The sequence below is a fragment of the Lacerta agilis genome, chromosome 15, assembly GCF_009819535.1.
Source record: "Lacerta agilis isolate rLacAgi1 chromosome 15, rLacAgi1.pri, whole genome shotgun sequence".
NCBI classification, from domain to species: domain Eukaryota; kingdom Metazoa; phylum Chordata; class Lepidosauria; order Squamata; family Lacertidae; genus Lacerta; species Lacerta agilis.
Window position 1 is genome coordinate 22564109 of NC_046326.1, and position 288358 is coordinate 22852466.

General features: G+C 45.3%; 2 protein-coding genes across 14 annotated transcripts; one reads left to right on the forward strand and one right to left on the reverse strand.

Annotated features, from left to right (window-relative positions):
* The first annotated feature begins 25038 nt into the window (after positions 1–25038).
* On the forward strand, positions 25039–237233 carry GRAMD1B (GRAM domain containing 1B). 11 transcript variants are annotated; one of them, XM_033172641.1, is made up of 22 exons: positions 25039–25209; positions 113509–113586; positions 182671–182881; positions 192880–192900; positions 197275–197298; positions 210481–210565; positions 215552–215655; positions 215772–215867; positions 217411–217491; positions 218995–219110; positions 220017–220176; positions 221850–222036; positions 223134–223277; positions 226866–226984; positions 228022–228164; positions 228760–228863; positions 230048–230251; positions 231112–231202; positions 234533–234544; positions 235465–235572; positions 235698–235815; positions 236986–237233. In XM_033172641.1, exons 1-22 carry the CDS (start codon positions 25184–25186, stop codon positions 237073–237075), a joined length of 2322 nt encoding a protein of 773 aa, XP_033028532.1. In that variant the 5' UTR covers positions 25039–25183; the 3' UTR covers positions 237076–237233. The 11 variants fall into 11 exon arrangements, with proteins under 11 accessions (XP_033028532.1, XP_033028531.1, XP_033028525.1 ...); XM_033172640.1 differs by lacking the exon at positions 25039–25209 and adding an exon at positions 57625–57734; XM_033172634.1 differs by lacking the exon at positions 25039–25209 and adding an exon at positions 94197–94607.
* Positions 237234–244490: 7257 nt separating this feature from the next.
* On the reverse strand, positions 244491–253022 carry SCN3B (sodium voltage-gated channel beta subunit 3). Of its 3 annotated transcripts, none has more exons than XM_033172645.1 (5): positions 252132–253014; positions 249634–249797; positions 248382–248607; positions 245632–245770; positions 244491–244594 (listed from the first exon to the last, which is right to left on the reverse strand). In XM_033172645.1, exons 1-5 carry the CDS (start codon positions 252187–252189, stop codon positions 244528–244530), a joined length of 654 nt encoding a protein of 217 aa, XP_033028536.1. In that variant the 5' UTR covers positions 252190–253014; the 3' UTR covers positions 244491–244527. The 3 variants fall into 3 exon arrangements, with proteins under 3 accessions (XP_033028536.1, XP_033028538.1, XP_033028537.1); XM_033172647.1 differs by lacking the exon at positions 244491–244594 and adding an exon at positions 246585–246694 and having other exon boundaries at positions 245637–245770; positions 252132–253021; XM_033172646.1 differs by lacking the exons at positions 244491–244594; positions 245632–245770 and adding an exon at positions 245778–246694 and having other exon boundaries at positions 252132–253022.
* Positions 253023–288358: the final 35336 nt, after the last annotated feature.

Genomic DNA, 288358 nt, shown 5'->3' on the forward strand with positions numbered 1-288358 from the left:
AGGAAATCATGCAGGCATTATTATACTACTGTAAACAACAAACCACCACACAATGGCTGAAAATGTAATGAAAGATTTACTGGAACACTCTTCTAAAATGTTCCTTCAACTAAGCCACATGATAAACAGAGCCATGTATAGAACATATAACTGAATACATAATATAAGATAAAATGTTCACGCAACTGAACCATCCAGCAGTAGGTTGGGTATAGCAACAAAATCTTAATGCCACCAAAAAGTTCACAAATAGTTGATGGTGAAATGACGGTAGAATTCTTCAAAGGTGTACATACGAGTCTTGCAAAATCACCATCCAGACGAAATCAACAAAAGTGGCAAGGGAAGAAATAAGACCTGTCTTCCGGATTACTCACAGGTTTCGCTGTATAGCTTCATCAGTTCTGTACTGACTTGCTTTACCCTAAAGTGCTAGGGTGGGTTGCAACATCAAAGCACATTAAAAACAGTTTAAAACAACTTATGAAGATAATCATACTGGCCTATCTTATTGGGCTGTTGTAAGAATTGCCATGTTAATGCATCTGGGTCATTTTGAATGCTTAAAATGCACTGTATAACTCCATCGCTCTTGTTTACCAAAAGGATGATTCTTCAGTCAAGACACCTGTGATTTCATCTTGGCTGGAGAAGAGGTCTCCCCCCCCCTTACCTGTTTTTCTTTCACACTGGATTATGAGGTACAGGGGTTATGAGCTGAGGTAATGAGAATCAGAGCCTCATTGAGCCTGGCAGTTCAACAGCAGGATAAAACCTAGTACAGCCTCAGAACGGGGAGATGTGTTTGGTAACACCTCAACACAACAAACAATGGATTCCACCCCTGCCCTAAATTAAATAAAAGGGATTTCTCAAGAGAAATAGGAGCCTGTGCACACTTTGAAGCATGTCTTCACATCCATAAGGACTAGGGAACAAATTCTAATATACAGGTGAAACTCGAAAAATTAGAATATCGTGGAAAAGTCCATTTATGTAAGCAATTGTTTTCATTAGCTACTGGAGTTTTATATATGAGATAGACTCATGACATGCAAAGCAAGATATGTCAAGCCTTTGTTTTTTATAATTGTGATGATTATGGCGTACAACTGATGAAAACCCCAAAGTTGAAATTGTTAAATTGGGGTTCTCACCAGCTGTACGCCATAATCATCACAATTATAACAAATAAAGGCTTGACATATCTCGCTTTGCATGTCATGAGTCTATCTCATATATTAGCTTCACCTTTTATGTTGAATTACTGAAAGAAACGAACCCTTCCACGATATTCTAATTTTTCGAGTTTCACCTGTACATTTAAATGAAAGCTGAGTTTCTCAGGGAGTTAAATTCTGCACTTTGTTCCAAGTTTTGAACAATTTCATGGAGTTGCAACATACAAATATACTCCTGGTTGTTTTACTGACCCAGTAGCAGTATAGTTGGTACAGGATAAGTGGTAACTCTTTCCTGGTGAGGAGCCTCCAGACCCACCAAGTTCACCTTCCTCTACTTGCTGTCCAGCCATAACAGTTGTCTGACTCCAATGCTGCTCTGAGAGGAAAAGAATTTTCTCTTTGATTCTCTTCCAGCAATAGCCTTCCTCTCGCAGTCCTGTTGAAACTCATTGCTCTTGACCAGGCTATTATTATGTGGGCTTTATGGGACGCACTGAGTGCTTACGGAGGCAAAACCTGCTCTGCAGAGCTTTTGGGAAACTGTCAATTAACATCACAGCTGCCTGAACCTCATAGCCAGGCACATCCTGTTGGGGATATCTTTAGAAGCCTTCAGAAGACAAGTAGAAAGGGCCGCAGAGAGTCTTTCAAGTTTCTGATGGATAATGAGGCAGATGCTTGCAGCATATTGTGGTTTTCAGAGGCAACCACAAAAGAAAAAGAAAATGCGACGGCATGAATAATTTACACCTCCTGCTCTGCCTCCGACGCCTCCGTGTTGGGTCTCTGTATGTGTCAGAACTTCTTAATTCCTGTACATTTGTGAGTGTGTGTGTATGTATGTGTGTGTGTTCAGTGTGAATATGTGACTCTCACAATGCGAACAGTAGGACTTGAATTTCTCATTAGGTGGCAAAATTGGTCTCTCACCTCATAATGGAAATCCAGACGGAAATTCAAGGAGCAGAGAGGGATGTGTAGCAAAAACTGCCAACATTTTGCAAGCGCTGACCCAGCTCCCTGTTTAAGTTTTGGTGACTTGACTGCAGGGCTGTTGAAGCCTTTTTTGCCTTGTGCTTATTCTCAAACATAGAGGCACATGTGGGCTCCCTTGTGCCCCATGGCAAGGAGCTGTATTGGCACCCCTTATCCCTTGTGCCCTTGGCAGAGGAGCCCCCTGCCCTGCACCTTTGGCAAGGAGCTGTTTCGGCGACCCCCAGCACTTGCACCCTGGGCAGAGGAGTCTGCATGCTTTGCCTGGCCCATCTGAAGCAATGGAGGAGCAGCCTGGGGAGCAGCACAAATGGGCAGACAGGCTCCTGGCCAGTCCAAGACAGAGTGGAGAGAGAGGCATGATTTTTGCATCCCCCTGGGCCTGCATCCTTGGCAGGGGCCAACCTGGCCAACTCCTAGGTACAAGTGTACACCTGCACTACTAACATTCCTGTCTGGGTTTTAAGATCCAGCTCACAGACCTTGCTTATAGGTCTACTGTGATTGTCCATCAGACAGGTGAGAACCAGAGACAGCATTTTTTCAAATGTAGCTCCATATCCCTGGAATTCTCAACAGATGTATGTATGTATGTCCCTCTCATTGTTAGCTTTTAAATGGTCCTTAAACACTTCTTTGTTTCCATATGCATTTTATCAAAAATGTACTGGGCTTTTAAACCATTGTTTGTGTTTATTTAAATTTTATAATTGAATTTGTGTGTGTGTGTGTGTGTGTGTGTGTGTGTACATACATACACACATACAGTGGTACCTTGGATGTCAAATGTCTCAGAAGCTGAAAGTTTCAGTTTTTGAATGCCCAAAACCTGGAAGTAAATGCTTCTGTTTTCAAACGTGCCTCAGAAGTCCAACAGCTTCCGCTGACACAGGTAGGTAGCTGTGTTGGTCTGCCATAGTCAAAACAAAATTAAAAAATTAAAAAATTCATTCCAGTAGCACCTTAGAGACCAACTAAGTTTGTTCTTGGTATGAGCTTTCGTGTGCATGCACACTTCTTCAGATACTTCTTCTGCTGATTCCCCCCCCCCCAATTTTCTCCATTGAATTTGCAGACCGCCCTTTGCACCTTGGTTTTTGAATGTTTCAAAACTCAAACGGTCTTCTGGAACAGATTACGTCGAAAACCGAGCTAGCTCTCTCTCTCTCTCTCTCTCTCTCTCTCTCTCTGTGTGTGTGTGTGTGTGTGCTGTATATGTCTTTGGGGGGAGCCTGTGATCTACTGGTGATCTACCACAGACGTCCAGGTCCACTGATCTACCGGTAGATCACGATCTATCTGTTGGACATGCCTGATCTACTCCAATCTGATGCAATGCAGGAGTCCCAGCTACAGGATGCCTGACAGATGTTTAGAAACCTCCAGTGAAGGAGAGACCACTACTTTCCAAGGTAGGTTGTTCCACTGCCAAATAGCTCTTACCTTCAGAAAGTTCTTCCTAATGTTTTGTTGGAATCTCCTTTCTTGCCCTTTGAATCCATTGCTTTTGGTCCTCCCTTCTTGAACAGCAGAAAACAAGCTTGCTCCATCTTCCATGTGACAGCACTTCGGATATTTGAGGTGCCAGGGATCAAACCTGAGCTCTCCTGCGTGCAAGGCATGTGTGTTACTACTGAGCCACCACAAGCCTTCACAATTTTATTGCTGCAGCTTTAACAAAGGACCCTGTAAACTCCTCCAATATTTTGTATGACGCTTAGGAGAAATTGTAGTAACAGCTTGTTGATGGGTTTTGCAGTTCTTCTGTGGCAACTTTACTGAATGATGTGAACAGCCCCACCCCCTGTTTTCAAGATCAAAACATACTTAAGCAGTTTATCTAGTTCAATAGGTTACAGAGTTATTAGGACATGCATGATGTCAAACTTGATTCTGCAATGAATAAGGATTAAGAAATCTGTTCTTTAAGCATGAGCTAGGGTGCCCTCTGGAGGCTCTTAAGAATAAGCTTTGATTGAGACCTTGGCTTGTTCATATCTATTAACACCCTTCAACTTCTTAAAACAGAGGTTTTCAACCTTTTTGACCAACTACATTCTATCTGCGGCACCCCTGTGGGGCTCTGGAGCCCAGTGATGGCACCCCTTGCCTGCAGAGCTGGTAGCCTCTCACCCTTTTTCAAACGCCCTCCCTTGTGGATTGTTCCCTCAGCCTCCTCTCCCTTCACCTCAGGAGTCCTGTGGGCAGCTGCAGCTGCTGCCTCTGGTCTCTGAGCTGACCTGCTTCACCAAAGAGAGGTGTCTCCTCACACTGCCCCACAGGAGCCTGGGAAGCAGCCAGGGCCGGATTTAGATGAAGAGAGGCCCCAGGCTACTCCACTTGTGAGGCCCCTCCACACACCCCCACCCTCACAACTAGAAGAAAATGGAAGAGTGTTATAGACAAAATTGAGTGAAGCCAAGGATGATGACGGGTATTTAAAATTCTACAGTTCACAATTTCTCCTCTAAAGGACATAAGATATTGTTAAATACCATGGTGATTTTAAAAAATGCATAAAATAAACACTGACAACTTTTGCAATAACTGAACTTTGTAAACCTGGAACTAGTTCCCATGTCTTGGAATCTTAAGCTTACTTCTTAGGGAGTAAGTTCCGTGAAACGTAGTGGGACTTCTGAGCAAACATGGGATTGGTTACATTTTGATATCATAGAATCATAAAATTATAGAGCTGGAAGGGATCCTGAGGATCATCTAGTCCAACCCCCTGCAGTGCTGGAATATCCAGGTGTCCCATACCAGGATCAAACCTGCAGCCTTGGCATTATCAGCACCATGCTCTAAGCAACTGAGATGTGTTGCATTTAGACAAGGGAAGCCTGTATATATTTTTAGACCTTTGTAAAATTATGCCACAAACAAAAAGATTCCTTCATCGCTGAGGGTTGTACTAGATGACCCTCGTGGTTCCTTCCAGTCCTATGATTCTATGATTCCAACACACTCCCTTAGACTTGGTTCTTTTAGCAATATTACCACCTAGTGGTCTTGAATCTCTAAATTAACAGCACAATCGTGTTCCTATTTACTTGGAAATAAATCTAAATGTGTTCACTAGCACTCCATAGTTAACTATCCTTAGACTGTAGCCTGACAGCATGGGAACTGTTCCTGACAGTAGGAACTATTCCATGCCTTAAAGGATAGGATAGGATAGGATAGGATAGGATAGGATAGGATAGGATAGGATAGGATAGGATAGGAACTCTTCCCAGCAGTTCTCCACTGTGTTAGTGCTCTGCCTTGCTCTGGGTCTACGTACTTCATCTTTCTTTTTCTGCAGTTTGGGCATCATTATGCCCAAATCCAGTGACCTTTAAACTATGCCTCAGGCTTCAGTAAGGACTTTGTGCTACATTTGTTGATGTACTGCACAGCTCCTAAGAGGGAGTTTGATAGAAGTCAGTAGAGAAGGCAACAGTAATAATGAGAAGGATCAGCAGGTAGCTTTGGATTTATAAAGATGGAGGATAGTCAAGTATGCTACAGTGGCCAGAAGACTAGAAGGAATTGACTTCATTGTGTTTTGTAGTGGCTAGATCCAGCTTGTCTGTCTGCTGCTGACTGGAGCCAGCTAATCTGCATTGTGTTTTGTTTCTTCTGGGCAGGGAGGAGAGCACATTTATGTATCAAGGAAGTGTTGTCATATCCAAAGACGTTATGAGCCGATATGAAGTCCACTCTGTGCCTGCAACCCTTTGCTACATTGCCTCATATTCATGGTTTTGCATTTGAAATAGACCACATTTGTGAACCTCTAGAGCAGGGGTGGCCAACTCCCAAGAGACTGCGATCTACTCACAGAGTTAAAAACTGGCAGTGATCTACCCCATTTTTGGGGGGTTCGAGTCAAAGTTGTTGAGTTTTTTCAGGGAGGAGGTGAAATGTTGAGCTTTTTTAAAGGGAGCCACAGCTGTTCAGCTTCTTTGGGTGGAACCAATGATCTACCAGTGATCTACCGCAGATGCCCAGTGATCTACCAGTAGATCATGATCTACCTGTTGGACATGCCTGCTCTAGAGCATATTGGGCCACCAAAGAAGACTCTGATATTTTCCTACTCAAGAGAATGAGTACAAACATATGAAACACCTTATACTGCGGCTGCATTCACATTGCAGCTTATTCCATCTGTCTGATGTTTCCCAAACTGTTAATTTATATCTTATATTTGAGCTTGCACATGACATAAAAGCCATTTCAAGGAAACCGGGAGCTCATTTCTAAGGTTTTGTTTTATTTCAGAAGAAATCTGTTTGCAGCCCCCTTTGCCTAGAAAATAATGGTATTGAAGTGACAGTGGTATACTGGCATACAGTTTGGTGTGGCATACTGGCATACAGTTCTTTCCTGGGGGAATCAAGGGGAAACAGAAGCATGCATATTCAGAAAGGGTAGTGACGTAGTGGCATTGCCCAATGACGTTTGTTGTGTCACACCTGAGGGATAGCTCAGTTGGTAGAGCATGAGACTCTTAATCTCAGGGTCTTGGGTTTGAGCCCCATGTTGGGTGAAAGTTTCCTGCATTGCAGGGGGTTGGACTAGATGGCCCTTGTGGTCCCTTCCAACTCTACAGTTCTATAAATCTATGGTTTTACCACCCACACTTGTGTGATGGGCTGGTATATCAATGAAAAAGCCACAGTTCCATAATGCAACAGGCACGGCAAGGTGAAAGGGACATTAGAAAACAGGACAGACGTGCTAGCATTGTTATTTGGAAAACTAATGCAAAATTCCCCATGTCTGAATGCACCCTCAGTCAAACCAATGTTTCCCCTAGCCGAGCCTTGCTTCTAGAGATAGATTCCAAAAACCGAACTTGGATTTGAATGTAAACCACATGCTTTACCACTGAGTGATGTCCCTCCTCTCCCTTTCATAGGAGATACGCTGTCCAAGGTGGGAGATGAATTAATTCCCCCCTTTTGGGATATTGGTCAGAACTCCACAACTGTCCTTTGCTGTTTGGGGCCCTGAGTTTATTCTTCCTTTTACCTTCCTTTTGCCTCATGAAGAAGAAGAAGAAGAAGAAGAAGAAGAAGAAGAAGAAGAAGAAGAAGAAGAAGAAGAAGAAGAAGAGTTTGGATTAGATATCCCGCTTTATCACTACCCGAAGGAGTCTCAAAGCGGCTAACATTCTCCTTTCCCTTCCTCCCCCACAACAAACACTCTGTGAGGTGAGTGGGGCTGAGAGACTTCAGAGAAGTGTGACTAGCCCAAGGTCACCCAGCAGCTGCATGTGGAGGAGTGCAGACACGAACCCGGTTCCCCAGATTACGAGTCTGCCGCTCTTAACCACTACACCAAACTGGCTCTCATGAGGTTGTTACTGTCTTTTCTCTGTTTCCCATTCATTTATGGGCAGAGCTGCCAGCTGCGGTTTAATTGTTTTGAGACTTGGTGGGTTGGAGTGTGTGGCAGGGACAGGGATTCCTGCTTCAGTAACTCTTGTAAACACCCAATTCTCTTGTGGATCTTTATACTATGCAACACAAAGGATGAAGCTGGAGCATTATATTGGGTGTGTAAAAGGGGCGAACTCCTTCCACAGTCAGATGAGAAGTTTCGTGACGAGCCAGCAGATGGTGCAGTCACCAAGATTTATAACATAATTACATATTTTTAAAGCACACCTTTCCCTGTAGACTCCGGTGTGGAGGTATTGCTATTTCAGAGAGGAAGGATCTTGGATGAAGTTACAAAGATTGAAAGTGCAAGGTCAGTAACTTGCCTTTCTATTCTTTCTTAGCCCTCATCTTAAGCAGGTGAAGCAACAGATTGAGTTAATATCAGATTGTCAGGGTTTTGATGAGCAAGTAACCGTAAGAGCTCTGGAAAACCTTTGGCACCTCAGCCAAAGCAGACCTCAGAACAAGCCTGGAGAAAGTCCTTACCTCTTCAGAGTCCAAAAGCACAGATAGGGGCCTTCTATTGGGATTTGATTGGATGCTAGGAGAGGATATATTTATTAGATATGATCTTTCCTCACATTTGTCAGTTCAGCAGAGTGCCATCCTTTAAAAGGGAAACTTAGATAGGCTCGTTTTAGCCTTTTTGTATAAGTAATCCAGAATGCTTTAAGGCAGACTGGATTTTCCTGGTATTATCACCCTTTCTTCCCCTTTAAAATAATAATTGCACACAAGCAGTCTTGTAAGAGGTAAAATAGCATTTACTCACTCAGAATACATCTTGAAGAGTAACAGGTATACTGCAGGCTGGCTTAAGATGCTAACAGAGTTACTAAGACATACTAAAGTCTAGCTTTATATAGCTCAAAGATGCAGATGTTATATTGCAGACATGGTGGAAAAGAGGAAGAGAGCATGTGCCCAGGCAGGAGGAGCATATATATCTCCCTGTCAGGCACAAAGTGAAGTGATCTCACAGAGTTCTCTCTAGCAAGTTTACAGGAAAGCTCTGTGAGCCTCAGCCCCAAACATGAATTGTTGGTTTGACTGTAATAAAATATCCCACACCTTCTGTGCGGTAGGTAGTTGTGAAAACCCAACACTCAAATCCCTGAGGTTTTGTTCTCCTTGCATCTTCTGTTAACCCTTCACCTTTGCTCTGCTTCCCAACTGGCTCTCGCTACTAGGTGTGTGAAACCCAAATGCTCCTGGTTCCTTTTTGTTTCAGGCCCTATTTTCTGGGGAAGGGCTTCCTGGCTCCTCAACTTGGTTTCTCTACCTGCTACCCTGCTGCTTGTGGTGGGTCCCTTTGCCATAAATCCTGCTCTCACCTCCTCACACTGGCTGACCCTTCTCTTTATGCAGCTGCAGGGAGGGCAAGAGAGCACTGGACAGCCAGCTGTTGCCATGCAACCCCCGCTTCTGGCCTGCCCATGTTTACTCCTGGTTGGGTTGATGGCATTGCAGTGTGGAGGCATGATGTCACATCGCACACACGGATGTATCAAGCAAATGCCCTGGTTCATATATGGGACCTGAGTAGGGTTGCCAGACCAGGAGTAGCCCAGACCCCGAGATTTTAGGGCCCAAGTCTGAAACCTAGAGGCAGCCTCCTGGTGAAGTCATGAGGGCAGGCCCCAGGTGATGTTATGAAGCATGCCACATGAAGCATTAATTACAGTCACAGAGAGTATGACACATTCAAATATAAAAGAAATTCTAACAAATGAGCAAATAGGTCCTTCTTACCTACACAAGAAGCTTGGGTAGGGAACATTTACCGGTAATCTAGTTTATACCAATTCAGACCATCAGGTGATTTCTTTGTTTAACTTGCTGCATTTGTATTCCACCTTTTGTTCCAAGGAGCTGAAGTGTGGTGTACATGGTTCTCCCCCCTCTCAATTAATCTCCACAACAACCCTGTGAAGTAGGTTAGGCTAAGAGGCAGTGACTGGCCCAAGGACACACAGAGAGCTTCATGGCTGAGTTGGGATTTGAATCCTGGTCTCCCTGGTCTTAGTCTGACACTCTACGCCATACTGACTCTCTCTTAGGAAGCTCACACAAATAACTGCTTTTCCATAAGGAATATACAGCTCTGCGATTTGTTGCAGTCATTCATTTCCCCCACAAAAGATAGGGAATTTTTTAATTATGAGTCTGTCATGTCATCATTTTGCAGTCCTGCTGATTGAAGTGCCAGCAGTAAAATGTACGCTCGGAAGGGTGCTTTTTTAGCACACGAGAAAAAGCGAAATTGGAATATTCTTACGACCCTGTGTTAACGAGAGGTTTCACCTGCTTCAGCTGACTGTCATGTTTGTCAGGATCTAGCTCTTTCAGTCAAGGAAAATTAATTCATATAAATATTCATATAATTCAGCTTTACTTGGGTTAGCTGAACAGAAAGATATAGCGAGGCCGATCTGTGATATGTTTTCGGAGCATGTATGAAAGTACAAAAGTTGGTGAATATAGAAACATACACTTACAACATTGTTTTAACAGCAGTCAAGGAGAAGAGCAAAGAATAAGGGCTACCACCAGTCAGTAATGGGAATGGATCACACACTTCTTTGATGTTAGAATCAAGCAGTTCTGTGCCTCAGGATGAAAGTGAATGAAGTATTAGCTGGAGCAGCCATCTCTAACTCATTTTTATTCCGTACTATGGTAAATACAAAAACAACTTTAAAAATGAGTGAACAGGCCCTTGATTCTCACCCTCAACCATTTAACATTTTACTTTACCTCATTAATTGAAGTTGGTGATCATTGATTTGTTAGTAGCTAAAACTTGGCTGCTGCCACACAAGAACTGATGGTGCAACCGTAGGAGATACACGTTGTAGCTGCACAATGATGAGGAAGAATTGTAATGGCAGGCAAACACTTTTGCAGTGAAGTTGCTTATTTCCTCACTGAGGAACCCTGATAATCTTCTGAGGGATCTTCGATTTCCTCAGAACATTTGCAACACCCTGTTTCGGGTATCCAGGAGCTGTAGTCATCCTTTTGGTGTGTGAGTTTTGTGTTCCTCCCACAGCTTTCCCATGGAAAACACACTCTTTAGCCTACTGCTGAATTGGACTGTGGAAAATTTGATAGCTGTTTGGTCCAATTCAGTGGTATACCAGTGTTTTCCTGGGGGCAAGTTGTGGGCCAAACGGAGGTGCGCACATGCCCTAAAACGAAATCTATCTGCTGAAAAGAGTGGGGCAATTAATAACAATTTAAAAACCACCAGTTCACAACAAAATAACAGCCCAATCAGAAGTAAAACATGGCGAGAATTGAAACGTAAAAATCAGACCTAAGAGTTGAAAACTCTTAGAAGTCTAAGAAAATAAGATGCAGGAGCTAAAAGTATTTGGTATTTGAAACTGGTAAACCGAATCAAGATGTTTTGCTCAAGACAAGCTGTATCTAAACATGACCTTGCCTCACCGCCAGTCTAGGTACCAAGAGCTTATCAGGAGGCCAGTTTATGGGCTAGACTAGAGCATTTTTAAGCTATCAAGTGACTCTCCTTTTGTGAAGCAGTAATCAGGATTACTCCTTCCTTATCATACCAACATGATAAGAAAGAGCAAGAAACAGCAGAAAAATTGAAACGAAAAACAGCGCGCATAAACTAGCATCACAATTGATCACATTGAAAATGGAAGCTCATGTCGATGTAAACTGATTGTGTAAGTCAACCCTAATTTCCTTAGGACTGTAAACTGCAAATCCAGCAGACTTTATGAACGGGCCATTAGCTTTGAATATTTGTTTCCATGTTGATTTAGAGAAGGTGCAACAAAACGGACTAAATAAAGTTAGTAACTTTTCCTTATGAACAACTTACTGGTGGGGAGCCGTCACTCATTGATCAAAGCAGCTTGCTACATTTGTTCCCGTAGTTGCTCTGTATGCGATGCTTTACATACTCTGTGCTTTAAATACATAAATGCAAAGTCTGCATCAAGGCAATCCAAGTTATGGGCCAAGGAAAAGCAGCTGACCAGAAGGAATTATGCAAAGTGGCATATAATTATTTTGCTTCATTTTACCATCCTTCCTCTGGTCAAGTGGTGGGGTGACAGATTGCAAGAAACATGAAAACTCTACTCCCTGACCTTGGGCAATTCTATTAGTTCTCTTGACACCTGAGATTTCATTTGCCATTGCCCACATTTGCACTCATGAGGACTAGAAACTTGCTTTTTGAAAATGAAACAGAAGCAGAGATGCTGTGTGTGGAATTCTGTGCCCAATGCAAAATTATGAACTATGTAAAAGACACACCAGCTCCCCGTGTTTTGTGTTGCTTTGTCTCTAAGCATCATCTGCTCATTTTGCAGAATATTTTAGGAAATCTCTGTGCTTCTGCTACTACATGCAAATTCATACTGTTGATATTTATGCCCCAGATTGCCATTCTGTGCAAGAGTCTGTTCATTTGGAAGGATAATATGCTTGATTGTCTAGCATCTGCTTCTCACCCTTTAAATCCTGGAATGCAACCAGAATTGTTTTTGTCCACTGCACTTCCAAGTTCAATACTATGCACTGTGGTGTGTGTGTGTGTCCTCTCCGATACACACCCAAAGCTTTTCTGTCCAGGGAAACAGAATTAGGTTTTTGAAGCCTATTCTTTTTGCATTGACTGTGAAATTGGAAGAAACCAAGTCACATAAACTAGCAAGCTTAGGATGAGTTGTAAGTTGCACAAACTAGACCTTGTAGAAAATATTTTGTGGGTTGTTCGAGGACAGTCACAGAGCAGCCCCCCCCCCCACCTACCCTTGGATTAAAAAAATAAAACATCAAGGACACAGAAGAATAAAAACAACCAAACTGTGGACTTTGTCTTCAAGACTTCTTAGAAATGTGGCTGCAATAAGGAAGGGGGTAGGGCAAATGACAACCTCAACACTGAATAACAGAACTAAATAATTTGCATTACTGTTTCAGGCATTGTCTGTGAAGTGTCGGTGGGTTCCCACGAGGCTAGACACAGCGATAACAGCAAGAACCTTTACTGAACTACATAACTGGGAAACAGAGGAAAAGCAACTACTTATATACATTTCTGAAAGTCTGGGCCACTCCCACTCCCAAGGTGATTGGCTGTCTAAACTTCCAAACTGCGAATCACGACTCAGACTTCAAGGGCCAATGGCAGAGACCAAAATCCTGAAGTGTTCTGTGACTGGACAACATGTATCGAATCAGACCACAGGAGCTCAGAATCCTTAGTCCAGACTCAAGCTCAGGCAAACACAGACCACTGAATATATTTTCCAGTAGCACCTTAGAGACCAACTGAGTTTGTTCTTGGTATGAGCTTTCGTGTGCATGCACACGAAAGCTCATACCAAGAACAAACTCAGTTGGTCTCTAAGGTGCTACTGGAAAGAATTTTCTATTTTGTTTCGACACTGAATATATAACAGTCTGCATGTTTTTATACCCGCTGTGGTAACAAAAGAAGTAGCTCTGCGCCAGAGGATGGTGGCCCCCTTCCCTCAACTGCCTGTTGTCTAGAGTGGAGTTGAGATGGTGTGAGAGCTAAAAGTTAGAAGCAGGGGAGGCTACAGGCTGAGCATCTGGGAGACAGAGTCATGCTTGTTTTCTGCTTGAATCCAAGGGTGCAGCTTTGGGAGAAGCAAGACCTTAAGGGGTGTTGATGCTGTGAGCCCCTTCATTGTAGGATCAGATTGTATATATGTGTAAATAAACCATATACCCTAAAGACACCACAGTCTCCACCATCCCTCATTCTAAGGAAGCTGAACCCTGAGTAGGTAAGTGCGTGGAACCCCTAGAGTTTTGCACTGCTCAGAGATTGGAGTGGTGTGTAACAATACTACATATAGCAACATCAGTTATACGTTGCATCAGTTCACAAGAACCCCAGCTGCAACACACACACCCCCACAAGATTCTGAATTGCAACAAGCTTGTGAGAAAAGACAATAAATTACTGTTTAGAGAAAAGCATTTGGAAGAAGTGTTGGAATAAATATGTGGTTTCGGGGCTGGCAGGCAAGGCAAAGTTGAAATGAACAGTCTTTAAATGGGCATGCATTTTCCACATGGTATTCAGATCACAATCTCTCCTTGCCAAGTGGATTCCCATCACGAATATGTGGTCTTGCCTGTCACTTGTCACATGAAATGTCTCACATTCCTCCAGTGATTTGCCATAGCCTGTCAATCATCTCAGGTTCCATGGCAAGAATCCCCTCAACACATCCATCCTGCTGTTATTGCCTCTATTTTTAGCTCTTCAGCTGCCTCAGTGGAAGAAAGTTACAAAAGAGAAATGTGGTTATTTCTCAAGTGGTAACCTCTTCCCCCTTCCTTCTGCCAAGGAAAACAGGAAGGCTGTATCACTGTCTCCCTTCTAGTTTTCGACCCAGGTGCTGTGTTATTTGCATCCAACAGCAAAGGCAGAGGGAAGAAAAGAGGTTAAAGCAGGTAACTGGTAATTCTGCAACTTTCTGGCCAGAATTGAAAGATTTATTCAGCTCTTTGCAGAGCAGTTAATAAATTTACACCATAATGAAAGTATATCTTCCAGGCGCAGTCAAGCCACCCTTGGAATTTGGGCATTCCTGTGCTGCCATCATGTTTCTTAAGGACCCGGTGTACTGAATGTCTGTGCTCTGCCTCCCGGGTTGGAGTCAGTGATACTGAACAACAGTTGCAGGAAACCACAGAGCGGAAAGTGCTCCTGTGCTCAGGTCCTGCTCGAGGGTTTTGCACAGGATCCGTTCATTAGAGCACACTGCTGGCAGAGACAAGGCTGCAAGTTCGATCCCCGTATGGGACAGCTGCATATTCCTGCTTTGTAGGGGGTTGGACTAGATGATCACTGGGGTCCCTTTCAACTCTACAATTCTGTGATTCTATCTAGGTGGCCATTGTTGAGAAGTGGATACTCTCATGTCTTCCTGTTTTCTCATCCCTGTACAGGAAAGGTGAGAGTTTGTTTACTGCTGTTGCCTCTTGAGCAATTGTTTTCCTTTACAGAGTACAGCTTGTTCCTCTGAAACAAAAATCTGCCTGGGTTCTTATCTTGTTATATGGCACAGTCTTTGGAAGCAGCTGGTGTTACTCTAAGTATGCTAAATGGCCATGCTGCTCCATATTTGTTTCCAAAGGGATGGCATATTGATGTCTGATAATAACAACAACATCATCAAGAAGCTGTGCTCCATTTTTTTGTTTCCAAAGGGATGATATGTTGATGTCAGATATAACAGTGTCATCAAGAAGCTGAACTAAGTCAAGCTGTCATCATGCTAAAAAGCTGCCTTGCTGTGTGACTGCATTAACGTAGAGGAGTGTCTATATTGATCTTGTTTTCATTTCCTGGCTATATCTACATACTAAATATGACATATTTCTGTCTCAGGTGATTACAGAATAAAAGCTCATAAAACATACCCCTTAGCAGAAATGTTGGTCCTAGTGGAAAACACCCTTACATGTAACTGCCCCAGAACCCAATGCCATTTCTCACCCTTACATGTAACCCATTTCAAATGGCCTTCTGAGTAGAAAGTCTCGTGCACAAAAACCCTTTCTTTCTACAGCGTCATGAGAGAAAAGGGCTGGCCAAAAGGTTTTCAAGTGGGAGCCATTCTCAGGACAGGCTGAGTCTTGCTAAATCCCTGCCCGCTCATCATAAAAAAATGCCTTTTATCATTTGTGGTGGACATGTAAGATAATAAAAGCTTTCTGGGAGATGATATATAATGAAATGAAAAAAAAAACGTTTAAAAAACGTTAAAAAACCAGAAGCCTTTTTATTAGGAATTATAGGTATCAACATCCCAAAAGATCAGAAAAGACTTTTTATGTATGGGACAACAGCTGCTCGGATGCTATTAGCCTAGAAATGGAAAGAAGACAAAGTCCCCAGCAGAGAGGAATGGCAAGCTAAGCCGATGGACTATGCCAAAATGGCAAAGCTGACTGGAAAGCTCAGGAACCAAGAGGACAAAAACTTTTTTAAAAAGAATGGGGGAAATTTATAATTTATTTAGGAGACCACTGTAAGCAGATAAAACATTAGCAGGATTCTAATAACACTTGTAATGTAACAAATACCATGGATAATATAGATTGATATAAAATATAGATTATGGAATGTTTTAATGTAGATAATAAGACCCACAGAGGAGGTGGAAGGAAGTAATCTCTATATATAGATATGTATTTGGATTGTTATAATTTTACATTTGTAAAACCAATAAAAATAATTTCAATCATCATCATCATCATTGTTGTCTTTGTCATCAAGATCCTATAATTCACAACATCTTCCTGCTACCCAAACCTTGCTAATGCCAATGTCATAGACTGACTGGACACAGAGGAATGGTGGGAGGCACTAGCTGGGGAAACCGCAAAGGAGGCAGGCTCAGAGCCCGGGGACTGGTGGTGGAATGATGAAAAACATGCCCCTCCCACACCACCACACAATTTAAAAGGCCATTTTGTTGTTTAGTCGTGTCCAACTCTTCGTGACCCCATGGACCAGAGCACACCAGGCACTCCTGTCTTCCACTGCCTCCCGCAGTTTGGTCAGACTCATGTCGGTAGCTTAGAGAACACTGTCCAACCATCTCGTCCTCTGTCGTCCCCTTCTCCTTGTGCCATCAATCTTTCCCAACATGAAGGTCTTTTCCAGGGAGTCTTCTCTTCTCATGAGATGGCCAAAGTATTGGAGCCTCAGCTTTAGGATCTGTCCTTCCAGAGAGCACTCAGGGCTGATTTCATTCAGAATAGATAGGCTTGATCTTGCAGTCCATGGGACTCTCAAGAGTCTCCTCCAGCACCATAATTCAAAAGCATCAATTCTTCAGTGATCAGTCTTCTTTATGGTCCAAGGTGAAGTCTCTGCTTTTTAAGATGCTGTCTAGGTTTGTCATTGCTTGTTTAATTAGAAGAGAAATGTTTTTGACTGTGCCTAAAAATATGTAACAAAGGCGTCAGGCAAGCCTTTCTGGGGAGAGCATTCCACAAGCAAGGAGCCACTGTGGAAAAGGCCTGTTCTTGTATTGATGCCCCCTGGACCTCTTGCAGCTGCCTGAACATCAGTGATGGCAATAGATCCAGAAGGACCCCCAAGCTCAGTACCTGCTCCCTTAGAGGGAATGTAACCTCACCAAGAGCAGGCAACCTTCCATCCATCTGGTCTAGTGGTCTAGGGAACCACCCACTAACAGTACCTTGGTCTTATCTGGATTGAGCTTCAGTTTCTTGGCTCTCATCGAGTTTGTTACTGAGACAAGACCGGTCCACCACATCCACTGCCTCACCTGGGGAAGCAGAGCTGTGTGTCAACAGCATATTGCTGACAACTTACTCCAAAGCTCCAGATAACCCCACTCAGTGGTTTTGTGTACATATTAAACGGCATAGGGGATAAAATTGAACCCTGAGGAACCCCACACTGAAGGCTCCATGGGGTCAAAGAGCACTCACCAAGCATCACCTTCTGGAGAAGAACATGCCATGCACTCCTGACTTGGACAGCAGCTCCAGAAGGGTACCATGGACTATAGTGTTGAATGCCACTGAGAGGTTGAGGAGAATTAACAAGGACACATTTTCCCTGTCTCTCTCCTGATGGAGGTCAACATCCAGAGTGACCAAAGCAGTTTCTGCGCAAAAACCCCAATTGAAATGGATCTAGGAAATCAGTTTCCTCCAAGAGCTCTTGAATCTGGTCCAAAAAAACAACAACATACAAGGATTGTCTGGGAAGCTGGAGGCCCCTTATTCTATCCGTCTTAACCTCTCTCAGCAAGCACCCAAACTTCCAATAGAAATGACCTGAGATGACATTGCAGGGGAAATTGAATAGCTAATCACTGCAACGTTTTGCCCAACCTTTTTCTATTCTGCAGTTCTTAAAAACACAGTTTTGCTAAATGTTGCCTGGCATTACTGAGAACCCCACCCCATATAGAATTATGGATTTGTGAATGTGTGCTTTTAGAGGATGGAGACCTAAGTCATGCACCAAGAGTAGTACTATGTTGAACTCCCAAGCAGTGCACATGAGAATTTATTTTGAATTTTATCCAATTCATCCCTGCAGCAAGTACGGTACTTCAGATTACTGTACTATATAACAAACACATTGCAGTTTTATCAACAAAAGCTTATTGTTGGTTCAAATGATGACCCTTAGCATAATAAAAACGACTTCTAAAAAAAGAAGCACTAAATACTTACGGTAAATAGCGATACTGTTTGAGTTGTCCAGAACCCATTTATACTGCTGGAAGGCTTTTGGCAAATGCCACCACTTAAAAGTAATCGACAGATAAACCTTCCTGCTTAGAACAACTTCCAAATTAGGAGAGTAATTTCATATCTACATGGGATAATGAAATAAGAGTCATATTGTCTGCACAAAGTGGCACTGGAATGCTTTGATTACCAACTGGGGAGGGAGGAGAAGAGAGCTCCTGCAACATTTATGTGGTCATTAAGTAATAGCAAGGCCAAAATGCAACCTTGTTTTACAGTATGCAAATTCATTTGGAATCTTAACATCGGTATTAGAGTAGAGCTGTTGTAAAAGCAGCAGCAGTCCTTTAGCCAACCAAGTAACTGCTACTTCTCCCCTGCCCTCCCCTTAGACACTGCTTGTGAACAGAATTACAAGCAGATGAGAGATGGACAAATGCAACGTGCAGCTTTTTGGGGGGCGACAGCCTAGTTTGCCTTGACCCATTGTGGGGAATTCATGGAGATTACTAGCACATCAGTTTGTGGAAACCTGGTCACTATTCTTCACACATATAAATAAAGCCCAATTTCCACCACTGCCGCCGCCTCCTCCTCCTGTTGTACATGCCTTTTTGCCGTAATGTACTTAAATTGATTTCTGATGTAACTATTTCGTTAATGTTTTAAAGACAAGTTTTCTTTGTTTGGTGTGGTTTTACAAACCAAACTCTAGCATTTTGAAACTGTTTACGCAATGCACTTTTAGAGATACAAATTATTTTTGAAAAACAGAAACCTGAGAGAGAGAGAAATGTGTCTGCGGCAAAGCAAAACAACAAACTTCGGAGATTACTCTGGGCCCCTCCAGACTGGTGCTTTATTGTAGGGATACCCTGCAAAATCTTATTGGCACAATAAAAGCAGGCGAGTGGTGGGTTTATTCTGCTTTAGTTTGTTCTGCGATGCTCCCCCAATTACCGGTATGCTACCACATTATTTCTGTGTGCTAGAAGGAGAACAGGGCAAAAAGAAACACTTGTCATATAAAAAGGCAGTATAATCCACCATAATCTTTGCAGGCTGAAACAGTATTGAAAGCAGGATCATGTGCGGCTGTTCTCATAGCACCATGTGCAGAAATAATCAGGAATGCGCCATATAAAGGGCATAAGGAGGGGTCCCATATTACATCTATCCCAAGATAGTTGCCAACAGGACAAAGCAAAATGATGAATGAAAAGATAACTGCTTCACATTTAGCCCTTTACTACTTCTACCAGTGACCCCCAAGTTGTCTGCATTGTTGAACTGACAGTAGTCATAAGAGGCCACCTACAAAAGCTACATATAAGAGGGCTGTACTGTATATTTATTCAGGTCTGGAATCTCTTTATCCTCTATTGTGGAAGATGACAGACCCTGAAGTTATTCTCACAACTGGTGATAAGATTGCCATTTGGATTCAATTAGCACCTCATAGGGATGTCATGCTTTGTTTCCTGCAGCCATAAACTATATCAGTGGCAAGGCACATGTTTTCAAGCACACAGTTAGCACCCAGTCAATCACACCTCCCTGGAACATCTCCACCATACATTCTCAATTGTTTGTTGCTATACTTCTTCCTTTCACTCTTGTATAAGTGGCAGTATAGCCTCTGCAACTGTGAGTGCCACTTAAAAGTCTGAATTGGCCCTTAAAATGGAATCAATGTTTCCTGATGAGACACAGTTAAAACTGGGCAGAAGCCATTTTTCATTCAAATGCACCTTGTGGTCAATATCTCCTTTTTGTTCAAGCTATCCCAATAAAAGATTTCTCCCCTGCATTTAATCTCACTTTATTATGAGGTTCTGTAGAATAATAACAATAATAGGTAAATATTAAACAAAAATTAATTAAACGCTCTCTTCTTGTGTTGAATAGAATTGACCTCTGCTAAAAAGTGATGAAATATGTATATCTGCTGTTGACCCCTTGTTGTTAGAATTGACCCTGGTATAGCATTATTGGATCCAAGTGCTTTTGTCAATCTTTTGTTATCATGTTATGTGACTCTTACTGCTATGTGATTTTCACCCACTGTTAAACGGAAAATCATTCTAAAAGGTGAAACAGGAAGGATATCACAGTCAAGGGAAGAAGGGCAGCCTGACCCCATTCATCAGCAAGAGATGGAGCAGCTCCAGGAGTCTCTTGCTTCTCCCCAGGGCCATCTTTACCCAGGGGTGCAAGGGGTGCGGGGCACCCGGGCGCCGATTTTTTTTTTGCGGGGGGCGCCTAGCGCCCGCCGCTGAAGCTGCTTAAGCTCTTAACTATCTACCTGTTATGAAATAAGGAATAATTTTGATCAAGCTAGAAAAAACAAAATACACATATACCTAAGTATTACCGAAATGTATACCTACTGTTTCACTAAAGGACTTTTGACTTTTGTGTGCTCATTTACCAAAGACACGCCGCGCTAGTGGCGGTGCTTGTTTTTCACAGTGGCGCCGTGCACGCGAAATTAACCCTTACATCAAAATATAATGTTATGTATTGTATTTGTTATAATACGTCCCGGGGGGGCAAGTTGTCAGACTGACCCCCAGGTAGGGACGAAGCTTGTGTGCCCTCCTGGCTACTCGAGTCCAGGGACACATTGGTAATATGTGGTTGTTCCCCAGCTTGAAGAACAACACACACGAGCCATTTGGCTAAAACTACTTTATTGTAGGTAAATTGCAGAGTATGTCTCTGCGTGCCAGCTCATGATTTCAGAGCTGTCCATAATAGCGTCCAGCATCTCTTGAGCCAGAACTGAAAGTAAAGTACAACAGTACAGTAAAAAACATCACGTGTGTGGGAAAGCTGGTATGACCAGTGGCTTTCCCATAGGATAAAAACAGACACAGTCATGCTGGCCTTGCTGCTGCAGCGTTCGCAGCTCGGCTTGTAATAATATCACAACAGTATTGAGCTGCTATGTGGCAGCGGGGTCAGCAGCACCTTTGACACAACTGATGTTTCTCCTGAGTAGGTGCATAAACAATACTTATAATTTTAAGTGTGGTGGTGGTGTATACTTAAGTATAAGTGTATTGCAAATAAATGAGCAAATAAAAAAGTTTGTTTCTTCCCCCCCCTTCTTTCGTAAACAAGAGATAAGGCGTAAGCCTGGTGTCTGACATAATTTGGGGGCTAAACTAAATTTGGGGGCGCTGGGCGGATCTTTATACCCTGGCAGTGCATGTGCTAAAGACAGGGCTGCTTCTCCCTTCCCTGCCAGAAAGAACACCCAGGACACATTCAGAGGTGGGGAACATTGCATTAGTTTTCCTGATTATAATGCTGGCACTTTTGTCCTGTTTTCTAATGTTCCTGTCACACTGCAACAGCTGTTGAGCTATGGAAATGTGACTTTTTGACTGATATATCAGCAAGTTGTGCTAAATTTCATCCACACCAGCGGGTGTGGCATCACACAACAACGAATGTCATTGGACAGCGTCGCTACTCCCCCACCCTTTCGGCACATGTATGCTTCTGCTCCCTTCAGAATTCCCCCGTGAAAATGGCAGGAAAATAACTGTATGCTGGTATTCTGCCCCAATTTTTGTCACTTTGCTCCCACAATTTTACAAGCAAAGGGGGCTGCAAATGGATTTTTGCCCAAAGCAAATAAAATGTGAATGAGCACCAAGCACGTGCCATATTCAATGAGTTTTCAGAAAGGGGCATTTACGTCATGTAAAATCTCAGATATAATGCATAAATGAACAGTTAAAGGAAATATCGAGTAAACAGAGTAAACAGCAATGTCAATGCAGCCTCACCTCCAATAGTCAATTGCTTGGGGACTGCAGGTGTGAGAGGAAACACCCTTTTAACCTCTCGCACCAGCCGGAGGAACAAGGGTTGATAGGAAGTGGCATCCCCTGCCTCTTAGAAAAAAGATCACAAGACCTACCTGGTTCCATCCATGGGCCAAAGAAAGAGCAGGTGTTTAACCAGTCACTGCCATAAGGAGCATTTGTCAACTATGTCTGTTGCCTTAGGACTGAATAAGTGAAATGAAGAACATTCTGGTCTCTGCCACCTACCAGATGGACAAGGACTTCTGGGTCTGTGGCAGCACCTCTGTCCAAGCAAGAACCCCAGCAAGACCAGCCTGGTCTCAACCAGATATACCGGTAACTGCCTGCTTCTAACCCATCTTTTTGAGAACCATGCGATATAGGGGTTAAAGCAGGCATAGGCAAACTCGCCCTCCAGATGTTTTGGGATTACAACTCCCATCATCCCTAGCTGACAGGACCAGGGGTCAGGGATGATGGGAGTTGTAGTCCCAAAACATCTGGAGGGCCGAGTTTGCCTATGTCTGGGCTAAAGTGTCCAACTAGGACCTGGGAAATCAGGGTGCAAAACCTGTCAGCCATGAAGCCCACTGGGTGTGATCTTGGGCCACTCTCTCTCTCTGCCTAACCTATCTCACAAGGTTGTTGTGAGGGTAAAAGGGAGGGGAGAGGTGTGTATGTTACCTTGAACTCCTTGCCAAAAAGGTGGGACATAAATGTAATAATAATAATAAGTAGTAATAATAATAATAATAATAATAATAATAATAATAATAATAATAATAAATCTAGCATTGTCCAATTAACATATTTCTTCTCTGCATTCCCTTTTCTTTTTCGTTTGAGGCTGTCTCTCTGTCTCTTTTTAAATTGGTGTAAGCTACTTTTGAAAACAATATTTGTCTGAAAAGTGGGACAAGAATACAGGAAATATTTTCATGCTTCTCCTTCTGTGAGCCAAACACTACAATGGCTGCATCCTGAATAACAATACAAGAAACCAGGAGAGACTGGGCTCAACTAGAGGGCTCTGTGTTCTTGTTGGTGACACAGCATTCCACTGCACCCATCAGCCCACATTTTGCCACTTCTCACAAACCCTATCTCACAACAAGTTGTGTGTACCTGGTACTACGTAGAGGCAGAACGGTGCAGAATTGTTACAAGATGATCAGATTCTGGCACTGAGGAGCCATCCCAAGATTGTGGCCGGTGACGAAATGTCTCACTTGGATGGTAGATATACGCTGCATCGTACAGCTCTCCAGACTCTTTGGAATAAAGTGCCACAGTTTAAACAATCTCCTTTCCCCCTGTGAAAATCATCTACCACTGGCGCAGAACCAGAGGCAATTACTTTTCTTCTGTGACCACAGTCAATATGTGGTACTCTGTTTCCAAAAGTAAATGTTACTGAACTAATGCGAGGAGCTTTTTTTAGTTCCAAGGTGGCAGCATTAAAGCTCTCAGGTCTGGAACTGCTGAGGAACAAGGCATGGTTTTGTATATATTTGTAAATGCAAAAGAAAGGGCAATCTGTTTTTTAAAGTGCAACTCCTTCTCATGCCAGTAACTATGTGGTCAGGGAGGCAAAATGTGACTTCTCAGTTGTACATCTTCTGGAAGAGAAGAAATACTTTGCTCTCCTTTGGATTGGGCTGTATTTACTTTGAGCAAACTGGGGATCCAGTGCCATTTTAGCTGAAAAGGAATGCTCACATCATTATATTGGAGTCTCCAAAGGGAAGAATCTAAACTACATGTGTGATGATCTCTGGAAATAAAAGGAAGTGCTTCGCACAGCACAGCACATAGTCAAACTATGGGACTCCCTCCCATAGAATGGCTTTTAAGGGGGGTTGGACAAATTATAGGCACAATAGCTATGCTCTGCCTCTATGGTCGAGTCTTCTGTTGGACTATTTTGAAATAACCTGCTTGGAGGAATGCATATGACAAACAGTACATCAGATTAAAAAATGAAAATGGACTTTGTAGGCAAAATCACGTGAGCAGAATACTGGATTTCTGTTCAGTCCTACAAATGCTACATTATTCTTCCCTCCTGGCTCTGATATCATCAACTGCACTAGGAGTAAGGTAACCTATTTTGTGCATTTGCTTTTACAAGCCAGTGTGGTGTAGTGGTTAAGAGTGGTGGACTTGTAATCTGGTGAACCGGGTTCGCGTCTCCGCTCCTCCACATGCAGCTGCTGGGTGACCTTGGGCTAGTCACACTTCTCTGAAGTCTCTCAGCCCCACTCACCTCACAGAGTGTTTGTTGTGGGGGAGGAAGGGAAAGGAGAATGGTAGCCGCTTTGAGACTCCTTCGGGTAGTGAAAAGCGGGATATCAAATCCAAACTCCTCTTCTTCTCTTCTTCTACAATGACATCAAAGCCATTCAGCAAGGGAGTTTGGCCTGGTGCCTATGGAGCTGCTGGACAGGCTTCCTTCTATATACTGACCAGATACCAACCCGCTTAGCTTCAAAAATGGAGCTACACCAGGCACCTTCAGATCTTTCTCAGCCTACTGAGCTCATACCTAACCACTCTGCTGCATGGCCAAACTGCAAACTCATAAGCAGGGCAGCTCAGAAAGGTCAATAGAAACAGAAAGAGCAGGGTGGGGAACCAGCCTTATTTTTTCATGTGTCTAGAGATCTAATCAACATCGCCCCCACCCCAATGCTTCCCACACCTGAGCCATCATGATCCTTAAACAAACTGTTCACAGAAGAGCTTGTTCCAGATGCACTGTTCCCACCCACTCATTCCAGGATTGCATACAGCCAACTCCCCTTTCCTTCTTCCTCTCCTCAAGCCTGATAGATTTAAAAGGGAAAAAAAGAAAAAAAGATGAGGATTTTGCTTGCACCTTTCTAATAATAGCCTTCTAGTCAGACCTTATCAGTCACAGCTTGGTAGGTCTGTTCAGCAGGGCTGCCTCTGTTCTCTGCCAGATCCCTTTTGAATCTCTCTTTATTGTTGTTATTTTTCCTCAAATCACATTACTAAAAGCTGCAGCATCCTGGGAAGAAGATATCAAGGGAGACGAGTTGAGTGTGTGTGTGCTGGAAAATATTGGGGGGGGGGCTCTCTCTCTCACACACACACACACTCACTCACAGGCACGCTGCTTCCTTGTATCCTTCAGCCAGCCAAGAGTTAACAAAATGAAGAGCTCTCATGGAGGCAGAGGGTGTTCTCGGCAGTGAAAGGTGGATGTGTTACTGGATGTTAAGAGAAACGGTTCCCTCATCTGTCCACCAGGAGCCTGTGGTTTGAGCTTTCCACATTTGAAGATCCAGGCTTGCATACTGCAAAACTTCCTTTCGCAAGCCTTATCTGTGCATCCAGCTGGGGAATCTTCTGGTCTCTTCACACATGGCTGGGATTTAACTGAGGAGTGAGGGATGCTGCTGTGAGGAGTTCCCCCCTTTAGATGGATTTTTGACAGGACTCCCTCAGGTTGTCTGGATGAATGAGTGCCTTTCAGAGCAGAAGAAGGTAAGCCTTCCCAGTTAGCATCCCTAGGGACCACATACAACTCTGGCATCGTGCCTTTTTCACACTGGGGAGATTGGAACCGGTTCTCTCTCCACCCCCTGGCTGTGGAACCAGGTATATAACTTAATTGTTTTTAATCTTTTTTTGCTATAAAAACAACAACAATCCAAAAAGCATGCCTCATTTTGACAAGATTTTGTTTTTTAATGGTTTAATCTGAGAGGTGCCCGTATGGTAGTTCAAATGTCTTATCTAACATGTTTGTCTATTCCTGGAGCCTCAAAGTTATTGCCAGACGTTGTGGTAAAGCTATTAACATGGACTTACTGCAAAAAAAAGGGTGTAGGATGACTGACTTTTATGTGTTTGCTGATGATGGTCTTGTAGGAAACAGGTGTAACCAAATGTCTGGTCCTCAGGTAAATTGCCAGGAAACAAGCATACTTGCTCCCACTAATGTTCTGACTTGAGAAACCAAGCTTTCCATAATCTAGTTAATATTTCAGCTGTGCCTCTAAAGAAAAGGGCAAAAGACAGTTTATGGAGTTTCATGTTTTATACTTGAGCCCTTAAAGTGTTGCACTCAAAAATGGATCGGATGTCCCAATCTTTTTTTCCAGGTAATTAAAGCAATCAACATAATAAGCCACATGTTAAGACAAACACTGCTTAGTTTGCATACAACAGTGAAAGGTTTGGATTTAAAAAGTGAACTTTTTTTTGAGAATAGCAGCTTTCATCCTGCAGTGCTCTGAAAACATAGCAAAAAATATCCACAATGAAGTGTTCCTCTTGTGCAACTCAAAGCTGATTCTGGCGGCGAAAGGTGGGTCTGTAAATGGATGTCAGAAAAAACTCTCTCTTCCGTCCACCACCAGCTTGTGGTCTGAGCTTCTGTATTTTGAGGATCTATGTCAGGCTGCATATAGAAAACTATTTGCAAATACATGAGCCTGAGCTATATCCAGCGTCATCTGCAAGATGTATTTTGGTTAAAGGGGTCAAGGGGCTTATTTTTTTTGTGGAGGTTGGGCGACTCAGAAAACATGAAAGCATTATCTGCTGAAGTCTCAGTTCTTAACAAATCAAGATAGGATTTCCAGTAGTTGTTGTCTGGGGGAGGGCTAGGTCATACACCTACATCTTTCCTTCCCTAGTTCCTGTCTCCTCTACTGTAAACTCATTTAACCCTGTTTTTTTTTTTTTTTTTAAAGGCAAACCATGCAATAGAGCAGTGTTCACAAAATTCAACTGAGTAAATCTTTGGTGAAATTTTCAAGGTTTCTTTCCATGTAGTAAAATCTATCAAATATATATTTTACTCTGAGCTACGTGCTCATTTTCAGTACAGTGAGTCTTTTATATATATATATAAAGAGCATGTACAGTTGGAATTTGCAAACCTGAACAGATGGATCTTTTTAGCTGAAACAAACAATTTAATGAATTCAGTAATGTTTTTTGCATGGTTTCCACCCCCCCCTCTCCTTCCTTGTTCCTATTTCATCTAGAGCTGGGTTAAAATGTTTTGCAAATTCAGCAGCACACTTTGTTGGGATTCCTGGAAGAGATGCAGTCTCTATGAATATATAAAACATTTTCCCTTTTTGAGGTCTGAGGCAAACCCATCAGTAATATATTTTTGCATGCAGAACATGCTGCTTGCTCCATACTGTTCATTTATTCTGCAAGCTGGGGATATTTCCCCCCCTTTATTAGCATTGGGTGGTCAGATCACTCTGTTCCAGACTGCTCAGAGTTCAGCTGGGGACAAGCAATGATAATTCATATGCAAGCTCTGAAAGGAAGCACAAAGCAAAGAGTGGGTGCTTCGCAATGGAAATATGGGTTATTTGTAAAACACCTGGGCCCAGCATCCTTTTCCGAATGTATTTGGCAAGCTGCCACAGGTGGGATATGATTCAATCCTAAAACAAGTGGACCTGTCCTGTACAGTCAGGTCAAAGTCTATGTGTCCATGAGAAGACGCATCACAGTGTGATGCATACTCATTCGATCCTTCTGGTCCAAGCTGTTTTGCTAATGGCACTGAGTAAATGAATGACAGAAGTAGGAAAAAAGCTTACATAGGTGGAAGAAAGAAGCTGAGGGGAGACGCCTGTGTAGGGAAAGAGCACACTATGGCCACATTCACACTGTACATTTGAAGTCCTATAATACCACTTTGAACAGCCATGGTTTTTCCTGAAGAGTTAGGGGAGCTTCTAGTTTGTTCAGGGTGCTGAGAGTTGCTTAGAAGGTCCCTATCCTCCCCACCCACCCACCCCGAGCTATGGACCAGTGCTTTCTAGGCACAGGACAAGCAGAGGTGTGGACGAGCCCTTTGTATGTTATCAATGAAATTTTAAAAGAGAGGCCCACTGGTCAGTTATCATGACCTCGCCAACTGATGCTGAGCAAAATGTTGGACCTCCAGCCCACAACTCCGAGAAGAAGTCAAATAAGGTTTCTCCTGGCAGATCGGGACAAAGATATGACTGCTTTAGTAGCTTCCTTTTTAGCCACAATCTTACCCAAAAGTGTTCCCAACGAACTATCCTTACGGGAAATGGACAGGGCGCAGCAGAATAGCCAAATGCACACAACCATAGTGTGACCTTATAATCCTTGATAGCTTCACCCTTGTCTTTTTAATTATTCCAGTTACTTGAAACATTTTATACTGTGATGCCAATAAAGGTATTTGATTGATTGATTGATTGATTGATTGATTGATTGATTGAAAGAATGAAATGGTATCGTGGTGTTTAAAATGTATGGTGTAAATGTGTCCTAAATCAGTACAAGGAGCTGAAAAAATACTGTAAAACTTAACAGAGGGGAATATTTACTAACTTCTAAAATAGACAGACTTACCTGTTTTTTCCATTGAAAAGGGTATGCCAGCCAAGCTATTTGGCTGCCAAGCTGAAGTCTGTGGTTTGGGCTTTGTGTTCAGTGGCTGCTTCCAGACCATTCACCCTTTCACCAGGGCCCTGGTCTGTTTGCTTGGGGAAGCCAGAAGAGACCAGACCTGATGCTAGCAGCATTGCTCTTTTGTGCTGAAAGCCGTAAAACTGGTGGATTAGATCTTCAGTGTGAATTTGAACTGTGCTTTCTGCAGATGGCCTTGCATATAAATTTAATTTCATGAAACCTGCCGGGAGATACAGGATTCTACAGTGAATTTCTTGCTGTCTCAATTTTAAGACCGTAAGATGATTCTGCTGGATCAGGCCAATGGCCCATCTACTCCAGCACCCTGTTCTCATAGTGGCCAGCCAGGCACCCGTGGGAGGCCTGCAAGCAGGACCTGGGTGCAGCAGCACTCTGTGCTCCCATGGTTTCCACCAACTGGTATGCAGAAGGATACTGCCTCCAACTGTAGAGACAGAGCTAGTAGCCATTCATAGCGTTATCTTCAATGAGTTTGTGCAATCCTCTTTTAAAGCCATCCAAGTTGGTGGCCATCACTGCATCCTGTGGGAGGGAGTTCCATAGGTGAACTATGTGCTGTGTGAAGACCCTCTTGGTGGTAGCCCTGGAGAGGGTCTTCTCTGTGGTGCCCTGTAAGCTGTGGAACTCTCCACAGAGAAGCCTCTGGTGCCTTCTTTATAGATGCACCTCCTGACCCTGGCTTTTGACCAGAGGCGTAGCAAGCCCAAGTGGTACCCAGTGTGGATTTTTTTTTGTCACCCCCCACATCCACCCACACCCCTTCAAGTCACAGTGAGCATTTTGCGTTCCCCCACAATGCTGTGCGGCACCTCAGTTGCATTGTGGGGGAACGCAAAACGCTCACTGTGACTTGAAAGGGTGTGGGCGGATGGTACCCCAGGTCCAGGTGGACTGAGTAAAGCAAGCACAGCTAATGCTTTTGCAGTGCTGTGGTGAGTCCTAAGCCCAAAGCCAGTGGATTTGTTCCGGCTTGTGCTTGAGACTCTAGGTGGAGGTGCCAATTGTCACCCCTTGAAGATGGCAGCTTTGTGCCCCCTGAGAGGGCAGTGCCCTGGTGAAATGTGCCAGGCTGCTGGGTGGAGCCCTGGCTGGGCAGAGCTGTGCTTCTGTGGCTCTTCCCAGCAGGAAGGAAAAAGCAAAGTGTGTGCTGTGTAAGCCAGCTGCTGCACTGAGCAACTTATGAGTTGTGGGGTGGGCATGCTGAGAGTCACCCCCCTCCCCTGGAACCTGGGGCGGCCTGCCCCTGCCCCCTAGCGATGCCCCTGCTTTTGACACCTGAGATGTATATTTTTAGGACACACCTTAATTACGTGATTATAAGTTGTTTAAACTGTTTTTAATATTGTTTTAATTGTAACCTACCCTGGGACCTTAGCAGCAAGGGTGGGCTGTTGTTGTTATATTGTTGCTGTTTATGAGGATGATGATGTGTGCCATAATATATATGTGGACTTTGTAAAAAGGTAAAGGACCCCTGAGAGTTACTGGTAAGTCCAGTCACGAACGACTCTGGGGTTGCGGCGCTCAACTTGCTTTACTGGCCGAGAGAGCCAGCGTTTGTCCTCAGACAGTTTTTCTGGGTCATGTGGCCAGCATGACTAAGCTGCTTCTGGTGAAACCAGAGCAGCGCACGGAAACGCCGTCTACCTTCCCACCGGAGCGGTACCTATTTGTCTACTTGCACTTTGACGTGCTTTCGAACTGCTAGGTTGGCAGGAGCTGGGACCGAACAACGGGAGCTCACCCCGTCGCAGGGATTAGAACTTCCAACTGGGAAGCCCGAAGCTCAGTGGTTTATACCACAGCGCCACCCACGTCCCTAGTACCCCACTAATGGGTGTCATTTGCCTGTAGTCTCCAGAGTCTGTAAAAACAGACAGCAGTAAGTGTAGTAGAGATAAGGAGTAATGAAGACTTGACCCACACTATACCCAGGCCAGTGAACGTTCTAATCTCTATACAGGTTTGTTACCCCCCACCCCAGCTTCTGTGGGCTGTGGAATAACCAACTACTTGCTCCCACCTATTTGCTCCCTCCTCTGCTGCCACCACACACTGTGCTGCATCTGCCACTGGCAGAGAAGCAGCACTGCCATTGGTGCTGATTTGGAGCAAAATCACACCAATTTTGGGGTGAAATTTCACCCCAAACAGATGCAATCTTGCCCAAAATCGGTGCTGATGGTAGCGAAACCTCTCCGCAATTGGTGGATGTGGCAGAGCAGGCTGGGCACCTGAAGCAATTGCCTCACCTTGCCTAATGGCTGGGCTGGCTCTGGGCACTATCCTACAGAGCAGTGCTATGGACTTAATTTGTGGCACATTTACCAACAATGCTTGACCCATAGTTGCTGTATGTATTCCAGCCGAGGGGAAATAAGATGTATGTGGGGGGATATATTTTTGTGCATACTTCTGCACGCCTGCCACCTTCACACACACACACACACACCCCACAAATAAATACCTGTTGCTTTAATGCCAACATTTCCGGAATCCTGATGTCTGCCCACAATAAACACCATGCCCTCAATCCTGGGCGGACAGCACTTTGACTCAAAGGCACTTGCTGCCAACACAATGCAGGATGCAATCACTTCGCCCACAAAATGGTTCCAGCAAGGTGCTCCGCTGTGCCACTTCTTCCATACATATTAGCCTGTCACCGGGACAGCCTTGCTTCATGATTGTCCTTGCCACACATACTTTCTGCAACGCTAAACACGATAAATGCATCACAGTTATCCTCTTCCCACGCTGTACCTGTGTTCTTCTGATTTTCACCTTGCTGCTGAGCCATGTGGAATCACGGTGTGTGAATTCATTGTAATTCTATTACCATGTTGGAGATGACTCATAATATATTAAGAGTTAGAAGGGCCCTGCAGGGTATCAAGTGTAACCTGTTGCGCCAGAAGGCTTAAGTCATCCCTGATTCGTTTTTATCCAGCCTCTTCTTTAACATCTCCACAGTGCTACAAGTTCTGTTGCCAAATCAACAGCCCAATCTTCTGAGTGCTTGCCAAGGGGTTCTGCCACCCTAGGACTTACATTGCTTCAAATCAGTTGGCACCCTGTGGAAGAGGGGATTTTAATGTTGCAGAGTGCCTGGGAGGTGTGGAAAGTCTGTCCTTGTAGCTCCTGTTTGTTTTAAGGGGGCTTGCACAAGAGAACATTCCTCTGGATTGCATCCAATGTTAATTAGTGCTCCATGCTAATGAGTGAGAGGGAGCAAGCCATTTGCATTTTTTGCTTCTAGGCGCAAAATGGGTTTTGCAACCTTGCTCGGTGCTGTTGTATTTTCTTTGTCAGTTGGGGGTAAAGGTGGGGGGTTGGAAATGCCACTCTGTGAGATTCATTAAGGTGCACACCTGGGGCGACTGTGACCATCTTCCTCCCTCTGAATGAATGAAAAGCAGAGACTAATGCAAAAGAACAGCCTGTCATCTCTCTTTTCGGTGTGACACTCATGGTTGTGACATGCAGCACGCTGGAAAATCCAGAGGCTTTCTAACCCTGCCTTCTTTCCCCTTTCAGCAAGCAAAATCCCAAAGGAACAATCCACTAGATATGACAGGCTTGATTTCCCAGCAAAACTCATATTTAAAATGTGGGACAGGACAGGATGTATGTTGGGGGAAAAAAGAGAAGGGCATTCTGATCCTAAATAAACACGTTTGCTGAAAATAAGTCAAAACTGATTTCAGCGGAGCTTCCCGTCTTATTTCTTTTATTCTATTTTTTTTACCTGGCCTTCACCATAAAGTCTCAGGTTCACAATATACAATTAGGGACCCGGGGGGGGGGGGGACGACGACGACGATGACGACGACGAACCACCAAGGAAAACAGTTCCAAACAAAATTAGCTTAGATTAAACCAAAGAGCTAGGTCCTACAAAACACCTTAGCTGTCAATAGCTAGGGCAAAGAGGTATGTCTTCAAAGGAAGTTATACTATGAACTGTTCTTCTATTTGACAGCTCTGTGGGGATGGAGTTCCACAATTTAGGGGCTGCTATGTGGAAGGCCAGGGATGCAGGTGGTGCTGTGGGTTAAACCACTGAGCCTAGGGCTTGCTGATCAGAAGGTTGGTGGTTCGAATCCCTGCGACGGGGTGAGCTACCGTTGCTCGGTCCCAACTCCTGCCAACCTAGCAGTTTGAAAGCATGTCAAATTGCAAGTAGATAAATAGGTACCGCTCCAGCGGGAAGGTAAACGGCGTTTCCGTGCACTGCTCTGGTTTGCCAGAAGCGGCTTTGTCATGCTGGCCACATGACCCGGAAGCTGTGATTGAGCGGGTGGTTGCTGAACAACTCCAGGCACGCCTGGAAGAAGCGGACCATTTGGATCCCTTCCAATCGGGATTCAGGCCTCACCATGGGACTGAAACCGCCTTGGTCGCGCTGGTCGATGATCTCCGGCGGGCTAGGGACAAAGGTGAGAGCTGTTTCCTAGTTCTGCTGGATCTCTCAGCGGCCTTTGACACCATCGACCATAACATCCTTCTAGACCGGCTAGAGGGGTTGGGAGCTGGAGGCACTGTTATACAGTGGTTCCGCTCCTTCCTCCTGGGCCGTGTTCAGAAAGTGGTGGTGGGGGATGAGTGTTCAGACCCCTGGGCTCTCACTTGTGGGGTGCCTCAGGGTTCTGTCCTCTCCCCCATGCTTTTTAATATCTATATGAAGCCGCTGGGAGAGATCATCAGGGGGTTTGGGCTGGGTGTTCATCAGTATGCAGATGATACCCAGCTCTACCTCTCTTTCAAATCAGAACCAGTGAAGGCCGTGAAGGTCCTGTGTGAGTGCCTGGAGGCGGTTGGAGGATGGATGGCGGCTAACAGACTGAGGTTGAATCCTGACAAGACAGAAGTACTGTTTTTGGGGGACAGGAGGAGGGCAGGTGTGGAGGATTCCCTGGTCCTGAATGGGGTAACTGTGCCCCTGAAGGACCAGGTGCGCAGCCTGGGAGTCATTTTGGACTCACAGCTGTCCATGGAAGCGCAGGTTAATTCTGTATCCAGGGCAGCTGTTTACCAGCTCCACCTGGTACGCAGGCTGAGACCCTACCTGCCCGCGGACTGTCTCACCAAGGTGGTGCATGCTCTGGTTATCTCCCGCTTGGACTACTGCAATGCGCTCTATGTGGGGCTACCTTTGAAGGTGACCCGGAAACTGCAATTAATCCAAAATGCGGCAGCTAGACTGGTGACTGGGAGTGGCCGCCGGGACCACATAACACCGGTCCTGAGAGATCTGCATTGGCTCCCAGTACGTTTCCGAGCACAATTCAAAGTGTTGGTGCTGACCTTTAAAGCCCTAAACAGCCTCGGTCCTGTATACCTGAAGGAGCGTCTCCACCCCCATCATTCAGCCCGGACACTGAGATCCAGCGCCGAGGGCCTTCTGTCGGTTCCCTCACTGCGAGAAGCAAAACTACAGGGAACCAGGCAGAGGGCCTTCTCGGTAGTGGCGCCCGCCCTGTGGAACGCCCTCCCATCACAGGTCAGGGAAATAAACAACTACCTGACATTCAGAAAAAACCTGAAGGCAGCCCTTTTTAGGGAAGTTTTTAATGTTTGATATTTTTGTATTTGATTTCTGTTGGAAGCCGCCCAGAGTGGCTGGGGAAATCCAGCCAGATGGGTGGGGTACAAATAATAAATATTATTATTATTATTATTACGCCGGCTCCCTTGGCCAGTAACGAGAGATGAGCGCCGCAACCCCAGAGTCGGACACGACTAGACCTACTGGTCAGGGGTCCCTTTACCTTTTATGTGGAAGGCCACCATTTTGGGCCACCATTTCCCACACTTCTGAAGGTAGTGGAATGACTAAGAGAGCCCCCTCTGATGATAATGCTGGGATAACTCAGGTGGTAGAGCACAAGACTCTCAGGGTTGTGGGTTCAAGCCCTACATTGGGGGGGTGGGGTGGATCCTGCATTGTAGGGACTAGATGACCCTTGTGGCCCCTTCAAACTCCACGGTTCAATGATTCCCTCTCTTTTCCCCAACTCAAAATATGCCCATCCCGTCCATGACTTCTCCATGGGCTCATGACAGGCAGTGTGGGTTTGTTTCTTGCTTTACAGAGGATAGGCTTCTATTTGAAGGGCTATCATAGAACAGTTCTCCAAAGGGGATGCTTGTTTGTAAGGCTGTGTGGTGCTGCACTGCTGTGGGGAACAAGCCCCTCTGAGAGGACCTTGCTGTAATACCTGGACTCCTTGCAAACAAAAGGTGTAAATATGTGAATGAATCACATTTCTTACAGCTATGGCAGCCTCTGCTGCATCTTCAATTCTCCAAAGGTGCACAAACCCTGGGTGAGCGCCTATAATCTAGCTGCTGCAAGCAGAGTGGGGGTGGTGCCTAACTTTTCTAACAGTGCATACAAATACTGAAGTACGTCCTCTTTTGTCCTCCTTTTTGATTATGCCTTTCCTCTTTTTGGGTGATGGGTAAGTGGCCATCCAATTTTTCCTTAACCTGTTCCCCTCAGTTCTATATCACTTCCTTGCAGGCAGAATTATTTATACGAAATATACATCAAAGTCTTACAAAATATTACGCAGTGCAAGAATAAAGAGCTTCAAAATCACAAAAAAAGAAAGAGCAACAAAGTGAAATGGGCTCACTAATTCTCAAAAAAACTACAACGAAATGGGATTATATCTGTAGTGGCCACTCAACTACACTCCACTCAATTCCTTTTGGACTCTGAAACTCTCTAAGAGGGTCTCAAAAAACGTATTTTACAGGTGATTTTTCAGGTTTTGTGGCACTGAGACAGCAGCACTGCTTTCCCCTGTCCTTGCTCCCCTGCTAAAATGTTGATTTTGAGCTAGATCATTGCCAATAGCCAGATCCATCTTGCTACGCAGATAAACAAGGCTTAATCAAAAATTCTTTCTAGTAGCACCTTAGAGACCAACTGAGTTTGTTCCTGGTATGAGCTTTCGTGTGCATGCACACTTCTTCAGATACCAAGGCTTAATCAAACACCCCATTCTTCCCAGCTCCTTTCCTCACCAGGTTCCTTTTCTCTGCGGAGTGAAACAATAATAAAATCTCTACAACTCGCATGGAACAACTCGCCCCTGAGATGGTTTTGTTAGCTTTTTAAAAAATTGACTCTCATTGTGCTCATCCAGGAAATGAAGAGAAAAATAATCTCTTCAACTCTTTTTTGGACAGCCCACTTCAAAATTAAAAATTAATCGTCCTTTGTATCTCTAGTTTGTGAGGATATAGAAATGTCCCAAGGCCAGCTATTTGCTCTGCGATTGCCTTCTGTGAGGAATATCCCCTTTCACCTAATTGGGTTTTTTTTTTTTTATCTTCCTTTATTGATTTGCTTGTTCACCCAAGTAAACTGAGTGTGAGGGGGAAATGGAAGTGGGTAGAATTGGAATAAGAAGCGGGCCTTGGGCTCGGAGCGGAGCAAAGAGGAGGGCAGCCAGCAAAGAGGAGGGCAGCCATGTGCTCCGCGCGATGGAGCCCCATCGTCTTCTTGTCTGATCCCATCAAAACAGGACAGGAAGCAGTAGCTGCTCAAAGGCAGCCAGGCTCCGCCCGCCAGCTAACCCTATTGGCCGGCTGAGGGGCTTGGTGGCAACGGATAGGGGGCTGATGCAGGGGGAGGAATACACCCCCCTGTAAGCACGGGAAACGGCTCCCACTTGCTTTGAGGGCTGAGGCTTTTCTCTCCAAGTAGGCGAGGTCTTCCCACCCAGTCCCTGGTCAGCAGGGGAGGAGCTGCTTCCATTAAAAACGGGAAATTTAAGGGGAAAAAAAAATAAGGGAGAGCAGCGGGAAACTGCTTAAAATAAGGGAGAATCCCGGGGAAAACGGGATACTTGACAGCACTGGGGTAGTCAGACATGTGAGACAGTATTGCTATGTAACTGGAAGTATTGCTATGTGTTTTTTTTTGTTCTGTTGGGACCAGAGTAAGACTGATGTTTTATACATACATCTGTGGACAAAGTTGAATTTCAAGAAAAGGTGGGAAAGGGAAGAGAATAAAACAAGACAGAGGCAGATGGAAGCGGGGAGGAATCGTGGAGAAAATAGAAAGAAAGAAAAGCAGGACCCAGAGGAATAGCAGGTTAGAGAGATGATATGACCTTGTCTTTGCCATCTTTCTTTTAACATCCTTTATGTCATAAATGGTCATGGCTAAGATTAAGCTGGTGCCAGAGCAGATAGGATACTTCCGCCTTATCTGCAGGCTGTCGGTCGTTTAAATGACTGAGTATCTCCCCCCTACCCCAGTGTAACTAGATATAGTTCTCAGGATTTAATTTAAACAAACAATCAGGGCCCCTCCATCAAGGCCGCACACACCAAAGCTGAGTCCTCTCAGCAAGATAAACAGATTTTTACAAAATGCACACCGTTGCGAGGGTGTTCTCAGGGCAGAAACCAGCTTGGTTGGCTGCCTAGGCAAGGCAGCTGTAGCAGCTCAACCAGGCTGTTGTCAGTAGTTATATTTTCAGGCCTCCTGATCCTGCCATGTTGAAATGATTTAGTACTCCCTTCGGCGATCCGTAGCACAGATTAGGCCACTTGCCTGGTGGTTTAAGATGTAAAGTTTCTAGGCCGTACTTGCCACCAGTTGGAGACCCCTGGTTCCTTACACTTTGCGCATTGGTTACGATTAGTGCGACAACTCTCATTTTCGATATCTCAAACGCTTATGAGATTTGTGCTGAATTACGGTTGCTACAAGGCACAGTGTTGTCCAGTTGAAAAGCAGTGGGCAGTTAAGCTGGATTCAGTTCTCAGTTTAATAATGCCAAGAACTGGCAATATCTGCACCATACATTTAAAATACCGCCATGCCACTTTGAACAGTCATAGCTTCCCACAAAGAATCTTGGGAATCTTTGTTAAGGGTACCAAGAGTTGTTAGGAGACCACCCCCAATTCCCCTCACAAAGCTACGATTCCCAGAGTGGTTTAACAATCAATTCCTCTTCCCAGAGAACTCGGAATTGTAGCCCTGGGAGGGGAATAGGGGCCTCCTAACAGCTCTAAGCACTCTTGACAAACTACCATACTTTTCCATGTATAAGAGTGTGTTTCTTTTCTTTAAAAATCATGCTAAAAAGTGGGGGTCGTCTTATACATGCGTAGTGCATAGGGTGGAAGTTTGATTGGTTGCTGCCGTGGCTGTCTGCGGCTATTGTGCGTGTTATTGGTTGCTGCGTCAATGGGTGGTGTTGATTGGCTGACACTCCAGCAGCTGGGCAGGCGATAGGCAGCTTGTGTCGGCGATGGGACAGGCGGGAGGCGGATTACAACCCTGGGTAATCCTCCCCCCAAAAAGCTCAACAACTCTGGGCAGCCTCTCCCCATTTTTTAAAATTTGGGTTCCCCAAAATAGGGGATCTCTTATACATGGGGGCGCCTTATAGACAGAAAAGTGCGGTACGTTTTCCATGATTATACGGAGGAAGCCAGGGTGGTTTAAAGTGGCATGGTACCACTTCAAATGTGTAGTGTAGATGGGGCCAAAACCTTGCCACTCTAGTTCCCTGTTTGCAACATTAAAGATATACCGCGTTGATCAGCCATTGTTTTTTAAACTCAACCTTGGGAAACTTTTCCAGTGTTCATGTGTTCCTGCAGTCGCACCCCAAGGAGGTTTGAACTACCAGTTTTAAAATATGTAAGCATCTTTAATAAAAATGTTAAGTCAAAGAAATAGATTTCCCCCCCTTTTTGTAAAGAATGGTTTGCTGTGGATATTAGATATTAATATTAACACAGTTAACTAAATGGAACAGAATCTTATTTAAATTACCACTTTAAATAAAGGATACTTTGAAGTTAATGAAAAGAATGGATATGGTCACCCCAGGATTTAAAGAAGAAGAAGAAGAAGAAGAAGGCGGGGGGGGGGGAACACAAAACAGCCTTCTCCATTGCAATGGTACAGCTTCTCTTTCTGAGTGATTTGGGGGCAGTCTTTACTTCATTGACCTTATCTGTAAAAGGAATAATTAATAGGCTGGACATATAGAAACCTGTTATAGTTTCTCCAGCAGCCAAACTTTTTCTGATTTCCCAGCCATAGAAAGGACACTCCAACAGAAATAATGGGAAGAAAACTAGCACCAATCATATCCAAAGGTATTGCTGTCAGAGAATATGAAGATTGCTCATTTGTTTTGCATGTCAGATATCAATAAGAGGCACATCATTATCGTCACTTTCCCCCTGATCTGGGAAGAAGGGCAGCTAAAATTAGAAGCTCTCTGCCCAGCTATCGGTAAATTGCAGGGGGAAAAGCACTTGCTCAGTCTGGGTGAATTGAAATGGAGAACATGTTTTCTTCATTAATGAGGCTTAAAGGGATTTTTTTTTATTTTTAGTACTAGCACACACATGGACTTAAGAAGATGCGAGCTTCAGTTCCATACCTGGTGCCTCGAGGAGCATTTGGGTATGGCTGGCATTAAGTAGTGGGTGGACATAGCAGACGACACAGAGATTCTCCAAGCAGTTCTTTTTATTCTCAGGCTGGAACAGAACTGAACTGAAGGGCTGAGCCAGCCTGTTTACCTGATATAGTACTCAGTAACATGCAACAGTAGCAACTCTCTCTAGCTACCCAATCCGTGAACGGCACTCTCAATCCTTCATTTGCATGTGGACCTGAGTGAGAACTGCAGCCACGGTGGGCAGAGTGAAACTATATACACAATACCCCTAGTGGCCTAGGGTGAGAACTTCGATACATAACAGCTGGACCTTAAGGCAATTGGAGCAATTTGGCCACATTGGGCCCTGCGTGCCACTCCTAAGAGGGCCCCTGCACCAGGGCAATCTAGATGGATTTTATTTACCAGTATATCTATAAGATTTTGCAGACTTTGGCTGTGAACTGGGGCCCTACCTAATAATAATAATAATAATAATAATAATAATAATAATAAATTCAAGTTGTGTCCCACTGCTTCATATTGGGCCCCACTGGCTAGCCCTGAGTCTCATAGTTGCTGGGCTGAGTTGCCCTGCCCTTGCATGAAGTATTAGGTTTGCTATTTTGGGAGAGGAGAGACTACGGCACTGGGGAGAGGGCAGGCTGGTGAGGCCCCCTAGATTTAGAGGCCCTAGGCTTCAGCCTACTTAGCCTATACATAAATCCGGCACTGGGTCAAGGTGGCCGCCACCCCTCTGCCACCGCTATTGCTGCAGCATCAATGTCCCAAACATGTACAGTAGTATTTATTTATTTATTTATTTATTTGCCACCCCCCCCCCCGGCCAACTAGATTGGTTGACCCAAGGAGTGACGCAGCCAGGGACTCCCTAATGGTGCGGGTGGGGGGCGCTAGCCACGCCCCCCGCGCAGAGGGGAGGGCTTGTGACGAGCCCATGAAAAGGAAATGTCTTTGGTGGGCAGGCGCTCGGGGGCTGCAAGAGATTACTTTTTCAAAATTGCCTGGGGGGCCATTTGAAACCAGCCTGGGGGCCGCAAGTGGCCCCCGGGCTGGACTTTGGACATGCCTGGTCAAAATGGTTTCTGGCTTGTTCTCCTGTACTATTTCAGACATGTGGTTTATATACTTATGAATGTGTTTGCTTTGTACATTTATGAACACTGAATTTATATATTTGAGACCTTAAATTCTTATAACAGAGCAAAACACCATTGGCCAACCCTGTTTGGTCTGCATAGCCAGAATTGTTTTCTTGGCCAAACACTCCACTTTATTACCACTATTCAATGATTTCCACCTACCCCTTCAAGTTTTTTTTTTTTTTTTTTTTAATGAGCCATAGCTCACTGTAGAACTATGCATGGAAGAGGCTCCACATTTAATTTTTGGCATCTTCAAGTAGAAAAACTGGAAAATACTTTTTAAAAAAAATCTAGGAGAGCCACTACCCACCCCTCCCTCCCTCCCACGTATTAATTGATTGATTTCCTTCCACATCTTTGTACTGAGTTGATGTACACAATATAGTACAAAGAGCTAAAAAAAAAAAAAAACCAAAACAAAATACCACCAGTTGAAAACAGCAGAGAAATGAACAGCAAATTGATGGAAAAACAAAAAAGGGGCACCCATAGCACAGTCCTATTAGTTCAGCTGGAAAATAGGTATTTTGCCTCAATGGCTGCTCTGTGTAAAGAGGTTGGGTGGCAAAGGATGAAATTTGCTAAACTGAAACAAAATGTTGGAGTCAAAGTGAATGCCAGGAGTAGGAAAGGAGCTAATGATCTCAGAGGTAGCGCTGCGGAGAAGTAGTTCACTGCTAATTAGTGGCTAAGACATGCTGCACAGACTGAACAGCCTACAGTTTTAATTAGCAGGTAGCAGTGGATCAGTTAAGCAGAAACTTTTAATTTCATTTCTTGTTTATAACCGAAGGTGGTTGGGGTGTGTGGGTGTGCAATTTCAAAGTACTGCCTAGAATGTCCACAAGATGTCATTGTCACATTTAGGCTCTAATTTAGTTGCTGGCAATTTAATGGGTTTTGGTGGTGGTTTTGGCAACACTGCAGGACTGTTTGCTTCTCCATTGAGAAGGAGAATTGGCTCTGCTGTAAGGTTTACCACTAGATAATGCCTGTAAAGGAAGCTTGGACACTTGAAAGTGTCCCACAAAAGCTAAGTATTCTTACATGTACCTCAAAGTTCTGGGTAGTTACTTCCTCTAAAAAGAAATGTGTTTGGTATCCACATAAGGTTTAGGTGTTTGGAGGCAGAAACTTTTATTGTGAGGTTTGATCTTATGCATTTGAACATGGTCCTGACCACAGGTGTGACACAAGCAAAGTTTTCAAGGAGTTGGGGCCATGGACGTAGCCAGGATTTTTGTTAAGGGGGCAGGCCTTTTGTTGGGGGGGGGGCAGAACCTCAGTTAGCTATGTATTTTTATTGATTTAGGGGGCAGCTGACCCTCCCTTTCCCCCCTTGGTCTTAGGGGGGCCCATGGTCTTAGCTGAGCAAAATATTGGGGAACAATAAATAGGGGATGCCTTCTGATTCTCAGTATGAGAATTGAACACGAACTTTCATCGTCTTTTTCCCAGCCAGCATGCTCACATCACAGAGAGAAAATCACTCGCTGTAGCTTGTTTAGTCTTATTTGATCAACTAACTCTCGTTGCTTGATAAAATGGCACTCATAATTACACTTTATGATCTTGAACTTTTTGTGGTTGTTTCTTCATGGACTGCCAAATGAACAGATGACCTCAACTTCAGTCAGAGGTAGACACAGCATAAGCTCTGAGTCGGATCAAATTAGCTGCTTATACTTTCTTTTTCATGAGAGTCACCCAAGGGAATCGGTGGCAGAGCACGGAAGGAAGCTTAGTTGTCCTCTTAATTGCAAGTCACCCAGCAGCTGCTTGTGGAGGAGCGGAGACGCAAACCTGGTTCACCAGATTACGAGTCTACCGCTCTTAACCACTACACCACACTGACTGTTCAACAGTGCTCTTCAGAAGAAAAAGAACTGGGACCAAATTGTAGGGGGTTGGACTAGATGGCCCTAAAAGTGCCTTACAACTCAGCAATTCTATGATTCTGTGAAATGTCTGCTTGGGTTTCATGATCTGCTTGACACACACACACAGCATTCATGAGACCTGCTTCTCTAAGCCTCACTTCTTCTTTGGCGGTCACTCGTAGCTGAGTAAGATTGTCTTCCATAAACGCGGTTTTAACAGTAAGTCCGTAAGTGACTCTGGAGGCCAGTTCTGGATCCACAAGTCCTTCCACAGTGGGGACTTTGGTTTCCGGGCGGGAGTTTATCACGGTGTGGATTTGCCTAGCGTGCCTTCCTCTTAGCACATTTCTCCCTTGCGTCCTGAGTTTGAGTGTCTTCAAATCCCATGACACTTTTGGCAAAGGATGTTCTCCAACTGGAGCACTCGCAGGCAAGTGTTTCCCCATTGTTGGTTTTTATACTACATTTTTAAAAATTTGCCAGTCTTTAAACCTCTTTTGTTGACCACCAGCATTACGCTTTCCATTTTAAAGTTCGGAATAGAGTAGTTGCTTTTGAAGACGATAATCAGGCATCCACACAACATATAACAGGCATGTCCAACAGGTCAAAGCTCAACAACTTTGACCTGATCGCAGTCTCTTGGGTGTTGGCCACCCCTGACATATAACATGCAACATGGATGTCTTCTCCATGCAATGGCTGACTGAGGGTTCGTGTTTTGTTCACATACTGCAGCTGCGTGGAACAGCACTACCAAGAAACAGCTCCCTACACAGGTTGATGTGTGCTTCTGTGTGTGAGAGAAGGTGGCTTTTATCTGGTCCTCTCCCGCATGGGAGATTTATTAACACATTTATCCCCCACCTTTCCTCCCAGTAGGTCTAGGTGCTGTATGTATACTGTTCTCCCCCTCCTCATTTTATCTCATGACAACCCTGTCAGGTAGGCTAGGCCAAGAGACTGCATCTAGCCCCAAGCCCCCCTGTGAACTTTATGGCTGAGCGGGGATTCAAACTCTGGTTTCCCAAGTCCTAGTCTGACGCTCTAACCCCTACCCCACACTGACCGGTAGTTACACAGCGCTGTCCAAAGCTGCCTATAACAACAAACTCCATGCCTCTTATTTGCAGGCACAATGGGGGGAAGTAAAAATTGTGCATTTTGCAACACGCCGTCCAACAGGCTTTTTAAAGGTGCAAACCAGCTGGGAATGGCAATGGGTTAAGATTGCCTCTGACAGCTTGTCATTCTTCCCAGCAGCATGTTTTCTTGCTCTTTTCTGATTGTTATTATTGTAGAAGCCTAAATGAAATTATCCTGGGTTATAATTTAAATGTCAAATGTAATTACCATAGCAATGATCTACTTGGCAGTGCCCTTCCAATACACAGAGACATCGCCTCATTCTCCGGGGAGCAGGAGAATTGGAGACAAGCTCTGAGGACAGGACCTGTGAACCCTGCGGATGACAAAGCAGTGTGTCTTGGGAATAAATATTGTCTAAAGTAGAATCAGTTTAGAATCAAAGGCAGAGGAACACTGGGTCTTCTTGCAGCCCCATTGATAAATGAATGGATTGCATCCAGATGAGCTGCATCAGTATCCCAGGTCTCGTTTTGTTTTATTTTTTTAAAAATAAATTTATTATTAAACAATAAAACAGACAGTACAAATGGGAAAAAGGACAGACATTAACAACCAAAAAGGTATTATGAATTAAATGCAAGGAGCTTGGGAAAATACAATCAAGTAGTAAACAAAATCAGGAGCAAATAGAATACAGTACATTGGGTTTTCTTAAACTGAACAATAAAGACAAGACGAGAAAAATGTATTGTCTGTTTACAGACGCCGCCAAACAAAATCATATTTCAAAGGGATTTGCCACCCATGTGGTTGTATTGTCATATAGTTAATAAATAACTTCCAAACAGAGGTCAAGTTAGAAATATCAGCATCATCCCTAGCTGCACAAATCGTTTAGATCAATTTCTCTGAGACAGTAATGAACATATGTAACATTTATGAACCCGTTATCTAGGGTATAACATAAGGCATCTCTCCAACCCTGAGCGATTACTAATTGAGCAGCTGCCAGGAGCTATATAATTAATTGTTTACATATAAGAGCTGCATTACCTTTATCAATAATAGACAAAATACGTCATTTAGGATCCAAGATAATTTTTTTAAACCTATTAAGTCCACTGATTTCTGTAGTCACTTGTTTCCAAAATTTATAAATTTAGCATGACTCCACCACATATGCCAGTATGATCACTGCTCCTCACAGGCCCAGGAGCACCAGGAGTAGCCTGATCTTGTAATATGAGTCAGACACAGTGGGGTAAAATACCACCAATGAATGACTTTTAAAGAATTGTTCTGTGTGCTGGCAGAAACCGATCCAATTGTTCTGTATGCTGGTGGGTGGATCAGAGCTTTGTCCATTGAGATACTTGAAAATTTCCCTTATGATATAATTGCCATACCAATCTAGGTGAACCCTGGGGTGAAAATTACAATTGCAGAAGTAGGGAGCATATAATTGACACCACCCCCTTCTGGGGAAAGATAGAGGGTGCCAACACTTATGAGTTCCTGCATTTAACGGAAAACCCATGTATTCCAGCAGGTCTTTATTGGACGGCAGGGGGTGGCGTTGAATGTTTGACTGGATTTTGATTATTATTGCTATTACTGCTTTTGTTGTAGTTTTAACTGCACCTTTTCTTTTCTTTTCTTTTAATATATGGCAGCCTGTCAATAGATTTTATCTGTTGGTTTTAATTCATGCGATTGCATCCTGTCCTGTTATTGCATTGTAATGGAGGGCGAGTTATGTAGGTGGACCTGGGACAATGGAATATGAAGTGTATACATGACTGCGGGAAAGAGTATGTGGATGTGTTGGAATGGGAGTGGGGGCTATGGGTGGACAGATGCATGTCAATGAGGTGACCTTACTCACTTTTTGGGGTTGTCCCAAACCACTGCTGGTACATGCCCTCACTATTTATCCCTAAGGGAATGAAGTTGTTGACTTTATTTACTTAATTTTATTCATTATTACATTTATATCCCACCTTTCCTCCAAGCTGCTCAGGGTGGCATGCACACTTCTTTGCTACACTCCATTTCATCACTGCAACAACCCTGTGAGGTAGGCTAGGCTGAGAGACAGTGACTGGCCCAAGGTCACACAGTGGCTTCATGGCTCAGTTCAGGGATCTGAACCCTGGTCTCCTAGTCCAGCTCAAGGGTTAGCAATCATGCTTTGTATTCATAAGGCCTCAATCTCCAGAATCTCCAGTTAAAGGATCATTGGATAGCAGGACTGGAGAAAACTCCTGGGGAGTTGCTTTCAAACAGAATTGACAGCGATGGGCTGTATAGACCAGTGGGCTGACTCAGTACTGGGCACCTTCAGTACTTGATCCTATGGCCAAGGTGTGAAGCACTGCTCTCTGGAACCAGTGGCTGCGATGGTTTTTGAATAGTAGTTTGGGGATATTTCTTTAAAATGTGACCTTGAATCCTAAAAGGAGCATGACTTTAATAAAGCGCCTAATTACCACTTGCTAGAAATAGAACACCAGCGCTGCAACCATGTGACCAGAGAGCTGCCATTATTCTTGGCAGGCTTATTTTCCAGCCTGAGAAATGAGACCTCTTCTCCTTAGTATTTCGAGAGCTCCCCCTTCTTCTTTGAAGCGATGGGAGGGTCTTAGAGTTGGAAAGTTAGCCTGTTGCTCAGAGACTCTGCAAGAAAAGGTTTTGTTATGCATAAGAGTCAGCCTGGCTATTATATTTATCCCTAGTGATACTAATTGTCAGTGATATAAGCCCTTTTCCTTTTATATAACTTTTTTAAAAACAAGTATCTCACATTGCAGCCTTCCTTGAAAGTGCAGCTCAGTTGGGCTTTGCATGTTTGTGTGACAGAGGAACAGACTCAAGATTTGGGATTGTGAAAGATGACCTTCAGTTCATCACACAATGGGCAAACCCAGTTCCCATAATTTGGTTTAGGAAGGATCCAGGATTGTTTTCAGCTTCAGGCCAAACTGACTTGTACTGTACATTGGCATCAAAAGCACAGGGCTGGCCAACCATTAGCCAGAGCGAGACAGTAGCCTCAGGCAGCAGGTGCTGTAGGGTGCTGAGTTCATAGGCCTGTGTGTGCCACATGATTTGCCCTGCACCCCCTAAGCCAACTCAGATGCAGTGGAAGATGATGCCCCATTGTCGGTGTTGAAGTTAAGGGTCAGGTACCCTCTGTCAGGTTTGCTTCTGCACATGGAATGAGGAGGGTGTCATCTTTCCCATTGCTTGGCAACAATCCATTTTGGTCCAACCCTACTAAACCATCTCTGAGGGATTCTCCAAATACTTCACTCTACTACTGGGTGAAGAACCGTGACCAAGGATCGACCTAAGTAGGGTTTAACCCCAAGTATACATACTGTATTTAAGATTCCACTTTGAGCATAGAAACACTGTATAAAGAAGTGTAGGGAGAACATTGGGAAAGCTTGGTTTTCTTGGGTCCTTTGCAGTTGTGGGAAGATTCATATGATGAAAGAAGTCCTCACTTCTATCTTTGATGAGCGTGCTGGCCAGAAACTGAGAGGTTTCAGTCCCTATCTCTCTTTTGGGTATTATTTCCTCCCTGGATATCAAACACATGAAGATATTTGTTCAGAGCAACCCAGAAAATCCATGTTAATAGTTTTACTATGAGCGTATTCATAGTTCATGCTGCTGTATTTTTTTTTACTGAAAAGTGGTTCAAGGTTCTGTTATTGTTACCATAACTTTTTTTCTGGATCAACTGCTCAGTCTACTAAGAATTCAATACTGCTGCTTCCAAAATGTCATTCGACATACTTACATATTCTCTCTTGTGTTTCTGTGCTTTCTGGTCTTCTGTGATTTGCTGGTTGTGTTTGTCTTGCCTGTCTCTAATTTTTTAATAAAGAATAGGCTATATTTACATTTTACAAAATGGAAGGGAAGCCTCTCATACTGAAATTTATGGATCTGCTTAAAGCCCTTAATACTTAAGGAAAGAACTTTTGGTTTTTTAAAAGGAAGTAGTTCAACCTAGATTACGGATATTCCATAGAAACTGTAATAACTGCAACCATCAGTTAACAGCCTGCCTGTGGATGGAATTTAATATACATAAAATAGATAATAATAAAAAATGGAAGCAGGATGATTTAAGAGATTGGGCAAGGCTTCAACTTAAATGTCAATGCATTTTAGGTGAGCTTTTACATTTGTGAAACCTCTTGTTATTCAATCAGTTTGCCCCAATCAGTGTTCAGAGCCCTAATGCATGAATTTCTAAATTACTTCTTCACAAAGTCTAATGGCCTCTAATCTTACAATCAACGTAACAACATGATAGCAAGTTTGCAAAGTGGACTCCCCTCCAACTGAGCATGACATCCTCTGTAAATTTTTTAACTTTTAGCAATGTTGTTTTGTTGTTTGAAGGTTATTGTTATTTATATTGATAGTTTGAATAATTGGGAGGGGTTTGTTTTTTACCTTTAAAATGTTGTTATAAGGGGGGGAACTGCACCAATGTTTATAAATATTTTAACATAAATAAATATAGGGAAAGGCAGGGTATTGTAATAAGAGCTCCATTGTGGAGACTTTGGCATAGTGTTGTATCACCTAGCCAAAGAGCTGACCAAAGTTGTTGACCTTTTTTAGGGTTGAAGTTTTTGAGCTTTCCCCCCCCCCCAGGATTTTACCCCTGAAACGAACTTTGGACATTCCTGACCTAGGCTGATGCTCTGTTGATGGGAAACAAAGAAGAGGAGCTGTTTGTGAGGATTCAGGGCTTATCCACACAAGGGTTTACTGTGTGTTTACATTTGCATGGTGGGGGCCCAAGCCCCACCCCATTTCTTAGATAATGAAACACACGGACACCAATATTTTGGGTTAATGGGATAACTAAGGCCGCAACTTTATTGGTTACAGATGTGAGCGGTATTGGCTTAGGCACTGGAACTGAATCAACTACCGGTATATCTGACTCCTGCCTGTCATGCGGGTAGTCTAGTAAGGGTCAACCACCAGTATGGGGAGCCCTGTTGATGTACATCAACTACGAGCTCCCTCAGGGTCACTAATGGGGTCGTGGCATCGCCCTAGCACCAGGGGTAGGCAACCTAAGGCCCGGGGGCCGGATGCGGCCCAATTCCCTTCTCAGTCCAGCCCACAGAAATCAGCGTGTTTTTACATGAGTAGAATGTGTCCTTTTATTTAAAATGCATCTCTGGGTTATTTGTGGGGCATAGGAATTTGTTCACCCCCCCAAAAAAAATATAGTTTGGCCCACCACATGGTCTGAGGGACGGTGGACCGGCCCATGGCTGAAAAAGGTCGCTGAGCCCTGCTAGCACGTACCCGGGCTTCGGACAGGATCCACACCCCCAGATCCCTTTAATGGAATACCCTTAAAGAGGAGGGGCAGGTGAAGGCCACAACCTTTCCTCCCATAAACCAGGTTTACCAATGCCTAACCGCCAAACCTTACAAAGTTGTGATGATTGCTACAAGGCAGGCAAAAACCATATGGCTGGTGCCAATTTCCCAAGTGGGAAAATTCCTACCTGGCCCCCTCAGCAGGTGACCAACCATGGTCCAAACCAAGGCCAAGATGGCGAATGCATGGAAATAAGGCCGGAGGGCGGGAGATCCGACGCAGGAGGAGAAAAGGAGACTGAGCCCCCGGCCACTTGGATGTTTAAATCAGGTAAGCCACGCCCAGTCAACCAGATTGGTTGGCTGTGGGGCGTGGAGTGGCCAGGATTCCCAGTGATGTGGGCGGCATCGCCATGCCCCCCGCTGTACACAGGGAGTGCTTGTGGCCAGCCTGCAACTCCGCCCCCCTGGGAAGATGAGCGTTTTTCCATTTAATTTTCATAGTCCACATGATGTTGCAAACCTCAGCCCTTTCCTTTTGTAAATGTGGGTTTATCTGATAGAGGAATAGTCTGATAAACTGGGGGAAATAGGACTACAAACCACTCTATTTGAGGTTATATACCGCCCTATACCCGGGGGTCTCAGGGCGCTTCACAGAAGAAGTAGGAACAAATTTGGGCTGTGCTAATGATTATTACTGGCACAGTAGCTTTATAGATACAGTATAATCTCTCACATTTTATCTGTCGGATTTGCACAAAACAAAACTTTAAAAGCGTACACTGAGAATTGACAATTGCCTGACTGTGTGCTTTTGCACCCTTCCTGAAAAGGAATTTTATTTTTTAAAGGATGCATACAGCTATCTGTACTCATACTCTGTTGGTACTTAATTGGTAGAAGGGAATCAACAAATGAAAAGGTAGGGAAAAACACAAATGGAACATGTTATGTTTTGGGTGGACACAGCAGACGACACAGTGATTTCCAAACAGCTCTTGTTTATTCTCAGGCTGGAACAGAAGTGAGCTGAAGGGCTCGGCAACCTGCTTATATAGAACTCAGCTACAAAGCAACAGTAACAACTTTCTGTAGTTACCCAATCCCTGAACGTCACTTTCAATCCCTCATTTGCATGTGCGGACCTGAGTGAAAACTGCAGCAGAATGAACTATATACACACACCCCTAGTGGCCTAGGGTGAGAACTTCAATACATAACAGAACACCTACTGGCATGAAGAGGAAAAAGCCAAATTACTCCTCAAAAACTGATTCAGCTACATGTGGGTGTGGACTACTCGGACAAATTTAAGTTTGCAACTTCTTGGGTTAAAATTAAACAATTTGTGACCTGGTGGGAGGCTAGAATTTCTTTCCTCTAGCATTTCAAAGCATTCTACATTTCCCCCTCTTAAGCTGCTGTATTTTAATGAGTCCCTGTACTTGTGATGTACATCAAAAAACTGAGTAGAGGGGGAAGCTGATTCTCATTGGTAGAACATTTGCCTTGGCTGTGTGGGTTCCTAAGTTTAACCTGGCATCTTTAGTTAAAAGATTAACACGAGGGTTTAAACATTCTCTACAAAGCATTCTCTAGTCAACATTGCAGCAGTAATTTCATAGCATGTTCAGTAGAAATAGCTAACCATTAATTACGGGAGACAGCGTGTAGTTAAGGGATGCAAACTGGTAGATTCAGCAGCCAACTGGTTCTGTTGCTATCTGTACTTTTGCCAGTATAGAGATGCTGTTAGGCACGTTGTGATTTCCAGCTCGTTTTTGGAACATAAGTACATATGCATGTTTGTGTGTAAATAAAAGGCCTTGGGGAACAAGTGAAATTCAACTCGTCACTTGTGACAGGAAGTATTGCCCGGTGGAAATTTGAAACCACAATATGTGGGGGAACACACGGCCTTAAAGAACTGCCTACACCTGTTCTGGGAAATCAGACTGTGAGAACACTGTGGATGTCTGGCCACCACAGGAAGTGACAGTTCAGAGCAATTCGTCACAAAGGCTAACCCAAAAACAAGCCTGCACGGATCTACAGTTTCTTTTCAATAATGAATGCAGCCATTTCCTTTACCACATGCATAGCCCAGCTGCTAGGGCAGCTCAGGAATAAAATGTTTTGTTCCTGAGTCCATCTGCAGTTCATTCATGGTTCCTGCACAAAAACGGTAACAATGTGAACTTGCCCCTTTGAGGTTAGTCAGGAGCATGAATTATGCACTGTGGTGAGTGTCACTGGGACATTTTGCACCTCAATTAGGGATTGCTGAGTCTAGTCACATTGACACAGCTTCCTTGGCACTTCTATTTCCAGTTGTAGTGCTGTGTTGAATCAGTTTGCCTTGCATTGTCAGAATACATTTATTCCTCGGTTCAACAAAGACCAAATCACAAAACTGCATTCAGCGAGCACGATGGTTTCAGTATGTCTTTGCAGCACAACTAGCTTTGTCTTCATCCAACCTACTTTTGGAAGAGTTGTGTTGATATTGATTTGGGGATGAATTGAAACCATCCTAAGATGGATTTACTCCACTGGAAACTTGGAACTAAAGACCACCGGTGGCTTTTGTGGGCTGGTTGTGAATGCAGGCGCAGGAGGGACGAATTTGTTCCTATGGGAGGGAACTGATATAAAAAATTCTGTAACTGGGTCCGTCTCCAGAAGGGAGTCCGTAACCCTGGGAAAGCAAAAGACCTAGAACAATGGAGCGCAAGCTCCTATATAGATTTTTGAAATTGCCCCCCTCCAGCTCAAGACCACCCCTCTACATCATACATACATCAGAATTACATCACAAATTGGGATGGTCAGAGGAGGTAACCTGAGAATTCTCACACCTGTGCCATCCCTCCTTGAACCCCTCCCAGACACACACTTCAGCAAAACAAAAGTGTTCATGGTTTCCTGTCCTGGGCAGGCAGGGCTAATGACCGTCCTTGGTTCTAGCCCGGGCCAAATCCATGGGAAATGGCCCATCAGAATGCCAGAGATTATCACTCAGGCAGAGGGCTGCTCACCTCCTTCCTCCTTGCAGAGAAGCAGTTTGTCAGTTTGGGAGTGAAAAATGGTGTGAGGCCTGTTCTTCCTGTGTTTGCTTGGTGAATTATATATATATATATGTATGTATGTATATGTGTGTGTGTTTGTGTGTGTGTGTGTGTGTGTGTGTGTGTGTGCGCGTGTGACCTTAAATTCTTACAACAGAACTATGGCCACAAAGGTGGATGGTCTTAAAAGATAATTAGATCAATTCATGGAGGTAAAGACTATTAATAGCTATTAGCCAAGATGGCTATGCTCTTCCTCCATGGTCAGAGGCAGCAATGCTTCTGAATAGCAGCTGCTGGAAACCACAGGTTCTGCTTGTGGGTTTCCCATTGGGGCATGCAGCTGGCCTCTATGAGAACAGGATGCTGGACTAGATGGGTCATTGGCCAGATCTAGCAGGCTCTTCTTTTGTTCTTATCAACATGTCCATAGAAACTAGTGTATGTATAAAGAGTGAGGGGAAAGATTCCTAGCACCCATTAGGTCGCAGAAGTAACACAAAAACACACACAACAAACAGCTGATTTATTTGTGAAGAAGGTACGTGCCTTGCTTCATATCAGGGCAGACTTGAGTTCTATTGAACGAATCTGATGAAAGTTGGAGGCTGTGGAGGCCAAGGGAAAGGAGGCCATTTGAATATGTATGCCGAGGACTGAACACGGGGGTCTTCTTTACTCTGCCAGCAGCCCCTGCTTTTGTGTGGCTTTGCCCATGATTCATTGAACCGCCACCAAATTGCATTGAACAAGCTCCCACGAATCGTTAAAAATTGAATCAATGCCTTGCAGATACATGTGCAGGCAGGTCGCTCAACGTCACCCCTTCCTCTGCAGGAGTTTTGAATCATCAGCAATCATTTAACTGTCCCCTTCAGAGCACATCTAGTACTACTAGGTCTTTTGAAGCTTTTTGTGTAGCACTGGCTGTGTTTCATGAGTGACAACCAACCCCAGTACTGTGTGCCACTAATTTCACTGATCAAGATAATTAGCACCTCAATTTCTGCCTACACAAACTTTCTTTCCTCCACCGCCTCTTGACAGTAAGGACTGGTTTCCATGGAGCTGCTCCATCCATACCTTAGGAAATCTCTGCCTTGCCCCAGTCCCAAACACATGCACCCAACTTCTCCCTATAGGCAGAATTTATGAGGTTTCCATGGAAACATTGAGAAGAGATGGACTGAGATATCTTAAGCACATGCGGGTGGCTTCACAGAAGCCTTGTGGCTTTGGTAGTTGGTCTTGTATGACTTCCTCTGTTGGTTATTTCTGGGATGTGTCCAATATAGTTGACCAAGAAAACCAGTTTATGCCTGAGTTAGGGAAACACTGAGGAAATGCAATAAATTGTTGTGTGAATGAATCCTAAGGCAGGTTATGAAGCTGGGTTCACTCTACAAGTTTTGACTTTACCCTACAAAACCTCACATCATTGCTGTTGCTAACCCAATCTTTGCCTATCCCAGAGTGGGCTACAAGGAAAACACAATATTAAAAACAGTTTAAACACCTTGCAACACCTGTACTTTATCTCTTTGTTCTGAGTGTGCCAGACTGAAAGAGCATCCCATCAATTCCAAAAAATCTCAATAAATTTGATTCTAGAGTTGCTCCAGCAAATGATGTATGTACGTGTCATATTGGGTGGAATCATGACAAATACAGCCCCAAGTAGCTTGTGGAGGCAGGACTTCTGTATGAGCAAACATTTTTATTGGGGGTGGGGGTGGGATCGATGGGTGCAGCTCCTGGTATTTTTTTTTTTAAGGTACCACACATCTTCATTGCTTGAGCTCACGAGAAAAAGATTCTATAAGTGGGCACTCTCAATATGCATCTTCCTGTGACATGTTGACAAATAGGGTCTGCTTCTTAAGAGTGCAGAAGTAGGAAGGTAAGTGAGTCATAATTGGAGGTTAGGAGGTGGATTAGTTTTTGGGTCCAGCTGATACATCATAGGGGAGAGTGGCAAGAAGATATGTCATTGGAAAAAACTGAAATGTAGAAACACACTGTTGAAATTATCTGCATTATAAAGACTTAAAAAAAATTCTCATCTTCCATCTTGGTGAGTGCTTGGCTTGAAGAAGGCTAAAATTGCTTAGGATAATCTCAGGGGTGGGGGAATCAATTTTATTTCATGTTGGTATTCTGTATTTCTTTCTTTCTATGAAACAGATACTGTCCATGCTGACCCCACCCCACAACCTATAAAACTAGGTGTTACAGATTTTGGGGGGGACCCCCCCCAAACCTTATAAATAGTAGTAGGATTACTTAGAGTATTGAAGGGAAGATTGCAGGCCAGTGGGGGGGGGGGGAAATACAGGCTAAGCTTCTTCTCCAAGACAGGGCCTCACCTGGAATACAGGCATTAACAGACAAAAGGTGTTGATGGCCCATCTGAGAGGAATTATTCGGCCTGGGAAGACAGAGTTTACCATGGTGATGGGTGTGTGTGTGTGTGTGTGTGTGTGTGTGTGTGTGTGTGTTTTTGAGGTGATAGGAAAAGAGATTCTTCAGAGCAAGGTGAACTGGGAAGAAGGGGAGAACAAAAGGGAGAGATGCATCTTGAGCAGGGGTCCACAAAATTATTTAGTCGCAGGCCCGGTCCACTGTCCCTCAGACCTTGTGGCGGGCTGGAGAAGCGGCAGGGCGGGGAGCTGGAAGAAGAGGTGAGGGGGACAAGTAGTCCTCCTCCCCATCCCTACCCCCATCCACTGTGCTTACCTTCCCAGGGGCTGCTTCCGCTGCTGCCACCACCACCACTGCTTCTTCTTGTGGGTAGGCAGAGGGAGCTCGTCCGCTCCGCTCTCTGGCCCACAGGAGCACCAGGGAGCGCCACAAGAGGGTTGGCTCCGGAGAGGGGCTGCTTAAAATGGTGCTCAGCCAGCTCAGCCCAGCCCCCTTCCTCCTCTATGCAGGGCAGGGAGAAGCCAGGAGGGAGGGAGGAGGCACCACCATGGTGTGTGTGAGGGAGACAGGGGGAAAATGGAATGGCGCTGGGGGGGGGGGGGAATGACGCAGCCCAAACAAACAGAATCCCCTCGCTGATCCATGGATAGTCCGCAGGCCGGATCCTGAAGGCAATTGGACCTGATCCGGCCCGCGGACCTTAGTTTGCCGACCCCTGATCTTGAACAGGCTGGCTGGGAGAAATGCCCTTCACTCCAGTGCTGCACTGTTGTGGGGAACACGTCTTTCTTGAGACGGCCATGCCGTAAGACCTGGACACTCTCCATGCAGACTGAAGGTATAAATATGTGTAAATCATATTTCTCTGCTGCGCCTTCAATTCTCCAAAGGAGCGCAAACCATGGGTGAGCACCTGGAACCCCCTGGAATCTTTCTACCATTTGGCAAAGAGTCGGGGGTGGCACCCAACTTCTGTAACACTAGGTTTCACCAAACCAAATCATGGAACAATGAAATGATCAACATTACTAAGGGGAAAGAGCTAAATCTGAAATTGCAGTTTTCAGTTCTGTGAAGCCATATATTTTTAATGTTGTGAAACGTGGCTCTAAGTGGTGAAACTTGAATATAAATGCCTCCTAATGAACCTTATTTGGCAACACTGCCTCCCCTATCTCCCCCCCCCCCATTTGCTCAAGAATGGGAACCAGCAGTGTAACAACTTGACTACAGCTCTTTTTGACAAATATAGGACTTGCTTAAATAGGGGGGTCTCTTTATTCCAGAGACTTGTTTCTTCTAGCTCTCTCTTGACACCAATGAGGGCTGTGATTGATCAGTCAGCCTGGAAATCAAACTCAAGCTTGGCACGTGCAGCTTATAAATGACAGTGATAGAGCACTGAAATAAGCATTCCTCCAGGATCTAGCCTCAGAATAGATTTGTGTGTGTTTTTTTTTCCTGTCAAAGAAATGGGTTGATGGATTATATTTGCACAGGACCTTCATTTGAAAAGGTGCTGCGAGAAGTTGGTGGCTGGCTGTTTAGTTTTCCCATAAACCTATGAATTTCTAGGTAGGCATGTATGTATTCCTCTGAGTTCTGTTTGCTCGTACGGATGCATGGGTTGCTTGGGCTCTCGAAAAAGCTTTACAGAGGCCCTAAGAGCTAGCAAGAATCTCTGGCACACCTGGGGCAGCACATGAGCATGTGAGCTAGGTGATCCAATAGGTGACATGCCCCCCTGGGCTCCTGTTATAAAGGAGAGGGGCAAGCACAGCTTTAGCATGGCAAGTGGGATGCAAATGAGAACTCTGCCTGTTTGTGCTGGTGCTGGCATCTCTGTGTCTTGGAGGAAGTGACAGTGATGGCTTGAAAGCAGATAGGGCACTGAATGCCTCCTGAACAGGCAGAGGCTGGCAAGGGCAGGGGCTCTGGCACAGTGCCGGATTTATGCTAAACCAGTGTTTTTCAACCACTGTTCCGCGGCACACTGGTGTGCCACGAGATGTTGCCTGGTGTGCCATGGGAAAAATTGAAAAATTACTTTATATATGGTCAATATAGGCACAGAGTTAAATTTTTTAACATTTTCTAATGGTGGTGTGCCTCGTGATTTTTTTCATGAAACAAGTGTGCCTTTGCCCAAAAAAGGTTGAAAAACACTGTGCTAAACAAGCTATAGCTTAGGGCCCCACTCTCTTGGGGGTCCCAAAAAATTTAAAGGAAAAAAAACCCTGGATGTACATTTCCAAAATATAAGATAAAAAACAAATGAAATAAAACCTACATACAGCGGCAGTGTTTTGTGTTGTGTAGGCGCCTATTTGTCATGTGCAAATGGCTTTAGATACCTATTAGGTCCATAAATTAGCATACAGCATATATTCAACACAAAAAAACAGTGACAATTTCTTGTTGACAAAGGGCAGATGGACATATAAAGGGCCCCATTACCTTCAGTACTAGCTTAGGGCCTCATCAAACCTAAACCCAGACCTGCTCTGGTGGTGGGAAAGGCAGGACTGAAAAGGTGACAGCCCATTGGGTCCCTCCCTGGAATCAGATTCTGTAATTGTTGACTCAACCACTCACAGCTTGGATGATTCCTGGGTTCCAGGTGTGGTGTGCCCCAGCTTGCTGAGTCCCTCCCTAGGGCTGTCACCTCATTGAACTCCCTTCATCCCTTTTGCTGATTGGACTAGCCACCCGAGGGTTCTGTCTTGGGACTTGGAAAATTCAGAATTGCTGGGTCTCTTCATGATGCAGCCACACACCCTCTCACCCGTGCCACCTTCTAAGATTATACAACCTGCTAAGATTATACATTAATAATCTTTAGGGATGCATTGCAACAATCATAGCAGATACCCATATGTTGCCATTCAGCCAGATCTATTCTCTGTGCACATGCATGGACAAATATCTTCTTTTAAGTGCCTCAGGTCGCATTTTCCTTGAAGTTCTATTGCACGTAACAGAACATTCTCTTGAAACTGAAGCTCCTTGTGTTTTCAGTGTCTTCAAATGCTTAGCTTTGCAGCATACAGAACAACTCCACGATATTCTTCTTACACACCTTCTCCAGACTGACCCTAGGAGCCAATCCTTACTGGCAGACTCACCTCCTTTCATGCTGCTTGGACAGCTCCAAGACCCTGGGGACAGGGACCCTACTGCAGAAATAATAATAGCCCCGGACCACTAGACCTCTGTGCTGCCCATGTGCATGAAACTGAACCCGGTGACAGCAGGGTACAGTGGCATGAAGCATGGGGTGGGGCTCAGTGGGAAGAGAAGAGACACATCTTTATCACCATCTTACCATGAAGCTCACATGACTTGTGTTTGCAATATGGGGAATGAGCCTTACAGCTTTGGAAAGAATAAGTGACAAAGAAAACTTCCTCCTAAATCAGTGTATGTTCACATTAGAACAAATGTTAAGGGAGCTGCGTTCTCTGAAATAAGGCGCTTTCTTTTGTGGTCTGTGCTCTTTAAAAGAAAGGCCATCTGTTTGAACTGTTTAGTGGCCCTGTTGCATGTCTATATTTCCTTGCAGGCCTGAGGTCTTCCGAATTTTCTTCCGGTTCCCCCTTTTTTTGGTGCTGCTGCTGCTGCTGCCGCTAGAACTACTGCAGTAGTTGCTGCTGTTCGGAGTCTCCTCTTGTGCCTCTTGAAACGCCGCAGTGAGCTGTGAACTGCTGCAGTTTCCAGACAGATTAGGGACAGTTATATTAATGTGAACGGCCTTTTAGCTGCAGAGTTTATATAGCCTGGTTGGTCTCTCTCTTCCTGTTGCTTTGACATCAAGAGCTTGGGTCGAGGGGTAGAAAAGGGTGGGTGTGAGAACGCCACCAGAAGATTTTACCTGTACCTTGTACTTTTTTTCTTTTCTCTTTTTAAGAAGAGCCTCCAACAATCTGGTGATTTCCTTATGTCACCCACCCGGTTCTCTCTCCCCGCACTCCAACTCCCCTCGCCTGCAGATAGTATTTGTTATCTGTGCGTCTCCCCCTTTGGTTATTCACTGTAGCTTCTCCTCAAAGGGGATGGGATGAATCCAATGCTGTGCTTTAGAGGCTTCCCAGATGAAGACAGCCACAGAAGACTGCCTATGCTTTCGGCTGTTAATTTAACCCCGTAAGTGCTGAGCTATTTGCTTTTGGGGAGGTGGGGGGGAGCCTTTCATGAAATGCAGGTGCTGAGCATTAGCAGTATAGGTGGGGTGTTGTGGGACTGCGTTTGGTTATCACAAAAGATGCAAGACTGTGCAGAAGTTGAACTTTGATGCGAATTGGGTCCTGTCTTTGGGCATGTGCCATTTGGGATATCCTCAAGTTTGTTGAGTGAGTGTGTGTGTGTGTGTGGCAGTCAGGGGCCTATTAGGAATACGCATTTATGTGTATTCTGTGTATTCTGTTCATTTCTGGTGAATCAGGACTAGGGAGTCTAACATGTGTGGGTCATGGTTGTACTACAAGTTGTTCTTTCAAAAGTGATGTTCCAAATATGTTGGCACTATTGATAGTGTCTGTGCCATGAAGCAGTATTGACATTAAGTAATAAACCAGGTAGATGTTTGAATAGCAACCCAGCTGGGAAATCTGTGGCATAGGAATGACGGGATTAGGGTTTCACTAGAAATTTTGAAAAGAAAGTCTTTTTTTGAACGTTTTGTTGCGTGGGAGGTGGTGAAACGAAATTCTCTTGAAAAATCATGGTGTCAAAAAAGATTCTGAAACTTTTGAAATGCCATTGGTGCTTACCTTACTTAACCTTAGAAAAGGGACTGACTTTGGTAATATGGTGCCCCTCCCAAATATTTCTCGTTTTCACACAAAAAAAATCCTTTTGATACGGATGCTTTTTGGTGGATCTTTTCTGCGGGTACCCATAGGGTTACTACTACTACTACTACTACTACTACTACTACTATTGCTATCATCATCATCATTATTTTGCACCCCCTCGGCTCGGCGCTCTGTGCAAGGAAACCACTCACACAGCCCTACATCTGGCACTACTTAGAAGGTAGTCAGCGGCTTTCTACATGTTTCTTTTTCTTTGAAGGAAGCAGCCTCACATCACTCCCAAGACATTCTGGAAAGTGTGGTTGGTGGGAAGCAGGACGAGGCTGTCTCCATCACTTCCCACCCGCCACACTTCCTGGCAAGACACAGAATGGGAAATGAAAAACCACTCCCAAAATATTTGGGCAGTTCCCCCCCCCCCACTGTCAAGAAAGCCGCAGGAAATTGACCTCCTCTCCATTTTTTTTTTGCAGAGAGATAACAAGGGGATGCATTTTGGCGCAGCCTTTGATGAGATAGCACGGCTCTGTTGGTTGTAGACCTTCAGGTTGACGGGGGTTTGATTTGTTTACCCCGTGCTGGGCACCATTTCCAGGAATAGGCCTGGAAGCTAGGCCTGAAGCTGCTAGTGAAGTTTGGGTCTTGTGAGAAATCTTGTATGTTTGACGATGTTTGTTACGATTTAAGGAAACCATCATCCAGTTGTTTAAATCAGTGCTACCTTTCTGTATAAACTGTTGCCAAACATTAGTTTCCCCTGCAATAGTATTGTGGAAATATGATCAGGTTTACGCTAATAGAAGGAGGTGGTGGTACAGAATCGAAATTCTCAACCAGAGAAACCTGTGTTCTTTCGATTAGGTCAGGGGTGCCCCAACTTTTTTTCAAAGAGGGCCAGATTTGATGAAGTGAACATGTATGAGTGCCGACCAAAGTTGTTGAGCTTTTTTAAGGGTTGAAGTTGCTGAGCTTTTTTTTTTTGGATTTTACCCCAGGACATATACTGTCACAGGGGCCAGATTAAATCGACTGGATTAGGCCCCCAAAACGGACTTTGGACATGCCTGGTTTAGGTGTAGCGAATTTACCTGTTCAGTTAAGAGGCTTTCTGGATTATCTGTTCATAGTGCAACAAATGCACAGTTATTGCTCTCTGTGTGCCCAGGACCCGGATGTCTTCTTCCATTAATGTATCAGTTTAAAAGAGTTTGCATTTCACAGGCCTCCACAACTTAGACCTGCCATGCCAGATAAAAGTCTACCAACCATGCATTAGCTACAGCTTGCCAGGTGCTTGGTGATTCCCCCCCTCTCAGATTTTTCAGTTCTGGGCCATCAGCCAAAACAGGAAGTGTGCAGATACCTTGGCAGGCCACTATACAGTATATACAATTTTTAACAGTTACTTGCCTGTTTTATGCCAGCTGGGCCAATCTTCAGACTTCAGCTGGGCTGCCCTTCTCCCTCAGGATGAAATTCAAAAGGAAATTCTCTGGACCAGAGGTTCCTAAACCGTGGTCCGCATGAACCACCAGTGGTCTGCAGGCTTCATCATGCTCCGTGGCATGTCTGTGTTAAATAGTCATATTGATTTTAATTGTATTTCATTGCTTCTTTTATTTCTGATATTGCATTTAATTGTATTGCAATCAAATACATAGGAAATAAAAGAAGCAATAAAGTAAAAATCCAATTAGGAACCACACGACACATTACAGTAGGTATGGAAGGCAGGAAAAAATAATTAAGTGATTCACCAAAACCTTCATCAATTTTCATGTTTGTTTGGGAGCAACAGCTCTCAATTTCACCTTAAGACTTGTCAGTTTCAGATTTAGCGCAAGTCTCCACTTTGCAGGTCGGCTGTTTCTCTCATGTTTAGAAGCTTGAATGACATCACCCAACCTTAAGTTTGTTTTTTTTTCTCTCTCTCTCTCTCTCTCTCTCTCTCTCTCAATCTCTCTCACACACACACACACACACACAGAAAACAGTTATTTTCTTCACCCCTCTACACATGGGGTGAATAAAATACTTGTTGCATTTGAAGCAGAACTTGCTAGACTATCCCACAAAGGTGAAACTCTTGGTCGCAACATGCTTTGCATTGAGGATCTATGTAAAGTTCTGGTTTCTTCATCTTTAGATTCATTCAAGTGTTTCCAAGTACCGTATATACTTGAGTATAAGCCTAGTTTTTCAGCACATTTTTTGTGCTGAAAAAGCTGCCCTCGGCTTATACTCGAGTGAGGCGGGCGGTGGGGGAGGCGAGAAAGAAGCCCTTTCTCTCCGCTCGTGCTGCCACCCGCTCTCCCCTGTCAACCATTCCTTAAGAAGCGCACAAGAACGGTGTACGCTTGTTCCATTCCTGAACTGCTCGCATAAATGCAAACTTGGCAAAGGAGGAAGAGGAAGGAGCAGCCCAAAGGGCTGCTTTCGGGCTGCTCGTTCCTCCTCCTCCTCCACAGCAGCAAAGGTGAACCAGCTTATACTTGAGTCAATAAGCTTTCCCAGGTTTTTTGTTGGAAAATTAGGTGCCTCGGTTTATATTCGGGTCGGCTTATACTCGGGTATATACGGTATCCTTCAAACGATATCACCACCTTGCACCAAGATTTTTGTTGGGGGGGGCAGGACCTTTGTTAGGGGCACAGAACCGATGTGATTTGGCAGTTAGTTAAGTATTTCTATTGTTTTGCTTGATTGGGGGGGTGGGTGGGGGGCAGTTGCCCCTCCCCCCAGCTACGCCGCTCATGCCATCTTGAATTCAAACTGGTTATAGTAAAAATAAGATGATATGCAAACGTGTCTCTTTGATATTATCTTGGTGAAATGTTTAGCACAGTGTCAGGTCGAAATCTGAACTTGTTTTATGGCTGAATTGTTCTGTTGTGGTTTGGCATTTTGGAAAATCGGTAACCAGGCGGAAAGTAGAAACCCAATGTGGAAGCACCAGTGAATATTTGAATGGAATAATGAAACAATGGGTGGAGGGAATGTTGACACGGCAGGTTTTTTTTGTTTAAATTGTTGTTGCATTTTGGCATTTGAAATGTTGATGATGTAGGTTGTGCAACTGTGGCTGCTGTGGTAACATTTTGGCAGATGACTGGGTCTGCTGCAAAAGGGGTGCATTCTCCAGAGATCAGTATCTTTGCGGATGCAGCTGAAGCATGTAAATTAAGATGAAGGTGATAAAAGGGAGCCTTATTTGCTGCTGTGGCAAAAATGCTGTCCCTCACAAATCACTGCCCTAGGTTGCCATCTAGCTGTGCCTAGTAGCTAGAGCCACACTGGATGAGTGCCACTGCTTCAATGTACCAAGCTGAGCTTTTCTTTGGCTTCCTTTAACTTTAACCTGAGTTTGGCATGAGTTTGGCCAAACTGCGGGAGGCAGTGAAAGATAGGCATGCCTGGCGTGCTCTGGTCCATGGGGTCACGAAGAGTCGGACACGACTGAATGACTGAACAACAACAACAAACTTTAACCTATGTCCTCCTGTTTGTGCTTGATTTGTTTTCAGACTTGATGATATTATAGGCAGAGAAGAGGAGTTGCAGGAATTTGGCATTTTCCTCCATAACCGATCATAGTAATTGTGGGAATAGAAAGAGATATCAATGTGAGCTAGAGTTAAGAATGTCCATACAGAAAACTTTGCTGTGTGGATTTCAGTGGAAAATTTCAGCTGCTATTATTATTATTATCAATTATTATTATTATTATTATTATTATTAATTAAAATTCTATACCACCTTTCATCCAAGGATCACAGGGCAGTTTACAATATAAAAACACAAAAATACACAACATAGTAATAAACTAAACAATAACTCTCATATTGCAGTGTACTATCTAGTGTTGTGTGGATGTTCTCTTAGAATGCAGGCGATTCAAACATAGCAATCTTAAATAATTCAACGGTTCTGTAGTATATATAAAGAACATCAGATACATAATTCATCCCAAAGCCTTTGCATTTTCTTGAGACTTGCATATGAAAGATTGCTCTGTGCATTACCGCTCTTGGAATGTAAACCAAATGCTCGTTGTCTGACTTTTATGGGGCTGCAATGGTAAATTGAAGGGAGAGCATTGCTGCAGATCTGCTGGTTCTTGTTTTCAAGCCATTCTGCTTTGTCAAATTATTCTGTAAAAGTGGAGTCTGGTGAAAAAAATAAAGAGCAACATGTGTGCAGGCTATATTACCGGTACCTGAACAGCTTGGTCAACAATTTGCTAATAGGCTTCTCTGGAAGATGTAAAATCCAACGTGCTTTGAATTTCTGAAATCCCTTGTACTGATGATCAGAGCCAGAAAGTGGTTAGGAAGGAAGATGGACAAGGAAGTCCAAGGTGGGCTAAAGGAGGAAAAGGAGATCACAGAGAAGCTGAACAGATTCTTTGCATCTGTCTACACAGCAGAAGATGTACAGAAGATCCCTGTGACAAGTTTCTCAGGGCAGGAGTCAGGAACTGAGACAAGTAGTGGTTACAAGAGTTGAAGTTCGAGGCTGTATTGACAAACTGACAACAGACAAATTGCTGGATTTGGATGTGATCCACCTGAAAGTTATTGAATAACTCAAATGTGACATTGCTGATCTTTTAACAAAAATAGGTAAGTGGTCCCTAAGATCTGTACCTGAGAACTGGAAAGTGCCCAGTGTAACACTTATTTTTCAAAAGGGATATTACAGAACTTAATGTATGTTCTGGGAAAACTGACGGAAAGCATTGTTAGAGATAGAATTACCAAGCATATAGGACAGGGAAGTCCAAGGGCTTGTGGGCAACCTTTGGGACTTGCATACCAGGCAGGACCAGGTGCAAACATGAGCAGAGCAATTGATGCCACTCTTGCCTTGGCCATGGCCATGCAAAACAGTTTGTATACACAAACCACACATCTCTCCATCCTCTATCCAGGCAAGCAGGAGGCATTATCGCAGTTCAAGGACACATTCCAGCCAGGCAAAAAGAATGTCTGGCCTGTTTTCTGTTCCTTTTCCAGTCAGCAGTGTCCTTTAGAAGAAGAAAAAACACAACCATGAGAACTGTACAAAGTCTTCCAAATGCAGCCAAGCTATAGATTCACATGAAGGCATTATGAGGAGGGCAGATTTATTTTCAGTCTGTTCCTAATAATTTACAACATGCAATTTGATGTTTTCTCTGCTGCTGCCCATTGAACTGCCCACCATGGCCCTCTCTTTCCTGGGTTAGGGATTTGGCTCAAAGTGCTTCTCTGTGTACTCGTTTACAGTGAATTGTTTTGCCATCGATCCTTTTATATGATCCCCGCCTCCCAGTCTGTTTTGGATTTTAGCATCCTGAATAATTGGGTGGCATTTGCTGCTTAACTGTTTGCTCCAATTCCAGGTGGCTTGTGAATCTTAAATAGCACTTTTTCATCCCAGTACAGCTTATTCCCCACCAGTATCACCAGTACGTTGATGAGCTACTGCTCTGTCTCTCTGTTCCATCAGTACCAGGAGAAAGAATTCAAGTACAGAAGCAGCTGGATGTGTAATAGGCTGGATGTGGACCAACAATCTGAAGCTGAGTTCCGACAATATAGAATTGCTATGGGTGGGTGGTTCCCATGTCAGAAAACTGGCATAATGACCTGTTCTTAGTGAGGCTGCATTTCCCTTGAAAGAACAGGTGTGTCGTTTGGGGGCGCTTCCGGAACCCAGATGACCTCAGTGGCTAGGAGTGCCTTTCCCCCTGCTTTGACCTGTGTGCCAACTATGGCTATTTCTAGATAGGGTGATCTGGCCATGGTTACCCACGCTCTGGTAACCTCCAAGGTTATTTATTCAAAAAAGGACAAAGTATAAAAAGTACATAATCACAGCCTCAGAAGAACAGAGGTGACAGGTTAAGAGCTAAGAATTATAGCAAGTCTAAGAGACATTCAGATATTTTGTGACCTGTTTGGTAATGGATTTATTAGGGAAACCACCCCACCCCCGAAGTTACTCAAATAGGTCTCTAAGAATTGACCAGAAAACTATTTAACCCAGCCGTGTTGGTGGAGGAAATAATGTGTTCTCTGATGCCTTGATAAAGGGGTTGGCAAACATTTTCAGCAGGGGACTGGTCCACTGTCCCTCAGGCCTTGTGGGGGGCCAGACTATATTTTTTGGGGGGGAAATGAATGAATTCCTATGCATGCTGAGCAGAACAGGCAGGCCCCACAAATAACCCACAGATGCATTTTAAAAGGACACATTCCATGCAAGAGCACCACGCAGGCCAGACAGTATTGTAGATGATAAAAATAAAAAATAAAAAAATTCTTACCAGCACTGATGATAGTCATTGTTTGGACTATCATCGCCTGGGTTTGGTGCTGCATTGCAGCCTGCTGGGCCTCCTGCTGCTGGCACCTCTTCCATGCTTCGGGGGTGGGATGGGGGCCCTCCCGCTGGCAGCGGAGGCCGAATTGCTGACACACCGGTAGCGGAGCAAGCTCCGGACTGTGGGAAGGTCTCCAGAGGCCTTCCGGAAGTTCAGAGCCTTCCCGCCGGCAATGGAGGGTAGATCACTGCGGCACAGCCAGCGGAGAGAGCTCCGGACTGCCCACAGGAGCACCAGGGCAGCAGCGTGAAAGGGCTGGCTGGCTCCAGAGGCGATGCTCAAAATGGCGCTTAGCCAGCTCAGCCCAGCCCCCTTCCTCCACTATGCAGGGCGGGGAGAAGGGCAGGGAGAGGCCAGGAGGAGGGAGGGAGGAGGTGCCATGGTGTGTGTGTGTGTGGGGGGGGAATGGCGGCGCCAGGAAAAAAATTAACGGGGAAAAACAAACAGAATCACTGATCCATGGACCGTCTGCGGGCCAGATCCTGAGGGCAATTGGACCGGATCCAGCCCGCGGACCGTGGTTTGATGACCCCTGCCTTGATAGAATTTACAGTAGAAAAACATATCGTCTAGTCCAGCCCCCTGCATTGCAGGGATCACAGCTAAAGAGTCCAACTTCTGCTAAAAACAAATCCAACCTCTGCTTGAAAACTTCCAATGAAAGATGAAAACTTGCACCATCACTTCCACTGTTGATGGGTCACTTCCACCGCCGAAGAACTTTTACCACCAGAAAGTTCTTCCTAATGCTTAATCAGAATCTACTTTTTTGTAATTTGAATACATTGGTTTGGGTACAACTCTCTGGAGTAGCACAAAATAAGTTTGTTCCACCTAAAACAAGAAGCTTGCTCCATTTTGAATTTTTATAAATGGTTCCTAGCCTTAATCTAGATCTCTAGATGACTATACCATCACAAAGTTATATATGAAGTAGTAGGAAAACAAGGCACAAGAGAATTCCAGTCATGGCAGAACAGAGGTACAAATTAATATAAAAAGAGACACAAGCTATTTATGGTATCAGTTAAAGACAAGCATGAAAAAAACCCTCTTCAGAGTCCATCGCCTAAATGCCAGAATTGAAGGGCCAGGGCATAAGTCAGTTGGAATGTAATTCCATAGATTTGGGGCTAGAACCATGAAGGCCCTATTTCTTGTATATTAACTAATGTAGACACTTGAGAAGACCCCATGAGCTTAGAGGCAGGGGTATTTGGGTGAAAGCAGTCCTTTGTGGGAATACGTTTTAGTTTCTCCCGCGCGCGATAGCCGCTGCACTGATCCTTCCGCGCCGCTGCGCAGAAGAAGAAGATCCGGCCAGAGTTAGAGCCGGGATCCCTCCACGCTCCCAAAAGCGTGCCAGGAAGCCTCCTGCTAACGGCTGCAAGGCTGGTTTCCCGCCTGGGAAAGCTCATTATTGCTAAGTTGTGATTGGTTGATGCTGAGTTGGTGACGCTGTATAATTTCTCAATTAATAGCCCCTGCCTCAGTTTGAGGCGACGGAGAGCTCGCTCGCATTCAGTGAGTGCACTTCACGTGGAGACTGCAGTCTGATTTATTTTGGTCTCCTTCTGCTTCTTCGGCCACTCCTTTTACTTTCCTTGCTGCCTATTCAGCCCTTCAACTATTCCTAAAACTCCTCACGACCTTCAAGAACCCTCATAACCAGTGGGAGCAGGCTTCTCCAGCAACTGGTTACCCTGACAGTCCTTTAAGTAAACTGGAAACAAACCATTTACAGCCTTAAATGTTAATCTCAGAACTTTGAATCAGACCTGGAAACCTATTGGTAACCAGTGCACAAGTGGTGCAAAATTGGAGTAATGTGTTTGGATTTTCTGGGTCCCCCATCAGTACCCGTGTTTTGAACCAGCTGTAGCTCCTAGACCATCTTCATAAGCAGCCCCATGCAAAGTGCATTCCAGTAGTCTTGTTGTTGTTTAGTCGTTTAGTTGTGTCTGACTCTTTGTGACCCCATGAACCAGAGCACGCCAGGCACTCCTGTCTTCCACTGCCTCCCGCAGTTTGGTCAGACTCATGTTGGTAGCTTCAAGAACACTGTCCAACCATCTCGTCCTCTGTCGTCCCCTTCTCCTTGTGCCCTCCATCTTTCCCAACATCAGGGTCTTTTCCAGGGAGTCTTCTCTTCTCATGAGGTGGCCAATTATTGGAGCCTCAGCTTCAGGATCTGACCTTCCAGTGAGCACTCAGGGCTGATTTCCTTAAGAATGGATAGGTTTGATCTTCTTGCAGTCCATGGGTCTCTCAAGAGTCTCCTCCAGCACCATAATTCAAAAGCATCAATTCTTCGGTGATCAGCCTTCTTTATGTTCCAGCTCTCACTTCCATACATTACTACTGGGAAAACCATAGCTTTAACTATACGGACCTTTGTCGGCAAGGTGATGTCTCTGCTTTTTAAGATGCCAGTAGTCTAGCTGATACTATTTCACAAGTTTCTTGCTCTTTTTCTTCTTTGCTTTCTCTACCAGCTCAATTCCTATTCCCCTGCCCCTCCACAAGAAAAGTGCTGCAATAAGAATTATGTAAATTTGGCACACATACCCGGTATGCACATATTTTCAATCTGCATAACGTCTTGATACAGAATTAGATTCCTTGATGCAGACGTCTCTTTGTTGAGAAACGGAGCATGCAATAGCCCTTTGATGACTCATGTGTATGTTTTCATCTGTGTTCCCAAACTCCTTTCTCATCTTCCTCTCCTTGGTACTCTCTAAGATAATCAAGTCTTTTCAAGTGAGTCACACGTTTCTGCCTCTGTCTGACAGTGAGCGATGCTTGGGTTCCCATTCAGAAAGTTGCAGCTGTCCAAGGAGCGGAGTGTTTCTGCAAAGCAGAAATGATTATTTTCTCCTGCTTTGCTGCTGCTTTAATTACCGCAATTACCCCAAAGCACGCTTTGTGCAGAAGATGGCAGCCAGAGCTGACACCACGGTCGGATTTCCCCCACCTCATGGGAAATGCCGGTGGCCACAGCTGTGATACTTTGTTACCTCAGGGCATGCGTGACATTCAAGATTTGAATACAGCACTAATTTCGCTACTTCCATTGTTTTTCATTTCTGCGTTTTGATTAGGTTCTTCAGTGCTTCTGGAGTTGGTTTACGGTATGTCTGTTTTTATTTGCATGATGAAGCCTTGTGGAACTCTGAAGCAGACGCTCCCTGAGGCCACATCCACACAATATATTTAAGGCACTGTGATGCCATTTTAAAAAGTCATGGCTTTCTCGCCTTCCTCCCCCCTCCTTGGTGGGCGGCACCGGCAGTGCCCTTCCCCTCCCTCTCTCTCAGCTCGCTCAATGAAGAGGAGGAGGCACCACTGCCTCCCCAGCCCTAAAGGCCTGGCATGAGCATGGCTTACCTTTCCGCAGCTCTGGCCTTGATGAGGGAGCATGTCGTGAGGCTCGTCAGAAATTTGCTCCCGGGAAGAAAGCACCCCACCGAAAGAGAAATGGATAATGAAGATGATGGACTATTTGGAAATGGCAAGGCTGACTGGGAAGATCAGGCACCGGAGATGATAACAAATTCAACAAAAAATGGCATAACTTTATAGAATATATTTAACACCACTGTAAAAAAATTAAAAACGTTAGCAGGGTTGGTATAGAGCACTTGCAACTTAAAATGACAAAGGATAAAATTGAAGTATAATAATTTAGATAAATGTAATTAGTAAAGGACCCCTGAACGTTAGGTCCAGTCGTGTCTGACTCTGGGGTTGCGGCGCTCATCTCGCGTTACTGGCTGAGGGAGCCGGCCTACAGCTTCCGGGTCATGTGGCTAGCATGACAAAGCCGCTTCTGGCGAACCAGAGCAGCACATGGAAATGCTGTTTACCTTCCCGCTGGAGCGGTCCCTATTTATCTACTTGCACTTTGACATGCTTTCGAACTGCTAGGGGGGCAGGAGCTGGGAACGAGCAACGGGAGCTCACCCCATCGTGGGGATTCGAACCGCCGACCTTCTGATCAGCAAGCCCTAGGCTCTGTGGTTTAACCCACAGCGCCACCCGTGTCCCTAAATGTAATTAGATGCAGTTAAAAAAGGAAGATAAATTTTGGAAGCCAAGGGAGTGGTAGGGGGAAGTCCAGAGGTTCAGGGAACCCCATAAAGGTACTGATATGGACTATGGTTTAATGTGTGTGTGTGTGTAAAAAAATGTTTTTTGAAACTTTGAAAATATTTTTTTTAAAAGAAATTTGCGCCCGGGGCCATGGCCCAGGGGTGAAACTAGGCTTCATTTCACCAAGGTCAAAGACACAGTTTGGCACCCCCATGTGCAATTACACACACACACATTCTGAAAGCCTCACTGGCTCCTCTCTGGTAGCTTCACCCAGGATAAAACCCTTGGCAAGCTCCCCCCCCCACCAGCTACGGCTCTGCCATGGCCCCCCTATGCTGTGCCACTGGCTGTGAGGGGGTGTGGCTGTGAATTTGCCAATACAATGGTACCTCGGTTTACGAACTTAATCCGTTCCTGAAGTCCATTCTTAAACCGAATCTGTTCTTAAACCGAGGCGCGCTTTCCCTAATGAGGCCTCCCGCCGCCGGTGCCCTTCCACCGTTCAGTTTCCGTTTGTAGACCGAGGTAAAGTTCGCAAACCAGAACACTACTTCCGGTTTTGAGGAGTTCGTAAACTGAATTGTTCGTAAACAGGACTGTTCTTAAACCGAGGTACCACTGTACACTACTGGCAATAGCTTTAACAGAGAGGGCTGGCCCCTGTAGCTGTTATCCTTGAGCTTGTACTGTACTGATGTTACTTCCTTGCATGCCTGGAAGACAAACACCATGCTATGAAGTTTTATCTGCATAAAATGACCTTCAGTAAGATTTTTTCCCCCTGATCTGACTAAAGTAAGAGACATCCTCTACCAAACTGTAATTAAAACCATGTCCCCCTCCTCAGTCCTCTGTGCACATGGCTGATTGTATCTCAAGCTCCTTTGCATGTGTTATCTGCTAACACCTACTCATAAACCTTATTCTCCTTCAGATGCATCTGATATAGTCTCAGAACGCCCAGTACTGCCGCAAGAAAGAATATGACTGGTCTCTTTCTACCATGATTAAACCACATAGTTGAAGGAACGTCATCAAGATACGGATGAATAGCTGCTATGTGGTTGATTAGAAATCCAAGATAAGTTGCTGAGAAATATATGAAAGGGATTCACACTCCCCAGCTAGAAGGGGAGGAATAATGGAAAATCTGTATCAAGTGGAGGAGCCTTTCTTGACCTTCCTCTCTAGAATGTGCGTCAAGCATGGGGAGGTTACAGCACATTGCAAGAGAGCAGTAATGATTCTCTACATCTGTACCCTGGAGGCTTGAAGCTGAGAGTCTTCCAGAGGCAAGATAAGAGCCTCTTTCTAGACTTCATATTAGCACATGGTTGGAAACAAATGTGTGTGTTTAGCAGAGCGGGATTTAGGATTGATGAGGCCCTAAGCTACTGAAGGTAATGGGGCCCTTTATATGTCCAGCTGCCCTTTGTCAACAACAAATTGTCGCTGTTTTTTTGTGTTGAATATATGCTATATGGTAATTTATGGACCTAATTTATGGAGCTAAAAGCAACAAAACACTGTTGCTGCATGTAGGTTTTATTTTATTTGTTTTTTATCTTATATTTTGGAAATGTACATCCAGTTTTTTTTTCTTTAAATTTTTTTGGGGGCCCCCAAGAGAGTGTGGCCCTAAGCTATAGCTTGTTTAGCTTATACGTAAATCAGGCATTGTTTAGAAATGTGGATCAAAACATTCAGCCCTGTGCTGGTCGTTTTGATAGATTAAAATAGTGAGATGGTTGTAACACTCCTATTCTCATTATGAAGGTTGTTTTGAAAGTACCCCAGCAACTACTATTATGTATGGTTAAAGGTTGGACTTCAGGAATGGGGAAGCCTGTGCTCCCCCACCCCGATATGCTGTTAGACTCCAACTTCCCTTAGCCCCAGTCAGCATAACCAGTAGGCAAGGCTGATCGGGGAGAAAGTCCAGCAGTGCTGGAGGACAACACATGCTGTATTCATTTACTCAGCAATCTTCCTATCTTCTACTGATTAAAAAGCTAACAGGGCAATTGCTTTTTGGGTTAAAGGTATACTAGAGAAGCATGACGGTTCTACATACAATGTGTTATGAACTTCTCAAAATGTACTGTTGCTAGCACCTACTCATTTAAAGTCCTGATTTTAACCTCTGAAGCCTCGAACAGTTTGGGTCAAAGTTAGTCGAAGGCACATCTAACTGCCCACACATTAATATCAACAACAGAGACCCTCTTCATTTGCCTGCCACCAAGATCAATGAAATTGCCTTGCATGAGCAAAAGGGCCTTTTCAGTGGTGTCCCCTATGCCTTTGGAATTCATCACCAGCTGACTTCTGAAAGGCTAGCACACACACCAGTCCTTCAGAAGGGCTTTGAAGACCTATTTGTTTTGTGAGGCCTACACAACAAATGGCATTTTTGGTTTTACATTCTGGGATGTGTGTCTTTTTAGTGTTGCTGGTTTATTACTGTTGTCCGTGCATTGCATAATTTATTTATTTTGTCACATTTTTATTCTCTTATCGTTAAAACTATAATTGCAGTGATGTAAACCACCCTGGAGGGATGCGGGCGGCGCTGTGGGTTAAACCACAGAGCCTAGGGCTTGCCGATCAGAAGGTTTGAATCCCTGTGACGGGGTGAGCTCCCATTGTTCGGTCCCTGCTCCTGCCAACCTAGCAGTTTGAAAGCACATCAAGTGCAAGTAGATAAATAGGTACCGCTCCAGCGGGACGGTAAATGGCATTTCTGTGCACTGCTCTGGTTCGCCAGAAGCAGCTTAGTCATGCTGGCCTCATGACCCGGAAGCTGTACGCTGGCTCCCTTGGCCAGTAAAGCAAGATGAGCGCCACAACTCCAGAGTCGTCCGCGACTGGACCTAATGGTTAGGGGTCCCTTTACCTTTACTTTTTAAACCACCCTGAGAGAATTTTACAAAATGCATGCATTCCAGTCAGCAATTTGGAATCTGAAACTTTAAACATCTGTAATCTAGCAAGGGATCTGCTAGCAGCGGATAACTTAGCCCAATGCGAATGTTAGTGGTATATTCATTTTTTAAAAAAGTATTAGTAATTTTATTATAATTCCCCATGCCTTTTAGTATAGATCAACCTAAATAGGAACATAGGAACACAGGAAGCTGCCTTATATTGAGTCAGACCATTGATTCATCTTGCTGGCAATGGTTCTCCAGGGTTTCAGACATCTCTCACCTGAAGATGCCAGGGATTGAACTCGGGGCCTGCTGCATACAAGGCAGGTATCCTTACCCCTAAGCTGCGACCCTTTCCTGGATAAATGCAGGAATGATAAGGGGATCTGTTGCAATCTAGATAGTGTAAGTCTGACTTAAAGGCTACAGGACATTTCTGAGAACAGGAAGAAGATGTGCAATCATTTAAGAATACACCAAGGGCCTTTGTCTTCACTTTACTTATTTGTCTAAAGCAGGGGTGGTCAACTCCTAAGAGACTGTGATCTACTTACAGAGTTAAAAACTGGCAGTGATTTACCCCTTTTTGGGAGGTTCAGGTCAAAATTGTTGAACCTTTTCGGGGAGGAGGAAAGCCCCATTTTTTAGGCATTCAGGTCAAAGTTGTTGTTGAGCTTTTTTTAGGGAGAAGGAAATCCCTGTTTTTGGGTGGTGCAAGGCAAAAAAATTGAGCTTTTCTTAGGGGAGCCCAAGTTGTTGAGCTTCTTCGGGGGAGCCAGTGATCTACCAGAGATCTACCACAGACGTCCAGTGATCTACCAGTAGATCACGATCTACCTGTTGGACGTACCTGGTCTAAAGCAATATTGATGCTTTACACCCCCCTTTTCTTTCATTTTTAATCTTTGTCTTGGACTAGAGCTTATCCTGTCACAGTTTTAAATTACCGTATATACCCGAATATAAGCCGACCCGAATATAAACCAAGGCACCTAATTCTCCCACAAAAACCTGGGAAAGCTTATTGACTCGAGTATAAGCCGGTTCACCTTTGCCGCTGTGGAGGAGGAGGAGGAGGAACGAGCAGCCCAAAAGCAGCCCTTTGGGCTGCTCCTTCCTCTTCCTCCTTTGCCAAGTTTGCATTTATGCGAACAGTTCAGGAATGGAACAAGCTGCCTGGGGAGCTGTTCTTGTACGCTTCTTAAGGAATGGTTGACTGGGGAGAGCGGGTGGCGGCACGAGCGGAGAGAAAGGGCTTCTTTCTCACCGCCCCCACCGCCCGCCTCACTCAAGTATAAGCCGAGGGCAGCTTTTTCAGCACAAAAAATGTGCTGAAAAACTAGGCTTATACTCAAGTATATACGGTATGCCGAAAACATAAGGATCACCAGCTCTCTGCGGAGCAGGGTAGAATAGCCATGTGCAAAGAGCAGGGCTGCTCTCTTCAAATGCAATCGCTATACTGTCTGCAATAACTGAGCCACCAGAGAGCAGCAGTAGGAAGGTCTGGGCTTACCGTGGGCGAGGGCAAAAATAGCAAAACCAGGAGAAGTTAAATGAGGCGACTTGTGTACATCATAGAAATTAAGTAACTTTATGTAGGCTGTCTTCTTTTGCATACTGTTCTCATCCACTTGTTACCTGCCGTTTTTAATGCTTGATAAAATAAATATTTGCCTTCCGTTGGGAAACGCAAATAGGTCTATGGGCACACACTGAAGCCCCATCTCCTAGCTACGGGAAATCCTGTGTCAGGCATTGCCTAGTTAAAGGATGGAACTTGCTCCCGCAGGAGGCGGTGATGCCATACAGCTTAGATGGCTTTAAAAGAGGATTAGACAAAATCATGGATGAGAAGTCTAATGATGGCTACTAGCCATGCTGGCTAGGCTGTGACCCAATGGTCAGTGGTAGTAATGTTCCTGAATGCCAGTTGCTGGAAACCTCAGGAGCACAGAGTGCTCTTCTGCTTGGATCCTGCTTGTGGGTTTCCCACAGGCATCTGGGTGTCCATTGTGAGATCAGGATACTGGGCTACGAAGGGCCACTGTCTTTTCTTACACTCTCTTGTGCTTAATCACACCAGTGACATAATAAATCTTTTTGCCAGAGTTTTCCAGGACCATATACAGTGTCAGCAACAGAACTGCGACACCACTACAATGAATTCAGCTTGACTTTTGTGTTTTTAAATTTAAGATGAAATTTGGGGGGGTTTGACTACATAGAAAAGGCCACTGCATAATCCAGAATGTGGCAGCCAAACTGGGGACTGGGAGCGGCCGCTGAGACCACATAACACCGGTCCTGAAAGACCTACATGGCTCTCAGTACGTTTCTGAGCACAATTCAAAGTGTTGGTGCTGACCTTTAAAGCCCTAAATGGCCTCAGGCCAATATACCTGAAGGAGCATCTCCACACCCATCATTCAGCCCAAGATCTAGCATCGAGGGCCTTCTGGCAGTTCCCTCACTGGCAGAGGGCCTTCTCAGTAGTGGCGCCTGCCCTGTGGAACGCCCTCCCATCTGATGTCAAGGAAATAAACAACTATCCAACTTTTAGAAGACACCTGAAGGCAGCCCTGTTTAGGGAAGTTTTTAATGTCTGATGTTTTATCTTGTTTTTAATATTCTGTTGGGAGCCATCCAAAGTGGCTGGGGAAACTCAGCCAGATGGGTGGGGTATAAATAAATAAATAAATAAATAAATAAATAAATAAATATTATACCATCCAACTTTTTCAGACCCAGGACACACAGCTTCTGGGATGTGCTTCCAGGCAAGTCACATGATCTGTGCCTTGCTCTCACCCCCAAAATGTGCTTCTTTCGGGGTGAGAACACAGCACGAAAGTGCAGAACGCAAAGTGGCTGCCGCGATCTTGCACAAAAAAATTGGATGTCCTGTTTTTTCCTGGGCACTTGACAGGTATGCCTCTGTTAATTATACTATTCATCTTCAGCGCATTAAATGTTTATGATAGAAGATTTGCCTTTCTGCTCTATCCTCAGTCGCAGCCACACAAATAGACCACATTTCCATCATACAGGCACCCACACGGTCCCTCTCCCCTATCCCTGTGGGAATGTCTGAGGAATAACTTATTGGTCTTTGTGAAATTAACTTTTGAGATGAATATTTACCTCTTTGCTTTCATTTTTAAATTGTATTAATACTCATGGCAACCAAGAGAACCCAAGGCACAGCTTAAATAAAATATCAGAAAACGAAAGTGTGAAAAACGATGCTTGGCAGCACTTAATATCCTCTAAGTGTCACCCATTTTATTTGCCAGCCCTGCCTGGGATCCTGCTTCTTCTATATCAACAGGCAGAAATGGAAGGGGGAAATGAAGCAAGTATTGCATATGAGGGTTAGGACTGATTCTAAGACATGAATCCGGATGCCAGATAGGTTAGGTGCAGCACAGAGGCCCGGTTATGTAAGCTACGACAGGCACAACATCATGTTTGCTCTTGATGTACAGCCTTAGAAAATCTATGACCTTGTTTTGCCAAGGCTGACAGCCAACATATTAATCAGTGGTCATTAATTGCTATAGTATTCGCCTATGAATGTGAACTGGGAATGAGGCAGAAAATGCCACAATGTTCCTGAGAAAATCACATGTCTGCACAGTTAGTACTTCAAAAAGTTCTGGCCAGCCTCCCCAAAAGCATCTACTGTGGTCTGTGGATAGGGGAATGCTGGATATTAGGGTGTTTCATATTTATGCTATGGCCCAGTACCAAGCCAGTGTGGTGTAGTGGTTAAGAGCGGTAGACTCGTAATCTGGGGAACCGGGTTCGCGTCTCCGCTCCTCCACATGCAGCTGCTGGGTGACGTTGGGCTAGTAGTCACACTTATTTGAAGTCTCTCAGCCCCACTCACCTCACAGAGTGTTTGTTGTGGGGGAGGAAGGGAAAGGAGAATGTTAGCCGCTTTGAGACTCCTTTGGGTAGTGAAAAGCGGGATATCAAATCCAAACTCTTCAAGAGGGTTAAAAGAACATCACCTCTATCCCAGATACCGTTATTTCAGCTCCTGTGACATACACACCCACAATTTCTCTAGAGGTGGCCTCATAGCGTGAAGACTGAATGTGGACTGGTGAGAAACAGTGTTTCTTTCTACCCAAAATTTGTGAAACTGAGAGAACAATCCTATGTACAAGAAACTGGTGTTAGTTAAACCAGTGTAAAGTTACGCCAGATCCAAACCCTGTTCAGCAGTGAGGCTGCTGCTTTACTGACTAATGCTGCCAGGTGGAAAACAAGCCTAATCTGTGCTGGGTTGCCAGGCCACCTGACCAAGCTAAATGCATTTAGGATCACGTCCAAATTCTGCTCCCGCCACCCTGCCAATACATCCCTTTTGTGGACTTACACCAGCCTTGGCTCAGCCACCTTAAGCTTGGCTCAACCAGGGTGAGCAAGTTACTCCGGGGGATTTAGGGATGGGGACTTAGCACAGAACTACCCCTAATTCAAATAGAAACATATTTGTGAATTTATCAGGTCTAATTTCTGTTTCATTTAGAGTATTCCTTGCTGATTTCACTGATTCTACTCAGGAAAAATGAAGGGGAAAAAGCACTAAAGAGTAATTGCTTAGTAAAAGTACTACTAAAGGGTAATGAGGCACTGGCTGATAAGGAATGGAAAGATGCTAGCTTGCTTAGCTAGCAGCTTGCTTTATCTGGTTGCCTCGGCAACACAGGAGGAGGTTGCTCTTTACTATCTGTGGTTCTGCAACTGCTTCCATCTAAATACTGCAGCCAGGCAAAGGGTCAGCAATGGGCTTGTTCACATCTGAGCATTATTTAGCTGTTAATGCACTCACCCCTCCCCATTCGAATTAGACTGGAGTAGTCCACACTCATGCATACAGTATTGAGATTTGTACATGAGATGCAACTGGGGTCTTTCTCATTCCCATCAGTGGGTCTTCCTTCTTGCGTTTGTCCCTTTCTTCTGATTTGTTGATTATGCTGTGCTGATGGGGCATGCACATAGATAACTGTGCATGTACCATGATTATTATTATTATTATTGAAAATCTACCCAGGAAGTGCACAAAAGCAACAGTCAGCCATCTGTCTGTCTGTCTATCTATCTCTATCTATCTATCTATCTATCTAATCTCTCTATCTACATTCAGGAGCATGCCAGGAATACTTACCAGCACATCGGTATAACAAATAAAAGCAATTGTAAATTCTCAGCGCACACTTTTCAGATAAACTTGCTGCTCATAACCTGGTGTTGACTTTTAAATGTGGTTTGTGCAATTTCCTGGTTTTGTGCAAATCTGAGGGATCTGGGGGCGGGGGCGGGGAGAATGGCTTGGAAGATAAATGTAAGCTTAAGAAAGTAGTGGGTATGGCAAGGGGAGTAGCAGAAAGTGATGTTTGATCCACCCATCAAAAAACACAGAAACAAATTTTCTGTGGTCCCAAGTGGATTGGTTTGGAGCTTGTTTTCCTCCCAATTTATCCCTGCATTCATAACCCATCCATGTCAAGTGAGTTTCTTAAGGACACGAGATCTGCCTTGCTAAATCAGACCAGCAAGTCTGCTTGTTCACAGCAAAGTTCACAAGAGTAATAGAACTGCATCTGTATTCAATGATCATTTGAAATTAATGGACCTAAATTATTCATGTCTGTTAATTTCAGCAGGTCTACTCTTGAGGATGACTAACATTGGGTGCAATTCATGGCAGCTAGCAGTTGCAAGATGGTCCTCTGGAAAATGGCCAATGCTCCACCAGTAGACCACAGTCTAAGATCACCACATCCATTGGGTCTTTGGGCCCCTGAAATCACCTTTAATGTTTATAATAGCTGGATTAAACGTGGGCGCACAGTACATGCAATTAATCTTGTTAGGTTTTTAGAAGTTGTTTGCTCACCCTGAACCCGGATTATCTGTGTCATAACAACAAAATACACAAATTTCCCAGATACTTCCCATTTTGAAACTATTTCCCATTCTTTCAAGAGTCTGCATGGTGTAGTGGTTACAGTATCACACTAGGACAAAAGTTTCTGTTCTCTCTCAGCCATGAAGCTCACTGGGTGAAGCTTGGACTAGTAACTATCTCTCACCCTAATTTACCTCTTGGGGTTGCTGTGAGGATAACACATAGTAGGGTTTCACCTATTAAATGATCAGAGCAGCCTGATAAACTTGTGCTGTTAAGTAGGATAAATTATATTGATATAGGGATACCTAACCTGTGCCAGGTAACTAAAGACAGAGAAGGGGATTGTGGATTCAGAGAACAGTGATGGTGAAATATTGGAGGACCAGGTGATGGGAACTCTGCCACATTCCTATACTAGGGAGGTGCCCTTGGCCCTATTGTACTACATTGGCTATGTGTCAGGGAACTGTCCCCGGCTCAGCGCAGGGTGGTGGAAGGGCTTTTGGGATGCTATAAAGAGCCTCAGCCCCACCTGACCAGTAGCACCTCCTCATCCAGCAGAGGGAGCAGCGAGGTCTCCAGTGGGGAGGGGCATGCAGCTCAGGAACTGGAGGGCCGAGGCTCTGGGGATGTTGGAGAGACCCTGCACTCCTCTCACTCAGCGGACGAGGAGGGAGACACACTATTTCTGTTGCCCCAAGTACGCAAAGGGGTGAAACGAAAAGAGGGGAGGCGGAGATTTCATATACCGAAACTCTTATGTTGGGTTCAGAACCGGAAGGGGCCACTCCTGGATTCTGCAGACGGTTGATACAGACACGAACTCTTAAGCTCTTAAGCTCTGCACAATAAAACTGCTAAAGAAATGGCTGGAGTTTTGCCTGGTTTCTCATGAGTAACCATCCAAGGACCTTACACTACACTTCTGCAATATAGCTTGTATGTGACTTCCCTGGCTGTTCTGTGGGGTGGGTTTCCCCCCCCCCCCCACATTTAAAAAAGTGAGTGCAAGAGAATTTTTATTTTTCACTTGTCTGTAAAATATTTCCCAAGCAGCTCCCTTCTGAAGGAAGAGCTGGAAGAGAAAATGCCTTCTCTGCCACCCAGGCACTTAACTCATTTCGGAAATTTCCTCTAATGGTCCCTGTGCTGAGATTGTGGGTAACAGGGAGATGATGGATAGAAGTGGAATTTAGGAAGCAATTTCTAAATGCTTATTACAAAACGAGTTTACCCGTTGGGAGGTAGGAGCTGTCTGCCTCCTTCCCTGGCTCTGTGGCTCCTGGGAGTTCAGAACAAGTTTTAAATGTTTCTGCTTATTAGCTCTGTGCAGAGGGGAAATGAGAGCAATGGCTCCCTCATGGACATGGTGTTTGGTGCCTCACATGTTACTTGGCACATTTCCCATCTTTGCAAAGGAAAAGCCCCGGCAGTTGGGAGTTCAGCTAAAGGGAGATGCTTAGGATTGATTCACAACCATCCTTTTCGTCAACATCTGCTTGGCAAAACGCTCATCACTTGAAAACTGCGGCTGCACTTGATTTGTTAAAGGAAACTCGCAGTTATGGAAGGGAGAACACCCCAGATTTCACTGCCAGGGAAGCAGGCAGGCAAGATTGCCAGAAAACTCCCCAGGCCCAGATTAAGTAAGGCCCTCCTTTTTGCACAAGCATTTTGGGTGGAATTTGAGTCAGAGCAGCCAAATTTCCCGTCCCTTAGTGCCTTGTTCTGTTTAGTTGTTTGCTTGTTTGTTGTTAAATGTTGTGTTCAAATTATATTCACACTTTTGAACACCATGCCATAACCTTCTGAAGAAGAGGAGTTAAGAAATATTTTTTAAATAAAGTAAAAATCTGAGCAGAATGGTCATATACGATGGCTCCAAATGGCCTTGCATTTAGCCATAGGTGACAAGGAACTGCATGCACATGTTTAAGTGGGGTGATGGAGAAACAGGGGTGGTCCGTCCCATTTCACCACCTGAGGTGAAATGGGTATGTACTCTCTGCTGCCCACGACCCTGCTGGAATGCCTTGCCTGGCCCACTGTTTCTGCCACTGCCAGAACCCCATTCTCACTGAGTTTCAGTAAGGGTTTTGCAAGGCCTTCCCACTCAACTTCTCCACCCTTGGGGCATAGAAAATGATCAGCAGTATGGCATGCAGGAATGCCTCCCTCTTACTGAAACCTGGTGAGGGGGGCTGTTCCAGCAGCAGTGGAGTGGGTGGGGTTCTGCCTCTGTGCTTCCGCCACATGAGGCAGCTGCTTTCTCCCACCTAATGGGTGGGCCGGCTCTGTGGAGGAGGGAGAAAGCATATTGTCCATCCTTCCACCCAGTATAAAAATGTAGTGATTTTATGCAGCAGGGACAAATTCTCTCTGTTCCTCTATCTATCAGAACAACACACACAAATTATATTATGGGAAGCGTCTTGCAGAAGTGTGTATATTTTATAAAATGGCATGGGAAAATGTGTATATTAGGAGAAATTGGCACTGAAATGCAGAAGATTAAAAAAAAAACAAAAAAACAAAGCCACAAATTGCTGCAGAAATATGGAGAACTAAATTTAAGGCCAGAAAAAGCAGAAACAGGTCCATCCATTCCTAGGTACAAGTTATAAGATTTGTGTGTTCTTTCCGTGGGCAACTGGCTTCTCTACAGAAGGCTCCACTGACCAAGGCTACCAGAGCATGCATTTTCACAGAATAGGAGCAAAATATGTGCTGCTCAAAGACCTTTTGTACTTGCAAGCTGGTTCCCCTGTGATTAATGGTGTGTGCTATGAGCTGTGACCCAAGATGAAAGTACTATGCAGGTATGAGAGATCCACTGAGTGCTCAAAGGAAGGGCAACCTCTCCTCTCTTCGGAAAGCACCAGAGTGATACAAAAACCCAGGAAGCAAATGGCACCTCTTAATAACTGGGATCGTAATACACCCAACAATAAAAGATGCTGTTCCGAGTTGTACAGAGAGACTCTGATTTATTGCAGGCTACGAAGCAAAATGCACACATCGTGTGAGCAGGACACAGGGCTTGCGCAGATTCCTTTTGTTCTTCCTCTCGGTTTGTGCTCAGAAGAGTGTTTCCACAAGCAAGGCACAGCTTTGCTTTGCAAGAACGTTCCATCACTTTTTAATGTAGAAGAGAATGCAAAAACTGGGCATTGGTCATGTGACTGAGAACTCTGGCCAACAAGTTTTACATAGTGTTCACAGGACAGCCAATTTTCTGTGGTTTTTTAAATAATAATTTTTATTAAAGATAAAAACTAAAGAATCTTAGTTTACAAAAATAGGTGCATTCTCTCTTTTTTCAAGTTGTTTTTTTCCCTACGGATCTGTTCTGAGACATTAGTGTTGCATGCTGTATAAGGTTGGGAAGAAAAAAGGGGGAGGGGAGATGGTGCGTGGGGTGGGGTGGTAAAGCTTCTATTATTCTACATAGTGTATGTATGGAGTTTTGTGTTAGCATCACTTGTGTGGGTTCTCTTTCTATTTGCTTGTTATATTTCCTTGGTGGTGAGAGAGGTTGGGGTGGCCTAGGGTGTGGTTGGTTGTCTTTGGTTGGCTGTAGTGAGATTCGTTTATATGTGTGAGGGCATGGATTTTTGGATCAGGTTAGCCATATTGATTTGTATGCTCTCGGTGGATTCTTGTAATTGTCTTGTTGGGCTATGTATGTGATAAAGGAGGAGTTTGGATTTGATATTCCACTTTATCACTGCCCTGAGGAGTCTCAAAATGGCTGACAATCTCCTTTCCCTTCCTCCCCCACAACCAACACTCTGTGAGGTGAGTGGGGCTGAGAGACTTCAGAGAAGTGTGACTAGCCCAAGGCATAGTTGTCAACTTTTCCCTTTTCAGGCGAGGAATCCTATTCGGAATAAGGGAATTTCCCTTAAAAAAGGGAAAAGGTGACAGCTATGGCCCATGGTCACCCAGCAGCTGTATGTGGAGGAGCGGAGACGCGAACCCGGTTCACCAGATTACGAGCCTACCGCTCTTAACCACTTCACCACACTGGGTCTCCAGGGGAACCGTACTGGAGTGAAGGCGTTGTCTTCTATTTGTCCCCATGTCATTTTCAGTTTGTTGGTTAGCTTTTCTAGTAAGGCTGTTTCCCATACAACTTGATACCATTGGTCCATGTTTACCCCTAGCAGGTCTCTCCAGTGTCTGGCTATGACGCTTCTGGCTGCTGAGAGTAGGTGGGTTTTGAGCGCTTTATAATGTGAGTGGGCGTTATTATCTTGGAAGATGTTCAGTAGGGCCAGTTCTGGGGTGACTTCTAATACCTGCTTAGTTATTTTGCATATTTCTTGTATGACTGATGTCCAGAAGAGTTGGATTTGGGGACATTCCCACCACATGTGGAGGTATGTGCCTGTGGAGGTGCAGCCTCTCCAGCATTTTGGTGATGCTCCTGGGCATATCAGCACTAGTTTCCGTGGTGTTAGGTACCACCTGTAAGTGATCAATATATAGCTAAAGGCCTTTTACAATGGACAACAGGGAATAAAAGGAAACTTTCATCTAAAATCATACAACGTAAACTGTAGCAGTTTACAGCATAAAAAGAAATTTACGACATTAAAATTTAAGATTGGAATGCATTCAGGTAGCTGAAACAAAGCTTATTGGCTGCCAGGTAGCCAAATTTCATGCTTTAAGCATGGTCTGTGTGAACCTGTTTAGCGCTGTGAGGATTTTCCTCAGTTTGGGAGGAATGGGTATGCTGTGGTGGGGGTATTTTCAATTATGTCTCTAATTTTCTGTTTTAAAAACAACATTCAAAATAGCTGGGTGGGTGAAGAAAGTGCCTCTTTAAAGGACATTTTTTTACATACAAGACTGAAAGCAGCTCTTGACCCAGTTAGTTTTTAAAAACATATATACTGTAGTTTATGGAAGACTTCACTTTTTTCTTTTTCTTTTTACATTGAAACAGTTCGGAGTTACTGTTCTTCTCCCCTGCCCCTCTTTTTAGTCTCCCTCCTCAAATCATTAACCCCTTTTGGCATTGACTTGTTCTCTCAATAACAGCTGTAGTAAATTGCAGGTGGGTCCCCACCCATACATTTAAAGCACATCCAATTCCTATTGAAAGCACAAGGCTTCCCTCAAAGAATTCTGGGAACCATAGTTTGTTAACTCTAGTGGGAATCATCGGATTGTGATGGGAAAACTTCAGTTAGCTGGATTCTTTTGGGGGGTTATAATGTGCTTTAAATGCGCACTGAATGCATTTTAAATGTATGGAGTGGATCTGCCTATATGCGGAGGGGCAGGGGAGCTCCTCACAGAGACAGTGCTCACTATAATGAGAGTTCAGTACTACTGTCAGTGTTTGGTGCCACAGTGGCTTTGCTGCTGATTTGCACATGCAAATATATGTCAGGAAGCCCCCACTGTTTTTGCTGCTGTCTTTCTTTCCTTCTCCTTAAGTAATGGGAAGTTCAGAGCTGCCTTTCATGGCGCACTCTCCGTAAGAGACATGAGCACGCTGGAAAAAAACTTACTTGGCATTCATAATTAGTGAAAGCAGAATCAGTGTAGCCTCCAGAGTCCACGAAGACACGTCTCTGTTTCAGTTACCCAAAACTACCAGCTCTAAGGTAATTGCATTTTAGATCCAGTCTGTGCTTTGATTTCTCAGAAACCATGTGCATTCCATATGGCTGCCCAGGCAAATAGGTGTAGAAGGTTTCTTGCCCAGATTAGCTAGCTATTTAATCACATAGTGGTTGTTTTCATAAATTAGGGATGTAGGGTGGGTCTTGTCTAAAACAATCTAGATCTCTAAAGGGAAGTGTTGGTCCCATCCCATTGCTGGCAGGTTAAAACTAGCCATTTGAAGAGCACGAGAAACTGTTTTCTTGTGAGATAACTACTGCTTAAAATGCTGAAAGCAAGCTTTTGAGACATGCAGGGCTCATAATAATAATAATAATAATAATAATAATAATAATAATAATAATAATGTGGTAATATTTATACCCCGCCCATCTGGTTTCCCCAGCCACTCTGGATGGCTTACAGCTGAAAGCAAGCTTTTGAGACATGCAGGACTCAATAATAATAATAATATTTATACCCTGCCCAATCTGGTTTCCCCAGCCACTCTGGGTGGCTTACAGCATATCTAAAAACAGAATAAAAACATTTGTCAGGTACAGTAAATGCTCAGAAAAGAAGATATGGCTGTCCCAGGCAGCAGTCTTAACCGCCCATGTTTCTGGACTCTTTTGTCTCAATATAGAACGAACTTGCTCTGTCTTGGTGCTGGAAAATCTGCAACTATCGTTAAAGAGCACAATCCAGTACTGTAACGTTTCCCCCCCTCTCCTGCCTATTTCAGCTGACAAAGACTCCAGTATGATTCACAAGCTGGTTGCATTCAGTGTTTTAAATGCTAGTTGCTTCAAATCAAAGTGCTGTGTGCCCTGCTCTGTGGGACCAGTGCTTACAAGCAAGACTTTGATTTAGCTTTATACTTTAAAGAATAAATAAATTACTAATCTTTGCGGTAGCACCAGTCTTTCCCCCCTTAAAGAACAAGAACTCTCCCCGCTCCTTCAGTGCTTGTCATTGGTATTTTTCACGCCTTATCATGAGGAAGGCTGTACTGTCTCTCTTGTTACACAGCTCCTGGATTTCAAAGAGCATCAGACAGGTGTCCAGTGTCCTCTATCCAAAATTAAAAAGTGACACCGAATGTTATGGCATAAGTAAGTGTTGCCTAGTAATGACAAAATCTGCTTAGAAAACTTCTAGTAGCAAGAACACCTTGTACTGTTTTGGGAATAAGAATCAAAGCAAGAAATGGAAGAATCCACTTGGGGGGCAGGGGAGGCATGCTGCTGCCCTATTAATTTATTCTTTCATTTAATTTTTCATTGATACCCTGTATTTCCGCTTGCTAGAAGTCCTCAAACCATCTTTTCATTAAAATGATAAAATAAAAAGATTACATATTCACCATAAAAACACGATACTTTTGTTATGTACCCACCCGTCCAATGATTGCAGCAAATTTTGGGTTGCTGTGATTCACTGCTTATTTCTAAGGCTGTATCCTCAATAGGGATCTAGATATGTTTCAGAGCCATTTAACTCTCCCAACTCCCAACCAAGGAACCTGGGAAGTGGGTGTTCCATGAAAAGATTGACCGATTTTTCACAAGAACTCCTAGCATTCTCTCAAAACCACAATTTATTTCTTGTACTTTTGACACTTAAGAACATAAGCAGAGCCTGCTGGATCAGGCCATTGGCCCATCTAGTCCAGCGTTCTGTTCTCGCTGTGGCCAACCAGATGCTTGGCGGAAACCCAGAAGCAGGACTTGCAAGCATTACTGCCTCCTGCCATGGGGGCAGAGCAAAGCCATCGTGGCTAGGAGTCACTTGCAAGTGGTGAATGTCATACCAGTGCTGTCAAGTATCCCGTTTTCCCCGGGAATCTCCCTTATTTCAAGCAGTTTCCCGCTGCTATCCCTTATTTTTTATATCCCTTTAATTTCCCGTTTTTTCAAAGGAAGCAGCTCCTCTCCCTCCCCCTGCTGGCCAGGGACTGGGAAGACCTCGCCTCCTTGCAGCCTCAAAGCAAGCGGGAGCCATTTCCCACACTTACAGGCGTCGTAGCCCATGGGCAGCATTTCCAAAATACAGTAAGCCTACTGCGTGCGTTCACACCAGTACCGCCCACTTTTGCTTCTGGCTCCACCCACCACTGCCATGTGACTGTCCCCTGGATAGGTGAGGCTGCTGATCCCTTATTTTCAAATCCGAAACTTGACAGCTATGATGTCATACAAAACCCAGTGTGCAAATGAGAAGCTGGGGACTTGCAACATCAGTGTGAGGGGCACAGACCCAAACTGTGCTCGCAGTATAAAAATACCCACAACTTAGTAATTTCCACACAAAACTTTCTTTCCCCTCCATGTCTTTTAGGACTGCATTCAAAGACCCATGGTGGAAGCTACAGTGGAACCTCGTGTTACGTACCACCCTCCTTACGAATGCTTTTGGGTTACGAGCTCTGCTAACCCAGAACTAAATGCCCCTTGTTGCGAACTTTGCCTCAGGATGCGAATGGAAGTCGCACGCTGGCGGCGCAGCAGCAGCGGAAGCTGCCATTAGCAAAAGCGCGCCTCATGTTCAGAACGGTTTCAGGTTACAAATGGACCTCCAGAACGAATTAAGTTCGTAACCGGAGGTACCACTGTACTGTTTTGACGTGCTCTTGGAGGACCAAATCCACCTCCAACCTCTGCAGATCTGTTTGTTCTGTTAGAGTTTTCAAATTGCCTATGTGCAGAAATTCAGCTGTCTATCTTCAAGCAATTACCAGTTGGCAGAAAGCCCAGATCTGCTCTCTCTCTAGACCCTTAGCAACGACCTGTGATTGGTCAATGAGTTCCTAAAGAGTGAGCTCTGTGTGAGAGCTTGTGTGGTTATTGTGGTGGTTAGTGTGTGTTAGGTGTAAGTGGTCAGTGTAGAGAGAGAGACAGTGAGGAAAGATTTTATGTTTTCTTTCTTTTATTTTGTAAAGTCTGTAAATAGTAACTTATGGATACTAGTTGTTTCAATAAATACTGTATATAGTTATCCAGTGAGTTGCTGAGTTCCTGCGTTGTGCTGTCCAGTTAATTACACAACAGCCAGAAGCTTCCAGAAAAGTCTGCGGTTAACTCTGCTGTGTCCAGGAATACGTTATACTCCTGACACTAAATGTGCTGGCCCCAAGGGTTTGTCCATGAAGCGAGGTCCAAGTCCAGTCCTGGGTCTAGGGGTCCAAAGGAGGTCAATCCGGCGGGGAGCAAGGCAGGGAGCAGGTCAAGGTCCAAGGCAGGTTCAGGCACAAGGTTGCAGGTTGAGCACACGCTTGCAACTAAGTTGCTCACGCAACTTGGGCTGGGTCTGGCTGGCTTTTATCTGGCCCTATGCTTAGGGCGGTCCCGATCCTCCGGAGACTCGCCTCTCCTCCGGGCCTGGAGGCGAGCACTCCTCCTGCAGACACTTAACTCCCTTCGCCTCTCTGCCCTGAGCCTCTGTAGCTCAGGAGAGGCTGGTGGGTTACTGGACCCAGGGGATGCCTCAGCTTCCTCTGAAGAGGCTGGGAGTGGAGCACCTGCAGGCAATGGGTCCTCCCTCCCATCAGGAGCCAGAGCAGACTCTGCTGATGCCTGCACCTGGGGATCCAGCACAGGTGGGGATCCTTCAGGCTCAAGCCCTGGCCCCGGCTCAGCTGGTTCTGGAGGCGGGGAATCCTGTGCAGGCTGGGATCCCTCAGGTTCAGCATCAGAGTCTGACTCCCAGGCCATCACACCATCCCCCCTCCCAGGCCTCCCCCTCAACCGAGGGGCCGGACCAGGCTTGCTGGGGTAAGCTGCATGGAAATCACGGAGGCAGGCAGGTGCGTGGACGTTTCCCGCTGGTTCCCATGAACGATCCTCAGGCCCATACCCCTTCCAGTCGATGAGGTATTGGAGCTTCCCCCTGCGGTATCGTGAGTCGAGAATGCGCTCCACCTCATACTCAGGCTCCCCCTCAACCAAAACTGGCTGCGGTCGTGGATTGTCCGGGTGGAACTCGTCGGGCGGGGCGACTGGACTAAGTAGGGACCGGTGGAATACTGGGTGAACCTTGAGCGATGGAGGTAACTGGAGGCGAAACGCCACCGGCGACACCTGCGCAGTGATGGTGAATGGGCCGGCAAACCGTGCATCCAGCTTTCGTGAGGGCCGAGAAGGATGCAGGTGACGGGTAGAGAGCCACACCCGATCGCCAACATGGAGTTCTGGCCCCTCCTGACGATGTCGGTCAGCCTGGGCCTTGTATGCGTCCTTGGCCTGGCGCAGTTGCTCCATCAATAATTGTTGCTGGGACTGAAGCTCCTGAAGCCAGTCTGTCACTGCGGGGACCGCGGAAGCTGGCAGCACGTCCGGGAACAAACGTGGATGGTAGCCGTAGGAGGCCTGGAACGGGGTCTGCTGGGTGGAGGCGTTCATTGCATTGTTGTAGGCGAACTCCGCCAATGGCAAGTGATCGACCCAGTCATCCTGCTGAAAGCTGCAGTAACACCGGAGGTACTGCTCCAGCACCGCATTTGCCCTTTCCGTCTGGCCATCGGTCTGCGGGTGGTGGGCCGAAGATAGACAGACCTCCGTCCCAAGGGTCTGGTGCAGGGCTCGCCAGAAGTGGGATGTGAACTGGACGCCGCGGTCAGAAACCACACGCTCGGGCAGGCCATGCAGGCGGAAGATGTGCTGCAAGTACAGCTGAGCCGTTTCCTTAGCTGTGGGTATGGACGGGCAGGGGACACAGTGCACCATCTTAGTGAAATGGTCCGTGAAAACCAGGAGGCAGGTACAGTGACGAGATGGGGGCAAGTCCACCACAAAGTCCAGCGAGACCGTGTGCCAGGGACGCGGTGGGACTGGTAATGGCTGGAGCAGACCGGGGGGTCGCCCGGTAGGACCCTTGGCCCGCCGGCAGACGTCGCAACCAGCAACATAGCGTGCCACATCAGCCTTCAGGCGGGGCCACCAGAACTCCCGGCTTACCAGATGGGTGGTCCGGTATCGCCCAAAGTGCCCTGCTGCTGGGGCATCGTGGGACATCTGGAGAACCTCAGCCCGCAATGGTCCTGGTGGGATGTATAGACGACCCTGGTGCAGCAGTAGGCCCTGGTGCAGGGCCAGCCCCGGATATCGAGAGCATGACCCGTCAGACAGTTCCCGGAGCCGTTCCTGTGCCCAAGCATCGACCCGTTGCTGTTCTCGCACCCGAGCCTGCAGCGGCTTGGCCTCCTGAGTGGCCAGGAATGCGGCTGGTGGTAAGATAGTCGTCGGTACTGCCTGCTGTACAGTGTCTGCGACGTCCTCAGGTTTCCGGGACAGGGCATCCGCTTTCCGGTTTTGGGAGCTTGGGATGTAGCGGATCCGGAACTGGAACCGGGAGAAAAACAGCGCCCACCGGATCTGCCTTTGGTTCAACTTGCGGGTGGTCTGGAGGTACTCCAGATTCCGGTGGTCCGTTCTCACTTCCACCGGGTGTCGTGCCCCCTCCAGATGATGGCGCCAGACCTCAAAGGCCACCTTGATGGCCAGTAGTTCCCGCTCCCACACGGTATAGTTACGCTCCGCCGGAAGGAGCTGCCGGGAGTAGTAAGCGCAGGGTAACAGTGGCGCATCGGGTCCGTGTTGCTGAGACAGGATGGCACCGAGAGCCGTACTGGAGGCATCAGTCTCCACCACGAAGGGACGAGAGGGATCAGGGTGCTGTAAAATCGGCGCCCTCTGGAAACAGGCTTTCAACCCCTGAAATGCCACTTCAGCCTCCTCATCCCAGGAGAAGGGCGTCTTGGGGCGCAGCAGTCGGGTTAATGGGGTGGTGCGATGAGCATAATCTGCAATGAAGGTCCGGTAATAGTTGGCGAACCCTAGGAACCGCTGTAAGTCCTTGCGGTTCCGGGGCGCTGCCCACTCTCGAACCGCAGCCACCTTCCCAGGGTCCATCTGCACCCCGTCAGGGGAGAGTCGGTGTCCAAGGAAGTCCACTGACCGCTGGTGGAACTCGCACTTGCTGAGCTTGGCGTACAGGCGGTGCTCCCGCAAGCGCTGCAACACGGACCGAACATGACTCTCGTGATGGGCTGGGTCACGGGAATAAATCAGAATATCATCTAGGTACACCACCACGTATTTGTCTAGCAAGTCCTGGAACACGTGGTTGATGTACCGTTGAAACACGGCGGGCGCGTTGCATAATCCGAACGGCATAACCAGGTATTCAAACTGCCCATACCGGGTCCCGAATGCAGTCTTCCACTCGTCCCCAGCACGGATCCGAATCAAGTTGTAGGCCCCTCGGAGGTCCAGTTTGGTGAACATCTGCGCCCCCTGCACCCGCTCCAGCAATTCTGCAATAAGGGGCAAGGGGTACCGGTCTGGGATGGTGATCTTATTCAGGGCCCGGTAGTCATGGCAGAGGCGAAGCTCCCCACACTTCTTCTTAACGAAGAGTACAGGAGCGGCAGTGGGTGAGGTAGAGGGTCTAATGAACCCACGTTCCAGGTTCTTGCGAAGGAAGTCCTGCAAGGCTTCACGCTCTGGCTCCGAAAGAGAATATAGGCGGCTCACAGGCAGGGGCGCCCCAGGCTGTAGGTCTATGCCGCAGTCGAAGGACCGATGAGGCGGCAGCTTGTCTGCTCCCTGTTCCTCGAACACGTCTAAATAGTCCTGGTACACGGCAGGGAGCGTTGACACAGCCTGCCCCATGGGGGCAGCTGCTACTAACTCGGACTGAGCACGGGAACCCGGGTCTGGGAAGCGTACAGTCCGATTGACCCAGTCGATCTGAACATTGTGTGACTCCAGCCAGTCCATCCCAAGCACCAGGGGAAACCGGGGCATGGTGGCAATGTCCAGGGTTCGCACCTCCCGGTGCTGCTGGTAGCACAGGACCAAGGGCTGGGTCTCCCGAGTAACAGCGCCCGAGCGTAGGAGCCGTCCGTCAATTGCCTCCACCTGTACTGGTTCCGGCTTGTTCTGAAGCGGCACCTGATGCTGAGTGGCGAAGGCAGAGTCCATATAGGAGCGGGTTGCCCCCGAATCCACCAGAGCGTGGGTGAGAATCCAGGGCCCACCGGGGGGGTATAGACGCACCGGTATCATGAGGTGTTGCAATTCCACTGGTGAGGGCCCATCATGCAATGCTTGGGTCCCCAGGTAGCCTGGGCCATCGGCTACTGGGGTTGGCAGTTTTCCCTGCGGCTGGCGTTTCTCAGGGCAGGTTCGGGCGTAGTGTCCACTCCCACCGCAGTAGAGACACAGGTTCCCCTCCCGACGCCGAGTCTTTTCCGAGGGGGAGAGGCGAGGCCGCGCTGCCCCGAGCTGCATCGGCTCCTCCAATGACTCAGCTCTGGCCACGGAACTGCAGGGAAGCACCGGCGCCGGGAGCCCGGAGTGCCGGCGGCCCCGGGTCTGGCGACGGTCCTCCAACCGATCGTCTATCTGCAGACTCCGTTGGATGAGGGCATCCAGTGTGGCAGGGCGATCCAACGTGGCCAGCTGATCCAGTATCTCGTCTGAAAGTCCCTCGAGATACTGGTCCCGCAGGGCAGAGTCGTTCCAGGTCAAGTCCTGCGCCAGCAGCCGAAATTCCGTGGCGTAGGTGGCCACTGTGGACTTGCCCTGTTTCAACCGCCGAATTGCCCGATTGGCTTGACTCCCCTTCTGAGGGTTGGCGAACGTGGTTTCCAGATGATTGCAAAACCCCGTATAGTCTGTCAGCAAGGGGGAGTCTTGCCGGAGCAGCGGCAACGCCCACTTGGCCGCCTGGTCCTTCAGCAAGCTGATCAGGAAGTGCACCTTGGTGCGGTCGTCAGGGAAATCCCGAGCTCGCCCCTGAATATACAGCTTGGCCTGGGCGAGAAACATGGGAAAGCTGGCTGGGGACCCATCAAATTTCTCTGGCAGGGCCACTGGGTACTTGCCAGGAGCTGGGGCGGCGGCCCCAGGAGCCGGTAGGGCATCCAAATGCTGCTGAAGCGCCGTAACCGCATTGCTTAGCTGCTGCACGGTGTGGGTCAAGGCCTGGTTCTCCTGGGCCAATGCCACTAGCGCAGCCGCCTGGTCAGCCATGGCTACTAGTTCCTCCCGAACGCACCCCAGCGAAGGGGGAGTGCGGGTGTGGCGTGAGCAAACTGTGCTGGCCCCAAGGGTTTGTCCATGAAGCGAGGTCCAAGTCCAGTCCTGGGTCTAGGGGTCCAAAGGAGGTCAATCCGGCGGGGAGCAAGGCAGGGAGCAGGTCAAGGTCCAAGGCAGGTTCAGGCACAAGGTTGCAGGTTGAGCACACGCTTGCAACTAAGTTGCTCACGCAACTTGGGCTGGGTCTGGCTGGCTTTTATCTGGCCCTATGCTTAGGGCGGTCCCGATCCTCCGGAGACTCGCCTCTCCTCCGGGCCTGGAGGCGAGCACTCCTCCTGCAGACACTTAACTCCCTTCGCCTCTCTGCCCTGAGCCTCTGTAGCTCAGGAGAGGCTGGTGGGTTACTGGACCCAGGGGATGCCTCAGCTTCCTCTGAAGAGGCTGGGAGTGGAGCACCTGCAGGCAATGGGTCCTCCCTCCCATCAGGAGCCAGAGCAGACTCTGCTGATGCCTGCACCTGGGGATCCAGCACAGGTGGGGATCCTTCAGGCTCAAGCCCTGGCCCCGGCTCAGCTGGTTCTGGAGGCGGGGAATCCTGTGCAGGCTGGGATCCCTCAGGTTCAGCATCAGAGTCTGACTCCCAGGCCATCACACTAAATCTTAAGATGTTCAGCGTACACTGCAAGGCTGGATTCCTTAGGAGTTCCTACCTGCTCGTGAAATGCATCTAGTTCTATTGTTTTCGACATTTGGCTCTCCAGGAGCCCTCCTTACAAACTCCAGACTTCATATTCAGATGCCCGGTTCTGTTCATCGTAATGAGCGTTCCGCGAATAAACATTGGTCAGGAGCAAGTGACACAGGTGGCCGCTGACCACAGAGAGGCAATTAGGAAAGCAAAAAGAGCATCTGCAAGGAGCAAGAGTGCACCAGCTGCTAAACAGCGTGTGTTGGGGCCCCACAAGGGTTAGGTTTGATGACATAAAATTATGTACTCGCAGCTCCTTACAAGGAGGAAATTGCTCAACTGAATTTTTGTGAAGCACTAAGATAATGCATACTACTCTCTTTCCCCTTACTTGAGTCAACCCAGTCACAAAGGGAGTCTGAGTATGCAAATATTATCTCCTTACGTACTTGCCTTCCATTGAGTGACAGAATAATGTATTTGTCTGCGAAAGAGTTTCATCTGTGCTAGCAGATCTGTGATGGACTACAACTAACCTAGGCTGCAGCTATCAAGGGAGAACCGTGGCTGTGGATCTCTTGAGTTTTTCAGCATCTTTGTATTTGTTTCTTTCACTACCATCTGAAGTTATGCTTGGAAGAGATCCATTTCTCTTTTGCACTGCTTTATAATATCTAGGGCTTTTGTCGTGACGTTTCCCACTGTCCTGTCTTATGTGCTTAGATGTCTTTGCATGTCACCTGCCCGTCTTTCTGAACCTGAAATGCTGTCATCAAAGCATGTCATTTTGGAAGCAGCCCTTCACCCTGAAATCTCTCTTTCTGTCTTTCACACTCACATTATTTGGACACTTCTGCAGGAATATGTGCTGTGTACGTACGCAATAAAGGCCCCTCAGGCTCACTGAAACTCTTTTGCCTCCCCTGCAGCCCCTCGGACATTTTGCCCCTCAAGGACCTCCAAATTTGTCTTTAATTTTGTGTTAGACAAAACTCGGTCAATTTCACCGTGTGCAAATCTCATCCAGGAATTTCCCAGCTCATCTTCTGGCTTTCCTCTAGATTCCCAGGAGTTGGAGACTTTGATTTTGCTTTTCCCCTTTAGGTTGCTTCAAATTTCAAAAAGGAAAGCCATTTAGTGCTGCAGCCTGTTAGCTTCTCCTTGGCTTCTGCCTGCCCCCCTTCTCCTACTTCCCTTGACTTCAGACAAGGCACAAAAAAAACTATTTAGCGACAGCTGAAGGCCTATGCTGGAGGTCACCTACTTTCCCCTCCTTCTGCAGGGTGGGACATCTGGCCTGAAAGGGGGAGATGGAGGGATAGCGCAGCCAACCGCCTGGTAGGAAAGGTTTGTTTTCATTCCTCCTCTGTCATGTGCCGCAGTGTGGCTGATCGGAGCAGCACATTTGGTAACAGAGCCCTTGTCCCTTGAGGTTAAGAGTACGGTTACACTTGCAGCAGCAGCAGCAGCTGCCTGAGCGTATCAGCAACAGGGGGGAAAACAAATCCCCCCTCCCACCTCTTCTCCTCCTTTGCCAGTTTTATCATATATCACTGCTTCCTTCCTTCCTTCCTTCCTTCCTTCCTTCCTTCCTTCCTTCCTTCCTTCCTTCCTTCCTTCCTTCCTTCCTCCCCTGCTCTCTCTTTCTCTTTCTCTTTTCTCTGACCTCCTCGCAGCTTCCCACTTGGTCACTCCAGAGTGCACACAGCGGAGAGTTTTGTCAGCCCAGCTCCAGAGGAGAATCCTTCAGCCACTCAGCAAAAGAGAGCCAAGCAAGGACCGCTGGAAGCCAGAGCAGAGTAGAGCGGAGGGAAGCTGGTTGGTGCCAGCTCAGCTTCCATGTGTGCCTGCCCACCGATGCTAAACCGGCTGCTGCAGCTCTGAAGGAGGCTGACTGAGCATGCGGGACAAAGTTGCTCTCGGGAGTTGAAGGACTTGGGCTAGGAAGTCAAGAGCAACTTGCAGCGAGCTGGCTCCCTCCGGGCTCCTGTTAAATGAAACCACCTGAGGAACATGAGATTTCCTACTGGAGAGGGAGGGAGGATGCCAAGCCCGGTAAGGAGGAAGAAAGGCGCATTTTAAGCCTTCAGTGTTGTTTGCATTGAGTGGGGTTGGGGGGGGGGAGAGAGAAGGAGAGAGTGTCAAGAGTAAATGAGGGAGGGAGGAGAACTGATACGGGCACCTAATGCCAGCTGCAAAGATGACCGAGACCCTTCAGCTCCCGGCACTGCAAGTCCCAGAGCAGCAGGTGGCAGAGTGCGGCCACGCCTGGTCCAGCTCGTCCACACCGACCCTGCGCCGAAGGCGGTTCAGGATGAGGCGTGCAAGAAATGTCCAGGATCCGAATCTAGAGACTGTGCCCTCCAGCAAGGAGTTCCTACAGCTCCCCTCCATTGAAATCACCCCTTCCAGCGATGAGGACACCCCTTGGTCTAACTGTTCCACGCCCAGCGCCTCTCCACGGCGCAAGCGCTTCCTTCTCCGCAAGTGGTTGAATGTGAGGGAGAAGAAGGAATGCAGTGAGAGCAGGTATGTTGCCTCCTTTCCCCTCTTCCCTTTCCATCTTTCCATCTATGAAGAAGAATCCTTCAAGAACTTGGGACATGGGCCTTTCCATTATTTGACGTGGCCCATGTTCCACGATGTCTCCCTCTACTGGCTTGAAGTGGCATGTAGATTTGATACCTGTTTGGCATGGTTTTCTTAGTCTTTTATCTCAGACAGCAAACGTTGGTGCAACGGAATGCTAAACAAAACACGTGGAGCAGTTTACAAATTGGGGGTTCTTTGTAGTGCTTAGATGGGCTAATGATGGGCTTGTTTTCACCATGATGCTGATACCCTCATATTTAAACCATAGCCATGTGTTAAGTGTGTGTGTGATTCAGATATCCAAAGGGGAAAATTGACCAAAATGACACATCAGTAAACTCTACCAGATTAGGGTCCCCTGCCCACAGATCACATCTTCAGGTAACTGGTGGCTGCATCATCACTGTTCCTTAGACTGCACTGGAAATTTCTAATGCAATCATGTAATCATTAGAGGACCCTGAGAGTTCTGCATAGCATAAGTCTCTGAGACATTTCTGGATTAAATATATGGTAAAAGGTAAAGGTAAAGGTCAGGGGTACCTAATGGTCAGGGGTGCCTTTACCTTTACCTTAAAGGTAAAGGACCCCTGACAGTTAAGTCTAGTCATGGACGACTCTGGGGTTGCGGTGCTCATCATGCTTTACTGGCCGAGGGAGCCAACATTTGTCCGCAGACAGTTTTGAGCCAACATTTGTCCGCAGACAGTTTTTTCGGGTCATGTGGCAAGCATGACTAAGCCACTTCTGGCAAAACCAGAGCAGCGCATGGAAACGCCGTTTACCTTCCCACTGGAGCAGTACCTATTTATCTACTTGCACTTTGGTGTGCTTTCGAACTGCTAGGTTGACAGGAGCTGGGACCGAGCAACGGGAGCTCACCCTGTCGCAGGGATTCAAACCGCCGACCTTCTAATTGGCAAGCCCTAGGCTCAGTGGTTTAGACCACAGCGCCACCCATGTCCCATATTAAATATATGAGTTTACCTCAATTCCTCTTATTTTTCACAATTTGGCAAGTAATTATTAAAAGTAGCTAATGAAAGCTGATGATCAAACAGTGTGAAACTCATCATTATTATTTGGAAGTAAATCGTATCTATTGAAATAAGATTTAATTCCAAAGAATTATGTGTAGGATCACAGCCTTCAAGAAATGCCTTGTCTGAAAAGCAAATTCCGCTTTCTGCTGTAACAAAGCTGTCAACTGATCCTTTGTTGATTAATCATCTTCCTTTATCACTTAATTAACATTAGCATATTACAGTATCCATAACTAGGCAATATCTGAGGTGAGGATGCTTAATGAAGACAACACAGCCTCCCTTGACAGCTGCTATTAAATTCCAAATCAAATCTCACAATTTGTAATTAAATAGTTGACCAATAGTTAATCCCATGTTACTCAATTTACTTTAATTCCCCCCGCTGCCCTTGTATAATTGTTTTGCATCAGCCACTTTTCTCTAACCATCAGAAATAGCAGCTTTTAAAAATAAACAAAGTGGAGATTCCTATGCCCTTGCATCAGCTGTAACAATAAACATTCTATCAGATACAAAAGACAACGTAGTGCTCCAAATACTTTGAGTGGCTGATAAAGGGTGGAAATGGTTGTAAAGTGAAACACAGCAATGCATGAAGTGTGAAAGTATATTTATGGCAGGAGAGGATGCAATATATTTGATGAAGAGTTGTTTATAACATCTTAATAAATATTAGAAAATAAAAAATGCACACAAGCATTGTCTTACCGGATCAAACCAAAGGGCCATCAAGTCAAGTGTTTTCTCCAAGAGCGCCTAGCCAGATGTTTTCAGTTACCCTCAAAGCAGGGAATGAAGGCAACAGCTGCTTTCACATGGCAGTTGATTTCATTTCTCCAACATTTCCCTAGCTGTTAATACGGTACCTGCATTACGTTTGAGCTTTTAGGTGACAAAAAAGGCATTTTCTGGAACTATACCAGAATATAGTGCAAGTTTAGTGCTCATTTCCATGTTATTTGCTTCAACCAAAAAATATGTTTACAAGTAATACGAAAACGAGTGCTAAACTTGTGCTATATTCCAGTAAATCATTTCCTTGCAGTTCTGTAAGTGGCTTTTGCATTGTGTGGAAGCTTAAAAATCATGTTAGGGGAAAGTCAGGAAAACGGAATGAACGGCTGTGCGTATGCAGCCTTGCGATGTAGTCTGCTATATTCCTAGAAGTGGCTTTTACATTATGTGAAATCTCAGCTACAATGCAGAAATGAACAGTTAGGGAAATGGGGAAGATGACTGTAGTCAAGGTCTTTTGCCTGCCAACCGCATCACACCTTCAGTGGTCTCCTGCCTCTACACAACCACAACTATCTGAGAGTGTGGAGCTGTGCAAATGGCTGTGCGCTGATTAACAACTGCTCAAGTCGTTGTTCACCACAGTGCCCAACTACATTTTTGAAATGGTGTTTGGAAAAAGGCTAGTTACGCTAGTACATGGATTAGGAGTATTAACATACCAAGACCAGCACGACAACTTGGCTCTTCCTATATTGCAGATTCCAAATCCATCCTGTTGTTGCCATGGAAAATGCATTCGGCTTTTCACATGAAATTCCTTCTCTTTCCAACAACGATCTCTTCTGCAGAGGTTGCAACCTTCAGAAATGGGAAGAGGATAACAGGAGTTCTCAGGGATGGAGAAGGAAGAAACCCCAGAGACTGTTAGTCTGGCCGCGGAGTGTTATCTCTGTAGTCATCAGGAGAACATCAGAGATAGCTTGTGGACATGCACGATTTCATGAGTTAAAGAAGTCTTAAGTTAGCAATTGGTTAAATTTTCATAATTTTGCACAGGAAGAAAACAGTTCTCAAGAAAGCGATGCACTTTGTTTTTTATATCACTCATGCATACCTCATAGCAGATACCATCTTAAGAAGAGGCATTCCCTCTTTGTGTGGGAAAATTAACTAACCCTCTCTAACACAGGGTTAGTTAATTATGGTAAACTTAACAGCCCCGGTCTCCTGGGCTGGTGCACAAACCACTTGCATCTCCAGGTGTCTTCTTCATTGTAGTTTCCTCAGCTCTTGCCACGGGGGGCATCAGACACACCATTTGGGGGAGTGTATGGGAGGAAAGCAATGACAAACCTAGACAGCATCTTAAAAAGCAGAGACATCACCTTGCCAACAAAGGTCCGTATAGTTAAAGCTATGGTTTTCCCAGTAGTAATGTACGGAAGTGAGAGCTGGACCATCAAGAAGGCTGATTGCCGAAGAATTGATGCTTTTGAATTATGGTGCTGGAGGAGAATCTTGAGAGTCCAATGGACTGCAAAAAGATCAAACTTATCCATCCTTAAAGAAATCAGCCCTGAGTGCTCACTGGAAGGACAGATCCTGAAGTTGAGGCTCCAGTACATTGGCCACCTCATGAGAAGAGAAGACTCCCTGGAAAAGACCCTGATGTTGGGAAAGATGGAGGGCACAAGGAGAAGGGGACGACAGAGGACGAGATGGTTGGACAGTGTTCTCGAAGCGACTGGCATGAGTTTGGCCAAACTGCGGGAGGCAGTGGAGGATAGGGGTGCCTGGCGTGCTCTGGTCCATGGGGTCACGAAGAGTCGGACATGACTGAACCACTGAACAACAACAACAACAACAAAATGTCATGAAGGGTGCATAAAAAACTAACAGAAGTTTGAGTGTGACGGCTTTTCAGGGTTAAGTACTGACACCATGCAAAGCGGAATACAGCAGGTACAATGATGCCCCTTAGTCTCCCATCACTGGCTGGCAGCTGGAATCCCTTGAACACTTAGCTGCACTGGTAATGGGATTTCAGAATTTATGCAACAATGGTTTGTCCGTCATTCCATCATTTATTTAATTGTGTAGTTCTGATGTTAAAATATTTCTTTTTATTATTAATTTATTTCTTTTATTCATTACATTTGTATACTGCCCTTCATCCGAAGACCTCATGGTGGTTCACAAACATGCTTTTTACAGCACTTCCTGGGCATGGAGTTCTGTAGGAACAGGAAATGGGTCAATGTGGGAAATGAATAGAGCCAAGTCATTTTCTTACCCATCTTCACCAAATTTGCCTTTATAAATAATACACTGACCAGCTTCTGTCAAGTGAGTGGTGATGGTAGTCAAGGCAACTGGAAAGCTGAAGTGAGGTAAAGGTGACATCCCACACGGGGGGGGGGGGAATAAAGCAGCTGTTTAAGAAAAACAGCATACAAGAGGTACTATTTTCGATACCATGTTTTCTTTCTTCTTCTTCTTCTTTTTTGAGACTTTAAAAAAAAGTTAATTTATCTCTCTCTTGTGAGCCTGTGATCTGAAAACTTTTATGGAGCCAAGGAAGACGACATGACACATTCTGACCAATCATTGCTGAGGCTCTGTTGCTGATCTGTCTCCTTTCTTTCCTTTTGGCTAGAGTTGGGTGGTGACAAACAGGAAGAATCTTTCCCCAGCATTCACCAGCTCCCCAGTACAGGATGACTGGATAGTGCTCTCCAGTTTTCTCTTTGAGGAGGGCAGCCGTTTGGAGCTATTGTTGGGGGGTGAGACTCTGCATTTCCTGACAAAGCTGTTGGTACACTTGAACCTGCAAGTACATTATTTACTGCTGGGAAATTTAAATGGCTGCTATATTGTCAGAAGGGACGCGGGTGGTGCTGTGGTCTAAACCACTGAGCCTAGGGCTTGCCGATCGGAAAGTTGGCGGTTCGAATCCATGCGATGGTGTGAGCTCCCATTGCTCGGTCCCAGCTCCTGCCAACCTAGCAGTTCAAAAGCACGTCAAAGTGCAAGTAGGTAAATAGGTGCTGCTCCAGCGAGAAGGTAAACGGTGTTTCCGTGCGCTGCTCTGGTTTCACCAGAAGCGGCTTAGTCATGCTGGCCACATGACCCGGAAAAACTGTCTGCAGACAAATGTTGGCTCCCTCGGCCAGTAAAGCAAGATAAGCGTCACAACCCCAGAATCGTTTGTGACTGGACTTAACTGTCAGGGGTCCTTTACCTTTTTTATATTGTCAGAAGGCAGAAGTGAAAACCATGAGATTTAGAACAGCCGATCAGATTTTGAATGCTTATGGCCAATGGACATCACAATATAATGCACAAAACAAGACAAAAAAATTAAGCAGGAAGTTAACATAAATTTTCAGAAATGTAAATTAGTGAATAATCAATGAGAAACCTTCTGGAGCAAACATTGGCAGTCTGAACATCTTAAAGGACATGTCTTTGTATTTTTATATCCTAGCATTAAATGCATTAAGAAACCTCGACACGCAGTTGCCTCCCACTTCAAGAAGCCCAAATGTGCCAAATGAAAACCAATTGATTCTTTTTTTGGCATCACAACATGTCGAGGGATGCTAATGAAGCAGATGAATTGGCAGCTCTGGATAATGACATTTTAAAGTCAATAGCCACAGGACAGAGGCAATGGAAGAACAAGAGTTTCATTTCTTGTTCACACAATGACCTCTGTCTCTGGCTTGGGAAGATCAGGAAAGAAGATATGGTCCTTGGATGCTTTCAGTTCTGCAGAAAATGAAGACCAAGCTATATGTGAGTGGCTTGCAGTTCCTCCTTTGAGGCTTTTTACAAAATGCAGCTGCAGAAGCCACAGTCTAAAGACCTATGGAGAGTGTGGGGCAGAAGGGGGCTTCTTAACACTGTCACATTTTCTGCTCAAAATTCCCAGCCCCCTGATTGAAATCTTGGGGAAAGGAGATAGCGGTTACTCATTAGTGTCAGATGCAGAAGAAGGTTGCATAGGATGTAAGAAATCTGTGAGGACCTGGATTGATGTTGCAGACGTTTTGATCATGATTAATAATTGTATGTGGACTTCTTGTACTTTTTCCTCAGGCAGACTGAGCTAAAAGAGCAAACAAGGTAATGAGCAAATCTGGCTTTTAGTAAAAGGAAATATTTAAGTGACTTAAAAAGCAACTATGGGCTAATTGGGCTATGCTGAGGATGTTCTTTGAGGTTGATCTGAAGTATGGGGTATTTGACAAGAGCTGAGATTTCTGTCTCAGTCTGAGCAGCTCTAGCCATGAGGAGATCACAAGGTAAACTAACTGCACTGATGAATTCAAGGTCAGCTAATGAGTTACAGTACTTCACGTTATGAGCCTCCATAAAACTCCTGTCACCAGTTGTCACATGAGTTGGATGCATGGGCCCATTACTGAGCAGTCACTAACTAAAGGGTGTGAGGACTGAGATCACAGACGACATTTTCCATCTCTCAACTTCTAATTTTCATCTCTCAGCTTCATAAACTGTTCTAATGGATCAGTTGCCACGGATCTCTGTTATATATCAACTCATCTGCAGTGAGAGGTGAAATTGGGAGGTCGAGAAGCTGTTGTAAATCTGACCTGTGCTACAACTGTGGTTTAAAACGACTATGTTAACCAACATTTAACAGTGAGATTGTGCTCCCTTCCCTGTTACTGGGAGCTGTTCCTCTGGAAAAAGGTTTATGCAGTTTAGGAACCACCAAGTTAAACAGCCCTCCATGAACAGCAACTTAGCAAGAGCATGGCAAGACTCCTGTTTTTGCTGTCTGGGGATGGAAAAAATGGACTGGGTGTGTCTTTCAAGCACCTGGCAAGCCATCACTCATGATTGGTGGGCTGTGCAATGTTCTGTGCATCACAAATTGCAGGATCCTTTGCTAGACTCTGAGGGAAAGCTGCAGCTATCTCATCTTTCACTGCTGAGGACTTGTTAAAGAGCCATGTTTACCCTCCAAGTTGCAACTTGGCAACCTTACTTAGATATGTCATCTTGTTTTCCTGCTAGTATGTCTGAGTGCCAAGTAGAAATTCAGAAAGTGATTTTTTTTTTTTAAGCGTTCAGTTGTAGAGGAAGTTTCACTAGCTGGATCGACTATTAGAGTTGGCAGTGCTTGTGTCTCAGTCACATCTATGCAGAACTAATGACTTCTTACTGCCTAAGGTGTAGGGTCTTCTCCCCAATAAATTCTGTCACTTACAATGGATGAGTATGAGCCGCGTATCGTTAATTTCGTATTTCTGTGTTGCCTTTGCAGACTCCTGTATTCTTGGCACATTGTTGATGACGTATTTGTGTGTTTAATAAAAACTGTAGTTAGCCATGCTGGCCCATTAGAAGAAAAACAAAAGCCACAGTATGTTAGTAACTTTATCACTCCCAACCAAAATGCCACAGGATCATGAGCAAGCTTTTAAATTTATGGTGTGTTGAATGTTTCAGTTAGTGAAATACTTGAAGATACTCTGAAGTACCTGGTTTTATCCCTGAGTGGAATTGTTAAGAGTCTGAGTGTGGCCTAAGTAAATTGAAGCCCACACAAGCTGTAAATTGGTACCAGACTCTGGGTTGTCTGACATTTGAATCAGATCCTTAACCTCTCTGCTTGCTCCTTAGCAGCTTTAACTGGCACTGTACTCAATCCAAAAAGAGGCAACATTTGGTCTTTGAAATTCAGGTGACAACATTAATTCAATCTATGCTACTTTCCTTCCTATCAGGTGCTCCAGTGCCATCTTCAGGTTGCCTCCTATGTTGCTTTAGAGCAGTGAAAAAATATGAGTCACTGAACATGACAGTATCTTTTTCATTGTTCAACAAATCTGATACTGATTTGGTGCCATCCATTTAGAAGATGTATGCTTCTGCACAGTGGTGAAGCTATGTGCTCCAGCACCAGGAGCAGCGTACATCTGGGGGCATGGCTGGCGCGCGTCCCTGGGGATGTGGTGCGCTGCCCGCAGGGGGTGTGGCACACGTTGTGTGCGTGCGGCAAGTGACGCGCGTCCCGGGGCATGCACAGTGAGCGGCGAGCGGCCTGGGGGTGTGCGGCAAGCGCCAGGCATCCCGGGGGGTGGGGGTGGCCGCGATGGCACCTTGGGCAGACCACCCCCTGCCCCCACCTTCATCCACCAGTGCTTCTGCAACTGCTTTAGACTTTGGAGGTAGGGGGCAAGAAATGGCAGGCACGAAAGGAAGTTCTGTGCTAAGGAGGGTGCTTTTCTTTGCACACCTGTGGACTTCGTGAAGGTACCTTGGAGATGCCACGGCTAACCTGCTTCAAGACTGTTTCCAACCCAGCCTTGCATTTCATTATCCTTTAGAGTTTGAGTGACTGGCTTTCCCCTCACTTCCCATTTGATCTCTGATCATTCTTGCAGCCCAAGCCTAAACATATTTTCTGGGAAATCCAAATGAATTCAACTGTACTTCCTTTTTTAGGACCGCAGCTGTTTGTTGCAAGTACTTTTATCTGTCCTGCTTCTTCCAACATTCAGCTGCGTTGGATGTCCACGAGTTCCAATGTTACGAGAGAGGGAGAAAAGCTTTTCTCTATCCACTTTCTCCAGGCAGTGCATAATTTTTGTGAACTTCTGTCATACTGTCCCTTGCTCACCCTTGCTCTAAACTAAAAATTTCCAAATGCTGTGACTTTTCCTCATTTTGGCTGCCCTTCTCTGAACCTTTTCCAGCTCTATAACATCATTTTGGAGGTGAGGCAGCCAGAACTGTACACAGTACTCTGGATGTGGTTGCACCATATATTTTGATGTTTGCAGTTTTACTTTCAGTTCTTTTTCTAATGATCCTTAGCACAGAGTTTGTCTTTTTCACAACTGCTGCACACTGAGTCAGTTGAGGTGAGACTGAGATATTTAAAAAGCAATCAATATACACAATGCAGTATTGAACCTGTAACTCCCAAAACTTACTTATGGATTACCTGTCTTCATGAAGATAGTGCTTGTAAAAAAAGAAAGAAAGATAGCATGGTGCCATAGTGAGCATAGAATTGTAGAGTTGGAAGGGACCATGAGGGCAATCTAGTCCAACCCCCTGCAATGTGGGAATCTTTTGCCCAGCGTGGCGCTTGGACCCACAACCCTGAAGTTAAGAGTCTCCTGTCTACTGACCGAGCTATCCCAGCTTCATAAAAAAGAGCGAAGAGCTCAAATAATTTGAAAGATGGAGAGACTGAAAGCATCTAGAAATTCAGGCTTGACTTTGAATGATGACAGGGTGCTAATGAAAGGAACATTTTATGCAAGAGTTTGATTTATTTATGAAGGCAAATGGATTAAACTCCAAGGAAGATCCCCCAAAGGTGGCAATAGTTCTAAGCGCTGCAGACAATGAAGCTGCTTCATTATTTAACAGCTTTAAACCGTCAGGCTGAGATCACAGCAAATGTAATTTAATAATTCAAATTGTTTTTTGTTTTCGGGACTTTCTTAAAAGTAACCCCAGCCTTGCAGATAAGCCCAAGGTTGTTTTTGTTGTCTTCCATGCAACATGTTTTTATTTAGCACAGGGGTAGGGAACCTTAGGCTGAATGTGGCCCTCCGGATTTCCCTATCTGGCCCTCGGGACTCTGTCCAGTCCACGCCCCTCTGGATCACAAGCCTTGCTGGTCCTGCTTTGTGCCTAGAGTATTCTGGGAAGAGGGAATGGTTGTTGAACCACTCTGGGAATTGCAGCACTGGGAAGGGAGTAGGGGGTCTCTTAACCACCCCTAGCACCCTTAGCAAACTGCAGCCCCCAAGATCCATGACTGTTTAAAGTGGTACCCTAGTGCTTTAAATGTATGCTGTGAATGTGGCTGTAGTGAGAGATGCTTGCATTGGTGATCCGCAGCCACTGACACGTATCACACATAATTCTACTCTCTCTCTCTCCCCCCCCCCCTCTCTCTCTTTCCTGTCAAAGTCATTTGGTCCCAGGCCTGTAGAAAAAGTAATTTTATAGCAAATGTCACACAATTGTATTATCCACAGATTTCCAGCCTCAAAAACTCCCCTGGAATATGGGCGAAATTTTTCATCTCATGTGAATTAACATTTTGTGTATCTGTAACTGAATTGCAGTATACAAACTGCAGGCACCCTCTCATCGTTTCTCATTTCCCGGCCAGGAGATGGAATTTGTGTGCAAAAGAAGCAAGTGATGTATGAGCCTATTGGTCTATATACTGTATTCCGGTGCCGGGAAGCCATTATTCTCTAGGATTACTGGGTGATATCCAGTAAGTCATACTCATACTGAATGAATTACTCAGTTCCATTCATTTCATTGGGTCTATACTGGATACCAACCATTTACCACTGAAGTAGGGATGTAAAAAAAACCAACAACAACCTAGCTTGGTTGAAGAAATCTGGATGCATTAAAAGCCTTATACTGCTAATAAAAACATACTTTTATCAAACACTTGAAAGAACACATACTTTTTTATAATCTTCATTTTTCCCAAGGCTCTGTGAAGCAGGATTCATAGACCATGTAACTCCCTCCCTAGAGAAGCCAAACTGGCTCCCTCTTTGTTGTCCTTCCGCCTGCAGGTGATTGCACCATGAGTCTTCTTTCTGGCCTATTTTTGAAACGACCCTCAAGGAAATAGCTGTCAATCAAGTGTACATCATGCAGGAGTCTCCTGTGCAGATCATACTTATATGCAAGATTTATTCAGCAGCCTTTCACCCAGTCTGCTGAGAGACCTTTGTCATGTGCATGTCCCTTGACTGTCACCAACTCAAGACTGAGAAAGAAGTTGATGTTTGGAAGGTTTAATCGTTAAATTGAGTTGGTTAATTTTTATTTACACTCTTTGCAGCTTGTGAGTCTCTTAAAATATGCAGAAGGTGAATTGCATTTGGCTTGTGCCCACATGGAGAGATGTTGGATCAACTTGTTACTAAACTGAGCTTGAATTAGGGAGCAAATCATGAGCCCATTGGGCAAAGTCTAAGCCTCTGCTGGATTTCTGGTCCCCAAGATATTAGGTGGTTGCATGACATTCATGGCACTGAGCTCTGGAGTAATAAGGTAAGACTCCTATTGATTGGTAGCTCTTTACAGCCTGCACCTTGCAATCATATCAGTTCTGTTTCGGGTCATTTTGGCCCTTCAGAGAATGACATAAAGCAGGAATTCTACACATCATTATTTGCCTGTGTGCAGTTATGGGCTATGTGAAAGCTAATAAACTTGAGTCTGAATCCCAACAAGATGGAGACCTTGCCGGCAAGTGGTTCCCAGGTCCAGGAATTGAAACATTTATCTGTTCCAGATGGGGTTGCAACCCTTTGAAGGAGCAGGTGCTGGCTGGATACATCTTTGTTGCTTGGGGTGCCTATTACCAGCGTCAGTTGATAGTGCATCTGTGTCCTTTGCTGGTTAGGCATAGCTTGATTACTGCTGTCCATGCATTGATAACCTTGCGGTTAGACTGCTGTAATGCACTGTGTGTGAGGGTACCCTTGTGTTTGGTCAGGAAGCTACAGCTAGTGAGTGGAGTGTCTAAGTTATACATACCTGGGCTAAAACAACAATACTGCATGTTAGTTTCAGAACCATGTTGATTGTTTCGTTACTGAATTATGATGTTCGAAAGCACGTCAAAGTGCAAGTAGATAAATAGGTACCACTCCAGCGGGAAGGTAAATGGTGTTTCCGTGCGCTGCTCTGAATCACCAGAAGCGGCTTAATCATACTGGCCACATGACCTGGAAACTGTACACCACCTCCCTTGACCAGTAAAGTGAGATGAGTGCCTGAACCCCAAAGTCGTCCGCGACTGGACCTAACAGTCAGGGGTCCCTTTACCTTTACCTTTTTAAACAACCTGAAACTCAGAGGTTTCCTACGATCTTCAGAAAAGGCCTTGATGGCTACACTGTGGTTGATGGGTTGTCATCTTGGGTTATCATGAAAATGAGCCTTCTGTGTAGTGGGACCGATTATCGTGAACATCCTTCCTCATGCAATTTGGTGGGCACCCACTGTGGCGGGCTTCAAAGAATTACTGAAAACTTGCTTGTTCCACCAGACTTTCCCTTACTTTTAATTATCTAATACACTGCTTGCATTTTTCTGTTTCCATGTTTTGCTGGACACTTTTTATTCAACAAACCTAATTTTATTGGATTTTTTATTGCATTTTGATATTGCATATTTCCTTTTTGCTTGTGATTTTATGATTGCAATCGACACAAATCTCTGAGAGATTTTGTCATATTAAGCGGTATATAAACTACATTAACAGATTATTTATAATCTGTGCAGTACAATCTTCTGCAAGCCTACCCAGAAGTGAGTCCCACTGTGTTCAATGGGGCTTTTTCTCAAGTAGGGATGCAAGAAGGCATTGTTTTCCATTCTGCCCAATATTGGTCGCATGCGGAGCACTGTTTCTGTTCCACTGCCCTTCATCTCCTGCCAAAAGCTATGTTATTTGTCTCACTGTCTGCTGAAGCAAAATTACATAATTTGCACAATTAATTATGTAAATCACCTTGCCATTACATCACTCCAGCTCATTCATTTCACTGCAAAGGAGACACAATGCAGACATAGTCGGGGCTAGGGGAAACTGTAACCAATTACATATTGTTTGCCAGCTCAAAGCAATAACGACGACAGTGAATACCAATCATATTGACTGGATTGATTTCCTCTATGGACATAGCTGGTGTTCACGTATTCTTCCTATTTTCTGCTCCTGTTTCCGTCAGAATTTTCTGACCCCTCCTCTCATGTAAATGTGTATAGGATCGTAGCCTTAGCGTTTTAGCAGTTTAGGAAATCCTGTGTTCTATCTTCCTTTTAAGATACAAAAGATGGTGTAGGATGGGAGAAATATAAATATAACTCTGTGGCATGGAGTCTGTGCATTGCGTGAAGCTGGGATGCCTTCCTCTGTCTGCCTGTGATTGTCTGCATATTGTTATAATGCAGGCATTAGCAGCCGAATTCTTCAGAAAAGCCTTTGACAACCTGCTGGCAGGGGGTTGATAGAGGACACTCAATTGGTGAAGTCTGCTCTTCAATATGTGTTGTTGTTGTTGTTGTTGTTGCAGCATTTATATCTAATCTTTTTCTCCAAGGAGCATACATGGTACTCCTTATCCTCATTAATCCCCATAATAACCCTGTGAGGTAGGTTACGCTGAGAGAGGTAGTGACTGATCCAAAGTGAGTTTCATGGCCAAGTGGGGATTTGAACCCTGGTCTCCCAGGTCCTAACACTCTAACGAGGAAACCACAATGTTGCTGTGTTGCTGTTCCTCTTAAAGATCCTCCATGACTCACTGCAAACTCATTTGTCTATTCACTAGAAAGGTGAAGGAGGACACAGTCAGGAAACAAGGAATCTCATTATCAGTAGAGTAGGTGGCAAGAAGCAGAACTTTGACCTTATCAGGAGGGTGGAAAGACAGCTTCCCCACCCATTCTGCCTAGGACTGGGAGGTAGTCTCAGGACTTCGGTTTTCAGACCCGTTTTCATGTGTACTTTCTGTTGCTGCCCGGAATTGAGATTTTAAATGGTAGGATATTGCCTGTGTCCAACTCTTCTACATTTTTATCTGGAGTATTGCTGCATCAGAACATATCCGAGACCCTTATATTTGGCTTTCAGCTGACCACTGAGATTGGGAGTGAAGGGTGTTCCATATTTAAAATATAGTTAACACAAAATGGAAGGAGAAAGCCCAGGGGCCAACAAACTTTTTCAGCAGGGGGCCGGTCCACTGTCCCTCAGACCTTGTGGGGGGCCGGACTATACTTTGAAAAAAAAAATATGAACAAATTCCTATGCCCCACAAATAACCCAGAGATGCATTTTAAATAAAAGCACACATTCTAATGTAAAAACACGCTGATTCCTGGACTGTCCGCAGGTCAGATTTAGAAGGTGATTGGGCCGCATCCGGCCCCCGGGCCTTAGTTTGGGGACCCCTGTCTTAACCACTACTTTGCAGGGCTTCTATTCACTTACCTGAAATCCCATTAACAGAGTACATTGTTTTGTTGATACAAAGGAATATAGCTTATCTGTTTCTGAGACCCTCTTTTTGCATAGAAACAAAGGGAATTAGATGAAAGCACAGTTAGTTTCAAGATGCAGAATGTGTGAACTTGAGCGCTGCTTGATGTTTGAAACCCCCTGACACAAGATCTGTATATTTATCTCTGGAGAAGATACAGGGACCTTTGGTTGTTGATTTGGTGTCAAGATTTAAACCCTTGGAAGTGGGAAGTTAAGAAATAAAGAAAAGCATGCACACAAAAGACCTTGTTACAGGGCAGTGCCCATCCATGAGGCAAAGTGAGGCGACTGCCTCAGGCAGCAGGATCTGCAGGGGAAGCAGCTGAGGCTCCCAAGGAATGCATTGCCCCCACTGCAGCAGTTGCAGCAACAGCTGTGGCATACTCCCTGGAGGACAGATCTGCCTCCTTCTCAGTAGCCCCCACCATGCTGCCTCTACAACTGCCTCTTGGCAAATAGGAGGCACTGCTGATCTCCCACCCTTGTTCCCTGTGTATACAGTATCTTTATCTCCCCCCCCCCCCCGTTCCTGATGTAGATCTTCACTCACTCCTTCTTCCCTGACTGGGGCGGGGAGTGCCATTTTGTGGTTTGCTTCAGGTGCCAAATTGTCTTGGGCCAGCCCTGCCTTGTTGACTTTTCGGTAGCTCTTTTGCTGAGTCCTCAAAATTGGGGGGGGGGGCATGTGACACTCTTGTTTTTTTCACTGCCACAGATGTGCTTATTGTTGTGTATTGATTCAATGGTTTTTATATCTGTATTACTATTGTCTGTATTCGCATTAGGATAAAGTAACTGCCTCTCTGTTCCAGAAGGAACAGCTACTATTGGTTTATTTAAGCTGCTGTATTTGGATCCTCAGTCTTAGTGGTTCCCACCTAAAAGCAGCTTTGTGATTGCTTGAGATTGTTCCCTCCAAAATATATCATTTCTAGCCAGTCTTCTGTCCCTATAAATGTAGCGTCCCTGTCCTCAGTCTCCAGTCTTGTTTGCCTGAATAAAGAGTGTTACATGAAGAAGCTGTCTCCTGCCTGCTATGTCAGAAAGCTGAAATCACTTACTGAAATCACTAACCCCACGTTACAACACTTATCACCCCTTCTGCCTCACCCATGCTTTTCCTGGGTGTAGACTTCTTGGAAAATTGAAGGCCCTACTGTAGTTTTGAGGTCGCAAATTGAGCAATTCATTCCTGATGTCGGTTTGCACGCCGACGATGCAAACTGGGCAAAGTTTAAGTACTTTTGCAAAGAACTTGCATACTACAGGTGCAGTGCAACTAAATGTTGTGACGCATCATTCTTTACACCCAGTGAGGTGTGTTCCTGTTCAAGATATCAGTCAGCCAGCCCCCCCCCCCCCAGGAGGTGATTTGCAAAGAAAGGAGGCAAGATGGGATGTACATGTTGGAGGGAGTGGTCATAGAATTGTAGCGCTGGAACAGACCCCAGGTGCCATCTGGCCCAAACCCCAGCCTAAGACTAGTGGTTAGAAAGATACTAGAAATTCAAAGATAGCTGGGAGTTTTTATGTACCTCGGACATTCCAGCCGGAAGCTAAATATAGTGCTTATAGGGATGGATGGATGGATAGATAGATAGATAGATAGATAGATAGTAGGAAATGAGCAGTGTTGGCCAGGTGGTCCTGAGAGCAATACTGTGTGAAACAGGAACAGCAGGGAACTTCAAACCACTTCCTTTTGCCTCCAGTGAAGGTTCCGCACAAGATTTCAGCAGCTGGAAAGCAAAGTATGACATCTTGTGGTCAGAGTCTATAATTCTCCAACAAAAATATAACCCACTTAAACTTGATCCTTAGCTCACTTACTTTTTGTTATTTATGCTGTATATTTCTTGTGCGGTTCTGTTGTTTTAAATTATTGTTCGTTGCTTTCATACATTTTGAAAAAAAAAAAAAAAAACCCAAAAACCCCCCACAACCCTGTATAGAGCAATTTTAAGAAAAGAGAAGAGAAGAGAAAAGGGTTTTGTTATTGGGTTGCTAGACTTAAGGTCAGGGAGACCTGGGTTCAAATCCACGCCTAGCCATGAAGCTTGCTTGTGGCAATTCACAATCTCTCACCTTAGCCTACCTCACAGGATTGATGTGATGATAAAATGTCGTGAGCGGGGAGATCTATGTATGCTGCCTTGAGTTCCTTGGAGTCAAGGTGGGATATAAATGCAGTTAATGAGACTAATAGCAAGAATAATGACCAAGCAGTAAGTTTTCCATCTCCTTGGATGGTGTCCAGTCATACGGTGCCTGTGCCATGCGGACAGTGATGGATTCGGGACAAAGTGATATGTAGAAAACAGTGATTGTTCAACACAGGGTTGATGCCTTTTTTTGGTCTGTCACTCCAGAAATGTTTGTTCTGGAACTGAGTAAGGTGTCAGCAAGAGAAATGCCATGCCATTGCCAAATTGTACTTCAAAACATTATTTATTATTCAACCAGGAAATTGCTTCTGAGTGCATACAGGGGCCGCTACCAGTCTATGTTCACTTTCGCCTTGTGATCACAGTGAAATATTGCTGAAGGATAAGTGCATGCAGTGGTGGATGTGAATGTGCTGAACAGATCATAGAGATCTTGGTACATCTGGTTTGGGGTTTCAGCTACTGGCTTCATTTTCACCTAACACGGAGCTCAAACCATGCGTGACCAAGAGACAAACAACCATGCATGTACCTGTGAGGGATCCTATTCCCTCCCCTTTCGATACTTCCCCAACCGTGACTCTCCCTAAGTTTCACTGACAACTAGGATGAATCCTTCAGTGTTTATATGGGAGTTGTCTCTGGGGTACCTCAGTGCTTTACGTTTGAAAACCTCTTGCCACTTAAGGTATCTCCCTCCCAGGGTTCCCACCTACTGCAGTTTGCCTTCACTTTAGGCAACTACGTGGCACACTTGGCTTCACTGTCCAGCCCTCTCTATGACAGGAGAATAAGCAAACGGTTTCCTCTTCCACAGGAAAACTTTGTTCTCTCCTCTTAGTCACACCTCTTAAGGTACTGATACACTGCCACAGTCAGCGAACGTTTAAGCACATTTAACTTTATTAGGTAACTTGAAAACATGGATGTCTTGAGTTATTACTGGTACAAATCTTCTTATATAATTCAGCTCAGTTATAATCTTTCCTGCATCCCGTTAGCAATGGTAATGACCTTTCCTCCCATTCCCCAAAGCCTAACCTCGCAGTTTCTCTTTCTAAACCTCCACACCCAACTGCCAAACCCCCAACTGCCTTTCAAGGTTGTTCCCCCTCCTTTTAGAATGCCAACTAGCTCCGCCTCCCAGGGAACACCTACCTAAAATGGGAGTGATAGGTTAACCCCTGATGAACCAGGCATTATTCCGCCACAGTACCCAGATAGAATTTTTATATTATTTATTGCATTTGATTCTCACCATCTTCTCCAATGAGCTCATAGTGGGGTGCACAGTTCCTCCCCATATCATTTAATAGCCATAACAACCCTGAGAGGTAGGTTAGACTGAGAGGCAGTGACTACCCCAGGGCACCCCCAGTGAGCTTCACATGGCTGAGTGGGGATTTGAACCCTGGTCTCCCAGGTCCTAGTCTGACACTCTAAACCACTACACCACACAGGCTTTCAATATATCAGCTGTTTCACCTCTCCCTTGGTCCTGCTGCCACCCCCAAAACCTGGAACTAAACCATGGTTTGTCTTAGTATTACATGTAAACCCAGGCTTGTGGTTTACCTCCCCGAGAAAACCGTGTGCCGTAAACCAAGAACAAAAAAACCTTGATGACAGCTCTTGCTTTGCTGGCAACAAGGGAAACCACAAGCCCAGATTCACACGTAACTGTGTAGTGTGGTAGCAGTATGACCTAGGGAGGTGTGGACCAGCCGGTATTTTCAGTCTCTTTACCTGCATGCTTGTTCATTCTCACTGAAATATACCGTACTTTAGTTTGCTGTTGCATATGAACCAGACAAATACTGTACCTCAGAGCTGAGGAGCTAGTGAATGATGCTCTGTCATTCATGCCACCACATGAACAGAGTACAGAGTTGTTATCCTTGGAATGAAACTAATTTGGATGGACCAGTGGAGTAAATCTTGGTAAGGGTCATTTTACAGCATTGGCTTTGTGATGGTATTGGCCATTATTTCAGTTTTTCTTCTGGAGCCAAGCACTGATTTCAAGCTTATTTTGAGAGCTGGATAACAAAACTGAAATTAACAGTTCGGAACTGAAACCCAACCCAGTCCAATAAAATTCATCTGGCACTATTTAAAATCCTAGAGTTGAAGGTGAGAGTTGAAGGACATTTTGGGAGCAGAATGTTTGAGCTTTCTCTTCTACCAGTTTCATAATTTCTCATTGGCCTTGTGATTACTTACAAACATACTGCCCTAAAATGAAATGTCGGGCATATTTCCGCAAGCTTGAGGGCTGGGATTTCTTTGTAAAAAATACATCACAGGCATATGAAGATTCTAATAAAAGATTTGGGAAAGCACACTGAATATGTAATGGGATGGGATGCTGGAAATTGCCCACCCCTTTTGCAGTTGATGGTCCTTATTCCTTCTAAAGCTCTTATCAACTAGGTTAGACATTTAAAAAATAAAATAAAAACAAGAGTTATGCAGATTTATTTCTTATTGGTTATTAGAATGGAAATTGGATTGACTTAATGAAAAAAAGTTTTTTACGTGTGTTTTTTTTTATAAACTTAATCCCTCTAGAATAATTTTACTTTTGACTGAGATAAGCAGTCCCATTGTAAAACCCACTTGCTTACTGAGATGTGTGTCTCCAGGCCACACCCTGTTCCTGTGAGCGTAATACACTTCAGCTGTTTTGAAATTTTGTATTTTTAATTGTTGTAACCCACCCTGGGGCCTGCTGCTGAAGGGTGGGTAATAAATTTAATAAAAATCAACAACACTTGTGCCTCATATCGTGCTTGTTTCTCCAGCAGCCAACAGAGCAGCCAGCAGAGCAGTCATGATGATGACCCATCCCGATTCCTGAGCCCCCGAATGCGTGACGACGGGTAAGTTACTGGAGGAAATGACAATGGCTGTTCAGTGCAGGGAAGGCCCATGGCTCAAGGGTGGATGCTGTGTATTCAGGAAGTGCCAGTTCTTTGCGTGTTGACTCCAAAGCAAGTCCCAGCGAGTTCAGTGGGGGCTTATTTCCAGGGAAATGGTGCAAAGGCATGTGTGTAATGATGACAAGTGTCAGCCCCACAACCAAAAGAGTCTTGTCGCTTGTGCCTGCCTATCGATGGGGAGTCCTAAGCAGGACGTCCAATGTTGGACAAAGTGCATTGGGTGGGAGGAGAAGGAGGTCTTTAAGACACCCAGGTCCAAAGATCTTTAGGATTTTAAATGTAAGAACCAGCACCTTAAATTGAGACTGAAAATGATCAGGTATCCAATGCAAATCAAACAGGGCTCTAGTTATAACCATCTGGAATATTTTGGAGCAGTTGGAGTTTCTTGACACCTTTCCTTTCGATACAAATTTCTTTTACTGCTGGTGTTCTGGCTAGGATGCAAGTAGCTACTTTAGGTATGTCCAAGGGTTTGGACATGTTTATTCCCCCCCCCCCCGCTTTTTAATGTGCTGTAGAACAAACAGCTTTTAAATTTCCACTCCCAGAGCAATTCTCTGTATGTCTGCTGGAGTGAGACCCATAAAACTCAGTGGTGCCTACTGCCAGGTTTGAGGGACTGCAGAAATTGGCCGTGTGAGATCAGGAGTGTGGCAGTGGCAGCTCCTGTTCAGGAAACCCAAAGCCACCTTGAGCATGTGGAACTAGATGTGGAATGATTTGAATTTGGAGCACACTTTCCAAGTCTAGATAATTACTGTGTGTATATTGGGTTTATTTCCATCTTTTACTTCATTCTAATTTCCCAATGGCAAAAGCTGAGATATGCTTAGGTATGCTCTCAGCTTCATCTCTAGCAAAAGCTATATTTGCAATTACTGCTTGAACAAATGTAAGGCGTTTGCAATGCAATCCTACGCATGTCTGCTCAGAAGTAAGTCCCAGTTAAGTTCAGCGAGGCTGAGTCCCAAGGAATATGAGAATATGCAACTTTACACTTTTAAATTTCATAGAAGATAAAAAGAGTAAAATTTCAATCTGCCAAATCAGGGCAGGTTAATTGTAGTTTGTGAGGTTCATTTTGGTGGTCTGCAGTGTGTCTGTAAAGATAGGATTAAAAATCACACAGTGTCTAGCACAGGCAACTACTATTGCTACAGCAGGCAGAAAAATCTTGAAGTAGCCCATTCAGAGCCTCAGCAGTTTTAAAATGGTCCAGGGGGGGGGGGTGAAATTTGGGAATCACTTTGCTAAGTTATGTACAATGCATTTCATGTTCTCAAAGTGGTAAAGGAGTTTAGCTTTGATAAGAAAGTAAATATTGCATGTATTTCAAAGTTTCTTGAAATTTTCATTCCCCCCTCCATTAAAAATACTGGTTCCCCACCCCACTCCATGACTTCAGATTTTCCAGAAATTCCGCATCTCTCCTGTGTGTGCTGCCCATTCATCTTTCAGTAATGGAATGTCCTTGGGTTCATTGTACAAAGTCAGTTACCCAAGCAAAGACAATTATCGTTGCAGGGGGCGTTTCAGTATATATTTTATTTAGCATAAATCTGAAAATGTCAACCCTAGCTAAAGGAGGTGGGGGAGCAGCTGCAGACTGAAACCATTGTGTAGATGTCAGGTGCCTGTGAAATATTGTTAACTGTGCAAAAATAGCAACGTCAAGCCTGGTTATATTCTCAGACACATAACTGTGGAAGGTAGCCAGGATAAGTCTGAAACATGGTGCAAACTCATTTTGTCCTGTGAAAAGAACGGACAATTTCAGGGAGTTGTCTGTGGCAAGCGACTAATAGTGCTGCCTGATAATGGAAACACACAAACGTGTGTGTATGTGTATACTGTATGTACATTAGGGATGTGGACTGCAGTCAGGTATGGTATAAAAAGGATGTGTGGTCATGTTTGGACTGCAGCTTGGCTGACCTCACTGTATGTTGAAAGAGTGACCTGGGAAGGAGGTGAAACGATCTGGCGGCTTCAGCCTTCGTCACATGCAGTCACTGGGTCAGTGTCAGCCCATAACATATCTGACTCTGCAAAAGGATCACCCATTCCCACCACCCTTCTGAGTAATACCCCTCCCCACTCCCTCACTATATTTAAGGGTCTGGTGACTTCCGTTTCAGTGTATCCGAAGAAGTGTGCATGCACATGAAAGCTCATACCAAGAACAAACTTAGTTGGTCTCTAAGGTGCTACTGGAAGGAATTTTTTTAATTTATTTTGATTAGCAAAAGGAAAGACGTCTTCAAAATAATTAAAAAACGAAGCAAAATAGGATGGAGGATTTGTCTGTCATAATAGTTTTGTTGATGTGTAGGAGCACAGGCCACAAAAGGAAAACTTTTGTTTAATTGCCTTTATGTCTTGCTTGTGGGCTTTTCAGAGGCATCTGATTGGCCATTGTAGATGGACCGTTGGCCTGACCTAGCAGAATGAAGAACCTAAGTCAGGGGTAGGAAACCTAAGGCACCTGGGCTGGATGTGGCCCCATTGCCTTCTCAATCCGGCCCACGGACAGTCTGGGAATCAGTGTGATTTTTACATGAGTAGAATGTGTGCTTTTATTTAAAATGCATCTCTGGGTTATTTGTGGGGCATAGGAATTCGTTCAACCCCCCCCCCCAAAAAAAATGCAGTCTGGCCCACCACATGGTCTGTGGGATGGTGGACCGGCTCACGGCTGAAAAAGGTTGCTGACTCCTTACCCAAGTTCCTCATTTCTGCTAATGCATCTGCTGCAGTTAGGAGAGATCTGTAGCACCAGCTTGTAGAAGCAGAAATGCCGCTGAGTGAACTCCGCTTCTGCATGTATGTCGTGCAAGTTGAAATTCCATATTCTACACTACTATTCTCCTGATTGATCCAGCTGCTTTGGTCCTCACAAATTCTGTGCTCCTCACCTACAGTCAGTTGGTTCATAGGGAGCATCGGGCATCAGTACTTAACTTACTTTTCCTTTCTTGTACAATTCCACCTGCTAGGTACACCATCATGGTTCAGGCAGCCTGGTGATGAAAATATATTTCCCAATGGATTTCTGCATGCCATGCAGCTGCCGAAGGCACGGTGCATCTATGCACCTTCTCCTTGGACCAGAGCCTACAAATCCTAAGGCTCTTTTTCTGTTGCATGATGTCTTCTGTTCACTCTGCTCCCTGAACCTATTGCTTGTGTGTTTGTTCAGCTTCGGTCAGAATCCTCCAAGCTTTTCAGTCTTGCTAGTAATGGAGCACCTGGCACATAGATTCCTGGCAAAGGTGTTGCTTTTTCGTGGGGGGGGGGTGAGGGCGGGGAACACACTCCCTGCTTTTCATATACTTTGCAAGGGAAAGTTATGGAGGAGTTTCCCTTTATTTTTAGCCTTTGGGGCTTTTAGTTAGCCTAGACATCACTTCAACTGCCTCCTCATCTCTGCTGTCGGATGTTAATCAGTTGTTCATCTTGCCTTGGTTCCAAATCAAACTTTTAGGTGGCCTTCGTTCCCGGCTGAAGAAGGAGCAGGGAGGATAAGAAAGAAAATGCAATATGAGGACAAATTTGGATTCATATGTTTCTGGCTCTTTGTGGTTGATTTATTACAACTCCAAACTGCAGCCTTGGCACAAAAGACGGTGGGGGGGAGGGGGGGAGGGGGGGAGGACAAAACTGTGAAAGTGGCGCATGTGACTCCTTCTTTGTGTGTGTTTTTGGCGAGACCAGCAAAATGTATTGTATTTCCACTTCCCTCTCCTTTCTGTTGGTAGGTGTTCTTAATTGGTTGCACAGGAACGGCCGACACTCTGTAATCACAGCCTTCAGAATCAGAGTTTAAAACCCTACCTGGGTTGTAGGTTCAGGGTCAAAGCCAACTAGAGTTTGCTGTGACACTAATCCTAGAAAATAGTGAAACAGGACAGAAGTTGGGACTTAAAGGGGCAGTAGGAAAGTGATTCACTTTTAGGTCAAAGGAAATGTATGATGGTGGAATAGGAAATGAAACTCATTATCTTTTCTTCCTCTAAGTCTCCACCCCCTTTTTTGAACTCTACTCTCTCTGGGGAGCTGTCATCAGATGCTGGAGAGTGGAAATCTTCATCCTGATGTCGATCTCTGGTTGGGAGCCTTGGAATATTCCTTGTTTAAGGTCTTCTTAGGCTTTGCTCTCTTGGGCATGTGTTGAACCTCCAGTTCCTTTCTCTATCATATCCTCTGCTTGCTTTCCACCTTTCCTCACCCTCTCCAGTTTTTTACACTCAGCTTTGAGCACGCACACTCAGAATATTGCAAGGTGGCCACTTGCCCTGCCCCATTTATTTTACTTCCATGGAGGCAAGTGTGGGGAACTTTTGGTCCTCCGGATGTTGCTGAACAACAACTCCCCATCAGCACTAGCAAGCATGGCCAATGGCCAGGGATGGTGGGAGCTGTCGTTAAGCAACATCTGGAGTGCCACAGGTTCCCCATACCTGCTGTCTAAAGACTTGAAACACACATCTTCTATGATAACCTTTTATCTATGGGAGTCATCACAGTATGTGCTTCTTTGGTGATCCTGGAAGATCACATTACCAGAAATATTACCAGTTTCTGCAAGGGGATCTTGACATGGAAGATGCCTTGCTGTAGGTTCTCCTCCTGTCCCATGGCCCAGCTCCATTTGATGATAGTACTGTGTAGTTGGTGGAGGACATTTTGCTGCAACTCTTCATCTCCTAAAGGTTACAGAGGAAAGTGCCTTTGATTGAACTAATGGGTTATTTCCCAACACAGTGAAGTCATGTGGAAAACCATTGTATAGCACACACTAATATGTAATTCTATCCACCACTAGGTTATATCCAGCCCTGTCTGAAGGTTGCATTCTCAATTGTGTCACTTGAATGAGAAACCTGGCTAACAACTTCAGAACGTGTGGGTAGATAATATTCATCCCACAGTCACCTGCTGACAAAAATCAGTGGTGGTGATACCTCATTTTCTTTTTTAATCAATGGAAGAGGGTGTGTTCCCACCTTGTTTTCTTAATATGGGGTCTTCGTTCCCTTGTCTCCTTCAGATACAGAACATTTCTATTAATGCCTCACTTGTATATGCAGCTAAGATGATGGAAGCAAAAGCTGGATAGGCTTTGTCATGTTCTAAACATAATAATTTATCCCCCTGGGGGGCCAATTAATAACCCAGATGAGAATTACCTTTTGGTAGCTTAGTACAGCTTAACATTTTCCTCCGTATGTTTCTCTGTAGTCATTCATGCCCCCATAGTAATGTTGATCCTGGAGGTAATAAAAAAGAACATGGCAGAGGAGAAGTTGCCTTCTGCTCTTGAAATTCCAGAGCTAACTCCACACAAGGGCCTCCGTGCCTCAACTTAGCCTCCTGCAGAAAGCTGCCCAATCCATTTTGATGGAAGTAAGAGGAACTGCAAGCCAACTTGCTGCTTCCCACTGTCTCAAACAAGCAGTGGTATGTCCCAACAGGATCAGGAGAAAGGCCCGAGAAAGGGACAATTGCCAGTTGAGAGGAAAAGCAATGTGATCCCAAATACTATGGAACTCGTTCCCGCAGGAGAAAGCAATGGCCACTAACTTGGATGGCTTTAAAAGAGTATTGGACAAATTAAGGCTATCAATGACTACTAGCCCCAACGGCTAGGATCTGCCTTCATGTTTGGAGGCACTGATGTTTCTGAATACTGGAGAGGAGAGTGCTCTTGTGCTCAGGTCCCACTTGGGGGTTTCTCATAGGCATCTGGGTGGCTACTGTCAGTATAGGATGCTGGACTAGATGGGCCACTAGCCTGATTGAGCAGGCTTTTCTTAAATTACTATGTTCTTATGCAAAAACAGACAATTGCCATTCACTTCTAGATATGGTAGCAATTCCTTTCTACCATACCCAATTTGTCAGAGGCAGGGCCGTCTCGTCCATTTGGGCTGGTGGCGCGCCGGGCCCCCAGGGGCACCCCTGCGAGCCCGTCGGCATACTGGGCGCCCCCTCTCCAACCCGACCCCACGGGCGGGCGCTCACGCTGGCGGCACAGCCCCGTTTTCGAGCGCAGCAAGCGGGGGGGAGTAGCGCGGCCCCGCCAGTGGCCTCCCCCCGCCCCCATGGGCGGCTGGGTGCTTTCGCCGCCAGCGCTCTCCCCCGGACGCCCCGGATGCATGGGGGCGCCGGAAGGATCAAGCCCACCAGCATACCGGCCGCCCCCCTCCCCAACCTGCCCCTGCCCCCAAGGGTGGGCTGGCGGCCGGGCGCTTGCACGCTGGCGGCGCAGCTGCTGCCGCCCATGCCAGTCCCCGGCGGGCTGCAAGCTGGCCGTCCTCGCCTCCCGTCCTGGGAGCACTGGAAGGGCGCGCAGAGCCCCGCGCCGCTCCAGCGCCACGCCCCTCATCCCCTGCTCGCCCACCCCCCCTCACGAGGGGTGGCGAGCGCGAGAGGGAGGCAGCGGAGAGGCGGTACGCCGGGGGTGCCGGAGGAATCACTGTGCCACGGCCGCCGATCTCCTTAAGACGGCCCTGGTCAGAGGGAAATCTTGCTTGCTTCCAGCCTTATTGCATAGAAAGAGAGTGGGAGAGAGCAAGCCAGGTTGCCCAGAGAGATGAGTCATGGCTAAGAACGATAGGAACAGAATGAGGGAGCTGAAGCCATGGCAAGTCCCTTTTGGGGTGGCATCTATTATGTGTGCTTTTTTTTTTAAAGATCTAGCTCACTTTCACAATTCTAAAATCATTAGCTCCATTTATAGCCTGACCTTCCTCAAGGAGTTTGGAGTAACGCTTGTGAGATTCCCATGTGGCAATACCTTTCAGGTATTGATCGGAACCAGCCCCCCTTAGCATCAGAGATAGAGTAATAATATCAGTTGCCTTCAGTCTGTTCTTGGACACTAGGGTTGGAAAACTTAATAAACTAATCAGATTTCAAGGAAACATGAGAGCTGAAAGTGTTTGGAGGGGAGTGAGTGGCAACCAGCTATTTCCTAACAAAGTGAATTGGATTAAAAAACAAACAAACCACAGATTGCAAAATTTTATACTCAACAGTTTGGTCACCATCTTGGAAAATGGCCACCATTTCCCAGATGTTATGGAAAGTGCTGATGTTTGAGGTGGGAGGAGAACCAGTGGTGTTCCTGAATAAAACCAAGTGCACTTTTTTTTTTTTAATTAAGAAGTACGACATTGTCACTATTTTCCCCTGACCCCAATATGTAAAAATGTCAGAATGGTGGTGGCCTGCCATGGAAATCCTAAGGAAAAGGGGTTTCAGAGAATGGAGGAGGAAAACTTCAGGGCACCAAGGCTGACATTGTGGCATGGTTGTTGTCTTCCTCTATATCGTCTTCTTGGGAAGCCACGTTGATGCTTTTGGAAAGGAAAGGAACTTGGTGAGTGCTAAGCGTTTTTCAGAATCAAGGGCAACTTACAAAAAAAATAATCTCTGATGAGGCTACTGTCTTGGATGTTGTGTGTTTGATACAATTCCTGGTTCTAAGCAAGAGCATGTCACAAAGTCTTAGATGCACTGCTGTGATAGTTTGTACCTTGTGTGTATTTGAGGTTCTTTACTGTTTTCTGGGACGTGGGTGGCGCTGTGGTCTAAACCACAGAGCCTAGGGCTTGCCGATCAGAAGGTCGGTGGTTCGAATCCCCGTGATGGGGTGAGATCCCATTGCTCGGTCCCAGCTCCTGCCAACCTAGCAGTTTGAAAGCACGTCAAGTGCAAGTAGATGAATAGGTACCGCTCTGGCGGGAAGGTAAACGGCGTTTCCGTGTGCTGCTCTGGTTTCTCCAGAAGCGGCTTAGTCATGCTGGCCACATGACCCGGAAGCTGTCTGCAGACAAACGCTGGCTCCCTCAGCCAGTAAAGTGAGATGAGCGCCGCAACCCCAGAGCCGTCCGCGACTGGACTTAACAGTCAGGGGTCCCTTTACCTTTAGCTTTTACTGTTTTCTGTAAATTTCTTAAAAGCAATGGTGTAGTGGTCTGGGGCTGAAGACCTGTTACTATTTCCCAGCAGGGTTGCTGCAGGGTCCCTGTCTCTGGCATCATAGATCTCACCAATCAACACAAAAAGGAGTTGTTGTTTTTAAAGCCACTGTAGGCTCTGTAGGTTAGGAACTGTAGGTTCCTAAAAGCTAAGCATTTAGGAACACTGGAAATACAAAGCGCTGCCATTTCAAGAGAATTCTGTGTGGGTTCTGTTGGTTATGTACAATGAAACTCCACGGAAAACAAAACTTAAGTTCCTCTGAAATAAGTATTTGTTTGTTTGTTTGTTTATTGAATTTCTATACCGCCTTTCATCCAAAGATCACAGGGTGGTTTGCAATATAAAAACACAAAAATATATACCATAATAACAAACAAAAACAGTAATGTACCCCTCCAAGTTTAAAAGGCACTCCAAATCATTTGCGCAGGTATATGCCTAAAAATTAGTAGATCTAGATGAAAGGCAACCCATGAGAATCTGCACTGATTTTTGCAATGCATCCCTAATTATTTTATCGTATATTTGTATAATTACCAGATTATTGTACAATCTTAGAAGGTTGTATAATCTGAGAAGAAGCATGGCTGTGAGGGGGCATGGCTGTGCTGCTATCACAAAGAGACCTAGATCGTAGGACCCAAACTAGTGGATTCAAATTACGAGAAAGGAGATTCTGATTAATAGTAGGAAGAACTTTCTGATGGAAAGAGCTGGTCAATGGTGGAATGGTCTGTCTAGGAAGGTGGTGGGCTCTCTTTCATTGGAGGTATTTAAACAGGAGTTGGGGGGCCATCTGACAGGGATTCTGCAGTTGTGATACCTGCATGGAGGGGGTTGGACTAGATGACCTTTGTGGGCTGGGACCTTCCAACTCTAAAACATTTCCATGATTCTGTCACCCTGGACTTCTGAATTTTGCACTATGCCACCGCTTAAAAGATTAAGAGTCTAGGTGTGCTTAAAATGCAATCTGCTCGGTTCTAGCAATCAATGTGGTACCAAAGATTCGACAGTCATCCCTGGGATGCTCCTGGACTTTTCTTACCTGGGCTGTTCTCATGCATGTTTGCACATGCATCCACATTCTTGGTAGGGCCTTGGTGCTTTCAAAGACACCTGCGTGTGCTGCTCAGGTGCTTGCACTGCTACTTTTGTTTGCTGATGGTAGCAAGAGGGAAAAGTTTGTGCCCCTCGGGGGAATTAATTTTCTCAGGTGCTGTGCTGGGATTTGAGAAGGGAAAGCTTTGCCCCTCCCTGCAGCACATCTGACATCAATTACAGGTGGAGCTGTGCAGGCAAGGCTGTTTTCGTTTCTTGAGAATTGGGACAGAGAGGACCTGCCCACATCTAGATAGCCACACGGAGCCAGGAAGCTGGTGAGGACCGAATCAAAGGCACTCCAGCAGGGCTCAGAGGAGGAACGGAAGCAATGAGAGACTAAATGTGAATATTCAAGCAAGGCTTTCAGCCACTGGCAGCTGAGATGGTGTTTCAGGGATGACAGCAAAGTGGAGGTTATTTTGGGAAGTGGTTGAGCTTGCAAAGTCCGGTGACATCTTCCTTCGCCTGCTCGTCCTCGATGCAAGGAGCCCAAAATGATGTTGTGGTCCGAGTTAACTTGTTAGAAATGCGGCACAGCAGAGAGAACAGACAAACACACGCTCTCGCCAAGCTTTGAATCCATGCACTGCTTTTTTGGACCAGCCTCTTTGGGCTGGACTCTGGATCCACTCCTCCATTGGGACTAGAAGCTTTGCTGGGCTGTTGGCTCCAGTTTTTCTATGGGCTGCAGGCACCTGAGTTGGCTGTTGCACCGCAAAGCACAGCCATGGTCCAGAACCTGCATCCCAAGGAGGTCGCCTCCAGTATAGCTGTGAGGCAGGCCTGCCATTTCCGTATCACTTTCCTGAGGAAGAAGCTCTCCTTCCTCAGAGTCATGTAAGTATCCTGGGGGTGGGGGTGAGAGATGGGGTTGTGTTTAAATGTGTGCATACCCTTGTTCACCTGCATGGGCAGTGTGTGGCTGTGAGTGTGAGAACTTGAAAAGAGCCCTGCTGGATCAGACTGAGAGTCCTTCTCTACCAGTTGCCTCTAGGAAGCCCATTTAATCATAGGATCATATGGAAGGGATCCTGAGGGTCATCTCGTCCAACCCCCTGCAGTGTAGGCCACAAAACAAGAGCCTTTCCTGTTGCATCTCCCCAACATCTGGTATTTGGAGGTGCCCTGCTTTTTAGCATGGGGGCTTCATGTAGCAAACAGCTGTTGATCAGCCTCTTCACCACAAATTTAGCACTTTTGAAAAAGCCATCTAAGCTAGTAGTCTCAGCACCATCCTGTGGCAGTCAATTCCGTAAATTGTGCATCTGGGTTCAATGTCCCAGGGGGTCAAAACGAAGGAGCAACCAGTGGAACCCGGCTGCAACAAAACATTGTAATGTGGAATATACAAGCTTTATCTTTCCTTGTTGGGCCATTTTTTTGGGGGGGAGGGGTTGCTTCCTTCATTTCCCACACCCATTAAGATTTGCTTTTTTTTCACTTCTGCAAAATTTGGGGCCTCAAAACCCTGTTGATACTCCCTCTTCTGCATGTGACTGGGGCCATTTGTCTTCATAACTATCAGCCTTCAGAGAACGAATGAGTTTTCTATTAGTATAAGATGATAATTCCCCATAAATGAAAAATGCTAGGCTGGAACTCAGCAGTCTAGATTGTTGTCCCAGTTCAAGCATATTTGTGTGATCTTTCTCAGGGCCCGTACTATATGAAAAATAGAAATAAGTACCTTCTCTTACATGATAGCAAAGGTGCCAATAAAGACAATAAAGCAGGTTTTCCAGGTAGACCAGAAGCAGGAAGGAGATGAAAAACCAATATGTTGTTGTGGAGCATAAGTGTTTGCAGCCCCACTCACAGTCAGGGGCGGAGCAAGGGGGTGGGCCGCCCCGGGTACCGCCCTGGGGGGTGACACTCGGGGCGGTGCACGGCAAGTTTTAAGGCCGCAGCGCGCAAACAGCAGGAGGGGTGCCGGCCGCTCGTGCCCGCCATCCTGGGTGGGCTGCGCATGTCCGCACATGTGCAGTCCACCTGGCGTGCTGCGTGCACTAGGGAGCGGTGCCCCGCCCCCAGGGGGGTGCCCCCGCATTTGCCGCCCCGGGCAGCAAAGCAGCTCCCTACGCCCCTGCTCACAGTGACCGCGCCCCAGGGAGCAAGGCTTATTCTATGAAGGTGTGCAAACTGGACGAGACAACGTCCTGGGATTTAAAATTGGCCACAGCTTTATTGATTCCAGATTTGCAAATAGATGGTTTGATTATCATGTAGACGCCGCTGAAAACGTTGTGCTTGGTTTCACATGCATGCTGCTTCTCCCCCAAGTAACTTTGCTCCACCAAGCCAGAAATTGAGATTTGTGGGTAGTTATTAGGGAGAAATATATGCATGGAAAAGTGGATAAAGAGAGAGAATGGAGGATGAGGAAAACTGGATTTGTGGGATAGGGAAAGTGTAAGCTGCGAGGAATGAATGAAAGGTGATGGGGAGTTGATCAGTGTATGTCACAAAAAGGGAGAAAATGCTGATCTTGAAGGTGGGTGGCTTAAAAGGAATTTTTACTCTCTCTTTTTTTAATATAAAAAAAATTGTAGTATCAGCTTAATAGTCGCCCGTGATTTACATGAACCACTCAATGGCACAACTCATTTGCTTTTCATCCAGTCTATTTTAAGTCGGTGGACACTTTACAAATAGTGCAGGATCTGACTCCCCAGTTCCTGTTTACTTGCAGGGAGATAAGCACTTGTGCTTCATCTTGTAGATATTATTGAATAATGTTTTCCTACACAGGTATCTCCGCCGTATATATCTTGTTTGTTTTTATTCATATGCTGCCTTTCAGGGCCCCACCACCACCAAAAAACTCTCAAGGTGGCTCAAGAAGAGTAAACAAATCAATGCAAATATAAAATAATACAAATGCAAGCGATACAAATGATTAGAATTCAAAGCGAAATCATAATATTTCAAAAGTATTAAAAACCAAATGCATTCCTGTTCCTGCCGAGAAAGCAAAGAGCATTCCCTGCAAAAATGTTTAGAGAGGGCAAAAGTAAATAACTGAGCTGCCGCTCAGCGGAAGAGCTTTTTTAATGTGGAAAAAAGTAACATATGGAATGACCCTGTCTTTCATTGCTTGAAAGAGCTCCCTGCTCTTCTGTATTCAGACATGCATTCAGTGTCTTAACTCAGAAGTTTTCAACCAGTGTGCTGTGGCACCCTGGGGTCAGAGGCGTAGGAAGGTCAGGTGGTACCTGGTGCGGAAAATTTCTTGTCACCCCCCCCCCACACACATTGATTTATTTATTTTTTGCCTGCAAAAATGGTTTTACGTTATTTCAAATTTTCCTACAAAGGAATGTGGACTCTGAGACTCTGATAACAAGTAGGCGACTATGGACAGATACTTAAATCTACAGGGTGGATTGTGTTTTGTCTTGTGTCATTTTATTTATATTTATTGTTTATTTATTTAATAAAATTTATTTTAAAAAACTGCAAAGTGGTTTACCAAAACAAAAAAAACAAAAAACACCACAGCAGTAAAATCAATAAAAATTAACAATCCTACTTTAAAACATAGAAAAGTTAAAAACATTAAGATTAAAATTACTTCAACTTCCTAAGCATCTAGGTATTCTTGCCTAAAGAAGAATGCTTTTAGCAGGTGCCCGAAAAAAGTCTAGCAAAGGCACGTGCTTTGTTGAAATTTCAGCCTTCACGACATAGGAAAACGGCCAAGTAAACAGCTGTTTTTGTGAAGGAGCGTCAAGATATTATGCATGAAATTTCATATGTAGCTATATAATCCCTAGTGCAGTAAGATAAGACCTTTGGAGCAGGCATTTTTTAAAGAAGTTTTTTTTTATGAACTGCCCTAGTAGGGCAGTAATTGTTCCTTGATAATTTGTCACCCTGCTCCATGATGGTACCTGGGGCAACCCGTCCCCCGCCTCCCTTTCCTGTGCCCCTGCCTGGGGTGTCTTGAATGATAGGGGTGCCATGGGCAACATTGGCCTCTGTCCCTCTTTCCTTCCCTCCCTCCTCTGATGCCCTCTTGCATCTCTGCCTCCCAAAGGCTTGCACAGCTGATTGTTGCAACAGCCCTGAATACAAGCTCCCCAAACGAATGGTGCCTCTGGGGCTGGCCAGGGGGTGCTGCCCCGGCCCCTGTGGGGCAGTGTGAGGAGGCACCTCTATTTGGGCCAGGGTGGGGGCAGCTCAGAGACTGGCCAGAAGACTCCCAAGGAGAAGGGAGAGGAGAGGAGGCTGAGGGAGCACACCACAAGGGAGGGTGTTTAAAAAAAGGGTGAGAGGCTTCCAGCTCTGCAGGCAAGGGGTGACATCACTGGGTTCCTGAGCCCCACAAGGGTGCCACAGAAAGAATGCAGTTGGACAAGGAAGCCATGGACTCAGAAAGGTTGAAAACCTCTGCCTTAACTCCTTGGATTGCTAATGCAATTCTTTCTGCAAATGGGGACATTATCTAGCACTCACGTATCTAAAAGACAAGTACAGCGGATGTTGAGTCACTCAGAAGTGGAATGTGGGCTGCAGATTATTTTTCTTCTCATATCTGAAAATGTTAGAATTCACGTCCAAACCTTAGAAGCTCCATATCTTGTTCTATGGTGATCCTTACGTCTTCCCTCCTTTGTGGCTCAGTGATGTGGCAGCATTCTTCCTGCTCACGAAGGCCACATTCACGCCATCCATTAAAAGTGCCATGGTGCCATAGCTTTTCCCAAAGGATTCTGGGAGTTGTAGTTTGTTAAGGGTGCTGAGAGTTTTTAGGAGGTCTTTCTATTTCCCTCCCGTAGCTACAACTGTCAGAGTGGGTTTAATGGTCAATCCCTCTTCCCAAGGAACTCTAGGAATTATAGCTCTGTGAAGGAAACAGGGGTCTCCAAACAACTCTCAGCACGCTGAACAAGCAACAGCTCCCAGCATTCTTTGGAGAAAGCCCTGATGGTTTAAAGTGGTATCATAGAGCTTTAAAGGTGCAGAGTGAATGTGAGCACTTTCTAATACTTGAGTGAAGGAGTCACAGGGCCACTGTCACTTACTTGGACTCTTTCAGGTCAATAAATCGGGTTTTGTTTGTGTGGACTATGGACAGTATCCAACTTGAGGCCAAGAAAGATTTCAATGCTAGTGTTAGGACTGTGAATGGGGGTGATAGGTTTGAGTTCTTTAAGTTATTGAGTGTAGGGATCTGAATTGTGTGAGCAAAGCCTGAAGCCCTTGTTGTGTCCACCTCCCGAGGAGCAGGATTTCCCAAAGTCCTTGTTTTGCTGCCCTCAGCACACCTGGTAAAGTTGTGAGATCATCTGCTCCTTGTTCTTCTGACGCCAGCATTGTTCCTCCTCCAAGGCAGCAGAGATAGGATGTTAATTATAGCAGGAAGCCTCAGAAGCCTGTTGCAGGCATCAGGGAGGAATGCAGGGTTTCTGACAAGAGGTCAAAAAAAGATGAATGCCCCCCTTTCTCTTCCTAGCTCAGAGCGTTCTACACCTGGCATCCCATCCTCAATAACCACCTGATAGCCCTTGAAAATCTCTCCAACCCAAGAGAAAAGGACTATTGTCCTAGCATCGTGAAGAAGAGAGGCTGTGCCTATCTCTGGAACTTTGGCCTCTCGCTGTGGTTTAAACCACTGAGCCTCTTGGGCTTGCTGATCAGAAAGTCGGCGGTTCGAATCCCCGCGATGGTGTGAGCTCCCATTGCTCAGTCCCAGCTCCTGCCAACCTAGCAGTTCGAAAGCACACCCAAAAGTGCAAGTAGATAAATAGCCACCGCTGTGGCGGGAAGGTAAACGGCGTTTCCATGCGTTGCTCTGGTTTCAGTGTTCTGTTGCGCCAAATGCAGCTTAGTAATGCTGGCCACATGACCCGGAAAAACTGTCTGCGGATAAACGCCGGGTCCCTCGGCCTGTAAAGTGAGATGAGCACCATAACCACAGAGTCGTCTGCGACTAGACTTAACTGTAAGGGGTCCTTTACCTTTACCTTTTACCTCTGTATTATCTCATCTCAAATTATCCCATATCCCTGCTTGCCTTTCTTCTTCTTCTTCTTCTTCTTCTTCTTCTTCTTCTTCTTCTTCTTCTTCTTCTTCTTCTTCTTCTTCTTCTTCTTCTTCTTCTTCTTCTTCTCCTCCTCCTCCTCCTCCTCCTCCTTCCCTACCCTTACACAAGACCTGGTGACTGTCCATAGAGGATAGAAGCATAAGGGCAGTATGAGAAGAGTGGTCTGTCTAGGCCAAACATTCTGCTCTCAAATGGCCAACCAGATGTCATTGAAGAAACCACAAGCAGAACCCAAACATTAGAGCCCTCTCCTGTTATTCCAGCAACTGGTATTGCTGTCTCCAACCACGGAGGCAGAGCACAGCCATCGTGGTTAGTAACCATTGATAGCCTTGAATGAATTTGTCTAATTTGCATTTAAAGACACCCAAGTTGGTGGCCACCACTGCTTCCTGTGGTTTAACTATGCACTGCATGAATAAGTCCTTTCTTTTTTCTGTCCTGAATCTCCCTACAATCGGCTTCACTGAATGTCCATGAGTTCTAGTGTTATGAGAGAGGGAGAAAAATGTTTCCTTGTCCGCTTTCTCTATGCGATGCATAATCTCCACACTTCTGTCATGTCTCCTCTTAGCTTTTCTACGTGCTGCATGAAAATGTAGCTTTCTGTGTTTTATTCCCTCAATTTAGAAGTCTCTCTGTTCAGATCTCCAGACTAAAAGATCTGTTTTCCTCTCCTTTCAGAGTTCAGAAGTGCTCCAAACTATCTTTCTCTGCTCCAAATGCTTATAAAGGACCTATTTCCCCTTACTGTCACTTCCTACCTTCTCAACAGTTTCTCTTTCTCTGTTGTTAAATTTGTTCCATATTTTTTTAAAAAAAATCTTTTCTTGTATTATTTTATTGTGAAGTGCCCTAAGCATCATTTTCTTTTCATGGGTGGTGGTGGTGGTGCAGGCTATATAAATGAAATTAATACTATTCACATCTCCGGGTCTGATAAGTGGGAATGTGATTAAGTGGAATGTGATTAAACATCCCGTCAAAGAACAGGCACCGACTGGTCCTTTGCTGCTGTTACCTGCAGATCTGTCTTTCTAAGTAGAGTTCCTGAATTAGTTAAATATTTGCACAACACTGTTGGCACAGAATATCATTGTTATTCATCACTATCAGCAGCAGCACCATAGTGAAACTGTGGGATGTGATACCTCATTTACAGATGTGGTGCTGGGTTGCCATGGTTTAGAGATGTATGCTAGAGAGTCCCAGGTGCAAATTATCTTCTGCCACAAATTCACTAGGTGTCTTTAGTTAGGTGAGCCATTTTCCCTCAGCTTTCCCTTCACTTGCAATGTTGTTGTTTAGTCGTTTAGTCGTGTCCGACTCTTCGTGACCCCATGGACCAGAGCACGCCAGGCACTCCTGTCTTCCACTGCCTCCCACAGTTTGGTCAAACTCATGTTAGTAGCTTCGAGAACACTGTCCAACCATCTCGTCCTCTGTCGTCCCCTTCTCCTTGTGCCATCAATCTTTCCCAACATCAGGGTCTTTCCCAGGGAGTCTTCTCTTCTCATGAGGTGGCCAAAGCTTCAGGATCTGTCCTTCCAGTGAGCACTCAGGGCTGATTTCCTTCAGAATGGATAGGTTTGATCTTCTTGCAGTCCATGGGACTCTCAAGAGTCTCCTCCAGCACCATAATTCAAAAGCATCAATTCTTCGGTGATCAGCCTTCTTTAAGGTCCAGCTCTCACTTCCATACATCGCTACTTGGAAAACCATAGCTTTAACTATACAGACCTTTGTTGGCAAAGTGACGTCTCTAGTTTTGAAGATGCTGTCTAGGTTTGTCATCGCTTTTCTCCCAAGAAGCAGGCGTCTTTTAATTTCATGACTGCTGTCACCATCTACAGTGATCATGGAGCCCAAGAAAGTAAAATCTCTCATTGCCTCCATTTCATCTCCTTCTATGTGTCCAGGAGGTGATGGGACCAATGGCCATGATCTTAGGGTTTTTTTATGTTGAGCTTCAGACCATATTTTGTGCTCTCCTCTTTCAACCTCATTAAGAGGTTCTTTAATTCCTCTTCACTTTCTGCCATCAGAGTTGCAATTGAGGGGGGGGGGGTAATTGTACTACCTTACTGTAGGGGTGGCTAACTTGTGGCCTTCCAGATGTTGCTAGATGACTATTCTCATTGGCTCATCAACAATTTGCCATGCTGACTGGGGCTGATAGGAGTTGGACTGAATCAACATCTGGGGAACCATGGCTTCGGCACCCCTGCTTTGTTAATTATCTTATTCAGGCTCCTCCTCCCTTGCAAGGGACTTCTGGCTGTAGGAGAGCTGATGTAGTTCAGTCAATAAGGAAAACTGGACCTAAAAGTTAAACTAAAAGCGTAAGAAGAGTCTGCTGGATCAGGTCAATGGCCCATCTAGTGCAGCAACCCAGTTTCACAGTGGCCACCCAGATGCCTGTCGGACCTGTGTGGGACCTGAGCACAAAAGCATTATCACCTCCTGTGGTTTCCAGCAACTAATGTTCAGAAGCATTGCTGCCTCGAACAGTGGGGGCAGAGTAGTCATCAATAGCCCTCTCCTCCATTAATTAGTCTAATCCTCTTTTAAAGCCATTTAGCTTGGTGGCCATCACTGATTCCTGCTGGAGCATGTTCCATAGTTTAACTATGTGCTGCTAATGTCAAATATCACATCCATTCTAAACTCATTACATGGCCTTGAGCAACCCACTGCCGTCCCCTGTTCTTCCTCAAATGATAAGTGACTAACAGCATCTGTTAGGGCAAGCACAATAGAGGGTGTAAAGCAGGTTGTGAAAGGAGAAGGCTTTTTTGGGAAAATGTTAAAGGCAAACAGAGGGAGAATTGCTCTTCGGGGGGGGGGGACAGCATAGCTGTCACATTTTTAAGGTGTACCAGTGAAACTTAGTCTCCATTGAATGCCAGAATGTAGTGAGCATGGAGGGTAAGTGTATGTCTTCATTCGTGAGTGCACATGCCAGAAGGCATGGAGAACTAAAAATAAAATAGAATTATAGGGCGAGTTCACATATCTTGTTGACCACACAGTAATTCTCCTCAGCTGCAGCTGCAATAGGCAAGAAACCCACACACAAAGTGGGCATGAAGACACTGAAATTGGGGGAGGTAAACGTGTAAACAAGTTTTGGGAAGAGGTGAGGATGGATTTTTTAATAATAATAATAATAATAATAATAATAATAATAATAGGTGTACTGGTGACTTTACACCCCAAATTTTGTATTTTATCAGTTTTCGATGGACTTAATATCTAAGCCACTTGCAATTATACTATTTCCAGCTGCTTGTTTGACCACATCATACTCATAGCTGTCAACTTTCCCCTTTTCTTGTGAGGAATCCTATTCGGAATAAGGGAATTTCCCTTAAAAAAAGGGAAAAGTTGACAGCTATGAGAAGGACCAGACTAGAAGGAGTTATTTCTTCTTCTTCTTTTAATATTAGGTTTAATGAAGTGATATCTGATCTGAAAAACTGTAATAACTGTTCTGTTCGACACCAGCCTTTGACACAAGCTTTTGTAAATCAATTTATTTTGTAAATAAAAGGAGGGAATGGGTGGGGGTTGACAATGAATGAAGTTGTTTAAGCCATCACAGTTGTATTCCCAGGTAGCTATTTTCTATCACGTTGGATTGGCCGGTTTATAAAAAGGTTTCAAAACTTTTTTTGCATTTTCCTTAAGGAGCAAATTCCTCTGCCCAGCTTTCCCCCCCTATGAAACGTATTAAACCTCCTTTCGAGATATCATGCTGAGTAACGTCTGGGAGGGACACCTCTTGAACACACAGGCGCTACCCCTTAGTCCTGTCCTGGGCAGTGGGGTGGGGAAATAGCCACCTTTGTGCTGATTGGCTGGTTGGAGTGGAAGAAAAGCCTGTCTCCTGAATGAGTCAGCAAGCAGGAGGTGGTGAGTGAGCAGCAAAAGGAGCACCTGGCTGCTCTGTGACATGTCTCATCATCCCCCCACTTATTTGCTGGAGGGGGAAAGAAAAATCCCAGGAATGGCACAGGAATTGATGACCGAATCAGGGGGCTCGGAATAACGCCCCCCACCCCACCTCATGGACCAGTAGCCTTCCAGCTCTTCTTTCCACCCTCTCTAAAACTTTGATCAGAGCTTTCATCTCATCTCCCCAGCATCCTCATTCCTGCCTTAAAGGAAACCCTTCTGGATTAGCCTTCCTGATGGTCAAGATGGTCCTTAGCTTTGGTCCCTGGATGCCTGGAAGGAGGTGATGAGAGGGGCGGGGAAAGCACTTTAGATGAGAGCGGCATGCATCGTTATGGGATTGGGGAGGGGGGAGTCGGCTGGAAGAAACTCTTAATGTCGTTTAATCCCGGTCATGAGAATTTGATTCTGATTATTATTAACTCCCAAATCCTTTTGGGCCTGGTCCAGAATTCTTCCTTAATCTCGCCAGCTTTCTGTTTTTCCATTTGCATCTTATCCTTTGGTAGCGTGCGCAACAGCAGCAGCAGCAGCAGCAGCAAGTTCACTGGAGAAACCGGGCGGCAGCTGTGCCTTTAAAATTGGTCCTCCCATGAGAAAGGAAATGAATGAGGAGGGGAAGAAGGCCGGCTCCTTTCCGTACAGCCCCGCAGCACAGCCGTCTCCTCCTGGAGCTTTTTCTCTTGTCTCCTGGTGTGGGACTGAAGTCCAGTGCCTTATTTCAAACGCAAAGTGCCTTTGTTTGCTTTTTGAGGAAAGAAAACCAACCCGCAATTTATGATTCAGCACAGCAATGACTTTGCATCGGTAATAGGAGCTGAGGTGCCCTCTCTGTACTCTGGGCATCTCAGAAGTGTGGTGTAGGGAGAGAGGGAAGGAGAGGTGGAGAGAGAGAGAGAGAGAGAGAGAGAGAGAGAGAGAGAGAGAGAGAGAGAAGCTGATCCTCAATTTTCTCTTTATGGTGGATTTGACAGCCTTTTCTCCCTGCTCTGTTTCACCCTACCTCCCCCCCCCCCTTCTTCAGAAAAGGGAGGTTCCTTCGCATTGCTATGTACGTCTAAAGGCGAGTCAGGTTTCTGCAGGGGTTGTTTTGTTTTGTTGTTTTCGTTTAGGCAGCCTGGACAATATTCTTACAGACTTCTGCAGCTGACACTGCCTGCCTGAGTTTCATCATAAGCTGTGTGCGCTACTTCCGCTGCCTTCTTTTTCGCTACACTCGCTTCCTGGTCCCTTTGGAAGTCTGTTTCTGTGAGTTCTGGGGATAATAAGATGGCAGCATGTGTAACCCCAACACACCATGCACCATAACAAGGTCAGCCTTTCCAAACACTACTAATCAGCTCCCCGCTCCTCTGCCACCTCCCATTTCTCTCCAGCTGCTGGCTGTACCCACCCTGCTCGCTGCTGACTTTGCCCTGTAAGCCTCTATGGACTTCTTGCTGTTGTTGCACCCTTCCCCTTCCCCTCCTCTGGACTAAAGCCTTCTGCTGTAACCCTTTGCTGCTGCATCACTCCTCCCTCCCCCCAACCCCATATACTATATCTTCTGCTTTTTATTACTCCCTTGGATGAATTGAGGGTCATCAGAGATCTCTGTGTTTTTAAAAAGTGCATGCTCCATCTTATTTGAAAGCAATGCCCAGGCTGAGATGCCCTAAGAAAAGGGGTGACCCAAATATGTGGAATCTAGGTCTGTTTGTGTGTCCTGGATGCTGGTATAGGTTCTCTAGCTCTCCCAGGAGTTGCCTTTTAGCCCTGGCTATTTTTACACATGCAGGGAGGTGAGAGAAAGCATGCTTTGCATTTACCTTATGTCTTTGCTGACCCAGTACAGTGATCAATCCAGTGAGGGGTGAGTCAGGGGTGTCACTTAGGAGGGTGAAGGGGGGATAATTTGTATTGGTTGCTCAGATCAGCACTTATGGGAAATTAGTGTACAAACAGCCTAAAAGATTTTGGTCAATTGGCTGATCAAGTATTGTCATGTAACTGCAGAGTGTTTAAAACGCATCTGCCTTTTATAATTATTATTAGAAAACAAAGATGCTTTAATCTTCAACAGGTGTGATACCTAAATATAACAACAGATTTGTTAATAGTGTGAAAAATGAAATTAATTTTAGGGGAGGGGGAAACTTGTAATGAATTGTTGAGTTGTTGTCAAGTAACGTTTACTCAGAGTAGACCCACTTAAATTAATGTGCCACGGCTAACAGGCCCATTAATTTCAATGAGCCTACTCTGAATAAAGGTAAGTTGATTACACCCCATGAGAACTTCAACAGAATTTGGTGCGGTTTCTATAAATGAGAACAATTCACTGAGTGTGTCTTCCCTGTGGCTTTTATTAGGACATCAAAGTCAACCTTCAGTTGCAATTGAGAAAACTAAAAATAAATTTAAAACAAAACAAGTAGTTAGCGGCAACAGTTAACAAACAAACAAAGTCAGTTTTGAATGGCAGCTGTGCTTAGGAGTCAAGAAATTGTTCAAGCAACATCAGCTTTGCAGAGCGAACTTTGAGGTCACAGAGAGGAGGGTATTCCTTGCTTCCTGTAGCAAGCAAGGTGGATTCATAGACAGTGTCAGGTTGTGAGCTTCATCACTGATAACTGCTTGGAATCCTGTTCTTCTTTGAAGATGTCTACATTTCCAGCAGCTGGTCCATGGGAGAATCTTTGCTATGTTGGTATGTTTGCTCCTGTGGTGTGTTTGCTCCTGACTGCAGGTCAGGCAAGCTTTTTTAGCTCCTGCCAAATGGCACCATGATGTAGTTTTAAAAAAGGATTAAACTGGCAACAATACCAGTTGACATTTTTGGCTTTGTAGATTATTTGGCCACAATCAAGGAGTAGGTGGTCAGCTGACAGTATTTGACTGGTTACCTGACTGGTGTGCCATACATTTGAGACCTTTAAAGCAGGCATAGGCAAACTCCAGCCCTCCAGATGTTTGATACTACAATTCCCACCATCCCTGACCACTGGTCCTGTTAGCTAGGGATGATGGGAATTGTAGTCCCAAACATCTGGAGGGCCGGAGTTTGCCTATGCCTGCTTTAAAGGAGTTGGAAATTGAAGTCTTTTTGCCTACAGGAGTAAGTAGGTTTGTCAAAACTTAGATGAGGGCAAGGCAGACATGGCCCATATCCAAAACACAAAAATGTAATCCAGTATAATATGGGGGGACGGGACACAAAATGTGAATGTATTCAGATCTGTCAAATGTTCAGTAATATAATATTCAGGATTATTTGCAATGAAGTCAAGTAAGAAGGCAAAGCTGTTATCCATCTGGAGTACATACCGTCCTTGATTTGCTATTCTGATGCCTGGAACTACAGCTCCCATAATGCACTGCTGATGAAAGCATCATGTAATTTCTCAGCTGCTGCAGCACCGCACAGAATCTTCCTTTCCAAATGAAGGAGAGGAAGCTCCCAGCTCAAAGATGCTGTGGTTGCAAGTGTGTTCTTATAACCACAGAAAGTCTAAGACTGCAATACACTGATTTCAGAGAAAATTCAGCACTTTTATCCTCTAGGCATTCCTCTAGATCCAGCAATTTATGAAACATGCCTTCCTGTCTTATACCCATATTGGTCCCTTTTAAGGCTCTTTTTTCTTTGCCTTATCAATGCTGTTTTCTTCTTCTCATTATCTCCCTCCCATTTGAAGCCTCTCAGTTATTTTCTTTCTTTCTTTCTTTCTTTCTTTCTTTCTTTCTTTCTTTCTTTCGCTATCAAATTGTTTTGTGTCGCAAAGCATCTTAGCCTGTTCTTGTATTCCACAGATTATTAGGCTTCATTCACACAGCAGTTCATTCTGTTTCTCTGATGTTTCACTGACAGTTGTTTTCTGCATTATACTTGAGCTTTCACACAATGCAAAAACAGCTCCTAGAAATCTAGTGGAAGTTTAGCACTCATTTTTGTGTTAATTGGTTCCAGAAATAATGTGATTGCAACACCATCAACCTGGAAAATCACAAGAGTACGCTGGCATATGGTTCTTTCCTGCAATTTCCATGAGGGGATGTTTGGGATTTGGGGGCAGAAGCAGGCAATGTGTAAAAAATGTGGGGGAGTAGCAACCTCCATTGATGTGGGTTGTTGTGCTACACCACGCCCACTGAAATTTAGCATGACGTGCTGATGTCAGAAAGCCACGGTGCCATAATGCATCAGGTCTTGCAGCATGAGAGGAACATTAGAAAATTGTATCTGAAGAAGTGTGCATGCACACGAAAGCTCATACCAGGAACAAACTCAGTTGGTCTCTAAGGTGCTACTAGAAAGAATTTTCGATTTTGTTTTGACTATGGCAGACCAACACGGCTACCCACCTGTAATTAGAAAATTGGACAGAAGCACCAACATCATTGTCAGGAAAACTAACACAGTATTCCCCAAGTCTAAATGCACTTACTGGTAAGTCTTTTGCAGACTTCTGCTGTGACTGAATAGGCAGGACTCTTACCGTATGGTGTAGGGCAGTGGTTCCCAAACTTTTCTGAGCCAGTGTGGTGTAGTGGTTAAGAGCGGTAGACTTGTAATCTGGGGAACCGGGTTCATGTCTCCGCTCCTCCACATGCAGCTGCTGGGTGACCTTGGGCTAGTCACACTTCTTTGAAGTCTCTCAGCCCCACTCAACTCACAGAGTGTTTGTTGTGGGGGAGGAAGGGAAAGGAGATTGTTAGCCGCTTTGAGACTCCTTTGGGTAGTGATAAAGCGGGATATCGAATCCAAACTCTTCTTCTTCTTCTTTCTGGGCCACCTCCCTCTTGGTTCCATATGGTGCGGCACGTGTGCGCAGTGCATTGTATGCACTGCGCACACATGCTGTGTCTGGCGCACGGCGCGTGCGTCAGACGCAGCAATGCGCCGCACGTGTGCCGCCACTGGGTCCCATGTTTGCCGCCCCTGGTGATGGAGTGGCTTGGTAAGCCCCTGGACTCGTACCAAAGTATGCTAGAGATCTAAATACCAAGTTTTTGAATGAATTATTAGTTGGCATTTTAAGTGAAAGTTTGTAGCAACTCTGACTCTAGTTTTAATTCTTTCTTCCCACTTACACCCTTAGCACACACTAATAGCTGGTAGTAACTTAGGCAAGTTAGTTGTTGGCATCTATTTGTCTTGGGAGAAATGAAGGTGTGCACCTTTGGGGGTAAAGTCAAACTGCTGGAAGGTTGCAGTGCCTGCTGTGACTGTAGAGACTGATATGGGAGAGACATGTTTTGTTGCAGTTGGGGCAGATGAAGGCGTCTCGTTGTGCTGCTGTAGGTGCATCATGGCGTTTCTTCTCTCCGCGCTCCTCCCAGCCGTCATTCCTCCTCTGGTCACTTCTGTGTATGCACAACCTGACTGCAGTCTGCAAGGGGTTCCCACATGACGGGGTTAATGTTGCCAGCTTTCATGTCACATTTGAAGCTAGCACCTCAGACAGCATGTCCTTGGAGATCTTGCCATCTTCCATTCTGTGGACGTGACCAAGCCAGCTTAGGCTAGTTGATCTAGATTTCAATAAATGTGGTTTTCTTATTGTGCCTATGCAAATCTCGGCCATTTATCTAAAACTTTTCATCATTGATTTCTTTATGCTCCATTGCCACAGTGCTCTGTCATCTCTCTGTGTGTTACAGAGACTGCATCTACCTCTGGCCAACTTGCACAGAACCTCCAATGGTATTATCTCTAGCCACTGCTTAGAGTAATGCTTAGCATATATGCAGCATTCATTGACTGTACCCTAAACTTATAAATTAGGCCAGTGCCTCCAAACTACAGATTTGGGAATGGGAAACTGAGGGATGGTGACCTAATGCCATCTAGTGACTCCATGATCCATAGCTCAGCCTTCTTCAACCTTCTTCAGATGTTTTGAACTATAGCTTCCACCAGCCCAAGCCAGCAAGGCAAGTGGTCAGGGATGTTGGGAGTCATAGCCCAAAGCACCTGGAGGGCACCAGGTGGGGAAGTCTCATCGCTCATACTCTTCTGTATGGAGTCTTTCATAAAGACTGTTATATGTATATGTGTGGATTGGGTATTGTGCATTTGGGTGTAATTCTTATTCCCAACATGGCTATTTGAATGCATGCTGTGTCTTTGCAACCGCATATAGAAAGAGACAGCAAGGTGTAGTAGTTAGAGCATTGGGACTAGGGCCTGGGAGACCAAGGTTCAAATCCCTACTTAACAAGGAAGCTCATTGGGTGACCTTGGGCTGGGGTCACTGCCTCAGCCTACCCTAACCCACAAGGTTGTTGCTGTTGTGGAGATTCACTGAGGAGCAGGAGAGAACCATGTTTGCCATCTTGAGTGCCTTGCAGACAAAGATGGGAAATAAATGCAGTAATAAAGCAGATTGGAGGAGGTACTTCATCTAGTTAAAGGCATCTTTTGTGAGTGTAGGATTTGGGGTATCTGCCTGCTGATGATTACACCACCCATGTACTGGTACTATAGCGAAAAGGCAGGTTGCTGCCCGAAAGCACTTACAATCTAGGCAATGTGAGACACTAAGAGGGAGGTGAAGAGAGAAACCAATTTGCTTACACGTGTGCAGATTTTGTTGTCATTGGTGAGGGGGACTAATGAGGTTTCCTGGAAGAGTTGTGTTGTGAAGAGGGATTTAAGGGAGGGAGAGACAGAGATGCTAGTGTGTGTGTGTGTGTGTGTGTGAGAGAGAGAGAGAGAGAGAGAGAGAGAGCGTGCATCAGCATCTTCCAGCAGTGGCTCCTTCAGTGATCAGACCCCCCTCTGCCATCTCCCCCTCTAGGCGCTGTCCATTCTTTGGGTCTGCGCTTAGCCTTCCGGTCAGTCAAACTCATCCATTCCCGCAGCTGGTGGGTATCAGAGAAACCCACATTGATTTGCTGTAGTAAACTAGGGCAGGAAGGAGAATCACATTCCCCATGAACGGGAGAGGAGCTCTGTCCCTGCTGGGCAGGAATCCTCGAATGATGAATGAGGCTGTGTGAAGTCATCTTTGCTCGTCCAATCATCAGGCCTGATGGACTGCGAAAGGCAGGGCCTCCGCTGCAGATGCAGAAGCCTCTCAATACTCTGAATTGGCACACTTTCCCCTTAGAATGATGACTTGATGTTTTCATTCAAGGCTAGGGCAAACTGGGTGAGGCGAGACTCCCAGGGAAGGACCAGTCTTTTTCCAAGTGGGCTTTTTTTTTTTTTTTTTAAAGGGAGGTGGGTGGTGGTGAGGTGAGTGTATTTTATTTTATTTCCTCCCCCTGAGAGTGTGGTATGATCAAAACCTCACCTCCTTCCTCCGTGCACTGGATCCTTTTGTTAAGAGCATCTCTGAACATGCACCCACAACTGAGTCCTTTGCACCTTTCTGGCTTTCCTGGCACTCCTCCCTTTTGTCCCCCACCCCACTCCCTTGCTACTTGCCTCTTCCCAGAACATCCCTTTCACATGCCTCCTGGTTACTTTCCTATCCCGCTATCTTCTCCACATTCCCCCCCCCCGCCCCGTTTTCTGAAGTTCGTAGCTGAGGAATGCTTGGCTTTTATCTTCCTCCCCTTTGCAGTGAAAGGGGAAAGCGGGTCATATGCCCACTCCTTGGAGGGGACAGGGCATGTGGAGGGAAAAGGAGGGTGCCTCTGTTCTTCCGACAACAGGCCAAACCTTTTTTCTAACAACGGAAGCACTGAGAAATTGCTCAAACAGCTTCTCGGACTCCAGATGGCCATCTCCGTCGACAGCTTATCACAGGAGTTTATGTGTCCCCTGTGTGATTCCTCCATTGCAGGCGGTTGGATTAGATGACCCTTTGGGGTCCCCCCCCCAACTACAATTCTATGATTTATTATGGCATTGGTGTATCCTCCATTCCCCTCATTGGGAGTTGCCTCAGAGATCAGGGGAGAGCCGCTTTCTTGCCTCACCACCCCTTCTCCATTGCCCCCCCCCATAGAACTGTGTGTCGTCTCCTCTACCACGTCCTCATGTTTTATTTTCCCTTCTTTCTTCCCCTGCCCCCCACCTCCTTCTCAATGATCTTGTTGACTGATAGGCCAAGCAGAAAATATGGAGGCGTCTGATATGGCGACAGCAAAGGTAGGATGGAAATGCTGCCGGCCTCCCTGTGCGTAAGTTGCTTCGCTTGGCAAATTCTTATTTTTTTCCTTACGTTAACCTTCACTTAAATTACGTCCTTCTCTTCCACCCCCCAGGGAGGGGAAAAAAAATCTATGTTTGGTTGTGGCATTATACAGTCAAGATCTGAGAGAGTCGCTCTTCTCTCCATTTCAGAGGAGTGCACTTTCCCCACCACTGCCCCCATTTCCCCTTCTTGCACCCAGTTTATGCATAATGCGCTAAGGGTCTTGGATGCTTCTCTCTTGTCTCCATGTGCAGCATATCACACTGATGAGGAGGTGACCTGGGAGAAGGAAGGTCCCTTTGCTGCCTCGCCCAACCTCCCCTAATGCTCCTGCAATTGCTTCCCTGCATCAAGAGAAGCAGGGCTTTCACTCGGACTTCCTGGATCCTTGGCAAGCTTGGCTGTCGTCTAGCAGCAGAACACTAGAGGGTGTGCTTGAAGTAGAATTCCGAGGGAATTAATGTGCAAATTTGAAATTGCTCGGGGAATAATCCCTAAGCATGCCTTGCCTTCCCTGAAGTTAGATGGTGTACTGGAAGAGGGAGAACTGCCCCACCGGCATGTTACCTGCAGGCCATGGAAGGGCACTTGTGGGAACTAGTATGGGCAAAGTTGATACGAAAGGAAAACAGCTACCTGGATGGTAGTAGCGATTACGGAGTGGGGACTTAGGGGCATCTGACCCAATACTGCCCTCTCGTTTTGATGAGGCCTGTGTCCTCCATGACAGCAATATCCTCGCAGAATCTTTTCAGTCTAGATGAGGCTGGATTGTTCTGATCTGCACAGTGCAGATGCATGTCTCTGCAGCACGTCATAGAATCATTAAGTCAAGAGTAGTTGGTGTTTATATGCAGCAGCTGCCAGCTTGCTTTACTGCCACTGATCCTGTGCCTTTAAGTGCCCTGTGGCACATAGAAAGTTAATTGATGAAGGTTTTCCCGTCAGCCATCCAAATACCACAGACAGGAACATTGTTTCATTTCTATATGGTTTAAGATGCAGGACCAGTTCAGTAGCTGAGAACCTTATTTAAATGCAATTCTGTTTAGCAAGAATCCTAGGGAGGGAGAGAAAAAAGAGGTGCCCGTAATTCTTAGTTGCCCACGAGCTGTTGGCATGTGTATGAAAGTATCTAAACCAAGCCTTTTTTCCAAGAAGCTTCAAAGCTTTCAAATTCAGTTATCCAATATACTTCCTCATTCTCTTTGCTCTCTTCTTCCAAAAGTCATGCTCTTCATTTTTGAAGCACAGTAAAACCAGATGTTTCTAAAGGTGTCATTCCCATACTCCTAAGTATAGTTATCCCTTCCCTAATTTATTTTCCCTTGACAATATTCTTAACTTCTGTACTTTCTTTGGAATGTGGCATTTGGACACTTCTGTACTTGAGATGCACTGGCCCTTTCTGTTCACTCCTTGTGGCTTGTTAGATTTTGAGACAATTGTGGATATTATGGACATGCATCCTGGGGGTTGTTTCAGGCACAGAGGGTCCTTTTTAAGTAGCAATCCATGAAGTCATTCTGAGAACCTCCATTTCCAAATGGGCGTATTGGACTGTTGTCAGGAAATTACAGGACGGCTTTTGGGGGAGGGGGGCAAACTGGTAGAAAACATTATTGCAGATACAGTTACCAAGCAGATAGCAGAAGAAGTCTTGGTGAAGGCCAAATCTTGCCTCACTAACCTTTTAGAACTTACATTTTCAAGAAGCTTTTGAAGTGTTCCTCACCCAAAACTCCTGAGTAAGCTTCATAGCCGTGGAATAAGGGGAGAGGTTATACTGTGGATAAGTAACTGGTCAGCACTTGTGGGAAATTAGTGTTCAACTAGCCTAAAATAGTTGGTCAATTGACTGATCAAATATTGTCATGTAACTGCAGAGTGTTTTAAAAGCACCTGCCTTTTATAATTATTATTAGAAAACAAATATACTTTAATCATCAACAGGTGTGATAGCTAAATATAACAACAGATTTGTTAATAGTGTGAATAATGAAATTAAGTAGTCAAGTAACCTTTACTCAGAGTAGACCCACTTAAATTAATAGCCACGGCTAACAGGCCCATTAATTTCAATGAGCCTACTCTGAATAAAGGTAAGTTGACTACACCCCATGAGAACTTCAACAGAATTTGAGTGGCAGACGAAGATGGTGGAACATGCTGAACTTGCAAAACTGACCGGCAGGGTCAGAAACCAGGATGACTCAAGGTTTCAAAGGGATTGGAGTAAATTTGTGGACTATCTAAGATTGAACCGAGGAAGTTTGAAAACACTAGTAGGATTAGAATAAACCTTTGACATAGTTCAATAGACTAAGTGGAAAAAACTGTGCGATGAGATTGGACTAGAAAACCTGCTGACGAGACGGAGGGGAGTCGTAGCTCGGCAGACCATAGATTTATGTATGTGTGTGTGTAGATGTTTAATTGGATGTAATTTGATTTAATTGGAAAATAATAAAAATTATTATAAAAAGAGAGAACTTCAACAGAATTGGGTGCGGTTTCCATAAATGAGAACAATTCACTGAATGTGTCTTCCCCGTGGCTTTTATTTTAGGGATAAGATTATATTGTGGATAAGTAACTGGTTAAGAAACAGGAAACAGAGAGCAGGAATAAACAGACAGTTCTCCTAATGGAAGGATGTAGAAAGCGGAGTCCCCACGGATTGGTACTGGGACCTGTGCTTTTTAACTTCTACATAAATTATGTAACATTAGTAGTGAACAGTGTGGTAGCTGATGATACCGAACTGTCCATGGTGGTTAAAACAAAAAGAATTGTAAGGAGCTTTGAAAGTAACAAATGTAAGCAAATGTAACATGCATTGGAAAAACAAAACAAAAAATCATAATTCCCATACACACTCATTGGGGTGGTGGTGGTCTGAACTGGTGGTGAATGACCCAGAATGAGACAATAGGGTCATAGTATAATAGAATTGTAGAGCTGGGAGGGATCTTGAGGGTCATCTAGTTCAACTCCTTGCAGGAATCTCCACTAAAGCATCCATGACAGATGGCCATCCAACCTTGGCTTAAAATCCTCTAATGTGAAGGAGAGTCCACCACATTCCAAGGTAGTCTGAAGTGGATAGCTTGATGGGCCTGTCAATATAATAATGTTGCTATACAAATCTATGTTAAGACCACACTTGGAATGCTGGAAGAGATTCAGAAAAGGGCAAGGGAAAAATGGTTAAGGATCCTGGTGCAGCAATTTCCCTATAAGGAATGGTTACAACATTTGGGGCTTTCAATTTAGAAAAGAAAGAGTAAGGGTAAATATGATAATGGTGCGTAAGATTATGCCTGGAGAGGGTGGAGAGGTGAAGTTTTTCTACCAGTCTCATAGTACTAGAACCCAGAGGGACTATTTCAGGACAAAGGTGGTGTTCTTCATGCAGCACAGTTAATTCATGGAACTTTCTCCCACAAGAAGTAGTGATGGCCACTGACTTGGAAGTCTTTAAAAGAGGATTAGGCAAATTCATGGAGGAGAAGACCATCAGTGGCTAATAGCCAGGATGGCTATGTTTTACCAGTTGCTGGGAATTGCAAGTGGGAAGAATACTGTGGCATTCAGTTCTTGCTTGCGTTCTTCCCATAGGTGCGTGGCCACTCTGACAACAGGATGCTGGGCTAGGTGGTCCTTTGGTCTGAAGAAGACTTGAGAAGACCATGTTCTGAGGACCAGCTCTAGCCTGAAACACAATTTAAATTCTGTGCATAATGTTGTTGTTCAGCATTTCTATAGCAGGTTTTATAAGTGTTCAAAACATGCAACCTTATAAGGTAGGGCAATATTCTGGCCATGCTGCAGATGGGTAGAGGAAGACGAGAGAACAGTTTGCCTAAAGCCGCCGAGCAACTTCATGGCTAAGCTCACAACTCGAGTGCCTTGGCCACTGTTTCTATACTAGGTGTCTGGTGTGTTCCACAAACACACCAGACACCTAGTATTGAGAATCTCCATAAATTCTGGCCGAGTATGTGAGACTGCCCCTGCGGATGTGCCATAAATAAACAGGAGAAAATATATTCCCATGACTGGGCTTTCAGTGCTGCTCTCAGTGCTGCTCTCCTTCCCTTCCCTGCTTCCTTTATAAATATTTTGTAGCATCTCACCCAGCATGCCTTGGGAGCAGAGGTTGCCACTTGGATAAACTGCCTCCTTCCTTCACCTAGTTTTTCCTTACTCCATCTCTCCTGGCAATCTCCTTGACCTCCAAAATGTTCTTGGCTGCATGCTCAGTGCCTGACATCTCCCTTTCCTTTTTAAAAATATAAAACCTTATACTGTACATTGCTGAATGTGATTCTGCAGTACTGCTTTGTCCCAGATTTCACCAGGTTTGCAGGTCTCCTGACCCATTTTACAGCCAAAAGGGCCCAGCATCCCAGGAAGGTGTGCAGGTTAGAAAGCAGCTCAGAGCAAGAAGTGTGGGTTTAAAGTTAAAAGAACTTCCGCGGTTGGACACTGCCACACAACTGATTTGCAGCTTGATGCACTGTGCTCTGAGAAAACACTGCCTGTCCCTTACCAATCAGGATTTGGTTCAGAATCAATTCCACTTTAGTGAAGTACAGTAATTGATTGCAGATAATTTCTCAATCAAAGAACAACCTCAGTGATTATTAATATTGATGGTGATTATAATATAGTGTAGCATCAATGTGCATGGTGCTTTCAAGAGCCAAATAAGTGCTTGCCCCAATGAGGTTACATTCAAAATATTTGATCCTGCGTTAGCCAATAACATGTGCGCCATCAAGTGTGTGTGTGTGTGTGTAAACCTATGCATAAGCTCCAGTTTGATCTGTTGTTATTTTCATTAAGGAGCTGTAATTCATGAAATCTTGCCGCTTTCAAGTTTTAAATGGTGAACGTCCATACAAGCACACCAATACATGTGCCTTTAAGGTGGCACAATGCTCTTTTGCATCAGAAGCCTGCTCCACAGCTAATCAGAGCAGGGCCTTCAGTGGGACAGCCCGTTTTGTGGAACGGCACCTCTGTTTTCTGGCTGGATGAAGATTCAGTATTATTTGTATTGCTTTTAAATCTATCTTTAGTTTTTGTATTGTTTTTAAATCTATTTTTAGTTGTTTGACTTGCATGATTGTCATTCATAATGAAGCTGATATAAAAGGTGATTCAAATGGTGATATTCTAAAGATAACAAGAAACGGTCAATTGGCAGTATTGCATGCCCAGGACCAACTGGCCAAGCTGCTCCATTATTGTCAGTGAACTCTGGCTCAGGGCAGATTTTGGGTTTAGCTAGAAAGTAGATAATGGGTTTGATCTTGTGATATCAGTTAGCGGTCTCGCATAAAATGCAGTGAAATTGTTGGTGCGTGTTTTGAATTTGTTAAATATTGAGCTGAGTTTGTTAAAGAGCTCTAGCTCTTCAGTTGTGGCAATGGGTGAGGTGGGTCTTGGCTATTTCCATGCTGGTTTTTGTTTTTGAGAGTCCAGAGCAGGTGTTCTTTTAAGCCAGTTTATTTCCTGCATGTTTTCATTACGATACGATGCGATACAATACGATACGATAATCTTTATTGTCATTGTCCCATACAGAACAACGAAATTGAAAAATCTACATCAGACATGCAAAAACCGACAAGCCTAGTATCCTGAAAATGCCTATCGACTCATTCCCCATCCCACCTATGCATAATTAAGGTACTGGAGCTCTTCAGCTCCCGACTGGAAGGAATGGCGTCCAAACCGGAAGTACCTCCTGAACTTTAATACCCTACCTGGTTAGCCCCCGAAAAACTCTGATGCCCCACAACTAAATACAGATACTCCCTTAGAGACTGCCTTACCAATCCTAGGGGAGGGCTGAGAAGGGGGGGGGGGGATCTACTAGAACCACCAAGATCCACCAACTATCACCAGGTACAAGAGGCACATTTAGAGCTAACAAATTATGATCCCAGGGATTTGTTCTGAGTATCAAAACTGAACTGAGTTTGCAGTCCTGCTTCTACACAAAAGTAGACTCATGTTGCCACTCACCACCAACACTTCTCTTCATTTCAACAGTATAATTTGAGGAGGAGTCATATAGTTGTTGCCATTGTTAAGCAATGGTGAGCCAGAAAGCCTTGCCAAACTTCTTCAAATCCCACCCAGAGATTCCCCCCCCCTGCATTTATAGCCCACCTTTTTCCTCAAAGGAGCTTAAGGTCTCTCATTTAATCCCCACGACAATCCTGTGAGGTAGGTTAGGCTGAGAGGCTTGTCCATTGTCGCCTAGTGAATTTCATGGGGGGGATTCGAACTCTGGTCTCCCAGGCCCTAATCTGACACAGTAACCACTACACCACACTGGCTCTCCCAACAGTAGATTTCACTCTACCTTCTCCCTGTCTCTGGGGACAGCAGGAACGACCTTGTCCCTTGCTGCTAATCTTCCTGGCTTTTCAGGTGGTCTACAGAAGCCTAATTCCCCCCTCCTCTTGGATTGATTGTGTGTGTTGGGAGGGGGTGGGAAGAGCCATGAACCAAACCTTTCAGATAACAGTGTTTTGGGTCAGAACCTACTAGAGCCAAGTTAGAGTATCTGTGCACTGAATTGCCTGCTGGGGTCTCCACTGCACTACTCCAGATTTAGGTGATGATATTTATGGAGGGTGGGAAAATAAACCCCCCACCATATTTCTTTTGTTTTTAGCTAGGATTTCACAAACTTGGGTCTCCAGCTGTTTTTGGACTACAATTCCCATCATCCCACTAGTCCTGCTAGCTAGGGATGATGGGAGTTGTAGTCCAACGACAGATGGAGACCCAAGTTTGGGAAACTCTGGTTTAAAACCTGCCATTCCTCAGCTTTGTGAACCCCTAAACTCAATCCAGAATCCTGTTTTCATTGTCGCCGTTTGGCCTGGAAAAGGGCAAGGGCGTTCTCTCCCCGGTGCAGAGTGCCTTTCTTCCCCTTTTTGGAAATCACAGCCTTATTTCCTACATAGCCAGGACTAGGGTGTCCCATGTATGAGAGAGAGGGGATTTCGGGCAAGTGCCCTCGGCACCTAGGAGGCTGATCCTGACCCGATTTATTCGGGAGCTTAATAAGCACGGCTAGAATTGACGCCTCGGAGACTTAGAAGCTCGATTTCTTGACAGCGGAACTGAACTGGACTTGCTCCCAAGTAAAGATGCACAGAACTCGCACCCGGCTCCTAGTGCATGCCTGCTTATGGACGCCAGTCCTGCCCGAGACCGCGGGATTCCTCGGGAAGGAAACAGGTGCAGCCTAAGCGAGGCGCTCTGGGGAGTCCCCGGACGGAGGCTGGCCCCGCGCGCCCTCCCCTCCCCTCGGCTGCTTCCATCCGCGGGACCGCGCGGCGGGCATCCTCCTCCCTCCGTAGGCTGGCCCAGCTTGGCCGGCTTTCCCTTTCGCAGGCGGCGGGCGCCTTTAAAGGGCGGGAGCAGCCGCTCGGGCCGGGCAAGTGGGCAGGCGAGGCGCGCTGCGCCGGGGTCGCATCGATTCGAGGACCCGGCAGGAGGAGGAGGAGGAGGAAGATTAGCTGGAGGAGGACGACCAGCAGCAGCAGCAGCAGCAAGGGCTGGATCCGGACCCCCGGCGGGGCTTGGCGCTGCGCCGCCCCTGGGTGCCGCCCCAGCATCTGGGAGCTTGCCGCGGGCGCCTGGGCCGTTGGCGGCGGCGCGGGGAGGCCATGGCATGATCTCCGCCTCGCTGGCGTGCCCGGGCTGCCCGCGCTCCGCAGAGCCGGCCCCCGGCAGCAGCAGCAGCGAGAGCGGCGGCGGAGTAGCGAGAGCGGCGGCAGCAGCAGCCTGGGGCGGCGGGGCGGCGCTGCCCTCCTCCTGCCGCCCGCCCGTCTTCCATGCCGGGACGGTGCGCTTCCCCGGCAGCCTGCGCCTGCCCGGCCTCTTCCACTATGTCTTGGGAGCCGCTCCGGCGTCGTCAGTGGGCAGCCAAGGACACGACGGGCACCGGCTGATCGTGACTGTACTAATGAAAGGCTTCAAGCTTGCCTGGTAAAGAAAAAAAAGAAAGAAAGAAAGAAAAGGAAGCGGGTGGGCCGGGCGGTGGGCGGCGCCGGGTCTGGGGATCGGGCTCCTCGGCTGGCCTTCCAGGCCACCACCCCCGGTGTGCTTTTTTCTATAGGGCTGCATCACCGGAGAGGTGCTGGGATGTCCGCTGGGAGGAGCGCACGGGAGCTGAGCTTCACTGCAGGGTGTTAATGAATCCCGGGGAAGGAGGAAGAGGATCATGCAAAAGGGCTTCTCTTTGAGCAGCAGCAGCGCCTCTGCATCAACGATGCTGGTGCAGTGGCGCCTCTTGGCTCTCTCTCTCTCTCTCTCTCTCTCTCTCTCTCTCTTCTGCCTCTCCCCTTTCCTTGCCACACCTCTCTCCCCTGCCTGCCGACTAGGTGTGCAGTTGCAGGCAGGCCCTGCCGCTGGTTTCTCTGCTGAGTGGGCAGCAGTGCGGTATATTTGGAAGAAGATCCCTCTCCTCCCCCTTAAAAATAATCATAAAAATAAATGGGACGCTTCCAAACTTTTCTTCTTTCTATTATATGTTGTCGATTAGTAGTTTGGTGCATAGACAGCTCCTTCCCAGCCTGATCCCGGAGATGCAGGCAAGGACCAACTCCTGTGGGCGTAGCAACTTGCAGGCTTTTGAGTTACATAAAACTCTTTGTCAAGGAGAATGGAAAGAGATTGCACCGTCCCTAAGTGTACAGTAGGCGAGAGAGGAAGGATAGATTTATATTTCTGTTTGTTTTAAGTAGGTAGGTATATGTATTTCTTTTGTTAATGTGATTGTTGTTGTTTGAGTTGTTATTATGTTTTGTTATGTGTATTGTGTTGGTTTGTTTCTACCTTATATTGAAAATAATAAAAAAAATCTTATTTTTAAGTGTACAGTAGGCGAGAGAGGTGGTGCTTAAAATTGCAGCATTTGTAGCTCACCTTGATCTCCCCCCCAATGCCTGAGATGTAGCCACTCTCTTTATTTCCTGGAGAGGAAAGATTATGTGTTGCTTGAAGCCTTGAATGCTTCTGTCCTGCACACAGGGTATGTGGGATCGCTTTCCCTGTCCCATGTCCTTTTTTTTGAATATATTTTCAAAAATACAGGAGCCGGCACAATAATTTCCATGATTGTTTCAACTTGGGGACTAAGGACATAGTCTCATTGCCATGCTTTCCCAGGAATTTCTTGAAATGTTGCCGAAGGTGATGGGGTCCTGTGCTTGTGTTACAGACACCCCCTAAGAACTTGTGACCATAAGCCATTGTTTGGGTTTGTTCTTATTAATTGTTGTTATTGCATTTACATCCCGCCTTTCCTCCATGGAGCTCAAGGTGGCATTCACAATTTAACCCCCTCCCCCCAATTTTATCTTCACAACAACACTGAGAGGTAGGTTAGGCTGAAAGATGGTGAATGGCCCAAGGTCATAAGTTTGATAGAAGAGGTTCCATTGTAAAGATGCATTGAGATAATACTTAAAATTGTCTTGTGAACTACTCTGAAATCTACGGATGAAGGGTGGTATACAAATTTTAATAATAATAATAGAAACTTATTATTTGGAAGTTGAGCGAAAGTCAACATAGTTTTTTTGTGTTTATACACTCCAAGTCCTCTTTATAAAAAGTAAAGTGAGTTTATTATGGTTTATTATGGTGCTTTCTTCAATATAGGTAATTGGTACTTGAGTAGGAGAGATGTTCACATACTCCACTGAAATATGAATTGTTCTTTCTTCCAATAAGCAGTCATTTAGTAAGGTGGTGGCTGAAATATTGATTAAATCCATTTTATTGTGCCTAGTAGTACTGCCTACTTGCATAAATGGTTAGAAAGCTGTTGTAGAGTGAGATACTTCCATTAGTAGGAGGTATTGGGGGGGGGGAAACTTAAATATGTTAAAATAACTTGGAGTGGTCATTTTTTTTACAATAAACTTTAGGTTTGCATTCGTTGATTGGTCAGGTTTATGTTATAGAAAGCATCTTGAATTGAGCCTTGGTTTTTTTGGGGGGGGGGCTGGCTTACTAGGCCTTTAAGATGTTTCAATTTTTAATTATGTGTGTGTGTGTGCACCAATACAGATTGAGAAAGTTTAGTATACAGCTGGAGCTGCACTTGCAATAACGTAATGCAGGCAACGGGTAGATGATATTCCGATTACCTCTCAAACTTCCACACAATTTCAGCACCATGCTGTTATGTTCTTGAATGAATGAAGTGTTGGATTGGGCTGGAGTATTTATTGCATAATAGTTTAGCAATGCTTCCTGGCAAGCAAGACCCGTGTTACAGTCTGCGAATAGTAAAACTGTAGTGTTTGCAACAGGCTGGTCTGCCCACTCATGAAAAATAATTTCTTCTTAATTATGTAACAGTGTGATTTGCTCACATTGAAACATATATTTAAAGTAATTGATGCTGCAGAATGGCTGGGGCTACAATCTCTCTCTCTCTCTCTCTCTCTCTCTCTCTCTCTCTCTCTCCTCCATCCCCCGCTAGATCAGAGGCTAAGAAGGATTGGGCAGGAACAGTACGTGCATGGCAGACTTTATAGATTCACACTCCGCATTCAGAAAAAAAGAGAGAGATGCTGATTGTATGTTTTGGGCAACTCTTACATCTAGTGATAAATATGCTCAGAAGATGCTAGAGGGCGCTGCCTCACTGCCGATGCCTACTCTCTAACAAGCATGATAATTTTTGTCCTACTTGATGTTTATGTTAGGAAGGAAAGCTTGCTCTTTCTTCTCTTTCTTTCTTTCTGTATACATTTTTAGTGTTTTCTAGGCCTCCTTGCTTTCTGTAGAAGAAGCCATTATGATCCTATTCACTAAGGAGGTTCAGTAGTCACTCTGATTTTAGAGGATGGGAAATAGGTGATGATGGGATGCAATGCACTGGGGATTTTTCTGCACAACCTTAATGGAAAAATATATACTTTCCATGGTTGTGTTGTTTTCCAGCAACTTTGGGAGGGCCTTCCTTTTTGCTGAATGCTTCAAGTTATCTGAAAGTGTTATAGTGCAGCATTGATTTTTCAAGGGAGTGTGCATTTTAAACTAGACTGAAAAGTTAAAAAAAATAAACAGATTGAGCTTGGTGGGTATATATTATGAAAACAGAAGTGAATTTCTGCTCAGCTATGAAACTGGATGATCTTGGGACAAAGTAGTGACATAACCTACCTTGGAGGGTTGCTGTGAAGATAAACAAAGCCCTTTTTATGATGCTTTCAGCACTGAGGGAGCATGGAAATTACAGGTAGTAATTAAGTAGAGTCTTTCCATTTTTTGTTTTAAAATAGCTTTTACTCATTCTGTAATTCTTCTCTTGATTGAAAAGTATAAATAAGGATTGTAAAACAGTGCTCCTTGCTCTTTATTTAAGTTTTTTTTAAAAAAATATCTGCCAAGTATTTTATCCTGTTTGTATTTGCAACTCTTACTGTCCATAGTGATAGCAAACATCGCAGCAAGCAAAAAGGGTTTTGAAAGTGCCTTCTGTGACTTTTCAATGTAGAAACACTCTGACGCCTCCTTTAAGTGCAGTAAAGTAGTCCACGTTTTGTAGAAGAGGACGGTCCACTTTCCATCTTCAGAATCGTAGAGTTGGAAGGGGACCACAAGGGTCATCTAGTCCAACCCCCTGCAATGCAGGAATCTTGGTCTTGTTATCCTTGGTGGCCATTTAATTCTTATTTCTTGTTCTTTGTACATGTGGGAATGTTGAAGCTGAACGTTGGAAGGTTCAAGACAGAACAATAATGCTTCTGAATACCAGATACTGGGAGCCACAGAAGGGGAGATTGCTCTGGTGCCCGAATCCTGCTTGTAGGTGTCCAACTGGCTGGCCATTGTGAGAACAGGATGTTGGACTAGATGGGCCATTGGCCTGATCCAGCAGGCTATTCTTACGTTCTTATGTGTGGGTTGGGTTACTACATGGGACTGTTAAAACAATTTACTAATCTTTACAGCATTTTCTCTCTCTCATGGTATTAGAAATCTGCTATTGGTTGTATTCCTTGTAATGTTGGTTGTTCATTTGACTGCATAGGATTTTTTGAATGGTAAATGTTGTGAACCACCCTGATATCTATGGGTATAGGGTGGTATGCAGATTTCATCATCATCATCATCATCATCAAGTTCCTGCTTGAAAATAATAGCAGTAGATTTGGAATTTGATGGATTGCGCTGTTGAGGTATCCACAGATAGTAATCATCGTTTTATCCACAAGGAACTTGGATTCCGGCAACCAGCTAATTTTATTTATTTAAAATGCTTGTTCCATGACTGTTTTATATTAAAGTATACTCCAAGTTTTGTTTGATCATTTGAAAACCGTTGGTACAGATATTTTAGAGACGGGAATCTCATGGGAAGAATCCCTTTGGTTTTGCATACAGTAGTTGGGAAAGGGTTAAATTAAATATTAGATTTCAGGTCTCTTCTGCTAGTCACGATGCTAACTCCTGGCTTTCTTTAGCACAACTGATGTGTGTGAATCATGATTCAGTATCCATAATGTAATTAGATCTTTTATATTTATACATGGTTTTAATTCTATTAATGTTTAATTGTTTCTTAATGGTCCCTCCCTACGTTTTCAGCTGTTCCTGTTTTATCTGTAAGTCTCCTTGAAACCCCGTCAATAATAATAATCATAGAATTTTGGGAGAAAAGGTTGGGGAGCTCATATTGAAATTAGATTAGACCTTAACTCTGTAATTAGATCACTGCTGGCAGGTGTTTGTGTTTGAGTGTTTTGGGTAAGCATTATTAGCAGCAAGGGTAAATTGTACTGTACATCTGCACTTGGGTAACAATGACCTTCTTGGGGGAGGCAGTGAATTCCTCCTTGAGAAAACTGACAGCTCAGCACTTCAGCTTTTTGGTTATTTGACTAATGTGATTGACCTTTCCTGTGCAAGGAATCTTGTGGAAAGTGTGTGTAGCCCAAGTGGCTGCTGGGGGTTCCTTTCTGTTTGTGGAGAGTGAGGCTCCTTTCAGTTGGATTGTGGCAGTTGGAGCTCAGGTAAGGCTCTCCTTTCAGTCATGAGGTTTCACTTTCCATCACCTTTTAAACAAAACAGTGGCCAATGTCGTTGATTGTCCCCAAAACACTTCCTGATGCCACGTCCATGAAGCTGATGTAAAGAGGCCGAAAGTTTAGAGCCAGTGTGGTGTAGTGGTTAAGAGCGGTAGACTCGTTATCTGGGGAACCGGGTTCATGTCTCCACTCCTCCACATGCAGCTGCTGGGTGACCTTGGGCTAGTCACACTTCTCTGACGTCTCTCAGCCCCACTCACCTCACAGAGTGTTTGTTGTGGGGGAGGAAGGGAAAGGAGAATGTTAGCCGCTTTGAGACTCCTTCGGGTAGTGAAAAGCGGGATATCAAATCCAAACTCTTCTTCTTCTTCTTCTTCTTCATCCAATTGCCAAACTTGCTTGATGTACTGAGCTAATATTATCCAAGATCATCATTTCAGGCTCTTCTGTGGAGCCCTTACCTAACACAGGTGGATAGTACCTGGGGGAAAGATCCTTTCTGTTGTGGCACCCTGTATGTGGAATGCCTTGGGCCATAATTTTAAGCGATCAGGTGCCAGGTAAGGCATTTGAAATCCGGACATTGATTCTTCTTCTTACATAGTTCCTTACCTTTATTGTTGTGACGGACCTCAAAAGCAGAAAGCTGGAAAGCAGCATGTCAAGTTTAAACTGAATGAACATTGTGTTCATTCAGTAGTTCTCAACTTTTTTTCAGGCCACACTGCCTGCTTGGTTCCATACACTCATCCCCTGTGCCCCCCTACTATATAAAAAGCATTATTTGGAATAGTTGTTTGAACGATCCACTAAGGAAGATAATAGCACAATAAAATTCAGAACTGTAACAATTAATTGCACATTTATTCAAATTCAATTAAAACTACTTACATTAATCAATTCCACAAAACCGATGAACTTTATCCAGTGATGCCAGCTTTTCAAAGTCCAATAATCATTTATACATCCAGCAGTCACCTGCCACCCATTTGCCTCTTAGCTCCCCCTAGGTATCCCATTATCCCCCCACCCACCCCAGGCAGTGTTTGAAATTAGCCAAGTGCCAGGCACATTTGCACCTATTGGCCAGGCTGGTGCTTGACATCTCCACTATCTGGAGGTGCATGCCTGGGAATCATTGGAACTTGACTGTTTTCACACCACATCCTGTAGAATTCTATCAGTTATATTTTATCTGCACAAACAGAATGAATTTCAGGAACCAAAATGCTTTTTCTGTGCAGGAGCAGTGAACGACGTTATAGCTAATAGTTGAAGCTTGTCTTCACTTACCCCATCCTATTGCCCTGCTCACATTTGTGAAGAATATTCTTACATTATGAATGATCTGTATCATTATTAAGAAAAAGAGGTAGGAATAGGTTAATATATATGTGGACTGTCCCTGGATAAAGAGACTTTTCTTCTTTACGTTTTCAAAGTTCTTAACCTAGCTCAAGGTTGTCATTTGAACTAGGCAGATGTGTAACTGATAATCACAGTTAGTGCATTGTTTGAAAAATAGGACTTTAGAGCTGTTTTGCCCCAAAATGGCAACTAGACATTCCGTTTTGGCAATTGTAACCTTGGTTAAAGGAGACAGTTGGCCCCCAGCTTATACAGTTGTACCTTGGAAGTCGAACGGAACCTGTTCCGGAAGTCCGTTCGACTTGCAAAGCATTCGAAAACCAAAGCACGGCTTCTGATTGGCTGCAGGAAGCTCCTGCAGCCAATCGGAAGCCTCGTCGAACATCCGGCTTCCAAAAGAACGTTCGGAAACTGTAACAGTCACTTCTGGGTTTCGATCATTCGGGAGCCAAAACGTTCGAGAACTAGGCTGTTCGAAAACCAAGGTACGACTGTATATCTGAGTTTCTAACTGCCCCTAGGGAGTGGTAACACCTCCTTTGAGAACCACCTTGTGTTAATTTGAGAGCCTGGGAAAACACTTAGGAACATGAGTGGACATCAGGTGACTCTTCAGATGTTGAACTACAACACCCATCATTGACACTGGTCAAGCTGGTGAGGGATGATGGGAGCTAGGGCCACAGGTTCCTCATCCCTGATTTCCAGTGGGGTTGAAGAACGGTTTAGAAGGCAATAAAGCACCATGGAAAGCTCCAAGCAAGGAACTTACTTCAGTACTACCGTGTTTCTCCTAAAATAAGACACCGTCTTATATTTTTTTTGCTCAACAAAACACAGTATGGCTTATTTTCAGGGGATGTCTTATTTTAACCGCGTCACATCGGTACGCTGCATAGCCACGCCTCTCCAGGCTGTTTTAATGGGAGGTACCACGTCACTATGGCTTATTTTCGGGGTATGGCTTATTTTTGGGGAACGGCTTATATTTCGCAAATGCATAGAAATCCTGCTATGGCTTATTTTATGGCTATGTCTTATTTTGGGAGAAACAGGGTAGCTGGAGGTGGACTGAGGCCTTATGGGTCCTTCCAACCACTTAAAGCTCCGCCTCCCATATGAACAGGGGCAAACCGGACATGGGGGAAGGTGCTTTAACTCAGCTCTCAAAGGCTCCAGGACTGCTAGGTTTAGGATCAGTAACAGGAACCAGGCCTAGTTTTTCAGCACAGTAATCCCAGTCTCAACCAGCCCATGCTTTTCTGAACTTGGAGCTTGAGGCTTGGGCCCTGACATGCTAACTCTTCTAGGAATATATATTTCTTATGAAGTTGCATTTTCTGGAAGGGAGGTTTAAGAAAATTGCCAGAGATCAGACTATTTGGCATATGCAGTAGCCCCTGGGTAGAAGACGCCGTACATTATATGCAAACTGTATAAAACAGGTATTTAGACAAATCTTCAGCAGTGGTTGCTGATCTCAATTATTCACATAATGTTAAATATCTGTTGTTTGGTTTGGACAGGTCTGTAATGCTTATTACACTGAAATTTGCAGCGAAGTCTGCTCAACTTAGACAAGGAATGAGTTCTGCTGTTCTCTTCCCTAGGGAGCCTTTTGCCACCGCATATAGACTGCTTGCTTGTACTTCAGGAAATGGTGCCCAAGAGCTATTATGGTATCCCCACTTGGGGTATTTATGGGACAAATATGCTCCCTTTTTGCCAAGGCAGCTTACAGTTTTACAGTTCTCTCGTCCACTCACTAGCAGATAAAAATAAAAGACAAACGACCCACTCTCCCAGCCCCCCCCCATCTTCCTTCTGATAGGGCAGGTGGTGTCCGTGGGCCCTGTGGGGGAAGGACAGGACAGTCTGACAGGCCCAGGCTCTGATGGTGTCTCTTCCTGCCCCCTTGCTCTCTTCCTTCACTGGGCGTGAACCTCTGCTGTGTATGGGGTGGGTGGGGAAGCAAGATATGTACCCCTACTCATCAACCGTTTGTGGAATGAGTCTTAATCTAGCATTGCTAGTCTTTGCTTATGTTTCAGTCAATGAGCAATGAAAAGGCCTTGCTACCCCAGCAAATAAATAACGTAGGAGGATAATTATTAGTGTTGCGTTCCAGCGATGATGGTGTGCTGCAAGCGTCGTAATATTCTGGTGTTTGGGGCTGATAGGGCAACCCCTAAACGTGAACATTAGCGCTGGTGTGTCTGCTTGCAGTCTTGGGGTGACTTTGCAGCAGTGCTTGAGTTTTGGCGTCGTTTCCAGGTGTCGAGTTGGTTCAGCGAAAGTGTAGGGGATCTTGGCAGAGAGTTTCCCTCCAGCTAAGGCCCCCTTGCTTTCCCTTCTGCCCACTTTTCATATGTGTGAGCATTATTTCAGCTGGTGAGTGAATTCTCACCGCTTGTAGCTGTTTAAAACAGCACCACAAGCTTTGATCAAATGGCGCTCCCAGAGCTGTTCAGTCATGCAGAGGAATTCTTGCAGCTCTCATGCAAGTGGCCCTTAAATAAAGATGTCACGGGACTTATAGTTAGGAAGATTGTGTTGTCGCCTACTTCCTGATGCAGTGAATGGTCAATATGCTTAGCCATTCAGTCCACACACAAACTTGATGGAGCAAGTTCCGATGGTCCAAGATAAGTGTATAAAAGAGGCACAAATCCTCTCCTAGAGGGAATTGGTGGTGGAACAAATAAGAACATAAGAAGGGCCTGCTGGATAAGGCCAGTGGCCCATCTAGTCCAGCATCCTGTTCTCACAGTGGCCAACCAGATGTCTTTGGGAAGCCCAAAGGCAGCAGCACAAGAGCCCTCTCCCCTTCTGTGGTTTCCAGCAAGTGGTATTCAGAAGCATTAATGCCTCTGACCATGGAGGCAGAGCAAAGCCACTGTGGCTCGTTGCCATTAATAGCCTTCTCCATAAATTTGTGCAATCCTCTTTTAAACCCACCCATGTTGGTGGCCATCATTGCCTCCTGTGGGTGTGAGTTCCATAGTTCAGCTATGTGCTGTGTGCATAAGGACTTTCATTTACTGTATCATTCGCGAACCTACCAACATTCAGCTTCACTGGATGCCCAGGAGTTCTGGTATTACTAGAGAGGGAGAGACGGTTTTGTCTGTCCTCTTTCTCCATACCCTACATAATTTCTGTCATGTCACCCCTCAAGTCGCCTTTCATCTAAAAATCCCACAGGCTGCAACCTTTCCTTATAGGAAAAATAGGAGGGGAAATGTTTATATCCATGGCGAAAATGTTTGAGGACCGGCAACAATGCAGGGCGGATCTTTGCTGCTGGAGCCCAGATTCTTGGTGCTCGTGATAGGAGAGGCCAACGTTGTTGTTTTTACTAGGCCCACTGAATTTGTGCAGCCACATGCAGCTTTGTCCCCAGAGGAGAAAACAAATAAACATGGCCTTGCAGTGTAAAGGCTGCTGAACCAGAAAATGCTGAGCAAATAACTCCCAGAGCACCCCTAGAATGGTCCAAGTGGAAATCGGAAGCTCAAAACAAGCAGAGAGAACACTCGGCTTTCATTAAAACAGTTCAGGGCTCGCTTAAATGTTGCATCAGCAATCTGCCACCACTTTGGCCCCATCTATGCACAGATTTTTCCCATGCAGTGACCACAAAGTGATTTGTTAGGTTCACATGGCAGTGCTGTTTTCCTGATTATGCCCCCTTGTGGTGAGATGAATGGCAGGCAGGGACATTTCTACATCCCGTGAGTTGTGTCTGAGCATGGAATAAACAAATGTGAATTGAAATTGAAAGGACAGAGCTTTAGTAGGAGGAGATTCCCCACTAGTCCTACCAGTGAATTCAAGCCTCCCTCCCACTGAAGGTCCTTTCCACTTTCCACTGCTTTTTTTTTTCATCATGAGGGCATGAGTCCCTTTGCCATCACATGCACCTTCTCAGTAAATGCATTACCACCACCCCTCCCCACATGTATTGTCCAGAGAACCACAGAGCGGACATGCTAAAACAAAGTGCAAGAATTCCCATTGAAAACAATGAGACCTTATCTGAAATAATGGGAGCTGTGAAGGTCAGTTCAGATGACAAGGCTCTATTGAAACAAATGCAATGCTTGAATGTTAAATGTGACGAAAAGTTGGTGAGATATTAACTGCCCACTTGAATAACTTTCCATCTTGGAATAGAAAGTGGAGAGAAAAGAGTCTGAAAAATATTCTCATGGCCAGGCTTTTGCATTGTTCGTGGTGCTAGAGGGGATTATTATTATTACAGTATTATTATTTTGGTAGTGGGGTAGGTGGGAGAATGATGGCAATGAATAAGGGAGTGCTTTGAAGATAAAGGTGATGAGAAGGAGTGTGTATGACCATGTTCACGCCATACATTTAAAGTACTGTGATACTACTTTGAGCAGCCATGGTTTCCCCCAAAGAATCCTGGGAACTGTAGTTTGTTAAGGGTGCTGAGAGTTGTTAGGAGGCTCTTATTCCTCTCCCAGAGCTATAGAGCAGTTTGACAATCAATCCCTCTTTATAAGGAACTCTGGGAATTGCAGCTGTGTGAGGGGAATAAGGGGACTCCGCTAGATTGGTATAGAAAAAGTGATTTATATGCAAATTAAAAAAAATTCCTTCCAGTAGCACCTTAGAGACCAACTAAGTTTGTTCTTGGTATGAGCTTTCGTGTGCATGCACACTTCTTCAGATACCAAGCGTACACACGAAAGCTCATACCAAGAACAAACTTAGTTGGTCTCTAAGGTGCTACTGGAAGGAATTATTATTATTATTATTTTGTTTTGACTATGGCAGACCAACACGGCTACCTATCTGTAACTGATTTATATGCATTGTATATGCAATATAACATTGTGCCACCAGATGGCGATGTGGAACCATGTTTTCCCCTACCGGATTTCCCTGTTTAAATTTACAACGGCTTAACTGAAACGCTCCTTCGAGGTGTCTAGATCCAGCCTGGGTCTCCTAACAGCCCACAGCACCCGTAACAAACTGCACCTCCCATAATTCTTTGGGGGAAGCCATGGCCGTTTAAAGTGGTATCATAGTGCTTTAAATGTATGGTCTGAATGTGCCCTAAGCTGACTTTTTCTGTTTTGGGGATCTGCAGGTTGGGGTGCATTCCTTAAATCCTTTGCCAGCCCCTTTGTTTCCTAGCCTACCAATTACGAAGTGGTCCAGAATGTCTGTAACTTCCTGCCCACCTGCAAACAGCTCTTTTTGCAGTGTGGTGAAGTGTCAGCAGCAATGAGATTTGCCTTCAGTGCGACGCTCAGTCAGAGTGCAAGAAGCCTGCACCTCTGTGCACTCTTCTTGTATAGAAGAGGCAGGGAGACCTAGGCTTCAGTCTGAGGCCACATCCTCCCCATGCATGTAAAGTGCTGTGGTGCCACTTCAAACAGTCCTGGTTTCCCCCAAAGAATTCTGGGAGCTGTCACTTGCTAAGGGTGCTGAGAGTTCTTGGGGGAACCTTATTCCTCTTCCAGAATTGCAGCTTCCAGAGTGGTTTGGCAATCTGTGCCTCTTTACAGAGAATTCTTGCAAGCTTTCGCCCATCTTCAGTGTGGGTAGCAGCAAGGGTAACACACAGCCATCAAATCCTACACAGGACTTGGCTTTTATAACAAAGCTGATGAGCTGCAAATGTGGTGTAGTCATTCAAGGCTTCATGATTCTTCTTCTTCTCCTCCTCCTCCTCCTTCCTTGGGAGTATAGATTAGGCAAACGGAATGCCATGGGGAGAGTGCTCTGAGCCACTGAAGAGCGGAAATTTGCTCGCTAACATTCATGAGTGGATAGAAGCATGGTTGGCTTTGCATGCAATGACTGAGCTTACTGTTTTTAGCAGGATGCAAATATAGCCATCAAGAATTTGGCTGAATACTTGTGCTCAACTTTGGGGGTGAGTGGGGAGGCCCTTGCACTGGTTGTGTACATTACAGCAGCATCCATTTAAGTGGCTTAATTGCTTTCCTCGACTGATGTGCTCTTTCTGCTTGTGGAGTAGAAACACACTTGCCTTCAGAATGCTCTGCTTGCTCAGCACAGATCTACCTTAGATCTACCTCTGTTGCTGGTAATCTACAGAGATTCCTGCCTTTGACTCTGTGGTGGGGGCTGGTGCCCATTGGAGCTGTTAGGGTGAAGGCCAGGGCAGTGAATGGGGAGTTAGGGAGTCAGGAGTGGTAGGGCTAACCTGTGACGGGACCTTTTTAATTGTGCTTCCCTGGTTGTGGAATGCCCTCCCCGGTGAGGTGTGCCTGTCTCCATCTTTATTAGCCTCCAGGAGGAATTTGAAAACACCCCTGTAGCTGAAGGATACTGTTCCTGGCAATCCCGTGCTCACTAGACGGAAGAATAGTTCCAATTGCAATTGCGTTTTGATGTTTTTAATGTTTTTTTTTTTAGAGTGTCTATTTTAGAATGCTTTTGTTTTTAAATTGTGTATCCATTTGCCACCCTAGGCACCTTGGAGAGGAAGGAAGCCCTATAAATAAAATAACAATAGGCAGGGCAATAAATTGACCTAAACTAGACGGTTTCATTAACCATGTCAGCACTTACCGGCTTGCATCTCTCAGTTCTGAGAGCCCTCTTCCACCTTCTTCCTTTTCCTATGCCCTTTATTCTCTTTCAGCTCGGCTACAGTGCCCAGAGTTCCCTGCGAAGAGAGGAATTGGTTGTTATACCATTCTGGGAATTGTAGCTCTGGGAAGGCAATTCTCAGCACACTTCTCAGCAACTCTTGGCACACTTAACAAACTACAGGTCCCAGGATTCTTTTTTTTTTGGGGGGGGGGGAGTAATGACTGTTTAAAGTGTTAACATAGAGCTTGAGGTGTGTGATATGAATGTGGCCTAAGTCCTCACTCAGCAGCCGGAAAAGGGTAATGGGAAGTTATGAGTTGTAGCCAACTCAATTCCACTTGGAGTAGATCCATCAAAATTAGTATGAGCCATGCCTATGGGCCTAAGCACTGGTTGCAACCATAGCTGTCAACCCTCCCTGCTGTTCCCCACTGCTATATACATAGCTGTCAATCCCCCCTGCTGTATCCCAATGTTATAATAAGGGAATTTCCCGCAAAAAAGGAAAAGGTTGACAGCAATGGTTGCATCACTGAAAGGTGGATTCTGTTCAGCACCCAAAACACTTCAAGAGGCCAAGTCTGAGCTGACTGAAGGAACGAAAGGATGTTCTACCTTTTTTGTGATTATTGCTGGACAAATAGCAAGGGTTAACGAAAAGCCCAGATTGTGTGGAATCAAGTGTATTTTAAAGGGACAGTTAGTGCATTTTCTCCCCTTCACTGGGCAGCCGGTTTGGATGCTAGAAAAGGCAGCATGATCTGAAGAGACAATTGCCATATAGCCCTGCAGAGCCATTATCAGACTGAGAAATCTTCCCATCTCCTTAATTTTCAGAATGCAAATGCGGCAACAAAGCAATATATTTTAGGCTGGATTGATAATCTGTATGTGTTTGTTTCTCCTTTATGGGGTCAGAAGGATCAGGCAGAGGGAAATAGTACTACTTCATAGAGCCTGACAGAGAAAGCACCATGCATGCACGTCGATAGCAGGCATACATGTTGGCATTTGCAGCAGTTTTTCAGCAGTGCCAGAAAGCACTTGCTATGCTTGCCGTGATCACAGATGCTAAACCAAAAACAAAAAATGGGTATTTGTGTTAATCCAGTGAATATTCTCCATCAGAACAGAAAACAGAAATGTGTGAAGCAGCTTTGGGTGTTCTCTTTTGGCGAGAAAGCCACTTCCGCCCATGGGCAGGAGGTGGCGTTGCGGGCGTCATGATCCGATCACGCGCGCAGGGGCTGATACACAGCCCCTGTGCGATTGGCCGGATTCCCGCAGCTTCTCCCCGAAGGCCGACCAATCCAGTCTGCTGAGGGGAGGGGCCACCAGCCCTTTAACTGGGAGATGGCGGGAATCCTTCCCCCTCTCCTTCCTTGCCCCCAGCTGCATCGGTTTTCCCGCCCACCCACCCTTTAGGTTAGCTATTGACCTTGCTATGGACTTCGGTTGGTCGCCCCAGTTGGCTGGGGGGCCTGGCAGGACTTTTTCCCATTTGGGCTAGCCAAATCGGGTTTTTTCGCCTAGCCTACCTCGTAGCAATTCGTCACAACTTTTGGTTTGGCGGTTAGGCATTGGCTAACATCAATTGAGGTAAAAAAGGGGAGGTAGCGCCATCACCTGCCCCTCATTCAAAGGGTATTCCGTTAAATGTTTCCGGGAGCGTGGCCCCGTCCGAAGCCTAGGGAGGTTAGGGCCTAAGGCACGCCCCAACGGTGATCACAGGGGCAGTTCCCCTTGATAAGCATCAGTGGGGCTGCCCTTGGTGGTTAACCCTTCACGGACCTCCAACACCCGGGTTGGGGTCAGATATAGTGCTTAGGATCCAATGCCTAAGCCAATACGGCTCAACATCCGTAACCAATAAGGTTGTGGCCTTTATGCCCATTAATTCGATACAATGTCTCATGTGCCATTATTCAGTTGGGAGGGAGGGACATTGCCACGCAAACATATTGGTGAGGAAACAAATGTGGGAAGACATTAGCATTTGCTCCAAGTGTCCCTGTTCTCTGGTACCTCAAAGCCCCCTTTTCTTATTTTGGACAGATTTGGAGGCAGGATAGACTTTTAACATCTTCTGAATGGGTACAGCTATCCTGTCAGTTTCAGATTCCATCCCCATAACTCTTAAAACCAAATCTCTCTGTGCCATGGTTGGAAAAGCATGACTGTAAATGCACACACATGGGCCCACTGTTCCAACACTCTGCTTTCATTACGTTCTCTCGGCCTTCCCATTTAGCAACGTTTGCTCTGAGCAGAGGAATGTATGCTATCCCCAAGTGCTTTTCATATATTTTATAAGATCAGCAACCAACACACCCTCTTTCAGAAGCCTTTGCTGGTCTTACTTTTGACAGGATGAAAGGCACTATCGTTCTGCAGCATGGGCATAGGCAGGAGTTTTGTTGAGGGGGCAGGCTTTTGTGTGTGTGGGGGGGAGAACTTCAGATTTGTATTGATTTTGATTGATTTTGATCAGTGCCGGATTTACGTATAAGCTAAACAAGCTATAGCTTAGGGCCCCACTCTGCTAGCCTGCTCCCTAAAGTATTCAACACAAAAACAGTGATAATTTGTTGTTGGCAAAGGACAGCTGGACATATAAAGGGCCCTATTACCATCAGTAGCTTAGGGCCACATCAAACCTAAATCCGGCCCTGGTTTTGATTGATTTAGGGGAGCACTCGCCTTCCCCCTGCTCCCCCTTGACTACTCCCATGTTCTGCAGTTGAAGAAGAACTTATAGTGATGATTGGTGGGAGAATAGAGGAACAAGGGTGGAGGCAGGCAAAATATTTTCAGAGACGTTGCAGCGGGTTCTCCATCTCTCCTATAAGGCTGGCTTCCTCCTAGCTATCCAGTTTGCATTTATTCCTTTATTTCATAAATTTATATACCACTTGATTATTTTAAAAAACCCTCAAAGTGGTTTGCAAAAAGAAGAAAGCAATAAAATTATTATCCCCCAAATCTATTGAAAACATTTTTAAAAACCACAATTATAAGCAAAAAAGCAGATTAAAATGTCTGTCGCTAGACAAAGGTCACACTCAATGGTCTTCATGGCCAAGCGGGGATTTGAACCCTTGTCTCCCAGGTCCTAGTTGGACAGTCTAACTACCGCACCACACTGGCATAGAACAGTGCATGAATCAGCATGAATCAGTCCATGGAACAGAACATGAATCAGAAGCGTTTCTGACAAGATAACGGGAAGATAGTTGGCAGGGTGGTGGGGGTGTAAATCAGTGAGGTGAGGCTAAGGAGATTCTGAGGTGGTGTTAAACTGAGAACAAAGCTCTCCATCGAACCTATAATTTGAAAGTGCTCTTTCTTCCCCATCCCACATATTTAATTGCTGTTGCTGTTTCTCTTTGTTTGCTTCTTGCCTTGCTGTCTTCCTTGTAATGTCAATGTAGGGCCGGCATTCTGCATTTTTAGAGGCACTTCGGTAGTCTTGCAGCCCTCTCCCTTCATCTTCAAGTTAAGTCATCTGGGGTCCCCTGTAAAACAGCATCACAAAAAATGCTTATTGAGCACAACACATGGTAATGTCTCTGCCCTGGTACTTCAGGGAAGTGTTTGAAACCTGTTCCTCCAACACTGAAATATATTTCCTTTAAACAAAAGGTGCTATCGCAACCTAATCAAAAGGGCCTGTCAGGATAGATGCTGCGCCTGCCTGCCTCTGCTGGGCTTGAAATGGTTTGCTGCTGGTGGTTTCAGAATGACTTTCTGGGATGTCCCTCTGTGCCATGTTGACTTGTGATATTGTGCAGGGAACCTTATCCATTCTCCTTCTCCTTCTATTCATTTATACCCTGCCTTTCCCCCAAGAACTGGGACTTAAGGTGGCATGCAGTAATTAAACCAAAACAAACACAGATAAAACACAGACAGCTAAAAACATATAGAAACAATAGTTTAAAAAGTAATTAAACCACAATGGAATCAAAATGATGTGTTGTTTCAATTTCTGTGATTTTTAAATCCAGATTACTGAGACTTCTGAAGACTGCAAGTGTCGTTTTTCGCCTTGGAAGCTAATTGTTTGGTAATAAGAGTTTGCAGTCTGTAAGTGTCTGGAATGTGCAAGATGAGAAAATAAGCAATGCATAATGTGTGATTTAAACATGACCCTCTTTTCTGTATCTTCCCATAATTTGGGAAACGGTGATCTAGATCGTTAAAGCTTCTTATCTGGGACTTCAGGTAGACATCTGTGTTTTAGAAATGGGGGTGTTGCTTGATATGCTTGTGTGTGCACATTGCTCTGTTAAGGAGAGCTAATTAGTTCCTTTTAGCGCAGTCTCCTTGCAGAGGTAGCTGACCTCTTGTTAATCCTAGATTAAGTTCTTAACTGAGAACTGGCTCTTTGTATGTCCCACTTAAAGTTGTTGACACTCTGCTCTTGAAAGATCTTTTTGCTGCCTCTCCTTACTTCCCTTCCAGAACCTGTGAGTGCAGTTGTACAGTATCTACTCTGTTCCTGCTACTGTGCCGTGTGAAGCCGAGTTTGCCAGCCACAGCCTCTCCTGCTACAAAACAATCACAAACATTGGCTTTATTGTACTTGTGAAAGAGCAAACTGAGGGAAGTGACTGGGGGGGATGTTAATCGTATGAAGCTGCCTTGCATTGAGTCACTTCATTGCTCCATCTAACTCAGCATCTTCTTCTCTGGTAGCAACCCTCCATGTCTCAGACAAGCCCGGTGCCCGAGTGAGATTCCAGGGGTTCCAGACATTTTACCCAGGGCTCATGTTCCCTTTTGGAAATGAGGCACAGCAGAGACTCTGGTGTCTTTATGATCTGTGGTTTATTTACACACATATACAACCTGAGCCTACGCTGGAGGGGTTCACAGCACTGAGGGGGTCTTGCTTCTCCCATAGCGGCAGCTGTGGATTCAAACAGAAATCAACCGTCACGCTTTTACCCTCTCTCCAGCTTTGCTGACTTTACCATCCAGCCACCTTTTCCCTCCCAGGCCACATCACCGCCAACTCTTAAAATTCTACTTCAAACTCTGCCTTTGTCTTCAAATGAACCCTGAGCTGAAGGTTTCTTTTGGGTACAGTTCTAGGTAACATTTCTCAGTTATCTTCTTCCCCACTCACTTTTCTTGTGAAACCTCAGAAATCATTTCACTTAGAGACAAGGGGTTGGGTGAGAGGTTGACGAGATTTTCTCTTTCGGCAGAGATGTTGTTTCCGTGGAGGATCTGGTTGGGGTCGGGGAGGAGATTTCACTCAGGGCTCACCTGCTAGCAAATCCTGCAGTTTTTGTTTGCATTTTCTTCCAGCAGTTCAGAAGCATCATGGTTCCTTTACCAGTGGATGCAAATTCATGCATAGTAATGGAGCTGAAATTTTCATACATTTCATATGCAGCCCACCTTACACCAGGAGGTCAAGGTGGGTGTCATGTTCTGCAAGTGGCTTCCTGTTCCAAAGGCTTGCTTGCCACTTGAAAGTGAGACACCAAGCAACATTTCAGACCTCAGCAGAAGAAAATGCGTGCATTTTTAAATTTTGGGGGAAAGATGAATCTTTGAGTACAACACCCTATGCCTCATCTGCCACCTGGGGGCCAGCCATTCCATCAGACTGCTTCAATGAGAGAGATAGGAAGCAGGGCTCATTTCACCAGCTTTGCTGGAGGCTCAGCAATATTGGGCACTCCCAGTGTTAGAAATTAGCCAGGCGCCAGGCACGTTTTGCGACTGGCATGGGTCCCACTGCAACCTCGTGAAAATCTCTGGATGCCAGGATGCCGACTGGGGATAGCAAAATGTCACTTAGAGAAGGATATGAAATATTATCTTTGAAGCCTGAAATTGTTTTATTTTGGATTGTTTTATTTGATGTTTTAATGTGTTGTAAATCATTTTCAGATTTGTTCTTTAAAATATAAAGTGGTATAGAAATGAATGAATAATCACAATATTCATTGGGGGGGAATGGTGCCCAGGTATTCCATTGTGGCGACCTTAACCTAGGTTTAAGGCGCGATTTGGTAACTAGCTTATATATCTGACTTTGTAACACTGGGCACTCCTGCCCCTGAACTGTGCCAGCTACATTATGGGAACAATTTATAGAAATTATTGCCTGAGTTTTTATTTTTATTTTCCTCTTCTGTCCCTCTGAGCCTGTGGGTAGGGACTGTCTTGTTTTGAAGCTCTGGGAGCAGTGGCAGACCTTGGGACCTCAATTTTCAGCAGCAACCTGTGAGACGGCAAAATTCTGTGGTCCCAGTCACCCCCCCCACCACCTCTTGCTTTCTATTCTACATCATAGCTGCAGTGACCCTGAGGCTCTGCGCCCAGTGCGACTGAACAGGTTGCGCTCCCCTAAATCCGCCTCCTGGGAGCCCTTTTTGATGAAGTGCAGTGTACAAATGCTCCAAATATGTGTGTGTGTATATATATATATATATATATATATATATATATATATATATAGTAAGGAACGTGGGTGGCACTGTGGTCTAAACCACTGAGCCTAGGGCTTGCCGATTGGAAGGTCGGCGGTTCGAATCCCCGCGACGGGGTGAGCTCCCGTTCCTCGGTCCCAGCTCCTGCCAACCTAGCAATTCGAAAGCACACCAGTACAAGTAGATAAATAGGTACCACTCCAGCGGGAAGGTAAATGGTGTTTCCTTTCACTGCTCTGGTTTTGCCAGAAGCGGCTTAGTCATGCTGGCCACATGACCCGGAAAAACTGCGGACAAACGTCAGCTCCCTCGGACAGTAAAGCGAGATGAGCGCCACAACCCCAGAGTCGTCCGCAACTGGACCTAACAGTCAGGGGTCCCTTTACCTTTTATCCTGTAGAAATGTGATCAACTTAGAAAAAGGGAAAATAAGGCTAAAGTACAAAGCTATGGCCTGTTTAAAATTGGAGAAATTCAGAAGATTTCATCTCTAATGGAGTTTTATAGGGTGAACTTCTTTTACGCTCTAAAGTCCATGGTTTGGTTTACGAGGTCATCAGAAAACACTCTCAGTTGATGCATTAAATTTTCCTCTACTGAGGCAGGATCTTTACAATCCTGACTGCTGAGTGACTGGACTGCCCCTCACGCTTTCCTCATCAGCCTCAGGCTTTAATTACCTGGACAAGCGAGTCATTTCCCATCACATGAAAGATGTAATATTAATGGAGGAGATGGGGTTACGGCTGAGGCAGCTAAACAGAAGCCTTGGCAAAACTGTGAAAAAAAGGGGACTGTGCTAAAGTATCTGTGGCCTCAGTTTCTGCTACCAGGCAAAAAGTGCCAGCTGGATGCCTTCCCCTCATCCACATGTTTTGAAAGTTCTTCTGTGTGTGGCAACAATTTTATTTCCATGTGAATTGCCCAAGAAGATGAGTTGCTTGAGAATTGTAAAACAACAACAACAACTGACAGACAGAGCATGGAAACCTCTTGTTAAACAATCTGATTCCAACACGTTTTGATGATGATGTTGATGAATAGTCAAAGAACGCAGAAAACAGAGAAGCTTTTCAACAAAGATAATGGCTGGACATGACCATGGTTCCTTATTACAATACTGAATGAATCAGATGCATTTTCTTCCCCAAACTTGTCTGCTCTATAGGAAATGCCTGTATTGTGGGGGTGGGGGTAGTACTTAAGCTTAGAGCTGAGGACTTAACATGCCTGAGAACACTTTGTGAGTTTATGGCAGAGGTGAGATTTGAACCAGGATCTTGCAGGTTCCTAAATCAGTTCCTATACGGATACATTTGTACATAATTACCAAAAATAAAAAACCCTACGCATCAGACAAGTTTTCTGCAATTTGGTTTATTTTTTAAATATTGCTCCCCCCCCTCCATAATTTTTATTATTTTGCAAGTAAATACAAGAACAACCTATAACTACAGCAGGGGTCTGCAACCTTTAAGACCAAAAGAGCCACTTGGACCCGTTTCCGAAGGGGGGAAAAAAAACTGGGAGCCGCAAAACCATTGCAACATTTAAAACAAATATAACACTGCATTTTATTTTTAAAAATCCAATTTAAATTTAAAAAAAATCCAATTTTAATTTAAAAAAAATACGATTTAAATTAAAAAATACGATTTAAATTTTAAAAAATCCTTTTAAAAAAATCATTCATTTTTATCCACCCTGGGGACCACTACCAGGTCACAGCCTGATCCAAGGTGGGTTGCAACAGCATACAAATATTTGATTTGTTGTTGTTGTTTTTTTAAAAAATGAGTCCTCAACTGCACACTTGTGTTAAATGTTTGTCCCATGTCTTATTGAAGACTGCTGGCTTTTACAATAATCTTAGTGTCTTTTACCCTTAATATTCCAGACCAGAGGCTATGTTCACCTCTTCCAACCTCCTCTCTTGCTAAATAAAGCACAGAATTGCACCAGAGAAGCCTGTGATGTTTGTGCTGACTTGCATACAGGTGGCTGTAGTAGTTCGTAGTGTTCAAACCTTTTTAGGGGAGTTCCCTGCCCCCTTAATGACAATGGCGATAGATTTTGCACATGAACAAAGATCCAAGTTAGGACTCCTCTCTTCCATGCCAACAGGTGCTTTGTCAAGGCTCCCCTAACACACAATCAGGACAGAGGAAAAACTGCAAAACGTCCCGGCCTTGCTCCGGGGCGGAGAGAGACGCGCGCCCGCGAGAGCGCGGTCTGAGGCTGCGAGCGGAACCAGGAGCAAAGGAGGCAGCGGCAGGGAAACAGGCGCCGCTTCCTCGACCATTTTTAAAAAGAGGGCTTCCCCCCTCGCCCTCGCCCGCCACCCGCCGCCCCTGGCCCAGCCCGCAGCTGCCTACCTCGTCATCACCTCGACGCAGCAGCCAGCAGCCTTCCGAGAGGAACCGAGGCCAGCCCTCCCCCGCGGTTCCACGACCCAGCCGAGGAGTCCTGGCCTCCAGTGCCCGTGCAGGGACGTGTCTGAAGGCCCCCTTCCTGCCCCCATCCCGTCCCGCCTCCCAGCTGCCTCTGGATGCCGCGGGGTCCCACATACCCGCCGACCCCGGAGCTCCCCTGTCCGCCCCAAGGCCGCCTCCCACGCTAGGAAGACTCCCGGAGCTGGGCAGGGTTGGTCCCGCCAGGCAGGCTCGGGGGCGGCCTCTCCCATGGGCGCCTGCTTCGGAGGCAGAGACGGGGTCTTCAAAGTTCCCCCTCCCGCTCGCCCAGCTCCATCTCTTCCCAAAGGAGCGTGCGCGCCTCAGGCGCGCTCCCCGCCAGAGCCCTCGGCTGAGCTGCGCCACCGCCTCCGAGCCCCGCTGCCCCGCTGTTCAAGGCCAGGTGATCCTGGGTACGCCCCTGAGCAGCGCCCTCAGCCTCCGGAGGGCGGGCCGCCGGCCAGCTGGAGGGCGATCGCTGCCAGCTGGAGAAGTGGGCAGGCGTATCTGCCCCGGAGACCCGGAGCCGCGGCAGCCATGTAAAAGAGCCGCATGCGGCTCCGGAGCCGCAGGTTGCTGACCCCCGAACTACAGTAACTTGCCCAGTGGTACATTCTTATTAAGTTTCATATGCAGTACATAGCTTCCATCTTCCCTTAAGTCACAGGGATATATTGAAAGATACTTTGGGGTGAACAATCTGAATCTCCTTTAAAGCGATATCCTTGTATACATCTTGGATGCTCCTCCATGCTGTTTTGTATTCTAATGAAACCAATAAGAATAGTTGGATAATCGCCAAACAGTTAACACACACCAGAGAACTTGTAACTGTGCTGCTTATGTTTTAACACCCTCCTCCAAAAACCACCCTCTTTTATTCCTGCTTTTTATGTTTGTCTCAAAACATGCAGCACTCTGCAATCGAAAGTGCCAAAGAGAGCGGAGAGTAATAAACAATTCTTAAAAGTGAGCAAAAGTCTTCATATACAGAGCTTGCAGTTCATGTGTGCCGGTTTAAGTATTTATGGTTATGCAAAGAACCAAAGGTTTCTGAAAGTATGTATTATTCTGCCATGGCAGCATTTTGCTGTTCGCTGCAGTTCTTAAGTGCTGCCTCTTCTATTATTAACGTTCCTTCCATCGTTGTCTCCAGCATTTACAGGATGCATTCTTTGCTAGGACTGGCACTCAAAAGTGGGATGTAAGATACTGTAACTGGCTGCCTGGGTTTGTCTTGCCATTGGTAGAGCGAAGCAAGAGGCTGGCGCATTTTCTTTTGTTTCTCAGCGCAGTGGGCTGGACTGCTTTTACAGCTAAGCACCGGTCCAGATGCATGCTAGAAGGGTTTGAGAGCATGTCATGCAATTGTGTTTCCCTGTCCTGCTGGTCTAGGAAATTTTTTGGGTCACAATAAGCTGTGTGGAACTCAGAAGCTTTGTCTTTCTGATAACAGTAATCTGCTCAGGGCTCTGCTGATGACTTCTAATCTTTAAACGTACTTCAAACTTCTTCACAGATTTGGGGGTTATAAATGATCCCTAAAACTATATATCGGGTTGGCAAACTTTTTCAGCAGGGGGCCGGTCCCTCAGACTTTGTGGGGGGCCGGACTATATTTTGAAAAAAAAAATGAACAAATTCCTATGTCCCACAAATAACCCAGAGATGCATTTTAAATAAAAGCACACATTCTACTCATGTAAAAACATGCTGATTCCCGGACCGTCCGCCAGCCGGATTTAGAAGGCAATTGGGCTGCATCCGGCCCCTGGGCCTTAGTTTGGGGAACCCTGCTATATATCAATCAATAACTTTATTTCAGCTTTAAGCTCTTATAACCCCTGCTATATATATTAAAGAACCGCTGCTTGAATGTTTTAAGTTTTAAATCCCACAGTAGATGGAACCCCCCCCCAATCCTACTTAACATGCATGTGCCATCAGAACGCTAAGGCAGAGGGATCTTAATTTAAGAGTCCACCATTAAAGAGAAGTTGTCATAAAGCTTCTAGCTTAGCCTGAGATCTGTGTTTGCCATGAATTCTGCGTGGTGGGCTGGTTAAGAACATTGGTCCAGGACCTCATTCAGTCAGACATTGGGTGTCCTTCGGCCAGCCACTGCCTCTCCACCTTACCTACCTCAAAGGGTTGTTGTGAGGAAGAATGTACACCACCTTGAGCTCCTTGGAGGAAAGGTGAGATGGAAAATGGAACCAGAATCTTCAGGGCTGTTATTGCTTGTCCTCCTGCAGGGTTTGCTAGTTCTTCCCTCTAGTCCAGAATCACGCCTAACTTGTAACTGTGAATTTAGCACATGGTGCTGCTATAATTTCAGTTAATGTCTCCTGCTACTGCTAGTTTCTTCCTGCTAACCAGACAACAAACGTGTGTCAGGACATCTCTTTGCAGGGTAGATAGCAAGAACTGAGCACTGCCCATGTCTGGAAAGAGATAGATGGTAGCCCTATCTTTAAAATGTTGCATCTGGAGGTGGTGAAGGTTAGGATTTATTTGTTGCTCACAACGTAATGCCTTTTGAACTCAAGACATTTCCATCAGTATTCTTCAGATTCTGGTTCCTGGTGTGAGTGTGTGACATGTTTTTTCTTCTGTAGGTGAACATGTTAAGAGTCCCTCTATGCCTTCCACAGCAGTTTTGCTTGTTGTGGTTACAATGTTAGCAGTAAGTAAGCAGGCAAAGTGCAAATGGGTGATGGCCATCCTTATATTGGCCACATTCACAACATACTTTTAAAGCACAATAAAGCCACTTGAAAAAGTCATGGCTTCCCCAAAGAATCCTGGGAAGAGTAGCTTGTTAAGGATCCTGAGATTCCCCCCCCCCCATTCCCCTCACAGTGCTGCATTTCCCAGAGTTCCCCGAGGGACTGATTTCTAAATCACTCTGAGAATTGTAGCCCTACAAGGGAAACAGGTGTCTTCTAACAATTCTTAGCACTCTTAACAAACTACAACTCCCAGAATTCTTTAGGGGAATCAATAGCTGATGGAAGTGTATCACAGTGCTTTAAATGTATGACGTGGAAGTGGCCATCCTCAGGTATTTAAGGACATGTTGTGTTTTGCTGTTTGCGGTTTACATGGCAGTCATTGTTTATATGCTGGTGTTACACTTGTGTTGTTCACACAAAGCATGGCACCCGTTCATCAATTTAAGGTCGGAGAGCACAGAAGGTGCTTGAGAAGCCCGTAGCGTTTGAAGTAGAGCATTTCCCCCCCCCCCTTCTTACTGATTTTTTTAAAAAGAGAGTTCTGCTGGCCAGGGTAAGAGCTTATTTATCCCCTGGTGAAATATACCACTGCCGGGATGCAGAATTCCGGGGGGAAAAATCATCCTGTACCACTTTTGAATTCCTACCCTGCTGCAAGTGAACGGCAAGATGTTGCAACGGTTGTGCTGAAATGCGCATGGTGCTGAAGTCGTCCTCTCGTTTGCCGCCGCCCCCGCCCGGTTTAACCCCTCCGGACCCGAGAGGGAACTGCTAAAACCGGAACCCCTGGCCAGCCCCGTGCAGAGCAGGCGTGCATAATTGAGGACGGCGCGACTGCACCATAGGGTTGCATTATGTAAACAGGCAGCGAGCAAGCGCTCCCTGTGTGCGCCAGTGTGTGCGCGCCTGTGCTGCTGCCTGTGTGTGTATGTGTGTGTGTGTGTGCGCGCGCGTGCGTGCGTGTGTGCGAGAGAGAAGGGAACAGGCAGGAGGGAGACGGCGGCACAAGCTGGCAAAAGTCTTGAGGGGGGTGCAAAGGGGCGGCCGTAGGCGAGGACCGGCTATGGCTGGGCACACACAGCTCTGGCGCGCTGCAGAGAGAGGGGGCTCCCTTCTGGAGTAAGCCCCCCCTTCCTTGAGGGGGGGTGAGGAAGAAGGACTTTCAAGATGGTCCGGGAGGGGCACGGCAATTTCACCTCCTCACTGGCCCACCCCCCCTCTCTGCCCCCACCCCCCACCGCCCAACTGCATGAATGAATGAACTCCCAGCTGCTCCACTGTATGCTACTAGTCCCTAATGGCTACCAGGTTAGTGGCGCGCTCTGCTCTTTCCTCCAGTCGCTCTCTGCCTGCCTCTCTCTCTGTCCGTCCGTCCTTCCGTCTCTCTTTCTTGCTCTCTGAGCGATCCAGTTGCCCATGTGCGCCTCCGCGGGTCCTTTTTGTACATGTTTATGTCGGGGACTTTCTGTGCGGAGGGAGAGAGAAAGAGAGAGAGAAAGATTGGTGCCAGAGGCATACGGTTCCCTGCTTGAATAAATCCGGAGTCCATGTTGGTGGCGCCGGCTGCTGCTTCTGCTCTCTGCTGGGGATGGGGGGAGTGTGCGGCGGAAGGCTGAGCATGAAAGCAGCCAGTGTGACATCATGTTGCAGAGATGCCTCTTCTCTCTCTCTCCCCCCCCCCAATCTCCTCTATGGTTGGGGTGGTAGGGTTCAGTCCCCCCCCCATCCATCCTCTGCAGCAGCCACCATCACATTCCCTTTGCAATTGAAGAGTGAAGCAGTGATTTCTGTGGTCTTTCTGCCTCCCTTCTTTGCTTCTGGGAAGAAGAGACAGGCAATATGCTCCTGGTGTTTTGCAGCCTTTTGAACAGAGAAAAGGGGGTTGAAGGTGGAGACGTGGTTGATTTCTCAGTGCGTCATGCAGCAGCAGTTGGGTCTGTCTGTGTGCGCTTGTGTGCCCATGTGCTCCCTGGCTGTGAGCTCCCCCCCCACCCCAGATCCTGCTTACCAAAACCCCCACTCCCCCGCTTTTTGCCTAGGGTATATTTCTTCCAAAGATGACAGGAGGAGAAAAAGGGGGCTGGCTATGAGAGTCTGACACAGCATCTCCTTTCACTGTTTGCAGTGCTGGAGGCGGGTGTTAGTGATGATGAAGAAGGGGACTGCCTGAGATGGTTAAGGACAGGGAGGAAGATGGGCGGTGAAGGTGTGTGTCTGTGTCATTCCGCCCCCTCCACTCTCGCTTTATCCGCTTCGCTTGCCTTTTTTTTGTCGTTGTCATCTTCTTCCTAGAAATGAGCACATGCGGGAAAGACTTTGCCGCACACACCCCTTTCTGCAATTGTAGCTGCACCAGGAGTAAATAATAAATCTCTGCTCAAGGGAGATGGGAGTGTCTTCTGGGGATGTGGTTTCAGCCCTGTGGGAGGAAATTAAGAGTCCCAGTATTTCATGTTAAATCTCAGGATAACTTTTTGTTTTGTTGTTTTCTATTAATAAAGAGATCCTTATGCAGTCTAGGGAAGCCTCCTTTCGTACTTTATGTACTTATTAATTGCATTTCTAATCCACCTGCAATGCGAGGGTTTGGACTTGCTGGCAGTTGGAGTCCCTCCCAACTTTACGATCTTTCCCTCCAAGGAGCTTGATGGCTTTCCACCTCGTTTAATCCCCACAACAACCCTGTGAGGTAGGCTAGGCTGAGAGGCAGTGACTGGCTCAAGGACACCCAGGAAGCTTCATGGCTGAGTGGGGGTGTGAGCCCTGGCAGGTCCTAGTTCGACACTCCAACCAGTATACCCAACTGGGAACCACCACCACGACCGATCAGGCCCTTGCAAATTGAATGCATGACGGTGAGCGTGTTCCATGGTGCGGGTGGGACATGCTTTGCGCCTGCATCGCTCCTTGCCAACCTTCAATGGCCTGAAACATAGTTTGTATATACATTCGTATTAGTTTAAATGTTATGTATGTTTGGCCTGGTGAATGCAGAGACTGGAGGGACAGGCAGGGGAGTGAGGTGGAAGAGAAGCAGGATAGTAAATGAAAGGAGTGTCGGATAACCCCTGCAAAGTAAATGGAGTTGATCCTGCTCGCTCAACACTGAAGATCACCGTGTCTTCTTTTAGCCTATGAAAGTTGATCCCGGTTGAACTGCAGGTAGATGTTGTTCAGGTGCTTGCTGCATCTCTCTGCTCCGGGAAAGACAATCTCCCTCCTGCCACCCACACCCTATCCCTAGCAGGATGTAACACCCTCCAACATACATGAGAGTGTCCTCAGGAAACTCATAAACATTACATGCTGCAAAAAAAGAAAAAAAAAGGATTTGGCTGTCTGTTCCATTGCTGTCTGTACAAGCTGTTACCACTGCGTAGCTGTCATGGCAAGCTGGCTTAAAGACAGGTCAGTTCCCCAAGAAATGGAGAGCTGTTGGAGGCAATGAAACTAGGCTGTTGTTTTGTGCAGATATTTTGAAATACAGTTTTGAGTTCTAATGAGTTATGAGCCAAATTATCTCAAGGTGCAGTGGGATTCCACCTCTGGCCAAGATTTTTAAGCTCTCCCTGCCCCCACGCTCCTGCTTGGTAATGTCTTCAAATATCCCAGTTGATCCTGTTAGGTATATGCTGTTGCTATGAATCCAAGTCCCCATAGTAATGTATTGAAAATTGCAAAAGAGGAAATTATCTCCAAAGTGCAAGATAGTTTTACCAGGAGTTGCAGAACATGAAATGCAGAGCTTTCTCGATATGTAGAAATAGGGATGCTTTCGGGTTGCACCACTCATTAAGAACTGAGCCAGTGTTTGAAACTCCCATTGTTCTAGGCACATTTTGTGACAGGGAATTTCATTAGCACGAGCAGTTTCTGAGCTCTGGGCGCAGTACTGCACCTAAGGCTTCAGATTAAAACCGGAAGGAAGGAGTGGAAGCGAAGGGAGACCTTTTTCTGCCTCCCCACTTCCAGCTACTTTCTGAAGACTGGAGAAGAGGCCCTCTTAAGAATATAAGCAGGGTGGGCAGGGGAAGGACTAGAGTACGTGGAAAATAAACATAATATTTTAGCTGCAGTTCATTCATTTTCAGCTTTGTATTGTTGTTATTAAAAAAGCGTGCCTAGACATTCCGTTGTTGCACCCATAATCTAGGTTTAAGGTGCCATTTAGATCCTAGCTTTCATATCTCAGTTTCTAACACTGACTGATGCTTAGGAAGTGATATCAGTTTGCATGCTTATTCTATACCCAAAAATCTCTTTATGCCAACAGTCATTATAGTCTAACAAGGCTTATTTCCTTACTACTTTTGAGTTACCTTCTGGGAGCACTATAGTGCACCTGGAAACAGAGAGCTATTGCTATATTGATCATAGATGCACAAACTGTTGCAGCAGGAAAGGAGGATGTTCTGAGAGAGTTTACATACATGTGTGGTTTTCAACTTGGAATAATTTTACTTCCTGTCCTTTTGAAGAGGCAAGAAGTATTCTGAACAGCTTGTAAATAGCCCTCTTTCAATACTGTAGCTAAAAACTGCTGTCATATTTTCAGAGACCTTTTCACCAGATGCCACATTCTTATTGGGAAGCTTCTACCAGTGTATCTAAAGCAGGGTTTCCCAAACTTGGGTCTCCACTCATTTTTTTTTTTGGGGGGGGGACTACAATTCCCATCATCCTCAACCACTGGTCCTGCTAGCCAGAGATGATGGGAGTTGTAGTCCAGCAACAGCTGGAGACCCAGGTTTTGGAAACACTGATTTAAAGCCAAAGAAATCCTTCTATTGTTTTTAACCTCTTTGCAAGCCTGAGCTCATTCTGAGCTTTAGCCTCCTCCTTGACATTCACCCTGCAACTGTTGCCTACTCTTGTATACTCCTTTGTGATTTTCCATTTCTTGCATTTCTTATAGATGCCCTTATTAAATCTCAGCTCATCTGCTAGCTCCTTTTTGCAGCCATACTGGTTTCTTTAGATGCCTCCCATTTTTCTTTCTTGTCTGCATTTGGGCCTTCAGTATTTCACCCTAAAGAAAATCCTATCTTGGACTCCTTTCTCTTTTAGTATTTGTGACACTGGGATCTCACCCAGTTGTTCCTTAAGCTGTTTGAACTTGGCCTTAAAGTCCAGAGTGCATGTCTGACTATACTCAGCTTTCTCTTGCCTCTGTATCCTGAAACCCAGGAAGACATGATCACTTGCTCCCAAGTTTCCCAGTACTTCCACTTCATCAATAAATTCCTCCCTGTTTTGACGACCAGGTCCAAGATAGATGATCCCCTAGTTGCTTCTTCCACCTTCTGGAAAATGAAATTGTCAGTGAGGCAATTGAAGAATTTGTTGGAGGATTTGGATATGAAATGAAATTTGGCTGTGTCACCTGCCATAATTTAGAGAAAAAGCAAGTGAGGTGACATGATAGAAGTTTATAAAGTTCAAGTATGACATGGACCAAGTGGCTAGAGAAAACCTTTTTTTCCTGATGAAGCTGAATGTTGGAATATTCAGGAGAGACAACAGAAAGCACTTCTTTGTACAACCATGAAACTCATTCCCTCAGGAGGCTGTGGTGGCTACCAGTATCCCCGAAGGAGCATCTCTACCCACATCATTCAGCCTGGACACTGAAGTCCCGCTCCGAGGGCCTTCTGGAGGTTCCCTCACAGCGAGAAGTGAGGTTACAGGGAACCAGGCAGAGGGCCTTCTCGGTAGTGGTGCCCGCCCTGTGGACCGCCCTCCCATCAGATGTCAAGGAAACAAACAATTATCTGACTTTTGGAAGACATCTGAAGGCAGCCCTGTTTAGGGAAGTTTTTTTAATGTTTGATGTTTCATTGTGTTTTAATTATTCTGTTGGGAGCTGCCCAGAGTGGCTGGGGAAACCTAGCCAGATGGGCAGGGTATAAATAATAAATAAATTATTATTATTATTATTATTGTTGTTGTTTGTTGTTGTTACTATACCAAGTTGGATGACTTTAAAAGAGAATTGGGCCAATTCATGAAGGGCAAGGCTACCAGTGGCTACAATGGCTGTGTTATGTGTCAACTGTCAGAGGCATAATGTCTCTGAATACTAGTTTCTGGAAGCCACAGGACATAGGAGTGCTGCTGCGCATGTGTCCAGTTTGCAGGCTTCCCCCGGGCATCTGGTTGGGCACTGTGAGAACAGGATGCTGGACTAGATGAGCCATCACCCTGATCCAGCAGGGCTCTTCTTACATTCTTCAGGACTGCTGGATTGGAGATGCCTTGCAGGTATAACAGGGAGACAGTGAGAGAAGCTATGCTATGCTTCTAGGATTGTGTCTCACTGCTGCAGGGCTCAGGAGCAAGCTGCCCTCTTTCCCTGGCTAATGAGTGGCACCCTAATGAAATGGTAAATAGTAGGCTGTCCTCCATACAACACTCTTGGAAATATTTAACAATATCTGATGGTCAAATAGTAAGCAGTTGATTGACTATCAGTCTGCTAGTATTAGAGAAGAGAGTCCAGGTTATTTAACCTCACCAGTGGGGATACAATATCTACATTGGGATTTAAATCTATTGAATCGTCCCAGGGACCCTACTGTTTTCTGACTTTGTTTGAGTGGCTGCTATTTACCTACTACTGTACTAGTGTATATCCACCAAATGAATATTCTTGTCTGGTGGAACAATATATTGTGATATCCAGTATTAACAGCCTTGCTAAGAAACCTTTTGAAATCCTGAAGACAAATGTTTCAAACATTGTACTGTTAATAGCCTCATTCCCTTATCCCCTAGCAGAGCTGCAGCATTTGAATGAAAACTATATTCATGTAGCAGTAGGAGAAAAAAGATTGTAAAACTCCTGCAGTTTTCAAGCTTTCTCCTGCAATCACAATGTCTAGGATCACACACACACACACACACACACAAGTTGCAATCATTCGTTTTTGCCACCAATCCTGCAGCCTAAAGTTGTTCTCATAAACTTGTATGTTGTGTATCCGTTGCAGTGTTGTGTTTCCAACAAACTTATCCAGATTGCTGAGTGGGGTCATCTGGGGTTTTCAACAGCCTTTGGCCAGTTAGTTTAATAAAGTTTTATTATATATATTTTTTTCTAAAGTGGGTCAAGCTGTTTTGTCATTTCAAGCGTGGATTCCTGGTTCCTTTGCAAACCCTGGTTACTATGGGAACAACAGAAGGCATTTGTCATGGCTGTTCTTGGGTCAGATTCAAAACCCTCGGATTGAACAGGAACAGCAAAGGTTTTTGAAAGATTTGGGATGTGGATTGAGAAAGGAGGCAAATCAGAATTGTCACACATGCCAGAGAGTGTTCTTGTTCTCTTCTGTTGTCCAGCAGAAAACTTGATATACATGTGTCATAAACTGCTGTGAAACTTTTCCACTGATGGGTAAGAATATTAGATCATTTGTCAGAAAATCATGCATTTTGTGTTGCTTCCAGCAACTTTACCACTGATACATAGTGGAAAAACGCTGCCTCTAAAAATGTGGAGGTTCCATAGAATCATAGAGTTGGAAGGGGCAACAAGGGACATCTAGTCCAGCCCCTGCAATGCAGGAATCTTTTGCACCTGGTTGGCCACTATGAGAACAGGATGTTGGACTAGATGAGCCATTGGCCTAATCCAGCAGGTGGTTCTTATGTTCCTAAATCTCTCTTCCTTCCTGCCTTCAGCAAAAGAGGGAACACTACTTGTCAGTGCACACCAGCTTCTTAGAGCAGCAGTTACGTTTTCCAGTTGTCTGGTCTCTACTCTGTAATGCCAGTGGACTGTGCCATGCATAACCTTTGGAGAATTTGTACTGAAGGGCAAGTCTCTGTTAAGTCATTGATGGAAACACCAAATACTGTAGCAGATGGTGTTCAATAAGATCCCTGAAAACCAGTATATATAGCATTGCAGGAGATGCGGGTTTTAATACATACTTGGACATGGAGGAAACCGCATGGCATTGTTAAAGTCGATCTTTCAGCCTCTACCTTACAGGACTAGCATGAGGATGAAAGAAGACAAGGAAGGGAGTATATTAGGGGAGGGAAAGAAAGCCAAGGAACCTTTAAGGAACTGCCTAGGCAATGGAAGCACCACATGCCATGTAGAAATGTCTCGCGCTGAAGTCCTGTCTTTGGTATAACATGAGCAGTCACCCATTCATTCCATAACCTTCAGTTAATGAGCAGCAATGTAAACCAGCTCAGTTTCGTGGGACGGCTACTGTTTTCAATGAGGCTTCCTACTGTAAAGTAGCCGGAAGATTCATGCAGAAAGCAATGTGCAAAGGATTTCTGTCATTTCCCAGACGTGCATTTGGTTGGTCAGATTTCAAACACGTGCCTGGAGAATGAAATGATGAGTTGCAGCAAGAATGCCAAGAAGAGCAACCCCCCCCAAACACTGAACTAAAATGAAGTAAATAATTGCAGATATTCCAACCGAAAAGATGTCCATAAAATACATTAAAAACAAAATGTCGGCATGTTATCATTTATAACTGCCACTTTGTCGTATTTGCATTTACAAAGAGCAGTTTCGTAAACTTAACAATACATCTTGCCAGTTGCAAAAAAAGTAATAGAAGTCACACACACACACACCCCATCACTGAAGTGAGTTTGCACATCACTAATTTCGCACAGAAGCGATTAAGTACATAGTTGCTGAATGTGGTTTGACCACCCTTAAGTGATGATGTTGATAACTGCAACTTGTCCTCAGCACCTCCCCTTTTTTTACTTCTTGGACTCATATGGTTAGACACCCTACTTTAGGAAACCATGAGGGTTTTTTGGGGGGGGAGCAGTTGTAGACTAGAGGTGGGGAACCTGTGGCCCTCTACAGTATATGTTGCTGAACTCCAGTTCCCATTAGCCTCTGCGAACATGGCCAATGGTGAAGGAAGATGGAGTTGTTGTACTACAATTTATGGAGGGCCACAGGTCCTCTGCCTCCGTGGAAGAGGATGGAGGCTCTCCTTCCAGAAGCCACATCTGATAGCTCCTGTCTCTGTCTTCCTTTTAGAGCCCCCAGGTGGCACGTCGTAGACACCATGCCTATACCTGTGCTTTGTCATGTTATTGACTTGGCTCTCTTCTCCTCCCCCTTCAGCACTGCCAGTAACTCAAATCGCAGCAGTCCTGCTTGCTCCCCTATCCTGCGCAAACGCTCCCGGTCTCCAACGCCACAGGACCCCCAAGGAGACACCATGGTGGAGAAAGGCTCGGACCACTCTTCAGACAAATCCCCTTCCACGCCAGAACAAGGCGTGCAACGTAGCTGTTCCTCTCAGTCGGGTCGTAGCGGGGCCAAGAATTCCAAGGTGAGTCTGCTCACAAATAGTTTGTGCACTCTCTCTCTCTCTTTTTCTCTGTTGTGTACTCATATTGTATAGTATGGGGAGAATGACCACTTGCATCCTTCCCTGCTTTGTCTTTACACTTGCTTCCCAATTATTTTTGTTGACTCACTTCAACTAGATCCTAACTTTGCCCTCTGATAGAAACCAAACCAAACTGGTCGGCGCTTGAGTAGGGCTCATTTGACAGCTTTCTTAGTTGTCTTCCTACTACCGAATATCCATGCACGCGTGCACACACAGAAATTTGTGGCCCTGACAAACCTTTAATAGTAGTCATAGGCTAATGTTTTAAAACTACTAAGGTCCCCAGTATCGATGTGAGTTCAAGGACTCTGAATACAGGAATCATTAGGTTTGTTAGCCAGATTGCACAGCTTTTCTGAACCATAAATTAAAAAGGGTCAAAGGACATTATAGTAAATGATACTCACCTAGAAGTCTGTGTGAACTTGGTTGTGAGTCCTAGAAACATCAGCAACATGTAGAGCAGGCACCCCCAACCTGCGGCCGTCCAGATGTTTTGGCCTACAACTCCCATGATCCCTAGCTAACAGGACCAGTGGTCAGCGATGATGGGAATTGTAGTCCAAAACATCTGGAGGGCCAAAGGTTGGGGATGCCTGATGTAGAGGTTCTCTTTGCAAAAAAGTACATTTTGAAAGGGTTCTTTGAACATTAAGTGTAAAAGAAGTGCCCTGTTGGATCTATGTTGGATCTATCCAGTTCAATGTCCTATATCTCATAGTGGTCAGCCCCATGCCTATGTGTAACCCCAAATCAGAAATGAAAGAAATAACCCTCTCCCACTGATGTTCCTCAGTAACTAGCATTCAGAGGCAGAGTGCCTCTGTTCTTGGATGTAACATACAGTCATCATAACTAGAAGCCTTACCCTCAATGAATTTGTCTTAATGCCTTTTAAAACACATTTAAATTGGTGGCTACCGCTACACCTTGTGGTAGTGAGTTCCATAAGTTAGCTACGCACTGTAGAAAGTTTGGAAGTCTGTGGAGGTATCATTTCTGAAAATCAAGTCTCCACCGAGAAGTCACAGCATAGCTCAAGAACTAAGACCACACTGCTATTCCCTGGCCTCTTCAGCAGTCAGATTCACATCATGGTCATTCCAAATTCATATCAGGCTTACTACAGCTTCTGTAGACTGCAAACACCACACTGGTTCTGAATTGCCTGGCCCACTCTCTGCATGAAAAGTTCATTTTCTGTCACCTGAAGACAGATATTCAATCAAGAATGTGGCAGGATTTATAAGACAGCTACTGCTCCTGAGAGGGATTCTTTTTATTGTAAGCAACTTGTGTGAAAAGAACGGATACCTGTCTTAAGGTTCCAGCTGCTGAGCCCCCCTCCTTCCCCATACACACACCTTAATTTTAATTATTTCTGGCTCTTTATTGCTTCAGTCAGTGGGGACTTATAAAAACCCAGATCTGCATGCCTTGAATGAACAGAGCAGGATATTGCAGCAGGTGTAGACAGTTCCTGCTGGAGGAAAATATGCCTGTGGGGATTTAATTTGCAAAGATGAAGTGCCAGACAGCTGTCTGTTTTTCTAGTGCCAGGCTGTGTGAAACGAGCTGGTAGGTTGTTCATAGCGGAGTCACCAGTTTCTAAAGAAGCCCACCTTACTCCATTATCCTTGATGGCTGCTGTTGGGGGCTCAGCAGAGAGCCATGGGTTCATTGGTTTGCCCAGAACCCAAATTCCTTTCCCCTCCAAATGGAGACCCTTTCAAGGCAGAGAGAAAACTTGGTTGTCTGCGGAAGCTGGCTTTCCTGCGGCTGCCCTGTGGTGCCTGATCATAGTAAAGGGACCCACAGAAAACACGACACAACAAAAAGAGCTCTGCTGGATCAGGCCAATGGCCCAGATGCCGCAAAGGGGGAACCCGAAAGCAGGACCCAAGCACAAGAACAGCCTCCCTTCCTGCGGTTTCCAGCAACAGGTATCCAAAAGCATCTCTTCCTCCAACTGCAGAGGCAGATCTTAGCTGTTGTTGGTTGGTAGCCATAAATAGCCCTTTCCTCCATGAATTTCTCTGATATTCCAAGTTGGTGGCTATCCCTGCCTCCTGCGGGAGCGAGTTCCATAGTTTAAATATGTCAAGGGAAGGGGGTGCATTTCCTGTTTGTTTTGAGTTTGCTTCTCCTGAATTGTGTGTATAACTTCATTTATTTCCTTTCCTGCATGCTTTTTTCTGCATCTTTCTTCTCTTCTCTTTCCTTTTAAGTCACACAAGCGCCTCTCCAAAGTAAGCCTTCTTTCTAATCTCTGCTACCCTGCTATAGAATTGATCTTTGGTTCTCAGGAACCACCTGCGTGCTGTTGTGAAATCCTTCCCTCCCCCCTTAAGACACCCTCCAAGTACCTCTGTGGGAATGTCGGTAGCTGCTTCCTTCCCCCACCTACACCCCTTTGCATTTGAGCCTTTCAGCTGGGTTTTCCTTGAAGTTCCTGGCAGTTGATGGAGACTCCTACGTAAACCTTGAGTAATAATTTTTCAGAGCTTGGCCTGTGATGTTGTGGCGGCCACTGGTTATGAAGGCTCATTTACCCAGGCACTGCTACCTTGATACCCGTGAGCTGATTTTAAAAATCCAGTGGAACCCTGAGATTCCCATAGGTCCCAGCAGGACACTTAAACTGACCTATCAGCTCTTGTATGTTTGTCCCTATTGCATAGCTCACCATATTTGGAACCAGGGGTGGAACTTGCCCCTCTACTTACCCCCCCTCCTCCTTCCAATTGTTGGACTCAACATTGAGTGTTATTTTTTATTCAGAGACCTTAACATGTGGGACATAGCTTGCCCACCTAGAAAAATACTTTGCTTCTTCTGTGCCACCCTGGATTTGCCCCCCGATGCTGCCACTGCTTGGAATAAAGATTCATGACCCAGTGACTTCAAAGAAATCCAGCTTTTTCCCACACAACCACCTCCCCACCCAAGTGATATGCTGATTGTATGCCCCTATGCAATCCTGGGAATTCACGGGTTGCATTCACATGGCAGTTTCTTCTGTTTTCACAACTTTTCTCTGTGTTAATTTCCACAGTATATTTGAGCTTTTAGATACTTCACAGATCATAAGTTGGAAAGGACCCTGGAAGGATCGTCTAGTCCAACCCCTGCAATGCAGGAATATGCAGCTGTCCCATACAGGGATCAAACTTGCAACAATCCACTTCCAGAACTATGGTGGAACCATGGTGGAATTTAGCGCACGTGTAGCACTCAATTCCATATTGTTTGCAAATGGATTCCCCGCCCCCCCCTCCCCGAAGCAAATAACATGGAAACGAGCCCTAAACTTGCATAATATAGTTCTTGAAATGGCCTTTAGTTCACGTGAAAGCTCAAATGCAATGTGGAACTTAACAGTTAGGGGAAAGTTGAGACAAGGGAATAAACTGCCATTTGAATGCAGCCTACAAATGATAATCTTCAAGTTTATGTTTTCTCTTGGAGTTGTTATTCCACAGAGGGGTGCCAGAGAAGTTTCTGGGTGTTGTTGTTTTTTTTTTTGGGGGGGGGGGGGGGCAGCAGCTAGAACCATATCTTGTCAAGCCTGCTATAATGTTCCAATCTTTGTCAATCTCAACCTCGTTCAGCTGTTGACCCTTTTTCGTGTGCAGCGGAGCAACAGCGGTGCTTGTCTGTTCCATCCCGCACACAGGAAAATAAGCTAGTGGTTTCAGGACCTCAGGTGTGCTGCTATAGGTTTGCTTCACCCAGTCCTCGGCTATTTTTTTGAGGATGTAAAGCACGAAATGGGCCTATGTGCACATAGCTGTATGCGTCAGATCTGCACATTACTTCACGTATGACGGAGGCGTGGGGGTTCCCACATCAATAAGCGGTCGAGGGGCATGCATGAGCCAGAACTTTGACTTCAGTGACAAGCAGGCTGCGTACCAATTGGTGGGTTTAGCAAAAGTGGGTGTGGCCAGACAGACCACTCCCTATTCAGGCAAGAAAGGGGTATCATCAGAACACACTCCAGCCCCTTAAAAGCTCTAGAGGAGGTCACAGACAGTGTTCGAAATTAGCCAAGTGCCACTGCCAGCTATATTTTGCACCTGGCTTTCAATCACTTGAGACCAAGTGAAGATGCTTGGGTGCCAGGATGGCACTTGAAATTTCCACCACCTGGAGGTGCATGCCTGGGGATCATTGGATCTGGACTGTTTTCACACACTTAATACCACATCCTGCAGAATTCTGTCAGTTAGATTTTATCTGCTCAATCAGAATGAATTTCAGGAACCAAAATGCTTTTTCTGTGCAGCCTGATCAGAAGCATGCACCGTTAAGAAAAAGAGGCTGGAGGACACCAGTATATTTGTGAACTGTCCCTGGATAAAGTGACTTTTCTTCTTTAAGTTCTCAAAGTTCTTAACCTGGCTCAAGGTTGTCATCTGAACTAGCCATATCTTTAACTGATAATCAGTCACAGCCAGCCAGTCCACACTGTCACAGTACTCCCTAGACATGTTTCTTAATCCCTCTTTGGGTCAGGAATCTGAAATAAATTTGAGTAGCTGAGAAGGGTCCGAGGTTCACAATAAGAACATAACCCCCCCTCCAAATCTTGCTGTGCCTGTCTCCTGACTCTTTCCTTTCACATCTTAGACATGCACTGCTTTCTCAAAGATACGGGTTTAGGTTCAGTGAGATGAGACAATTTTGAACTTGTAACTTCTGACTTTTGTGGCTCTTGCCTTTCTGCAACCTTTGCCCTTTTATTTCACGTGCTGCTATGACACAGTTTTGCCATTAGAGGGAGCTGCCCCCCAGCTGTCATTCATCAGCACATGTCCTCAAGGCAAAATGTATACAGTTCTGTACTCACTTGGAAATCTCAAGACTGCTGGCACACCATCCATTTATAACATTTAAAGCACATTAGTTCTCCCAAAGAATATTGTAGTTTGTTACGGGTGCTGGGAATTGAAACTATGTGAGGGACAAACTACACTTCCCAAGATTCCTTGCAGAGTCCATGTGCTTTTAAATGGATAGTGTGTATGCAGCAACGCAAGGCAGTGTGCTCCTTATTTCCTGTATGTTTGAAGAAAAAGTGTTTTTTGAGGCAACTCCAAGGAATATATCTTTTGAGAGGGTTAGGTCAGATGCCTAAACGTGCATCTAAGACGCAACTGCAAATCACATCTCTCAATCTGGCTGCAGGTTTTTAAGGCACACGTGTTTGTTCCCTTGGAGCAGAGAATTCTTGCTTTCCTAGCACAGGAAAAGGATTGGCTTTCCCCGAAAACTATAGAGAACCTTCTTACTACAAACAAACACAATCATAACAATGCAGAGTGGTGGTTATTTCAAGGGCAATTTTTTTTTCACTGTTCAAATTAATTTAGGTTGTGGGGGGAGAGGTAATGGTCCCTTATGGTGCCGGAACAGAATATTGCATCCTCGTGCGGCAACTATGAGCTGTGTTTCTCATTTTGAATTGTTGGGCACCAAAGGTGTCACCCTGGAAAGTGCCACCTGATCCTTTTGTGTCCAGATCTCCCAATGCCGTTGCCTCAGCCTGTGTGCTTTACTCATTATACTGCTCATATCACTACTAAACCTTGTTTGTTGTGGCCTGTCAAAGCACTATGCAGTTGGTTATTATTGATCAGGAAAGCTGCTGATTTTTTATTATTTTAGAGCTGGAACCGAGAAATAGGTGCTTGGCCAAGTTGCTGGGATTTGAGCATAGATCTTCTGGGTCCAAGTAATCTGTTGGGTGCAGGACTGACCCTAACCATAGGGGCTTCCTAGGAGCTTTCCCCACCTTTCCCTTTGCCCCCTTTCTTTCCACTATCATGTCTGGCTGACCCACCCAACCCATTTTGCCAGCCCAGAATGATAGGCTGGGGTTGCTACAAGCCTTAGAAGATAGTTATGAAACTGCCTCTGGGTTAATCATCTGCCTCTTCCACCCTCTTTCTGTGACAGCACAATGGTTCTGGTAGGATAAAGGGTAACTGGAACCAGCAGCAGTGCGTAGTAGAGGGGAGAGTAAGAAACCTGCATTGGCTATTTCTTACATGCCCCTTCTGTTGCCAGGAATAATGGCTGGTCCTGAGGACTGTCCTAGTAACCGAAAGGAGTGCTCTCTGGCTCTTTGGGCAAAAGTATCCAACTGGCAGGGTGGGTCTAATGCAACCTCATCAGAAGTGGACTTCTGTTTGGGCTATAATTGAGAAATGAGGGCGAGATCATGGCTAACACATGAAAGCACCTATGCTAAGCAAATGAACTAGTGCACAGAATTAGGCATGGCTTAACTTGGGGGCTTGTTTGCACGATCAGAAACGCCTAAAGATGTCTCAGCGGTTTTAGCCAGGTTAGTTATTGTGAATCAGTACCACCTGCCATCGGGGGAAAGCAGTACTGGCATAATACTACACCCGTTCTTCTGGAGCAAAGCACTTGATCTGGCAGCGCCAACAGCAATGTCCACATGAAGTCATTTGCTGCTGAAGTTGCTGTGAGGGTACACTGCTGCTGTGTGAGAACACAGGTGCCAGCCCATCTCTGTATTTTTGAGATCACGGAGCATTGTGCTTTCCTATGTCTATTAGAGATGGCAACTTTCCGACTTGTTATTGCACGATGAAAGGGGAAGCAACACACAGGAACCCTGGATCTTGCCAGCCTTGCTGACTCCCTTCTCACCAATCTCCGATTTGCTACTCAAAGTGGTACACAAATGAGGCATGTTAATGGAGGAGATATGTCTGGATCACACAGCAAAACTGTAGAGAACACCCAAGGCAGAGCTCGCCTGTCCTTTACAGTATGCTCAGTTATAGGCAGCTGGGTTGAGGTTCTGCAGCTTGTGGCCATGATAGCTGCTTCTGCCTTCCCTTTAGGAGGCCTAGTTGTAGACCTGTGTGGAGTGGCATAGCTTTACATTGTTACTGTAATATCCCAGCATAGCCTTGTAGGTGGTGACTTGTTTGCATCCCTTCCTTTTGCCCTGTGTGCAGGTATTATCCCTGTAAAACCCCATATATATTTCTGTTTCCTTTTCTTTCCGTTCTAATGTTGCATGATTTTCTTTTTCCAGTATGACAGATTAAACCTGATCAAAGTAAGAACTTGACTCTCTCTGTGTCTTGTGTTCTTCCTTACCTACCTGCTGGTTCTCTGCTATTTCTTCCTTTAGCCTGTCACTTAGTCACCCTTTGTGACGGTGATGATGTAAAACAAGGGGTCTGGAATCGAGTTAGGAAGCCACATAACTGAGTGGAAGGGGAGTAGTGTGGTAGGTTCTCTGAGTGAGATTCAACAATGTTGTGTGTGCAGAATGAGGTCCTCTCACGCTATGGGTCCTTTCTCCTTCTCCTCCCCTTGCATGCCCCCCAGCACCTTCTAAATTTGCTCTGGGTATTTGGAGGATAAACCAGAACAGGATTAGGGGATGCACAGGAGAAGGAGAGGAGAAGAAAAGTCCCCTTTCATAAGTGGACCTCATTCTGCACATGCATACACTACTTTGCCCTATGTTGAGTTCCATCTTCTGTGTCCAAAAGTAATTCTGGCAGGTGTCTCCAAGAACTTCCCTGGGACTCAGGGACTGCTAAACTCTTTTGGACTTTACTCTTCTCCCCTTCACATGTTTTTGCTTCCACTCTCAGGACAGAGAGATAGCTGTGTGGTTTTCCTTGTAGTGAACCCATTTCAACCTCCATTATCATTTTAGTTTCCCTTTTCTCTACCTTCCCCAACTTTACAGGTTTTTTTTTTTTTTTGGTCAGCACTATATGTGGTATTCTAACAGTAGGCATACCATAAAATCTTATTACTTAAAAAATAATAATTATTGAGAACATTTATATCCCACCCTTTAGGCAGCTAAAAACAAAGTCCTTCAAACTAAAATTTAGTGTGTGTGTGTGTGATAGAGGGGGGGGAGCAGCTGCAAAAACATCCAGTTAAAATCTGCCAGCTGAAAAGGAAAGGTTCCTGTTGCCGTACACACACACACACACACACACACACACACACACACACCCTTGGGGTCATGTCATTAAAGAGAAAGCAGGGAAAAGCTCCCAAAGGAAGGAATTCAGAGTTAAGATGCAGCCACTAGAAAAGCCCTAGGTGCCAGTGAGATAGCCTCACCTGCACATCTTAAATACCTAAGCAGATGGTCTTTCAAGTGTCCCAGTCCTATATCATTTAGGGCTTTAAAAGTCAAACCACCACTTTGAATTCACCATAGAAAGTGACTGGAAGCCGGTACAATCGTTGGAATGAGAGAGTCGCATGCTCCCTCTGACCTGCTCCCGTTGAGCTTCGGCATTTTGGACCAGTTTGGGAACACTTTTTAACGGCGGCTCCGTGTAGAGCACCTTGCAACATTTCACGTGATAAGAAGCCGAAGCATCTTTCATTGTGACCACCTCTTGTGTCCCAAGGAAAGAATGCAGTTGGTGCACCCGCAGGAGCTGTGCGAGCCCAATCCTGGCAACCGCTGTTGCTTTTGCATTTGGGCTCAGATCCAAGTTCACGAGTGCTTCCAAACGGTAGCCAGATATAATGTATTTTCATTCCTAGCACTGAATGTGCCTTTTCCACTGTTGCATCACCTTGTGAGCTTTTCACTATGTTTCCTCCCGTTTGCTTAAGGCAGGAGAAAAAGTTAATTGTGGCTCCAGTCCGGTGTATATATATATTAACTCAAGAGAGACTCATTCCAATGTTCACATAAAACTAATGTACTGTCATATTTCAGTTAGAGTAGGCTAATCTTCATGTGGATGCAAATTACCTGAACCACATAGGGTATGGCTTTATGCAAGCAAACTACCATGAAAATTGTGACCTTCATGGTCTATTCTTCTGCAGCAGCTGAAAGTAAACTATGAATCGGGCCAGTGGGCCTTTCTGTTGCAGCTGAGGAACCTATAAAACAGGGGTCAGCAACCTTTTTCAGCCATGGGCTGGTCCCCCGTCCCTCAGACCATGTGGGGGGCTGGACTATATTTTTTGGGGGGAAATGAACAAATTCCTATGCCCCACAAATAACCCAGAGATGCATTTTAAATAAAAGCACACATTCTACTCATGCAAAAACACGCTGATTCCTGGACCATCTGTGGGCCAGATTGAGAAGGCAATTGGGCCGCATCTGGCCCACGGGCCTTAGGTTGCCTACCCCTGCTATAAAAGGACACAATCAAGTCATGAATGAATGAATGAAGTGTGAATGTGCTGTCCAGCTTCTTGAATACCGCAGCCCCACCTTCCACAGCTCGAACCTGCTTATACAGATGTAGTTAATGTAAGGGATTACAGGATCAGGCCTGTTAAAAGAAGTGTGCATCGTAAGTTTGGCATCCAGCTAATTTCTGCTCAGAGCAGACCCATTGAAATCAACAGATCTCTTAATGTCTATTAATTCCAGTGGGCTTACTCCTGAGTATGACTAGCGTTGGGTGCAACCCTAAGTGTCCTCTTAAGGAAGAACCCACCATTGCTTTATTTTGCTGATGAGAAAAATAAAACGGAGAGCAATGTCCAAACTTTACCTAGATGAGCATTTATATTACAGCAGCAATTCCAGCTTTGCAGGCTTGATTTCCCCTTACACCTCCATGTCTTCCATTGTACAGTTTTAAATTTGATGTGAAAGCCCCAGGAGGATTGCTAATCAATCATTCCTTGGCATTTCCAGGTTAGAAGTGACATACAAAGTATGAATGGGGGTGCTCATTTCCTGCTTGTTACAATTTGACCATTTTGGGATAAGTGCCAAAAATTGTGTTCTGGGACCCTTCACATTTCATGATTTCTCTAACATTTCCCTCGTCTGGTTTTAGTGGTCATTACCAAAATTTCTCTTAATTCCCCCTTTCTTCACCTAGTGCCAGAACCTCCATACTAACTGATTCTTTTTTATTTTTATTTTGTCCTTACAGAAAAGCCAGAGTTGGTACAATGTAAGTATCTCAGCTTCCTTTATCCCTTGATGCATGCATGGAAGGAGGGTGGGAAGGAGATAGAGATGGGCTGGCTGAAAAGAGGTCTTATAGTTACATCGGACATTTGAATTCTGAAATGGGGAAGTGGGGCGGGTTGATATTGGAGCCAGCAGTGGCGTAGTGAGGGCGGGGCGTAGGGGGCAGGGCGCCCCAGGTTCCAGGGGAGGGGGGGGTGACACTTGGGTCGGCACCCCCTCACCCCGCTCGCAAACCTGCTTGGCGGCCTGCGAACAAGCCGTGGAGCGAGGCCGCTCTGCCCAGCGGCTTGCCTGGGGCCCGCCCGCCAGCGCTGCTATGGGGCTGCCGCGCGTGATCGGTGGCTCGTGGGCCGCCGCCGCTACTCCCGCGGCAACCTTGCGAGCTGCTGAGCAGTCGGCGGCTCGTGGGGCTGCTGAGCGTGAATGGCGGGCGTAAGGCCGTGCTGCTTTTCATGCACAGCAGCCCCACGAGTCGCCGATCGCTCAGCAGCTCGCAAGGTCGCTGCGGGAGCGGTGGCCCGGCAGCAAAGCGCGCATGTGCCGGATTTCGCGCATGCGCACTCCGTCCTGATGTTGCGTTGTGACATCACGACACAACATCATGACGCCCTGCCCCCAGGAGGTGCCTCTGTTCGCCGCCCCGGGTAGCGAGGAGGCTTCCTCCGTGCCTGGGAGCCAGCAAGAGCCTTGGCTTGATAAAGAAGGATTTTTTTGTGGATGGGCAGGTGCGTGTGCTGGCTTGCACATCATGGATTTGCTGTCGGCCTTCATTGTGACTTCTGCTGGACCCTAGAAAAGGGTGTGTTTTTGTTACCAGAGCAGCCAGATGGCAGAGATGAAAATGGTTTGAGGAATTTGAGGCTGGGGAGAAAAGATGTCTTCCTTTAGAATTTGCGATACCCTGTTTCACTTCCTGCTGTCTCCCTCATGCTTTGCGCAGCAGGTCTGATGCCATGCCCCTCTTCCTTGTTTGTACCTGTCATAAGAAGAATCTTCTGATTCTTCCTCTCTCCTCAGATTGAGCTCTGTGTGGACATGCCCAAAAGTTATTAGATAGGCATCACTAAGGACATCAGTTCCTTTGTACCATGAGCTCTTGATTTGTTTTTTCTGGAGAACTCTGGCTGTAAATTAGCCAAGACGTATTTCTGTGCTTCTTTTTCTTTTTGTGAGTTTCCAGGCCATATTCCTGGATTGTGGTCTGATCCCTTGCCGGACAGATTCTCTGATGGGAATACTCCCATGTATGCTTCCATTTGGAACTTGTATATGCTTTTAAGACAGTGTCGGCTAACGGCAGCCTGTGACCTTCTAGATATTGCTTGACTGCATTTCCCATCATCTCTGACCATTGGCCAAACTGACTAGAGCTGATGAGAGTGGAAGTCCAGCGATACGTGCAGGGCTTCAGATTTGGCACCCCTGTTTTAAGGGCACAGAGGCAGGCTTCCTCCACACATATGCCAAGCTAATAACATTTGACATGCTCTTTTCCCATCCTCTTGAGAATCTAGATGCGCCATTTTGGTTTTCTGATATCTGATTCCACCTTTAACGTCCTTGGAGTGGGGAATGTGTGACCCATCCAGACACTTCTGAGCTATAGCTCCTATCATCCTTAACCATTAGCTTTGCTGACTGGGGCTGTGGGAGTTGGTCACAGGTTCCCCCTGCCTCACTTAATTCCTTCCCATCCATTATCACCGTAAAATCTCTGATGCAGGGAAAGAAAGTGGGTATCATGCAGACATTCAGTATTGGTTCCTCCCACCATAAAAACCAGATGCTCTCTCTTTCCAGTGCTCTTTCCAGCGCCCTTGACTAAAGACCATGCAATGCTGACACAGAGTGATGTGAATGATGCAAAGATGCCTTAAGTCTGCAGCTGGGGCAGCACTGAAAATATGTCAGTATAGCCTCAGCTCTCTGAAACGGATAATCCCTGATGCCGAACCAGAGGAAGCTACTGAACGCAGACACTCAAATGTTCTGCGTGGACGCAAGTGCCACATTGGGAAGAAATCTATGCCCCAAGGACTTGGCTACAAACGTTATCTGCCTAAGATCATGTTTTGAGTCCCAGAAAATGTCTGCTGAAGTGCAGATGGGTTGGTCTATTGATTACAGGCAAATATGTATAAGACAGGCTATTTTTAACAACTTGCCAGATAGCCATAGGCAACCAGGAACCCCAAGCAAGTTGAGAGGGCTGGAGGAGGAGGGACGATTCACTCCAGTTTGCTTGGTAGAAGGCTATATTTGTTTACTAACCTGTCAAGAGACTAGAAGTCTGTGTTTCCATACCAGCACTGGAGGACGGGCTTCTCCTTTGCAGCTGCCATTGTGGAAACACAGGCTACTAGCCCGACTGGCTGAGAAACATTTTTTTGCAGGCTAGTAGTTTTTATGGTTGATATGTGAAAGTGTGCACAGTTTCTGCAAAATGTTTCGAAAGTTGAGATAGTGGTTCCAGTGGAACCGGCGGTACAGTACCACACAACAAACTCCTAAAGCTTGTTACCTGTCTCCTGCGGGAGAAAGTGTACAGGAGGTAGTCTCAGCAGAAGCAAATCCAAGGAATCTTTGAGCCTTAGAATTTAGTTTAATACTGAGATCTGTTGGTGTCTACAGAACCTAAACTTAGTCTAAAATTAGAGCTCCACCTTTGTGATAGAGGGCTTCTGGATAGGATGGAGGAGTGACCCCCCAATTATATGGGCTTTTTAAAAAAACAAACCAACCCTTAACCCTTTAAGATCTGATGGATTTTACATACTGAAAGCATATTCCATGAGTTTTCTAGTAGCATGTTGCCAGTACATAGTTAAAAAAATTAAGTGGAATAAGGAAGGCATGAAAAACTGTTAACATACTGATTGTAGTATTCCAGAAGAACTCTGTGCACATATAGTATGCACACACTTCTTGGTTATAGTCACCTGAAAACAGTAAATTACCACACAGTTTAACTGGTATGGTATACATGCATTACATTGTCAAGTAATGTCACGAAGTAATGTATTGCTAGAAATGGAACAATATTTCATGGGGGGGGGAATCACTGCAGAACATCTTCCATTACAGAAAGTATCACTGGTCTGGTCCCAAATGATGTGACCACTTGTGGTCTCCCTAGTTTATTTTGCCTTCTGCTGCAGGATGACAGCTTGGATCTCAAATGTGAGCACAACCAAGAACTGTGTTGACATGGGCTCCTCCAAGCTCCTCCTGTCTCTAGCAGTCAACTTCAAGTACCGTGGCTGGTCCTGATTAATGCTTCTTGCTCCATCTCCTTCCCCGACCAAGCAACCAGGAATAAGCTGCTGCAGGCAACCGTGTCCCTTTAATGGGCAAACAAATGAGAAGCTATAGGCTTCCTTTCTCTGCGTGTGCTGCTCAGGGAGGGGGTGTATATCAGCCCCACCAGGAGCATTCATTGGCCATGGTCTGTCCATGAAAGCATACAGTGCTAAGGGGAAGGAATCCTTGTTGCAATGCTTGCATGTGCCCTTATTCCCAAGTCAACTGGTGCAAACTCGCCACCCTGCTTTCCACAATCATAAATTAAATGGTACATTTGTCAAGCTTCAGGATTTTATTCCTATAACAGGCTTTTAGCTTTCAGGTAGATATAATTGATGTTTTTAGCCACAAAAGCTAGACCCCACGCTATACATTTTAAATTATATGCAGAGGGAGGGGAGTCCTAGATGGAAACAACTGTGCTGTCTCCAGACTTTCTGAAACCGGGATTGTCTCTAGTTTGCACCGACACAGGAGACGTTAGCAGGAAATGGGAAGCCATTTTGAAGAAACATGGCAGCATGGCTGGTTCTCAAGAGGTCCCGTTTTCATGGAAAATGGGAGGAGCAATGAAAGCCAATTGGAGTTAGATGGGAAATGCCCTCAAGTCTTAAGATATATATTTTTTTATTTGTGGAGGAATGCAATTGACACAAATATTTCAGCTGCATGAAGTTGTTGAGGAATAGAATCCAATCTCCCGTTTGCGAATCTTTGCTGAAACACCCATGTGGAGAACGGATTAGGTGTCAAATTGTTCCAGGTTCCAGAATCACTATTTTGGAAAGAAATGTTACGTTTGGAAACTGGCTATGTGAATAGCGAGTAATGTTGGTAGACACATACAGAGAGATCCGAGTTCTTAAGAGGGCGGGCATGTGCCTTGCTTAATAGTAAGAGCTTGATGGTGAAAGGCAGGAGGTAGACATTTCCCCCTTGCCGCATAGCTCTCTGTGTTTCTGTGGTTTGTGTGTGCATGCATGTGTGTTACTGTTGGCACGTCCTCTTTATTTTATTTCTGTTCTCTTGTTTCTTCTCCATGTATTTTCAGCATGAACGACAGCACATCCGCAGAGTAAGCATTGGCTGTGTACTTCTGGGTTATTTTGTCCTAGTTCTTCTTTACCCTTTCACCAGGTAAAAACAAGCAGTGCTGAAATAGGGCCAGTCCCTCAACTGAAGTTTGCAAATTCGGCTGTTTTACCGTGCCAGTGTCACCTAATATTTGTTACACTTTGGGTTACCTGGTACTGAATACTTAGGAAGCTCTGCATAAAATTAGACCGAAGTTAGCCCTCCTTAGCATTCCTTTATCCATGCAGTTAACAGTCTGCAGCAGTGATTCTGTTGTTCTTCTTGTATAGGCTTCCCATGCATTTGAGGACCTTGGCTCCCCAATACGTGCTGGGAACCTACAGAAGTTAAAATTATCAATAAAACACAACTGAAATCCCCAAAATGTGTACATGAAAAGAAGTGTACATAAAATAATATTATTGATTAAACACCGGGGGGGGGGGCAGTAAGAGGTGTTAAAACACAGCACATGTAACTGAATTTGTGTGTCTGGTTAGGGTTGCGGAAATGAAAAAGAATCCATACTTTGGTTTTTAATCATGCGAATGATGGAATGTCTAGCAAGGGCTGTTCTTCACCAACCATCCTCTGAATTGTGCCTTAGAAATAAGTGCAAATCGTCTCTTAAGACCGCCAGCTTCTTGTTAGTACTATCGGAAGCACTAGCCCTATTCCTGCTGTTTGTTTTTTACTGGCGTTCTTATCTCTGTCCAGCCTCCTGTGCTGATATTATCCTTCTTTGCCCTGCATTATCCTTTCTGGTCCACAGAGGCCACTCCTTCCCATGTTCCTGTTCCATTCTTTTCCGTGGCAATAGCGAGTCCCACCTGTGTGTCTCTGTATAATCCCAAGTCTGTGTTTGCTTAGCCTCCCAAATGATTTTCAACATACGTTTGATTTGCATGCAGAATGCATGGAGGCCGTTAAGTTCCAGGTTCTGATCCTGATTATTAAGGGGGCGCATATTTTTCCTTGCATGGCGAAGGAGCTGCCCACCTCCCCAACCCCCTGGATCCCTTGAGCGCTAGCGATGAGGTTTATAAGATGCCGTGGTGTCACCAGGCACCTTGGTGGAATTGGCAGAACCGCAAGCGTAGTTTCGAGAGGTCTACATGGTATGCCCAACAGAGCAGAACTGGGACAAAGGCAGAGCAGGTGAAAGTTGGTGCCAGCTGGGAAAAGTGCCTTTGTGAGTCACAGACCACCTCTGTATTATGCACAGCACTGCAGGACCTGGCTGAAATCGGCCATACTTTGGTTTCACAATACCTTCAGTAGGATTTATAGGCTGGTGCAAAAGCAGGTATTGTGAGTCTTGTCTGTTTGGTTTTTTTTTTAAAAAAAAAGGAAAATAAAAAGGTAAGGCTGGAGGAGACTTAGGAAAGCTTATACTCCCCACTCATTTCCTCCTCTTGCTGGTTCCATCTTTTCTTTGTTTCCCCCCCCCTCTCTCTTTCTTCTTTGTTTTTATAAATTTGCAAAAACAAAGCAGAACTTAAAAAAAACCTTTTGTATTTAAGCAGGGACACACACTTCAGTAACATGCAAGAATGCAGAAATAAACAGCGCAATTAAATTAAAGTTAAGCAATACAATGAAACAATTTAAATGAATTAATATGAAAACGACACACAATTAAAATTCAACAGTAGAATTAAATTACAATTACCGTAACCAGTCAAAATCAATACAATTAAAATTACAGTGAGAGAGAGTATAAATTTGGGTCGTTTCATTCACATCCCCTAGAAAAAATGTTGGTGGGAGAGGGTTAAACATTTGGGGGGGGTTGTTTCTAAATAGCAGGTTATTGTCCTTGAAGTCTTAGGATATTCTCACTTAACAAAAGTTAGTACATCATTTTTTATTTTATTTTAAATGAAGTTCTCACATAAGGTAAAGGTTAACTTATTTGCTCCCCACTCCCCAGGGCTGTAGCCTTCATTGTTTTGCAAAGTGCCTTTCACTGGGATTAAGCATTGAGAGGAAACCTACCTCTGCACAAACGCTCTGAGCACACAGGAACATTCTCAGTCATGCCTGCAAAGCACATGCAAGGCTGAGGCTGCTTTTCTCTGCTGAGCAATAAAGGGATTTCAGCACTCAGCTTCTGGTACTCTCTCTCTCTCTCTCTCTCTCTCTCTCTCTCTCTCTCTCAGAAAAGCAGGCCACAACTTTCCTCCAGTTAGACATATTTTAAAAGGTCAGCTGCAACATACAGCCATAAACACTCGCTCTGGGGCAATAAATACCTGCTCTGGCAGGCAGCCTTTGAAACATAGCAATCACTAGCAGTTGTTTGGCTTGTGAATGCTCAAAGCAGCCCGTGCGAGTCATTACGATAACCTTCCCAACAAACCTGTAACGTAGGTCAGTATTGCGACCTCCCCAACACCATAATTACTGGCCCCTTATTGCGAGCCTAGAAGAACGTTGCATCTGCAGTGAGATTTGAAGCGTAGGGAGCTGTTCTGCACTGAGTCATATGATTTGGGCCACCTAGCTCAGCACTGCCCACTCCCATGGCAGACAGACAGCTGTTCTTCAGGCACCTTCTGCATGCCCTCTCCACCACTGAGCTACAGCCCTGCTCTCATGCTCTCTGCCTATGTGCTACACCAGGTCCACCTGTGTTTGCACCTAAAAGAGTTTCAGCCTAGGGTTGCATATGAAACACCTGTCTAAAAGAGGCAGTGACAAATTGTTGTTTGAACCTGTGTGAAATCCAATGGCTCGTGTGTGCATGCATGCTTGCGTCTGTTCGATCTACTATTGTGGGCAAAGAACACCTTTTGCAGGTGACCCGAAGTACCTTTTGACTTTATAGGTCAACACTGGAAAAGTTTCAAAAGTGTGCTGTGTGGAATTTAACCCATGTGAATCAACTGTCCTCTAAACCTCTGTTTGCTGTCCTCTGCTCAAAAAGGACCAGAACTGGCTGGCCAGCATGTCCCTGGTGGGACAGACGCAGGGGGCACTGTGGTCTAAACCACTGAGCCTCTTGGGCTTGCTGATCGCAAGGTTGGCAGTTCGAGTCTGCGTGATGGTGCGAGCTCCCGTTGCTCTGTCCCAGCTCCCACCAACCTAGCAGTTCGAAAGTATACCAGTGCAAGTAGATAAATAGGTACCGCTGCGGCGGGAAGGTAAAAGGAGTTTCCCTGCGCTCTGGCTTTCGTCACAGTGTCCCGTTGCACCAAAAGCGGTTTAGCCATGCTGGCCACATGACCCAGAAAGCTATCTGTGGACAAACACTGTCTCCCTCGGCCTGAAAACGGAGATGAGCACCACACCCAGGGCCATCTCAGCCATAGGGGCTTGTGGCGCGGCGCACCAGGGTGCCAGGCCCCCCAGGGGCGCCCCCGTGAGCCCGCCGGCATACCGGGCTCCCCCTCCGCAACCCGCCCCCGGGCGGGCGGGCACTCGCGCGCCGGCGGGCGGGCTACAAGCCGGCCGCCCTCGCCTCCCGGAGCCCCAGCTGGAGCGCTGGAGCAGCGCGGGGCTTTGTGCGCCCTTCCAGCACTCCAGCTGGGGCTCCAGGAGGCGAGGGCGACCGGCTTGCAGCCCGCCTGCCCGCCGGTGCGCGAGCGCCAGCCCGCCCGCTCCAACGCCACATCCCTCACCCCCCGCTCGCCCACCCCCCCTCCCGAGGGGCGGCCAGCGCGGGAGGGAGGCGGGCAGAGAGGCGGCAGGGGCGCGGGGGGGGGGTCGCCAGAGGGATCTTTGAACCAGGGCGCCGGATAGGCTTAAGATGGCCCTGACCACACCCTATAATTGAATTTGACTGAACTTAAATATCCAGGAGTCCTTTACCTTTTTCTTTTTTAACATTTTACCATAATAGCAGGAATTTGCTGAGTCAGATCTCCCCTCAATTGCAAACTCTTAGGAATGTGCCTCTCCCAGGCTCAGAGCCCCTTCTCTCTCTTCTGGAAAACTGAAATTGATTAGAGGTGTCACCTTAAATGTGTATTTTGGGTTTGTTTGCTTTTGGAAAGCTTACTGAAATAAGTGTGTGAGATAAGTGCAAGCTCAACCTCCCTTTAACTAATTTCTGATTCTCTGACTTCTCAGTGTGAAGCCCTCAGGAAGGGTGCTCCACATTAGCAGGACCCACTGCTTGGGGGGGATTCCCAGAGATAGTGGGGTCTACAGCAGTGTTTTTCAACCTTTTTTGGGCAAAGGCACACTTGTTTCATGAAAAAAATCACGAGGCACACCACCATTAGAAAATGTTAAAAAATTTAACTCTGTGCCTATATTGACTATATATAAAGTAATTCTCTTGAATTTTTCAATTTTTCCCACGGCACACCAGGCAACATCTCGCGACACACTAGTGTGCCGCGGAACAGTGGTTGAAAAACACTGGTCTACAGCAGGCAGCCCATGGAACCAGTGTGATGCATATGTATCAGCTCCCCCTGCTGGTTGCAATACACAATACAGCCTGTGCGAAAAATGTTGAAGCTGCGCTCCTGTGCCTTATTACCACGGGGAGTAATTGGACTTTCTTCTGAGTTGGATCAGGCTGCTGGCATAATTTTATTCTCTCAAATATATAAGACCCTAGCCTGCTTCATAAGTCCTGTCCTTTGAGATTGGCATGGCAGACACCCCCTACTGGCTCCCACTGTGAACCTTTTAGATTGTATCTTACCACAACTCTTGAATTAGAACGGAGTGCGCATCTGTGGCCATGTTCACAACATATATTTCAGAGAGCCAGTGTGGTGTAGTGGTCAGAATGTTGGGGTAGGACTTGGGAGGCCTGGGTTCAAATCCCAGTTCTGATCCATGCCGTGGGTGCAGGCGTTTAGGATCAGGTCGACTGATCCAATATTGTGGTTTCATGGTTATAATTCTGTGCTGAGACTTGGGAGACCAGGAGGAGAACTATGAAGAGGGGGAGAACCATGTACAGCACCTTAAGCTCCTTAGGTGGGGGGGAAGTTGGATATAAATGCAACAAACAGACAGACAGACAGACAGACAGACAGACAGACAGACAATAAAGTGTAGTCTCTTAAGGGTGCTGAGAGTTGTTAGGAGATCCCTCACAGACCTGCAATTGCCAGAGTGATTTAACAATCAGCCCCTCTCCACAGGAAACTCTGGAAATTGTACCTCTTTTGAGGGGAAAAGGAGGCTAGCCACTCTCAGTACCCTTAACAGACTACAGCTCCCATAATTCTTTGGGGGGGGGAGCGGTTGCTGTTTAAAATGGCACCATTGCACTTTTAAATGCATGCTGTGTATGTCCTTCCTTGTTTCTCCTTTTCCTGCCCACCCCCTGCTGACGTTTCAAGGCCTCCCAGTTTCTTCTCTGCAGTCAGCTTGGATTTCCTGTCCGGAGATTTTTCAGGGTGTTTTTCTCTCTCTCTCAAAAACAAACAGCTGGAGCCTATGAAACAGTTATTCCCCTGTGAAATCTGCCTCGCCCACCCACCCACTCTCTTCCCTGTGCCATCCTGTCCCAGCTCCCTGTGTTTGCAGTAGAGTTAATGTTTACCACTCCGCCTCCACATCTTTGAGAGCTGCTCCTTTTTCTTCAGGGGTGCAGCTGGGCTTGCGGAGATAGGAGACAACATCTTCCTTATTGGTATCTAACAGGTTTTCTCATCATCCCGGAACCAAAGATAAGGGGATACTCTTTAAAATCAGCACAGGGGAGACACAGGCATTGACTCTAAAACAGCCAGCCTGCAGCTGGGGACCAAAATATAAACCAGGTGCTGCCATGTAGGTGTTGCATGCAGCCAGCATCATAGCTTAAAAGGCAGGTGCTCCATCTCTCCCTCTCCAGCCACTGTACGTACATACAGCATTTTGCACACCAGTGATTTGCGTCCTTGGTGGGCATAGCTGCTGCCTCTGTGTGTGGACAAGTACATGTTAAGCGTCTTTATACATGGGCCACTTAGTACCATCAGTCCTTGTGGAATCCAACAGTGTGGGGAGGGAGCAGAGAAACCACAAGTTGGGAAAAGGCTTTATTCCTCACTTCCAAATTCTCTGCCCTAAATTGCCCCCTCCTTAAGCTTCCTTCCTTCCTTCCTTCCTTCCTTCCTTCCTTCCTTCCTTCCCTCCATATCCCACCTTTCTAAGAAGGAGCTCAAAGTGGCATACCCAGTTCTCTGCCTCCTTATTTTATCCTCAGAACAACCCTGTGAAGTAGGCTAGGCTAAGGCACAGAGGCCACCCTTGACTGAGTGAGGAATAGAACCCCAGAGTAGAACCCTAGAACCCCAGCTTCCCAGATTTTAGTCCTGGCTTCCTCAACCTCAGCCCTCCAGATATATATTTTTTGGCCTACAACTCCCATGATCCCTAGCTAGCAGGACCAGTGGTCAGGGATGATGGGAATTGTAGTCTCAAAATATCTGGAGGGCCAAGGTTGAGGAAGCCTGTCTTAGTCTAACACAGACCATTATGCTTGGATTAAGCTCTTGCCTTCTCAAATTGGTGCAATGCTGAATGTGCACAAGTGACATGTGAGGTTGGAAGTGTACTCCATGTTCCCCAGCCCAAAGGCCCATTGATTTCATCAAAAGTAGAAGGTCTTCATTTGTGCTCTTTCGTTTATGGCTGAAATTGTGCAAGGCTCTGCATGTTTGTTGTGTGTTTTTTTTTGGGGGGGGAGGTGGGCTTCCCCTCTTTTATTTTCAGGAAGGGGAAATAAATAATAATAATAATAATAATAATAATAATAATAATAATAATAATAATAATATACCCCGACCATCTAGCTGGGTTTCCCCAGCCACTCTGGGCGGCTTCCAGCAGAATATTAAAATACAATGTTTCATCAAATATGAAAAGCTTCCCTAAACAGGTCTGCCTTCAGATGTCTTCTAAAAGTGGAACCCCGGGTTACGCACACCCTGGGTTGTGGACGTTCGAGTTAAGAACGCCTGCAACCCAGAAGCGTGTCCAGAGCGCGCACTTTGCACATGTGCAGAAGCACTCAAATCATGCTACTTCCAGGTTTTCGGGTTTTTTTTTTGTGCATTCAGGATACTCACTCCCGCGTTACACATGGCGACCCGGAACGGATCACGTGCATAACCTGGGGTTCCACTGTAATTGTTTATTTCCTTGACCTCTGATGGAAAGGCGTTCCATGGGGCAGGCGCCACTACTGAGAAGGTCCTCTGCCTGGTTCCCTGTAACCTCACGTCTCACAATGAGGGAACCACCAGAAGGCCCTCGGTGCTGGACCTCAGTGTCCGGGCAGAACAATGAGGGTGGAGACGCTCCTTCAGGTATAGTGGGCTGAGGCCATTTAGGGCTTTAAAGGTCAGCACCAAACACTTTGAATTGTGCTCGGAAACGTACTGGGAGTCAATGTAGGTCTTTCAGGACTGGTGTTATGTGGTCTCGGCGGCCACTCCCAGTCCCCAGTCTAGCTGCCGCATTCTGGATTAGTTGTAGCTTCTGGGTCACCTTCAAAGGGAGCCCCACATAGAGCACATTGCAGTAATCCAAGCTGGAGATAACCAGAGCATGCACCACCCTGACTTAAGCCATGTTTGGTAGATAAAACATTTGCAAATCAAACCTGAAATAAACATTCCCTTTAACAAACTTATTTCATTGTAACACTAATATTCATTGGTATGAATCCTGGCTTTATTTAGCTGTTAGCCTGGTAAACAACGTTGAAACAAGCTTCTCATGCTAAGCAAGATTCAGCTGAATGTTGGCAGAAGAAAACTGGAATATGAGCTTCAAAATACATTTTTTAAAGCAAAGTATAATTTATCAACGGGAGCATAATGTTCTTCCTGCTTTCTGAAGGAGAGTGGACAATGCCACTATTGAGTTAGTTCAACCAATGGTGACACTGGATGATGAGGAATCTACATCTCCAGGATTAACAGCAACACCCATAAATGCAAAAACCAACTAACAACACATTATTGCTGTTTAATGGTAGTGTTGCGTTTTTTATTACTTAAACTTGCCGGTCACCTCCCTGGAATCTATTGAATGTAGGGTGGTGTTAGAAATGTTCTAAATTAAATAAGTAAATAAATTCGAGTTTGCATTTAACATTTTGTTTCGTCCTGTTTTTGAAAAATGTTCCCATTTCTTAAGTTCTGTTTATCATTCGCAGCTCATGCCAAGAGACATATTCACCCAAACTGCCTTGAACAGTTCAATTTTTGAGATTATTATGGTCACACCTGCACCATACATTTAAAGCTCGTGGCAACCCTGCAAAGGATTCTGAGAACTGTACTTGGTTAAGGGTGCTGGGGATCATAGCTTTATGGGGGCAGATTTGTGACAGACAAATGTTGTCCATTCATTCAGTCATCTGTGAACATATTGTGGAATGTCTAGATTCCTCTTTATTTGGAGCATGTAACAGAACTTGGCTAAGGAAGGCTGTGCAATGGCCATCTTGCAGCCTGCTCTTGTGTCGTCTTGTAACCCCCAAACTGATCTTGCCACCCACTTTCTTTTCTGGCCATGCACCTAACTGCACTGTCCAGTCTCTTTCCATATATCCACTTTTCTCGTTCCAAACTTTGCAAAGTGAAACACCTCATCCCTTATTTTTGTGTTCCACATAATGTGTGTGTATGTACCCATATTAAGAGCGTAATACCCACAGTTGTTGGTAAGTATCTCTTCAATGCATTATTTTCTCTTGTTAGGAAAGGGGGTCTTCTACAGTCTAGGGCAGGGATTCCCAAACTTGAGTCTCCAGCTGTTGGTTTACAACACCCATCATCATCCCTAGATAGCAAGACCAGTGGTCAGGGATGATAAGAATTGTAGTCCGAAAACAGCTGGAGACCCAAGTTTAGGAAACACTAGTCTTAAGAACCAGTAATTTCTGAACCTATGCCCAGGTCCATTTACCTACCTAAACAGCATCTACATATATTTGCATATCTTCCTGTGCAGCACTAATGTTACAGTAATTCTCATGCCACAGTGTAACACCCCAGCTTTCAGAACATACCTTATATATCCTTATATATCCTATTTTGGATTCTTTCATTACATTTTGCCAAAATTCAGACCATCAATTGAAAGCAGTGGCATGGCACTTTAAACAGTCATAGCTCCCCCCTCCCCGAATTTGGGGAGGTGCAGCTTGCTAAGGATGCTAAAAGTTGTTAGGCAACCCCTATTTTCCTTGCTGAGCTACTGTTCCCAGGGTTGCCTGTGAACAATAATTTATTGCAAACCACTCTGGGAATTGCAGCTCTGGGAAGGAAATAGGGGCCTCCTAACAACTCTCAGCACCATTAACGAACTACAGCTCCCATAATTCTTTGGGGGAAGTCATGACCGTTTAGATTGGTATCATAGTGCTGCTAACGTGTAGGCTGAATGTGGTCGAAGTCTAGTTTGCTATTAGTGAAAACTGAGACTATGTAATGTGGAAAGCGAAGAGGACTGGAAACCACACAGTCTCCAGAAATTATTGATTCAAATAAAACCTGGGGTGGGGGGTTTGGCAGAACTTCAACTTTCTTGCACACAGTAAAAGTTGCAGATTAAAAACAAAACCTTTGCTGTTGAATATTTCTAAGCAGAGAGGCGAATGAGGCAAGAGGGTCACCGAGTGACAAAACAGAGCAGTCTAGCTTTCTTGGGGCTGATTTCATCATCTCTGCTTTCTGCAGATTGGCCTCCCTGCCTTCTTTCCCCCCCCCCACCCCACCCAACGCAACCCCAGCCCCAACACAAACGCTGTCCAGCCACTTTTGCAGTGCAGGAAACATCTGCTGGGAGGGAAGGCTGAGGCTGGGTTACTTCAGGGCATTGGCCAGCAGAACAACCCTGAAACTTAAAGCGTGTGCAAGTCATTTCGATATCTTTTCCCCACCCGCTGCTCCCAGAAGAAAAGTTAACGAGAGAGCAGAGCTGCCTTTTTGGAGAGAAGAGCCTGAACAAGGAGTGTCCAGGGCAGGCCCTGGCTGGGGTTCAGAAACTGCTGTTTCATGCACGCCTTCTGGGAGGGAAAAGGCTGAAACCAGATTGAGCTCTCACTGCTCCAGAGATGCCAGCAGACTCTTGAGAATCAGTAGAAGATTGGATACTAGAACTGGATGTCTTAGGTGATGTGGAGATCATTGCTGCCATGCCAGAGCCCAAGACGATTTGGACAGTGCCTACGTGCTGAGATGCAAATCCTGCCAAGAGTCCTGCGGACTGGGTGCCTGCGTGTGTGACATTGCTGTGGTCTGCTGCGAGCAACATTGTTGGGATTTCTCCAGCTGAAGGCACCACTGCAAAGCCACTGGGCAACAGGAAGGCAAGGCAATACGTCAGCGAATAAACTTTTTCTGAATGAACTTGTTTCTCCCAAAGTATCCTGCTGGAAGATTGATTATTCTTTTCTCTTTCCCTCCCCCTTCCCCTCCCACATGGGAGGTGGGAGTGGATAATGTTATGCCCTTTTAAAGCAAGCATCTACTATTGTTAATAATTTTGCTGAGTCCCGAAGGGAAAGTTTCATTTTGTTCCTGAAATCCATGTACCCCTAAAGACTGATATATATCAGTGAATGCTGATGTGACATCATGGATTCTCTGTCAGAATGTGGAGCAGTTTGGAGTCTTCTTCTGGATCTGGAGGACAAGAAGCTACTATGGTACCTGGAGCACCTGCATGAATTATCTGAAGATTATGGCAGCTCTGGATGGGAAGAGATTCCAGCTGTGAGTGCCTTCTTGCCAAAGCCATGCCTTCCTCTCACATGGATGTTCTTGTGCTAACTTCCCTACGCTCACTTAGGTTTTGCTGGCATGCAGAATCTGCCTTTGCCAAATTTATTTCCCCTTTTCAATTCCACGTGTTTTAATGTGTATTGTGCATTGCCTTGTGTGTCGCCTAGAGCCATCGTTGCATGCAGTGATTGATGAATGTAATGAATAAATTTTAGAACTGCTTATCCTAATCCATCACAAACATAGGGAAGGCTTGGAATCTGGTAGTAACAGCCTTTATCACCCCCTTATGCGCCTCTTACCCCTGTCAAGTCACACTGAAAATGAAATCCCAGTTCCTTTAGCTCTCTCTGGGTTTATGCAAAACTTTGGGTCTAGATTCCTCCATCTAGTTTACTTAGCCGTCATCTAAAGTTAGCGTCAACTGAAAACCCATTCTTGTCCTTTTGATAATCTTTTACCAAGTGACAACTTCAGGACATTTGTAGTTGTCTAGCTATATTACATATATTACATTTGTTGTTGTTGTTGTTGTTCAGTCGTTCAGTCGTGTCCGACTCTTCATGACCCCATGGACCAGAGCACGCCAGGCACGCCTATCCTTCACTGCCTCTCGCAGTTTGGCCAAACTCATGTTAGTAGCTTCATGTAATATATATATTACAATGGAAGCATAATGCGTGCGCACATGAACACACACATACATACACACAAACACACACATTTGTCATGCCTGTTGTCTTTCCAAAACAAGAGATGCTGCAATTAAATCCTAAAGGGCTTGACAGTTTTTTTTTTGGGGGGGGGGGGGTCCTTCTGTGTGATTATGTGGCTGTTTTTATCTGACCTGAGACTTCAGAAGCTTTTGTAATGCGTGAGAAGTTGTGTAGCCAGCTGGAATTTCTGTTCCTACGGGATTCCTACTTAACTTTATCAAAAATAAGAGAAATGCAGCAGGAATAATTTGAGTTCTAGCTGGGTTCAGGATACGTTGCTGCTTAGGGCTACAGCATCACGACAAAGTTACAGTATCCTCACTACCTTGAAACTTGTAAATTGGGTTCAGTACTGACACACGGGAGCCGTGTGCTTTGTACATTCTTCTCAACAAAAGAAGAGCCAGGATACAAAAACTGGTCTGGGCTACCCCTAGCCATAAAAGATGGTTTCTTCATTGGATTGGTAATGAGGATACATCTGGTCCCACCAAGACTCAAGCTGTTAGATTTCAGCTCTAGTTACACCAGCCTGAGTTGCCACCAATGTTGTGAAAGTCCCTTCAAGTTTTCAGTCTTTGAGCATGTGTTTGTATATACTATATACAGCTGTACCTTGTTTGTTGAACGGAATCCGTTCTGGAAGTCCATTTGACTTCCAAAAGCGTTTGACAACCAAGGCATGGCTTCCGATTGGCTGCTTCCTGCATGCAATTGGAAGCCACGTTGGACGTTTGGCTTCCAAAGAACGTCAGCAAACTGGAACACTCACTTCCGGGTTTGCAGCGTTCGGGAGCCAAAACGGACAAGTACCAAGGCGTTCAGGATCCAAGGTACGACTATACGTGGGTTGCCAAATAGCTTCCATTTCCCCAGAAAATTCCAGATTATGATACCCGTGATTCTAGTGCAACTACTTATTTATTTGATGGGAAATCCTATCCTATAATGTCTCCTTGCTCCATAACTTAAGACCCCGTCAATTCAAAAATTGCCTCCCGCGGATGCTATAAATGGGAACGTCCTGCTACATTTTCCATTATTCCATCCCTTATTTTATTATCCCTCCTTAACATGAAGTTTTATAGAACACCTATTGTGACTCTTGGTTCAAAATAAAACCTGTAGTCACAACTATATCCGCTTATTATATGAATATTGTCCAGTGTTCCACCTACAGATCTGATTAAATAAATCACCTTGATAATATAAAGTAAGCCTAGGGCAAGACTATTATCTCTCCCACACCTTCTGCTGGCCTGTCCTCCTTTCTTGCCTTCTTGGACCATGCCAAAACAAACAAATTTTGAACCCTCGATAAAATAACATAAGGTTGTCCTGATGAAATGTCAAAAAACAGTACTTTCATTTTTAATTGTTGCTCGAAAAATGTGGATTCCTTTGACAAAATGTTTGGGAGGCTTTTGAAGCAGTCTATGTCCTACCCTCTCCTGTGGCGTTGGGACTCTGCTGTGATCTAGACGGAATGGAAAATCCCCCTTTTCTTCTCCTACTCCTACAAGTTGTCACTCTCTCCCATATCTCCTATTGTTTCCCAGCATTACAAGCCCTCTCCCAACTAGCTTTCTTCTTCCCTTCTTCCTTTCTGCAGCGTTTTGTAGTGGGATAATACCTGCCTTCACCACGCACTGCCTTCCCCAACGCTTAGTTAGAGATGTTAACGTATCCTTATATAGTGTACCCTTCTTGCCGCTTTCCCTCTGATCTTCTTTACCTTCCCTTTCTTTCTAATGAACTCTCCGCCGTTTGCAGGTGCTGAGCCCAACCTATAAGCAGCGGAACGAAGACTTCAGGAAACTCTTCAAGCAGCTCCCCGACACAGAGCGCCTCATAGTTGGTGAGTCCCCCCTCAAGTATTTCCCCCAGTTGGCGAGAGCAGAGGCTTCGGTCGTGTTGTAAATGTCAGCCTTTCTAAGTCAGGATGCAGAAGGTTTCATCCTTGGCAAAGGTTAAGTATCTCCTAAAGAAAGAGAGGCCAGACCCTGGGTACCTGCTTCCCTTGTAGTAGAAGTTAAGACTTTTGGGGACACCATTGAACTTGGTACAGTACTCGTTTTCCTACCTGTCTGACTAATTGTAGTCCTTGGAATATATCTGGCATCAGTTTCATGGTGGTTCGGGGGCAGATGGTTTGGAAGCCAACAGGTATTGAAGAAAGTAGCTATTCAAATTTTAAAATTCGTCCTTTGCGCTCTTATCACTATACTTTGGGTAGTTTGCTGTTGAACAAGTTATCTGCACCTACGGAGATGTTAGGAAGGGCAATTATTAGCAAGTGTAAGAAACAGTCTATCTTAAATCGCTTGAAAACCTTGTGGTATCATTTTTCTTATCTAGATTTCAGTTGGTTTGGTTATCGAACATTTGATGGTTACTACTGCAACAGAGATGAAAACAAAACCTAGTATAATTTTTCCTGCATTTTCTATATGGCAAACTGTTTTTCAATAATTGAAGATGGGAACTATCTTAATGGAGAAGTGTATTTGCATCAGAAAGATTCTATGTGCAGATCCTCTTAGTCGACATGTAAGAAATAATATAATATCTCAGATATTTTATCACGAAAGCTCATACCAAGAACTAACTTAGTTGGTCTCTAAGGTGCTACTGGAAGGAATTTTTTATTTTATTTTGTTTTGACTATGGCAGACCAACATGGCTACCTACCTGTAATTTTAATTCTGAGGCAGAGATAATAATTGCAGAATTGCTGTGCATCCCAACAGGGCAATAAATTAATAAGGAACCCAGAGGCATTCAGAGTAGAAGGTGTCTGATAATGAATAAGTGCTCCTTATATTTAATTATTTTGATTGACATTTCACCAAAAAAATCCAGGCTTGAAAGTGATAATGGACAGGGAGAAAAACCTGTTTTCAGAAGTACTGGAGATCAAAAGAAACTGGGTTGAAAAGTGATCAGAACTGGAAACTGAATTAAAGGAATTTAATGTGAGAGTAAAAGAACAGAAATCAGCTAAGATGAAAGTGGCCTAAATAATCTTGGTTATGTAAGGAGAATTCTGCTTCCAAAATGTTTTAATTTGTGGATTTGAATGTGACTCGCATATGACTGATTCTTGCTGTCATCACCCGATTGTTCACAAAGACAGATGCAATAGTAAATATCTTGTAACATTTTAAGGACTTGAATCAGTGGTCTCCTCACTCGAAGAAGAAGCTTACGTCCTAGGTAATGGGAAAGAAATGATAGAAATTAATTAAATAACTCCACTAGGTAGTTGATAACTATTAGACAGATTGTATGTGGGGACGCATGCCTTAATAGAGGGTTATCTTTTGTTCCTACTCTGAAACATGATCCAGAACAAACAAGAGTAGATCTTTATCAATTTATTAGTATTCTTAGGACCCAAACCTGATGGAAAAGCCCTCTTTCCTTGTACTTCTCTGATAAGCCTCCCATATCTCCCTTCGTTTCCTACCACCATAAGTGCTCTCCAAACTAGCTTTCCCCTTCCATTCTTTCCTGTTTACACATTTAGCAACGGTGTGAATAAATTTTGAAAAGGAAATAGCAGTCATGGAAGCGTAATTTGAATCAAGAGCCTGGTGTGAGGATGGGGGGGGGGGCTTTAATCCATTGTCCCACTGTGGCTAATCCAAGTGATGATTATTACATACCTTTTCTCCATGGAACTCAAGGTAGCACAGGTGGTTCTCTCCCCTCCCCATTTTCTCCTCACAACAATCCTGTGAGGTAGGCTAGACCGAGTGACTGGCCCAAGGTCACCCAGTGAGCTTCATGACCAAATGGGGATTTGAACCCTGCTCTCCCAGCATCTCTAACCACTGCACTTTGCTGGCTCTCATGCTGGATTGAGGCACCTGCTGGTTGCTTCGGAAGAAAAGTTTCCAGTCACACTAATAGTGCCTTGTCCAGTTTGGCCTGTAGTTCGAACACACTATGTTTTAAAAGCGTAGAAGAAGACTTTGATCCTTGAGCCACACCTTTGAGGATGAGGTCATCTTTTGTTCCACTAGGACCTGTTTATCCTGCCATCCAACTATTTCAGGAATTAGTTTTCAACGTTCTTGAGGAAATGGAACAGAACCCTCCCCAGGGTAGGGAACAACAAGATGGTTTTGAAAGGGGTATCTTACATTAGGATCTATCTGGGAGGCTGGTTAGGGTTGGATTAGCATAAATCTGGATAGTAGTAATTGCAAGGTAGAACAACCAAGTGCACTTTTTGGTGCTTCCGTTGGACACCAAACAAGATGAATTGAACAGAAATTGGAGCTTTTCTTTAAGAAAGGAGAACAGTGGGATAGGTAGTACTGAATGCCAGGTTTTGAATAACATCTCTTCCCAGGAACTTTTATTTTCTGAATTGCCTCGTATAAGAATGTTCTATCCTCACCAGGAAGAGCCTTTGTTTCAGTCAATAACTTCACATTAGAGCCATTCATCTTGATGTGTGGGCCTTTTGATTTAAGTCATTACATCTCAAGCAAAGAGTATTTATAGGCTTCTGGAGACTTCATTGAGAAGTTACAGTTGGTTAATTAAATGGAAGGAAATGCTGTGTTAAAGTCTGTTGGCATTGGAGTCTTCTACACAAGTATTCTACAAAGGGATACACCGTGTGTGTGTGTGTGTGAGTGAGAGAGAGAGAGAGAGAGAGAGAGAGAGAGAGAGAGAATTGCACTTCTTTATAACCCTTGCTGAAATACTTTTGACCAAGTATTACTTTAATCAGCTAACACACAAATACACACATTCTCTATCTATTTTCTTTCGGTAGGTGAGCAATGTCAACATGGGATTTTCCACGGCCCTTAGATGACAGAATTTAAGCATACATTTGCATCATTCACATTTTATTAGGATCAGCCACCACAAGCTCTCGTGGAGATTTAACAATGCCAAGGGAGCAGAGTGCATACTCTCTTAACCAGTGAATGAAAACTATAAATTCACATCCCATAATTCCCACAATCATTACATACTAATAAATTAAAATTTCATTTCTGCATGATCTTGTTATGTAGTGACAATGTATTTCGGGACATGTTTGCAATATTGGGTGATAGTGGAGTGTGTGTGTGTGTGTGTGTGTGTGTGTGACAATTCTATTTATTTCCAGACAATTCTAAACAAGTTGATCTCACATTTGAAAGTATATTTCTAATGAAGGAAGGTTAATTTCCTGTTTTAATGAAGAAAAAGAGATGCAGACTAACACCCATCTTTGCATAAAAGCCCAATGGAATCATGGAGTCATAGAAAAGTTGGAAGGGACCCCAGTGGCAATCTAGTCCAACCCCCTGCAATGCAGGAATTAGAACTAAAGAATCCCAGGCAGCTCAGACCAGGCAGCTAGACAATCAGAAAAGACACAAGCTCCCTTTTTCTCTCTCGCTTCCACCAATCCCATGCAAACATCCCTGTTCACTTGCCCTGTTCACACTCCTGATCATGATAAGAATACACTGCTTCTGTTATGACAGTTTCCCATCCCATTCTCCAATGCACTCCTTTTGGCACTTACTTAAAACATTTTTGTTTTGACAAGCCTACCCAGAATGTTTGCCATAGCTGTCAACCTTCCCCCCCCCCTTTTTGCAGGAAATTCCCTTATTATAGCATTGGGAAACAGCAGGGAGGGTTGACAGCTATGATGTTTGCATGTGTTTTGATTATAGTTTTTATTTGAATGTCTTAAATAACTGCGCTTAACTGTCTTTACTGATAGTTTTATTCTTTTTATAAACTTGCTTTGAGGTTGTTTCTACAATATATAAATTTAATGGGGAAAATATTTTTTAAAAATGTATAAAAATAATTTACCATACCGGCAGTTCTTATGTATCAGAATAATGCTAACGGCTCATATTTTAATTCTAAGGCAGAGATGCAAAGTCATCGACTTGTTCATTGCGATCTATTTGGAAAGTACTGTGTAGTAAGAACAGAACAAGAGAAAGTTTTTTTGTTTTTAAACTTCTCTAATTCATTTTGAGCATTTTTTCTTGGGGTGTGCTGTTTCCTTTTATCTGTTTCTGGCTTCATTACTCAGGAGGCCTGCACCTCATCCCTGATACCTTTCAGGGTCATCCATAAAGTACATCCCACATCAAGAGGAATAAGGTAGAGGAGCAAAATAATGAAAGAGGAGGTACAGGGGTACCTTGGTTCCCGAACGGCTTAGTTGTCGAACAAATTGGCTCCCAAACGCCGCAAACCCGGAAGTACGTGTTCTGGTTTGTGAACGTTTTTTTTGTAGGCCAAATGTCCGACGCGGCTTCCGCTGCTTCCGATGTAGTGCAGGAAGCTCCTGCAGCCAATCGGAAGCCGCGCCTTGGTTTTCTAACGGTTCCAGGAGTCGAAAGGACTCCCAGAACAGATTAAGTTCGACAACCAGGGTACCACTGTATAGACCATGGAGAGGGGGGGTGCAAAGTGTGGCTGGGTAACGTTTTTGAAAGGCAATGTGATTCATCTCTCTCCCCCCCCCCCCGCCGTTAAGCAGCATCCCCAGACATACTCATTTTTCACTTTATTCTGACAAATCTCCCAGGCGCCTTTCCTTTCAGTGGCTTCCCTTCACTATTTATCACATTTATTAGTCACCCCATAAGCAGGAGGATCTTCTGGGCAGCAAACAGTTAAAAACACAAGTCCAATAAAACAAAAAAAGCAGATGAGTTTTCATGTTGCCGTTATTTAGACTGTAGCCTTGCTGGCTGTGCTGTGCTTATTTTAAACCATGTGTGACTCCCGGCTGTTTTTAGACTCCTAATAAATCTGCATTGTTTCTGTTGGTGATGGCAAACTCTCTCTTACCTCTCTGCAGATTACTCCTGTGCACTTCAAAGAGACATTCTCCTGCAGGGCCGACTCTACCTCTCCGAAAACTGGATATGCTTCTATAGCAACATTTTCCGCTGGGAAACACTGGTGGGTGCCTTCCTTAGCCCCTCTACCAACGGGCTCATTTCAGGACCGTTCTGAAAATGCTGCACTCATTTGGTTTGCTAACACTTTCCTTCGTCTTCCTTTCTTTTTTTGCACAGTTGACTGTCCGTTTGAAGGACATCTGCTCTATGACCAAGGAAAAAACTGCACGGCTCATTCCTAACGCTATCCAAGTTTGCACTGACACTGAAAAGGTGCGTGTCAGAATCCTCGGTTCTTGACGCATCCGAAGAACCGAGTGCAGAGGGCTCTGCTGGAAGACAGGGAACCTGCTCTGAACTCTTGAGTTGAGACAGACAGAGTTCGCCCCAGGAATTGACTGATGCGGCGCAGAATTCCTTGGGGTGCATTTGACAGCTACAAAAAGAAAATTTACTAGTAAAATGAGCATAACGGTAGCCTGGTGGATCAGGTCAATGGCCCATCTAGTCCAGCATCCTGTTCTCACACACTGGCCAGCTAGATGCCAGTGGGAACCCCTCAAGCAGACACAAGCACAAGAGCACCCTCCCCTCCTGCGGTTTCCAGCAACTGGTAGTCAGAAGCATAACCGCCTCCGACCATGGAGACAGAGCCCAGCTGCCGTGGGTAGTAGCCATCGATATCTATCCTCTGCCTCCATGAATCCAAGTGTGTTAAAGATGGGTCAGTTCTCAGTTTGGAGTGAGACACTAAATTTTAAGGATGCTTCCATGTGAGGCCTTATGTCACAAACGGGTCATTCAGACCCAGTTGTCCTGTATATACATTTGGCACATTCACTTTCTCTCCTTCCTGGTTTCTCAGTTCAGGCTGGCATTTCTGAGACGATGACAAAGTGTGGGTGCTACGAAAAGCATGTGTTCTTAAGTGGCACCAATTCCGCAGTAAGCTCCCATTTGGAAGAGAGTTGAAAGTCATTTGAGAGGCATTTTGCTTCCCTTGGTATGCTTTGTGCCAGGGTATTTATATTTGTCTTGTTGTTCCTTGAACCAAGCAAGTTTTTGCAGAGTTTTGAGACAATGCAAACCACTGCAGGATGTATTCACTGTAGGTAAATTTGGGATGTAATATATACACACAATGAGCAGTTCTACAAAAACCATATATACATATAGGCTCATTTGCCCCCATGAAGCCTTTAGCAAGTTCCCCTTGGACCCAATTCTTGGTCCTTGAAATGACGACTGAGAGTGCAGTCCCATAACTATATACCTGGGAGTAAGTCCCATTGAATTCAGTGGGTTATATGTCTGAGTAGACATGTATAAGAATGCACCCATGCCTTTGCTCATTCTCTATCACTTGTTCCTCTCTTACTGTTGACATTTCAGTTGTAGATTCCTCGGGTAGAGGCTTGTTTCTCTTGCTGGTAAAAACTCTCTAAAGTTCCACTTATGGCGCTGAATACCTTAATCATAATTTAATGATGTGTGCTGAGGGTGGTGTATCACAGGCTGTTGGTTTGGCAGAAACAGTTAAATGCAGAGGTCAACAGGTGAAAAGAACACTTGGACCAGCTCTGTGACATGCATACTGTTCCCTGGACCACCCTAGCTGTGGAAAAATAAATTCAAGGCTATGAAACGGATAGTGTAACAAAGGGGTATTATGTAAGTAGCTTACTGAGTCTAAGTTGCATAAGTAATGCATTTGCTCGTTTTGCCTTACTACCACCAAGCTTCTCAGTTCTCATATAATTTTCTCGGAAAATAGCAAGCTCTCTGCTTCACTTTGCCAAATCTCTGTTCTCCACAGCACTTTTTCACTTCCTTTGGTGCCCGAGACAGGACATACATGATGATGTTCAGGCTCTGGCAGAATGCCCTCCTTGAAAAGGTAAATCGAGATGCGGGGACGCTCCTCACATAGATATGAATCTGTTCATTTGCATGAAAGTTACAAACTCTTCCCTTTTGCAATACTTTATCAAGGAAGCGAACAATCAGTAAAAACCACACACTATAATGGAAAAGCAATTAGAACAGTACAGGTAAAAAGGACACTAATCACATGTCAGTATTCTGAACATGAGGTACCACAGCAGAAAAGGCCCCTATACAGTGGTACCTCGGGTTAAGTACTTAATTTGTTCCAGAGGTCCATTCTTAAACTGAAGCGTACTTAACCTGAAGCACCACTTTAGCTAAAGGGACCTCCTGCTGCCGCTGCACCGCCAGAGCACGATTTCTGTTCTTAAGCGGAGTTCTTAACCTGAAGCGTACTTAACCCGAGGTACCACTGTACTTTGAGTTTACCATTTTTGAGTGCTCCAAATACTGTGTCTTAGCGATGCTTACAGCACTCTTATAAACTTCACCCGTATTGCCAGGTGTGATGTATGAGAGGCAATAAGTTGATTAAGATAACCCAGTGATGATAATTGAACTGGGTACATCCTTGCTCATGGCTCTTTGGTTTTTTTTAAAAAAATAAAAAGGCTACACTGCACCACCTCTTTATTAAACTTTTCCCATCTGAGCTTTGCTTTGTCTTGGACTATGAGCTTTGTCAAGCCTCACCAGAAGTTCATCTTGTTCAGGAAGAATGCACCGGGTTTTTATTTTTTAACAAATGGTTTCTTGTTATCGCCCTCTTTACACAATCTCGCCTTTCCTAGCCTCATGGTTTAAAAACCGCGAGCTTCTTTCTGAATTCCAACACTGGTTAGAAATTTTTAAGGCCCTGTTTTGATGATGTGATTATGACATGCCTGCCTGCGCACATCCCAACAGCTGTTTGACTTAGCTTTCAAGGACGTCTTTCTCTTTTCCATCTCCCTTTTTTAGGGCTACCAGTGCATTTGACCCTTTCACATACTAACTTTTGAGAATCCAGCTCTTTGTGTACAAGGCTTCCATTGTTTCAATCTAAAAGCCTCGAGGGAATATATATATATATATATATATATATATATATATATATATATACATACATACACACACACACACACACACACACACACACATGCATAGATAGCTTCAGATCACTTTTTCTTTAAAATATCATTGGTGACGTGCAGTTTGTTTGTTATTTAAAATAAACTCAAATCATTATGCTATTGGCAATGGCTTCCTATTCTATGTTTATCAACATGGGAATTCTCTGCACTGTGGCTTCCAAACCAATGCATCTGTTGCAAGAGCCTTGCATGATTTCCACATGTGACGACACATACAGTTTTTGTTGGTAGTACATTTAGTACAGATCTTGTGGCAAAAAAATAAATAAATAGGTAGATGTCATAATTAGGTCTGGAGCCGTAAGCAAGTGTAGTCTGTCTGCTTGGGTTTTGTCACCTTCCTATGGAGAGGTCCCAAACCACAGTGTTTCTCTCCACAGCCCCTGTGTCCAAAGGAGCTCTGGCACTTTGTGCATCAGTGTTACGGTAGTGAACTAGGGCTGACGAGCGATGATGAAGACTATGTGCCTCCCGATGATGATTTCAACACGATGGGGTACGTTGAGCTAAAGCATGCGGAGGCGTGTCAAACTTTAGCGCACAAGGGTCAGAGGCTGGATCTGCCTCAGGCACTCCCGTGGGCCAGGAATGCTGGATCAGGCCAGGGTGGGAAATATGCGTAATTTCTTTCTGACCTCACTATGTGGAATTTACCACCCCCACCATGTATATATATGCCTGCAACTTCATGCATCCGAGGAAGTGGACTGCAGTCCCCAAAAACATGTGCCCTTAAGATCATAGAATCATTGGATCGTAGGGTTGGAGTCATCTTCCCCATCCCCCTGCAATGCAGGGATCACAGCTAAGTAAACCTTGGCAGATGGCCATCCAGCCTCTGTTTAAAAACCTCCAGTGAAGGAGAGTCCCCACCTTCCAAGGTAGTCCGGTCCACTGTCAAACACATCTTACAGTCAGAAAGTTGTTATCTCCTTTCTTGTAATGTAATCCTTTGCTTCGGATCCTACCCTCTTGAGCAGCGGGGTGGGGGGGGGGTGGGGGGGTGGGGAGGGAAGCTTGCTCCATCTTCCACGTGACAGCCCTTCAGATATTTGAAGATGGCTATCATATCACCTCTCAGTCTTCTCTTCCCCAACTTCCTAAGCCGTTCCTCATAAGGCTCGGTTTCCAAACCCTTGACCATCCTGCTTGCCCTCCTCGACGAACATTTCAGCTTGGCAATGTCCTCCTTAAACTGTGGTGCCCAGAACTGGACACAGTATTCCAGGTGGGGACAATGATGTCACAAGGTCTCTTTGTTGTCCTGGCTGCAACAGACTGACTGAGCTCCCCTACTGGATTTTTTTTTTTTACTCCTTTGGTTTCACTCTCCAGCGCTTTTAGCGGCTGACTGATGTGAGGGCTGGCGAAATTCAGCATTCGTTTCTGCTTCTTCTTCTAGCTACTGTGAAGAGATCCCCGTGGAAGAAATTGAGGTGAACGACAGCTCCTCTAAAAGCAGCATGGAGGCCAAACCGGAGGCGAGCCCTCAGCTTCCTAAGAAGTCTGTCACAAATAGTAGCACATTGACACCGACAGGAAGCAGTGAAGCTCCAGTCCCAGTAGGCATATTTTTTTTCTCTTGCAGAGTTGCATCTTTGATCTGACCCAATCCATTGGTAGGCAGCGGACTGCTATTTAACGCAGCTTCCCCAAATTAATTTTTGTCTTTCAATATGGTTTTTAGCCTCTAAATGCAGGGAAAGCAGTAACCGCCATGGTTCTCTTCCCTAAACAGAGAAGGAATCTGGATTGTAAGTAATCTAAATGTTCAAGTTCCCAATGGATTTGGGTTGGAACACTGATGGTGGCTCTCTTGTAATCAACCTGGTGTGTGTATTTTGTTTTTAAAGCCGTAGATGGTTTTCTTTGTAGATAGTCCTTAATTGGTTTATAGCGGTGGATTTGTTTTTGCTTTTAAGTGTATTTACTTTTTAAGCATTGCTCTTACTATCTTCCACATACAAGTTCTGCAGCTGTGCAGATCGCCGTTCTCCTTCTAAAGCCGAGTGCTGAAACATTTTCTCACAAAGGCCTGCCCACATCCTCAGAGCGCATTCCTCCAACGGCATGGCCAGTTCCTTCTCACTCAGTTGCCTTCTCAGCGCCATAGTCTCAGTGTCGTTCAGAACAATGTCCTCTCCCTAGACGGTCTTTTCCTTTCCTATTGTAAATTCAGGGCAGATAAAAGAAAGTCCTTCTTCCCGCAGTGTATAGTTAAACTATGGAACTCACTCCCACAGGATGCAGTAAAGGCCACCAACTTTGATGGCTTTAAAAGAAGGTTGGACAAATTCATGGAGGGCAAGGCTATCAACATCTACCAGCCACATGGCTATGCTCTGCCTCCACTGTCTTCTGCCAGGACCCTGCTTGCCAGTTTCCCATGGGCATCTTGGTGGCTACTGTGGACTGGATGAGCCACTGCAGGGCTCTTTGTAGGTTATCATGCTCTTACTGCTTACTTTTCTAATTTTATTTTTTAAAAAATATTGCTCTCTTCTCTCATTCCCCACTTCTTTTTTTCAGTTTTGCATGGAAAACTTGTGCTCCCTCAATGCTCCCATGTACATTGGCCAGTATGGTTGGAGCTAAAGGGACTTGGAGCCCCAGACATCTAGGGGGCTCCACATTTCCCCCATCCCTACAATAAGTATACAAAAGGGAGATGCCCCAATATAAATGGATATAATAAGAACATCTTGCATATAGTGTGATTGTTGCATATGTTTGTAACCCAGTGTACATAAGAGCATCGCGAGGAGCCGGGCAATCCCTGACAACATGCCTCTAGGAATCCCATCAGCAGGCCGTGGAAGTCAACAATCCCCTCTCCTGTTTTTGCTTTCCAGCAGCTGGTATTCAGTGTCATACGACCTCTGAGCATGGAAGCTCCAATTATCCCTTTTCGTTAATAACCATTGATGGACCTTCCTTGAAGGGTTTATCTAATCCGCTTCTAAGGATACAGGTCAATATCAGTAAGAATTGCATTTGGTCCCAGACTCTTTGAAACTCGTTCTGTAGTCTCGCAGGTTGCCAAACCATCTTAGTCAGTCCACATGGAAAGGGAATCATGCCAGTTTTTATGGAGCAAGCCTAGGTCTTTCCGTTTTCACAGGGAACAATGGGAAATCGCTCACACTGACCCCATAGAGTTTCAGCCATGGTTGACAAGCCTCAGCATCACCCTTAAGGCAGCAGTAACACCCTGATCTTTCTTGCACCCTTGCAGTATGAAGGAGTAGTTCCCGAGGAAGAGGAGCTCATTGACATCCCCTCAGAGAAGGAGCTGACAATCGCAAACCTTATCGGAGACAAGATTGAGATCATTGCCCCCATTAATTCCCCCTCCCTGGACTTCAATGACAACGAGGACATTCCAACTGAACTCAGCGATTCCTCGGAAACTCACGACGAAGGTGTGTGACTGGCGGCTGCGGGTATTGTGGGTTTAACACAGGCATCCCCAGACTCGGCCCTCCAGATGTTTTGGGACTACAATTCCCATCATCCCTGACTACTGGTCCTGTTAGCTAGGGATGATGGGAGTTGTAGTCCCAAAACATCTGGAGGGCCGAGTTTGGGGGTGCCCGGTTTAACAGCTCCTGTAAGTGTGTGTGTCCCCCCCCCATCTTGAATACTATGACAACAAATTTGGAAGGCTCAGGACTTCCAAGCTCAAAGTCCATCTGCTGGATTTCCAATGATGTCTAATATTCCTTTGTTCTCCTCTAGGTCGCAATTACTTTTAGAGTTTGCATCATCATTAGGTTAATGGTTAGACAGTCTCAGCACTGTCCACCAAAAGCAACTCCCAGACAAGTCTGCATTGATTTCAGTAAGGCTTGTGCAGGAGATGTTCCTAGATTAGTGGGGGGGGGATTCACATGAGACTTTAAAAATTGATTTTAGCAATATTTCATAATGTAACCAGATAAGTAATAACATAAAGTCGATTTAGCATATAAAAGCAAGGCAAGGCATGCAAAATTCTAAACATGTGGAATAATTACACCCAGAAGTAACTCAATACAGCCATATTTCTCTAGATGATGCAGGGAGATGTTGTTGCATATCCAAATCTGAAACGTAAGAAATAAAATACCACCAAACAGAATAGAAATGTTCATGGCCAGCCTTCTCTTTGGAGACAGGTAGTTCGCATGGAACTTTTGATTACTCAGGAACCAGATCCAATGGCAGAGATGTTAGAGCTAGTTCAGATGTGTTGAGTCCTCCTGAAGATCTCACGTTTTGCATTCATGGATCTCTTTCTGAAGGGATCCCAAATCTTTCCCTGCATGGAAATGTGACACCAGGATTACTTAACTGTTTCAGGGATGAATCTGTGAGCAGGATCAAAGTTCCCTTTTGGGTCCTGCTTGCGGACTCATCTCTGGAACTGACAATCTCAATGTCAGTGTCATGTTTGCAGTGATCCCCTGAGCCCAGACAATTGCCTCCAGGTGTGTTAGGTGACAGACTGCAATGTTAAGCTCTCCGCTTCTTTATACAGGGGAAGTTCAGGCCTTTTACGATGATCTGAATGGACGGCAGTACATGAACGAAGTCTTCAATTTTAGCGTGGATAAGCTGTATGACCTGCTCTTCACAGACTCTCCGTTCTTGAGGGACTTCATGGAGCAGCGGCGGTTTTCTGGTAAGCTTGGGACCTCCTTGCCTATTGACATCAGCCGCCACCTTCACAGTACCGTACTCTTTTTGGCACCAGCTAAAATCATTTTTCTTTAGTGAAGCCTATCCAGATACGTGGAATGTTGACACTTGTCTCAATCTATTTTTAGCTTGCTGTTGATTTGATTTTTTTGTTTTGTTTCAATCATTGTTTTTAACTGTTTTTACTGATGATTTCATCATTTTATACTTTCTGTAAACTGCTTTGTGGTTGTTGAGTTGTTGTTGTTGTTTTTTTTTACAATCAAGGGCTATATAAATTTTAATAAATAAAATAAAATGTTGCGGCCAGCTTTATCTCGCTTAGTAGTTTAGGTCAGGGCACATCCGTACTACAAATCTGAATCAGTTTCTTTTTTTTTTTAAACAGAATTTATTAGCATTTTCATAATATAACACAAACCCAACCCCACACCTACAAATACAAAAACAAATACAAATACACATAATGTCAGGATTCTTCTTCTTATTTATATACCTTGCAAAAAAAAAAAATTCTAGTTCTGAATCTTGACGTTTGACTTCCCCCGCCTATTCACCTTCGGTTTTAAGTCAATATACTATTTCCTTAACAACTTATCTCTATAAAAAATTTAACTTTACTTAAAAAAAAAGAAAAAACACAATTATCTTAATCTTTGCATTATAACCTAAATCATAACCAAATATTCTTATAACTAAACTTATTTCTTCTATCCTTTATCATGCTGCTTTTGACTTAAGATTCAATATCTCCTTACTTATTTAAAATAAACTTGTAATTAACAGACTTCACACTCCGATTTCGGATACCATGGCAGACCATTTGGATTATACATTTAATACTTCAACCCACTCCCCCTCTGTCCATTGTCTTTTTCTGCCTTTCACCAGAACCAAATCTCCAATTGTCTTCCTCTGAGTGTCCACAGATCCAGGCAACATCCACAACAAACCCCGCATCGAGCCTCAGGGTATTCATCACCTCCATTCTGGGTTCCTCCGTTTCTTTTTCTTCTTCTTCTTGTAGAAATCTTAATTCTATGTCCCTTGCCCCCGAGCTGCCACCTCGGAGTCTGGATATTGTAAATTTTCCCGTTCCAGGGCTGCCACCCCCAGAAATCGGTTCCTTTTCCTTTCGGAGTTGCCCAGCCATTTCAAACCATCCTTCAAGCGCCCCTCCCAGCTCTTTGCCGAGGTTTGATTCCATTGTGTAAAACTTTTGAAAAGCCTCCTCTGTGGAAAGCAAGTCCCTTCCATTTATAATTCCACTCAAAACTTGTAGTTTTCGATTAAGCAGTTCCAGCCTCAAGACAGTGAGCATTTCCTCATCCTCCAAACCAGAGTTCAATACCAGTGCGAGCACAAAGTCCAGCATTTTAGGAGGGAGGGTGAGTATCAAGTTTCAGTTCCTGTCTCTTCCTTCCTTTGTTTCAGTTTTTTCCCACGACAGTCCAAGTCGTCGCCATTTCTCCGAAGCCGGAGTATAAAGACCAAAACTTCAAATGGAGATATTTTTTCCCCAGTTAACCCCCGAAGGGAAATCTCAGCAGTCTCAGTTTTCAAATTCCAGATACTTTCTATCGATTATTGTAGCAGCAGTCACTTAAAGAGTTAATTTCTTTCATCTCCCGAAGGGAGGGAGGCGGGCTGCCTTTCTTCTTTCCCCCAGATCGTTCCAGGAATACAAAGAGTCAATCAGTTACTCACAGCCTCTGGGTTCTTATCAGCTCGTTAAAGACAGGTAGAACTTAGACGCTCATCACAGGCTTTGTCGCCGCATTTACATCCCGGTTGGGGCATGTCCCCTATAGCCCGGCTCCGTCGTCCCTTCACCCCCACTCCCCCTTTACAGGGGGAGCGGGGGAAGGGTTCGGAGCCACAACGGGCACAGCCGGGGAGCCCAGGGTGCGGGACGCTCTTCCCGCACCCCAACCGGAGCCCCGCTATGCGGCTGCAGGGCTCCTAACCCCCGGGATGGACTGGGTGCCTCGCAGCCGAAGCAGCCCACGACCACCCGTAATGGCGTCAGCCGCCGGAAGTCCTGAATCAGTTTCAAGTGTCAGAATGGCATGTTGCACTACCAAAGGTCTTTGGGGATTTGTTGTTCTGCAGCAGTTGCTCAAGATCACCAGCAAACCATTCTCTATGCCTCTCACAACATCGTAGTTCCCAAGATTTGGGTCAGAAAATGTGGCAGGGAGGGTGATCTTCCTGAATTCATTTTGTAATCTTAACCCTCAGCCAAAGTAACAATGAGGGGTTTTTGTCCCATTGCCTGAGTTCTGTATCATGGTTTTTATTTTTTATGACCATGGAAAACCAAGAAGAAGAAAATGTTCTTGCTGGTGGGAAAAGGACAACCCCCCCCCCCAATTCTTCCACCCCACCCTGCCCAGCACCTAATTTGTATTTTATTTGGATCATTGATATCACACTTTTTCCTCCAAGCAGCTCAGATTGGGCTATTGGGTCGGATGGGACATTGCCACACCTTCAGCAGAGATGCTCGTGATTAGTGGGGTCCTCTGGAGTTGTTCAGCTCCTCAGGGCAACTCCACCAGACTTTATCAAAACTTCTCCTAAGTTCTGCCAAACCCCTGTGAGAACAGTTGCAAGTGTAATCGAAAACCTCCCTGAAAACAGTTCCTATAGAGCTTCAGCAAAACCTCCGCAAATTCCCTTTGAAATTTCACTTAGATAAACTGCAGGTACCTAAAACCCACATGAGGACCATCCGGCCAGTCTCATCAGATTGCAGCACCTCACAAATTAGAAGGGCCTCAGTGTGAATCCAGCCGTGGTTTGGCTCAAGTAATGTGAACTTGGGGCATGAAAGCCCAGAGATGAAATTCCATCTCTCTCTCTCTCTCTCTCTCTCTCTCTCTCTCTCTCTCTGGCCTTGGACAAATTACTATTTTTCGCCCTCAGTTTCCTGTTTTGAAAATTGGAACTTTTAGTGGGCCCACTTGATCAATGGAAGGGAGAACAGGATTTAGGATAAAAGGCACCACATAGGATGCATACCAAACAATAAGCCTTCTGTGTCCACCCTGCTGAGTCTGCCAGCTGGGGTGGAGGTGGGGCTGTGGTCATGGGAGTCATTTTTATTTTCCCCTGGGAACTGCGTTTTGCTTTGCATTCTCACCCATTGGCCTTTGTTTTTAACATAAGAAGAGTCTGCTGGATCAGTCCATTGGCCCATCTAGTTGCACGTCCTGCTCTCACAGTGGCCAACCAGATGTTGTGATGGGAAACCCCCAAGCAAGACTTGAGCACAGTAGCCCTCTCCCCTCCTGTGGTTTTCAGTAGCTGGTATTCAGAAGCACTGCTGCCTCCAGCTGTGGAGGAAGAGTATGTCCATCCTGGCTGGTAGTTATCAGTTGCCTCCTCCTCCTCCTCCTCCTCCTCCTCCTCCTCCTCCTCCTCCTCCTCCATGAATTTATCTAATCCTCTTTCAAAGCCATCCAAGTTGGTGGCCTTGAGCGCCTCTTGTGGCAGAGAGTTCCAGTGTTTAACTGTGCGCTGTGTGAAGAAGCACTTTTCTTTCATCTGTTCCTCTCTCTTTCCCCAGACATTGTCTTTCATCCCTGGAAGAAGGAAGAAACTGGCAATCAGAGCAGAGTTATCCTTTATACCATCACCCTCACCAACCCTCTAGCCCCCAAAACTGCCACTGTCACTGAGACTCAGGTGAGAAGCCCAAGGCCTGCACTGGGCTGTTCAGCTTGAAGTAAAGATGGTTCAGTTAAGGCCGCAGAGGCACCATTCACATTATAAATTTAAAGCACTACGGCACCACTATAAACAGTCATGGCTTCCCCCAAAGAATTCTGGGAGCTGTAGTTTGTTAAAGGTTGTTAGGAGAATTGCTAGGGAACCCCAATTCCCCTCCCAGAGCTGCAATTCCCAGAGTGGTTTTATCAGTCAATCACTCTAAACTGCTGGGAACTCGTAAGCTACAGGGAACTCTGTATGTAAGGGAACTCCAAGCTACAGCTCCCAGAATTATTTGGAGGAAACCATGACTGTTTAAAGTGGTGTCATAGTGCTTTAAATGTTTGTTGTAAATGTGGACATAGACTCTGAGTGCATTCAGACATGGTGTATATTGTATTAATTTTCCTGATAACGTTAGCACTCCTGTCTCATTTTCTAACATTCCTTTCGTGCTGCAGTACCTGTTGCATTATGGGACTATGGCTTTTTTTTTTTTTTACCAATATACCGGCACATCACGCTAAATTTCAATCAGACGTAGTGTTGCACAGCAAGTAATGTCATTGGACAGCATTGCTACTCTCCCACCCTGTCCACACGTGCCTGCTTCTGTTCCCCGATGATTCCCCCATGAAAATGTCAGGAAAGAACTGTGTGCTAGTATAGCACAATTTTATGAAATAAATATCTTGCCCCAAATTCTGACACTTTACTCCCATGATTTTCCAGGTTAAAAGGGTTGCAAACCTATTTTTTTTCCTAGAATCAAGTAACGCCGAAATGAGCACTAAACCCATGCTATACCCCGTTAGTTTTCCAAAAGCGACCCTTACATCATGTGAAAGCTCAGATCATAGAGTTAGAAGGGTCATCTAATCCAAACGCTCTGCAATGCAGGAATATTTTACCCGAAGTGGGCATCAAACCCACAGCCCTAAGAGTAAGAGTCTTATGCTGAGCTATTCCATGTGATCACAGCCTCTTGTCTGTTCTCTCTCTGCTTTCTCCAGACAATGTACAAAGCAAGCCAAGAGAGCGAGTGCTACGTGATAGATGCAGAGGTGCTAACTCACGATGTCCCCTACCATGATTATTTCTACACAATTAATCGTTACACATTGACGCGCGTTGCCAGAAACAAATGCCGACTCAGGTGTGTACGGCAGGGCTATAGCTTTGCGATATTAGCAAGGACTGTGATAAACGGAGTTGAATGACACCTGCCCAGATAGGTTGCAGCTGCTCGTATTTCTGAGTTTGGAAATACAATTCTCAGAGGCTTTTAACACTCAGTTTACTCTAAGCCAGGAGGGTGTGAGACGTTTTTTCAGCCAGAGGACTGTGTGGTCTCAAGGACGTTCCAAGAGCTGCATGCCAGTGGGTCAAACCAGAGGCAAAAGCAGATGGAGCAACACATTTATGATTATATCGTCACCATCATGGATTTATTAATTGTCTTCTAAACCATCGTCTCAAGGCAATTTACACCTAAGAAAATTAAGAGCAGCTGAAAACAAAAGACTGCAATTTAATACATTGCTGAAAATGGTGCAAGACCTTTTAAGAAAGACAGACAGAAAGAAAATCCCTTGAATCTGGAGCAAGGAGAGTTTTAACTGTAGTTTCAGAGGAATACCATGTTTGGGAAAAGTTTCACGTTGCAAATCCAAAAGCAGGTCATTGGTTGTAACAAATGCTCAAGAGGCCAAAGTTACGGCTCTTGGAAGTGACCTTTCTTTCCTTTTCAGGGTTTCTACAGAGCTACGATACAGGAAACAGCCATGGGGGCTGGTGAAATCTTTCATTGAGAAGAACTTCTGGAGTGGCCTAGATGATTATTTCCGCCATTTAGGTGAGATCTCGCTAGAAGCAAGGGTTGGGGAATCTTTGGCCTTCCAGATGTTGTTGCAGTCCAACCCCCCATCAGCTTCAGCCAGCCTGGTCCAATGATCAGAAATGATGGGAGTCATAAAACAACAGCGTTTGGACTGCGGACCACAGATTCCCTGACCCTGAGCTAAAGCATCTAGTTACGATTCCACTTGTTTGCTGTGATGGGATGTGGCATATGACTGAACTCCAGAAAACTCAGCCAATGGAGTAGATAAAACCGAGCCTTTGAAACATTTGGGATTGTCAAAAGGTTTCCTTTTAGTATTTTAGCCCTGCTTGCTAATACTAAAGGTCTCCGTTATTAACAGTATTATTAAAAATTGGTATACCGCAGATCTCAGGGAATTTCCAACATAAAATTACAATATAAAAACCACAAAATACATAATAAAAATAAGAACAAAAGCAAACCAATAATCCCCCCCCCTCTCCCACAACATATTTAAAAGGGCACCAGATGTCAAACAGCCGAAGGCCTGGTTGAAGCGGTATGTTTTCACCTGCCACCTAAAGGTGAACCTCCCTGGGGAGAGCTTTCCACAAATGGTGAACCACTGCAGAAAAGGCCTGTTCTCATGTCGCCTCCCTCTGGACCTCTCGTGTGTTAATAATAGTACTGGTATTATTAAATGTATTACCCACCCTTCAGCAGCAGATCCCAGTGCATGTTATGATGATTTAAAATTCAGAACTAAAAACAGTTTAACAGATTACAATCAAAGAAATAAGAGTGGGTGCCTGAAAACACACGTCTCAGGTGTCAACGAGGTGTGTTTTCAGCATCCCCCAAATTCTGAGGGAGTGAGAGGGTTTCTACGGAAGGAGGTGTTATCTCAGGTATTTGGGGAAACAAGTCATTTAGGGTTTTAAACACTAACCTGAGGCACCTCAGATCAGGCCCTGAAATGAACTGGCAGCGTATATGTACATAAAAACAGCAACTGGCAGTTCTTTGGGTTCATTATGTGTAAATGTATTTCTGTCCCTTGAAGCTACTGGCTCCATGGGGTGGGGTAGTGGAAGCTGAGAACAGGCGCTGTTGTGATGATGCCTGTGCCCTGACCATAACCCCCGTTGTGGCTGAAGTGAAAGCAGTGCCCTCTCTCCATGACCCATACCTGCCCCCCCGGCTTTCCCTGGCAGAGAGTGAACTGACCAAAACAGAGAGCACATATCTAGCCGAGCTCCATCGAGAATCCCCCAAAGTGAAGGCAAGCAAGCAATCCACAGTGCGCCGGAGGAAGCGGCCCCATACTCACCTGAGGGGACCACACTTGGAGGAAGTGCTGAGCCCCGTAACCACCCCCACAGATGAGGAAGCTGTAGGTCGAATCAAGCGTGTGGCAGGTAAGGAGCACCATGTGCAAATGGGGGTGGGGTGGGGGGACATGTTTAGGCTTATGGGATGGGCAGAGGCCCCGGTCCCTCTGAGGTAGTTTCACTGAGGGGGTGGAATAGGGGTCCCTAAGGGGAAATGGCTTTCCTAGAGTAGCGCTTCCCAAATTGTGGCACAGGGTACACGAAAGGGTTTCAAAGGGTAAATGGCAGACTTTTTTCACTTTACCGTATCGTAGATGAAATAGTATTATTAAAACTACCCCGAAATTAGCTTTGCCTGAGAAGGGGTACCCCAATAAGACTAAGCCCTAAAATGGGACATGTGATTATTGTAAGTTTGGGAAACTCTGTCGTACAGCGTTGTTGATATTAAACCATAGCGTGGGTGATCAAAGGAGGATTCTCTTCCCCAATATGTATTTATTTTATGGAACGTATAGACCACTTGATTGTAAAAGGGGGTGGGAACCACCATGAAATAAAACTATGAAATTATCAGTAAAAACAAAACAAAACCACACTTAAAATGACTATTTAAAACATTTTTAAAAAATTAAAACCAGTGAGAAGCTAAAAACAGATTTAAACAAGTCTCAGTGTTCTACATTTCTGGATAGGGGTTGCCTTAAGCAAAAACGTGTTCAGCAGGCCCCGAAAAGAGTACAGGGAAGAAGCCAGCTAGGCATCAATAGGCAGGGAGTTCCAAAGCGTGGTTGGTGCCACGTCAAAATATTGATTTAAATGCAGAATAAGTATTATGTGGCATCCGTAATGCTGCCAGTTCTGCAGATCGAATATATGGGACATATCCTTTTGGGAGTGCTTAAGGGACTTTACCTCTTCAGTGTAAAATGAACGCTGCTTTCCAGGTTCCACTCAAACACGGCATATCCCTGAGGAAAGTCCCAGCGGCTTCCACCTGCAGAGCGTCTCCAAATTGCTGCTCATTATCAGTTGTGTGTAAGTGATTCTTCGGCCTGGTTTGTCAGTTTCCTTGTTCTGTTACTGCGCTCTCCTCTCCTCTCCCTCTCTCTCCCTCCCTCCCTCCATTTTAGTCTGCAGTCTAGTAGGATTATAATAGTGTTAAGATATTTTATTTTTATTTTTTTGGGTAACTTTTTCCCTCCCACCTGGATTTTGAGGTATCCCAAGTCCATTCCCCTCACTCTGAATCAGGTCCGCATTCCTGGGAATCCTAGGAGGTGTTTTGGCATGAATAGATGTTGAACAGGGAATGGTTGTTCATTTGGGCAGGGGAAGAGCTGGGCCAGGGCAGATGGGGAGGGCAGATGGGGAGACAAAGCCCTGTGGAGAGGATTAAGGAATGAATGGCTTCTTTGCCAAGAGTCAATTGAGGAAAGATCCAGCATGTTTGGGAAAGAGAGGAATTCAAGGGTTGAGAGGGTTCAGGCTTCTGCGGAGCTTGCTTATGGTTTGCGATGTGATTGTGTGCCCTCCTCCTCCTCTCCAGAGAAAAATGGTGTGGCCTGTTTTTGCACAGGAAGCATAGGAGTACACTCTGCAACACATAAGCATTTAAAATTGTTTGTGACGATAATATATTTTGCTCCATTTGTGGCATTTTCTGTTGTTGGTTAAGTTTGGGGACCTTTTAGACATGGACTAACTTTGGAGGCAATAAGTTGTACCAGCTGAATTAAAAGCAAGGGAAACCTCATCATTCATCACCTCCCTAGCTTCAAATTCACCCATCCAGCATTGTAAAATGCTGCACCTGTTGGTTGGTCTGGAAGAATGTTTACATTCATTTTTTTTAAAGCAGAACTGTGTTTTTTTAATAAAATAAAATACCGGTAATGCCAGATAAATTGAACTCTACAGAGTTTTGGAATGACTCGACCATTTGCTGAATAAGACTCTGAACGAACACACACAAATGTGTGAATCTAGGAACTCATCTGCACTATACATTTAAAGCAGTGTCATACTACATTAGAATGAATCTTTATTTGCATCAGCCATTGGCCCTAGCAATAAAACAACAATACAATATACAAAGAATAGAAATAAAAGGTCAATTATATAAAATACGTTTTGGGGTTTTGAATCAATAGTCAAATGGTGGGTCTTATTCTGATTGCCCCAGCTAAAAACCTTGCAACTTTTGCTGTCACCTGCTCATCTTGATCTGCCAAGAGAAAGGACACTGTGGCAGTGGTTGGGCGACCCAAAATGGACAATAAAAGAGGGGTGATAAGCTCATTCCTCAAGTCTTTATAAAGAGTGCAAGCCAGAAGGGCATGCGCCACTGATTTGGGACTGCCATCTCCACAGGGACAGAAGCGTTTTTCGTGTGGATTCTGTCGGAATCGTCCCTCAAGTACAACCAAGGGCAATACATTCAATTTTGTGAGCGTAAAAGCGCGTCTGTATTTTAGAACTGCTAGGTTATGCAGATAGAGTGCCGGAGAGTTGAAATGGGAAGGTGGAAAATAGTCATCCCATGGGCAAAATGTCCTTATTGTGGCCAAGTTGTTCTGACGCTCGATATTATTTAGGTGCTGACAAATTAGACTGTTTGCTTTACTAAAACCCAAAGTGAGTAGCTGTTGTGATGATAAACCACAAGAGTGAAGTTTTTGATAGACAGTTTTAGTCCAGGCACTCTTTAAGTTTTTGTGGCTTCCCCCAAACAATCCTGGGAACTGCAGTTCAAAGACCCCTACCCCTTCTCCCCTCCTGGAGCTACAATTCCCAGAGTGGTTTAACTATCAACCCCTCTTTAAAGAGAAAATTGGGAATTGTAGCTCTGGGAGGGGAATAAAGGTAAAGGTAAAGGGACCCCTGACCGTTAGGTCCAGTCGTGGATGACTCTGGGGAGGGGAATAGAGACCACCTAATAACTCAAATGACCTAATAACTCAAATGACAGCTCCCAAGAAGTAATAGTACCACTCTTATTCCGCCTTGGTCAGACCACACCTGGAATACTGTGCCCAGTTCTTGTTGCCACAATTTAAGAGGGATGTTGACAAACTGGAACGAGTGCAGAAGAAGGCAACGAAGATGGTCAAGGGTCTGGAAACCAAGCCTTATGAGGAACAGTTGAGGGAGCTGGTTACATTTTGCCTGGAAAAGGAGACTGAAAGGAGATATGATAGCCACCTTCAAATATCTCAAGGGTTGTCACATGGGAGACGCGGCAAGCTTGTTTCCTCCCAGAGGGAGGATAGGTCTCCAACCAATGGCTAGCTGAAAGTCTAGCTACAAGACTGATTTGACTGGTATTCTGCGTACTGCCTTAGGTACTTGGTTTGGTTCAGTTGCAATTTGTCTCTACAAGCTGATGACACAAACAGCGCCACCTGCTGGTGGAAACCACCACCATCAGAGGCTCTGCCATCTACCTTAAGTCCACATACATAGCCTTTTGAAGGTGGGGTAGGTTCTGCAAATGAGATAAATCAAATATATATCCTTAATTTGCATACCAGGTTTTGATTGACATATAGGCTTTGTTTCTGTACGTGCAAGCAGTTGTTGTTCATTGGTTCTGTTTGCTTTTTTTATGGTGCTCAGGAATTGGGCAAGAGAGTATTTATTCTACCCCACCTTTTCTCCCAAGGGGCTCATGGTGAAGGCATACATGGTTCCCCCTTCCATTTTATCCACACAACAGCACTGTGAGGTAGGCTAGGCTCAGTGTCTGGCCCAAGGTAACCCAGTGATCTTCATCACTTTAGTATAGATTCGAATGCTGGCCTTCCCAAGTCCCTGTTCCAACATGCTAGCTATTACGCCACATGGAAACAATGTCCTTGTTGTTGAAGGGTAGACCAATGACCATGCAGGGGGGCAGGGTCCTAAGGCTCCTGGATAGCAGCCGGAAACCAACTCTGCTCCTCAAAGATGTCTTAGTCTCACCCTTGCCCCCTGTTGCACAAAGACTCCATGGGCCTAGTTTTTCTTCTCATTTTGCATAAACTCCACACAGAACTCTGTGGTTTTGCCTCTTGACACTGAGTGCTGGTTACATACTGCCTTTGCTACCCTAAGCTTGTCGGGATTTGGAGTTAGCTGTGCCCTCTGATACATGGCATGATGAGTGCTGTGCACCTCCCTGCCCCTTGCCCCACTGCTGCATCACCAATGTTGGGTGTCTTCTTTTCCCCTCCTCTTCGCATGCTCTGCAACCCCTCTCCCCAATATGTGTCTGCTCTGTGTCCTTTAGAAGAACTCCCCCCCCCCCCGCGGTTTTCTCCTCTCTCAACTCTGGTTGTGTTTCTAACCTTCGCCTCCTCCATCTTTTCTCTTCCCTGCTCCCATTAGGATTTGTTTCAGGTACCGTCTCCTCCTACTTCTTCTTCACCTTGATTTCCTCTCACCTGTCTCCTTCCGCCTCCCAGCCTGCTGGACTTTTGCTTTCTTCTTTTTAACGCTGTCTGATCTCTGCTCAGATCCTCCTGGGCTGTGCTTCTTTTTCTTCCCTTTTCCGTGTCATTTTGTTGCTGCTCCCCAAAACTTAACAAAGAACCCCTCTTTTCCATTCAGCTCTCAGGTGAGGGTGGCTCTAGCTGCGCTGCGCTATTTCTGTCCTGCTTTAGAAAGCTCATGCAGCTTTTTCCACCTGGGCTGAAAGATGCCTCCAGAAGATGAGAGGAGGTGGCAGCAAGAGAGGAGGGTGTCTCCTGTTCTGGCTTCTGAGCTCCCCCTGCTCCATCTGATTTAGTTTTAGAAAGGAGGAAGGAGGGGAGCAAGTCACTGCAACAAGGGGGCAGGTTCAGCCCAGGGACTCCTGACTTGCCGAACTCCCAATACTGTATGCATGTTGCATCAGAAGGGTGGGGACTGTGGGCTCAGTATCTCCTACAAGGTGGGCTTATCCCCACCTTACCCCCAAATCTGCTTTCCCCACAAAGGCTCAAGGTGGTTTACAATAAATGCTGGCGTGTAAGGCGGACCAGACATTTCTATAGTAAGTGAATACTTTGAAACACTTCCACTCAGAGTGTCACCTCAATGTTGAAATGGGGGCATGTTCGATCATGAATAAGATATTCATGGTGCATCCATAGAATGGGTTCAGCATGCACAAATGCACAGGGCTTCATTTCATCACATAAAATAGACAGTGAGTATCTGTCTGAGGCTTTTCAAAAAAAAAAATGGGTCCTCCTAGTTGTTGGGGCTTTGTGTGTGATTTGGAGGAAGGGCCCCAATCCAGGTTGCATGTCTTTCATTTTTCTTCTTTCCCTCTCCAGTCTGGTGCTTTTGGTAATCCTCAACATGATGCTGTTCTACAAACTCTGGATGTTGGAATACACTACTCAAACCCTCACAGCATGGCAGGGTCTACGGTTACAGGAAAGGTAACACACCCTACGAGCAAAATTTCACTCTGTCCCTCTTGTGGGCCAAACCACCATCGAAACCCAATAATATAAAAAATCTGCACTGCCTGCCAGGGCTCACCTTTCCTTCTCTGCCCTGACAGGTTACCCCAGTCCCAGACTGAATGGGCCCAGTTATTAGAGTCCCAGCAGAAGTATCATGACACGGAGCTTCAGAAGTGGCGGGAGATCATCAAATCATCCGTGATTCTTCTAGATCAGGTGAGAACTTGCATCTAGAACACCCTGGTATGGATGTGGCCGACCTTTTTCACTGCATGCCACCAGTTGAAATCACAAACCATTTGCCAGAGGCACAGGGGGATGAACGTGGTTCATGTTTTCTCCAGCCCTGTGGAAGAGCTAATTACTCGTGGAAGGGAGATTTGAACAGAAAATAAAATGTTCCAGAGTCAAGAAGATGGGAAATCATTATTTTTGTAATTTAGTTAACTTGGCTGCTGATCTTGAAGCACAGATTTCCCATCACGCCCCCACCCCAAGCCTTACACACTTTTTTAAACCGAAAGGTGCTATCACGGGGCTTCTAGCTTTTGCCTTGGGGATTGCTAATTGCATAGCCTTTCTCTAGCAAATTAGAACACCTTTTGTGTGGCTGCAGACTCTCCCCCCACCCCACCCCACCCCCGGCATCCATATGTCTTTCTGTGTGCTGTAACTTAATGGTGAAGTGTTACTCCGCTCATGCACTAAATGCGCACAGCCAGTGGCTCTGATCCACCAATTCGCTTTCTCTGTGTGTAGAGCTTATCCCAGTGTGTGGTGACTTGGAGAGCCATATAAGTGAGGCACCTAAAGGCATCATTCACCTCAGAGCAATCAGCAAGCAGATGTTCGGCTAGCATGCTTGATGCGTGTGAGACGACTGAACCCGTGTGTGTGTGTGTGTCAGAGGGAGATAGCTATTGTTTTTAAGGAAACAAAACTGTGTCACTTGGCGGCATGCTGTAAGGAAATGGGGTCTTACCATCAGGAAAGGAAAGCCCTTAGAAAAGTGGGTACTTCAGGGAACCTCTGCCTGCAGAGCTACATCAGCTGCAGGAGCTGTTCAATTTCAGTTGCATCTCCCTTTGCTTGTGTGGAGTTTCCTCTGTTAAAATGAACAGGGAAGTCTGTATATACAACTTTGTTTGTTTGTTTGTTTGTTTGTTTGTTTGTTTGTTTCTACCCCGCTTTTTCCCAGAGCCGGGACACAAGGCAGCTTATGAAAATTAAAACGGAATGCTAAAAAACCATGCAAAATATGATGGTTAGAAAGCACATATAATTGAATTAAAACAATGTCAAAAGCAAATCTATTGAAATATGGATTGCAAAAACAGCACAGCAGTATTTGAAAGCTTCCCTCCCCCCCCCTTTTTGGTCTTGCAGATGAAGGACTCGCTAATAAACCTCCAGAATGGAATTGGGTCCCGTGAATATCGGCCGGAGCCAGACGAGAAACGGAAACGGTTCCACTAGCAGGCAGGAACCCAAGTGCGGCCAGAGGACTGTGTGCAATACATGTACATAGAATATATAAATATATATATATACAGAATATAAATATATATATATATATATTATATACAGATTTTAAAAGAGAGAGCGATAGAAAAATGAAGCCTACGTACTGAGAAGAGAGAGTGGTGTGTTGATCCGACCTCCGGCACTGGATGAAATGGAGCGTCATCTGGGATAGGGGCAGGATGTGGCCGGGTTGTGCTCTCCCGGCACTGAGGCATTGTGGGAAAGTGCACCCCGTGCCATCCTGGGGCCCTCCCCCACACCTCTCTTAGTATCTGTCCGTCTCTCTGTCCGTCTCCCCCTCTCTCCATCTGTCTGTGGGTGGGGTGGGGGTATTTCACCCAAAGGGAAGAATCAGAAGGCGTGAGATTCCCCCCATCCACCCTCTCCTCCACATTTTACTGAAAGCGAGAAGATGCTTATAGGAGATACTGTCTCCTCTGGCTCTCAGGATAGTCGCCGAGGCTGGCAGGATGAAACCTCTTCACTGCTGCTATCACTTTTTTTTCCTGGCCAGCTCTGTTGGAACGGCTCTGCGTGGACCATCAACCAAGTGTTTGCTTCACAGCCTCCTTTTTTTACAGAATTATCCTTTTAATGCTGACCTGGCTTGGTGCATGCTTCCCGTACCCCGTTCTGCACCTCCAGTGGAGTACGTGGCTCCAAAGAGGGCGTAGCAACCTCATTGTGTCCTGGAGCGAGTTTTGCAATACAGGTAGCCAGGGATTGCTTCTTGAATGCTCCCAGGTTCAGCTCAGTCCTTGATGCTCATTCTCTTCACATGGGAGGAATTAGGTGAATGTAAACCCCCGCCCCCTGTTTTAGTTTGACAGTGTCCCCTTTTGGTGTTGGAGACGCCTCTGATCATTGTGCGTTTGCATTTCCATCTATGTATATCGTAGGAAACTGCTGCTTCACTGAAAGGGCTATACACATATATCCTTACCAGAGTGGGGGTGGGGTGGGTCCCCAAGCAAGTTTCACATCAAGAAAAACCATTCCCTGATTTTCCTCTTCCCGAAAACAAATGAGTCGATGGTACCGAGCTTGGATGCTTGGAAGTCCTCGCCCCGGTTCACGGGCTCCTTTTGCATGGATTATTTGCATCTTTTGTGTCCCGCTGCATCCAGGAGAAGTGCAGAAAGCAAACCAGCCCCTTACTACTAAATGAGGAAATTGCTACTGCCTAAGCAGACAAATGGACCTGCTTGGCAGACACAGCTGCCTCTCACATGCATGACTGTCTCTGGGATAAGTTATAGGGAGCAAGAATAGTCTTGGGGTGATGTTTCAGGGTGGGCAGGTTGGTAGGCTGCTGATGACTCTTTTTAATCAAGTGAAGCCCCCTGACACCCTTTGGTAGCAGGATCAAGCCCAGTGTTGGTGACCTAAAGCAAAAGAAGCAAACGAAAAGCAAACCCTGATAGCTCTGGAGAAATACAGAGTTTAGACTATTTCCTGGCTACTGCTTTTGGGAAATGACATGCAAAACATCCAATTTTTAGATGCTGGGAACTTTTCAAACAACAAATTAGAATGATGGGGAATTAGTGGAAGTCAAATGACAGTTCTATATTTTAAAAGCCTTCTTTTCTTTGTAAGTGGCAATTACATAAGTCTGGGCCCAAGAAGATTAAGCTCCTGTAGGGTTTACTTTGTTTTGCAAGAAGAGGAGGAGGAAAGGTTGGTTTTCCACCGGTATAGACTTCCCAAGAAAGTGTGGTTCGCTGGTTTTTCTAACATATCCTTGTCAGCAAGAATCTCTCCTGGTGGTTTGAAGGACAGCCTGGAAAGGCACACTCCCCCCTTACAGGCTTGGTCCTAGTTCAAGGGCTAGTTCAAGACCCAAAACATGGATGCATAGCTCCTGTGTTCAGAACCACCCTGTTAAGTTTTGCAGAGCAAGCAGATTAGCAAGGATGAAGGAATATCCCTGTGTCTCTGCATGATGCTGTCCTTGCAGTTGGAGGAAAGGCTTCTGCTGCTCTGGGGAGACAGGATTAAGATCCAAATTCAGTCTTACTGAGGCACATCTAATTTGGGTTGTTTTTTTTTAAGGGATCAGGGACCAGTTACCTTCTAGGCATTGTTGGGACCTCATCTCTCTTCAGCTCCAGCCAGCATGACCAGGGATGATGGGAGTTGTAGTCTGACGATATCTGGAGGGTCACAGGTTTCCCCACCCAGAGACAGGAAAGATGACGTTTTATCCCTTTGAACTGAGTTAGAGTATATATAACTACCCTCCCTGCTGGATTGGTCATAGGTGTTGCCAGGTAAAGATGTGCTGCCTTCTCTGTATTCTTAAGGATGCTACACTCATTTGATGAGTCAAAGGTGCAATGAGGATGCAGGATCTGTTGTACCTGCGCTCTTCCTGCATCCCACCCACCTCCTGACAAACGATTCCTTTGAGGAAGGACATCCTTAGAGGACACTTGCTTTGCGACCAATTAGTTGCATTCTCCTGCCCCCAGTTGATATTGCGGTTTCATCTCCACCGAGTTCACACATAGCTGCAAAGGACGCCAGCAGACCTATAAAGCAATTACCCTTGGGGCTCAGATCAATTTGTTGCTCTTTTCTCAGGCCCATTGTCACCTTCTCAGTTTCATTAATTGGACTGACTCAAATACTTTTTTTTTTTTAAGCCTAACAAGTTATTGTGGAGGAAATGCTAGAGCTAAACACCCAGCCCGCAGAATGGCCTTTCTGTTGCACAAGCGGGGGGGGGGGGGAGTTGGTTCTCAGATTTTGTTCTCCATGCCCCCCCCCCCAATTTCTTCTCTGGCATCTGCCTCACGCTTACCAGAAGCACAGGTGACTCTTGTTTTTGTGCCATAACACCCCCTTCCTAACCCCTCCAGATGTGCTAATCAGCCAAATTGGAGTGTTACCTCTCACCCTGACTTGCTGAGCTTCAGCCACACACCTTGTTGAGAAAGAAGAGAGAGAGAGTGACCATTTCAACTTTAGCAGATTCTGCTAGGATTTATTCTCCCCTCACCACTGGAAAAGAGGCGAAACCTGGTAGCAATTCACCTTTCTATGCATTCTGCCCTTATTCCACTTCCTTTTCTCCCCTTTCCATTGAGTTCTCAGGCTCTTGGCACCCTCTAGGGCTGGCCTGGCGCTGCCCCATACTTTTCTTTCCTCCCCACGACATCAGTGTCTTCTGAAATGAATGCAGCGAGGGAAGCAGACTCCCTTCTGAAGGAATCACGTTCGCACATGGCTCAGAGTATCCTCCCTCTCTGACCCATCTTTATTATTATTATTTTTTAAAATTACCTCACTTTATTTTGGTCAGTTTTTGTTGCTAAGGTTTGAAGGACTGGCTTCCCAAACTGAGCTTTGCATTGAATTTTTTTTTTTTTTTGGGGGGGGGGGTGGCATAATGTAGCAAAGGATTGGAAGCTGCTTGGATGATTGCCCCATTGTTCAAACTCCCCTGGAGTCTGGGAGAGTGATTTCTGTGACTGTTTCCTTGAGAAATGAGCAGCCACTTCATTATATGAACATCTGGCTTAGATCCTGACAATTGTTTCTCAGATGTGCAAGTTTTCCTGACTACATTTCAACACCCTTATTGGTGAAGGGGTGGTTTTGGGGGGGGGGAAGCGGGGGGGGGGGAGAGACATAAAGGGAACAGACCAGAGGCCCTAGCCCTTCCGCACTTCACAAATATTTCCCACAGCTGGAAAGGTCTGTGGTAGGAAGACAGAATTCTGGCATTGGGCTGATGTGCAGAAGGACACCCCTGGTTGTGTCTGTAGGAGTTGTCTGGCTGTGTCTGTGTGTCTGATTCTGTAACTATAATAAAAAAACTTTGCGCTGTGCGCAAAGTCTAGTATACAAATTGATTTAAAAGGAAAAAAGCAACGACAACCACAAACTTGACTGCTAGAAACTAGGAGTTTAAAAAAGGCTACAAAGCCAAAATCTTAATGTAAAGTAGCTAGGGGAGGGGGGAGAAATGGAATAAGAGTATGAATAAAATATAATGAACAAAAGAGAGAGAGAAAGCTTCACGTGGGTTCTTTTGCTTTTTATTTTGCTGTCTGTTTTCTACGTCTCTTGTGCCTTTTCCACACACATCACAGACAGAAGACACAGTCTACCTTTTGAGTTGAAGACATCGTACACGATTACCTTTGCGTGCCCCTGTAAGGCATCCCACCAAGGGAGGTTGTATTCACCGTCAGAAATCCCACATGAACTACTAGAAGGCAGGTGGAAGAAAGTGTTATTTCTTAAAGAATTATGGAAGTAGTTGTGGTGTGGGAGAGAAAATGTTAAGGGGTTTTATCTTTACCATTCATTCTACTGAAGCTTTCCTGGTTCCAGAACTGTCACTTAATTGCTCCACCTCAAGAGCTGAGGGTGTTACCAGGTTTTATTATATCGGGTAAAGAATGCAGAGACTGGATTTAGACTCAACTGGATTAGGGTCAGGTGACTTCCCAAGGGTTAAATGGCAAATCATGGGCAAAATCAAGAAGGAAGCCTTAGTGCGAAGAAAGCTCCTCCATTGTTACTTTCTGCATGATGTGATGAAGTGCGCTTAAAGTGGGCATGACAGCTGGACCCTTCGCCATGTGGAATTATGGGTGCTGCTTTGGTTCACAATTTGAGTAACTCCACGAAGCATGACATGTTGAAGAAGGTGAGTTACAGCTCTAAGCTTCAGATATAAGCTTCATAAATAAGATTAATGAATTAGTTCATGTATTAAAAAAAAAAGCTTGCAGGGTTGCTCCAAAAATTACTGAGACAGGGACCTGGTTCATGCACAACACTAAGCTAAACCATGATGTGGTTTGAATGAACCACTGTGGACTCCTAGAGAGGAATTGTAGACTCATCGAATTTTAGAGCTGGAAGGTCCCCCAAGGGTCATTTAGTCCAACCTAACGAGACCCTGGCACATGGCCATGGAATTTCTGTTCAGAAACTTCCAATTGCAACCCTGCTCGTTCTGCTGCTGTGCCATTCTGGGCTCATGGCTTAGCTCTCCCCAGAGAAATCATAAGCATGGCTGAGGGAGGGAAGGGAGCATAACCCTGCCACTCATATTTGTAGCAACAAACCATGGTTTGCCGTTAAGTCTACAATGAGTGGTGGATTGTGGTCTTTTAACTACAGCAAAGTACTTTGCTATTCATGCTTTTTCTAATACTATCATTTACTGTGAAAGAAAATAATGAATGCCTAGGCAATAAGCTGATCTTACCAAACAGCTAGGCTTAATCTTTGCCCCCCTGCTCAGTCTTCAGATTCCTTTGCTGAAAAGAAAAAATCGTGCTCAGTGTTCTACCCCACCATAAAGCAAACCATTACTAGATAGAAGTTTAGATTTTATTAATGCAGACCTTCTAACGGGTGGGTGGCCTTTTTACTGGCCCAGGGGAACAAACCCACCTTGGCCCAACCCTCCAAGGACAATTTGTGGCTGTGACCACCCCATGCTGTCTTATGCACATAGGCAGACAGCCTTGCTCTACAGCTGGTCTGTGCAGATCAGTTAAGGGTCATGGCAGTGGGTATTGCTTCCTCTTTCTTCATTAAAGTTGGTCTAATGACCGGGAAGTGAGAGAGATTTGCATCCCTATCTGGGTGCTGGGCTGGCCCTCTTGGGTTATTTCCCCTCTTTCTTTCTGCCAAAATTGGTTGGGTCTTGGAAGAGGGGGCAGGAAAATATGATAGTGGGGGGCAGATCAGGCCTGTGAACCTGTAATTAGCCACCCCTGCCTGATAATAAAATAGTATATGGCAATAGGAGGGCATAACATGGTCCTGGAAGTGGTAGGCTTTCTTTGAGATTGAAATAGCTGAATAATTTTTTTCAGTGCCATTTCCTCTTTGAAATGGCAGGTTCACATTGCCACCTTCCACCGATCCTTCAGTTAGAATTGTCCATCCTGCTTCAGTCTCTCAAGTACATGAAAGGACACGTGACCTGACTTAAAGCCCCTACAATTCTGGGCATCTCAGTCACTGCGTCAAAACACTAAGGAGAATTTTAACTTTCATCACAACATCGTGTTTTGCAAAGTGGTTATTTGCCACTGCCCTCCGAATCTTGCTGGAAATTATTTTAGAAGTTTGCTGCTTGGGTTTGACTAAATCACAGAATGCCCAAGGTAATGAATCTTGTCCTATTTACACACAGTATATGACATACTATGGAGTGTCGCAACATGGAAATCGCATACGATGCAAAGAGAGAGTGCTTCATGGCCACACTCTTACCCCAGGGCTCAATCTAGTATCTGTATAGCATCACCACTCTTTTAGCAGTGCACTATGTACCTCAGAAACATCTGTGGCTTGAGCATTTCCTCCCTCAGTACCACAGGTTCATGAAAACCTAAACAGTTTAATTACTGTTTTGCCTCTGCCTGGCTCTCCATTTGCTCCTGGAGGTATTGGCCAAAACAGGCCCACTCTTATCTACTTCCCTAGGAAAATCTGGGGCACGTTCTGTGACATCACTGGGGTACCATACTGAAATTAACACGAAAAGCAATGATGACTAAATGAATGCCACTTAATGCTGAGGAAGCTGTGATGTCTGAATGCACCCAAAGGAAAGTCTGTGTTAGCGAGAGATGAGTGAGTATTTACAGAGTTGTTGAGGCGATGGGCAACAGAGGAGGTACTGCACCTCTTACTTGACTTTGCATGCCTCAAAGGAAAGTCTTTAACAAATGGACTGATCGCTCAAGGAATGAGAGCCATGAAGTCAAAGCAGTGCAATGTTCCAGACAAACGGAAACAATTTTACACTTCCTCATGGTTCCTGGTCTTGGGCTCCTGCAAACCTAGCTGCGGTGACTTACTCCTTGTGTCTGCCGAGTCCCTGAAAACAAGGAAAAAGAGCCAGACTGTGATTCACCTTCCACTTTCAGACGATTAGATGAAAACCTGCATGAGTAAAACACACCACCTGCCTGTAGAAGTCACATAGGAGTTTTAGTACATCATCAATTACCTACCTTTTGGACCCCCTAATCTTGTTTCATGTCTCTTGTACCTTGAATTCTCTGTCAGGAAGACTACTTTGCACTCTTATCTTCAGCAAAATACATACAAGGGGGGAAATCTCAAGATGGCACCATGTCTTCTACTCCATAATCCCTGGAAGAGTTCTTGCTGTTGGAGTGACTTGGAACCTTTGCAGGCCTGTCTACGGCAATCCACATTCCATCCACAGATCATATCTCAACATTTTCAAATATGCTCAGTAGCTTCCTTGGGCCTTGAGATCATGAATGCCCCCCATGGTGGTGCCTGCACAGAGATTTGTATTTGCTACGCTGCCAGTGCCCTCCCCTGCTGCCATGTGATTTGCACAGAGCTTTTTCACCTTTTTTTGCACACTGTACGCCTACGTGGTTTCATCTTCTACTCCTCCTCCACTGGCACAGCACAATTCTCCTTGTTTTCCGAAGGGATGGCGAGGTAGTCAGTCCTGGAGAGCAGGGTGAAAAGTGTACTTCAAGGAGAAAGTCCTGAACTGGCAATTTTAAAAAGAGGTTTATATGGGGAAGGACTTTAGCAAAGTAGGAGAGCACATGTGTGGCATCCAGAGCATTCTAGGTTTGAGCCTTGCTGAGCACTCCAGTTAAAAGGGGAGATCTTGGGACCAGAGAACTTGGGACAGACATCACCATCACCATTATTATTATTATTATTATTATTATTATTATTATTATTATTATTATTATTATTATTCCCCACCCATCTAACTGCTACTCTGGGTGGCTTCCACAAAATACAAAGGAATGCAACAAAACACCAAACATTAAAAGCTTCCTGAAACAGATGTGATGTTGATAATGTAGCTCACTTTTGCATAGCTGTTTTGTTTTTTAAGCCAGCATGGGAGGTGGGGAGTCAGATTTGGACTGTGCTGTGTATATGTCTGGAGTTAACTATTTGCCTCTGCCGTCTGATAGAAATCCTTACTGCTGCTACACCTGCTGTTTGAATGAGAGAAAATGGCTTTCCTACCATGGCAAGTAGCTGGGCACTATGTGTGACTGGATTCTGATTATGACTTGGCTGGGGCAAAGTTTAAATCTCTCCCCCCCCCCCAGTTCTAGTTCAAGGTACTTGTATCAGCTCCTGGATTCATCTTCTTTTGGACACAGATGACTTAGCCACCGTTTTAAAATTGTGGTTTTATGAACTCCGATATGGAATCTTAGCCATTAATCTGGCTGCCACATGTTGGACCAGCTGCAGTTTGTGAGCATCACGGAGCAGAAGGCTATCAATGGCTGCTAGCCACAATCCTATGCTCTGCCTCCACAACTGGAGGCAGCAATGCTTCTGAGTACCAAGTGTTGGAAACCACAGAAGGAGAAAGCGCTGTTGCACTCAGGTCCTGCTTGCATGCTTCCCTTGGGGGCACTCTGGATGTCAACTGTGAGAGCAGCAGGCGAGACTAGATGAGCTCCTGGTCAGACCCAGCAGGGCTATTCTTACATTCTTATGTTCACTTACGCATTTTCCTGAGCAACTTCCTCTGCCTTGGCAACTTTCCTGTAGCAGTAGATCATTTCTACCAGCAGCCACAAAGTGAGGAAGACTAAGAGAATATACATCATTATTTCAGAGATGACAGATGTGAGGTCTTCTCCAGCTGTGTAGGGGACAAGAAAGGGAAAGATCCACGTGAGCAAAGCCACCTTTGTGGGGCACAGAACAGGGTGTCCTGCTTTGCAACCATCTTTTGGAAACCTGTGAGCTTGTGTGGTTTTCTATATCTTCCTATATGGAAGCAATTTGCCATGCAGAAACTGAGTGGCTCTCTTTTATGGCTCCGACTGTAAGCTCTACCAGCTCAGTAGGCAGTTGCATGCCTATCGGCTCTTATGGAATGGATTGTGCCAGCTGGAAAATTACTGGTATCCTGCAGCCAGGAACCTAAACACACACAGTTCCCATTCGCCAGCTGGTGGCTGCAAACTGAGCAAGGATCCCACTGTACCACCACCTCAGTAGAACAGTACAACCTCAGGCTATTTGCAGAGCAATGTATAGAATTTCTTTTTCCATAGACCATAGTGCCCCCATGTCATTCTTTACAATCTGGATGAAACACTTACACAGAACACGATGCAATGCACATTATAATCAAACACTCCCAAGTGTTGGGAGGATCAGAGCTTTTGAGTAAGCAAAAAATGTAGAGAAGCTAAATGAGGTGAAAGCAGTGATTTCGGATCACCACTAGAACTGGGTGAGACAACTGAGGTTCTACCATCTCTTAGAAGACTTTGTGGTGCCACCTACCACACAATTGGCAATAAGGCTGACATTTGCACATGCACTTTAGGTGCAATTGAGGGGGGTTGGGCTAGATGACCCCTGGGGTCCCTTCCAACCCTATTCTATGATTCTATATGTTCTCCTTAGCGCATGCGCAAACATGCAGAGTCGCTCAGATGACATACTTCGCTTGGGACAAACAGAGCTATGTCTGTGCCCATCCTGGAACCCTGACAGGCTCTCCTTTTGTTTCCTGTTTCTTTACTTTCCCCATCTGCAGATGTTCTATATTGTGCTGAAGACAAGGAAACAAAACCACCAAGAAACTCAGGGAGGGATCTTCAGCAAGGGAAGGAGACAGAGGAAAAAAGGACACAGAGAAAGGGGTACACAGCTGTTGGCAGAGGGGGAGAGAGAAAAAACAATATAGACACACCGTAAGGAATGAGATGCAACAGGAGGGAGCCATATTCAGTTCAACAATCATTTAGTACTGCTTCTGTTGAAACTGACAGTCTCAGCAAGCCATTAGACAACCCTTTCCCCCAATGAGCCCAGTTTTGACAACTCATTGAAATAAACTAAACAATGATGTGATTCCCTACAAGGACTTGGGAATTTTTAGTTCAGAGAGAAGGCAAATAAGAGGTGACATAGTGGGCATTTATAAAATTATGCTTGGCATGGAGAAAGAAGAGCTTTTCTCCCTCATAACACTAGAATTAATGGACATCCTGAATGTTGAAAGATTCAGGATAGATTTGAGAGAGAAGAGAGAGTGGGAGAGAGAGAAACTTCCTCTCACAGGAGGCAGTGATGGTCACCAATTGGAATGGCTTTAAAAGAGGATTGAGCAAATTCATGGAAGAGAAGGTTTTCAATGGCCACTAGCGACAATGGCTATGCTCTACCTTTATGGGCAGAAGCTGTAATACTTACTATGCATATGAGTTGCTGGAAGAGGAGAGCGCTCCTGCACTTCAGGGTTTCCCACAAGCATCTGTGAGCACAGGATGCTGGACTAGGTGGGCCACTGGCCTGATCCAACAGGCTCTTCTTACATTCTTATGATAAACATTGTGGTGAACTGAGTTTAAATCTGGGGTGACTGGAGGTGGGAAAGAACCTGTACTATTTTTACAGGCATGCAAACTGAACTAAAACTATATTGCCATATGGAAGACATGAGTTTCCTAATGACCCGCAAGTGTTGTGGGAGTGGGGGGGGGGGTGGATTCTGTGTCACAGGGTTGACAGAAGCAAAAGTCTATAGTTTTGAATTAAGGGACTATTTTACATCCGCCCTAAAACTTGGCAAGTGTGGAATAGAATACCATATACTTACACCAAGTCCATCAAAGGCCCCATTTCATTGCATTCTGCCTTGGCTCCCTAATACTGTAGTCCCTTGTAGGGAATGGTGGCAAAAGGATGGTGAGATAAAGCTCCAAAGTAAGCTTTGGAACCAAGTTTTCCGAAGGCAAAACTGTTTGTTCAGCTCACTAACATGGAGTGAAAGTCATTTGAAATTATTTCAGGCCTAATTCTTCTGCTAAATGTATCTCTTGTATTTTAAAGGAAGTAAGAAATGAAAAAATGAACAGGCCCTTGCAAGTTTGAACTGTGTGTCCCTTCTCTGGATCAGAGAAAAATTCCACTTTCTTTCCCCCCACATAGTGGTCAGAGTAGTTTAAGGGTTATTTGGCATCAAGGCTATAAAATGCCATCCATGCTTAACCATCCCCACAGCAAGTGTCTCTGGACCACCTAGGAAGTCATCCTTAGTTTGGTCCTTGACAAATCCTTCAGCCTGCATTACGGAATGCAAATGTGGGAGAAACTGCTTGAAACTTGAGGAGTCTCTTCCCCCACCCTTCCTTACACTAAATACCAACTTCTGCATCACCACCTTGTGTGTGGCTGCAAGAGACCCACTGCCAAGAGGCACCAGAATTAAGGGACATGGCCATCATCCTTCATACCCTCCTCCACCACCGTGAGGCGGATCAGTGTAGAGCGGGTGACAACTGGGCGATGAACCTCGAAGTTGAATTCCCGAGTGACATTGCAGGTGTAGATCCCCGAATCATTCAAAGAGATGTTGAGCACGGAGATGGACACATCCTGCATGTCTATGCTCCCGTCCCATTGGAGCCGACCACGGAAGCGGCTCCCAAGTTCCTGCTTCTCATTCTCGTACTTGTATATCTGTAGGGAGCAGAATAAGGAAGGATGCTGTCATTTTCAGACCTCTGTGCTGTCTTCTGTTGCAAGGAACAAAAACCGGACTGTTTAAAATGTTTCTTTGTCAAAGTCTTCTTTTAAAGATCTTCAGAGCCCTCCCTAATCTTAAACTCTTCTTCCCTGCTCCAATTGATATAGAATACAAAGAAAACATGTGACAAATGCATGTGTGGATTGGCATTTAATACACACCCTTTGAACAAGAAAATAAGGTGGCAATAGTGCAAAGCAGGAGAGAATGACACATGATCCCCAAGAATAAACATAAACAGATAGTCTCTTTGGATTATGCTACAGGGTCATCTCGACAGTAGTGTGGCCAACACTGGGTGCTTTGCCAGGTGTCATAACTGAGGTTTAAAAACAGCTGTAGAACAGCTGTCCTCATGTGTCAGAACAGAAGAAGAGGAAGTAATGCAAAAAGCATTTATCACACCAATATGTTTTCTTCAACTTCTCTGTGAATAAACCGGAGTTTAGCACTTTGTTTTTCCAGGATGATGATGACTTCACGGACCAGTAAATATTTTGGAGAACTTCTGAAAAGATATGTGAACAGCATTTAAGCTCTCGGGACATTTAACCTTTCTGATCTAGCCTGCCTGAAGCTGATGGTTGGTAAGATTCCTGCGCTCAGTCCTTGCAAGTCTTTTAGGAAAGCAGATCTGACCTCCTCGCAGCAAAGCCTCCTGTGCAGATAGCCTAATAGGGTTTGAGGACCCAGATGAGAATCTTGCTGGGGATAGCACCCTCATCAAAACATCTATTAATAAATGTCTAGTTATAGGAGAAGTCCTATGCATTTGCAAATGATCCTCATTTTGCTGGTTTTCCTTGCCAGGTTAGAATAACCACCCATTACCTGAGCTTTATCCTTTTCGCCTTATTTCCTCCCACCCTTTATCAAGGAAGAGAAGAACATCTCCTGGTCCCTTTCCCCATTTCTCATCTCACAGGCTCATAGCTAGAGGCACCCAATGTAATACTTACAGGCTCATCTATGCCCCCTTCGGCCTTATAGTACCACTGAACCAGAGTGTTGGCAGAAACCTCCTCTCGCTTCATGCAGGAGATACACAGCAGCTTCATGCGCGACCCTTGGACTGCCTCTGTCTCTGACGGTACTTCAACGCAGACTGAAGAGCAGACACCCACTGGAGAGCCATGGATCAGCAGCCCAGTTTGGATATGTGAGCATATAGTGCAATTGGGAGAGGGACCCATTTCCAAGAAGGGAAAAAGACAGAGGAACACACAAACACATGGAGAGGGGGTGGAGCGACACAGAGAACAATCTGTTATTCAAGACACTTCTGATTCTCAGTGAAAATAAATCTCTTAATTCAACACTGGCATTCGTTGAGAATGGATTAAATAATCAGGATTTGCAAAACAAACCCTTCCATCCTATGCTGATCTCAACCAATAATCCACATTAAATAACAACTTGGTGCTGAATTTACTAGTGCTTTGCAGATTTATGCAGTGTCCCACCTCATTCCTCCAACACAGAAATCTGAATTGTGAGATTTCAATGTTGCTTTGATTATTTGGGCTACAATTGAAGCACATGTGACACAGTCAACCAACCAGAAGTTATATAACCCAGAACTGCAAGTTCTTTTTTGAATCAGAAAGGCAAATGTCACCTTTCTTTTTTCCTCTCCCTCCCAAGTTCTTTTTTATATTATGTTTGTTCTTTAAATTTCCCCCAGAGACCCTGCAAAACACATTATGAAAACCTGTATTTCTGTACACATGAAAACCTGTATTTCTGTAAAAGGCTATTTCATCCTAAAAGCTCACAACATTTAAAAAAGGCAGAAGCATAAAATATGAATGATAAAATGCCCCCCAAGTCCTATCCCCAACACAGTAATGCAGTCTCCCAGACTCCACAGAGCTCTTCATCACCATTCTTATGTGAGAATTAGGATGCCAGAATTAGTATCATTGTGGTTCTTTTATACATAGCACATTTCGTGCAAGTTCACATGAACAGCTGGCACCAAATCAGATCCTACTCAACAGTTTGAATGTTTCCCTCTTAAGTGCTACTAGACAAGCATGTAGATAATGCTTACTGTACCCTTTCTAACTGACACCAAACAGCGACAGCTTCTTTTTGATAAAGCAAACAGTGCCAGTGTTTCCCCAAGAGACATGGGGTTCAAGAAAAAACACCTCCAACTCCCTCAAGCCAAGAAGCCAGCACATTACTCTGGGGTTTCATTTACTCTGAAGAGCATTTTTGCACAGAACTCTGAAAGCATTTCTGAATCCCCTCCTGTACCATTTGTGTACACACGTGAGAATGTTGTTCAGACAATGTAGAAAAGAGAAGACAGCCATTTTAAAACTGAATGCACATTTTAGCCAAGCTAGGGAATTGCAGATGTAGGGGGGTGGGGTGGGGAAGAACCAATGCACCCCAAACCAACTGTTAAGTGTGGCATGTGAAAATGCTTTCAACTCTCAAAGTCCACAGAATTGACTGAAGACCAAGGATGTAATTGCACATTCTGCCCTCCCACAATGCTTTAAATAAAAGTTGGCACAAAAATTGGACTTTCGCAAACATGTTCTCCTTCAATGAGGCACAACCCTTTCCCTGTGACACTTCCAACACCTGTTTATCCATTTTTACAGGCTTCATTCCCAGCTGTTCCTTTGTTGCCTTGGGATCCACAGTTTAACTGGGCTGTCTGACAAGGGACAAATCCACAGTCTAAGGGCTTGTTTCTCTGTAAGGCTTCCCAGCCAAACTGCTATGTTCTAAGATACAGCATGGAATCCAAAGTCTTGCCTGGATACTGCTGGATTCACTATTGCAACCGCATTTTGGAGGTAAAATGTAAAAAGAAGAAGAAATGGTTGGAAGCCCCTTGAAAACATCTTTAAAACTCAGTTTTGACATGGGAATTTAAAGCTACTTGGGCTATTGCCTCCTTTTCTAAAGCCTCGCTAGAGAGAAAGCAAGCTCCAAGTTTAATTCCGAGCATCTCCACCAGCCAAGCAGAGCTGGAAGAAACTCCTTGCCTGAAACCTTGAGACAATATTGATTTAGATAGACCAGCGATCTACTGGTAGAAGGCAGCTCCCTAAGGCCCTCTTTGGGGTGGGGGACGGGGTGGGGGGAAGGAAAATTAATATGAAAGTGATTGCAATTTGCAACCAATTTTCCTCCGGCTTCACTCAATATCGTGCACGTGCAGATCCAAGTACACGAGGCCCCTGGTTGCGCTTTGTCTCTGCCCAACCGGGAAACAAGGACAACCCTCCCCTTTCTTAATTAAAGTGGTGCACAACAGCTCGCCATGGCAACCCCTCTCTCCCGAGGAGCTGCTCAGGCCCGCGGGGCAACCCGGCAATTAATGACTTCACAGAGGACCTTCTCGAGGATCATTCCCACTGAAACGGAACCCCCTCTCCGGCTGTCTCACACACGTTTCACACGGTCTCCTGAACCGCAGGCGGGAAGCACCTACCGCAGAGGACCACCACCAGCAGGGAAGAGGCGGCGGCCACCTTCGTTAGCGCAGCCATGGCTCCTGGAAAGGCAGATGCGGCTGGGTCCCCTTTCTCAACCAGATCTAGTAGCTTAGTCGTCCTGCAACTGGATCCGGGCGGGAGGAGGAGGAGGCGCTGGGCTGGAACCGACCGATGGGAGCAGCAGGGCCAGGAGGAGGCAGGGACCAGGGAGGGCAAAGGTGCTCCGTTCAAAGTCCCTTCCTGGAGCTCCTCCTCTCGCAAGGCTTTTCAGCACCAGGGAGAGAGCCCGCGGTTGCGGCCGTCTTTGGACAGCTCCGCGCTGGAGGAGGCGCTGGGCTGGAACTCGCCGATGGGAGCAGACGGGGATTCCGGAGGGCAGCGGCGCGCCTTTAGCTGACTCGGCTCCCGCGCAGCGGGTTTCAGAACCACGGACAGCTCCTGCGGGTCGCCGCCCTCTTTGGACAGCTCCGCGCCGGGCGGGCAGGGTCGGGGTTACCTGGCGAGGGCGCCAGCGCCGACTGCCCCTTCCCAGCTGTGGGCATCACCAGCCCCTTGGAGGCGCTTGAGCTGCCCTGCCCCCGCCTGTGCTCAGCCCAACGGTTCGCGAAGGGAGGCGAGCGACGGAGGACAGCAGGGGGCTTTGGAGAGCCGCTGAGCCCGCTTCCTACAGCCCCGCGGCGCGAAGGGAGACGGTGAGAGGCCCGAGATGGAGGGGCTTCGCAGCCACCAACCCTCGCCGTCTCCACCCTCGCCGCCACCTCCAGCTCCAAGCCTCCCCACAGGAACAATGCATCTCAAGCCGTGTGCTGGAGCCCAGCCTCCTGCGCTGGCTCTGCGTGGCGGGGACGGCTTGTGCCCGCCTTACGGGAGCGCGAGGGTGGGTGGAGAAGGAGGAGGAGGAGGAGGAGTGCCGCTGTCTCCCTTCTCCGAGCCGTGCCTGGATTGGGAACAGCCCCTCAGGACAAGCATGCGCAGACCTCTCTTTAGCAGAAGCAGGCTTCCCTCTCCCATCAGGAGAGCGAGACCCCCTTTCCCCGAAGAATTGGGGGTGGGTGGGGCGTCTCCTGCCTCTTTCCAAGCCAGCTGCTCCCAGAGCCCCTTCACATCTACACCACCCCTTCAGGGTTGTGCGCGGGGGGGGGGGGGAGGAACCATGTGCCACCTTTATTTCCTTGGATAAAAGGTGAGATATAAATCCAGCCAATCCATCACTAATTTGAATGTATGGTGTGGATGTAGCCAAATCCTAGGTTCACTTTCTCTGTTGAAATCTTTCATAAGCAAACAGCAGCAGGCAAAATAGAAAAAGTACCCTGTTCTGGAACAAAATGAGTCTGGCAAGGAGAGCAAAAGAGAAAGAGAGGGAGGCTGAAGGGACTGCTGTCTCCAGAGCCCCCAAAGTGCCCACCGTGACCATCCTAAATGATTTCCATGCAATCTGATGGGATGTTCTTCAGTGTTTGAGTGCACAGCAGTGCCTGGCATACTACCAGTGTTCCCTGGCTGGGCAGCCATGCTTCTCTGCTGTGGTTTCCTAAAGGTGGTAGCTAGTCGGGAGTGGCAGCAGTGGCCTGTAACAAGTCCATGTGACTGCCATTGGGAAAGCTCCAAAGGTCACTCTTGCAGCTGGAAATGCTGAGAAAGCCTCTGTTCTCATAGAGCTGGCTTGTGCCCAAAGGGTTTAGTGACAGGAGCTGGCTGAGTCTCTTCCATCTGGTGAGGAGCCACAATCCCCATCACACGCATCTCCAACTCTGCAGGGCACTCTGTGGTCAAACCTGAATAGATTTAGAAGGAGGGGATGCTCATTAGATCAAGCCAGGGTAGAAGGGGATATACTGACAGATTGCTGGTTGATTTGCAGCAAATTGGCAAGGATTGCAGACTCTCTGTTGTTTAACAGCAACAGGACTTATATGACTTGCTCCCACCCAGTTGCATTGCTGGAATGAAGAAAGGTGTTAATGCTGCTTGTGGTTATGAAGGTGGCAGAAGTGGAGTGGGCATTTTGTGTGCTCAGTTCAGTTTTATTACCCAAATCATATTCCTGGGCTTAGAACTATTTAATTTGTTAATAAGTGTTTATCTTTTGCATCCAGCTTCAGCTGATGGATTTGGCTTGGGGGGAGGGAGGGATCCCAGTTTAAAAAAAACCCACAAAAAACCCAACCAAATTGAACAAAACCCTCCATTAGATGATTTTGCCACCATGTATTTCAACCTTTCTCTCTCCTGCTTTCATAAAAGTAGGAAGTCCCCACCGCTGTGTCTCTGGCAATAAGAAAGTGCAGGAAGGGCCACTGGATGGCTGGCCTCCAAACTAGACCTGGCCAAGAGAGAGGGCTATTCTCGGAAGCCCTAAGCATACCCAGCTGTCGTGTCTCTTTAAGCCAAGACTACACATCAAAAGCAGTTCTCAGAATAAATGTATTATGCCGTAAATGTTACTCCCTTCCCTGGAAAGCAGTTGCTGCTATCTGAAGCAAGCAGGCTAGAAAATAGAGTTATATCCCTGCCTGGAGTTGGCTTTTAGAAGGCATCAATCAGCTCTACATGCCTTTCCTCAATGCAATTTCCTCTTCTTTCGTACCTAGTTGTGTTTGTGGGCTTCATTGCATCTCAAGGCACATATTTACATAAGAGCAGATATGTGCCAAATACAAGGGATCATGTTTGCTTAAACGACACATTTTGAATTAATGTTACATGGCACCCTGTTCTTCAGTTATGTAAGAAAGAAGGCACATCTCCCTGAACATCTGCCGGGGTGCCATAATTACTTGGTTGAATGCTCCCTGCTGATCCTGCATGAAGCAGGGGGACACATTAGATCAAGAGAGGGGAACAAGTGGCCCTCCTTTGTGTTGGGGGCCACACCTCCACTTATCCCTAACCATTGTCCATGATGGCTGGGACTGATGGGAGTTGTATTCCTCAAGAACCTGGAGGACAACAGGTTCCTCATCTTCCTAAGCCCCTTCAACTCTGTCATTCTATTAGTATTATTTACAAATTCTTAATCATTTTATGCATACCAATTACATTTTTTTTAAAAAAAAACTTCCATTTTTTCTTCCCTTGGAGATGTCATCAAAACTAAATAAAGCCTGGGGAAGATGTGATCATCTGTTTATTTGTTTTTTCTCTTGGAGTCATCTGCATTTTGTCTGCAGTTCACCTCATATAATCTATCCTGGGCCTAGTGGGTGGATATTGCTCAGCACTGCTTTATATAGATCTTCAGAATCTGTTAAATCAGGTGGCTTGCACTCTTGTCTGACAGCCATATGCTCACAGAAGCACTGTGAAGTCATGTCTGTTTGCAGCAGGCCGGGTTCCTGTCAGGGAATGCAAGCCCCTGGATGTGAGAGGGGATGTGGGCCAGCAGAGAGCATTCATCACAGAGCAGGAGCAGTGAAGGAAAGACAGGCTGTTTTCACCTGTGATTAAGAACCTGGACGGAACACTCTGACTCAATTCCTATGAATGGCCTACTTTCACTCTCAGGAACATGGCAAATTTTGGCTCTGTGGAGTAAACCGTTCTGTTCCCAAGTCCGAGGCATGGTGAGTCTGCAGGTGCCAGGCAAGAATATGTTTCCTGTTCAAGTTGTCAATGGCAAACGAAGTCCAGTAGGAGTTGTTTGTCTGTCTTACACCACCATTTCAAAAGGTGCCCAGTCATTGTGAACAAGCAGTGATGTTTTGGAGGGTCCTTTGACAATAACTTATTCATGTTCCTCCCTCAGGGAGTCCACCTTCTGACCACCATTATAATCAGCTCCAACTCTTCCTGGCCACCACAGTTTTCTGTGCCTTTATTTATGTACAGCATTTATCATTATATATCTACCCCCCCTTTCATCTTAGAAGGCATACATGGCTCTCCCCCCACCTCTCCATATTATCCTTACAACTGCCCTGTGAGGTAGGTTAGGACGCTGGGCTAGATGGGCTGCTGGTTTTCTTATGTTTCTATGTGCAGATTTTTTTGTTGGCTGGCTCTCACTGTTTTAATACAGTGATTGCACTTGCTTTCATTCCATCTGACTGACATTCTGTGAAGAAAGAGCCAGAAGCTGTCATTGTGGTCATTGCTATCCACTCCCCCATTTCCTCCAGCCTTCTGTATGCTCATTAAGCAAGTGCTCTTTTGCAAGAGAAAGTCCCCCCCCCCACCCCACCAAAGGGCAAGAGGTCCCTGTATGGCTGGTGAAGACTCAGCCCTCTTTGGGCTTTCAGCCAGAGATAGCACACGCACACACACACACACACAGAGAGAGAGAGAGAGAGCGCACTGAAAACATTGATGAATATGAATTGTGAATGCTACAGAGAGCGGAACCGCTCTCTGTGCATGGGTTGCTATGGGAACACCATCCCAGCCAGGGCAACACAGGCACACTACACGCACACACGGCCTGACACTTCTGAAGCTGAACAAGGAGGGGGGATGATCAAAGATGCCCAACATTTCTGCCTTCAACAATTACTCTGATTTCTCTGTGATGCCTTATTATAGGCTGGAATCAAGAAAGAAAACTTGAGCAGGGATGCCTAGGCCTCATGCAGTTACTGGCAGATGGCTTCCCTGCAACCATTAGAACAATTGCAGAAATGTCTTTCATTGTGCGAAGAGAAATATTAGCCATGCTTTGGCACTCCTGGCTGCCAGGGGGTTGAGAGAGACCCAGATCTATCAGCAGCTGCTCACCATTCATCATGTAATGATGGGTTATTCTTCCAGCTGCTTAAATCTGGGGATAGGGCTGTCCTGAATAGAGTCTGCCTTCTTCCACAGAGGTCTCCAGAGGGCAAAAAAGTACCTGGGCTCCAGCAGCAAAAGGGAATCAGTTCAGTGGTGGAGGATCTGCCTTTGCATGTGGAAGCTTAGTCCCTGACAGCATCTCTAGGTAGGGCTGGGAAGAGACCCCTGCCTCAAATCTTGTGCAGCTGCCAGATGGTGTGACTCAGTAGAAGACACCAACTTATGCTACTCTGTCCTAGACCAGGGCAAGAGCCCTGTGAGAAGGGCAAAGAATACAGTGGTATCTCGGTTTGCGAACTTAATCCATTCCAGAAGTCCATTCTTAAACCAAAGCTGTTCTTAAACTGAGGTGCGCTTTCCCTAATAATGCCTCCCACCACCAGTGCCCTTCCACTATTCGGCTTCTGTTTGTAGACCGAGGTAAAGTTTGCAAACCAGGACACTACTTCCAGTTTTGTGGAGTTCATATACCAAATAGTTTGTGAACAGGGCTGTTCTTAAACTGAGGTACCACTGTAATGGGGAAGACTACTGTGCCCCACCTTCTTGTTCTTTCCTATATCTTTCCAATAAAAAAAACATTTGCAGATCATTTCCACAAAATAGTGAGGGTGCTTTCAAACTGTGGCTGTTTTCAGGTGGTATTTGGCCACACAGGAGCAAATTCAGGCCACACCATTAAAGTTGATTTGTGCAATAAATCAGGATCCCCAAAAGATGGGACTTCTTGTGAGATGATTTGTTTCATGTCACCTCTTACTCACCCTTTCTCTAAACTAAAAAGTCCCAAATGCTGCAACCATTCCTCATATGGAAGTCACTCCATCATTTTAGTTGCTCTTTCCTGAACCTTTTCCAACTCTACAACCAGAACTGTGCACAGTATTCCTTCGCGACCCCTGGCCCCGGAAATTCGTGGGTGTTATTTGGAGGCACTCGCTGCCAAAAGAAAGGAAGAGAACTCCATGTTTCTTGTCTGTGTGTCTCTAGACAGATGGACCACTGGGACTTTCTCTGAAATATACAGAAAACAAACACCACATTCCATGCTTTGAGGAACAGTTTCATATGAAGCCATCTGTTAGCATGGCTGATCTTAGCCCATTCTTCCAACTATGGAGACTACAGGTGCCAGGAGGACCTAGTGGTGGTTAAAACACAAAGAATGATCACCTCTGTTGTGTTTTATCAGTTCAGCTCTGCATTTCCATCCATAGAGGGTGAATGAAGACTCAGCAGGTGGCGCTCTCTCTTCCGTGAAGCTTCCTTTGTCTGGCAGGATGGCTACAAAGATATGTAGTGAGCCTGATGTGAGTCATCAATAGTGCTCAGGTCAGGGGAGGTCTTTGGCCTTTCAAATTTCAGTGGTGCCCTGTGCAAGGCCAAAATTCAATACACACACCCCACTTCTTGCATTTTCTTCTGTGCATGCTCTACAGCATCCCTCTCAGTGTGATGCCCAGTGTGAGGAAACAGCCCTAAATCTGCCTCTGCTCAGGTAAGCCATTCGCATCATGTGAAAATATGCCTGAAGATTGCCAGGCAAAGTGAGCACATTGAAAACCAAGGTAAAGAGCTGGACCATAAAGAAGACTGATCGCCGAAGAATTGATGCTTTTGAATTATGGTGCTGGAGGAGACTCTTGAGAGACCCATGGACTGCAAAAAGATCAATCTTATCCATTCTTAAAGAAATCAGCCCCGAGTGCTCACTGGAAGGGCAGATCCTGAAGCTGAGGCTCCAGTACTTTGGCCACCTCATGAGAAGAGAAGACTCCTTGGAAAAGACCCTGGTGTTGGGGAAGATGGAGGGCACAAGAAGAAGGGGGTGACTGAGGACGAGATGGTTGGACAGTGTTCTCGAAGCGACTGGTATGAGTTTGGCCAAACTGCGGGAGGCAGTGAAAGATAGGTGTGCCTGGTGTGCTCTGGTCCATGGGGTCACGAAGAGTCGGACACGACTGAACGACTGAACAACAAAATGAAACATACAAACAGAAAGCCTCTGCCCCACCAACATGTAAAAAGCATCACTTTCCAGCTCACTTACCAACAACCAGTCTGAACAGCAATACCTTTCAGAGCCACAGTCTGCACTAATCCGGGATTTTGTCTTCCGAGCACAATGTTTTCTATTCACAAATAGCCAGTGTGGGTCCTCTGATCCATAACAGGGGGTCAGGGACTGTAATCCCCCACCCCATTCAGTGGACCTTTGTGTCTCCATCTCCATGGGGAGAAGAAGCTCCTGTTGAAGCAAATTGGGGCTCCCTCCCCAAGGCCAATAGCAGGAGTAGAGGAGGGGAAATCTGGAAATCTGGGGGTCTAGATTCAGATCTGGGCCCCCCACATATGCTGTTTTTGGAAGAATGAAAGAAAATCTTACACTCAAGAGAATACCAAAAAGTTCCAAAATACTGTGACATTTCTTTGTAGGGGAGCTGCTGCACTCCCTTGATCATTTTGGTTGTGCTTGACTGATGTCACGCATCAGCTTCGATATACCCTACTGTACCAAAAAAAAGGTGATTTTTTTTTAACCCAGCATCTAAAAGGTTGAATTGAGACACACTTCAGTGAAGAGGTAATTTTACAGGCATGGAGGAGACACCCCCTAAAAAGGTCATTCATTGACAATTCCATGAATTCAGAACTGCCAGATCCTCTGGTCGATGAGGAAATGCCACTTATTTTCTCTAAATATTGTGTGAAAAATGTGCTTCATTGGTTCATTAGAGATATTAAATTTAACAGAACAGAGAGATGGCAAGAGAAATGATAGCAGAAGGCAGTGAGAGAGAGAGAGATATCAATTTGTGCTGCAGGTAAAGAACGCGACGGGGAGTGAGGATCAGAGAAAAATTTGGCTCTTCAAAAACATGAAAGATTCAGATTCCAACTTGGGATGAAATCCGCTCATAAGTATTATAGTAAACAGAAAAGACAAGAGGAGACAATAACAGCAAAACCAAAATCAAGGTTCACGGTCAACTAACGATTTCTAACAGCTTGATACAACCTGGAAATGCTTTAATTGCAAGTGAAATTCAGCATTTAGCCACACAGAGGCAGCAAGGAGCAGCATGAAAGGATTCCTACGGGCAACCATGGGTCTCGTGCAATTGTCAGGAAGAATGCAGCAACAGAAGGACAACCTCTAGTCTTATTAGCAAAAATTCCCAAAGGTTTCTTGTATCCCTCTTCTGGGCACTGGCAGAGGAAGAGGAGTGCAGGGGGAGCGCACCGCCCCCCCACAGCACAATCCTGGCAGGGTGCCATCGTGGCTGCCCCCCGCCAGCGCTGGGCACCCCACCCTCTGCAGGTGGCATGCCACACCCCCAGGATGCACGCCAGCCCTGCCCCTGCCTGCTCTCCGCCCCCCGCCCCCCGGTGCCGGAAAATGAAGCTCCGCCACTGCTTCTGGGCATGTTTTTTTTTTATGAGACTGGACTAGTAACACAAGCATTTCATGATAGCAGCAAAAGTTTGTCCATCTCATGAGTGCTGAAACGTGTTTCTTAAAGTGATCCCTCTCTGGGAAACTCTAACCTAAGAATGTGATGTGCTTTTGCAGCACTGACTTCTAAACATGTTTATAATGGTTACAGCAGCTACTCTGAGTGCTAGTCTGGAAGATTCATGCATGCAAGGAGGGAAGGGCTCATGGCTTCTTTACCATTTTGGCTCAAGCAGATTTTAACTACTCCAGAGTGCTTAAAATCCCACCAAACAGCTGGTTTGAAACACTTAATAAGAACTTAAGAGCCACCTGCTGGATCAGGCCAAAGGCCCATCTAGTCCAGCATCATGTCCTCATAGATGCCTGTGGGGAGCCTGCAAGCAGGACCTGAGTGCAACACAACGTTCTCCCCACCTCTGATTCCCAGCCGCTGGCCTTCAGAGATATGCTGCCTCCAACAGTGGAGGGAGAACATAGCCCTTGTGGCTAGTCACCACTGATCAGTATATCCTCCACAAACTTGTCTAAACCCAGTAGTGGCCAGTGGGATCTGGTGACACTGACCTCACAGCAGCTCACCTAGGCAACACTGGGGCAAGGCAGGAGCGAGACCAGGATTGTGCAGGTGCACAAGTGGAGCCCATGTGGCACACCTGCCAGTGTGTCTTGACAGCCACACCCATGTCAGAGCCCGCCCAGGTGCAGTGTTGGGAGTGGGTCACAGCAGATCTGCCCTGTCATACTGACTGCTGCTGGATATTAAAGCAGTCCAGGTTGGTGGCCATCACTGCATCCAAAGTGACTAAATTCCAAAGGTTAACTGTGAGATGTGTGAAGACGTCCACCCTTTGGTCTTTCCTGGATCTCCCATGGGTCAGCTCTTCCTACATAGACTACAAAGGAAGTCCACCCAAGCTGGTCACTGCAGGTATGAAATAGGCTGAAATCATAGAATCATGGGATGGTAGAGTTGAAAGGGACCAGAGGATGATCTAGTTCAACTCCCTGCAATGCAGGAATCTCTCAACCAACACGGGGCTCAAACCTATGACCCTGAGATTAAGAGTCTCATGCTCTTCTGACTGAGCTATCCCTCCACCCACCTACCCCTCCCACAGCTGACAATGGACTCTGCTCACATTTCCTTCAGTCTGGGTAGCTGTTTTTTTCCCTCTTCCCCCTCCCCAAACTCTACATTAATCCAGGGCTTTAGAACATCTGCTGCTTCACCAGCTCCAAGGAGTCCCAAGGATTAAAAAAAAAAAAACCCTCCCGTAGGAGTGTGGAAGTCATGGTTGGGAGGGGGGGACCAGCTCCTACTGACTGCTGCCATGATCTCAGTTCTCTCCTGACTCTAACAATTGCTGACCACATTTTCAACTGGCCTATTGACCACTGGGCCCTCTCTCTAATACACAGTCAGCTCCCATTACATTCTGCTAAAGGTGATGTGTTGCAAATAGACAGATCACAGATTCTGCGCACACTGACTATTGCTGGAGTCGGGGTTGGAAAAAAAATCACTGTAAAACAAGATAAGTGGGATATGGTCAGAAAAAATCTGGGAGCGCTTAAATTTGGTTCAGTGAATAGAGATGATGAAGAACAGAGAGAATCATCAGGTGCAATTAGATAATTGGTGCCTGTTAACAGCTTATGGAAAAAGAACTGGAAATAACAGAGTTGGAGTGGGTGACCTATTTTTCCCCAAAGATATAATTTGCAAAGTGGGGAAATCCCATAGGTATAAAAAGGAAAAAAAAAAGCTTCCCTCCCCTTCTTAGCTGTTTTGATGTTAAAACAAAGGTATGTGTTCAATTGTTACTATTTGGTAATGTTATAAGCAAATCTATTTTTGTTTGTATGTATGTATTTTTTGTGAAGAACAAGTCATATATATTCCACATTAACTTAACCATATATTGCACACCAGCTTATTACATGTTAAATGAGAAAATACACAAACAGGCTAAATGGATCCACTTAGCAACCACCATCAGGGGCTGCAGATACCCGAGACAACTTCTTGCATTATGTGGCTTATCAGACTGCTGTAATACAACTGCCACTTCTCCATAATTTTTTTTTTTTGGGGGGGGGGGTTGTTAGATTTATTATGCAATGAAATTATTTTTTCAAAATAAATTTGAAAGCCATTGTTTGGGATAGCTCAGTCAGTAGAGCATGAGACTCTTAATCTCAGAGTCATGGTTTGAGCCCCACATTGGGTGAAAGATTCCTGCATTGTAGGGGGTTGGGCTAGATGACCCTCCTGGTCCCTTCCAACTCTGTGGTTCCATGATTACACAGACATACAAACACCAATACCCTTCTCCACTGCCCTCTCACACCACCCCAGCCCATTCTGCAGGCTCTCACCTTTCACTGATCTTGTGTCTCCCTTTGTTTTCACCTTCCCACCCCTTCCACTGCCCTTTTATCTCTCCCTGCCATTGCTCAGGTGCTCCATCTCTCTCTCTCGTTTTCCCTCTGGACTCTGACCTGTTGTGTTTCTTTCTGACCTCCCTCCTTCTATTATCCCACAGTTCCAATGCCTTATTCTCTCCCCGACCCTCACCCCACCCTTCTCTTACTGCCCTCCCTCACCTCCATCCACATCCCTCACTTTCTTGTTTTGTTTATTTGTTTGTTTTTGAATATTTGCACCCTTTTCTGCAGCCAAAAAGGCTCCAAGAGCCGCTTATAAACAATCAAGACAAGACAGCCTCTACCCTCAGGCTTACAATCTGAAAAATACTGAAATAGCTGGGGATGGGGGAGGAAGTTGATTCAGATTGCATTGGAAGTTGAATCTATCAGATTCACTCTTGCAAAACAACAGAAGAAGAAGAAGAAGAAGAAGAAGAAGAAGAAGAAGAAGAGGAGGAGGAGGAGGAGTTTGGATTTGATATCCCGCTTTTCACTACCCGAAGGAGTCTCAAAGCGGCTAACATTCTCCTTTCCCTTCCTCCCCCACAACAAACACTCTGTGAGGTGAGTGGGGCTGAGAGACTTCAAAGAAGTGTGACTAGCCCAAGGTCACCCAGCAGCTGCATGTGGAGGAGTGGAGACACAAACCCGGTTCCCCAGATTACGTGTCTACCACTCTTAACCACTACACCACACTGGCTCTCTGACCTCCCTCGAAAACCGAAAAACTGTCATCCTTCAAAATTCACACTTCTCTGACTAACGTTTACACAAATGAATATATTAGGGTGTGCACAGAAATGAATATATTAGTGAAAACAATATGCACAAAATTGCACTATATTAAAAACAATTGCTTGCAAAAAAAAAGTGTACACTCGTGACCACTGCAATTAGGAGAAATTTGCAGTAAAATCCTGATGAATTTTCATCAGGATTCTCCTTCTCCCCCCTCCAAAAAAACCCTGCAGAAATGTGGATAACTTTAGATTGGAGAAATAATGAGAAAGTGAGAGAAGTGAAATTGGCAGAGCCTTCCACTCTGGACAAAGCATTCCATCCCTAACAGCACAGAATAAAAAAGGACATCATATCTATTTCCCACCCCCTCATGGCAAACCAGCCCCAGAGGTGAATTTAGGGGAGCACAACCAGTTTGGGTGCACTGGGTGCGGAGCCTTGGAGGTGTTGCAGAAGACTCTACAACTATTACATAGAATTGAGTGTGAGAGATGGGGGGAAGCTGAATTTTGGTCTTGCACAGGGCGCCACTGAAATTTGAGACCCCAAGGACTCCCACTGCCAGCTGGCTACTGCAAAGTCAGAGGAACCCACCCTTCTCTCATGCCTGCTGGTGGTTGCATATGAGTAGCAGGCAAGGGCAGAGGCCCAAAGTGGGCAAAGCAAATGGATGTGGCTCTTACCTTTGTATGGTAGGTGACGTCCCAGCCATGCCAAAAGCAAAGAAGCTTCTCCATGCAAATCTCTCCATCCACACAAGCAAGAGGCACCACCCTGGTGAAAGGACACCTTCTACATAGGCAAAAGCACTTGAGGAGGGAGCCACTGAGAGGCGTGGCTTGGGGAGATGGGGGCGTGGCCTGGGGAAGAGTGGGCGTGGCCTGGGGGTAGGTCTTGAGGGTCAGTCAGAGAAGGCTGGAGGGCCAATTTCGGGCCCCTTCCTGAAACTGAGGATTGCCACCTGTAGGCTAGATGGGCAAATATCTCACTTAGCCAGCTTACAAATACACAGAGCAAAGCATATCTATACTTATATAATTTCAGGCTTAGTGCCATTATCCTCTTCCTGTATCCCAGTTGTTCTTTTCGCAACCTGCATTTGCTAGGAAGATGCTTGGCCTCCTGTCTCACTGCCTGGGGAGGGTGCTTTGTAATTGCATTAAAAATAGATTGCAGGCTGCGTACATTTACTGAACAGCACGAGCCACACCTTTCAACAATGAGGCTGGCCAGCCATGTAAAACATTGTCTTTGGCTACAGTTAGGCAACTTGACGCGCTGTAGGAAGTGAATCATTTGCTGCTGATATCCAAAAGCCCTTTGTTTCCTTGAATGAAATTGTCCACTTTTCTCTCCCCACACCCATCCTTCCCCTGGTCTCATGCACAACATTTATTTAGAGCTGATATAGGGCAAGATCTGCCTCCGTGGCACATAAGTGGAATTCAGATGTGACGCTGCTTCCAGCATTCAGAAAGTATAAACAGGATGGAGATCTTTTAAGTGACTCATGATTGACAGCCATCGATTTTGGAGGGCACAGTCAACGGTATTTAGGTCATTAGTCCAGATCAAATGCATTTAGCAGGAATAGATGACCGTTCTTATTTGTTGACATTATGTGGCCTACATTGTTTTGGGTCAGTAGGTTCAGCTGGGGCAAGGAAGCGTTTGTCGTTTACCCTCAGTGAAGGAAGGAGTTAGGCAGACTTATTCAAGCCAAGGGCTGCAGTCTTCCAGGGAGAACCTTCTGGAGGGTCACACAACAGTGTGGGCAGGGCTAGAGGAAAAATGGGTGAAGTGATGGGTGTGAATTTCTTCCTCCTCCTCCTCTTCTTCTTCTTCTTCTTCTTCTTCTTCTTCTTCTTCTTCGATCATTCTTAGCTGAGTAAGATTGTCTTCCATAAACATGGTCTTAACAATGAGTTCATAAGTGACTGTGAAGGCCAATTCTGGATCCATGTCCTTGCACAGTGGGAACATAGGTTTCTGGGCGGGAGTTGATCATGGTGAGGGTTTGCCGAGCGTACCTTCCTCTTAGCACATTTCTCCCATTCGTCCTCAGTTCGAGCGTCTTCAAAGCCCATTACACCTTTGGTAAAGGCTGTTCTCCAATTGGAGCACTTGCTGCATGTGAATTTCCTCTGTATGCCTCTGTTTACGCACCTCCATCCAAGTAAACATTAGGCCGTTTAACTGCTTAGACACATTTCAGCAGATCTGGTTAGGGGGTGTGACCTAGGGAGACTTCCGAGGGCCAGCTATAGGGCCCCTGGAGAGCTGCAATTGGCATTGATAGATGTTTATTCGGCATTTGCACCCATCATACAGTACAATCATACAATACAAAACAAGCAGTCAATCAGAAATCAGATAAAATCAAATAAAAAGACGACCCAATACAGGCCGCGGATATAATAACAAACTCACAGGGACCAATATTATCACTTTGATAAAACATATCTAAAAAGAATTAAGGTTAAAATTTAGGCACCCAAAACTAAAACCAATGTCTAATTCTATTTTTGAGAAACATATCTAATTATCAGTAACCGGCTGACATCCCATTTTGTCTCTTGTGCGAGATGACGGCTGTTAGGAATCTAGCAACCTGTAGAGTTATATAAGGGTCCACATCTTGGAGAACCCAAGCAAGACGTAGGTCAAATGGCTTATCAGCAATGGACTGAATTATCGGATTTAATATACTGGCACGTATTGATCTGTACATAGGGCAATTGAACATTACATGCTGTAGAGATTCAGTTGATTTATTTTCACAGGCACACATAGGAGAAACTTGGCCCTTAGTAAATCTATGACTCAGCACGTTCGAAGGAAAAACATGAAACCTAGCTCTAATAAAGGCATAACGATGTGAAGCAACCGTGAGTGATGTTAAATAAGACGGAACTCTGTAGATAGGGGTAATGCCAATATTTAACGGCGAACAAACTCCCTCACCAGTTAAGAGATTTTGATATAGCTCCACATCATCCAGACTTTGATTTATACACCTTTTTGCTGCAGTAAGATCCAATTTGAGTAATTCAGAAGGTGAGATCTCATAGATCAGCAATTTGGCACGGATTTTTCCAGCCCACAGATTTGTGAAATCATCCTGCCACATGCACTGAATAAGATAGTGGTTCGGGAGTTTATGCCAAAGGGTTAGCCAGTAAATCAAAGCTCGCCTCCACAAAACTGACTCCACTGAGGGGATCTTCATTTCTAGGCAAATGGCTGCATTACTTACGCATGATGGTACTTTTAAGAGTCGACGTAAGAATTGGCTTTGAAGCGACTCTAAAGGTGCGAGATTTGCAAAAGCTGCCCATAAAGGGGCAGCGTAGGCCATTGTGGCCGTCACTTTAATGCTGTACACTTTCAAAGCCACAGGGATGTATAAGGCCCCCTCAGAAAAGAAAAAAACGAAGAAGAGAGTGAGTGAGGGCTTTTGTCTTATTGTATAAGTATTCAACTTGTGATTTCCACCCCATATTATACTGAAAATAAATTCCTAAATACTTGAATTTATACACTTGTTCAATTTTCCTACCCTCCAGTTTCCACGAATAGAGTTTCCGACTCCTTGAAAATATCAATACTTTGGACTTGGAGTGGTTAATAGACAAGTGGTTTGTATGGCAGTAGGTCACAAGAATCTTAAGTGCCCTCCTTAAACCCACCCTAGAGTAGGAGAGTAACACCGCATCATCTGCGTAGAGAAGTAGTGGGCAACGATAATCTGCTATGCGCGGAGCGTGGATGAATTTGTGTGAGTCGGCTAGAGGCTTCCTCATGTCACTGATGAATAAGTTAAAAAGAAATGGTGCTAAAATGCAACCCTGGCATACTCCCCTATTTATTGGCACAAGGTTAGTTAGATCGCCAGCAGGTGTTAGTCTCACCCTGGCCATGGACCCATCATGAAGTTGGGAAATAAGCCACAAAAGTCTTCTGTCGATTCCCCAACGGGCAAGTTTATCCCATAGTATTTTTCTCGGGATACTGTCAAACGCCGCTTTCAGATCTATGAAGGCAGCACATAGCTGGCCCTGTCGGGGTGTCGAATATTTCTGGGCTAAGTGATGTAGGACAATAGCCTGATCTGTTGTGGATTTGTGGATTTGCAATTGGCACACCGAGGGGAATTTCCCCACCTGTAAGCTACAGCAATGAACCAAGGTTACTTGAAATTCCCCTGTTGCAATAAAACCCTTACTATGCTTTGATTAACTTTTGCAAAAGACAAAACAGTTATTATAATTGAATAAGTTAATACCAATGAATGAAAAACATCTAAAGAAAGCAGTTAAGGAAAGAAAAGAAGAATTCAAACTGAGGTGGTGGATGGAAGTCAATACAAAAGGCTAGAGTGCTTAGGTCTGATAATTCAGAATAATAATCATGAATTATTGGTGGAGGGAAATATATTTAGTTATGTATTTTTATGTATTTTTACATAAACTCAATAAAAATTATTTGAAAAAAGAAAAAAGAATTGCCCTGGGAAAGTTCATTCCAATTGGCAACATGCTCTTGGCTTATCTTGAAATTCTGAAGATGTTTTCCTTGTCAATGGCAACCATTAAAATAGATCATAAAGGTAAAGGTAAAGGTACCCCTGACCGTTAGGTCCAATCGCGGACGACTCTGGGGTTGCGGTGCTCATCTCGCCCTATAAGCTGAGGGAGCCAGTGTTTGTCCGCAGACAGCTTCCGGGTCATGTGGCCAACATGACTTAGCCACTTCTGGCAAACCAGAGCAGCGCACGGAAACACCATTTACCTTCCCGCCACAGCGGTACCTATTTATCTACTTGCACTGGAGTGTTTTCGAACTGCTAGGTTGGCAGGAGCAGGGACCGAGCAATGGGAGCTCACCTCATCGTGGGGTTTCAAACCACTGACCTTCTGATCGGCAAGCCCTAGGCTCTGTGGTTTACACCACAGCGCCACCCAAACATGGGTGGTGCTTTCCTGGTCTGTTTTAAAACTGGCACGGCAGTGGCTAACTTGGGCAGATCAATGATGCCTGGCTAACTATCAGAACTAATATAATCTTGAAGGGCTTTGCCTGATGCACCTCAGTGAAAACTCTTAAATAGATGGAACACATTTTATTCAGTGTTGAGAGAGAGACCAGAGAGTGTGGGGATGACACAAAGGAGTCAATTGAAATACTCCCATGAAGGACATTGTTTGCTGAGGCACAGTAAGGTGCAAGGCAAGCTATCAGTCTAATTGGATCAAGGTAAGGCATGTCTGCCTGTCAGTACCTGCTTCTTTAAGTGGCATTGGATTCCTGTAATTCATTCATTGCCAGATGCTCAAACAATATCCCTACACAGGTCTTTTTCCTCTTGCTAAATACATAATCGAGGAAGGAAAATGATTATTGTTGTTGTTGTTCAGTCGTTCAGTCGTGTCCGACTCTTCGTGACCCCATGGACCAGAGCACGCCAAGCACGCCTATCCTTCACTGCCTCCCACAGTTTGGCCAAACTCATGTTAGTAGCTTCGAGAACACTATCCAACCATCTCATCCTCTGTCGTCCCCTTCTCCTTGTGCCCTCCATCTTTCCCAACATCAGTGTCTTTTCCAGGGAGTCTTCTCTTCTCATGAGGTGGCCAAAGTATTGGAGCCTCAACTTCAGGATCTGTCCTTCTAGTGAGCACTCAGGGCCGATTTCCTTGAGAATGTATAGGTTTGATCTTCTTGCAGTCCATGGGACTCTCAAGAGTCTCCTCCAGCACCATAATTCAAAAGCATCAATTCTTCGGCGATCAGCCTTCTTGATGGTCCAGCTCTCACTTCTGTACATTACTACTGGGAAAACCATAGCTTTAACTATACGGACCTTTGTCGGCAAGGTGATGTCTTTGCTTTTTAAGATGCTGTCTAGGTTTGTCATTGCTTTTCTCCCAAGAAGCAGGCGTCTTCTAATTTCGTGACTGCTGTCACCATCTGCAGTGATCATGGAACCCAAGAAAGTGAAATCTCTCACTGCCTCCATTTCTTCCCCTTCTATTTGCCAGGAGGTGATGGGACCAGTGGCCATGATCTTAGTTTTTTTGATGTTGAGCTTCAGACCATATTTTGCGCTTTCCTCTTTCACCCTCATTAAAAGGTTCTTCAATTCCTCCTCACTTTCTGCCGTCAAGGTTGTATCTTCAGCATATCTGAGGTTGTTGATGATTAGGAAACCTAAAAAAAACACGGGAGGAATGAACAAGAATTGAGATCACCTTCTGAGGCCCTCCTTCGTGTGCCTCCTCCTTCAGAGCTCTGGAGCATGGGGTAGGCAAACTAAGGCCAGGTGGATTTAGATGGTCCAGGAATCAGCGTGTTTTTACATAAGTAGAACGTGTGCTTTTATTTAAAATGCATCTCTGGGTTATTTGTGGGGCATAGGAATTTGTTCATCCCCTCCAATATAGTCAGCCCCCCCCCCAAGGTCTGAGCGACAGTGGCCTGGCCCCCTGCTGAAAAAGTTTGCTGACCCCTGGTCTGGAAGATGGCAACACGAGAACAGGCCTTCTCTGCAGTGGCTCCCTGTCTGTGGAATGCTCTCCCCAGAGAAGTTCGCCTGGTGCCTTCATTATACACCTTTAGGCACCAGACAAAAATGTTCCTTTTTAACCAGGTCTTTGGTTGATCTGATTTACATCCTATGCCCTTTTAAAATGTTTTTTTTTTGGGGGGGGAGCGCTATTGGGTTGTTGTTTTTATCTTTATTATGTGGTTTTATTTCTGGATTTTTTCCCGGGAGCTGCCCTGGGACCCCCAGGTATGGGGCAGTGTATAAATTAAACAAACAAACAAACAAACAAACAAACAAACAAACAAACAAACAGAGAACTTGTACTAGTTATTATATATTCATATCTTTTTTGTATTTTGGAAAGTGTTGACAGTTTGGCCGTTGTTGTTGTTGCTGCTGTTGTTTTTTACCCATCCTTTACTCCACGGTCCCAGGGCAAGTTATAATGATTTAAAATACAACATAAAGAAAAAGAATTAAAACAACTGAGGGCTCATCCACACTTTTTTGCTTGATCTGCATTTTGATCATACGGGTAGTGTGTATCAATTAGTTTTTATTGTCCCATGGCTGTGCCTTGTAAAAATCCAAAAATCAGTGAAAATGCTCAATTAGTTCTTTATCAGAAAAGCAGAAAATCTGAAAAGAGATTTTGCATAACCAACCTTCAATTCTGCAGGTAAGATTGTATTTTTTGCAAGGTACAACTGCAGAACTAGGAGAAAAGCCCTCGTATCTGGTAGAATTAACTGATACAAAATCTGTTCGAAATATGGATTGTAGGATGAGTCCCCTACAATCACAGAAATAAGATGGGTGCTAAAAATATGCACCTTCCCTTCAAAGCAGGGGGCTGAGCCAGCAGAAGCAACCACTCAGTTGCTTTTCATAGAATAGCACCACACACTTCATTGTAGAGGAATAGAACTGTAGAGTTAGAAGGGACCCAAGGGTCATCTAGTCCAACCCAAATCAGTGATCAAGTAGTGAGCATCTCTTTTTGGCTGGTGCCTGGGTGATGGACTGCTGCTTTGCACATCCCATCTGGAGGCAACCAGATGCAAAGGGGGAGATCAGGGTGCCTGCACCTCGAGGGTTGTCCTGCAGGGTGGATCCTGGCAGATGCAGCGTGCCAGGTGAGTGCGATAAAAAAATGCCCCCTTGCTGAAACTCCCTGGGCCTGTCCTCCTCTGCACCTCCACCACCCTGATTCACAGCTCAAGGAGCAGTGGCAGCCTGGAAGCAGCGGCAGCTCCATCAGGTGAGGAGGCCTGGAAAGTGTAGGCTGTGCTGAGAATAAGGCCACCATGGCCGGGAAACTGAAAAGCAGGAAGGGAGATCAGCTGCTCCCCTTTGTCCCACTAGCAGCAGCAGATCCCACTATTAGCCTCAGCACAGGAAAGGGAGGCCTGGAAAAGAGGAATGGTTTTCCTGCCGAAAGGAGGCCAATCTGGGCCTGGTTTCAGCTGGCATTTCCGATTGCAGCAGCAGCAGCAGCAGTAACAGCAGCCCCGAATGCAATGTTTCCAAGCCCAGCCCTGCAGCGATCAAGTTCTTGCCTCACGTGTGACCTCCTTTTCTTTTTCCAGCTTGAAGATCCCTGGGGAGGGGCAAGAATGGTAAGCCGGCACACACAGCTCCCCAGATCAGCTCCCCAGCACGCTGCAATTAGGTGATTGCAGCCGGCAGGCTGGATCATGCGCCTTTCACGTGCCTCACAGCAGCCCTCTTGGAATGGGAAAACAGGCGCCAAGTGGGGCACCCACTTAGAGGCAAGATGTGGAGGAAGAGGAGAGGGCAAGGAATGCATCATTATTGGGATATATTGTTTTCCTGCTCACATCCCTCCCTCAGGTGGAGAATGCTCACTTCCCCAACCAGTACCCTCCCTTGATTTTGCAATTAGCACTAGGGGGGAAATGGACAAGATGGAAACAGTACTGCAGATGGGTCCCAGGTAGGCAGAGCTTCTGTTAGCATTGGGTGGAAGCACGCAGCATGTCAGTGTGCCGTCAGTGGTGGCCAAACTTGGCCTTCCTGCTGTTTTTGGACTACAACTCCCATCACCCCTAGCTAACAGGACCAGTGGTCAGGATGATGGGAATTGTAGTCCCAAAACAGCTGGAGGGCCCAGTTTGGCCACCACTGTTGTAGGTGGATGGGTGGACAGCATTGGTGGAAGGATATGCCTGGGGAGAATCCTGACTCCAAAGAGCCTGGTTAAAAGGTTTATATTTGCCTCTTGGGGAGAAGTCAGTACATTGAATTCAGGGGAACTCCAGTGTTGGCTACGCAACTTGGGCTGCAAGAAATGTGACACATTGTGATTTTCTGAGGGTTGTAACACTAGGTTTACCTTCAAAAATATGCCAAGGACTAATGCTGCAGGCATTAATTCAATTATACATTCTTATGGGTTGTTTTTTTTTAATTCTATGGTCAGTTTACTAACTGACTGAAGCTGTGGCAGGACAAGGTCTTGCGAAGTACAGTCATACCTTGGTTGTTGAACCCCTTGGCACTCGTACGTTTTGGCTCCCGGGCGCCACAAACCCAGAAGTGAGTGTTCCGGTTTGCGAGCGTTCTTTTTATCCCGAACGTCCGACGCTGCTTCTGAGGCTCCTGCAGTCAATCGGAAGCCGTGCCTTGGTTTTCGAACGTTTTCGGAAGTCGGACGGACTTCTGGAACAGATTCCGTTCGAGAACCAAGGTACAACTGTAAAAGGCTTCACTGCCAAGGCAGCAGAGACAAGCCTCTTGCAATGTGCAGTGAAGGAAGGCAAGGCAGTGGTCCTCAAATGCCCACCCAGTCTACAATTGCCCCCCCTTGTTTTCACCCGTGAAGTGTTGGATCCCCTTTGTAGCTTCACAGTGACCTAACGTTGCTCTGGGTCTGTTCAAAGGAGGGCATGCCTCATCCATCCTTTCCCCTCACGTATAGATTTGTGGAGACTGGCATTTGCTATTTATGAACATGCTGACACCAGAGAACTTTAAATATAGGCCAACTAGTCATGCTATTGTGATAAGAAAGCAGCATGCATTCACACTCTCCCTTCCCTTCCTGAAACACACACAATGTTTGGCTGCATGGGCATGACAATGGTAACAAAGATGCAAATTTCCATCCTTGCCCACTTCAGAAATTCCTCTTAGACATTTCCATGGCATTTGTTGCACCATCGGATTGTTCAAGGATGTGCACAGCCTTCACCTTCCTCCTGAGTGACCTACATATTAGACCCAAACAAATTAAGAGCTGACTAATAGTCTCGTTGACTGTAGGAGGTTGACTTGGTTATTTTGGGCTTAAGAAATTGTCCTTGTCTGCTTCCTGATTGATGAACCTAAATGAGCTGCAGGCAATACAGGCTCAGTAAGAAATACATACACCACTTGAAATGAGCTCCGTCGTCCATGGCAATATATGGATTGTCAGGGAATGGGATAGTATCTCTCACATATTCTGACTTTTTTTCCAAGCTTCTGCCTGTGGGGTGACATCACTCTCCTTGTTTGTTTCAATCAGGCCAGGGCTTTCTCACCAGACAAAAATTAAAAAAGAGAAACCCTGCAAAGAGAGAGAGAGAGAGAGAGAGAGAGAGAGAGAGAGAGAGAGGAAAAACAGGTTTGCTGAGTTTGTCATAGAAGTTGAATCAGCTGCGTTTGTGTGGAGCCTTAGGAGCGCATGAGGATTTCTGACATTCTGCTAACTCATTTAAAAAGTCAAGTTTATTTATACAAAACAATACAATATAAAACATAAAAAGGAGGGAGAAATAAATGACAAGAGCAGTGCAATATACAGGGAACACTGGGAGCTCCTCAGATAATAAAAAGTTCCCGAATTCATGCTACATACATTGCCAAATACATTGCCAAATATCTATAACTGCCAGTGCTGTGTGGTTTTGTAAGTGCATATGTAATAAAGTTTTGCCGGGCAGTATGACATGATTGTGGTTTATTTTTTCCTTGCACAACTCAGATTTTCTGTGCCATTTCTTCTGCTTTTGCTATCCAAATTGTTCTGTACCATGCTGTTAAGTTTAGGCTGTCCAGATTTTTCGACTGCCAAGTGATGGCTTGCCTGGCCAGAATTAGCAACTGTGAAATCACTTCCTTCAAACTGATATCCCTTTTAATGTCCTGTAAACAGAGGAAGCAAAAATAATTCTGCAGTAAATTCAATATCATAGCCTGTCATACTAATCAGTTTCTTACGTACATAAGACTAAAACCTTCTTTTCAGAGTGCATTCACACTGGAAAGGGGCATTCTGGAAGTTCATTAAAAACAAAACAAAAGCCAAGACTGTCATTTGGTATTCTTAATAGAAAATGCTATAGAAAGATAGCATTTAAATCAGGGGTGACTAACCTTTGCCAGTCATGTTTAAGGTTAGGCAACTCTCTGAGGGCTACAGAGCATGCACAAACTCTTACACACCACACACAGACACTCACCAAACATACAGCAAACACAAACCAACACACAGGAACATAAGAAGCTGAGTCAGGCTACTGGCCCATCTTGCTCAAGATTGCCAACACTGACTGGCAGCAGCTTTGCAGGATTTCAGACTGGGTGCATTCCTAGCCTTATCAGGAGATCCAAGGACTGAATCTGGGAGTGGGACCACCTCCATGCAGCTCAAATGCTCAACCACTGAGTTACAACATACACATACATACATACATACATACATACAGGAACATTCTCTCTCACCTCCTCATCTTAGCAGAGAGCTAAGAAGTTTAAACCTCTCTTCTACTCAGTGCTGGGATTAGGACGCAGACTAGGATGCAGGTCCTCTCCCCACCCATTCAACAGATGATGGATCTGGTGATCATGCAGTGGATTGATTTTTGTCTTCACAAGGCCAGGATCTCATACTGTGCAAAATAAATGAATAGCGTGCACACCCATGAATAAAACACACAAGACACAACACGGCATTTGCTCGCCCCAAGGTCATGTGGCTCAACTGGTAATATGAGAATCATACAAGCACAAAATTGTCAAGTTGGAAGGGACCCCCAAGGGTCATCGAGTCCAACCCCCTCTAGCACCACCTCAGTTTCCCGTGCATCAACGAAGCTAGTCCGTTTAATTTGAGCTTCTGCCCTGGTTTTTCTGACTTGGAATATTGATTTTATTTCCTGATTGTGATGTGCAGTCTGTACAGTGCAAGGGTTGCATTTGCTTTTGTTTCCTGAGTAGACCCTTGACCTAGGGATGGTGCATTATAATAACAGTAGATTTCTTGTGGGGGGTGGGGAAGAGGAACGTCAGAGAATGCTGATGAAAATGGAAGTGGAAATTGCCAATGTTCACTTATTTGTCCCCATGTCCAGAATGGAAATCAGTCCAGCAAATATGATCAGTATTTGCTGCTGCTGCTGCTGCTTTCAGTCTGCAAGCAGTGCACAGTCGATCACATCCACCCACCCTGCCATTTGAATAGTGTTTCCTCTGAACTGAAATGAGTGGGGTGGAACAATGTAAGAGCAATATAACTTACATAATTTATGTAATCACACAAGAGGGGTAATTTTCACGGCAGTTGACAGAGAGATGAACAACGCGGTTTTGGCAAAAGGTGAACTACAGCGGAACGGAACCCTCGCTGCATGCAGCTCATGTGGGGCAGAATGGAAAGTGATGCCTCCTTGCATCCCTAGGAGGGACTGGCCTCTCCAGCTGCGGGAAGAAGGGTATAGCTCAAAAATGATGGAGCTCAGATCCGAGGCCCGAAGATGACCGCGATGGGTAGGCTCGGCCTGGCCCCATTCTGAAGGCGCACACAGGAAAGACCAAGGCTCAGTGACAGAGCATCTGCTTTGCATGCAGGATCTGGTCCCAAGAAGAAGAAGAGTTTGGATTAGATATCCCGCTTTATCACTACCCGAAGGAGTCTCAAAGCGGCTAACATTCTCCTTTCCCTTCCTCCCCAACAACAAACACTCTGTGAGGTGAGTGGGGCTGAGAGACTTCAGAGAAGTGTGACTAGCCCAAGGTCACCCAGCAGCTGCATATGGAGGAGCAGAGACGCGAACCCGGTTCCCCAGATTACGAGTCTACCGCTCTTAACCACTACACCACACTGGCTCTCTCATCTCTAATGGCATCTCCAGGTAGGGCTGGGAGAAATCTCCGCCGGAAACACTAGAGAGCCACTGGCAGTCAGGGTAGACAATTCTGAGTCAGATGGACCAATACTTCCTGTATTCACATGCCATATTTGAAAATGGTGGGGGAATGCATGTATATACCACAGTCATGCAAACAAAAACAACAACTACATTTGAGCCGGTGTGGTGTAGCAGTTAGAGCATTGGACCAGGACTTGGGAATCCAGGGTTCTGGCCCTTGCTGAGCCATGAAGCTCACTGAGCGACCTTGGGCCAGCCACCGCCTCTCACCCTAGCCTACTTTGCAGGGTTGTTGTGGAGATTAAATTGGGGGAGGGAGAGCCACGTATGCCAGCTTGAGCTCCTTGGAGGAAAAGGTGGGATGTAATTCAGATAGATAGACAGACAGATCGATCAAGCAAAACAAACAAACAAAACAATAAACATAGCAAAACATTGCAGCTTTTTTACCCTGTCCATTGCCTGTGAAGAACAGCCACACACAGAAAATCCTTGCAGTGCTTCCAGGAGAAGTCTGGCTTTGGAGAGGGATTACCTTCATGGAAGAGGAACACAGAACAATGTCTATAGACATTCTCTCAACTTCAGCGAGCCAGGATTTAATCCACGATAATCTGATTCCTCCAAAGGGTATAATCCAATGATTATATACTGTGTGTGTGTGCACGCGCATGTACACAAACACACACACAACCACATGATTTTTATGACACCTTATAAAACCGACTATTAGGACATGGCACTGGTTGAACAATATTCCAATCAATACACAAGGCATGAGGTGGGAAGGCAAACAATGCTGGGTGGAGTGAGAAAATGACCAGACAAAGCATCTTCCAAGGATAGGAGTGTGGCTGAGCATAACGCAAGGGGAAATCCTACGCACAAAGCCTGACCCCATTATAAGGTCAGAGAACATTTTGAAATCTCATGTTGGAAGATCAAGACTGATGCTGTGCCTTTAAAGGAAGGACTGATTTATTATTTAAATACACCCAGTCACTTTCCCTGGAGAAATCTGCCTTGAGGTTCTGGATCAGACCTTCATGCTCATCCATGTGCCGGTGATCACTAGGCATCTTCAACATGTTCACATCAGCTGTGGATCACATCCCTACACCATCACCACTGTAGATGCAAATCGTTAGTTCCAGGAACCAAGCTCAGCCTTCCCATCTTGCTGGCTGGGGCTGATGGGAATTGGTGTTCAACAACACCTGGAGGGCCGCAGGTTCCCCACCCTGGTTTACAGGAAGCACTTAGGAATTCTCTGAAGGATCTGACCTTCTTCTGGCTCTGTTCTGCCACTTTGCAGAGGATGAATTCATGAGCCTGATTCCTGGAGCTAACAAGTGGCACCTGCACTGGGAATGCCATAGTGATGCAATCCATAACTAATAACTTCATCATACAGGTTTCTGTGTCAGTAAGAAAACCAATGTCCATGTTTATATAGTACTCTGGGCACCTAGTTTTATTCTGAGACTGTTGTTCCAAAGAGAGAGGGAATGAATTTGCCATATGCTGAGACAGACGACCATAGGTTCCCAAGAGGATCGCATGGTCTTGCCTTCTCGGCTGCACCAGGTTCTAGCCAATGGTTCACTGTGTCAAGCTCTTCCACCCTGCTATGTTTATCTCCAGATTCAATGCACAGCATGTGGGTTGCCTACAACAATTGCTGGAACAGCTCCTGAACCAACAAGCCAGATGAAACAAAACAGAATGGCTTCCAGCCAAGGAGATACACATGACCCAACCTGTACACCATGCCTGCTATTTCACAGAAACAAAGCACCAGGATAAAGTTCTCATTTAACACACATTTCCATGGCTAGTTTTTTTGGAAATGTGAGTAGCCCCAAGGTGGCAAGTCCATCTGTTCTGGAGTGGGTGGGTAGGTGATGTCTTCTAGAAACACACACACTCCACCAAGCTGTAGTTTACATGGAGGGACAGATGGGATACCAGCAGGTTTCTGCCTCACCTGAGAAGGCTGAGGGTGACCTCAGAAGGTCATGATTTGGGCTGCAGCACTGCGGTTGCCAGTTAGCTACTGGGTTCAAGGTTGTGGTTCTAGTCTATAAAGCTCTATACAGCCTGGATACCCCTAAATCAGTGCCATGAAGTCAGTGGATTAGAAGGTCTAGGCTAGTCCCCTAAATGTTCCCCTAGTGCCTTCTTCCCAAACCCAGGAGGCTTCTGCCCATCTTAGGGAGGGAGGTGTGTGCTCTGATGGGTTCCAGAGACCTCCTATCACCTTCCCAAAGTCTGCCCAGCTTTGGGAAGGAGGAAAGAGGGCTCCAGCATCCTGTTAGAGCCTTGACACCTCCTTCCTGGGAAGCTTCTGTCCGGCTTAGAGAGGAAGCACGATGCTCACATGCACAACTTCAGTCCCCCACCCCCAATCTCTCTAACTGTGAAAAATGTCACCACACGCCACTGCCAAAAATATGGTAGAAGTAGGAAGTAAGCTGGGTTGCTGTTGTTTCTTTGAAGTCTGGCACCAGGGCATTAGCAGATGGAAACATCAGGAGATACATCTGAACATAAGAGCCTGATGGATCAGGCCAATGGCCCATCTAGTCCAGCATCCTGTTCTCACAGAGACTGGCCAGTTGCCTCCCATGAAATATCAGGGTGATATACGATAATATAAAAACATAAGACAGTCACAAAGATGACTGACTTCTCAAGAAAATTTTAAATGACCGTGCAGTTCTGTTGGCATCTGTGTGCATGAACCATTTCACCAGAACATGAACTACTAATTTATGTTACAGGTAGGCCAAGAACAAACTTAGTTGGTTTCTAAGGTGCTACTGGAAGGAATTTTTTATTTTATTTTGTTTTTACTAATTTATGATTATTCAGTGGAATATCAGGAGGGATAAAATCATCCCCTTGATCCCCACTTAGGGTGGTGGTGTTATGACAGGGCTGCCATATTCCGAAGAGCTTCTTGGCAACTTCTACTTTTAACTACGGATTCATATGATGGCTCTCATTTCACATACTCATGAAAAAGAGGACGTTTCCTGGAAAAACAGGACATATTTGACCCATGCATTTGAAATGGCAACATTTCAGTTGCAATTAAAACTACTGTATTAGCCAAAACGCTAACAAGTTACGAAATGTGTTATTTCACATATCTGGAAAATAAGTTATGACTCTTAACAAGTGTGAGTGCTAAGAGAGGTTTACTGGTCCATGTGTTTGTTTGTTTTTTGTTCTTGTATTTATCATGTATTTTGCGTTTTTACGGATGAAGAGCAGTATACTAATTAATTAATTAAAAGTTGTTGGTTTTTTTAAAATTATGCTGTACCAATACTGGTTTATTCCACAAACTTGGAACTTGTGATGCAAGGAAAGCAGAATTGCTGTTTCCATTTTGCAGGTTAGGCAACTGAGGCAGGCCAAGGGAAATGATTATTGAGTTTCCTTCCTGCTGCTTAGAACACTGGTTCAACAGTCCTATGAATAATCTAAATCTCTTGCAGATAGTTGTTAGGCAACCATTAAAGCAATAGGAGAGTATGATGCTGAGGCTGTAGATGTGGTCAACATTACAACATTACATCCTTCAAAGTCTAACCAACTGAGCATCCCAGAAATGATTTTCTGGAGAATTCAGTGTAGGGATGGTCAGCATTCTACAGGGGTAAGCCAGGGGTCAGCAAACTTTTTCAGCAGGGGGCCAGTCCACTGTCCCTCAGACCTTGTGGGGGGCCAGACTATATTGCGGGGGTGGGAATGAATGAATTCCTATGCCCCACACATAACTCAGAGATGCATTTTAAATAAAAGGACACATTCTACTCATGTAAAAACATGCTGATTCCCGGACTGTCTGTGGGCTGGATTGAGGAGGCGATAGGGCCGGATCCGGCCCCCGGGGCCTTAGTTTCCCTACCCATGTTGTAAGCAAACTGAATCCACACCTCTCTGACTGCTCTAAGGGTTGGAACTAGGGCTGCCATATTTCAAAAAATAAAAAACAGGACACGCCGAAAGTTGTTGAACTTTTTTTTAGGAAAGTCCCAAAATTGATGAGCTTTTTAAGGGAAATGCCAAACAAAAAAACACAGATTGATGTGGAAATGGTGCAGAACAGACTCTTGAATGAACATGTGGAATGGACAGACCAGAAATAGACTGATGAGCTGCAGTTCAGAGTGATACTCCTCTGTATGTCACAGACAGGTGAACGATAAGCCTTGCCATTGAGGGAGAGCCATTCTACCATTCACTTTTACAAAAAAGAAAGGGAGAAAAAATCTCATGAGTTGTGCACTCTCACCCAAAGGCTGCAAGGCAGCAATGGTACCTTAAGATACAGTCTCTTAAACAGGCAGTAGTGAAGCCGCTGTTATAGAAGACAAATTTAGATCCAGTGGTTTGGGAGACCTACCTCCCACTTTCAAATATTCTGTTATTGAGCAAGGTAATGAAGTGGGAGGTGAAAGAATGGCTCCAAGCCGTGTTGAATGATATTGGTTGCTTGACTCCATTCCAATTTGGCTGCAGTCCCAGTTCTGGGATCATAACCTGATGACTTACATTGAAGAATGCATTGGGAGAGTGCAACCCTACTGATTTGCCTGGCCCTCCCAGTGCCTTTCAATACCAACAACCATGTCCTAACAACACTCAGCACCCTTAACAAACTACAGTTCCCAGAGGGAAGCCGTGACTGCTTAAAGTGCTATCATACTGCTTTATGTGAATGTGGTCTTGCTTTTGCTCATCTGATTAAATGACCATTTGAGAAACGGGTGGGGGAACCTCCAGCCCACGGGCAAAATTTGTCCCACCAGGCCTTCCCATTTGGCCTGCTCCCCATCTGATGTTGTCTGATGTGAGCTCCACCAGGTAGCTTACAACGGTACTGTTAAATGGCCATGTGAAACTACTCTTCTTCCTTTTGGCATGGAGTTATCATCACATAAAAACAAATTAATTGCCATGTTCAAAGAAGCTGAACTTTGCCCTACTTCCCCCAGTGACTTGGAAGAGCCATTTCAGTTGTGGTGGCACTTGAGTGCTTTGCGCTAGGATGTCCAAGTGCTCATCTCACCTGCAACCCAAATATGTATTGTTACATGCCATTCCAATCTCTGAATGGTGTGAAATTCCAGGAGTACCAGGTGTTTTGCCCAGGACTTTTGTTTCCTTTTGGAATGATGAGGCACAATGGAGTCTGGTGTCTTTATGATTTATGATATATGGTGGTTGACCTTTTTGGGCAAAGTTGTTGAGTTTGTTTGTTTAGTTTTGTTTGACATTACTGAGATGGATTGCCATACATCCAGATTTTCCCAGGCATTTTGCCGATAACTGCAGTATGTCCGGGAAATTCCAGACATATGGCAAGCCGAGTTTATGTAGACATATATACAACCAGAGGCAGGATGAAGGAGAATACCAGCATTACACTCCAGAGGGCCCTCTGCTTCTCTGATAGGTGCAGTGTGCTTGGGTCAACAAATGGAGAAATCAGCCATGTCCTCTTGTTACCCTTTGTCCCAGCCTTCCCACATGGTGTTTAGACCCCTGCTTCCTTTGCTTGCCAAACCAATTGCAAAACTGACACCTTTCTTCTGTTTGCTTACGTTTTCCACTCTGAGAACACCAACACACAGCTGGAGGAGGGTCTTCACCCCTCCTTGTCTGATACATCTTTGCCCTCTTGATGGCTTCCTGGAAGGGTTAATAGCTGGCCATCATCAGACTTTGTTCTTCCAGTGACCCCCCATCCATCCAGCTAAATTTGCTGAGCTAGCCAGGATCATAAGCATGAACTAAATCCAGGGGCTTCCATGTTTGGCACAGTTGAATCAAACCTTGATTAATTATAATTTTTACTAATTCTAGGATTTATGGGCAACTTGCACCCACAGACTCTGGCCCCTAGAACATATAATAAAATATACAAAAAATAACCATAGAGAAAACAATGCATATACCATCTTCCTTCCTTCCTTCCTTCCTTCCTTCCTTCCTTCCTTCCTTCCTTCCTTCCTTCCTTCCGTAAATGCTTTAAAAACTTTAATAGTCATCAAATGCCCCTGTGATTTCTTTATCCACCCTCTATCCATTTCAACTTCCTCCATAATGCCAGTGTGCCATTATCCTCTATTCCTTTATCTATGCAGATTAATAGCATATGATATTACAGCTCCTTTAGCCATGCAGATTAATAGTGCATGATATTGTAGTTCCTTTAGCCATGCAGATTAATGGTATATGATATAATAGTTTATATAGGCACTCTAAACACAGTTGAGTAACTTGTCAAAGTTGGGTAACTTGTGATAAGATGGAACATGTTCAACACGGTGAGAAAAAGCAATCGGTAGTACTCAACTAAGAATCACTCCAAGTAGACCCGTTGACATGAATGAAGTTTGGTTCTTTAATTTCAACAGGTCTACTCTGTGTAACACTTAGCTGAGTGCTACCCAATATGACCACATATGTATTTCACGCTTTTCCACTCAGTTTGCATTTAATAAGCACCCAGACTGGTTCTGAGCAGCAATGGCTGATAACAAGAATAAATCAAATTAGAATTTGCCACCAAAGGGAAGGAGGCAAAAGGTCACCAGCAGCTGATTAGTCATCATTGTATTATTTAACAAGGCTGAATTCCAGAAAGATGGATGGTGCCAATCAAGGGCAGAGCAAATGAAACTTGGGTGTCAACTGGACACAACTGCAAGGAAATAAAAAGCCTTCCAGAATGCAGAATCCTTTCTGAATGTCATTCGGATGCATCTCACCCTCAATATTGACCTTCATTTTAGAGGACAGCAAACTTTGCAGGCAAAAGAGTCTGTTTGGGTGACCTGCGTCTTCCTGAGCTCTCAACCAGAATGTCTGAAATCTCACTCATTAAGTTCTTGTAAACATGCAAAAGGGCTCCTGAAATTTCCATTGACACCTGTTGCAAAATAAGAGGCAGCATTTTGGAAGTCCCAGCTTCCAGGCAGAACGCAGAATTCCCATGCCAGGGGATTGGTAACTTGAACCTGCCAAGCCACAGGGTTCAGATTGCAACAACAGCAACTGGAATGTGATGGAAAAATTAATCGCCTCTTTCAGGTTTCTTTATACCTCAATTTGACTCCTCCTTGGCCGCCCTCTAATAGAGGCCAGGAAGACAGTCAACAACTGTCTGCAATTAATTAATTATCCTGCAGAGATTGGCATACATCCACATGTACAGTATCATATCAGGGTTCACAATGCCAATCTGTCTGAGAAAATGCAGTCTCAGTAAACAGCTCAAGTTCTCCCTCAGTGCTTGCCTACGGTGTCTTTTACGGTCAAAGAGACATAATGAATCAGGCTGGGAAATGAGAGGAAAATGTTAAGGAATAGCTACATCAAACACATAGTCTTCAGGCGATTGTTCTTATTATTTTCAGGCTCAGGGCATGTGTTGAGGCTTGCTCATATCTGATGCTTGCCCTCCATTGCCAAAGTACAGGGTTTATTGTTTTGCTTGGGCAGCTTTTTTTGGAGTGTGGAAATTATTTCACAGCTCTGTTTCATTAGTTTCTCTGCAAATAAACCCTTCTACAGGACAGGGCCAGAATAAGGAAGCCAGAAGCTTCAGATGTCAGATGATGGGTGTTGTTGGGTGGGTGGGGGGTAGCAGCTGCAGGGTTTTCAGACAGCAGCAGGGGACACTGTTCTGTCTCCAGTGCTGAAGTAAAACCACTGGACTGGTCTGCTTCTGGAACACTGGGGTAGAGGTGCCATCTTGTCCTTTAATTCCAGACAGGGATCTGAACCGAGTTGTAGGATCTCCATATCTCAAGATTTTGATTTCAGACAACTCTCTGGGTGGAAAAGGGTTCAGAGAGATAGCAGGACTGTCTTACCCTGTGGTGACATGGGTTGCAGAAGAACTATCTACTTGATAGTGGTGACAAGGCTGGCACCGCAACAGAAGAGATGAAAGTAGCTGCAACAGACCATCATAACATACACTGAATTAGCTGTGGTGGTGGATAGGGATGGACCAATCTCTCATGTCCAGTTTCTCATCTTTTCCCCAGTTCAGTCTTAAATTCTGTTCTCCATATTTCTGTAGCAATTTGTGCTTTTGAAAAAAAATCCTCCTGAAAATTTGTCAGCATTTGAGTGAGAATTTCTCCTAATCAACACAGTTTCGTATGTGGTTTTGACTAACGTATACAATTTGCAAGCAATTTCTCGTAACATAACACATCTCAGTATGTTCTTTCCCTTAGTATATGTATTCTTGTACATGTTGGTTGGTTGGTTGGAGAACCGCATCACAAAATTTGGAGATGTGTGAACTTCAGAGGAAAGATATTGGTTCCAGATTGTGAATTAGATGGTTTGTCTTTTAAATGCAACCAGAAACAAGTTTCTCCCACACCCCTACTGGCCGCCTATGTAAGGCACAGGTCAAGTAGCTTGGCTAGGCTGCCTGCCAGTTGGAATTCCAGAGCTGCATTCAGGGCTCATTCAGACTTCCATTTTTCCTGTGGGTTTAGAGCACTGGTCAGTTAGGGTTTTTCTTTTTCTTTTGTGGTGCTGCTTTTCCCGGGAAAACCCACTGCTCACTGCTGAATCAGAACAAATGCCAATCTGCAGAAACCTGGATTGGCATTTGTTCCAATTCAGTGGTAAACAGTGGGTTTTCCCAGGGAACAAGACAGGAAGACAAAAGAAAAGAATGCCTGGCCAGTGCTTAAAAATCACGGGACAAGCCCTTTGTTTTCCTTTTTCCAGCAGGGGTTTGAAGGTTTATGGTATTTCTTTTAAGGTTTTATTGTGCAATTTTCAGTAGGTTGCACTTTATGCGCACTGCTTACAAATGCAAATGATCAAATGGCACATACAGTAAATATCTTAAAAATAATAGATAAATTATTACACTATTTCAAGGCATTGCTCAGGTACCAGCAGTGCTGACTCTTTGTGGTGTTGGAAAATAGCGCAAGACCTATTGCTAGTCCTACATCCCTCTGCGGATACTATATATCTTATTAATTGCATTTATAGCCCACCTTTTCCTATAAGGAGCTCAAGGCAGCATACACGGTGGTCCCCCTCCTTAGCTAATCCACACAATAACCCTGTGAGGTAGGTTAGGCTGAGAGGCAGTGACTGGCCCAAGGTCACCCAATGAGCTTCAGGGCTGAGTGGGGGTTTGAACCTCTCCCGTGTCCTACTAAGACACTCTAACACATGGGTAGGCAAACTAAGGTCCAGGGGCTGGATCCAGCCCAATCGCCTTCTCAATCCGGCCCACAGATGGTCCGTGAAGTAGCATGTTTTTACATGAGTAGAATGTGTGCTTTTATTTAAAATGCATCTCTGGGTTATTTGTGGGGCATAGGAATTCGTTCATCCCCCCTCCCCCCAAAAAAATATAGTCTGGCCCCCCACAAGGTCTGAGGGACAGTGGACCGGCCCCCTGCTGAAAAAGTTTGCTAACCCCTGCTCTAACAATTATACCACACTGGCTTCTCCTCCTCTTCCCATTTGGGTGCCTCCCTCTTCATCCAAGGAAGGGACCATTAATCTGCAGCAGTGCAATGGCAAGGGCTGTACTGGCACACCATTGTTTGAGCCCATTTCTTAAGAACTACAGATGTTAGCAGGAATTTGCTTCCCTCTATAAAAGAAAAAGAAAAAAAAGTAACCCTTCAAAGCTACCATTTCATTCATTCCTTGCCAGCTTCCTTTCCAAAAGGCGGCGATCATTTCTTTATTAACTGAGCCAAGTGGCAACAGTGCTTCTAAGCACCTGCAAAGTCTTTGTGGATCCCACCCACGCCTTAAGCAACACCACTGGACCCTTGCCAGCTGCGTTAAGGGATGCACAGTGGTTCCCAAGATGCTTTTTTCTTCCAAAGCAACTCCTCAGGCTGCAGTTTCCAGTCCTATGGGGGGTGGGTGGGAACATGCCTGTATCTTTTGGCCCACTGGGCAAAAACATCACAGATTCTTTGAGCCTAAATGGCCTCTAGGAAGAGGTGACGAACACCCTCATTCTTTGTGTTGTAACTGCAACTCATGGTAGCAATGAGCACAAGGTAAATTGAGGAAGCAAAGGAATCAGCTGCATTTTTTATGGTTAACATGATTTCCACACCAGATTGATACTCGGGACTATAGATAATTACATAATTAACTCTCCATGCAAAATCATATTGTGACTTCTTTTGCTATGCCTTTTGAGCATTAAAAAAATATATAAACTGAAAACTCTCATGATGCCATTCAGTGTTTATCCAACAGAATAAAAGGTGCTTCAGCGATCAATCCCTTCCCCCCGGGGAACTCTGGGATTTGTAGCTCTGGGAGGTGATTAAGGGTCTCCTAACAACTCTCAGCAGGACACAGGTGGTACTGTGGGTTAAACCACAGAGCCTAGGGCTTGCCAATCAGAAGGTCGGTGGTTCGAATCCCCGCGACGGGGTGAGCTCCCATTGCTCGGTCCCTGCTCCTGCCAACTTAGCAGTTCGAAAGCACATTGAAGTGCAAGTAGATAAATAGGTACAGCTCCAGTGGGAAGGTAAATGGTGTTTCCATGTACTGCTCTGGTTTCGCCAGAAGCGGCTGAGTCATGCTGGCCACATGACCCGGATGCTGTACGCCAGCTCCCTTGGCCAATAAAGTGAGATGAGCGGCAAAACCCCAGAGTCGTCTGCGACTGGACCTAATGGTCAGGGGTTCCTTTACCTTTACTTTCTCTCAGCACCTTTAACAAGCTACAGATCCCAGAATTCTTTGGGAGAAGCTGTGGCTGTTTAAACTGGCATCATACTAATTTAAATATGTGGTGTGGATGTGGCTCAGTGTCTGACCATGTGCTGCATGGGTGGCATTGGTGAAACATAGACTCTGGCCACTCCTGAATTAGTATGATCTCCAGGAGATCTTTCAGCTCTGCGCCACCCTAGCGCCTTGGCTTCCTGACTTTGCAAGTGCCTTGTGTCCATACCCCCAGCCACTCACACCAAGATGTTGCCCAATGCAGCCTTGACACCCTGATGCAGTGGTGCAAGGTCTCCTGTAACTGGGATTGGTGCAACGTCCCATGCGCCATTGCAACACGATGACTCAGGCCACTCTCGAGGTGTGACAACCCTAAAGCCTAAGTTTACCTGCCTTTTGGCTTGTATGGGGGAGGGGTCTAAAAGGCTAGCTCAGGAGACTGCAATCCTGCATCTCAATGCAGGTGCAGGTGCCCCATTGAAATCGGGGGTGATGTGCTTGGAGGACAATGGCCAAAGGTTTGTTTGTTTTAAATATAAGCCCCCTTCCATCTGCTGAAATTGAATTATGGTGCTGGAGGTGACTCTTGAGAGTTCCATGGACTGCAAGAAGATCAAACCTATCCATTCTTAAGGAAATCAGGCCTGAGTGCTCACTGGAAGGACAGGTCCTGAAGCTGGGGCTCCAATACTTTGGCCACCTCATGAGAAGAGAAGACTCCCTGGAAAAGACCCTGATGCTGGGAAAGATTGAGGGCACAAGGAGAAGGGGACGACAGAGGACGAGATGGTTGGACAGTGTTCTCGAAGCTACCAACATGAGTCTGACCAAACTGCAGGAGGCAGTGGAAGACAGGAGTGCCTGGAGTGCTCTGGTCCATGGGGTCACGAAGAGTCGGACACGACTAAATGACTAAACAACAATAACAACAATCTGCTGAAATCTATTCAAAGTTTTTTTGTGGGGTGGGGACCTAATAAACCACTGTTCTGCATGCTGTCCTAAATGTTTCCATTGGGACAGCACATTCCATTACCTATTGAAATCCTTGTATGCACTGTTTAGCTAGTGTATCTTAGTTAGAGAATAGACGTTACCTTTTGCAATGTCACATATACACTGAGACTTGTAGGTAAGAAAATAATAAAGTTGTTTATTGTAGGAAATGCGTAATTTGAATAGAAAAGCTTCTAATCTAACTAACTAGTCTAGAGAAGAACAAGGTGTTGGCACCTTTGATCTCTCAGAGGCAGAGGGGCATTTAGGGGCTGGCGAAACCGGCCTGCTCCGGGGGTGCAGGCCTGGGGGGGGGGTATGAGCTAGGGTTGCCATATTTCAAAAAATGAAAATTCG

What these genes read in the sequence shown, in the direction of transcription:
- GRAMD1B (XM_033172634.1), top strand. Translation starts at nt 94,264, where the DNA reads ATGCCAGCTGCAAAGATGACCGAGACCCTTCAGCTCCCGGCACTGCAA. An exon ending in CCCCGAATGCGTGACGACGG is followed by an intron (nt 113,587 to 182,670) that starts GTAAGTTACTGG and finishes CTCCCCCTTCAG; the next exon opens with CACTGCCAGTAACTCAAATC. An exon ending in AGAATGCCCTCCTTGAAAAG is followed by an intron (nt 217,492 to 218,994) that starts GTAAATCGAGAT and finishes TTCTCTCCACAG; the next exon opens with CCCCTGTGTCCAAAGGAGCT.
- SCN3B (XM_033172645.1), bottom strand. Translation starts at nt 252,189, where the DNA reads ATGGCTGCGCTAACGAAGGTGGCCGCCGCCTCTTCCCTGCTGGTGGTG. An exon ending in GCTGGTGGTGGTCCTCTGCG is followed by an intron (nt 249,798 to 252,131) that starts GTAGGTGCTTCC and finishes ATGGCTCTCCAG; the next exon opens with TGGGTGTCTGCTCTTCAGTC. An exon ending in GAAGTTGCTCAGGAAAATGC is followed by an intron (nt 244,595 to 245,631) that starts GTAAGTGAACAT and finishes CCTGCTCTCCAG; the next exon opens with GACTGACTACCTCGCCATCC.